The sequence below is a fragment of the Eumetopias jubatus genome, unplaced genomic scaffold (assembly GCF_037043125.1).
Source record: "Eumetopias jubatus isolate StellerSeaLion01/CBP00866 unplaced genomic scaffold, mEumJub1_p1.0 scaffold_8, whole genome shotgun sequence".
Lineage (NCBI taxonomy): Eukaryota > Metazoa > Chordata > Mammalia > Carnivora > Otariidae > Eumetopias > Eumetopias jubatus.
In genome coordinates, this window is record NW_028274814.1 from 89,496,278 (window position 1) to 89,769,546 (window position 273,269).

General features: G+C 36.3%; 1 protein-coding gene and 2 pseudogenes across 5 annotated transcripts; all 3 read left to right on the plus strand.

Moving 5' to 3' along the window:
• Positions 1-117,877: 117,877 nt before the first annotated feature.
• Positions 117,878-232,318, plus strand: USP15 (ubiquitin specific peptidase 15). 5 transcript variants are annotated; one of them, XM_028110804.2, is made up of 22 exons: positions 117,878-118,004; positions 138,172-138,299; positions 146,481-146,611; positions 156,274-156,400; positions 162,521-162,666; positions 167,478-167,539; positions 185,130-185,216; positions 191,494-191,638; positions 212,724-212,897; positions 214,614-214,772; positions 214,852-215,076; positions 217,619-217,702; positions 217,794-217,888; positions 217,982-218,173; positions 219,078-219,193; positions 219,372-219,644; positions 220,240-220,310; positions 220,652-220,767; positions 221,818-221,967; positions 223,905-224,008; positions 227,549-227,637; positions 230,692-232,318. In XM_028110804.2, the coding sequence occupies exons 1-22, from the start codon at positions 117,916-117,918 to the stop codon at positions 230,872-230,874; spliced, it is 2,946 nt and encodes a 981-aa protein (XP_027966605.1). In that variant the 5' UTR covers positions 117,878-117,915; the 3' UTR covers positions 230,875-232,318. The 5 variants fall into 5 exon arrangements, with proteins under 5 accessions (XP_027966605.1, XP_027966606.1, XP_027966608.1 ...); XM_028110805.2 differs by lacking the exon at positions 185,130-185,216; XM_028110807.2 differs by lacking the exons at positions 117,878-118,004; positions 138,172-138,299; positions 146,481-146,611; ... (3 more) ...; positions 185,130-185,216; positions 191,494-191,638 and adding an exon at positions 195,820-195,972.
• On the plus strand, positions 169,660-171,185 carry LOC114214934 (T-complex protein 1 subunit zeta-like; annotated as a pseudogene).
• Positions 232,319-248,542: 16,224 nt separating the features above from the next.
• LOC114215038 (keratin, type I cytoskeletal 18 pseudogene) lies at positions 248,543-249,866 on the plus strand (annotated as a pseudogene).
• Positions 249,867-273,269: the final 23,403 nt, after the last annotated feature.

A 273,269-nucleotide genomic window follows, 5' to 3' on the forward strand; every position in this document is an offset into this window, starting at 1 on the left:
CTTTGTTCCATATAGATTCCATGTATTTACTTTCAACTTGTTTATTATTCATATAAACCTCCTTTCATTGTTGAATTGATATCTTTTTCTACCTATGAAAACTGTTTGGGTATCTTAAGTTGAGATGGAACTTATTCTAATTTTTCTGTTTTTTTTTTTTCATTTAGCAATAGATTTTTCCAAAAATAAATTAAAAGTCATTCAGTGATAAGTGTATTTTAATTTCTTGGTAGGCTCTGAGGAGACAGCGATCATCTTATGCAGAAGACCATAGCATGGCAGTTGTAACCAATTGCCCCCATATCAGAAGACTGCTTAAAAACCTGGCTTTGCCACATACTAGATACGTCACCTGTCTCAAGTTTCTTCTTATACCTTAGTTTTATCACCTATACGATAAAGGTAGTAATAGTTCTGATATCATACTGTTGTGAAAATTGAAGGATTTACTATATACTGAATGCTTAGAAGAATACCAAGTTAGAAAGTATAATGTTAAGCAAAGTCAGTCAGAGAAAGACAAATAGTGTATGATTTCACTCATGTGCAGTTTAACAAACAAATGAGCAAAGGGGAGGGCACTGGGTGGCTCAGTCCTTAAAGTGTCTGCCTTTGGGTCAGGTCATGAGGCCAGGGTCCTGGGGTGGAGCCCCGCGTCGGGCTCCCTGCTCTGTAGGAAGCCCGCTTCTCCCTCTCCCACTCCCCCTGCTTGTGTTCCCTCTCTCGCTGTGTCTCTCTCTGTCAAATAAATAAATAAAATTTAAAAAAAAAATGAGCAAAGGGGAAAAAAAGAGAGACAAGTCAAGAAACAGACTCTTAACTATAGAGAACAAACAAACTGGTCACCAGAGGGGAGGTTGGGGGTGGGGATGAATTAAATAGATGAAGGGGATTAGGAGTAGACTTGTCATGACAAGCACCAGGTGGTTATGGAATTGTAGAATTACTATGTTGTACACCTGAAACTAACAAAACACTGTATGTTAAAAAAAAAAAAGTGGCATATATTTACAATGAAATATTACTCAGCCATAAGAAAGAATAAAATCTTGCCATTTGCCACAACATGGATGGATCTATAGAGTATAAGGCTAAGTGAAATAAGTCAGTGGGAAAAAGACAAATGCCATATGGCTTCACTCATATGTGGAATTTAAGAAACAAAATAAAGAAACAAAGAAAAAGACAAACCAAAAAACAGACTCTTCACCAGAGAGAACACACTGGTGGTCACCAGAGGGGAGGTGGGTCAGGGGGGCGGGTGAAATGTGTGAAGGGGATTGAGAATAGACCTACTGTGATGAGCACTACCGTATAGAATGTTCAATCACTATATTGTATACCTGAAACAAAGATAACACTGTGTGTTCACTAGCCTGGCATTAAAAAAATATCGTCTGCTAATATTATTCCCTTCCTATTTGTGGCAGCAATGTGGAGAACAGCTTTGAAGGTATCGAGACTGATGTGAAGGAAATCTAATGGCGCCATAACTGAGACAAAAGAAAACAAGTAGGGATTAAGAAGAAAGAATATGCTGGAAAATCATGCATTCTGTTTTGGACATGCTGAGATTAAGTTGCCTGCATCACTTCTTTTTTCTTCTCTCTCAGCAGTTTGTTCAGGTCAATTTTACCACTCTAAGACAAAACAAGAAGTATTTAAAAGTTGAATTAGGATTACATTTTGAAATAGAAACTGTGGAACCTAGAGGCCTAAGAATTTTCATTGTTTATTCAATGCTGATCTTTTCACAGATAAGGCCCCGGAAGCCCCGTCCTTGTTATGAAGTGTGATGAAATTCATGCACTGAGTTTGTGCTTAGATAATTATTCAACATAGCAGGGAGTTAGAGGTGCCTAACAGAAAGAGTTAAAAGTCATCAAACCCAGGCAAGAACACAAGAGTCAACACAAGTGTAAGTGACAGATTGTTCCTTTCATGCTTTGTTTATCCTCTCTTACTGCTTCTAACACATGCCTATTCACAGGGCTCTACCCCCTCCCTGCTCCTGTCCCACTCAACATTCTCAATACCCCACCTCTCCAACGTTCTCTTCCCTGGCCCAGCACCCCCTGCAGCTGCTCAGAAGGGCAGGGACTATTCCTGATTCAAGTTCATGTCCCTTCTTGCCACAATAGCACAGCACCTATCAGGTGTTTAATGGATGCTTAGTGAAAAAGCAGTAACTAATTGCATAAACCCACATAAGGATGCTAAGTACTTACTGACCTCGTGACTCAGAGCGGTTCTGAGGGTCACGCAATAGGCTGTTTCTATTATTTAAGCCTGGATAGCTGTGATTACAATACATTACATCCAAACTCATGTGTGCAAGAAGCTACTACCGACATTTAAAATTAATTTCGGTTTCATGCTTTAAACTTTTATTTTCCAAATAATTCAGTAAATGACATCGTAAAAAGTTCTATTTACCGCACTAGCTCCAGAATATGAATGAGACAGTCCTCAAGAAATATTTCATTGAGTGACTAATAAACAGATTCATCTGTTTTCCTACCCAGAAACTTATTTTTCTTTTCCATTTTCTTGGAGTGTGCACACAAATAAACTTTATCCTATGGTAAAAGGACAATTTGGTCCTCTTTCTTCTTTTCCCTCAGTACACTTAAAATAAAAGCATGGCGTATATCGTAACAACAGCTGTCTTGACACAAGTATCCTTCCAAGACCACGTCACCTATTATTTTTAAAGTATATTTAAAACACATTAACAAAGTTAAGTTATATTTCAGTTCTGTCCTAATGCAAAATGTAAATAATCCTATTAGGAAAAGTAGCAATTCTAACTGAAATCACTGTTATGACACAAGAATTAATTGAGCCTCTTCAGGTAATTGTGCCACAGCTAACATCTTTATCCATCTAGCAACCAGGAATCCTCATAAACCAACTCTTCTACACTTCACCAATACAGGGGGGTAATTGATGTTGGTAAAGAAATGGAAGCACTGTAAGAAGCTCAACTACCATCTAAATCACCAAAAGTACTTGCTGCCATCTTGTCGTGTAGCTTAATTTTGTTGAACTCTCTTTTGGTAAAAAGTACTAATCTGTAGGGCAGTGTTTCTCAAACTCTGAGCTATTAACATTTGAGATCAGATCATTCTTTGTTGTGAAGACTACCTTCTGCATTGTAAGATGTTTAGTAGCATCTCTGGACTTTACTCGCTAAATGCTAATTGTACTTCTTCCTCCCGCCACCCTGACAATCAAAAAGTTCTCCAGACTTTGTCAAATGTACCTTAAGGGGCAAAAGTGCCCCCAGTTGAGAACCACTGCTGTAGGAGGTATAAGATGTGTGGCAACTCTTAAAGATCCAAAATACCTAAAAGTCCATTTCCCAGCCATTCTGGATAAACGAGGAGTCTCTCTGTTATGCATTAGTAACATTCCATTAACTAGTATATTAAATTAACCATAAATCCCATTTCCTTGTCATAGCAGACAATAAACATAAATCCAAAATATTTACTCCATTATTCTCTTTTATTACTCTATGAACTTAACCTCCTTACATTTTAGAGGCTCTTTTTAGCAGTCAACTAGAAGAGGGAGTTCTGGTAAATTGCCTCCATTGTCCCAAATAAAAGTTGGGGGAAAGGGAGCCAAGGGACTTCACAACCATAGTTGTAGCCTTGTACATAATGTCTCCTTAGCTTTTTCTTTTACTCTTTGTAAACAAGAGTTTACAACTGCTATCAGGAAGCCTTCAGAGTTTCTCCTGCTGTTGCTGAAACTCACATGAAGGAAAAAAAATTATCTTAGCTCAAAATTAAAGTGGCAAAAATGAAATACACAATTTAAAAGAATAAGGAATACATGAACATATAAACTAATATTATAAATCCAGTAAGACCAGTTCATGACAATTATTGGCTAACCCATTCCCCAGAATATACCGCAGCACAAAAGTTAATTAAAATTAGAATTCCTTATCACTTAAACTTAAAAAGTTATTATTTGCATGTATTCCTCATCCTGTTTCATTTGACCTTTCCTGAGAACCGACTAAGTGGCAGGCACTGGGCTAGGGACGTTCACAGAGGTCAAGAGCATTTCTGCACATAGAGGCTCCACATAACAGCCTTCTCTAAGTGGCAACTGAAATCTATTGACCCATATTTGATACGTTTTAATTGTTCAGATTTTCAAACACGGTATTTTTTTGGAGAGGGATATGCCTGTTTTATAAGCAAGGTCCACAATGAGGAAAGAGAGGGGAGAGAAAATATGTTTGGTTACATTTTATTAAACTGTAAAACTCTTTTTCTGAACAAGAAAGTGACAGTCATGTCAGCGGTTAGCAAACTTAAAACACGACAAGTGATAAACATCAACAAATTGCTAAACAAAATGTTAGCTACTGATTACAATGTTGATGTAAAACTGAAAAAGCCAGCTGACATAAAATAACATGTTAAAACGGAAAACCACTAACGAAAAGGGACAGCGCTAGAGTGTTCACTGGCTTTTGTGGGGAAAAGTGTCACATACAAAATAATGCAAAAACATACACCACACTTCACTGGAGGAGCTAGAAATTTGAGGCACAAAAGCAAAATGTCAGAGCCGATATCTGCTAAGTAATTACAAAATAAATAGGTCACCTACCACCCCTGAAATTATAAAGACTCTGTGGGTAGCATCCACACACAGGGAGGAAGAAAATAGTAGGAACATTTGCACTCTCTCTACCCACTTAAGATTTTCCAAGAGCAAGTACTTAACTCCTACATATTTAGAGGTGGTTTGGTATATAAATAAATAATTTTATAAGAATTTAGAAAGTCCTAGAAGTGAAGAGTTTTGGAAGTATGACCTAGGAGCAATCCACAAATCCCTCTTTAAAATTCAAATGACTTGGGGCCCCTGGGTGGTTCAGTTGGTTAAGCGTCTGCCTTCAGCTCAGGTCATGATCTCGGGGTCCTGGGATCGAGCCCCACATTGGGCTCCCTGCTCATCGGGGAGTCTGCGTCTCCCTCTCCCCCTCCCTACCTCTATCTGTCTCAAATAAAATATTTTTAATAAATACATAAAAATCAAATAACTCTCAGTCGTGCTCCTGGAACACTCCACTAGCTCTCTGTGCACCCCACCAAATATGTATGACCAAGCCAACAGAAACATCTTTTTGGTTTCTAATTTCACTCAAGGCACCCGAAAAGGCCTTCACTTGGGTATGAATTTTATAGCAATAGAAAAAAATCTCCCACTATCTAAAATGACCATTTTCAATGTTCTTTTTTAGACTGTTTTAAAGGAACCAGATATGTTTGTATAACTCCTGTCTATGAGTTATCTCAACTCTTTAGTGTTCAAATAAACCAACCACTATTCATGTTTTGTACTTGCTGCCTTCCATTTCTCTCCTCCTACTGTTTCTCTGATGATTCTCTTACTGGAGATTAGTATTTCAGTCATTCATCTTCACAACATCATGGCCAGGTCAGGCTTTACATCGGAGAACCCTTGTAGATGCTGGAAGTGTACATTTAGTTCACAACACTAAGATGGCAAATGGGTTGTCAAGGCAAGGAACAAGTGAGAGGTAACTATGCAGAGCTGAATTAAGTCTGAATCTGAAATCTACATGGGTAAAATTTTCAACAAGAAATATCACATTTAATCCCAGGTGAACTTGCTTTTCAAAATAAATGATTTGGGCCCATCTTCACAACAAGAAGTCACCTTAATCTGGATTTTCCCCAAGAATGCATTTAACATGAAAAATATTAAGCTCTAATCAATTCTGTCTTGAGAAAGGCCCACATTTAACAATAAAATGAGTGTCCCATGGGCATCATGGCTATCTCCCCAAAATCCATTTCACCTTTCTCCAAGTGTATATTAACCAAGCTGTATAGATATTGACCCTACCCCCGAACTCCTGGGGTGGTCTCTGATGGGTCTCAACTAGTGACTTCAACCTGATCAAACCCAACAGCTTTACATAATATTATGTAATGCCCCCACTCTATACTAAAATGAAATCACAAAAAAATATAATTATCTCCATAATTTCAAAAATCAATATAATTCTCAAAATAAAACATAAAGCAGAATTTTTAAAGTAATTTATAAAACAAATGTATTCCAGTATGTAAATACTCAGGCATAATAATGTAGTCAAATGCTTAAACCTTCACATGGTATCAGCATGAAATGAGACACCTATAAATGCCAGTCATAAGGTATACTGAACAGGTAACTCAAATACCAAAGCAATATCCCAACTGTGATGTGATTTTTTTCAAATGGGTCAACATATGTTGGAAAAATTCTGAACAAAGTACAATATTTTCACAATACACCCAGTAGCTACACTTCTGGAAAATTCAATATATACTAAAATAGTGTCCCCAAACCACATTTCATGTTTAAATGTAAAACAGCTAAGCTCTAGGTTTGGATGATTATATATAATTTTTCCCCTACATATTGTCCAGAAGCACATCCAAAAGTTACGCACAATGGGGACAATTCTTTGTGGTGCAGGCCAATCCCATGTATTGAAGGACCTCTAGCATCCCTGGTCCTCGTCCACCAAATGTCAGTTTTGACTTCCCCTTCTTTGTGACAAGGCAACACTCATCAAAAGTCTCTATGCACACTTTTCCTTAAGTTTCTATGCACATACAACTTGGTATCACTCCCTCTTAAGAATCTCTGGGAATATCTTTACCATGACAATTTGTTCAGGAATAACTATGAAACCTGTGGCTAAGCCAGTCGGCATGAAAATTCTCCTGGTTCTATCAAGGTCAGCTCAATCAACACAAAGCTCAGGACTTCTGATGGAAATTCTGGGACCCTTTCTCCTTTTGGACAGTGTGGGATGTGGGTACGAAAACTGGAACTGGGCAAACTAAATCACAGAAGAGGAAAGAACTAAGAGAAGGGCAGGAAAAAAAAGAGAGAGATTTAATCATCCTGGAAGCCTTATTTCAATTATATAAACAAACAATTCCCCTTTAATTCATAGGCCATATCAATCTTTGTTTTTCCATTACTTACAGATGGAAGTCCCTAGGTTTTCCCTTGCCCTCCAAGAATGCAACATGAGTCAGGGAAAAGAGCAAGACATAGCCTCATGGAGGCCAGGAGCTTGTGTATCTGTTATAATACTGTGTCCCTGGAGCACAGCATGGTACCTGGCTGCCAATAAAATATTAATTAGTTGAGTGAATAAACAAGCATAGGATTGGACAAACATGTGGTATAAAGGCATGTACTATCTTCATAGCTTTACCATTTACTACCTGAGATCACCCTGGCAAATAGCCTCTCGGATTCCTTACCTGGAAAACTGAGGACAGTCACCTCTTCATCTCACAATACTTTGCTCCTAGATGAGTATGCTCTAGCCACACTAGCCTCCTTGTAAAACTTGACACACCCCACTCTCTTTCCTGATCCACGGCCTTTACAAAGATTATTTGCTCTGCTGGAATATTCTTTCTCCTCCCCTTACGCTTAGCTTTTCCTGGTCCTTCCTAATTCAATGTAAATGTCACTTCCTCCGCGGGGTCATCCCTGACAACCCTGTGGCTGTGTCCACGTTGCTATCATATACTGTTAATTTCATTCATGGCACTTATCATCATCTATGCTAATTTTGATTTTTGTTTCCTTATCTAGTCTCTTTTTCACTAGAAAGTAAAGTTGATGAAGGCGGATAGTGTATCTCATTCATCTGTCACCAACAGCTAGCACATAGTTGTCAGTACATAATTGTCAAATGAGTGGTCCCTACTTCTCCCGCTCACCTCAAACTCTATTGTCTGTACCTACCAGGACTTATTTTGATTCCCCAAATATGCTTTTGCACATGCTATTCCTCCTGCTGAAGTCGTCTTCTTCCCTCCCAGCATTCCAACACTACCTACCCTCACCCCCCAATCCCATCATCCTTCACCTAATTTCTACTGTCCTATCAGGTCTCACCTTACACCATTCTTTTCCAGAAGACTTTCTTTGATCCAAAATACTACGTCCACTGCCATAATGCCCTATCATAATACCAGTCACATGTATTATAATAATTATTTCATTATCTCTCTTCCCTGGTAAACTTTAAGCTCTATGGATGTAAGGAGTTTATCTTGGTCACAGCTACAGGTACATAGTAGGTGCTCAACAAGAACTATTCCCTTCCCTCTTCTAATACAACTGGGACTTAGATTTGAGGTTGGGAACAAGAGCCAATTGCCCAAAAATAGCCAGTTTTGGGTTTTTTGTTTTTGTTTTCCAAATGACCCAAACAAAGCCACATTCTTAGCAAAATCTGACTTCTTTAACTTGCTATCAAGCAAAATGCCAGTTCTGAAGGACTGGATAGTTCAATAACTTGCTCAGCACTCCAGTGACAGGCATCACAAGATTACCATCAGATTTATGATTTGGAAACTCAACTACTCAACAAAAGTAAAAATCTCTTCATCACCAGGTTATAGAACCAGCAGAGCGTTACTGCTACAAGGTGAGAGATTTGTAAAATTCATCACATATATAAAACAAAGCGTTCTTTGAAAATGAAAATAAACATTAGGGAAAAAAACTAATGAAAAATAGACTTTATGTATTATGGTAAAACAACCAAATTAAGTAAGAAAATAAGCTTTCCTTTTAGAATGCAAATTTAGAGGCTGATTTACCACCTCTGAATTATACCACTTACGTATATCATCAGCTCAATTAAGTTAATAACAAAGCTTGCATTATACAATAAAGTGAAAAATCAAAGTGCTATTAGAAAAGCTTATCTTTTGACTGGTCAGTAACTAGAGAATGAGGATTTACTTATTCTATGACATGAACTGATAAACAATGTACATCTCAGGAGAAGTCATATACGTAAAGAAGGAATGCATGGCTTCTTTACCCTGATTGACTTTGTTCACCATGTGTCTCAGGAGAAGAATGCTCTTTTTCATGCCAGAGGTTTCACGATGAATGCTGATGAAATAATATTTGACTCATCACCGCCTAGACACTTTGCATGCAATTTTTCAACTTTGTAAATTCACTGCCTTGCACACACAGCAGTCTTTACAGCATGATTCCTAGTTAACAAGTGGACATGTTTTTGTTTTTAATTTGTAGAGATTTTTGTTAGGAGAAAAATTATATTCCCTTTCATCAATTTAGAAGATCCAAGGATCTGAAAAGTTATTTAATACAGTGATCCACAAGTGTTATGAATCATTTAATGTGAATATGGATACAAATGGGTTAGACAGAATCAAACCCAGAATCAGACAAAATGTGGCAGGTTTCAGCTCCTTTGTGATTCCTCTGTCAAGTCTGATAACTTTCAAAGAAGGCAACTACTTTCCCCCTCTATGAAACTATATCATTCCAATATTCAACAAATATAAACAGAAGACAAATCTTTTCAGGATATGATTCCTACCCACAACAGGTTTTGGAGGAACACTACACAGAAAAAAATAAGCTATCATTGTAATTCATGACAATAAGCATGAGTTATAAAGACCTCCTAAGTTTTTTCTGTAAATAGCATATACGTACAGAAGTTTATAATTAGCAGTGGCTGGGGAGTCAAAGACAGAAGATATTGACAGACTAAGAAATATAAGAAACCAGGATAACATCTTCTAACCCCAAAGTGTTTTGTGGTTAAATATCTGTTAACAGAATTGGAGAGGGGGGTGCTAATTTAGAACACAGCCATTGGCTAAGTAAAGTTTTATAGAAGAGTGGTTGGTAATGTTTTGGGCTTCGTTAGCCTCTTTGCATATCTTATAATCTTCAATTTCTTATTCCCAGAAAAAAAAATAGGCATATGCCAAAATTTTAATAAAATTTGAGAGGATTTCCTGAGCCCCTTAAGTCTACCCATGGAAATCCTCCTACCTCCCCCAAAAGAAGACTCTGCTTTGAAGAGGACCCTCACCTTAAATATGGCACTGAAACTTAAAAAAAAAAAAAAAAAAAAACACGTTGTATTAGGAATTTGTCCTCCATACAGTTGTAGCTCTTCGGCCAGAAAATCTCCTATTTCTCACCCCTGCCACCTATAGGACAGATGCACTGGGAAATGCCCTAACCATGGCCAAATAAGCCATGACCTACTGAATTTATATTATAAGTGATCATATCTAAACTATTGAAGAACTGAAGAAAACTAATACTTTGGAAGCACTTAGGTAACCTAAACCCTCTACAAGTTGTCATCACCTCTTACCACAAGATAACTTCCTAAGAACTGCGGGAGTTAGTTATTATTCCGTCTTAGTCCATTCAAGCCACTATGATGAAATAGCAGAGACTGGGTGGTTTATAAACAACACAAATTTATTTCTCACAGTTCTAGAGGCTGGAAGGCTGAGATCAAGGTGCCAGAACTGTGAGACATTCAAATCAAGACATGTCAAGACATCAAGCATGGCTGTGTTCTGATGAGAGCTCTCTTCAGGGATCTCTCTGGAGCCTCTTTTATAAGGACACTAATCACACCCATGAGGGCTCCAAACTCAAGACCTCATCACCTCCCAAAAGCTCTACCTCCTCTTTTTTGTTAAGATTTTATTTATTTATTTGAGAAAGTGAGTGAGAAACCAGGGTGGGAGGGGGCGAGGAGGGGCATGGAGCAGAGGGAAAAGCAGACTCCCTCCCTACTGTGGGGCTCCGATCCCAGGACCCTGGGATCAAGACCTGAGCTGAAGGCAGATGCTTAACTGACTGAGCCACCCAGGGCCCTCAAAAACCTAATACCATCTCCTTAAAGGTTAAATCTCAACATATGAATTTTGGGGAAATACAAACATTCAGACCACAGCATTCACATTCAAACACAGGGGCTCCGTGAGAGAGACAAACGAAGAGACTCTTAACTATAGAGAACAAAATGACGGTTGGGGAGGGGGTGGGGGAGATGGGTGAAAGAGGTGGTGGGGATTAAAGAGTTCACTTATCATTATCATAATAAAAACAACAGTGGCCCCATGAGGTTAAGTAACCTGCCAAGGTCACACTGCTGGTAGGTGACGGAAACTGGATTCTAACTGATTAATTCCAAAGCCCACATTCTATTATATTCTATTTCCCCACACTAAGTTTATGGCATGGTCATCCACAGTGTTTGGAATACAATCATGGGCCTAGGGCCTTCTTCGTGAAGCACATACCTAATCTAGTCAAAAGAATCTCAGCCCTTTCTCACTACCTCTACCACAACCACCCTGGTGTGAGCCATCATTATCTCCATATGGATTATTCTAACAGCCTCCTCACCAGTTTCCCAGCTCCCATCCTTCCCCCATACATTCTATTCTCAACCTAGCAGCCAAAGGGATCATTTTAGAACCTAAGTTAGAACACAGCATCCCTCCTCTGCTCCAACCCTGCAGTGGCTCCCAAACATAATCAGAATAAAAACGGCAGGACTTACAAAAGCCTAAAAGGCCCAACTCTATCAGGTCCCTCTCTGCCTTCCCCTCGGATTTTGAACTCTCTCCCTCTAGATTACTCCCATCCAGCTACACTGTCCTCCTCAATGTATCTCTTGACTTTTGCAATGCTTACTCCCTATTCCCTCCCCAGACTCACCCACCACAAACTCACACACATCTTTTAAGCCATGCTTTGCTTCAAAAACCACCTCCTCTGTGAGGTCTTCTCAGACCATGCGATTTAAAATTGCATACCGGGGTGCCTGGGTGGCTCATTAAGTCAACCGTCTGACTCTTGGTTTCAGCTCAGGTGATGATCTCAGGGTGTGGGATCGAGCCGCCATCAGGCTCCAAACTCAGCACAGTCTGCTTGTCCCTCTCCCTCCCCTAGCTTGCACACATACATGTGCTCGCTCACTCTCTCAAATAAAATCTTAAAAAGCAATAAAAAATAAAATCGCATATCAACTCCTACCCCACCATCCCTTACCCCCCCACACACTCTTATTTTTCCCCATAGCACTTATTATCATTTGGCATACCATTAACATTACTTGTTCATTTATGTTCTGTTTTCTGCCCCTTATGAATATAAGTTTCATAAGAGCAGGAATTTTTGCCTCATAGTTTACTGTTGTAGCTCCAGTTCCTAGAACAAGGCCAGGCACACAGTAGGTGCACAATCAACATTTGATGAATGAGTGAGCTAATAGTGGTCACTGGCACTTCAAGTCTCAGTTGGCAGACCCACAGAAGACACTGAATTGTTATGGTTTTCCAGAGCCTATTTGGGTGATGGCCTATTTGTGACAGCAGGATTGCATTGTTACACTCCACTGCATGTCAATTAAATGCAGTCTTTGAGGGCACATGCAATGCTCAGCAAAGCTGGGCTTCCCCCGGTACAACCAAACGTCTGCTCCACGTCCTCTTTTCAGTTCAGTGCACCATTTAAGACATCTAAAACAATGGAAACAGAAACATTCATTTTAATTTAAAATAACTTTTTTTCAGAAGAGGTGTGACTTTCCATTTTAAACAGGCTTGCCAACTGAATCCTTAATTCAATAATGAGTTCCACAAGAATTAATAGATTTCATGCTACCCAAAGGCCAGCAATAGGGTAAAAAAATAATAATTTCCATCCTTGCCCATGGAGTAACCAGATATATAAAAGAAGAAATCTTATGATTTTGTGAAGTTGTTAGGTGTGGTTTAATGGTGACGGGCATGGATAGGGAGATGGTCCCAAAGCTGATTACTTTTAATACCACTGTAGGAAGAGGTCTTATCAATCACTTGTTAAAAGGTAGGCTTGGGGAAAATAAGATAAATACAAATAAGTACACCAATGTATTTTAATACACTGAAGAAATAGTCACAGCATAGTCATTATTATAATTACTTGGTGCTGTCACAACCAACGCATCCAACGCTGTAAAATGAGTACTCTTTACTGAACTACTGAGTGTTATAAAAATTCTTAAGTATTTCATAGAATTCATTTCTCCCATTTAGGGACTGCAATTTACAAACAAGTGACATAAACTGAAACATTCTACCCCAGAGTATCAGCACTATAAGTTACTGGAAAAGCAAAATACAGTAGGCCCTCTTTATCCATAGGAAATACATTTTAAGATCCCCTGTGGGTGCCTGGAAAAGAAAATAGTACCAAACCCTGTATATACTAGTTTTTTTTTCCTATACATACATAGCTATGGTCAAGTTCAATTCATAAATTAGGCACAGTAAGAGATTAACAATTTTAACAATACACCATCATAAAATGTATATGAATGTGGTCTCTCTCAAAATATCATATTGTACTGTATTCACCCTTCTTCTTGGGGTGATGTAAGATTTTAAAAATGCCTATGTGATGAGATGAAGTGACATGAATGACATAGGCACGCTGATGTAGTGTAAGGCTACTACTGATCTTCTGACGCTAGGTCAGAGGATCATCTACTTCCAGACCGTACGTAGCTGACCGTAGGTAAGTGAAACCACAGATGGGGGGGAGGGGGGCAAGTAATGTACACGGTTTTATTACAGAGTATGAAGATTATGCTTACTAATTTATAGTTTATGCATTGATTTAATATAGACTACATACAGCAATTCTAAGAAATCATTAATAGGCCCTCTCCTGGTTGGGGATAGGAGGAGGAACATATAAACCAATATCTATAGGAGAAAAACAGTGTCTCCAATTGGTAGGCTGTGTGACCATTGACATACATCTTAGTAACAAGCATTGCTTGAAACCACAGCACATCATAAAAAGACTAAGGAGGCTACAATTGGGGGAGAGGCTTTCTTATTCAAAAGTCCGTACCAAATCAGAGCTGGAAGGGATTTAGCCCAACTTCCTCATTATAACAACAGAATAATTGAGGTTTGAGTTTGAAAACTGACTTGCCCAAGATCACACAATGACTGAGCCAAGGACTAAAATAAAGTCTCCTAACCCCTAAACCAATCTTTTTTTTTTCTACTGCATTGTGGGTACTTGGTAAATAATGGTTTTCTTTTCTTTTAAGCAGTAGGGGGAAAGGCAGAGGGAGAGAGGACACTGTCATTTACTATTGTTTATTTGTATTTTTTAATATAAAGACTTTAGAAAGACAATACCAGAGCAGCAATGTGTATTTTATTTCCCCAGAGCATGATGTGCTCTTGGGTAAATGTGTTTTATGAAGAGATTTGTCCTGGGAACTTGGCACATTTTACTGTAAATATTTTAGCAGTTTCCTTTTATTTAGTTGTAGGATTAAATTTTTATCCCAGCCTCCCCAGATCAATGTCTGCAGATTATCAGTGGTTTTGTGAGGGAGTACCTGAGTAGGGATGATGGCTTTCTTCATTAAAGAATGTTATCATGGACATTCAAAGGACTTTCTCCTGCCCAACAAGAAAGAACAGCTTCAGACATTGGCTTCTTCAGCTTCCCCTCAGCTATAGAAAACTCCCTTTCTGGAGCTCAAGCCCTCTGGTACCACCCAAATCGGTGGGGGGGGGATAGTGGGGGAGTATACACCTAGACAGTCTGGCTAATGCAGGGCAAATATGAGGGGCAATATTTACTTCAGGGCTCACTGCCAAGAGGAGCAAGGCTTTGTTGGACCTCTTCTCCATCCATCCAATCCTGCTTCCTCCTCTTTCCCTTCACACGCACTTGATCCCAAATGAATATCTTGCACCCCAAGCTCTGCCCCAGTATGTGCTTCCACTCAATCCAACCTACAACAAATGTTTTACTTTCTCAAGTAGACACCGTAATCAGAAGCGTTTAGCCAACCTAGAATGATGCACACTGTTCACACTACAACCAACTTCACCAGTGCTGAATTTACTGCTGTCAGAGATAGATTATTTCCCATAGGATCAGGAAAATTTGAGACTACCTGATCAAAAACTATAGGCATGGCTCACATTAGATCAAAAAGTTAGCCCGTGAGTCTGCGTGAAAAGACCCTGGACTGTAGAGAGAACAGATGGGGTGCTGGTTGTGGAGATACCAGGGAAGAATCCTCCGTTTCCATTTCACCATGACCAGCCTCTCTGGGCCAGGCACTGTACTGCGTGCTTTATATATGCTTTCCCTGTAAGTTCTCACAACCACTCTGGGCTCTGAGGTAGGTTTGGTTATCGCTGTTTTATAGTTTTGGAACAGTCTTAGGCCAAATAAGTTGTTCAAGGTCACTAACCTGATCACAGACACCCAAAATTCCTTTGACTATGAACAACGTTCTTCATACCATACAAAGAAGATAGATTTAAAGCCCCTAAGCATCTCTGGAGATGGAAAGGTCAAAAAGAACGATGGCAGAGTTCAGGAGGTTGCGTGTTCCGTGCAGCCTGACCATACATGGAGGCTTACCTCAGCTAATGGGGATGCTTTTCTCTGACATGGTTCAAGGTTGTTGGTGTCTGCCTGGAAGGCTCCAGTTCCTGGCCCTGTTGGTTGGGCTCTTATCAGCCTCAACCTTCGGCAGCTTTACCTGAAATCTTCTCTGGCTCTGCTCCCTGCTTTGATGATACACCTCACACTTGCTTCTCACTGTGTTCAAGCAAAGAACTTTGCTTGGTCCTTTGACTGCTGTTTCAATGTTTAAATTTTAATGTATGTTGCAGTTTAATGGTTTTATCTTTTTTAGACAGTAATCTTTTGACTTGGCTTCATATTGTTATTTGCTTTTTAAAAACTTAAACTGTAAAGAGTAAGAGACAATGCAAGCAAAGCAATTACGAGGAGAATCATGCCCCCAACAGGGGAAACTGAATGCTTCTTTTCTTTTCTTTTTCTTAAGAGAGGAAGAGAGAGGTGGGGGAGGGTGGGGGGGCAGAATTTTAAGCAGACTCCACGCCCAGCGCAGAGCCTGATGGGAGGCTCAATGCCAGGACCCTGAGATCATGACCTGAGCCGAAAAAATCAAGAGTCAGGCGTATAACCAACTGAGCCACCCAGGCACCCCAGAATGCTTATTTTCTATAGTTAGCTCTGCATTGGCCTTTCCTAGATCTCTCAGTGGGACTCCTAGACAAACCTCAATAAACACTCGACTCAGTCAACTAAGACTGACAAAGTCACATTCATCACTGACCCTAGTAATTTACAAAACTCATAAACTAGATTTTCCTATGAATTGCATTGAAACTGGCCTTCATAGATGATTGCTGTTTCTGTTCTCAACTACTTACTGAGTGCCACAAACACCCAGCTTCCCGTGTTATCCACCCAACAGGGGGAGCATTTTCATCTGCATGTATACTAGCTACTGGTAGGTAATATTTCCCCTTGGTATAAAAAAAAATAAACTGGAACTCATGAAGTTAAGTAACTTGCCACTTTATGAGCTTGTGATTTTAGAGAAGCTATTTCACTTATCTGAGCCAGCTCTCATGTGTATAAAATGGGAAAAATAATTACCAGAGCCTAGTAGAGTGCCCACTCCCCTAGTGCTCTGCCTGGCACTAGGCCCTCGATTAGCATTTGTTGAATAAATGAAAGTCACAAGAGCTGGATGTGAGGAGAATTGGAAATACCATATGAAAACTGACAAGGACATTCTAGGTGGCTCCAGTGTTGATATCCAGAGTCACATGTTGGTCAATAGCAGGCCAGAAATTCCAACATTGTCTCTCATTCTCCAAATGCTTAAATTCCTTTCACTACACTTTAGCATGTTTCAGATCACAGCATCGTTATGTTCCCAGAATAACTGAGCCTAACTAAAGACATGCCACAATAGAAATTCATAGTCTCTCTCATATATAACTACCCAATATTGATCAATATTCCAGAGCATCTGAGAAGTAGGAGAGCTCTCCCCAAGTCAGACCTTTCAATAAAATTCCTCGGCTCTACCTCAGGTCAAGTTCCCTATAACACTTGCTGGAAGAAGGTACAAATCTCTAAATTATTAGAATCACCTTTAAATTTAGGTGGATTCTTAAAGAAAGCCAATTAAACAGATCCAGCCTTTTGTCCAGAGTGCCTGAATTTTTTTAAATGGTTATTATTTATTGAATTGTTAACTATCTCGCAGGCAATGTTTTAACCACTTCATGTGGATTAATGTCCTCAACCATTATGACAACCTATTATGTAAGTCCCACTAGTATCCCCATTTTCCAGTGGAGAAAAGTGAAGCACACAGAGGTCAAGGAACACACTCAAAGTTATACTGTCAATAAGGGCTTCTTAAAGACTGAAGGCATTCCAGTGCCAGAGACCATGATGCTACACAATCCCTCTGTATCTACCTTCAGATTCCTTTGCTTTGACAGAAACCTAAGAAGTGGCTAAGTTTAAAATAGTGTCTAACAAGATTTTTCAACACAGAGGTAGCTACAATGTGTGTTACTGCCCACCTTCCTCTTGCATAATCCTATTCATCTTCCAACACTCAAAGCCTTCTTTACTTCCCTGAAAATACTCAGCCCCATTCACTTAAGAATCTCCCATACATGACTAGTCATCTAAAGAAGTCTCCTAAAGGGACACCTGCACCCCAATGTTTATAGCAGCAATGTCCACAATAGCCAAACTAAGGAAAGGGCCCAGATGTCCACTGACAGATGAATGGATAAAGAAAATGTGAATATATATATATATATATATATATATAATGGAATATTACTCAGCCATCAAAATAATGAAATCTTGCCATTTACAACAACGTGGATGAAACTAGAGTATATTATGCTAAGCGAAATAAGTCAGTCAGAGAAAGATAAATACCATATAATTTCACTCATATGTGGAATTTAAGAAACAAAACAAATGAAAATAGGGGAAGAGAAGGAGAAATAAAATAAAAAAATAGAAAGAAGGGAAAACCATAAGAGACTCTTGACTATAGGGAACAAACAGAGTTGCTAGAGGGGTGGTGGGTGATGGAGTGGGGTAAGTGGGTGATGGGCATTAGGAAGGGCACTTGTTGTGATGAGCACTGGGTGTTATATGCAACTGATGAATCATTAAACTCTCCCCAGAACTTATAATACACTATATGTTAACTAACTTGAATTTAAATTAAAATAATAATATTAATAAAGTCTCCTGTGTTTGAAAAATACCAGTTATTGTTAAAGACATGCCTGACCTTCTATAAAGTCAAGTGATCGATATACAGAGTTTAGAACTGACAACTAATCAAATAAGGGGATTTTTTTCACCTGCTGAACTCAAAGGAACTGACCATCCCAAAGACTACCTGACTAGGAACCATTTTCATCTGTAAATGTTTTAATTTCTGTCCAGGGTAACATCCCTAGAGCTATCACACTACACAACTCCAGCATATGCCATTCACGTGATCTATGTGAAGGGAGCTGCCTGGATTTGTGCAGTGCACAACCTGAGCCCCTGTGAGCAGCAATGCTGACACATCTTATAGCAATCTAGTCACAATTTTTTCTGCCTCCATCCACAATCTTATTCATCAAGTCTCCTCTTGATGGTATCTGTTTCTTCAAGATCTTTAGTCAAATTATCCTTTAAAGTTCAAAAAGTCCCTTATGTTTACCCTGTAGTTGACAGTTGTTCTTCTTTCCTGTAGCAAACAAATGGAATTAGCAAACTGTTACTGTTGCCTATTGTTCTCAAATATGGGTCCTTCTCTAGAAGGTATATTTCAATATAGTGAGAAGAAGATGTTAGCCAAGTTCCTATAAGAAATATCTCTGTCAGAGATTGGGAGGCCACCGTTTTCACTCTGGTCTTCCAAAGCTGTACCGAGAGCTTGCAGGGAACAAAAGCTCCTGAGAGCAAACCCGAGCAGATTGCTTAGCCCGGACCGACAAGGGCGGGGCAATTCCGCCTCCGGCAAAGACATTTGGGAACCACGGCAACAGGCCCCTGCCCCAGAAGATCAGCAAGAACAGCCAGCAAGCCAAGACCAAGTTTACTGATCAAGGAGAACCAGAGAACTCAAGCGCAAGGGTAATACTGCACATAGAATTCATGGCTTTTTTACCATGATTCATTAGTTTTTCAAAGTTAATTTTTTTAACTGGTTTTTTTTTTTAATTTTTCTTTTTCCCTTTTTCAACCAACATCTTATCAATCCCTTTTTAAAAAAAAACTTTTATTTTTCATTTTTAGAATATTTTATCCCTCCATAGTAGTTACCCTTATTTTTGGCATATATATATATAAGCTGTTCTCTCTTTAAAATTTTGAGATACAGTTTCTTCTAACAGATCAAAATATACCCTAAATCACTGGTGTATGGCTTTGTTCTAGTCTCCTGCCTGACCACATTCTCTCCTTTTTTAAATCTTCTTTATTTTTTCAAACTTATCAATTCCTTTTATAAAATCTTTTTTAATTTTCATCTTTACAGTCATTTTCTATCCCTTAATTGTATCAACCCTTATTTTGTACATATATGTCTTCCTTTAAAATTTTAGGAGGCACTTTCTTCTAACAGACCAAAATACGCCCAAAATCTAGTGTGTGGCACTGATCTATGCACTAGCCTGATCATACTTGATCATATTCTGTTTTTTATGTTTTGTTCTGGTTTTGTTTGTTTTTATCTTTTTTTTTCTTTTTTCTCTTTCTTTTTTCTTTCTTTCCCTTTCTTTTCCCCTGGTTTCAGGTCTTTTCTGATTTGTATAGAGTATATTTGCTGGGGACATTGTTAACCTGTTAGCATTTTGTTCTCTCATTCATCTATTCTCCTCTGGACAAAATGACAAGATGAAAGAAATCACCTCAGCAAAAAGAACAAGAGATAGTACCATCTGCCAGGGACCTACTCAATACGGACATTAGTACGATGTCATACCTAGAGTTCAGAATCATGACTTTAAAGATACTAGCTGGGCTTGAAAAAAGCATGGAAGTTATTAGAGAAACCCTTTCTGGAGAAATAAAAGAACTAAAATCTAACCAAGTCAAAATCGAAAAGGCTATTAATGAAGTACAGTCAAAAATGGGAGCACTAACTGCTAGGATAAATGAGGCAGAAGGGAGAATCAGTGATATAGAAGACTAAATGATGGAAAATAAAGAGGCTGAGAAAAAGAGAGATAAACAACTACAGGATCACGAGGGCAGAATTCGAGAGATAAGCGATATGATAAGACGAAACAACATTAGAATAATTGGCATCCCAGAAGAAGAAGAGAGAGAGGGGCAGAAGGTATACTGGAGCAAATTATAGCAGAGAACTTCCCTAATGTGGGGAAGGAAAAAGGCATCAAAATCCAGGAGGCACAGAGAACCCCTCTCAAAATCAATAAAAATAGGTCAACACCCCAACATCGAATAGTAAAACTTACGACTCTCAGAGACAAAGAGAAAATCCTGAAAGCAGCTCAGGAGAAGAGATATGTAACCTACAATGGCAGAAACATTAGACTGGCAACAGACCTATCCACAGAGACCTGGCAGGCCAGAAAGGACTGGCATGATATCTTCAGAGCACTAAACGAGAAAAATATGCAGCCAAGAATACTATATCCAGCTAGGCTGTCATTGAAAATAGAAGGAGAGATAAAGAGCTTCCATGACAAACAAAAAGTAAAGGAATTTGCAAACACGAAACCAGCCCTACAAGAAATATTGAAAGGGGTCCTCTAAGCAAAGAGAGAGCCTAAAAGCAGCATAGATCAGAAAGGAACACAGACAATATACAGTAACAGTCACCTTACAGGCAATACAATGGCACTAAATTCATATCTTTCAATAGTTACCCTGAATGTAAATGGGCTAAATGCCCCAATCAAAAGACACAGGCTATCAGATTGGATTAAAAAACAAGATCCATCAATATGCTGTCTGCAAGAGACTCATTTTAGACCCAAAGTCACCCTCAGATTGAAAGTGAGGGGGTGGAAAATGATTTACCATGCTAATGGACACCGAAAGAAAGCTGGGGTGGCAATCCTTATATCAGACACATTAGATTTTAAAACAAAGACTGTATTAAAAGATGAGGAAGGACACTATATCCTACTTAAAGGGTCTACCCAACAAGAAGATCTAACAATTGTAAATATCTATGCCCCTAACATGGGAGCAGCCAATTATATAAGGCAGTTAATAACAAAAGCAAAGAAACACATTGACAACAATACAATAATAGTGGGGGACTTTAACATCCCCCTGACTGAAATGGACAGATCATCTAAGCAATAGGTCAACAAGGAAATAAAGACTTTAAATGACACACTGGACCAAATGGACTTCAGAGACATATTCAGAACATTCCATCCCAAAGCAACGGAATACACATTCTTCTCTAGTGCCCATGGAACATTCTCCAGAACTGATCACATCCTAGGTCACAAATCAGGTCTCAACTGGTACCAAAAGATTGGGATCATTCCCTGCATATTTTCAGACCACAATGCTTTGAAACTAGAACTCAATCACAAGAGGAAAGTTGGAAAGAACTCAAATACATGGAGGCTAAAGAGCATCCTACTAAAGAATGAATGGGTCAACCAGGAAATTAAAGAAGAATTAAAAAAATTCATGGAAACCAATGAAAATGAAAACACAACTGTTCAAAATCTTTGGGATACAGCAAAGGCAGTCCTGAGAGGAAAGTATATAGCAATACAAGCCTTTCTCAAGAAACAAGAAAGGTCTCAAATACACAACCTAACCCTACACCTAAAGGAGCTGGAGAAAGAACAGCAAATAAAGCCTAAACCCAGCAGGAGAAGAGAAATAATAAAGATCAGAGCAGAAATCAATGAACTAGAAACCAAAAGAACAGTAGAACAGATCAACGAAACTAGGAGCTGGTTCTTTGAAAGAATTAACAAGATTGATAAACCCCTGGCCAGACTTATCAAAAAGAAAAGAGAAATGACCCAAATCCACAAAATCATGAATGAAAGAGGAGAGATCACAACCAACACCAAAGAAATACAAACAATTATAAGAACATATTATGAGCAACTCTATGCCAGCAAATTAGATAACCTGGAAGAAATGGGTGCATTCCTAGAGATGTATCAACTACCAAAACTGAACCAGGAAGAAATAGAAAACCTGAACAGACCTATAGCCACTAAGGAAATTGAAGCAGTCATCAAAAATCTCCCAACAAACAAAAGCCCAGGGCCAGATGGCTTCCCAGGGGAATTCTATCAGACATTTAAAGAAGAATTAATACCTATTCTCCTGAAACTGTTCCAAAAAATAGAAATGGAAGGAAAACTTCCAAACTCATTTTATGAGGCCAGCATTACCTTGATCCCCAAAACAGACAAAGACCCCATCAAAAAGGAGAATTACAGACCAATATCCTTGATGAACATGGATGCAAAAATGCTCACCAAAATACTAGCCAATAGGCTCCAACAGTACATTAAAAGGATTATTCACGATAACCAAGTGGGATTTATCCCTGGGTTGCAAGGTTGATTCAACATCTGCAAATCAATCAACGTGATACAATACATTAACAAAAGAAAGAACAAGAATCATATGATCCTCTCAATAGATGCAGAGAAAGCATTTGACAACGTACAGCATCCTTTCTTGATCAAAACTCTTCAGAGTATAGGGATAGAGGGTACATACCTCAATATCATAAAAGCCATCTATGAAAAACCTACAGCGAATATCATTCTCAATGGGGAAAAGCTGAGAGCTTTCCCCCTAAGGTCAGCAATGCGGCAGGGATGTCCACTGTCACCACTGCTATTCAACATAGTACTAGAAGTCCTAGCCACAGCAATCAGACAACAAAAAGAAATCAAAGGCATCCAAGTCGGCAAAGAGGAAGTCAAACTCTCACTCTTTGCAGATGATATGATACTGTATGTGGAAAACCCAAAAGACTCCACCCCAAAACTGCTACAACTCATCCAGGAATTCAGTAAAGTGGCAGGATATAAAATCAATGCACAGAAATCAGTGGCATTCCTATACACCAACAACAAGACAGAAGAGAGACAAATCAAGGAGTCGATCCCATTTACAATTGCACCCAAAACCATAAGATACCTAGGAATAAATTTAACCAAAGAGGCAAAGGATCTGTACTCAGAAAACTATAAAATACTCATGAAAGAAATTGAGGAAGACACAAAGAAATGGAAAAATGTTCCATGCTCATGGATTGGAAGAACATTGTGAAGATGTCAATGCTCCCTAGAGCAATCTACACATTCAATGCAATCCCCATGAAAATACCATCCACTTTTTTCAAAGAAATGGAACAAATAATCCTAAAATTTGTATGGAACCAGAAGAGACCCCAAATAGCCAGCGGAATATTGAAAAAGAAAAGCAAAGCTGGCAGCATCCCAATTCTGGACTTCCAGCTCTATTACAAATCTGTCATCATCAAGACAGTATGGTACTGGCACAAAAACAGACACATCGATCAATGGAACAGAATCGAGAGCCCAGAAATGGACCCTCAACTCTATGGTCAGCTCATCTTCGACAAAGCAGGAAAGAATGTCCAATGGAAAAAAGATAGTCTCTTCAACAAATGGTGCTGGGAAAATTGGACAGCCACATGCAGAAGAATGAAACTGGACCATTTCCTTACACCACACACAAAAATAGACTCCAAGTGGTTGAAAGACCTAAACGTGAGACAGGAGTCCATCAAAATCCTAAAGGAGAACACAGGCAGCAACCTCTTCGACCTCAGCCGCAGCAACTTCTTCCTAGAAACATCGCCAAAGACAAGGGAAGCAAGGGCAAAAATGAACTATTGGGATTTCATCAAGATAAAAAGCTTTTGCACAGCAAAAGAAACAGTCCACAAAACCAAAAGACAACCGACAGAATGGGAGAAAATATTTGCAAATGACATATCAGATAAAGGGCTAGTATCCAAAATCTATAAAGAACTTTTCAAACTCAACGCCCAAAGAACAAATAATCCAATCAAGAAATGGGCAGAAGACGTGAACAGACATTTTTCCAAAGAAGACATCCAAATGGCCAACAGACACATGAAAAAGTGCTCCACATCGCTCGGCATCAGGGAAATCCAAATCAAAACCTCAATGAGATACCACCTCACACCAGTCAGAATGGCTAAAATTAACAAGTCAGGAAACGACAGATGTTGGCGGGCATGTGGAGAAAGGGGAACCCTCCTACACTGTTGGTGGGAATGCAAGCTGGTGCAACCACTCTGGAAAACAGTATGGAGGTTCCTCAAACAGTTGAAAATAGAGCTACCATACGATCCAGCAATTGCACTACTGGGTATTTACCCCAAAGATACAAATGTAGGGATCCGAAGGGGTACGTGCACCCCAAAGTTCATAGCAGCAATGTCCACAATAGCCAAACTGTGGAAAGAGCCAAGATGTCCATTGACAGATGAATGGATAAAAAAGAAGTGGTATATAGACACAATGGAATATTATGCAGCCATCAAAAGGAATGAGATCTTGCCATTTGCAACGACGTGGATGGAACTGGAGGGTGTTATGCTGAGTGAAATAAGTCAATCAGAGAAAGACATGTATCATATGACCTCACTGATATGAGGAATTCTTAATCTCAGGAAACAAACTGAGGGTTGCTGGAGTGGTGGGGGGTGGGAGGGATGGGGTGGCTGGGTGATAGACATTGGGGAGGGTATGTGCTATAGTGAGTGCTGTGAATTGTGCAAGACTGTTGAATCACAGATCTGTACTTCTGAAACAAATAATGCAATATGTTAAGAAAAAAAAGAAGAAGATAGGAGGGGAAGAAAGAAGGGGAGTAAGTCGGAAGGGGAGTAAGTCGGAGGGGGAGACAAACCATGAGAGACGATGGACTCTGAAAAACAAACTGAGGGTTCTAGAGGGGAGGGGGGTGGGGGGATGGGTTAGCCTGGTGATGGGTATTAAAGAGGGCACATTTTGCGTGGAGCACTGGGTGTTATGCACGAACAATGAATCATGGAACAATACTTCAAAAACTAATGATGTAATGTATGGTGATTAACAGAATAAAAAAATTTAAAAAAAGAAATATCTCTGTCCAAAATTATGTTCATTATGAACACACCAGCCTCATGTTTATTATAGCTACTAAAAAGCACAAAGAGGCCTGCTTCTGGAAGCACCTTGATTGAGGCAGGCAATTGTGATTGAATATTGTTCCTGCCTATCACTTCTGTTCAGGGGAACTCAACAAAGATGAAACCCTAAGAAAGAGGGGCCTTATCCCTTTCCCAACCAAAAAGAAACAAAATCAAAAACCAAAAACCAAAAAAAAAAAAAAAAAAAAACAGAACAGTCCAGATCTGGTTGAACATCTGTAGAAAAAAAAATTATATGGAGAACTTATGGTAACACATAAATATTGTGTGATACTGTTTTCAATATAGAACGAAGAAGCAAAAAAGTGACCCTTTACTGATTTACCTCTCTGGGTGTCCTGGATTTTTCTTTTTTCTTAATTTAAAATACACATTAAGTGTAGCCTGAAAGAGGCTCATTTCATTTAAAGAAACATCCCAGACCCTAAAGCAGAACCCTATCTATACCGGATACCATAGGATGCCACCTCCCCATGGGCTGGCAGGTTTTTCATTAAGCCACTACCCTCTCAGGATAGACTCGTGAAGGAGACCTATATTTTCATTTCATAAAGAAATTGGTCTGGCAGTTATGCCTCAAGTAGATGGACTTGGCCTTGATGTTCAACCTGGAACTGTTAGTCGATCATCAACTACCTGTAACCATTTATTTAAAAGCCTCTCCTCAGTAGGGTATAATAAGCATGAAGCCATTTTTTTTTCCCTCTCCAAAGCCTCCTAAGTGGCTCCCCCCTTCCCCAGTATAACAGATCCCTTAACGGTATCCTGGGGAGGCTCTGTATTTTTTTTTTGAGGCTCCGTATCTTCTTAGCCACCTTTTGGTTTTAATACTTTGTGCAGTCTGATTTCCAATTTCCTATCAGATGTGAAACTTTTCCCTCTCCCAACACTGCTCAGTCAGTGGTAGAAGGGATCTGGAGAGAGTGGAGGAAATTATTTTCTTTCATTTGTCTTCCTTCTTTACCATAGCGTGAACATCAGCGCTCTCCCTCTAGGACATCCTCCTCCCCTACTGAGTCTCTCTCCCTTTTCAGATGAAAGGTTCCAGGGTCTCTTACCCAAACGGGATCACCGGCTACACTGGTTGGGCCATGCCCAATCTGGAGGCAATGCACAACTCCTCACTCCCTCAGGAGGCCCACATGTGACTTCTTCAGCTGACTCTGCAGGTGTCCTCACTGTTCCTTGACATGAGGACATCTAGTTCCAGCCTGCCCTGCCCTCAATGCCTACCCGCAAGTGGTATGCCCCAAAGCCCTGTGCTGTGGGGTCGGGAAGACAGCTTAAGCCACCCATCTCTGACACCAATGAGAAATTTATGCTTCCTCCTTGCCATGCCAAATGGTGGGAATGCAGGCTATTACCCCTCTGGCTCCTCTCCGCCCTACCATTTCACTCCAGCTCTCCTTCCCGCCACAACCCCCCCCCCCCCCGCAGCCCCCATGAGATAAGCACAGGGTAGCCCAGGTCCTTTGCCATATCGAATGCCTAGTCTGCACTGCCAGCTTTGCCTTCTTGCAGGCACCCTCAGTGCCTAAGAAGAGTTATCTCAGAAACCCCCTCACGTCCTCTGGAGAAGCTGAAGCTCCCTCCTTCAGCTTGGCATCATTCGCCCACCCCCACCCCATCATCACTCCTCAGGCTGCCATTCTACGTGCCTGCAAGTCTCCCCCTTCTCTCACCCCATCTTCTTTTATACACTGGAATTGGGGGCTAGGGGTTAGCGTCATGATTGGAGGTAGCAAGCCTTCTGCCTCTTAGCCCGAGTGAAGTGTGTGGCTCCCAATTATGGTGGCAGCTTTCTGAAGAATGGGGGGTTTAACCTCTCAGTCCCTAGCTTTGAGATCCCATCTCCATATCCCAGGCAATAGAAAAAGTGCCACCCAACATCCTATTACATGTAGAAATATCACCCAAGGCTTTAGGAAGCAAAAGGCTGGCTTTTGGATGATCCTGAGAGTTCTCTGGAATACCTCTGATAAACACTAAAAATCTTTAGGATGTGACAAGATTTAAAAAAATCAAATGCAGACTGACCGGATAATGTCCTCTGGGAGTTTTAAAACAGTTTGTTTATACTGAGCCTGAGATCTAGAAAGTGACTCTCTTGTGCACAAGTTTGGGTCCTTAATTAAAATATGACCACTAGGCAATGTAGAGACAAGAGAGGTTTAGCTCATCAATCCTGGTTCACATTAAAAGGGACATTTTTCTTAGTTACCTGATATAACTAACTAGAAGTCATTCCTTCTAATGCCAGTATGACCCCTTCCCCAATAAAAGATCATATATGCTGTAATATATATGTTGGGCCCCCCTTTTTGAGGTGTTCTTGGATTTTTTGAGACAACCCCACCGTATGGTCTTTCAAAATTTTCTATTTCTTATGATTCCATTACCTGACATTATCTCAGGATCACTTAGAATTTTCTAGACCATGCCTCATTGGTGCACTTTACCTGGAGTCGATGCACCCTCAGCCTGACCCTGAGCTAGGACTTGGCACAGACTTACAGAATTTGTTAATGTAACATCTGCTTTTGATTCCAAGACAAAAATATTCATATGAACCCACTATGGGTTCCTGATATAAATCCCAATAATATTCCTTCAATTTCTTTACTGTGATTTGTTAAGAATCAACGTGGATAGGAAGTGGCTTTTTAGAACTAAAGTTCAGGTCCTACAAATACTGGAAAATATGGAAGAACACAAAAATGTAAATGATTTTCTGAAATTTTCAGAAAGAGGTTTTCAAACTGGGTTCTACAGAGCCCTGGGATTGCACTGAGGTATCATAAGAGCCTTCATGGCGGTGGGAAATTCCAGAGTGTGGCTCTTCCAGTGCTCTCCCCCCTCACACATTGTCAACCCAAATAGGTAAGATTTCACCTGCTTTGTATAGTAGGCTTAAGGTTTTGTATAGGGGGAAACATGGTTTTGCTATCAAAAAATAAACTTTTCCTTTATGAATTTCTTTAAAGAAACTAAATATATATCCTCTTGCATTATCAAGTAAGAATAAAATCTTCCTGAAGGAACAACTGGACTTTTTACCCATCACTACTGTAAGAAACAGAATGTTAGTAACTATGCCAAAATGCCATCATTATTTCTAAGAATCACTCTTCTGTGTTCAGCTATACAAATAGCTTCCTTCAACTTTCAGCCACAGAAACGCCTTTACTGAACTATAATTTAATATTATGCCTTGGCCTTTATTAGGGGTCGATATAAAGAAGAGCAGTATGACAAACACTTCTGCCTTGTTTGTGAAATTGTTGTTGAAGATATTGTCCGTGTCCCTTATATGAAGACACATGCAATGAACTCCCCTTAGAGCTAAGGGCTAGAAAAATCTTCTATGGTTTTTGTTTTTTTAAGATACCAAGGAACTTGTAATTTAGTTTGCCTTCAGCTGCCAGTAAACTGAAACTGAAATTTAGCATTTAAAGGCACAGTGTCAGAAAAAAAAAAAATTAAAGGCACAGGGTCAGGGGGAGGACCTATATTCAAGACGTTGTGTTTTCAGACCCAATTATCAATTATCACCTGCTTTTCCAGTAATTCAGCCAATGTTAATGGAGTACGCAGGTGCCAAGCACTGTAGTAGGTATCAACAGCACAAAAATTATTAAAACATAATGCTTTCCCTAAAATAGAGCTCAGTTAAATGGTTCCTGTTCTTTTATTTTTATGATCTTTCTGTTTATCTACCTTTATTTGTAACCAGTCCATATTTTGAAAACAGAGATGGTACTGCACGTAAGTAAATTGAATTAGCATGTTATGGAAAGAGAAGGCACAGATTTCAATTTGCCCAGAGGGGCAGATAACAGACATTATATTCTTCTCTCTTTGCTTCCGAAATCATCTTCCAGACTGAAACTCTCTTCCAACTCATCCTACGATCATCAGATTAATTCTCCTAATAGGTTTTTCTGATCATGTCACTTAGCCACTCAAAAATATTAACTGCTACCCCATACACATTTTCCTCAAAATCAACAAACAGCATCAAGTCAGAAGCAGTCTTGGCATCAAGAAAATAGAAGCTGCCTAAACCCTTCATCCTCCCTATGTGCTTACAACTGGATGGGACTGAGGAACATATTTCTAGAATGAAATAGGCACATCCAAGTGCTGAAGGCCTTATTTAAAAAAAAAAAAAAATAGTCACAACAGATACATGTGTACTTGCACCTAAAAATCAACTTATTTTTTATCTGTTTGGGATCTTATATAAGTAAGTTGTTTACTTTTTTCACAGGTTTGCTCAAATTCCTATCATCACCATACCCAAGGGAGAGGGGAGGACTGATCTGCAGTTTCAAATGTGTCCAAAATCTGGCTTCTGGAGCCAGAGGGGCCATTGACATAGACTGGTTTCCTTCTTTCAGGCAAGCAAAGGCATTCCTTTCACCATTTACAAATTCAACCACTTGAGCGAACAAAGGTCCAAGGGCACCCAGCCAATCAGCACCTATCATGCTCCTTTCAGGTTCCTCCATGGTGTCTCTATGAAGCAGAAAGGCTGCCTGCCAGTGAGCCCGTGCTGACAGAAGTCCGAGGTGACTGTCCACAGACCATCAGCACATTCTTCCTTCCAACCTCTTGCAGGTTAGTTCTTAGTTCAAAGTCTACACAGAGAAAGATAGCATTCCCAGATTTTGTTACTTGCCGAGAAGCCCAAGATGTGTTCTCTATAGAAAGGTCTTCTCTTCTTTAAATGCAGCAGATGGCCCACAATGACAATATATAGGGCCAATTTGCAATATCTGATGTTTGTATAGTCATTTAGTGTCATAGAGAAAAGACTGGATACTTTATAAGACTTTAGTAGCAATTTCATAACGCAATACTTTATAAGACTTTAGTAGCAATTTCATAACACAGTCATATACTGTCATAAAAAAGAATATCCTTTAGCCAGTTTACTCCAATTTCAACTGTAACTTTCCCACTTTCCTAGCCAGAAAATTGTTCATAAGCTAAATTCTTTCTCCTCCAGATTTATTTATCTTGTACATAGAATAGAAATCTCTATTTCTACACACCCTAGAGCCCAACAGGGCTTCTATGCCATATATTAAAATAGACTCTATTATTTAGCAAAGTATATTTATGGGGTTAGGAATACTAACAAGACTCAAGAAATAAATTCTTCAGTTAGGTTTCATTTAGTTAGCAGATACGGTTACCCAGTGAACTAGTGAAACAAAGTGATGGTAGCCTTTAGATGTTTGTGTTTCTGGAGAGCAATAGGAAACCTAATACAAGGCTGCAGTGCAAAATATTTTCAATAAAGCAGACATTTCTGATTTAGTGCATTCCTCTGGAACAGCAGGCCTCCCCAAATAATGCACAGAATGATATTGCTTTGGAAAATGTGCAAAATACCTTACACTGCAGTCAACTGAATCTAGAGGGGAAAAAAAGATGAGGTCTGGAAGATTTTTCTTGCCACACTCATTAGAGAGCATTTTTTAATTACATTCACATTCCCAGATTACTGATTTGTATGCACAGGGAACAACGTAGGAAAAAAAAAAAAAAAACTAAAGTGGATATGATTTGCTATAAACTACCAGGGAAACTATGACTTACTGTCAAGTTCCTTAACCAGATAAAGCAGAGAAGGAGTACAAAGACCCCTCCCCCCGCCAGGAAGATGAGGCACCCTGATACCCCTCAAGCTCAGGAATTCACTCTTGACCCCAATGATAGGAAATGTGACAACTCATTCAATGTTGAGAAATTTTACTTATTGATGGATTACCTGTAGCATAAAGATGTCCCAAGTTCTCTGCAAACTTAGAACCCACAATTCAGATCTAGTCCAGATCTGAAGGATAGATATAAACATTCTAACAATGTTCTCCTTTGCATGATAATTCAGCTCCTGTTTAAAGACCTGTGTTACCCTATTCTGAAATTCAGGGTCACTCTCCCATAGAAGTGAGGCATAGAGCCCTGACGGGGGCAGTGAATAATTTCAGGCTATTTGTACACAGCTGCAGCTACTTGCACGGGTAATTGCTTTTGCCCAAATCACCAGCATAATTGTGGCTCTAAAGACATAGATTTAAAAGCCACTGAAGTGTCAAATTATATTACAACAATAGAGCCAGTTCTCCAGAAAATATTCATGTTTTAATTTTAATCAAGCTCCAAGAATGTGCTGAACCCTTGCTCTAGGGCAAAAATGCCAAAGTGTTGTGATATGTTGATGTCTAGCATGACAAACAGAGAAGGTTTGTGAACTGCATATACTACAGTAAGAACCTGTCAATAATTCCGGTACCGCCATCTCTCCCCGTGCTTGGCTTTCAATAATTTTGTTTTTAATGAATGAATACAACATCTAATTTCTACAATTTAAATGGGAAATTTGGGGTTTGAAGGTACCAGTGATGGCTCTTCCGAGAGATGCCTGTGGTGACCAAGGCAGAGCAATGACTACAACAAAAATTGATTTGTCTGTTACCTCTGGCCTATGTTTAGCACGCTGGCCCCTCACCTATCACATCCCATTATTTTCTCAGGTGAAGAGGAACATCAGTCCCTGCTCTGGAAAAAATTCCAACCTAATTAGACAAGCTTTCTGAGAAAAACAACATAATCAAAATGCTAAATCGATTGTGTGCTAAAAATGTATTAATACCGTTTCAGTGATTTGGCTAAGAATATACAGCACATAAGGGGCAATCTTTGGGACTTGCATGTAAGTCTTTATACTCTCTATCCTGTATGCTTTTTCACTCTGGTACATGTGTTTATTTGTATCAGTAATGGACCACGCAGATAAACAGCTGTGGTGGTTGTTCTCCCACAAGAGAAGTCCAAGGGTATAGAGTTACTGGAGCTGCTGTGGTGATTTAAGGATGCCAGGGTCACGGCCACCACAGCACTCTTGGTCTTTCCCTCTGGTCCCAAGAAATCTGACTGCTCTAACAGTTTGATCTGTGCTTAAACAAGTATGGAGGAGAATGGAGCAGAGGCATTAACAGAAGGGATAAAGCTCTCCACATCCATGAAAGACTTCCATTGATAGTTCGTTGGTTACAATTGTGTCACGTGCCCACAAGCAGCAAGGGAGGCCAGAAAGTGTACATTTTTTAGGCTAGACACATTTCCAGTCCAGTCAAAACTGGAGTTATATTGGTAAAGAAGGGGGAGAATGGAATGAATAGGTAACTAGGACGGTCTGCCTCAAGAGTCTTTCCAGAGCTGGTGTTAAGAATTATATGAGGGAAAAAAAAAATTATATGAGAACACATTTGAAAGTGTTTTGTTAACCATAAAGCTAAACAAAGTTGATTTTTTAAGTTCAATAACTGTTATACTATTTTCATGTATATACAGTGTCATGAAAAAAATACTTTTAGATAACATATTTTAACTAAGCTATAGGCATATTACCTAATATATAGTATATTAGGTTCCACACATACACCCCTATGAAATGGAAAGGATGAATTTATTCTCCTTATATATTTGAGACATTGTAAGTTTAAAACCTATGTAAAAAACATGTGCTAAATTAGAAACATATGGCCTATGATATTAAGGCAAAGTACAAAGGGTTTTGACTATTTCTTTAAGTGTATAATTTACCTTTGATGACTCGATTTTTTTGTCAAAAATGAGGTATTGGGATGCCTGGGTGGCTCAGTCAGTTAAGCATCTGCCTTCAGCTCAGGTCATGATCTCAGGGTCCTGGGATCGAGCCTCACATTGGACTCCTTGCTCAGTGGGGAGTCTGCTTCTCCCTCTCCTTGTGCCCCTCCCTGCTCATGCTCGCTCTCGCTCGCTCTCTCGAATAAATAAATAAATAAATAAATAAATAAATAAATAAATAAATAAATAAATAAATAAAGAGGTATATATTAGAGAACAAACAGATGGTCACCAGAGGAGAGGTGGATCCAGGGATGGGTGAAATAGGTGATGGGGATCAAGAACACACTTATTATGATGAGCACTGAGTAATATATAGAATTGATGAATCACTATATTGTACACCACAAACTAAGCACACTGTATGTTAACTATACTGGAATTAAAATTAAAAATAATAAAATTAAAATTAAAATGGGGTATACATGCCATTCCCTCATCTACATGTGATAAAGTTAAACAGTAATTACTCAGTTTGTAAATTAAAATGGCTTGAAGCACTATCCTCGCCTTCAAAAAAATGAAGGACGGACAACTACCAAAAAAATATTTTAACTTAGAATTTTAAATAATTTATCTTCTCTATCCAAGAACATATAACAGACATTGAACTTTTTCATTGAAGAAGTCTATTCAGATCCTAGAAAAGGATTTGAGAAAAGGCTTTTTTTAAATAAAAAAGTCAATGCAGGGAAGAAGAAATTAGGAAAATAATCTGTCTCAGTGACAATATAATTACAGCACCCTACATAGCAGTTGGCACAGTAACGTGATTTTTATTGAATATCAGAGCATAGATAGACCTTAAAATACAATCTGAACATGCATGATGGTAAAGTCGTTAGGGATATCAAGAGCCAATTGTTTGGAAAGCCTTAGAAAACACCTTTCCTACCCCTACACTCACACCTACAGGGAACACCATGGCCAGCAGGACCTGTGCAGTCAACCCTCCCTCCCTCATTACATCTTTGCCTCCCTGAATCACACCAGTTCACCCCCAACCACCTCAGGGCTTTGGCACCTGCTGTCACTTCCTCAATTTTCCACATGACTCTCTCCCTCTCATCATTCCACTGCTGATTCGAATATTACCTCTGTAGAGTGGTCTTCTCTGAATATCCTAAGTAGCTGACTCCGCCCAGCCCTTCCCACCCTGAAAGAGTCAATCACTGACACCTTGCTCCTATTTCTTCATAGCATTTACAATTATCTGACATATTTTATTTGGTTTATTTGTTTATCCCAAGCCTCCCTGCTAGGCTAGAATAAAAGCTCCACAAAAGCCGGGGCACTGTCTATCTTGTTTATAGCTCTATCTCTAGTAGCTAGAACAGGGTTCATCACAAAATAAGTGCTCCATAAATATCTGTTGAGTGAAAAAAAAAAAATATATATATAGTGGCTCTGATGGTCTGCTAGGTTAAATCATGCTAAAACTTTTCTGAAAAAAAAAAAAATCAATACCTTTACGGTTTATCCCAAATAAGTTATTTAAACCACAAGCATCATTCTATACTTAGTATAATTTCAAAGACCGAATGTGACACAAATAATTATAGGGGCTGAATTGCATTAACTCAAATATTATTTATACTTAATCTGCAAATATGACAAAGTAACAAAAATATTTGGAAAGGACTAAGCTGCTACATATAGGTGTGCATAATAGGTAGTATCTCAGATCACAAAGATAATTCTTAATACTTCGTTAAAACATTTCTATTGGTATTAGTCTACTGAGAGACAGATTCTAATTACCTCAAGAAAACTAAATATTAAAAATAATATTTATTTAAAAATTTAAAAATTAAAATTAAAAGAAGAGTGACCCAGACATTCTCCTGGTGAGTTCCTCAGAATTAGCATATGAGAACATATTTTTCCAGATATTGTCCCACTCTCCATGGGAACAGACTAAAGTACGTCTTCTTAGATCCATAAGCTAAATTCCTTAGACTAAAGACTATTAAATTGCTATGTCCCCTTAAATCTGCATCTTGCATCTTAGACTTAGGTCTCTGGTCCCTATTTTTCAGATCCAGTTCCTTCCTACCCAGCCCAGTTTTGAAGACATAGTTGTGAAAATATAGCTGGTCTTATTTTGGATGTTTATTCCCCACCCCCAGCCCTCCAGCAAATGGCTATTCTCTCCCCTTTAGTGCCCAAGACAGGATGCTAAAGGTAAGATACCTAGTTAAAAGCAAATCAGAAGGTGAATCTCCTCTATTGCTTCCACCACTTAAACACGGTTCATGTACTTCTAATCCCACTCTAAGGACCTAGTACAAATGAAAAGGAAAGGCACTGGAAAATAAGGAGCATTAGATTCCTTCTTCAGTTCATTTAAGAAAAAGGAAGTGTTCATCTTTAATTCAAATACTCCAGTTTAGAAGTAAAAGGTAGTAACTTCACATATTATACAGATATGACAACCAATTTCTTAATTCAGTATGGAGTTCCAAGAAAATTATTAGAGTTTGGGCTGTCAAAAGACTCATTATAAAAGAAACAATTTCACCAAAAAAAAAATAATAATTTCTTCCTATCCCATGCTGTCACTTGACCTGGCACTGAAGGACTCTTCTGTTTCTGTAAATGCATCAGATGTGGCTAAACAACATTTTTTTAGGCACTTAAGTTGTTTCCTGCTCATGCAGTGATACATTCAATCACTTGCCAAAAGGTTGGTTCAGGGAAGAATAAATAACTAAACAAAGGATTTTAATAAATCTGAAGAAACAAACTTCCAATGTAATGGTCATTAATAAAAATATTCAAGCAATCATTAAAGCAGAACTGCCACCATAAACTGAATAGACTATGGTTAATTACTAAGAATCATAAAATTAAGTATTTTGTAGGATGCATTTCCTCCACTTAGGAATGAAAACTCAGAAAGAAATATTCTGAAAGGAACAGTCTGTTCCTCTGAGTGTCAGAACTCTAAGTTGTTTTAATAGAAAGCCACAATAAATATTTTTTATGGTAGAAGCTGAATAATATGCTTGCGCTTCTATCAAGTTCCAGCTTCTGAACTAAGCTCAGTGTGATCAGTCAGAGCAAGACCTTGTTTGATGTTCTTAGCTCCCCTCCCACAAATATGCCAATTCCTACACTCCTTGGAATCCCTGCCCTTGGAGCTCCGTGACTTCAAGCTTCTTCTCTCACCTCTCTACCACTACCCAAGCCATTCACTTCAAGAAATAAGTACTGAAATACTCTGTGTGCCAGGTCCCCAAGAGGTCCTGTGTTTTTAGAGCTCAGAAAGGCAAAGTGGTCGGTGTTGAGGCTACAGCTCAAGTCCTTGAAAATCTCTTGGGAAGCCAGACATGCAATGGTCTTTTCTCCCACCAAGGATGTCTCCCTTGGCCTTTCTTCTCTCCCTAAAAGTTCTATGATCCCAGAAGATGATTAGGTACAGGAAAAAGATATGTCTGAGTGTGCATGTAGGCAGCTGATAGGAGAGATTTCTACCAACGTTCATTGTCACCTCCTGTATTAGTCGGGGTTCTCTAGAGAAACAGAACCAACAGGATATGAAAAGAGATTATGAGGAATTGGCACATGTGGTTATGGAAGCTGAGAAGTGCCACAGTCTACTCTCTGTAAGCCTAACACCCAGTGATACAATTCAGGCTAAGTCCAAAGGCCTGAGAACAAGGGAGTCGGTGAGGTAAATCCCCGTCCAAGGGCAGAGAAAGAGGAGATGAGATGCTCCTGTTCAGGCAATGAGGCAGGAAAAAAGGGGTAAATTCCTCCTCCTTCTGCCTTTTTTTCTATTCAGTCCCCAAAAGTTTGGCCCATGCCCATCCACCTGAGTCACCGAATCAAATGCTCATCTCACCTGGAGCCCCTCACACACCCAGAAACAACACTGAGTCTGGGGCACCCCATAGCCCACTTACACTGACATATAAAATTAACCATCATACCTCCTAAGGGAATCTTTCCAGAATCCTCCAGAGAATTACTCCTTCCTTTGAGCTCTCAGAGCATTTTGTTCATAGTTCTTTGAAAGGCTTGGGCCAGGTGCATTGTTGTCTCCTAGTAAGCTCTGATCTCTCCCATATTTATCCCTGCACTCCTATCCTTATCACAGTACCTGTCACAGTAAATACTGAAAAAATGTCACTGGACATGAAGAAGTTAGAGAACAGTGTTTTCTGCCTGTCATCCAGGGGCTCCAAGTCATGCAAAGGAGATGAGGCATGCACAGAGAAAACTAATATATGACAGAAAGTAATGTGTCATAAGAGAAAAGTACAAACTCTTTTGCCAATTTGAGGTCTTCGGTATGATCAGCTGCAAGGAGCAGGGAGGCACATCTCTCTCGTGTGGGTGTGTCCTTGACCAATTCTATGGCCCTTACCCGTGAGAGGGTTCAGAAATTAGTCTTGTTGCTCCCAGGGTGGTACTAGAAGGGACAATATAAATTCAAAATAAGAGGCTTAATCACTATCTCAAAGAGACATCTGCACTCCCATGTTCATTGCAGCATTATTCACAAGAGTCAAGATATGGAAAAAAAAAAAAAAAACGAATAGAAAAACAGATTGGTGGTTGCCAGGGGTTGAGAAGAAGAGGTTATGGGGATTATTGTTTAATGGATGTAGTTTTAGGTTTTGCAAGATGAAAAGAATTCTGGAGATGGATGGTGGTGATGGTTAAAACAACAATATGAATGTACTTGAAAACAGTTAAGACAGTAGGTTTTATGTTATGTGAATTTTAAAACAATAAAAAATTAACATAGTGATGCGTAAACTACTGGTAAGGAAAATTATTTTAGAGTGAAGAATGTCTGAATGTGTATCTATAACAGCACAATGAATGAGAGGATCACTCTTCTATATATTAAACTTTAAAAATCTTGGAATTGTGGGGCACCTGCGTGGCTCAGTTGGTTGAGCTTTCGCCTTCGGCTCAGGTCATGATCCCAGAGTCCCAGGATCAGAGCTCCACATGGGGCTCCCTGCTCAGCAAGGAGTCTGCTTCTCCCTCTTCCTCTGCCTCTCCCCCTAGCTAGCTTGTGCTCTCTCTAATAAATAAAATCTTTTAAAAAATCTTGGAATTGTTTTTTTTTTTTTTTAAGAAGAAAATAAGGGAAGAGACATTGTCCCTCCACATTCCTTTTTTCCTTATTTACTTCAGGAAACTTGTAATTTTAAGTTCTTTCTCTTGTCTCTTTGAAATGTATGTAAATCATTTTAAAAGCCAAATAAGCCTCCTGCTGGCCTCAAGACCCAGGAAGGTATTTCTCAAGGACCTCTCTGAAATGTAAACATCAAGGAAGATAGGCTCCTATCTCCCCACAGACACTGGGAGACAGGGCCACTCACATTGGTGGGAGCCTTGCACCAAGTGGCAAAACTACCTCCTGGCATAAAGATAGGAGAAGTTTGTTTTTCCTCTGGATAAAGCCAATTAGCTACCACACAGTGTCACCCCGACTTCCCAGGCAAATATAGGAGGAGCTATGCTTGAAAAGTGGTGATAACAAGTGCTCATGAAGACTAGTCATGGTTCATCTGGAGAACAGGGATATCACAATTGGTGTATTCTTGCTATAAAGAAGAGTGCGATTTCTCTGTCTTTTCAGTCTCTTAGATGGCCTGTGATGCACTTTACAGTCTGGCTGAATCATTTTTCAATAATAAAGCTGTTTTCTTCCTCTTCTACCTTTTCTAAGATGTTTCTATCTCCACAACAGTATCCTGCATCAACTCTGGGCACGGAAATGCCCAATATATTGCAGCCTTTCTCTGGTTCCCAGCAAACTTGTCCATTTGACTGGTATTCCTCCTTGGTTTCTTTAGTCATAAAATAATGAAATCTTGGGCGCCTGGGTGGCTCAGTTGGTTAAGTGACTGCCTTCAGCTCAGGTTATGATCCTGGAGTCCCTGGACTGAGTCCCACATCGGGCTCCCTGCTCAGCAGGAAGTCTGCTTCTCCCTCTGACCCTCCCCCCTCTCATGTGCTCTCTCTCATTCTCTCTCTCTCAAATAAAATCTTTAAAAAAAAATAAAATAATGAAATCTTGTAATTTGAAAGGAATTGACTCAACTAAGAGAATTCTGTGACTACTGTATGAATGTCCCTATGTGGCATTCCACCAAAAAAGGAAAAAGGAAAAAAAAAGTCCAGCTTTTATTTAAGGTCTAGGGAAGGGAACGATTTCTCCAAAGGTAGAAATAAAGGAAGATGGCATCACAAGTAGAAGATGCAGCATGAGCAAAGGACACAGGAGGAAAAACTGAGTGTTTGGAGAACACTGAGAAGTCCAATCACATAAAAATGTCAAGGGTGTGTGGGAGCTTGGAAGACAGAACCAGAAATGGAAGTTAGGATAATAGTGCCGATATCTGAATGCCAGGAAAAAGATTTAAAATATTCAAGAAGACTATTAAAATATAACCCAGCTTGTCTCCAAAGGGAGCAATATATGACTTAGCAAGGATCTGTCATGAAAATTATGAACGAGTATGTTCAGTGCTCACTTCCTTTAGAGTTCTGTAAAAATGAGCTCCCTGATTCCAGACAAAATCTCCAGACACCAGAAGGAAAGACAACTTTTCGACGCTCCTAGGACGTGGTCTTTTATCTGTCGACAATTATCTGTTTTATCTCCATAACCGTTAACAGTAGTTTGCGATGTTGGTATTAAAATGGCATCACTATTTAAAAACATCATTTCTTTGTTCTCAACTCCTCATCTTCTGGGCTAGAAGCAACCACTATTCTCACTTTTTTTATGCTGTCTCTCAGTGGCTAAGGCTAATGGGTCTAGTTTTTCTTTGACCTTCCTTCTCATTTTCAGGGAGGTGTCCTGCCTATTTAAAGATGATTTGTTGAAACCAAATGAGCAGTCACCACCGAAATGCAAGAACCCACAGAATGTCCTCTTTCATTTGCAAAATCTGCCTTCAAAGAGAGATGCTTTCGGAAAGTGGCTCTTATTTAAGTATGGCAAATATACCTGTTTGTTTTCCAAGTAACATAAATCTCTCACTGGCCTGAGGTAATAGTGATGGATCTTCAAAAAACTGGACATAGTGAGGAATGGACAGGAAAATAACCATTTGTATTAACAAGTCCTACTTCTTTTGATTGGTATATTAAAAGCCTAAGGATTGAGAATGAGAAGTGGGGTGGGGGCTGAATTTTAACTCTTTCCTATGACTTCATTAAAAGAATTTTTATTTCAACAGATGCTTCTATAATCAGAGCTGAGATCTAATTTATTTTTAGAAAACAGAGAAAATGAAAATGTTATGAATAGTCTTATTTCAGGCAATCAAAGCGAGTGGAACAAGAAATCTAGTATTTGATTTGTTTTTCACAAGCTTGGTTCAAAGAACATCTGTGCTTATATCATGGATCCTTCTGTAGAGGGTTCTCCCTTGGAAGTTTTATTAAGAACTAAGTCCATTGATCTGCAATTTGGTAAACTTGAGGTTTTTGAAGGGCAGCCAAAGTTTCACTTAGTTTTTCAACCCCTCCCTCCCTCCCTCCTTCTCTCACCTGAGACCATCCATCTTGTTCCTAGAGAACTTAAGATATGTTTTCATATTCAAGACATCATTGTGCTAAAACTTGCAGACAAAAGCCAGCCAGCCTGAGGCACTGAGTTCCTTTTAAAGAAATATTTCATTTACTTTCTTAATGAACATGTCTGTCTTTAGTGGAAGAAATGTCTAAAAATACAAGTGCTACTTTCCATGAGAATTTACAAGTTTTAAATCTAGCTAGGGTTCAGGCTTTAGACATTAATACACACATGATTCACTCATGATTTAAGATAATTATTATTTTTAAAAATCCACCTAGCAATTAATCAATTGGAAAAATTAATCGACTGGAAGATTTTTCAGACATCATCTTGGTTAATTCAGAATCGTTTCCAAGTGTTAGTGCTTCTGAGACATTTCAGATTAGATCATGAAATTTTTCATGAAATGCACATAAATGAAAGAATAGGTATAAAGTAGTTAGCACAGGGCCTTGCACAGGGCTCAATAAACAACAGCTGGTAATTTAGTAGCACAATAGTGGCAGTAATAGTTACTAGTCACACACCCTCTCTGGCCCCAGTAGCTCATTTCACAGATGAGGTCCAGAGAAATTCAATGATCTGCCCAAGGTTACAAAGCCAGCCAGTAGCAGAGCTGAAATTGGAATGCAGGCCCCCCTGACAAGTCTAATATTGTTTCCCCAGTACTTGAGGGAAATGAATTTTTCAATTATAATGAGCTCTTTTGTCATATAAAATATCCTTAGAAAGACTAAGCTTTTATTTCTATCCTCAGGTAGCAAGTCTTCTCAGTTTCTCTCCTGTACAACTTATAATTTTAGAACGTGATAGCCTTTTTCTCAGCCCTCACCTTCCTTTGACCTCTGTTATGTTTAACACCATCACCTACACCATCCTTTGGCCTAAGGACACCACTCTAAACCAATTCCTATTTCTCTATTTATTCCTTCTGTTTACTTGCTCCCTCCTTCCTTATATACCTGATGTATGGAAATTTCCAAAGTTGAGCCCTTCAGTCTCTGTACTGTCTCCTTCAGACAGCACACATATTCCCAAGCACTCTCTCTGTGCAGATAACTCCAAAACATTTATCTTCAGCCCTTAATGTCTTTCTTGAAATCTAGCAGCAAATTTCCAGTTTCCTACTGGATATTGCCATTAGTAATTCTAATATTATGTCAAAATTACCAGGTCCAAAATCAAAATCATCTTCCCTTCCAAAGTAGTTCAAAATCTTAACTTCCAAAGTTTATTGAGGGTTCCATAATTCCCCAGTCTTGAAACCATGAAGATATCTTTGAGTTTCTTCACCCCTCATAAGTCATCTATCACATATCCTACTATAGCTTTTCTTTTCTCCTTCCTTTCCTTTCCCACCAACATCACATTAGTCTAGTTCCTCACCACCAAGACCAGAACTACTCCAAGAATCTCTTAACTATAGCCCTGCCTTTAGTCCTCACCATCTTAAAAACTCACCAAAGGAAAGTAATCTTCCTGAGTCACAGCCTATCACATTGTTCCTCAGATCAAATCTGTGCAATCACTTCACTGTGCCTACTAGATAGGATCTAAATGCTTTGATCTTGTAACCAAAACTCTCCACCACCTTGTCCAGCCCTGTTCTCCACTATGTTCATTCAATTTCTCGGCAAACTATGAACACTACATGTGAGGTTCGTATGTTTGCTTAATGTTTCTTGACTGAGGTGATGAGAAGAGGCACTTCGTGCTCAGAAATACAGTGATTGTTTTTCTCTTCTGAGAACAAAAATTAAATGTAAACAGCCTAATATTTTTTTAGAGTTGATATCACTCACTATAAACACTTCTGAAACTAAGACCTTCACTTTAAAGAAAGGTTTTACAATCACTGTCTTCCGCAGATAATTCAGGCTAAAATACATTCTCAATGACAACAGTACTGAAGAAAAGCAGGAAGTCTATTTCATCTTTCTCTAACAAAAGGTTAAGGAAGTCTGTCCAAAAATTACTGCTTAAGGACTCAGAAGTTAACATTGTGCTAGCTGGGCTGTTTTTTTGTTTTTTTGTTTTAACTGGCAGTTACTTAAGCCTACTATAGCCACTCTTTTTCTTTCTTCCATATTATTTACAAAAATTGTCTAGATTCTGACTTCTCAGAAAGTTTAGGGAGTGGTATCATGAATTCTCCCCTGGGAAGGCTATTGACTAAATCTCTCCACAAAGAAACACCTCCTCTACAATAGCAATTCTTTGATTTTTTCACATTCTATTTCTTGTTTTTATGTATCCCTTTCCTTTAAAAAAAACTTCTCTAATGTAAATTAAACACTGGTTCTCAACCTATGAGATTGGCGTAAGTCCCAAAATTTAACAACATAGTCTTTTGGCAATTTAGTAGGCTACTGTGCACTTCAAACATTGCTGGTATTAATGCAAAACGGTATAAACCCTAGGGAGGGAAATTTGGCATAATTACATGTGCTTTTAGCCTATAATCCAGCAATTTCACTTCTAGGAATACATTCCAAAGTAATACTGGCAAAAAGACAAAAGCCCATTTTTGTAGCACTATTAAATAGCAAAACAAACCCCAGTTTCTCTTGCTCAACCTTTTCTTCTTTTTCCCTCCCCCTCCCCCCGCTTTCTCCTTTTCCTCTATTTACACCCTACCCCAGATGACCCCCCCCCAACTTTAACAAACTGCAAGGGTTGCAAAAGAGATCCTTAAAGAACTGCTATAATTGCCAGGAGGGGATTATATGCATGACCCCAAACAAGAGGCCTGGAGAACCAAAGCAATCTCCAACTGTTCCAACCACAGTAAGTTCCTCCGAAGTAAGAGATGAAATCACAGGACCATAGCACAAGACATGTACTCCTCTCTTCAAGTTCTAGAAAATCCCAGTTCTGATGCAGCTCAGGGAACTACCTGATCTTCAGGTGCTTCCTCATGCACAGCAGCTGAAAGTCTTTAATATCTACTTGAATCATCTTAACTATTGTTTTTGACAAACCCAAATGTCCATTAATAGCAACTGACTATATAAACTACATTATCCCACCAAATAAAGTACTACACCAGTATAAAAAGGTCTGAGGAATGTGTACATACCACAATGGGACGATTTCCAGAAATACTAACTGAAAAAAAAAAAAAAATTCAGGGGAGAAAAAAATGTGTTGACTATGGTACCATTTATCTAAGAGATGAGGATATAAACACACATATATATTTACTTTTTTTTAAAAGAAACAAAGATTTTTCTTAAGATTTTATTTGTTTATTTGACAGAGAGGGAGACAGTGAGAGGGGGAACACAAGCAGGGGGAGTGGGAGAGGGAGAGCAGGCTTCCCACTGAGCAGGGCACCCGATGCGGGGCTTGATCCCAGGACCCTGGGACCATGACCTGAGCCGAAGGCAGACGCTTAACGACTGAGCCACCCAGGTGCCCCAAGAAACAAAGATTTTTAAACAGTTACCTATAAGGGGAGAGAGGGGAAAAGTGTGAAGGAGACAGGGAGAGAAGTTAAACTTCTCTGAATATGCCTCGTTTTTAGATATAAATACTTTACAAAATAATTAAAATTTTTAAACCAAGCTCTACAAACTAAAAGTGCTATGAAACCCCGAGTCTGTGGTAGTATAAGCACAGTGAGGAGGGCTAGTTACTAACATTACATGCTTTCAGTAATCATTTGTTGGTGGTAGTGTTGGTATTATGATCCAGACTGTTCTGTGAGCACTGTTGAATGAAACAAATGAACAATTATATTGGCATCATTAGTAGCCAGAATTTCCCCCACAGAAAAAAATACAGACAAAAATCAAAGAAATTAAGTAAAAATCCTACAGTCCTGAATTTTAATTGGATTTTCATAATTTATATGAATTTATAATAAAATTTATCTTGAAGTTCATACTTCCTAGTATTATATACTGGAAAAAACTTTGAAACAACACTCAATCCAACGGCAATGGGCACCCCTAGATCCCACATGATAGTTCAAAATGTCATTTACTACTAAAATGAACCAGGGCCTCTCAGGAAAAGAGTTTGTTCCAGGTTTGAGGCAGGCAAGTGTAAGATAACGTTGAGATACTGTGTCACACTAAAAATAGGTTGTCTAAAAATACTCAGGAGACAACTTGGAAAGGTTCTCACTGACCAAAGGTAAGGCAATTTGAGCATAAGGATAATCAAGTTCATAATTATGATTTTTTTAAAAACTCATTATTCACCTATGAAAGAGGCTAAATAGGCAACTAATATTATTTGAAAATGTGTAAATTAAAAAATAAATCACACTTTCCTGCCCTGTACCTCTATGGAAGCAAATAGTTGATGCGAAATTTATCTTAATAGAAGTAGTCTAGACAATTAAAAAAAAGGAATCATAGAATTAACATACAACTACTTTGTAACCCCTCATGAAGTAATACATCTAGGCAATGAGCATCAGTGGCAATAAGCAAATAGGTAAATAGACAACAGTACCTATTAAGTGTTGCTACCCAAAAAGTCTAAATTGAATATGACCATACTTCTAGTTTGAATTACCAATTTACAAAAAAAAAAAAAATACAGGAAACAAGTGGGTTAAAAACATAGCAAGAATTCAATCAGGAAAATCCAGACTATATAAATTCTACTGGACAAATGACCTGATTTCTTCAACTGATAAATCGCAAGGAAGAAGAAAAAAAAACGGAAGGGTGCATGTAGGTTAAAGTATTTAAGAGATATATAAACCAATAAATGTATGCACTTCTTTTGGATCCTGATTCAAACTATGTATCAATCAACCTCTCTCCCCCTTCCCCCCCTCCATATATTTATATGTGTATATTATTGCTACTATATGATATTGTGGTCAAATTTTTGGCATATAACATTGTATTAGTTCCAGCTGTACAACATAATTATTTAACATGTATATATTGTGAAATGATTAACAAAGTTAAAACCTATCATCTCACTTTACAAATTTTCTTGTGATGAGCACTTTTAAGATCTATTCTCTCACTAACTTTCAAATATACAAAATTGTTAACTGTAGCCACCACGCTGTACATTACATCCCTAGAACTTATTTATCTTATAAGTTGAAGTTTGTACCTTTTAACCACCTTCACCCATTTCTCCCCACTGTCCACCCTCCACCTCTGGCAAATACCAATCTATTTTTTCTGTGAGTTTGTTTGGTTTTCTTTTTTAGATTCCACATATAAGTGTGAGCATACAGTCTTTCTCTGAATAATTTTACTTAGTATAATGCTCTCAAATTCTATCCATGTTGTTAAGTACTGCAGGAGTTCCTTCTTTTTATGGCTGAATAATATTCCATTGTGTATCACAGTGCGTGTGTGTGTGTGTGTGTTAATTTCTTTATTAATTCATCCACTGATGAACACATACGCTGTTTCCATGTCTTAGCTATTATAAACAATGCCTCAATGAACATACGAGTGCAGTTATCTTTTCCAGGCAATGATTTCAAATTCTTCAGATATATGGAATTGCTAGATCATATGGTAGTTCTTTTCCCAATTTTTTGAGAAACCTCCATACTGTTTTCCGTGTGGCTGCACCACTTTACATTCCCACCAACAGTGCACAAGGGTTCCCTTTCCTCCACATCCTCTCCAATACTTATCTCTTTTTGATGATAGCCCTTCCAACAAATGTAAGGTGATATCTCACTGTGGTTTTGATTTGAATTTCCCCAACGATTAGTGATGTTGAGCACCTTTTCATGCTCCTGTTTGCCTTTTGTATGCCTTCCTTGGGAAAATGTCTACTCAGTTTCTCTGTCCACTTTGTAATCAGATTGTTTCTTTGCTACTGAGTTGTAGAAGTTCTTTATATATGTATTTTTGTATATATCTATATATGCTTATATATACATTTTATGTGAATATACATCTATATACATTTTTAGGTATACATCTATATGTAATATACATATATAATGTTTCATATAAGATATTGAAAAAAGATTTTCAAAATGACACAGGTAAGTGAAATATTCAACGCTGAGTTCAAAGAATATTGTTAAAATGTCCATACCACCCAAAACAATCTATAGATTCAATGCAATCTCTATCGAAATTCTAATGGTATTTGCCAAAGAAATAGAATAATCTTAAAATTTGTATAAAGCCACAAAAGACCCCACATAGCCTAATCAATCTTGAGAAAGAAGAACACAGCTAGAGGCATCAAATTTCCTGATTTCAAGCTATACTACAAAGCTGTATAATCAAAACAGCATGGTACTGGCATAAAAACAGGTACATAGGTCAATGGAACAGAACAGAGAGCCCAGAAACAAACCCATGATTTACAAGTAATGTATGACAAAGGAAAGAATAAATAATGTATGGAAAACTGGACAGCCATATGCAGAATGAAACTGGATCTCTGTCTTATACCATACCCCAAAACAACCTGCAAATGTATTAAAGACTTGAAGGTAAGACCTGAAACCATAAAACCGGAAGAAAATAGGCAGTAGGCAACTTGACATCAATTTTGGCAATCCTTTTTTTTTTTTAGATTTGACACCAAAAGCAAAAACAAACAAGTGGGATTACATCAAAATAAAAAGCTTCTGCACAGCAAAGGAGACCATCAACAAAAGGAAAAGGCAGCCTACAAAAAGAAAATATTTGCAAGTAGTATCTGGTAAGGACTTAGCACCCAAAATATATACATTTTTATAAATATTTTTGAAGCCATTATCTTTCAGAAATATGGAAATATTTTCAGAAAAAAATGATAGACATCTTGGACCTTCTAATCTGGAAGTAGAGGGGTGGGTAGAGGTATAATTGAAACAAAACAGGGTTTTGTGGAAGCTGGGTGATTTGGCCAATATCATACAGCTAGTAAGCAATAAAGCTAGAACTTTATCTTACTTGTCTGATCCCAAGCCTATGATCTGTTTGATACAGAGATACCTCCCAAGTGCACCACACAGACACCTGCACACGACCGTTTATAGAGAACTACCTATATTACCTAGGTTTGCGGGGGTTTCTGTGCCTTAAATATGCATTTAATAACAATGTATATGGATTATAATAAAGAATGAAACCAACTAAAAGTGATAAATTAGACTGAGAAAACAGCACAAGAAATAGGCATTTTTAAATAAATAATAGCTATTTTTTAAATAAAGGCTTCTGTTAATACAGTCTCTTCAGAACTGATAGCACCTGTATAATAGAAATAAGTCTGTGGTATATAGTAGAAATGAGCTTACAATATAAGCACATATCTAAAAAATAAATTAAGATTCTGAGCCCACATAATGTATGGCTTTCCAAGTTCTTTAGAAGCACCATAACTGTCCTCCTGTTTGTCATGTTGTTCTAGTGATTTATGGGAAGCCAGAAAAGAAAATTGTTGTCTCCAGGACCCTAGGGCAAGACTTAAGAGTACACTCGCAGCCTAAAATAATTGATACCTCTTTTTTAAATGCCAAAGGAAACTCTAGGCCAGAGTCCAGTGTTACCATCATCATAATTCTAAGATATTTAAGTCAGGTGAATCTGATATTAAGTGATTAGCATCACACTGGGTGAGTACTTTAGACAAGCTCTTTGAGGAAAGAAATTTCCGGATGATGCAGCAAGTGTCAAGATGCACCTTCTTCTGAAATCTTGCCAAGACATAAAAGAAATACTAGTTTTGAAACTCGTCCAATGTGTACATCAAGTCAGCCAGGTTCCTGAGATAGATCAACCTGCTTTTAGGTTCTTCCACTTCTACATTTGCTCTACTAGAGTTATGTATTTATTTATTACTTCTCTATAGGATTTACTAAATAGAGAACCCATAGAACTATAAATCCCAACTGCAGAATGGGTTTTATCAGGTAGCAGACTACCTTGGCTGTTGGCCTCTTATTACGTCTCTACCCAAGAACATTTTATACCCCCAGTTTTCAAAACTGTTTATTCTTAGTTTTACACTTTGGCTAGTATAACATTTCTTGATTGACCTGTATTTTAGAACCAGTAAGTAGTTTGCAATCAAGCAACATTGTATTATTCACTTTGCTATGACCCACCACATTTAAGGTGTTATGGAGTCTAACTATACATCATATTATTGCTATTATTACTTTAGTATTAATCAGTTATTATTTTATTATTAATCATTCCCCTTCTGCTGGCTGACTTACACAGATGGTCTATAGTATTTAAGAGAAAAAAGAATAGAGAACGTAAGTAAGCAAATCTCTTATGCATAAGTTTTTAGCTCCACTCCACTGAAGTTTCCCATTAGAGAACAATTCCAAATTCTGAAACATAGGCCCTGTACTGAAGGTATTGAAAGAAAACTACAGCTGTAACTAGGACAAAGTTGGAGAAGCAACAATAAACTTCTATTCCGTGACATTCCCTTGGTAATAAACTGTCCAGAAAAAACACCCCCCCAAAAGGTAAAAATTTCACAAGATACTTCATAGGACTCTTCTCTTTCCTTTTGATGCATTACATACTGATGATACTGAAATCCAGTAAGAATAAATATATAAATGTATTTTAATACTAAGAAATTGTCCACAGGCCCACATCTATCATTCTTTAAAAATTCATGGAGGATTAGGAAGATGATCAGAATGCAACTGTATTGTCTCTCTTATACATACACATATTTTTTAAATGTAACTGGAAACTTAGTGAAGCAAATCATCACAAGAATCTCTATCAAAAAACAACATTGATCACGCAGCAAAAGCATTCTCTTGAAAAAGAAAACACTTCAAATTTAATATTCTTACTTGACAAAATTATAGGCCCAGAAGATAGAAAACAAGGATGCTTTCCTTCCTCCCTTTCTTTCTTCCTTCATCCTCCAATAAACATACTAAGGGACAATGACATGCCAAGAAATAGGAAAAGAATAATCCCTTCCCTCAAGAATCACATGGTCTAGTGGCTAAGGCAAACAAATAATTTCATTAAAATAAGGTGCATGCATGGATAGATGTAAATCAAAACTGCATAAACGCCCAAAAAAAAAAAGAGTTTCCAAAATCAGGTAACTACAATAATCCAGCAGGAAAAAAAAGTGCTATGGGCATTAATTAATCTTGAATCCAGAGTGGTTTAAAATATTTTTTCACAACCTTCATGATGGACCAGACAGCTTGCTCAGTGACACTATAGGCAACTACATGAAAAGTTCTTTCAAGGCAAGGGCTGACTTCTGCTTCTTTGTATTTATGCTCAGTATAAACATAAAGTAGGTGCTTTAATACATAGTAGTTGCATACTCAAAGCTAGAAAAACACATGCAAATTATTTTCACCATAAAGATAGAATTAAAATGCCAGTGACCTTAGTGAGTTAAAAACAAACAGAAAATAAATGAAAACTAGAGCAAGCCTTTGCCTTTAAATTCAAATAACCTGGGTTCAAATTCAAGTACAATCACCCACTAAGCCTAGTGGCCTTCAGCAGGGTACCTAACCTCTTTGACTCTTAACTATTTAGCTATAAAATGAAAATGAGGATACTGATACTAATCCTTGGGTCATTCTGAGGCATCAATGTATATATACATACATACATACACACACACACACACACTCTTAATTCAGAGTATGGTCCATGTAGAGTACTCAGTAAACATTAGTCTCATGTCCTCACTATATACATGGGGTAAAAAAAAAAAAAAAAATCCCAACTGTAAAAGACCTTGAAGGGTCTCCTCATCATTCTCCTCTTAAGACATTCTAAGCTGAATGCATGTGGAAAAGGTTATTCCACAAGCTTTCTTATCAGAAGTTTCAATCTCTCTTGAGAGCAGTAAAATGGTGGCATCAGTATCAAATATAAACTTCATCCACTGATTTGACAACTATTGCCTATCTACCCCATGTCATGGCTTGTGTTCCAGACCAGTGTCTCGTAAACCTGGGGTCTGCGTTTCTGATCTAGATAACCTAGTGGATGATGAGAATGCACAACAATCTCCAGTAATGGAAATTCCCCACTTTCTGAAACAACTTCCAGTCTTTGGACAGAATGAAGTATTCTTCACCAACAAAGAAAAACAGAGGGAGAAGCGTTTTGAGGGAGTAGAAAATGAGTTCAATCTGCAATGCGTGGAGTTTGAGATTCCTCTGAGACATCCAGTTGGAAAGGTCGAGTATACAGTTGGACAGTCAGACCAAAGAGCTCTTGCCGGGCCCCAGATTTGGAAATCTTCCAACACAAAGGCAGTAGTTAAGTGATGAGGGTAGATGAAATCAACAAGGAAATAAGAATATGGTGATAAGAAAGACATGCCATGGACAGAATCCTCAGGAACATCAATACTTCATAGAAAGGCAAAGCAAGAAAAGCCAGCAAAAGAGGTTCTAAATAAATGGTTGTAGAAGTAGGAAGAGAACCACAAATACTGCTAACAAGCCTTTACGGAAAGAGAGTTGAGCAGAAAAAGAAGGGAGTCGTCATCTAAAGCAAATGTCAGAGCAAATAAAATGAAGCTTAAATAAAATCCACTGGATAAAGAATTTAATTTACTCATAAAAATGTTCAAAGATAAGAATAAAGGGTCCATTTAATGTTTGAATGCCTCCCAAATAATGCTTTCCAGGAACTGTCCACTTGTACTCTCAAAAACACTCCCAGTGTTAGAAATTTACCACTTTCTAAAACTCTTAATCTTTGGACAGCTCTAAATACTAACAATTTTCTCATTTTGAATCAGAATCTTTCTCCTTGTATGTCTGTCCAGTGATACAACACTTTTTTCTGAAGATTTGAAGATCATTTTTGTGATACAACACTTACCCTAATTTCCAAGTACGTGCGTATATACATAAACACATTTGTTTATTGGCTTGCTCTCCCACTAGATTATAAACTCAAAGAAGGATACACTCTGCTTTACATACTAAGTATCTGTGGCACATAGCACAGTGCCTGACACATTGTAAGTGCTCTATAAACAATGATTAAATGAATGAATACACTGACAAACAAGATTTTAAACTCTAAAATTATTGAAATTTCAGCATTCCTGTTTTTTTCTTAATTGGATTAATGTTCATATAACTTTCTAAATTGGTATGAGAAATCAAGATAGACTAGGTGCCTCTCCAACTCCCTTCCAGAATGCTGATCATATGAAAATCTTACAAAGATTCGTGTTTTAGTGAAAACAACCCACTGGGAAATCAGGAAACCAGGAAAGTCTCAGACCTGGTCGGCTACTATTTCTGCGTCCTTCAGCACATCTTGCTCCTTTTTTGGACCTTGGGGTCTCATTTATAAAGTGACATTTTGGATTACATACACTCCAAGGTTTTTTCCTGGTTCAAAACTATAAGATTACAGGGGAGGGGGGAGTAGAATCACTTATAAATATTAGAATAAAATGTGTAAAGAAAAATATTTGAAATGCCTTCTCATTCCTCCGATCATGTTATTTCTTCAAACTTCACATTTTTCTTTTCTAAAGTTATTGTGTATCTAAGTAAGCTCCTTTTATACCACATTTTCACTTTGCCATATCCCCAGTCATTTGAAATAAAACTGCCCTGTCATCTTCGACAAAGTGGCTCTTCAAGAGGAATTATACTGTTGTTTGTTATGATTTTAAATCTCATCTTTCAGAAAAGGCTTTTCGCTTAGCCCCAGCTAGAAAATTTTGTTGCTACTTATAATTTAAAGCACAATCTATAGTGATAACTACTATTCCATTCTAGAAGCAACAACTATAATTAAGACCAAAAAAGTGAATCAAAGAACATATATACATATTTTTAAAAAATACACATTTTATACCCACACACACGCACACACGCACACTGGTATTGCATAATACCTCTCATTTAAAAAGAAAGAAATATGTTCCCATTCTTTTCCTTCAAAGACAGAGTCAAAAGAAAAAAAAATAGCTGTAATACAGTATTCCTCCTTTGATGTTGTCACCATATTAAAAACACCCATAACCTTCAAGAATAGGACCCTATTATTCATATTACCATAGAATGTCTACCGCCTGCATTATCCTATCATTAGGGAAAAAAGTCCATTTACAGATATATTTTGTTTTACTCAAAATGGGATTGTCTGAATTCTTCCAATATAATGTTTTCATGAGGCTTTGTCATTAATCCGAAAATTAGAAAACTGCATTGTTCAATACTCACCAAGCATTTAGCATCTAATTAGCCTTATACTGATGTTCTACAGATACGGCTGAGTTGTGCATCCAGGGCCTCTGCATAGGCTAGTCCCACCCTACCCCCAAGTAACCTGTTTCTTACACAGCAAAGAGCCCAAGAGAGATTTTTCTAAGATAGATGAATTAGGACATTTCAGTCTGAATTTAAATTCCAGAAAAAGACACAGTTTACCTCACATTTGTTTAAAAGCTGGAGTTTTGGAGATTTTTTTTCCAATTCAAAGGAATAAATATTTGAGTATATAAGTGAATTTTTCAAATTTTCTTGAATGCTCATACTGTATCTCATTACTTCAAGTTCTTCATCAAATGAAATTAGAGAATCATAGAAAGCCACTTACTGGAAATTTGAAACCTATTCAAAGAATGTTATGGGTATTAGTGTAATTTTAATGATACAATTCTAAACTTAAAAGAATAGGATCTACTTAGAATGTCTAGATATAAATAATTGAACCAAGGCAATTCGCCAACCACACTGTATTAAGCAGAATGAGTGTCATTTTCCAACATAAGTATGACTGAGACGCGTACTGTACAGTTAAAAACTCAGCTCTGAAGGCAGGATGTGTAACTCAGGACTCGTCTCTGCTTCCTACAAGTTGTGTGGCCATGGACAAGCCACTTACTTATAAAATAGGGATAAAATTAGCTCTTGCCTCTGGAATTTGCGTGAACTAAATGAGATAATTCATGTAAAGTGTTTAGCACAGTGGCTGGCACATTGTAAATGCTCAGGTTTTAAATGTTAAAAACGTCTATAGATCTCCACAGAGTAAAGACCACAGGAGAGAAGTCTCTGCCCCCTCACAGTGTTCTTGTCCATGACAGCTGTGCAGGGACCCAGCCTTGGTACAATGATATTCGGGGGTAGCAGAGGCAAAATGTAAATAGGTAACTCTGGGCATGCTCCCCATTCTCCTCCATTGCCTTCTCTCTTCCCTAGGCATCAGGTCACTGCAGGAAAGGTGGACTTCATGGTTTATGAGGCCCCGTTGCTGCAGGCTGGGCAAAACCCAGAGAGAAAATAATAGAAAGAAAGGTGACTCTACCTGTGGACATGAAGAAGAGCTGAGATTCTTCTATACCCATACAGTTCTCTAGGGCTCTCTCCTTGGGTGATTTTTAAACACTCTTCCCGGAGATCTCATCTGGTTAGAAGGTTTCAACAGCTACACGTATGCTGGTGCCTCCCACACCTCTATCTCTAAACCATAATTCTGTCCTGAACACCAGACCCAAATCTACTCGTACTTACTGAGATTTTCTTTTGGGTATCCCAAGGATGCCTCAAACTCAAAATGCTTAAAACTAAACCAATCATCTTCATCTAGATAGACTACAGTAGGCTTTGGGATTTCACTGTATAAACAGCATCAGTCACCTAACTAGGACCTATTCTTAACTCTCTTCTCTCCCTGTCCCACATATTGTCTCTAAGACAGGATGATGCTCTCCTCCACCTCTAAATTGTACCTTCTTTTTCTCCCTTCTTCCAACTCCTTTCTTCAAACTCTTGCCAATTCTCACCATCATCACTGAACTAGCTCTGTAGTTACTTTCCCTGGCTTCCTATTCTCTACCTTCCATGGAAACTATCTTCTATACTGCCACCAAAGAATCTAAATACCAGAGGATGATGGGCCTCAAGAGGGACCCCCATGAGGAAATACTAAAATCGTGGCAGGAGAACAGGTCACTCATTTTTGGTACAGGTTTACTTAGAATAGCTATGAAAGTAGACATAAACTAGGCAAAGAAGACAATTTCTTCTGATGTGACATAAAGATATACTGTCAAGAACTGTGAAGGGGCTGAGATTTTTACCCTACTGGCAAGCTTACAAGCTAGCCCACCATATTTTATGGATGCTGGCAAAAGACCTAAAATTCCTGGGTCAGAGACAAGACAATTTCTCACTGCACAGCAAGCAGCATGGACATCACATTTAAATTGGTTTCCTTTGCCCCCAAGTTCCACAGATGGGACGCAAAGCAGCCCATGTGGCTGTTGCAAATGCATTGATTTGCGGAACCCTGAACTTAAGGAACCCAAATATTTTACAATGGACTACAAAGAGATCTGCCCTTTTTCTGGAGGGAAACATCATTTTTATTATGCTGGACAGTGAACAAATCTGCCTGGTGATTCAGAAGGAGACATTATCTTCCAAGGCTATTCACTTTCTAAACATCCTTAAAAATGTATTATGGGCAGTTAGTGTCTTGAGAGACCCATGGAAAACTGTCTCCCAACAGCTAAGCCTGGAATTCAAATCACACTCTTGGCATCCACTAGCTGTATGATTTTTACCACTATCAGTTTTCTCACCTACAATGGAGGATAGCACTCATCCCTAACTCACAGCCATTTTACAAAATCAAATGAAACCCCATGCCTGAAAGAGTTTTGTAAGCAATACAGCATTAACTATGCAAATGTAATCATTTATGTCTCTGGAATTTATTACAGAAATGAAAGATGAAAATAATTTAGAATTTTATAATAAAAAATTAAATATCAATTAATAAAACACTTATTAAATGCCTGAGTATATCCTAGGTTAGGCTTCGGTAGTACAAGGTGAAGAATAAGACACATTTCTTGACTTCAAGAATTCCAGTGTAGCGAAGCAGCAGATAGGACAGCATCCAAGATATATTCTTGTGACAGAATAGAAGCATAGAAGGATGACGACAAAAATATTCAACAATTTTTTTTTTTAGAGTTGACAACTATCTGGTGGCAGAGTTAGAACTAGACCCATCCTTTCGGACTTTTAATTTGGTAAAAAGTCTTGGCAGAAATTTCATATTCCTGATAGAGTTTTTTGCAAGACTGAAGGGAAAATCTGGCTTGGCACCATGCATTTTTCTCTACCCTATAGTCTTACTTCGGTTCATTGCCATTTTACCTCTTTGTTCCTCAAGAATTAAAATGGATTCATTCTTTGTCTAACCTCTTACCTCTCTCAAAAGTCAAGGATTTCCTTTTATTTGTATAACAAGGCTAACTAGAACAAACTTCCCTTCTGACCACTATTTTCTCCCTTTCACTCCATCTGGCACCCCTACCTAATTCCTCTTCCCCTTCATGTCTCACAAAATGCTAACCCTGCCACCTTCTAGATCTCTGACTGCCAGTTATTCAATCTGCTTCTTCCATTTCACTCCAGTCTGCCATACCATCTACCTAGGGAACTGGAAGCAGATTTTGCAATATAAAGTGAAACATTAACCATGGGCTCTTAAGTCCACCTCAAAGGTGAATGTAATCAGCTGAGGGGAAATCGGAGGGGGGAGATGAACCATGAGAGACGATGGACTCTGAAAAACAAACCGAGGGTTCTAGAGGGGAGGGGGGTGGGAGGATGGGTTAGCCTGGGGATGGGTATTAAAGAGGGCACGTTCTGCATGGAGCACTGGGTGTTATATGCAAACAATGAATCATGGAACACTACATCAAAAATTAATGATGTAATGTATGGTGATTAACATAACATAATTAAAAAAAAGGAAAAGATACAAGGAAAACCATGGCTCTCCTACTCTTCCTAGAAGTACGCCTGGCCTTGAACAACATGGGAGTTAGGGGCACCAAACCCCAGCACAGCTGAAAATCTGTGTATAACTTCTGGCTACCCCCAAAATTTAACTACTATTGACGAAAAGTCTTGCTGATAATATCAACAGTCAACTCGCACATATTTCCTATGTTATACGTATTATATACTATATTCCTACAATTAAGTAAGCTAAAGAAAAAATGTTAAGAAAATCATAAGGAAAAGCATTTACAGTACTGTATCAAAAAAAAAAAAAAAAAACCCACACATGTAAGTGGACCCACACAGTTCAAACCCTCAAGGTGCAAAGGTCAACTGTTTAACATGGACTTTGCTCCAAGGTAAAATTCACCAACAAGCTTGATTTTAATTCTACTTATTGATTTTGAAAATCTTTCAGTACTATACAGTACCTAAGTTTTTCATTAAGCTCATATTTGGGATTGAGGCAGGGATAAGGAATAGATCTCTTTTTCAGTAAGTTCCACAGGAACCCTTGCTCCATTACCTTAGAGGTTGTACATTATTACACAAGTATGAGTGTTTTGGGACAATACAGGGGAAAACCAGATCCATTCGATTTAAAGCCTGTCTTTTGACTCATTGAAGAGTTCCAAAAATACTTCAAAGAGTAAAGACATCATATTCCAGGGCTCTGAGAAACTTTTTAAGTATATAATTTATGTGTGTGTATATATATATATATATGTATATGTCAATACATACAATTTAGTGCAATCTTTTAAAATAAAGGCAATGCAAAAAATTCAAATTAAAGTTTTTAATAATCTAATGAGTTGGCTTTTTTGGTTTTATAATACACATAGGTTTCCTTAATAATTAAATATAGTGAAAGAGCTTTAATTTTGTGAAACCTTCCATGGCAGCAAGCATTTGAAAGCTTTACTTAACAGAGAAGGATTAAAATAAAAATCAATACTTGAATGTATACTATCCATACGAAATAGTATTTAAAATTAGAATACCAATAATTTTCAATATCACTGAAGCCAAGAACAATGGTATCATAGTCAGTTAGTGTTCCTGAAGGTGAAAAAAGCAAATCTGGTTCATGATAAATTATGAAAATGGTAATTATGTAGATAAGAATGGCTTTAAATTCCCTAATGACTGAAGAGTCAAGTCACTGACAAGAGCAATCAAAATATACTCCATATGTGATTAACACTTAAATTTGACATTGACAAATATTATTTAATTTATACAACAGTAGAATCACAAGCATATGTAGCTTCTAAACCTCCAGGTTACAATAAATTGTGGAAAGAATAGGAATATCTGTTGACAAGTTTTTGTCCTTTATGATTTGCCTAAAATGTATTTTTTTAGTACTAAAATACCTTTCAGGTTAGAGATAGAAAGTGTAGGTCAAAATAAATGGCCAATCTCTCTCACTCACACACTCAATTAGAATAAATGACAATTCTTCACAGAATACTTCCTCACACATTGAAGAAACATACAAAAAGACATTCTATCAATATGAACTATTAATCATCTTCCCATTGAATGTTAATTAGGTACCTACTATGCGCTAGAGATTACACCAAGCTCTGGGAATCAACAGAAACATGATACACATGGTTCTGCCTCACAGAGCTCACAGTCTAACTCAGTAAAATTCATATCATGACTCAGCTATAAGCAAAGATATTCTATATAATAGAAACTTCTAAGCACTTGAGAAATTGAGTATGAAATAATAGCATTACTACTGCAAACTATATTTATCATACAACTTGCAAGAAAACAAATTGCTTCTCTCCCTCAGACTGACATGTCTAAATCTAATCATAAGAAAACTTGAGAATCCAGCATAAGAAAACTTGAGAATTTCCAGGGCATTGCTATAACTGACAACAAAGGGGCACCTGGGTGGCTCAGTTGGTTATGTGGCCAACTTTTGATTTCCACCCAGGTCACGATCTCAGGGTCCTAGCATCAGGCTCCCTGCTCAGTGGGGAGTCAGCTTGAGGATCTCTCTTCCTCAGTCCCTCCCCCCCACTCATGTGCTCTCTAAATAAATAAATCTTGACGGGGGAAAAAAAAAAAACTGACAACCAAATATTCTGCCCAGGGAACTGAACTTGTGACATGACCAGGTCAGACCTCAGTAGAACAGAGTCACACACCGGAGCTAGGACACCTTCTGGCATTAATAATACTGGTTTAGGAAAAAAAAAATAGTATCTAAAGTCAAACTTCCTAAATAATAAGTTACTATGTCTTCAATCCTAAAGAGACCACTTTTGGAAAAGTATTTAGGATCAGCAGAGCAAAAACAAAAAAGATTCACTTAAAAGTGGTAACCCAATAAATACACAAAACCAACACTTTTAGGTCCATTCTCTTACCTATTCATAAAAACTACTCAGGTAGAACAAAAATCTAGACATTGTGGCCAAACTTTTGACATTTAAGCCCTAAAAGGAAGTCATTACTGTTGAAAGTCCAAAAATTATTTGGAGGGCTAAAATTGACCTTGTAGAGGTCAATTAGAATACCTCCATGTATAATATAATGCTATAGTTAAGAAATATATTTACTTCTTTAAACTATAGAAAGTAAGCCAAACTTAGTATGTGAAAAACAGACAACATCTGATCTATTCTTTGGGGTAAAATATTTTCTCTAAATAGAAGACTAGTAAATGAAGCAAACACTTATAAATTCCACAATCAGATTAGAAAGACTTTGAGGCAAGCGTTTTGAGTCCGTGGCCAGGTTTAGGCTGCTTACTACAGGGAGAAACCTGTCAAAGAGTAAGAGTGGGAGGCCTCCCACCTTGCTACATGCATGGAACAAAATTCAGTGGTGAAGGAGCTCTCTAAAACCTTGCAATTCAAACTGTAGCCAATGAGCCAACAGCAATAGCTTCACCTAGGAGCTTGTTAGAAAGGCAGAATCTTGGGCCCCACCCCAGGACCCGCATTTTAGCAAATTTCTCCCAGATGATTTGTGTGCAGTACAAGTTTAACAAGCACTGACCTAAAGGAATAAGGCATTACAGAACTATAGAGCCTATTCCAAATATTTGGCATCAATTTAAACTTCTGCATTCCCAGCACATCCCTTAAACCCTCCAAGACACTACCATCTTCAACGTGAGCTCAGCATCAACTGTATGCTGAGTGAATAAGAAGAAAAACTAAATGCAGAGGTGAGAATGAACCACTCATTATCATTCAGCTCCTCCAGCTGAGCACTTAACTGGGAACCACCCTGGCTCCAAATGCAAGTGAGGTTGGAGAATCATGGGTAGAAGTGACAGAAGGGCAGGCACACACTTATCTCCCTAACTAGCTGTCCTCACACATCCGTCAACAGTGACACCTTCATGCCCCTTCACCTGCATATGGCCTGCAGATATGCCTGTTAGCCCACACACTATTTCAAATTTGAATTCATTTGTAAATCTGGAACTTTCACATTTAAAAAATATCTATACATCTAATTCTTCTACAAATCAGAAAATCTGGCAACACCAGACACACATTCCAACATGACAACAAATGAAGCCAAGGCTCAGCTGTCCCACTTAGATGCTGACCAGAAACTCCACCACTCTCTACAGTCTCCCCAACACTGTAGCTGAGGCTGAGTGTCCGTTGCCATTTGTTATCTTCCATTTTGTCTGCTTCACTCATTCACATTCCCAGCCTGACCCCTCTAGGTTTTTGAATTTTGAATTTTCGACCCCTTGATCGATCTCAAGTCATTCAATCTATCTGCATTTATTATTCTTTCGTGTGTGTAATTCAGGAAAAGGAACTACGGTTTATACCATCCTCAGTTTGATCAAAGACCTTGTGAGCCAGATGGAATCAATCCATCAAATTACATAGTACCTCACCTTAAATAAATACCAGGATATTTTTCTACACAACTCATTCCGATTCTGACATTTTAGCGATTTTAACTATTTCTTTTCAGAACGGTATTTCACAGTTACAAATGAGAATTAATAGCAAGAGCAGACACAGCAAAATACATTGTTGAATCATTCCTCCAGATTCATTTCAAAACTTGAATATACTGTAATGGTAAATTCTATGAGGGCAAGTAACTTTGTTTTTGTTTACTGACATACCCCCAAGCACCTAGAGCATGCTCAATACTTATTGAATAAATGAACTTTCCCAGAATAATAAATTCTCAAAAATTCATACACAGATTTTGAAGGCATGTCTTTAATTACCAACAAGTATATGAAGATTATTCATTTGCTAGCCTAGCTTTATTTGGGTTCATTAAAAAAAAAAAAAATTTCAGTGACTATAAAACTGGCAGCAGAGAGAAGACATGAAATCCTAACAAGTCTAAGATTTGTGGCCTATCACATCTTGCTTTGCAGCAAAAGAGCATGTAAAACTAGGCAAAATGGCTATACTGAATTATGAGATTTCATCTGATTCAATTCTATGTACCCACATCCAGAGTCTTTGGTCATCACCATAATCAACATCCCAATTTTTAAGATTTTATTTATTTGAGAGAGACCAAAGCAGGGGGAGAGGGAGAAGCAGGCTCTCTGCTTACCCAACGCAGGGCTCGATCCCAGAACCCCGGGATCATGACCTGACCTGAAGGCAGACGCTTAACTGACTGAGCTACCCAAGTGCCCCATCATCCCAATCTGATAAAGCTGGACAACTCTCACAGACCACTTACTGAAGAGCATTTATGGAAAAATTCCCGGTATGCCAGGAACTAGGTGCTAGATGTCTGACTTCCTAACTAAAAGGTATGTCCTGCAGTACTATTATATCTCCCGTGCCATGATGCTTGGTAGTTCTGGACATGGGGGAAGAAAATTACATTTTTAATTGTCTTGAAAACTTGACTGAAAAAATACATTGCTGAGAAACTGAGTCATAGAGAAATGAAGTAATGTTCTTGTGGTTACAGGTTATTATTAACTGTTTTGTAGAGCTACAGAAGCATCTCCAGGGTTCTCACCACTGCCCCACACCGGTTTTGTAATAGTCATTTCCAAAATTTATCAGCTAACCAAAATGCAAGCCAATGAATTTTAACCACTCAACAAATGATATGATGAGCAAATGTATCTTCCAATAGCAAAGCCTAAATTTTGACCCAATTCCCATATATTTATAAACATACCAACAATCAATCTAAAAGGAGTTTGCAAGAAAGCTAAATACATGTACCTTAGCAGGAAACTACTGTGATAGAACGTTTCAAGAGTTAAAGCCAAAAAAAAAAAAAAAAAAGTTAGAAATTTTCCTTGAACTTAAAGCTGCCCAAAATGGAGCCCGTTTTATGGACTATGAGATTACAACGCCCTTTCACTCTCCTGTTGGCCTTTGGATTGCCTGACTGAAAGGTGGATCATCTACCTCTGTTCTCAGTATATACCATAAAAGAACTAAAGTTAGAGCTGTTTCACGCAATTCAACTCAACTTTCTGTAGAAAATACAAATAAAAGCAGGACCAGGTCACTGTTACTCATGTCTGATGGCCATTTTAAGAAGGAATTTAGTGCACTTGCCAGCACCAACACACGTCAATGTGCTATTCACCATACATCTATAACAAGGCGGAACTACCCTAAGAAAGAAATGGTCACATTAACCAGTTTCTCCCACCTGAAATACATTTGGAACTGCCAAAAAACTAATACAAATAAGAAATATAAGTGTACAAGTTGTTTTCCTCATATGGTCTGAACTGGCTGTTTCTGAATTCTTGATTCACCTGAGTAGTCACAAATTCACTCCATTGGTATATAAAGCTCCATTGTTCGCGTAGACCAAATTTTAGAGCTGCAGAAGGCCTGCCCTCTGGAAGAATATATTCTAACAAAAGTCTCCGTGTTCTATTACTAGGTTGAACTTTTGTTACTAAGTTTCCTATGACCACATAACCTTTTCTCAGTTGCCTGCTTTTGCTTACTCCGCAACGAATAAAGAATATGAAGACAGAAAAAAGACTGGGACAAATAACCCCGCCTGCTTTTCCTCACCTAGTCTTTTTCATAAGAGCATGCATATTTAGTTCCTGCAATATTTAAATACAATTCTCACTGGAATCTCAAAGAAGGATGTTAAAGAGAACAACTGATCCAAAAATCAAATACAGCCAGTTTTTTACATATGGGTAATAATTCTGAGGGATCAGTGTTTTGTACCAGAAAGAATCTGTCTGTCCCCTCATAGCCCAGGCCATCCAGACTTGAAAACTTTAACAGCAAAGCACAAATACATTTTTCCAAAAACCTTCTGTCATAGTGCCTACTACTGATACTTTCATAAATTTCCTTATAGAAGCTGCATAATCCACCACAGAAAACCAAAGTGTTATGCTGTATTATTAAACTCAGCAGAAAGCTCCATATGCCTCAACAGGAGGCCATAGGCAATTAACTCTGTAAATTGAAAGCTTTAAAATTTTTGCATGACCTTTAAAGGTCAACACAGTTGCCCATTCACATGCATGCAATTATAAGGGACTGCTTCATAGCAAAAAAAAAAAAAAGAAAAAGAAAAGAAACAAAAATATTTAATGAAACTAACCCTGCATTCATTAAAAGCTCCTGTGCACTCTCCAGGCTTTATGTAAAGAGTTAGTTTTACATAACACATAGAGATAAAAGAGCAAAGGAGACTTGTTTGTCTGCTTGTCCCCATTTTGTCAAAGTACTAAATTCAGCCCAGCACCATAATTGCTAAGAATGCAACATTATCACATTAACCAACCACTCTGAAGAATTTCAAAAATTTACTGTGTAAAGCAACATAAATATAAATTGAATTAAACAAGTATGTTTGTGCTATGGCTAAAGGAAAGGGAGACGTACCTTTGCTAACCGGTCATTCATGGAAAAATAAAACAATTACAGCTCCTATGAAATAATTTAGGAAATTGAAGTGATTAAAAGGACTTCATCTCATATAAGCATATATTCTCTGACTCCTTAGTTATATCTCATATGGATCACTGTGAACAAAATGGAATATTCTCCTTATAGCTTATATATTGTTTTCATCTGAATCAAAAAGTAACTGAGTCTTCTAATTTCCAATGGCAATATCAATCAATTGCCTAAATAGGTGAGAATTTCACTGATTCCAGTGACTAGCTTGCCTATCATCACAGCACGGGATGAAATCCAACATATACATGTGGTATACACTTTGGAAGTGGGTGGGTTTTGGAAATCTAACAAATTTGGAATATATCAAGATGTTTCTGGGAAATTTATAGATACCATTTGTAAACCGGAGTAGTATGCTCTTATGTAATGCATGGTTTGTTTTAACTGTGGAGGCGCATATTTAATAAAGATGGCATACAAATATATTCAGTGTTTTAAATGTGTTGATTCCCAGTCATAGGGTCAACACATCCCAAGCACCTCTACAAATCAAGGATAAAGTTGATTTTTTTTTTTTTGCATTTGCAACCTAACAAAAATATCTCCCAAAGAAAAACTAAAGAGAAAAATATACGACATGCAACAGTGGTTTAAACAGTAAACTCAATCATAAATGACCTTGTTAAACCATGGATACAATTGCACTGTAGGTCAAATCAAATTTAAAAAAGTGGAAAATGTAGACTTTTTTGAAAGTCGTTCTTCCCTCTTTAACACAAAACCAGTATTTTACATGGGTGCCATTAGATGCATATATACATATGCATATGGATATATAGAGAGATAAAGATTAGGTAGATAATACAGAAATTTAGATTTAAATATTACTTTTCTTCACATTCCAACAGGTCCAACCATACCTGTTGAATTTCTGTTAAAAGAATTGCTATAGTTCATTGACAAGGACACTTGAATCACTGTGCCAAATGAATAGAATCAGACTTTCTAAAAATTACCAAATAAAGCAATGGTCGATGACAACTAAAAAATAAAAACTGACTTTTAATTGTTTTTTGGGCCTACCTTTCCATCTCCCCTGTTTCAGACTATGCTCCAAATCTAAAGTAAAACTTTTTTCTAAAAGGACTTAGGGTAACTCCCTTATGAAATTATTCCTGTTCTTCCAGTGGTATAATTCAATATGCTTCAAGTAGTTTAAAATAAAGTTAACTAAAGAGTTTGGGAACAAAATGGCAAAGGCACCATATTACATAGCATTAAAGAAATCAATGGCTTGTAAGCAAGATAAATCACGTCAAAAATTGTGCAAGTATGTAGACCAGATATGAAGTTGATTTAGCCAGTTTTGCCTTCATATCTAGCAACAACCTGTATTAACACATGTCTTCTCTTTGTTTTGATGGAGTCTTATTAATGACAGGTTGATGAATTGCATTCATAAATGTCAGGTAGAGATCCAAGGGGACTAGGTTAGATGTTTATTTTACTTCATCTTAGGGTTTTTCACCAAGGAAACAAAACTGCATTACACAGTCAAGTTCTTTATTTTTAGTTGAATCTTCAAGAAAAAAAAACAGCTGTAGAATAATATGACTTAATGAGGCATCCCTAATAAAATCCCGGAGAAGTAAAAGTGGGGGCCCTGAACTGTTTGCACTCTGGTTATTTCATCTTCTCAAATCTAGTGGAAGTCGCTGATGACATTTTGAAACATTCCTACTTTGGGACATACATCAGACAGGCAAATGGTCATCAGTTTGCCACCACAGCGGAACTTCGGCAGAATCTGACAATACCTTTTACTACGGCCCATGATAATGCCTGGAAAATGCTGGAAAGACACATCTTATCCTACAGGTATAGGTTAATCCATACCGGCAATTATGATAAATCCACCCTAAAATGCACATCTAACATTTCAATTTTCAAAAACACCTTGTCAAAGGATCATCATTAAAATGCAATACTGAAGAGATTAGATCCAGGACCACCAAAACTTTTTAATAATATACAAAATAGGTGATAAAAGATTTTATGGAAATTAAGTTTCATCACTTTATAAATTTTTAAAAAGGAAAAGTGGCCATGTCTAAAAACAGACCTTTTTACAGCTGTGTCATCACATTTTATAACTTGGTGGTTAGTAAATACTATAATGCATTCTCTAAGCAGTATGTATCTTTTTTTGTCACAGATCCATGGGCATTTCAATGAATCTTCATTTTCCAATTTATCATTGTTAAAATAGCTAACATTTTTCAGATTTAAAAATCACACCTACTTAGAAACCTTAGATTCCCCCTTTGGTACAACTTGTAGCATTATAGGTGTTTGCTTTAATGTCAAGGTTTTTGATTTTTCTTCTTATATATACTATAGCACTATGTATAAATATGTAAGTTCAAGTAGCCTCAACTACACAATCTGTTAAAGGGCAAGAAAAGAATCAAGATTTTAGCCTCAAACAATGTCTGATTTAAATAAAACAACACACTAAAACTTTGTTCTTCCTCTGAAGAGTCACTGTGCCTAAGCATTCAGTTGGTAGTGACACTGCTCTCAGAGTATCATATCTCTAGATAATGTAATCCAGTGTTTTTCACCGAAAATTAAAATAAAATTAAAATAAGCTCCAGTGTGGTTACTGATGGCCTTTCAATGGCTACTGATGGCTTTTAAAATTAGGACTCTAAAAAAGGTCAACATGCAAACAACTGGCTCAGGATGAGATCCAGAAGAGATGAAGTAGGAAAAGAAAAATGCATCTGATCATTTTTAAGGATGTTAGGTAGCAAATCTGAAATTGTAAAAGATTCACCAGTCCGAGAATACATGTGCAAACATGGAAAGCCTGGAATACAAATAATCTTCATGCTCTGTTTTTTAAGGGCTTTAGAAGTGTTTCTAATCTCCTTTGCTAGTTATTGCCATTTAGCACCTTTACATACAAATCTTACTCATTTGTCTTAACTTACATTGCCTAATAGAGCAGTTTTAAAGTGTTAATTGATAACAGTCTGATTACTGATGTCTCAAACAATCTAGTTGGGAAGACAGAAACCAGATAATTATCATCCCGTCAATAGTCATTGAAATTCATCCTGTCCTGAGTGAAGGACCCTTCTATACTTAACTGCTTTGGGGGCACTTTTCAGAGTAAAGGTTGTATATAGGGTTTTTGTTTTTTCAAAAATAATTTTTGCAAAATTCAAGAAGGGATTTAACACTCACAAAACGAGGATTGTTTTTCTTTTCGGTCTTCTTGCCACAAGCCAATGTCAGCCAGCACACGGGAAAGTGAGGGTAACTAGCCACTATAGTACGTATACATTTGATTCCAAGCGCTTCAGGCAATATTTTTCAGGAAGTGGAATACTGAATAAGAAAGCGTCGCTTCTACCCCTTGCAAGGGCTCAGCAAGCTCCCACAGTTCGTCCTTTTGAAGTAGAGACTAGATAGCTCAGTCTGCAGTTCTAGGAGAAATAGGGCCACGGTTATCAAACTTTCCTTTGCAAAGGCACTTTCTGGAAATAACACGTTCCCCACTGACAAGTGCAGATCAGTAGCCTAAAGAAAACACCTCTTGGTAGGAATCTGGCCTTTTAGAATTGAAGGGGGTAAGGGAGAGCAAAGCATAGGAACAGAAAAACCGGGTACCATTAACAAGATTTGGGAGGCAACTATCAGGAAAGAAAGAGAAAAAAAAAAAAAAAAACAGCATTCGTTTCTCGAAGCTGTTCTTTTCCTGAACGTTGTTCCTAAAATGATCCCTTTCTTCAAGCTCTCCTGTAGAATCCTTTACTAAAGCTTTATTCCATTCAGTTATGAAGCGTCCGTCCCCAAATCTAAGTAAATCTTTAAATAGATGAGGCTCCGGAACTTACCAAGAGGATTCTTTATGAAAATAGTTAGAGGTGGGGAAATCAATAGCCTCACTGAAATGCCCACCCTCTGCAGACAGGCCCGAGAATTAACTAATCAGAAGTGGACAGAAAGTAGGGATTTCAGAAAGGCGACCCGACACATCCCATTGATCCTCTCTTGAACGCGACCCCCAACTCCTTATTAGGAGTTAAAATGGTTACCAAGCGGGATTGGTTCGGTTGAGAAACGGAATTAAAACCCACTGCAGTCCTCGGCCGGGTCGCTCCTTGTGTTAGAAGAAATGGGGCAGGGAGAGAGGGCACCGCTCCCGGAGCCTCCTTCGCGTGCTCCGATCCTCTCTCGGCGTCCCTCTACCACCGCCCCTACCCTGAGCGCCCGCGAGCGAGAAGCCGGGCGCCCAGCCAGCACTGCTCTCACCTGGCGCCTTCCCGGGGCGGGCCCCCTACGGCCCCCGACCCCCGGGTAGGTGAGGGCTTCCGCGCCCCGGGTCCTCCAGCTGCCGCCGGGTCCCCAGAGCCGGCGGGGGGCCGGAGACGCCGCTCGCACCTACCTGCAGCCCGGCTTCCTGGTGGCGGCAACACCTAGCGATGCTCCTGCAGCTTCCGCGGGCCCGCGCCAGCCTTATCGCTCTTGCATCGCTTCCAAGATGCCAATCCGCCGTCACCGTTCTGGGGCATAGGGAACCCAAGTCTGGTGGTGGGTGCTCGTGGAGGGCGTGTGAGTGCGCCCGTGTTTCCTCCTCCGATAGCAAAGAGGGTTCAGGAATTGCTTGACATCCAAACTGGGGTCCCCTGAAAGCGGGTGCAAGGTGGAGTGCGTGAGCCTCGTCGTTCCCCCCACCCCCCGTTCTTTATTCCACGGTGTCAAAGTAATCAAAAGATTTGTTTACTGAGGCAAAGCCGAAGTCCCGCAGCCCTTGCCAGCGCCCGCGGTCGCCCGCTGTCCTCGTCGGAGGCGTGGGGTGCGCTCCGCTCCCCCGACTGCGAGAATCGAGGCGGTCTTGCGGCAATTATCTCTCTTATTCCATCTCTGATTTGTTTGCTTTTAACGCCGAATAAAGACTTTTCCTCTCGCCTCACGTCGTCGCTCCCTCTCACATTCACACACCCTCACACATCCACCGTCCCTCTCTCCCGCCCTCCCTTTGGCTCTCTGGGGAAAGGCAATTGGACCGAACGATTCACCTTCAGGAAAGCAGTCTCTGCCACGTACGTCTCCTGTTCCCTGGCTCTCGCAGGTCCCAGGTCTCCAACGTGGAGGAGTTGTAGGGGAGGTTCGGGGCAGCAAGGAGTGGAGGCTCTGCGCTCGCCCGTCCTCCGCACTCAAGACGCCAGCTTCCTCGGATCAGGTGCCCCTTGTTCCCGCTTTTAGCAGCTAGGTCCCAGCTGGTGCCCTCTCGGAGACTTCGCGCCCAGTCCACTTAGCAGCAACTCCTGGCCAGCTGCAGCCCCTCAATCCCGCCTCGAAGTGCTGCGGGCAGAGCCCCACGCAGCCCAACCGCTGCCCCCCTAGGCATCGTGGGCTGGAAGGAAGGGAAATCCGCCGCTGTCCCCTGTCCCCAGTACGCTGCCACCGTCACCGCCGAGAAGGTGCGAGTTCCAACATCGAACACAAGCGAGCAGGTGTTACCTGTGTCACTTCGCTAAAGGCGGGAGGAAAAGAGAGAAAGGGGCAGAGGAGGGGGCCCAGGAAACAAATCCAGATGACCAGAAAGGTGGGGGGGAAGTAAGCGGTTTAGCAATCCAAACCTCCTCTCCGCCTCTCACCCCAGGCACTGTACTGTCAAAAGACACCGGTGGTGTCTTTTAGGAAGTCACCGTAAAGGGCAGACCCCCTGTGCTGCCCAGACCCCTTATTCCAAGCAGCCTGGCTGTCCGGGGAGTACGGAGTGAGGGCCTCCTTGTATAGTGCAAGGAGCATGCAGGGAGAGAATGGGTCCCGACACTCCAGGGTGAGTTAAGCAGTAAAATGGGATAGCAGAACCCGGTTACGTCGCCTCTCTCCGTCTCTCCCAACAGCCTGTTCTGTTAGCAGCCGCGGCGGCTGCTTATAGCAAACTGCGGTCCTGCAGAAAAAGAGACAGTAAAAGATGGGAGGGCGGCAATCGGCATAAAAGCTGGACTATGTCTCCCTCTAGAGGGAGAACCGGGTTAGAGAGCTTGACTGCAGGTAAGTAGGACTCTCAATTTCTCCACAAAGAAAAAGAAACGGGTATCTGGTTTCAGAGAATTTTGCATTTTTACAAATTCCAACCTCTAATGGATTTAGAGAGAGGATTTGCAGTGCCGCCCCATGTAAGCAGAGTCCTTGCTAAAGGAACCTTGTGATATTTACAGAAATGTAATAGCAAGACCCTGGAAGGTCATGTCCTTACAGGTTTGGTCAAATTGGGTGTTGGTTTAAGCAGTATGCATATGAACTCAAATGAAGGGTCTTCTTAGGCTCACTTTGACCAAGTTTGGTCATGAGCAAAACCTTAATCTAATGATTAGAACAGTATTTTAAAAAGCATAAGTAGTAATAAGAGATTTAGAAAAAGAAAAAATCTGAAGCAAAAAAATAGGATGGTGATCTACAAGATCTTGCAAGTCCCTTACAAACTAGGGGTATCTCAAAGATGTTGTTTTGGAGCCAATATTTATACCTCTTAATCAACTAACTGATAATTTCCAAGGTGACTAAATTCCTTCCGGCTCTAAAGTTTTGTGCATTTATAGCTTCAATTCACTGAAACCTTTGACAAACTAGGTATCACATGCCCCCTCCACCAGCTAGAAAATAGAAGTAACACTAGTCACTATATATACAAACAAATATGGAATATATGTTTCACTTCTTAGTGATTTTATCTTAACATGCTTTGTAATTCCAACATGTTTTAGATCTAAAAGGCATCAAGTAATGTAGGTTGGCGTGGTTGTTTTAATAAAGGTGCCCCAGATTTTATAATGTTTTGTTATGTCAGCAAAGTTCATGCAAGGCCCTATTAGTAACTTTAATATTTAGATTTTGTGAACTTACCATTTGAAAGTTTTCAAAATGTTTCTCTGTGTTTGAGTTATAAAATATATATAAACATTATGATTAAGTTCCTTCCCACTCACCATTCACTCTGAATTTTTGGAGTGATTCTATTTTAACTTGATAAATCTAGCTTAGTATAAGCTTAAGAAAGAAAAGAATTTATAAGAAAATACCTTAGACTAACAAGGAGCAGGAGCTAAATCATGTGGGGTTTATGATTTTAGCTAATTGTACTATAGTAGATTTGAATCAGCCTAGCATATGATAGTCATTTCAAGTACCCTCAAATGGTCTCTTTCAAAAGATTCATGTCCTGTATCAAAGATTTTTATTTCATTCTTCTTACCTAGCAACTTATTTCTCCAGGAAGCAAAGTTTTCATTTTAAAACAACTGACACTGTTTCATTGCAAATCTTACAGTAATTCTGTGTCTGCTATGTTAAGCAGTAGGATAGACTCCAAGCAGGAATGGCATTGGAAACTGGGGCTCTGTGCTGGGAGGAATAACCATTTACAAAATCACTTTAAAACATTGGCCTTCCTTTCCCACAAGAAATAAAAAGCATACATCATAATCCTTCTAGTTTCTAATTCATTTGTTCTGTGTGGTTGTAGGAAAATCTATAATTTTATCCTATTGTTAAAACTATTTTTATTGTTAAAATGGATGACATTGTCATCTTTGTTTTCCGAATTAAACTTGTCTTCTTATAAAAAGATGAAAAAAGCAAAAAGAACAAATGTATACATTAATTACAAAATACAATATAGAATTTCTTATCCAGAGTCCTATGATGCTGAAAGTATCCAAATAATCCTAGTATCAGTATCCAAATAATTCCTAATGATTTTTAGATCAAGGTATTCCTCTTTCTAGCACCTCCTAGACTTTAAAACCAAATCTTTGGTTTTTCTCTCCAAAACAAAATAGCAAATACCTCCGCAGTTTAATAGGGGAGGTATTTGAGACGATGCCTCTTATCTATTTGTTTAAACTGCCCCGCTTCCTCCTGTGAAAGCAGTAAACAGTAATTGCTTGGAATGCTGAACTTCACTGATCATAACTCTGCATGTGGCTCTTCATATTCTGAGGGATTACTAAAATGTCACTTGGGGGCATTTTAAGCTTTCTGTCAGGGCTTTAATATGTGATCCCAAATCTTCATCTCAAGTCCTCACAACATCCCATAAAATAGATGATATACCTTCATTATACATATTTTTTTAATTGATACTTAATGTCACTGTCACGTTCAAACTAAATCTGAAGCCAGTTTTGGGGTTTGTTTGCTTTGGGCTGGGCTTTGATTTTTCTCTACCCTCCCCAGCACCACCACTAAAACATGCTATCTCTTGTTCTAGAAATAAAAATCATTTGGACCCGGATATGGAAAAGCCTTAGCTGAGGAACCTGGGTCCATCAATAAGAATAGAAGAAGTGGTGGGAAAGAGAAGAAAAATGAGCACCAGCTCCGCTCAGTACTCTGCCAGGCTCTAGAGTATTAAAACAAATGAACACAGAGTTCTAATTCCTAGCGCACAAGTGGTCAGGTGTGTCCCATACAAGCCACTCAATCCCGCTTGTCTCTTGTTTTGTTTTTTTGGTGCTAACCACCTTATTTCTATCTTCTGCAATAATGCTCATCTTGTCAGTGTTCTCATCTAATTAGGTGAAGGAAGTTAGGAATTAGGAAGCCCAGAATCCATTCCATATAACCCAAGGTACTGTGTGTATGTTAATAACTTTGAGAATCTCCATCACCTAGCATAGTACCTAACACAATAAATAGTTTTTAAATACTTTGTGCTCAGTAATCAGGACACCAAAGATCAGATAAGCAGATGGACACCACGGAAATAAAGCAAGAGAACTACTCCCCGGAATGGCAGGAGAAAGAACTTAGGAGGGAAAACTGTCCTATATGCAGTAAGTAGGCAAATCGAATAAACCACTTCACAACGTAGTGACTTAGAGAACAAATATTTATTGGGCACCTGGGTGGCTCAGTGGCTTAAGCATCTACATTCAGCTCAGCTCATGATCCCAGGGTCCTGGATCCGAGTCCTGCATCGGGCTCCCTGCTCAGTGGGGAGCCTGCTTTTCCCTCCGCCTGCCGCTCCCCCTGCTTGTGCTCGTTCTCTCTCTCTCTCTCTCTCTGATAAATGAATGAAAATCTTAAAAAAAAAAAAAGAACAAATATTTAGTTCACAGTTCTGTGGATTCACAGTTTGTGTTGAGCTCAGCAAGACTCAGCTGGGCAGTTCCTCTGGACTCAGCTCATGTGTCTATGGTCAGCTGGCGGGATAGTGCTTCACTCACCTGACAACTGGCTGACTGTAAGCTCGAGTGCCAGGGAGTAACTAGGCCACATGTCTCCTACCATCTAGTAGGCTAGCCTGGCTGTTTCATAGGGTGGCAGTCACAAGTTTCTAAGAGTAGCGATAGGGGAAGCACCTTCCAAGTCTTAGCTTGCATCATGTTACACCCCCCTTGGCAAAGCAGTTCATGAGGCCAGCCCAGACTCAAGGCATGAAAAAAGACTCCATCTCTTGCTGGGTAGAGCTACAATAACACATTCAAGAACCTGGTACAGGGAAAGGAAGAATTTGTTTTCATTTTTACAATCGAGTACAATAGCTATCCCAGAAGGCTAGCATTTTGCATGGTAGCTTCATCCACCAGGTGTCTGGTGGACTGACCCATGGAAAGCAGAGTATTCCCAGTATGGAGTAAAGGACACCTATCTTGGGTAAGAACCAGAAGCTTGTGCAGATTATCAAGTCTCCAGACTTGCTCCCGTTATCAGATACAGTCTGTCCAACAGCTTTCACCAATACAATGGAACAAGTCTGTAATTCTTCCTCACTAGGAAGCACAAATTTTCCAAGACTTAATCTACTCTCCGGGCAACCATTGAATTAATTAATCCCAAGGCTTTAATTTACAATTCAGATTTATCAACACTATTATAAAATCTGACTTGTTCTGCTAGAAATTACTAGCAACCTTTACACAGCAGTGATGATTTCATCATTGGTGCATGGACCTCATGTCATCTATTTTGGCTACTTAGAGACATTGTTTACTTTCTGATTTCTTAACATGTTCCAAAGAGTTGAGATGAAAAACACATATCATAAATGACTTCCCAAATGGGCTTGATTGAAACCCTTGGTACCACCACATCTGTAAACAATCTCACCTAGTCAACTCCAACTCACCATTAATGCTCAGGACCAGAGTTCTCTCGTCTAGGAAATCATCTGCAATTCCCTTCTACTGTGGTAACTGTTTCTCGCCTGTGCCCCCAAACACCTGAAACTTCTCTCCATTTTTACACTCACTACATTGTATCATAATTTATTTTTTTATATTTTATAATTTATCCCACATTAGTACATTTGTGTTTCACCCCGTGAAGCTGCAGACATGGATGGCTGGGTGAGTAACCAATATATTCATTTGACAAGATTTTGGAATAACATGATCACATTTATTTTAACATCTAATAATAATGACTTAAAGCTTCCAACCTGCTGATCACATGAATGTAATTACATGATATTACATTCTCAAGTGACTTCTGGAAATCTCAAGCAATGTTGACATGGTCTGTGAAATCCTTCTTCATTGCTGCGTGTACACACACACACACACACACACACACACACACACGAAACAAGGATCTCAAATGCACTCCTTAAGGTCAATCTTGTCCTGCTGACCTCCAGAGCCCCGCCTACTTGTTTCTATTTCCAACATTCAGCTGTTTCCATGCACATTTTAACACTAAGCCTCATTTTAGAATGGTAACTGAAGTCCAGTTTGCTCCAACAGCTGAACTACAGTGGTTCCTAGGGTACATGGAAAGTTCCACTTCTCCACAATGCTACATTCAAAGATCAAAGAAAAATAGCCCTAGACTCCAGAAGCTGTAGGTTTTTATAATCAACTCATTTAAGTTACAAGCACATAAACCTTTTTCCCACATTGCCAGAGAAATTAGGTAAGGAAGAGACCCAGCATTAGCTTCACGCTGAGCCCAGGAAGAGCCCTTCCCTGTGACAACTTAGATGCTGGTGTTTTGCGCAGGGCTCTAGGATATAGGTACCCTTATCCTTTGTGAACACTGAGGTTGGCCACAGGGAGGGATGAGGTGAGGTGGGCATTCTTGGTCTCTCTGCCTGCCTGGATGCTTGCTGAGCTGCAGAGACCAGAGAGAAAAAGAGCCCTTGGGAGAATCTCACATTTGTTTCCGCAGTAGCGGGGGCAAATGTGAAATTATAGAGAAGTGTCTGCTTCTTGCCTGAAAATTTCTAAAGGCGGGAGCCTGGCTGAAGTGACCAAGAACAGCAGTCCAAAGTAGAGGGATCATCTGATAGTCAAGAGGCAAACCTATTACTTCACAGGTCAAAGACATATTAGTTTTATGGACCAAGTGGCCACCACAAAAGGCTGTAGCCAGAGACATCAAGGCATTGGGAGAAAAATAAAACAATGTCTTGATTGCACTTCACAGTTTGTACACATTTATTAATGAGCTGAACAATAGGTTATATGAATAGTGGCCTTTTGGACAGTTTACTTCTGCAGCAAAAACAACAACAACCAGCAACCCTATATTATAGACACTACTTGCTCGTAGAAAGGAGCTATTTATGGTATGCTAGTCTGAGATTTCATGATTTCTAGAACTAGGTAGGCAGCAAATAAGTAGCTACAGAGTTATTATGAACAACTCCACATGGATAGGACTGGGAAGAAATTGACAAATCCCAGATATGTGAGAAATTAATGGTCCATGTAATGAACATACCAGTCTCAGCAGCATAGATTGGAGGGCAGGATCATCAGAATTGGGAGTGTTGCCCTAATACCCGTTCTCTTCCTCCAGCAGAAATAAAAATTTCCATTGGCTTGAGGTAAGAAGTCCAGGGTCTTTAACCACTTTACCTCATTTAATTCATTGGCTATCTTCTTTCAGAAGATTCTCATAACAGTTACCCAGAGTTGGTCCTCCTCCAGTCTTCACTGAAGGAGTGACACAATCTCCTACAGCCGATACTGCCAGCTCTAGATTGTCCTTCTCTTGACTTTGTCACACTTATAGTAATCATGGGCATTTACTATTTCTTCTAGTCCTCATCCTTCCTGCATGGTTTATTGGATTCATTAGATTGCTCTTGGCTTCTCCCTCCCTTTTTACCCTCTTTCCTCTCCCTACTTACCCCATGCAAGTTTGTGGAAGCAGATAGACTCTTACTTTAGCAGGGAACCAAGATTTCATAGAGCAAGGTACATCCTAGAGGTACAGACCAAGATGAAAGTCAACTTTCAGCGCCATTAAAAGGCTGGGCCCTTCTAACCTTTAGCTCAAAGTCTCATTTCCCTCTATGATTTGCTGACTAAATAGATTTTTATAACCCACAGTTTTGTTCATTCACAAAATGTGGCTAAGAACTGGGAGAAGGGGAGTGAAATCCACTGAGCCAACTGACCACACAGTAAAGACCATTTCTAACTGAACCTAAGTAGAGAGTAATATTTACAAATTTTCCATCAAAAATGGCAAACAAAAATCAGAAAGAAAACTAACTTACCTCTTTCTTCTCATAATAGTTCCATAAGATATATATTATCTCACTTTATGATTTATAAACTAAAGCTCAGAGGTTAGATAACTTGCTCAAGTAATTCAGTTAAAAAGTGAGAGCAGCCAGAATTATAATTAGATTTTTCTTTACTCAAGCACATAAACAGGAACTCTTGTCTCCCAGTTCCCAGTCCAATGTACTTTTCACTCTACGTATTGTTCTGATTTAATTATTTACAGACAGCTCAAGCTCAAGCTCTGAAATTTCTCCATGTAAACTCTCTTCAGATTCTTGTACAAAGTTTCCTCCCATTTTTAGTATGATATAGAATGATTTCTGTCAGCCAACATGATCAAAAGGGGAAAGTTTTAGTTTCAATTCCTCCATGCCTTTTGGCCACCCAGTGTCAAAACAGTGAAACTGCAGGCAAATACTAATGTTTCTAGACAAACAGTAGTATATACTGTCAGCTTTGCAGCAACAAAAATAAATCATGACAGAGGTTCCAGAGTCTTTGAATGGTAAAGTTTATACATAAAGGAGATACTCCCACAACAGAAAGATGTGCATGAAACCGAGAAGACAAATTTCTTAAAATGAAAATTTTAAAATAGCATAAGCGAAGATGTGCCTGTTCCAAAAAATTAAGGAGTAAAAAGAAATGAGATAATAAAATTTAACTGTATATAAGGAAGCAGTCAAAAATAAGAGAAATGGTATTCAGGTTTTTTCTGCACATTTTTTAATGTAGAGGTTAATTAGACAGTGTAATGAGTCACACAAAGAATTAGTGGAATTGCCAATATTAGAGGTATTCAGCGAAATCTCTGGCTAGACAACTGATGGGAAACCTATAGAAATCAAGTTCCACTAAGTTGTAATGACAAACACAAGTGAACAACATGCAGCAAGGGATCCATTAGGACTAACATTAAAACACCATCATCTAAGTGGACTTACTATGCATTTAATTGTACATGGATAGCCCCTGCCCTCTGGAAAGCACAATCTAATAAAGCAGAAATGACATCACCATAAAATGATGCTATTGGCTCACAAATCCAGTTACATGAATGACAAAGAAGAATGAATTTTAGAGATTGGAAATAGAGCATATGTTTATTTTAGATTTAAAAAGTAGAAAAATAACCATAGAACTCTATGATAAGAAAAATATTTTTCATGATAATAGGTGTTCTTTCATAATTATTTAGGATTTGTGTTTGGGCTCTCTGGGTCAACCTCTCTTGTGAAATCCTATCTCTACCTCTTAGGGTGTTGGCCCCAACACAACGGACAAGTGTACAAGGCTATAGATCAGACCAGTGGCTCTCAACATTTTGATTAGTTTCTTTATGTGGGATAGAAAGCATTCTCATAAATGTACCAGGGTTATTCAAAATTTTTGGTTTCTTTAAGTCCTTCCTCTCCCACTGACAAAGCATAGCTAATACTAGTGAGTGAAAAAGACACTTAGAGGGATAACTTTTCCAGTTTATATTTCAAAATAAATACTTCCCAAAGTTCAGTGCTTTATTAGTAGTAACTTTATTATTAACCACTAACTTTACAACAAATCACCACATTGCATGAAGCTTGTAATCAAGTAATAAATACTGTTCAAGATCATAATATAATCCCTTTGTGGTTCAAAGGCATAGAGCAAATCAGGAAAAAGTAGGTAGAAGATTTGGTCTATACTTACCATCAACTCATAGAATTGGAAAGGAAGCTTCCAAAAGTGCTCAGTTTTTCTTTAATTCTAAAAGTTTGCCTTCAATCTATCCCGTACCCAAAATCTCTTTCTCATTTTAATAATATTCAATACTCAGCTATGGAAATAATATTTAATACTCAGCTATGGAAATTCAATACTCAGCTATGGAAATTAAGCACCTTGTAAGGAGGTGCTTCATTGAGGGCTCTATTTCACAATATGCCTATTTCTTCAGTTCTGTCTTTTGTGGTTTGGTATAAGAATCTCCATCTCTTTATGATCAGGTTTCAAATTCACCAAGGATATCCTCTAGGAAAACTCATCTCTGCCATTAGACATTTTGCAAGTTGACAAGGTATGATACCTGAGCCTACCAAAGTCCTCTGATATCTTTGGAGGAAGAGTCACTCTACTCCTCTCTGCTTAAAAACCATTGTCTAAACATCAGTTCTTTCTTTGGCAGAGCTGATTGTTTTCCTTTAAAAGCCTGTTAGGATAGTAGAGATTGTAATATGCTCTACCCCTCCAAAAAAGTACTAATACAAATGAAATATTTGAAAACACTTTCTTTTTTATTCATTTGGCATTCTAAATTACCAAAGGTGTAATCCAGTTCTTGTGAGAAAGAACATAAATTGCAACTGTGCTGATACAATAAGCTTCTTAACTATTGCATTATTTTAAGAATAAAAAATATACCTCATTTAGTCCAAGAGATGTAAATTCCAAGGTAAAGATTATTTACAGAAGATTAAAACTTAATATTAGAGTGCCAGAAGATGCCCAAAATAAACCTAAACGAATGATTACTACTTGAAATATTTGCCTTATATTCTAGGGTTTTTTTAATGCAACTATGAAATTTTATATAACAGAGGCCACAAATAATGTATTTTGTTCTCTTTGGTGGAAATAATTATTGTGAAGTTGTGAAGTAACTGTATTAGTAGAATTTATACCAGCAACCCACCAAGTTTTGAGACCACAAATTTTACCCCCTTTCTCTGAATCAGTTCATATCCAGGAGCCACTACAAATGTCTGTCTTTCTCTTCTGGATTTAGACTGGGCAGCTGTTAGTATAACACACAGCTTTCAATCCCTTCTTATTTGGGTAAGGGTGCAGTCAGAGAAGTGCTAGGATGGAGGGGTGGAATAGTTCTAAAGCCATGCTTTAGAATTTAGAGGAAAAATCCCTCTGTTTATAGACAATCTGCCTAGTTTCCAGGATGATTACTTGAAAATTTAAGCAAGTTCAATTTGTTTAATAATTATTAAAAGTATAAGTTGCTATTAAGTACCCCTGTTTGTGGTACTCTGCTTTGTAAATATATATGGTCTAGTGTTGTAGAAATTATAATCCAAGCTAAAGCATAAAAATGTTTATCAGCCACTGAAATCCTTAAGTTCTATTATTCTTTATCCTAGCTATGGGTAGCTTCAACTTACAAATGGGATGTCTTTCAAGACTTTGTTATTTGGAACGCTGATTGTCCCCATCCCATGGGAACAATGATCAAAATGGAGATTAGGCTCCCAGACCTGTGTTCCAAGATAAAAAAATTCTGAAAAAGCTGTTAAACACAAAGATGCTGAATCAAGTTCCCAATCGACACTACTACCAGCGTGCAAACACCATTTGGCCTCTTCACTTTTCAGTCATTGAGAACCTGATGAAAGCATATACTTCTCTAAAATTTCATTAACTCTTTCAAGGAGTCCAGCAATTCCTGACCCATCCTAGCACCCCAAGTTAAGAAGGGCTGACTTCGACATTTGATGAGTCGGATTACATTTAGATATTTAGACAGTGATGCCAGCAAGATGGTAGCATAGGAAGTTCCAGCCTTTGTCCCCCAACAGAGACACTGGTAAAACAACAATACTTGAGCCAAAATACCTTTATGAAGCCTCTAGAATCCAGTTAAGAATTTGCAACACCCCAGGGGATCATAAAATTAAGAATTTCGCTTTGAAGTGGCTAAGAGAAATAGTTTCACTTTATCTGTGTCAGATCTTCCCTCAAGCCATCCAGCTCAGGGCTGAGAGAGATCCACTCAGCCTGCAATTTCTCTCTCAGAGGAAAGGCATCCTCAGGCTTTCAGGGCACTGCCCCAAAGACCTACTACCTCCTCACGTCACTCGGAGTGCTGAGGTAACCAGAGTAATTAGAATACCTGGGAGCAGCTAAGAACAGAGAAAAGATGGTTTCACTAGTGAATTCTACCAAACATTAGAGAAGAATTATTACCAATCCTCTCAAACTCTTCCAAAAAACAGAAGAGGAGGGAACACTTTAAACTAATTTTACAAGGCCAGCATTACCCTAATCCTAAAGCCAGATGAGGATACTACAAGAGAAAAAAATCACAGGCCAATATCCCTGATGAATATAGATGCAAAAATCCTCAACAAAATACATGCAAAATGAATTAAACAGCTCATTAAAAGTACCATAGATCATAATCAGGATGGATTTATCCCTGGGATGCAAGGATGGTTCAACATAAGGGTATCAAAAATGTGATAGACCACATTAACAGAATGAAGGATAAAAATCATATGATCATCTTAATAGAAACAAAATGCATTGGACAAAATTCAACATCCTTTCATGATAAAAACTCTCAACAAATTAATTACAGAAGGCATGTTATCTTAACATAATAAAAGCCATATATAACAAGCTAGCATCATACTCAACAGTGAAAAGCTAAAAGTCTTTAAGATCCGAAAAAGACAAGGTTGCCCACTCATGTCCCTTCACCAGTGCTGAGACCTACTCTTCTGATTCAAGACAAAAAGGAACATGTCTAGAAAGAAAAGGATGTTGTAGAACTCTAACCTAAGAGAGATTACTAAAAAGCTAAATCATTATTTTTATATAAGATACCTTTGTATATGAACATAGGAGACTGAAACTTTCCAAAACACTCATACCTTCCAGTTCCCATACTAGGCAACAAAAGGCAGTTTCTACTTGTTCACATTTGGGGCTATTGATCATAGGTTAACAAGTGCCTTAGTCCCTCCCCAGAGGAACCTAACCTAATCCAATTACTCAGCTAAGAAAATGCTCAACATTTCAAGGGCTTTGGGACACAGGGTTTGAGTTAATACTGAAGCATCATCATGTTTCCCCTGTTAGAGTAACCAGCATATGGGGATGAAATAATAAATGGAGTCTTGGCTAAGTTCCTGTTAACAGTGGGCCCGTAGACCCATCCGCTGGTCATGTCTCCTGTCCCTAAATGCATAATTATAATGGACATACTTGGTAATTTGCTGAACCCCATATTGGTTCCTTAGACTGTGGAATAAGAGCTGCAAAATACAATATGCAAACAATGAATTATGGAACACTACATCAAAAACTAATGATGTAATGTATGGTGATTAACATAACATAATAAAATTTTAAAAAAAGATCTGCATAACACAGAAAGCCAATTAACAGCCTCTGAAACTTTCCTTCCCTCAAGATTATAAATTTTTTAAGAGGTATGTCATCCCTGGATGGAGGGCATGGGGACGAGCAGAGATCAGTGCCCCCCTTCAAGACCTAAAGGGCACATGGCTGCTGGTTCTCATCATTTAATTAGCCAGCCTGGACCCTACAAAAAACAGGCATATCCTAGAGAATTACAGTAAAATAAGGCAACCTCAATTAGAAAGTAATCCCAAATGCAACTGCTGCCCAGACATGGCCTCTGTGCTAGAACAGATGATCATGGCCTCTGGTGCTTGGTATACATACTATTATTGATCTGATGAAACATATCATTTTTCTATCCCCATTGGAAAGATCAGAAATTGTTTGGATTCACTTGAAGTAGCTATGTGTATATATTTATAGTCTTAACCAGAACTAGGTTAATACTTTTGCTCTCTGACATAATATAGTCAAAAGAGACCTGACCTGGCCATTTGCTAAGACATTGTATTGGTTGCTATATTGATAGTGCCATGCTAATCAGACTGGAAACGCAAGAAGTAGCATATAAATAACAGGCCTTGGTATAACATGCCTTACAGAGAATGGGAGTTAAACCCTATAAGAATTCAGGGAAATGCCATGTAAGCAATACGTAAGAGTTAAGTGGTCTGGGATAAGCTATGACATCCTTTCTAAACCAAGAAACAAATAATTGCATCTTGTTTCTCCCTGCACTGAGAAGGAAATATAATGCCTTGTATTCTTCTCTGGATTCTAGAAGCAGCATATTACATACTAGGAAATACTGCTCAGGCACACCTACCAGGTAGCATGAAAGTTTGAGACCCAAAGCAGGAAGGAAACTTGCAGCATGTTCAGCTTGGGCCATATGATCTCACAGACCCTTCAGTATTAAAGGTCTCAGTGATGGGAAAGGATATTATGTGGAGTTGATGCCTGGTCTCCAAAGTGAAATCACAGCATAGATCCCTAAGGTTCTGGATCAAACGATGCCATCTGTAGCAGTAAGTTATACACTGGTGAGAGAGAGAGAGAGGGAGAGAGAGCTGTCTGTAATGCTGCTGTGCCTTGGTAGAGACAGAGAGCCTGACCGTGGGAGATCAGTAATCAATGGGCCAGAACTGATCATTATGAGGTGGGTTCTGCCAGACTTCTCCTAAGTCGCCTCAAGAAGGTCATTCTACCCAAGACTTAGCCCTTTTCCTGGGGACACCCCACCTCCAGTGACTAATCTAGATGTAAGAGTATAAAGGCCTAGCACTCCCTTCAAAGTTGAACAACTCTGGAGGGGAATACAAGTTCCAGAGATCCCCCCTGGAAATGGCAAAGGCCATTGTCACAACTGCATCCCACAAAGCTTACCCCTCACTCTTGACATTCTTCCCTTCCTCTCCCATGGATAGATGTTGATTCCAAGGGCATTCTTCGATAAACTTCTTGCAAACAAATCTGTATCTGAGAATCTTCTTCCCAAAAAAACCCACCTAAAAAATACATACCAAAATTCTACTGAGTTAGATAGGTGAAAGTAAGTGAAGGGAAAGAGAAGCTTTACTTCTGGATTTTTTTATAGTAAATCTGAATTAAACTGATTGCTAATTTATAAAGAAAAAGAGTGGAAGAAAGGAAGAGAGGGAAGTAAAGGAAAGGTAGAAGAGACTCCCTTCCCCATTGTTGGATTCACACACCTCTGAAATGCTATGTAATCAGTTGGGTAAAATTCCACTTCCCAAGTTACTAAGTGGAGGATAATGTTAGTCCAAAGAAATACTACCATTTGCTATTCAGCAAAGACCTAAACGTTTTAACCCAAACCGTACTTGTTTTCACCTCCTTTGAAAAGTCTGAATTTCATTCATTCACTTAGTAAAAACTTATTTAGTATCCATAACATACCAAATATTCTGTAATATAGTGCTACTATCTATATGTACACTCTTAAATCTATGAATCAAATAGATGTTTTGAATATTCTTAGATAAAATGTTATTCCTAGCTACTTATTTTCCTTCTCTTTTATATTTTTGTTGATTCCTCATTGCAAGTCACAAAGTCAATAAAGCAATGATAACCAGAGTAGATATCAAAAGGACATTTAAATTGGAATCGTTTTCTATTTACCAAAGGTATTCTGAAGGACATTTTTTCAAGCAGTTGCACATTTACATAGGACATTCAATAATATACTTGCAAAGTAGCTAGACATTTTGGCATTTCAGATTTGAGATGATGGGGCTTAATGTGGCAATATGTGAAAGCTGTGATTTGGACTAATTGAGAAAAGATAAGGACAAAATTATATTTTAATTAATAAGAATAAATATGTCAATATGAGCATAGTAAAAGAAAAAAATTTTATTTTTTTAAGATTTTATTTATTTATTTTTATTTTTAATTTTATTTTATTTTATTATGTTATTTATTTTGACAGAGAGAGAGAGACAGCGAGAGAGGGAACACAAGCAGGGAGAATGGGAGAGGGAAAAACAGGCTCAGGGAGCCCAATGCAGGGCTCGATCCCAGGCCCCTGGGATCATGACCTGAACCGAAGGCAGACGCTTAACAACTGAGCCACCCAGGTGCCCCAAGAAAAAAATTTTAATGGGAAAACATTTCTGAAAAAAATACAATTTAGAAGTTCCTCTTATTAATATTTTATCTCCATAAATTGATGAATAAAAATATGCTCCACACCTAGCTCTGAAAATAAAAACCTAGTTCAATTTATAAGAATTCAAATGCATAACTAAAAGAAATTAATTTGGTTATCCGAAGTGTAAAAATGAAAAATTAGCTTTGGTTAAAATTATAAACGAAACCATAGGTCACAATTTTATTTGTATTTAATAGAAAACATGAAATAAAGAAATTGTTAACACAGTGTTTTTGGAAATGCAAAGCATTGGTAGATACGGAAGAAGGTTAGAGAATATTTACATACAGTAACCACAAAATAAATTAAATCTACATTTAATCTAAACCAATATAAACCTAAATTTCTATATACCAAGGACAAAAAGTTATTCTAAAATATTCACAAGTTAATTTAATAGTAAAATTCCCAAGACTGCTGACTTGAAACATTTGAGATTTGCTAATAAGAACTTTTCATTTCAAATTGTAAGCAAAATTTGTCAGAAGGGGTTGAATTTGCTCACCAAACTTAAGATAATTAAATCACTAACTATAACCTCACAGCTCACCCAGTACATAAAAACTGTGCCTCCTTCCATTAAGTCAGAACTGTATCTGTGAGTCTTCCTTTTTGAATGGGTTATTAAAATAAATAAATGATTCTAAATATTAACTTTAAACACAATGCAAAAATCTCATTTTTTTTTTTTTAATGTCATTCTTTCACAGGGATTACTCAGCAAACTAACATACAGACTTGGAATTTTTTTTTTTAGACCCACTGATGAGCAGATCAGAGAGAATGTGAGATGAAAAGTGAAAATACTTAGGGGAAGTGGAAAAATCTAGAACAAAATTATGGAGTATTTTTTAATTGTGGAGTATTTTTAAATAACTAAATTATTGAAATGTCACCAAAAAAAAAAAAAAAACTATTTCAAAATGACTTTACTGAAGTTAAAACCTAACTAGAGGCAGAAACAAACTACCTCCTACCCCCAGGACAAAAAACCGAGTAAGTTAGAACTAGAACAAAATATGAGTCATAGGAAAGTAAGAAGTAGAAATAATAATCTGGGAAGAAAAATAGATACACTAATGAAAAACACTAATAGTTATTTTGAAAAGAAATTATAAAAATAAGCCCACTTAGTGAAAACAATGCAAATTAGCAAAATAAGAAATGAAACATAAGAACAAAGATAAAAGATTTTTGAAAAATATCTGATTAAAAGAATGAGATACCACTACACACCTATTAGAATAGCCAATCCAAAACACTGACAACACCAAGATGCCGAGGATACAGCAGGAACTCTTATTTGTTGCTGGTGGGAATGCAGACTGGTACAGCCCCTTTCGAAGACAGTTTGGCAGTTTCTTACAAAATTAAATATATTCTTTTATTTTCCTTAGATTGTATTTTTATTTATTTGAGAGAGAGAGAGCATGGGTGAGTGGGGGCAGGGGAGGAGCAGAGGGAAAGGGAGAGAGAATCTTAAGCAGACCCCGTGCTCAGCATGGAGACTGAGGTGGGGTTCGATCCCACAACCACGAGATCATGAGCTGAGCAGAAACCAAGAGTTGGACGCCTAACTGAATGAGCCACCCAGGCGCCCCACAAAATTGAATATATTCTTAACATACAATCCAGCAGTTACGCTCCTTGGTACTAACCCAAATGAGCTGAAAACTTATTTCCACACAAAAACCTGCACACAGATGTTTATAACAGTTTTACTCATAATTGCCAAAACTTGGAAGCAACTAAAATGTTCTTCAGTAGGTAAATGATTAAATAATGGAATATTATTCGGCACTAAAAAGAAATGAGATATCAAGCCATGAAAAGGCCAGGAGGAAATTTAAATGGATATTACTGAGTGAAAGAGGCCAATCTAAAAAGGCCATATACTGTATGATTTCAACCATATGACATTCTGGAAAAGGCAAAACTATGGCGACAATAAAAAAAAAAAATCAGTGATTGCCAAGAGTTTGGGGAAGGGATGAATAGGCAAAGCAGAGTATTTTTGGTCCAAGGAAATTATTCTGTATGATACTGTAATAGTGGATGTATGTCATAATGCATTTGTCAAAACCCATGGCATACACAACACTAAGAGTAAACCCTGATGTGGACTAGGGACTTTGGATGATAATGATGTGTCAATGTAGGCTCATCAATTCTAACAAAGGTACCACTTTGGTGGAGGTGTTGATAGTGAAAGAGGCTCTGCATGTTTAGGGGCAGGGGATATATGGGAAATCTCTGTACCTTCAACTCAATCTTACTTAACCAAAAATTGCTACAAAAACTAATGTCTGTTAAGAAAGGAAGGAAGAGGGGCAACCCCTTCGGGTCCCCTCCCTCCTCGGGAGTTTTGTACTATTGCTTTGCTATCACTCAATAAACCTTGCTTTGCTGCCCCCCCCAAAAAAAAGAAAGGAAGAGAAAAAAATGTTTGAAAGAAAAAGTACTAAATTATTTAACAAAATAATCCTCTCTGAGTAACTGGAATATCAATAATTTTTATTTTCCTTAGTATACTTTTCTATATTTTTCAATTTTCTATGATATACTTGTAATACTATTATGTGTTATAACCAGATATTAACTATACTATTTTTAAAAGACTTGGAAATTAGTGAAAATACTTTCCAAAAGCATAACAATAAAGGTGATATCAAAGGTAAATAGATGAATAATTACAAAACACTGAAAGCATATTTTTAAAAATAGGTTTTATGAATAGACCAATATGATCAAAACAGACCAATATGATCAAAGAATTTATCTTAAAAAAGTTTCAGACCACAGAGAATTCACTGAAAAAATAACTTATTATTTTTTAAATGAGCATTGTTTAATATACGCTGTCTAAAAATATTGAATAAAATGAAATAATATCCAACTTATCTTAGTAGGCATCCAAGTTGGTAACAAATACCAAGACTCATTATTATGATGCGATAATTAAGATAGTATGTTAGTAGCACAGAGATAAATAAGTAGATGAGTGATTCAGAATAGACAGATAACCAAGAAAGATCTATTCATATACGAACAGTTGGTACATGACAGGAGTAGCATGAGGGATGGGTGGGATGGACTTTTTACTAAACGGACCTGAGACAATTGGGGAAAATGACGTTTGGCCTCAACCTCACCCCATTCATGAAAATCAATTCTCGGAGGATTAGAGAAGCAAATATAAAGACAAAATGATAAAGATTTTAGAAAATAATGTTTAAGGAATATCTTTATGACCTGAGAGAAAGAAACAGTCTTTTAAAACAAGATGCAAAAAAACTGTGACTCTGAAAGTAAAGACTGAAACTTCTAACATAAAATGAAGAATTTATGTTCATCAAATGGCAGCATAAAATGATAAAAAAGAAAGTTACAGAAAGGAGAAAATATATTTTCAATATAGTATCCAAAATAATAAAAACTCTTATAAATCAAAAAGTTGCAAGAGATTTCCAGATTAAATTTCTAAACCATGAAAGAATTTGAGTCCAATAAACAGATGCCATAGGGCTAAATAAAGATCAAAGCAAGCAAGACTTATTTTAGGAGGTAGTCTGTATCTGTGATGGAAGGGTATAGAGAGATGTTGCATTGTAAGAACCCGTATCTCATTGGGCATGGATGCCTGTCTCCACTGACCAGGGAGAAGTAAAGGTTTAAAATCACACCAAAAAATCCCGAGTCATAAGGAAATTTCAGCTAGCCTCTATATGGCCCTGGCTCCTCTCCAACATGAGGTATCCACAGGTACCTTGCCCTGGAAAAACTTCTTTCCTTCAAGATGAGTAATCAAGAAAGAACCAGCAGAAGTCTATTCAAAGATACTGCCAGAGTAAATGAATAGGAAGAGCTAATGGTAGATGAAGAACATTCTTAAGAAAATAATGCTGAAAAATAAATAAAAGTTGTGACCTACATACTTCACCATGAAATTAATATAAATATTCAAGGATGCTATTTTTCCTCCATGAACTGAAAGCAAAAAAATGTAATAAGTCTTCATATATACATGGTGTGACCAGTTAAAAGGTATAAAGAAAAGATCTCACTTATAATAACAATAGAAAACACTTGAGAACGCATTAAATTAAAAGTATGTGACATCTATATAAAGACTTTAAAATAATATTAAAGGACATAAAAGAAGACAAAACAAATGGAGAAGCATATATTCTTAGTTAGGAAGACTCAGCATTATTAAGATACAAATTCTTCTTAAGCTGATCTATAAATTTAATGTGATTCCAGTAAGAATATTAAGATTTTTTAATTAGGCAAGCCAATTCTAAACTTTACATGTTCAAAACTTAACATGTAATGTATGATCAAATGATTTTTGACAAAGGCACCAAGACCATTCAATCAGGAAAGGACAATCTTTTCAACAAATGGTATTGGGAAAACTGGATATCCACACACAAAAAATCAAGTTGGACCCTCACCTTACACCACATAGAGAAGTTAATTCAAAAAGGATTCAGGCCTAAATGTAAGAGTTAAAACTACAAGACTTTTAGAAGAAAACAGGTGAAATCTTTATGACATTGGGTTTGGCAATGATATCTTGGATATGACACCAAAAAGCACAGACAACAAAAGGAAAAAAAGACAAATTGGACTTGATCAAAATTAAAACTTATATATAAAAGAAAATTATCAACAGTGTGAAAAGGGAATATAAAAAAGTACAGCCACTGTGAAAAACAGTATACTCGTTCCTGAAAAATGGCACAAAGCTACTATAATTTCACTTCTGAATATATACCCAAAAGACATGAAAGCAGATATGTGAACAAGTATTTGTACACCCATATAAACAGCAGCATTATTCACAACAGCTAAAAGGCGAAAGCAACCCAAGTGTCCATCAACAGATGAATGGATAAACAAAATGTGATACACACACACACACACACACACAATGGGATATTATTCAGCCTTATAAAGAAAAGAAATACTAATACATGCTGCAAAGTGTTTGAATCTTGAGGACATTACACTAACTGAAATAAGTCAGTCACAAAAAGACAAATACTGTATGATTCCACTTATATGTGGTACCTAGAGTAGTCAAATTTTAGAAACAGAAAGTAGAATTGTGGTTGCTAAGAGAAGGGAGAAATGAGGAGTTATCATTTAATGGGTACAGAGTTTCAGTTTGGGAAGATGAAAAAGCTCTGGAGAGGGATGATGGTGGTGGTTGCACAACAGTGGGAATATACTTAATATCACTGAACTGTACACTTAAAAATGGTCAAAATATTAAATTTTATGTTATGTATATTTTACCCCAATTTTTAAATTAAGTTTAAAGTTTAAAAAACAAATAATATCCAATAAATTTCTGAAAAAATGTTAAAAGGGAATTAGTTCAACCAATTAATTTAAACACTGCAGTACTAGAACAATAATAGACCAATGATAGAAGAAATGGACTAGAATGTCCAGAAATAAATCAAATATAATGAGAATTAAGATGTGTCTAGTCACTAGAGAAAGATGGATTATTATTACTTTTTTACTGAAATATAGTTGGCACACAATGTTACATTAATTTCAGGTGTAAAACACAGTGATTCGACAACCCTATCTATACATTATGCTATGCTCACCACAACTGTAGCTACCAGAAAGATAGATTATTCAATAAATTGTGTTGGGACAATGAGCAGCCTTTCAGAAAATAATGAAATTGGATTCATATTTCCCACCTTATAACACAAAAAAATCCATATTGAGCAAAAACTCAAATGTAAACAAATCATAAAGGAACCAGAAGAAATAATGTGAAAAAAAATTATGATCTTGAAATGAGGAAATCACCTTTTAAGTGTGCTTCCAAACTGAAAAGCTATAAAAGACTGATTAGTTTGACTACAATTATTTTTTTTAAATACATGGAAAACCTACCGAAGTTTTTTGAAAAGAACAAAGCTGGGGAAAATTATTGCAACCTAATTATGGCAAATTATTAATTTCCCTTATGTAGTAAAACTTTCTCAAAATCAGTATTATAGAGAAAATATGGAAAATGAGGAATAATCTAAAGAGACATTTCATGGGCTCTTAGTCATATAAAAGGATGCACAGACTTTCTCACAAGAAAAGAAACCTATATATACAGATAGGCCAAAAGACCAATTTTCACCTATAAGTTTGGCAAAGACCAGAAAGTTTAACAACACACTCTCGGTAAAAGCATAGAGAAGCAGGAATTTTTATACATTACTAGTCGGCGTGTCAATGAATTTAAAATCTGTGGAGGACAACTCAGCAAAATTTATCAAAATTTCCAAGGTTCATGCATTTTGATCTAATCTCACTCCTAGGAACTTACCTTACCAATGGTCTCACACAACCAAAATGCACACCTTCCCAAACAAGTTATTTAGATTTTGCTCTGGAGGTTATGCCTAGTCCCTTTGAAAATTTTACTTTGCTGGCTCTTTCAAAGATATTCATATTGGTGTGTTCTCTCTGATTCCTCCTGCAAATACCTTTGCTTAATTTCTAAGGATCTGCTGTCATTTCCACCTATTTTCTGTGTTGGAGTTTTAGTAGTCTCCCGATTGTGTTCTTTATTTTCTCATTCTCCTAGTCATGTTTAGATGATTTTTAGGAAGAGGAAAGAAAAATGCCAACTATTTATGCCACCATCCGCAAACCAGAAATCCTGCTGATTTCTTGAATCCTCCAGTCCCTTGTCTTCTGATACTGGAATCCCTTCTGCCTCTCCTTGTCCTGTATGACCGACCCTCCTCGCTCGCCTTCATGAATTCTTCTTCCTATGTCCATCCTTTAAATGCTGTTCTGTGGGGGCCTGGGTGGCTCAATTTGTTAAGTGTCTGCTTTTGGCCCAGGTCATGATCCCAGGGTCTTGGGATCGAGTCCTGCATCGGGCTCCCTGTTCAGTGGGGAGTCTGCTTCTCCCTCTTCTTCTGCCCCTCCCCCCTGCTCACCCACACGCTCTCTGTCTCACGCTATCTCTCAAATAAATAAATAAAATCTTTAAAAATAAATAAATAAATGCTGTTGTGTTTCAGGATTCCACATCTTTCTTTCGATATACTCTTCTTTAGCAATCCCATCCACTCTCCAGACCTTAACTACCATCAGTATGTTAATGGTGCCCCAAATCTTTAGCATTGACCCTAGGTCAAGTTGTTTGAATAATAAGTACTATTGCTTTGCTATATTGCACTTTAATTTCCTGTTTCCTATGTTGTGTAATTTTTTAGTCAGCAAATTCTACTTAATTGGCCCTCTAATTATTGGGCATGGAGATCTATAATAATTAGAGGGTGGTTCTCATTTCAGGATTGTTCTGACATAGGAAATTAGAAAGTGTAGACTTGGGTAAACTCTTGAAGATTTGTCTGTTACTTACCTTTGTGTTAGGTAACATCATAGTTAGCCAGACTTCTAATATTTTAAACTGTACAAACATAGAAGAATTCATTAATCTGGCTTGCCACTGATTACGCCTTTATTATCATATCCCACAGACTTCCAATCTCGGTTTTCTCAGTTAAAAACAAGCACCTCATCAAAAGGTTTTAAATTTCAGTGTAACAAATGTTTGTTGAGTACCCACTTATACGCAAGCCCCAGTGCTAAACGCTTTGAGAGATGTAAATATGAATAGAGGCTCGATCCTTCCAGGGATTTACAGGCTAGGGATGACAAAAACAAATAGTAAATATAAGTCCTCCATGTGGAAGAATATAGTATGTGCCATAAGAAGTATGTAAATAAAGAGTTACAAAGGATCAATGGAAAAAGAAATAATACCAGGATAGGGCAGTGGACATGTGAGCAGGGGCAGTAAGAGGTTGAGGTTGCCCTTCAGATGACCAGAAACAATGGGTAGAATTGTACTGCAAAGAGGCCTGAGGGCAGATGAGAAAAGGGGTGATGAGGACATTCCAGATCCACGGTTTTAAACCCTGAGTGCACACTAGATCACTAGAAGAATATCTAATTCTCCGCACCTCCAGCCAACACATACAAGCCAAGGCTGAGAACCATTTTTCTATGAGGACAGAATAGTGTGTGTTTTTGTGTAGCAATAAGACGTGTTTTTGTGTAGCCAGAAGACCCTTCTAGGAAACTGAAGGGTCCATTATGGTTTAAACATGAAGTACATTTAAGAAAGTAATGAAAGATAGATTTGTAAAAGTTAGATTGGGGTTATATGATACAGCAAACTTGCCTCACAATGGTACTTCACTATAAGCACTTAGATGTGACCCACTTCCTTTCTGACTTCATTTACTGTGTTTTGGGGATACAAATGTCTTCTAGGTTTATCGAAGATAAAGGGTGGGTTTCCTATTTTTCTTCTTTATTGTTTTAACGTTATTTTCAAAAGGAGGACTCAGAAATGTCTTTGCCATCTTTAAAAGGGACTACTCTATGTTTTTACACTCAGTTTAATTTCCCAATAAAGTCCTTATCCTGCCTGATGCAGAAATTTTAACTAGTTTTTTTTTTCCCCAGGTGATCTCATTCCAATTTAGTGATGCGTCAGTGGACTTCCTAATTTGGTTCCAGAAACTGCTGACACAGTAGTTATTGGGAATGTGGTAGTCTAACTTCCGGGTCCCCTGAAGAAGCAATATACCATGGCAGAAGAAAGGAAGATGTTTCCCACTGCTTCCCCATTTGAAAATTACCTCCAGCAACAAGGAAAATAAGAAACAAAAAAACAAAGTACATCTTTGCCTGTACTGGGAGAAGCAGAAAGAGTCAAGCTGCCTTAGCCCTCAGAACACTACAAAGGCTTGGGAATTGGAGATGGTGATGCAGAGAAGGGACTGGTAACAAAGGGACTGTTTGTAAGATGGCAGAGTTAGTCATTAGACTCCCAAGTCCTCATCCTCAAGGAAGCCAGGCAACTGCCCTATCCCAATCCCTGTAGAGAAACAAGGGTTTGTTCTCTGGAAATACAGAGAAGTGCCAGTTTGAAAGTTATCAGGCACAGGGGAAGGTGTGAAAGAGTTCATTCTGAGCAGTGAGATCCTTTTCTCTTTTCTCTGTCCAGATCCAGAAAGAAGACAAAGGAAAGCAATGAGAATTCCAAAAATGGTGATAACAGGAAGTTCCAAAACAACAGTGAACATCAAGCAGAGAAAGTAACTTATTTGGACTGGCAGGACAACACGTATGTCCAGAGTTGATGTTTCTAAGGGGGAAAAAAGAACAAATAAATTGTCTTAAAGTTTAGACCTGATGAAGATGATATTTTAAGGAGATTTTAGAACCATGGGAAGACTTTAGCCAAACTTTCAAAGAAAACTAATGAATGAAAATGAAAAAATCAAGCAATTATCAACTTCAGAAAAAGAAAAAGAAAGTACAAGATAGTAAATAAAAGCACAGTTTGACACCTGACTCAGCAGTGATCAATATTTATCAAAAGATGCACACATAAGATGGCGATTTCATAATCAAATATTGTAATGTTAAATATATAGAAGAGTAGAAGGGAGGAAGGAGAAGCTATAAATGGGCTAAAGTCTTTATGTCCCAAAGCAGGAAGACCATAGATGTCTACAATTAGTAATCAAGCAATGCCAGTATGGGCATATTATATTTAATGGAAGTAAATACCAGAATCAACTTTTTAAAAAATTGAAAGTGGTGGCTTCCAGGGAGGAGCATAAGAGAAGGTAGAAAAAGAGACTTCAATTTTTTTTTAAAGATTTTATTTATTTATTTGAGAGAGAGAGAGAGAGCACATGAGAGGGGGGAGGGTCAGAGGGAGAAGCAGACTCCCCACTGAGCAGGGAGCCCGATGCAGGACTCGATCCTGGGACTCCAGGATCATGACCTGAGCCGAAGGCAGTCGCTTAACCAACTGAGCCACCCAGGCGCCCGAGACTTCAATTTTTGTGACATACTCTTTACAGCGCCCACTGAATTTTAAACTATTTGGGTAGAATACTTTGGCAAAAAGTAAATAGAGAACATAGATATTAACATAAACACTTTGCATATGTCAACATTTCTATTTCTAGATCCATACTCTAGAGAAACTCTCATACACACAAGGGGATGTATGTAAGGATGTTTATTTCAGACTTGTTTGTAAAAGCAAAGTATCAGCCCAAATTGAAATGTCCATTAGGAGAATAAATAAAATGTGGTATATTTAAATGACAAAATGTTATATAGCAAGTAAAAACAATGTACTTATTTTATATATGAATGTACATATATATAAATATATAAAATATATATATGCTGTTTTTAAAAAAGCAGTTGCAAAATGATTTATGCAGGATGAACTCACTGAAGTAAGGTTTAAAACATAAAACAAGACTATATATTTTTTCTGATACTATATGTATATAAAACCATAAAATCTGAATGGAAGGGCACACATTAAATTTATAGGAAAAGGGAAAGGAGTTGGACTGAATTGGGGGGACAAAGACTTCAATTTATCCTTAATATTTTAGTCACTATATTATAAAAAGATAAAGCAAATATGACAAAATCTTAACTGTTGAGGATTATGCGGTCATTTCAAAGGAAATATTTTAAAATATTCCCAATTTTAAAATTTAACTTCACACACATATAGTCTGTGACTACATCTACAAAGCAAAGTCTTCTTAATCTGAGAAAATACAGTACTTTGGAGTAAAGTTTACATAGATTGAAATTTACATGCCATATAAGAATATAATCTGTAAATACTAAGAACTAACCAACTTGTAAAACTCTCGTCAAAAACTTCCTCCCAGCTTTCTACCCAAAAGCTGGATTCTTGTAAAAGGACATTGAAATGAGTCACTGACCTGAAAAGCAGGTAAGAAATATTTGCTTGGGGCACCTGGGTCGTTCAGTCAGTCAAGCATCCAACTCTTGATTTCAGCTCAGATCATGAGCTCAGGGTTGTGGGATTGAGCCCCTTGTTGGGTTATTGCTGGCCATGGAGCCTACTTGGGATTCTCTCTCTCCTTCTCCCTCTGCCCCTCCCTGCTCTCATTCTCTCTCTCTCTGTAAAAAAGAAAGAAAGAAAGAAATATGTGTTTAACACAAAATCGAATTTTGGGTTTAACACAAAAATATGTTTAACACAAAATTGAAAACTATAGGCTAACCTAAGATTTTAAACTAAGTTATTAAGATTTTTAAATATTAAGAAAATTAAAACACCTTTAGTTAAGAAAGACTTACATGATAAGAAAGATTAACAAGATAGCAGTTTTCCATCACATATTTTCGTATGGAGACTATATTTGAATGTTGAGCTGCTCCACTTAGTAGTACTGATATAGGAAACATGGCAGGGAAAAGCTTTAGTACTTATGATGCTGGACCCACAATGTAGCATTAGCAAATTTGGCTTTAAGAACTGCCTAATTAGGTATTTATAAGTGCATATCACATACCTTTAGGCTGGCATGAAGCCCCATAGCCATTTCAGTTTATCAAGTAGAAGAAGTAATTTTTTAAAAATATTATGCAGTCGATTAAACCAAGCAACAATATATACTCATGATTATTTGTAAAGGCTACCATTTATGGACTGATTGTCTATTTTATTATGGGGTTAAATGGCAGGGACTTGAGCTAGCCAAAACAAACTACTCTGTGTAAATGCAGACAACTGAAATGATGGCTCAAGAGGCTCTCCTCTCAGTTACTCCAGATTGTATTTACCAGTCACTGTGCATTGGCAACATTCTACTCCTTTTATAAAATATCCCTGCCTTTTCAAAGCTCAGCTTTTGGCTTTTGGGGATCCTTCTTTCTGTTTCTGTTTTCTATTTTATTAATTTCTGTGGCTTATTCTGTTGTACTTTTTCCAACATCTTGAAATGAAATTTTAGCTCACTAATTTTCAGTTTTTCTGGTATATACATTAAAGACCTTAAATGTCACCCTTGGTTCTGTTTTAGCACCAAACTATTTTCATTGTCATTCCTTTATCAATCTTATACAATTTCTAATTACGATTTATTTAGCCACAGGGTATTTAGCTTTGTTTTTCAAACACAGAGTACTTTAGGACCATCTTTTTCTTAAAGATTTCTAATTTTGTTCAGAAATGGAGATCTTTACAAAATGGATTGTTTGATATTTTGGGGAAAATTTTTTATCATTTCATGCTGTGCAATTTTCATGAATGTTTTATCCTCATTTAAAAGAATCTGTATTCTCCAGTTATTGGACAGAAGAGTCTGCAAGTTTATTGATTATGTTATCCTAATCTTCTATATCTTTAGTGATTTTTACTTGATCTATCAGTTTCTCAATTTCTATTTATAATTCTTTAGTCTTTCCACTTTATATATATTTTTTAAAGATTTTATTTATTTATTTATTTGAGAGCGAGAATGAGGGAGAGAGAGAGAGAGCATGAGAGGGGGGAGGGTCAGAGGGAGAAGCAGACCCACTGCCGAGCAGGGAGCCCGATGCGGGACTCGATCCCAGGACCCCGGGATCATGACCTGAGCCGAAGGCAGTCGCTTAACCAACTGAGCCACCCAGGCGCCCTCCACTTTATATATTTTGAGGTGATACATTTAGATACAAAAAGATTCAAGATGTTACATTTTCCTTATAAACCATTTTTTTATCATTTGATTGTGACTTTTTCTAAAAAGGTTTTTTTTGCCTCAGAGTCTGCATTAATTGATATTTGATTAATAATAGATGGTAACAGATTCTGATATACCAGTAAAACCAACTTTCTTCAATATTTTTTCTGCAAATTATTTTCCATCCCTGTACATTCAACGCTTATGTTTTTGTTTTAGGTACCTCTTATAGATAGCTTAAAGCTGCTCTTTTTGTTCTTTTTTTTGTTTTTAGGTATAAGAACCTCCATTTTTTAACAAGTCAAAATAATCTACTCACCTTATTTCTACTATTGTAAATACATTAAGTTTCCCATATGCTATGTTTTCTATTGCTTCCCCCCTCTGCCACCAGGTTTGCTTTTATTGTTGTCATTGTTCTCCTTGTCTGCCTTCTATTGCATTGGCTTAACTTATTGTATTATTTTTCTCTCTTCTACTCTTTTAGAAATTGTTCTTTCTCATTTTCTCTTTTTTATTGTCACCTTTAAAGTCTTTAACATACTTGTCTTAAGAAGGTCTAAAGTTATATGGTGGCTAACTGAACATAAAAAAATTTTTTAAAAAAGGTCTAAAGTTAACTGCTGTTTCTATACTTCTGCCATTTATTGTATTTGTTAAAATTATTTCCCTTCGGGATGCCTGGGTGGCTCAGTCGGTTAAGCGTCTGCCTTCAGCTCAGGTCATGATCCCAGAGTCCTGGGATCGAGTCCCACATCGGGGTCCCTGATCCGTGGGGAGTCTGCTTCTCCCTCTACCCCTCCTCCCACTCGTTCTCTCAATCTCTCTTAAATAAATAAAATCTTTAAAATAAATAAATAAAACTATTTCCCTTCATCTTTTTAAAAAAATTTTTAATTGTGGTAAAACATATGATGAGAAGTCTTCCATCTAAAAGGCATTTCTTTTTTTTTTTTAAGATTTTATTTATTTATTTAACAGAGAGAGAGCACAAGTAGGCAGAGCAGCAGGCAGAGGGAGAGGGAGAAGCAGGCTCCCTGCGCAGCAGGACTCGATGTGGGACTCAACCCCAGGACCTTGGGATCATGACCTGAGCTGAAATCAGGAGTCACATGATTAACCGACTGAGCCACCCGCACACCCCTAAATGGCATTTCTTTAGTTGAGAATTGTTTTTCCTTTTTTGTATTGAAGATTTTCTTTGAGATTCATATTTTTATGTTCATGAAAATGGGTCTATGTATTTATAGGTATGCTGTTTGTGCATCGATTTTTATTTTTATTGTTCTTATCAAACTCATTGTAATTTCTGTACAAACAGGTGTATATGTGTATGTATAGAGTGTGTGTGCATGTGTGTATGGAGAATTGCTTTTTATTTTGTTTTCATGAAATTCACTTTAATTTCTGAATCTTGATCTGAAGATTTCTGAATCTTTTTTTTTTGGAAAAAAAGTGTAGGTATTATGTCTTTGAATATTGCTTATTTTTCATTCTGGAACTCCTATTAGGCATATGTCGGGCTTTGTCCATTATTCATGTGTCCTGTTCTTTCTTAGTTTTCATACTTTATTCTGCATTCTGGTAATACAGTAAAGGATTTTTTTAAGCAAATGATCACGCCCTTCTCTTCTCCCCATGGGAGGAAAATGCTTCTCTGCCACAGATTTTAAGTTAACTTGCATAGTTGACTTATCTCTTGATCACCTGCTTTTTGCAGGAGAACCTGACTCAAGTAGCTTCTGGCTTGAAGAGGATGAAATATGGAGCAGACTTGGGTCCAACCTGCAGGTTGCAGACCAGCTGAGTCCTGCCAAGATCCATTTAACTTCAGTCAACCCACAAATGCATGAGTAAGAAATATATGTATATTATTGTATGCCACTGGATTTAGGGTGTTTCGTAAGGAGGAAAAACTTGATAGAGAATTTGGTATTTAGAGTGGAGGGCTGCCATAACAAAAATGTAATACATGTGGCTTTGGCCATGGGAATGGAGAGTAGACAATGATGCAAAAGAGTGGGGAAAAAGTCAGCAATGTTATGTAGTGGCAAAACATTTGGGAAAATTGTTACCTGTGATAACACAGAAGGCAGAACATGTAGTTAATAAACTTGTGAAGTGGGATGAGGTGATTTCAAAGCAGAATGGTAAAAAAAAAAAAAAAAGCTAGCTACTGCTATAGCTGCATTGCATTTAAAAAGGCATAAGTTGTGATGAGCTCCAGGTGTGGCATGTAAGTGTTGAATCATTAAATTCTACACCTGAAACTAATATTACACTGTATCTTAACTAACTGGAATTTAAGTAAAAAGAGAAAAAAAAAGTCATAAGCAGTGAGCTCAAGGGGCGCCTGGGTGGCTCAGATAGGTAAACGTCTGCCTTCGGCTCAGGTCATGATTCTGGGGTCCTGGGATCGAGCCTTCCTACTCGGTGGGGAGCCTGCTTCTCCCTCTCCCACTCCCCCTGCTAGTGCCTTCTCTCTCACTCACTCTCTCTCTCAAATAAATAAATAAAATCTTTAAAAAAAAGAAAACGTGAACTCAAAAGAACTGCCTGGATTATAAACAGAGTTGAGAAGGAATATAAGAATTCAGAAATTCTGAAATCTGTAGGGTTAAAAATGAAACTATCTCAAAATCCCAAATTCAGAGAAAAAGCAAATCTAGGCTGCTGCCAGTAACACATGGCCTCTGGGTAAAGGCCAAATAAAGGGTGTAACTGCAACATCCTTTGGTAAAACCTCAGAAAAGATAAAGGTTGCATTGCAGGTCAGAGTGCCATGAAAGCAAATCTTGACGTGGAGATTAGCCTGCAAAGAAATGTTCTCAGAATCAACACCTGTGGAAGAAAAGGAAGCAAGCAAGACCAGGCAGAGAAAGAAGGTAAGCTGTAACGCATGTACAAAAAGACTTCAACCAACCCACTGAAACTAGATGGCTCCTCAGAGTTCGAAACTGATGCAAAAGTGTTGGGCCTTTATAACCCCACATCAACCAGTCATTACATACTGGCTGCCCTTTGGAAGTGAGCATGTCCTAAGTATGGTAGTCCTTCATTTCATTTATAATGAAAGAGCCTACGTCATGAGATAGAACCCGCTGTAAGTCCTCTGAGGGTGGAAATGGTTGAGGCACTGTTGGCAGGAAAGGAAAATCCATACCTGTAATGTCAATTCCAATCAAGATGAATGATTGCCTCTTCCAGAATAAGGTCCAATATACTTTACTTACCACCATTTGTTTCTCTTCTGGGGTTGATTCCATATCACAGGCTTAGTATTAGTCTCTGTTCCTGGCAGGTTAGACATCTAGCAGCAGTAACAGTTAGATCAGCCTTGGTAAAAGGGAGCCCATTCTCTGGGGCCCTTGTATAGCCACTGTCCCCACCACTGTGGCTATGCATTCATGTACTCATTGTTCTAGCATTGGGGAGAGAGGCTATTTGATGTCAACTGTTGTAATCATTCAGTCTATTTGTTCAATATCTCTAGTGGTGTATGCTTTATGATTGGTGTTCACATGTAACACTAAAATCTAGATTCATTCCCATAACTTTTCCTTAGACTTCCTAGTGCTCAACCTAACAATATTTTTCCTTTCAGGCCCCTGTTCAAACTCGTCTTTCCAAGCAAAGTGGATGACCAGGTGTACCATCCGAAGCTCTGCTCATTGGAAGAATTTCTCCCCACTACTTGCTTTCAAGTCCACCCATGAATGGATCTATAGTGCAGACACTATCATTTTTTGGTTTATACCCACATACAGAGCTGAACCATTTAGTAAACCTCAACTTGTCCCCTTTGTTATAAACTAGTCATAGGATAGCCATCATACAGCCATATGTATGAGCTTAAGTAGAGTGTTTACTACACATATTATCTACTAGATATTTTCACCTGAAAGAAAGGGAACTAAGAGAGATTAAGAATATGGTCTAACAGAATGTTGATGAAGGTATCTGTAGTTAAGGCTATAAAGTGAGATGATCTCAGAGAATTGTGGGTGCAGCTTTTGGTATGTAGCATTGACTGGAATCAAATATATAGAAAATCCATAACTAGTGCAAGCATCATAGGCTTGGACTAAAAGACACTGAGACTCTTCAGATATAAAAAGAACCTTGGGCCCCAACGTTCTACAGGTAGGGGCTAGACCATGAGTGTCTTAGCCACCGAAGAGCCCTCTTCGGAAGTGGCTAAGGAGGATGATGAAAAAGGAAATATGCTCCCTCCACCAGGAAGCAGAGCAAAGAGCCATGAAGAAGCATATATGGGAAGTGTTTTTCATGAAACAGAAGTAAAACTTCATCAAGGAACATTCCACACCCGCAAGGTGGAGGGACTTAGAAATATTTGCCTAGGGGCGCCTGGGTGGCTCTGTCAGTTAGGCATCTGCCTTGGGCTCGGGTCACGGTCTCAGGGTCCTGGGATTGAGTCCCACATTGGGCTCCCTGCTCCGTGGGGAGCCTGCTTCTTCTTCTGCCACTCCCCCTCCTTGTGTTCCTTCTCTCATGTGTCTCTGCCTAATAAATAAAATCTTTTTAAAAAAAAGAAAAAAGAAGTATTTGCCTAGCAAGATTTCAGAATTGCTGTAGACCGGTGACTCCCACATGTATCTCATTCTTCTCCTTGTCAAACAGAAGTGTTTGCTATAGTTATCCTCCCTTTGTTGCACCATCATATGTTAAATGTGCCAGAGCAGAAATCTTACCCTTTAAGTGTTTAGGGCTTTGAATCCCAAGGAGATACTCTAAACCTTATATAAATCATGTGATCCTAGACTTCAACTTTAATGTCATGCTTAAACGAGACTTTTGGGGTGTTTTGAAATGATTGAGTACATTTTACATATGGCTGATGAGTGAATATTTGTAATAAAAGGGCAGACTGTAGTCAAGTAGATTTAAAACATTGTCCAACAAATAGTCATCCCTTCCCTTCTCCAGACAGGAGTATACTTTCCCAGTATTTGCTTTAGGGCTTAGCCATATAACAATCTCTGGCCAATGGGATATTAATGGACACAACAGGACCAACGGCTTACAATGTGCTTGCATAGCTGGGCTTTCTCTCTTGCACTCCAGCTTTTTCCATCAGATCATGCCTCAGGTAGCCACTCATTCTTATGATGCCAGAAATGTAGAGCATACTTGGGCCCAACTTGCAGCTTAGAGATAAGGTCAGTTGAGTCTAAACTAGATTTGCCAAATCCTAGTGGCCATACACATGTAAGAAATAACTGACAGTATATTTGTTGTATGCCACGCAGTATATGTGTGGTTACTAAACAGAAGCCAACCAATACTCAGATGTTCTCAGATTAATAATTTAATTTATGAAAAAAAAAAGAAGGGGCTCCCGGGTGGCTCAGTTGGTTAAGCGTCTGCCTTCGGCTCAGGTCATGATCCCAGGGTCCTGGGATCGAGCCCCACATCGGGCTCCCTGCTCGCCAGGAAGCCTGCTTCTCCCTCTCCCACTCCCACAGCTTGTGTTCCCTCTCTCACTATCTCTCTCTCTGTCAAATAAATAAATAAAATCTAAAAAAATATATAATTTATGAATTGTTTCTTCATTTTTATCACATTTGTAATTCAACCTGTTGCTATATTTGTGTCCATCCTCCCCCTCACCATTCATATGGTCGAAGCCCTAATCCCCAATGCCATGGTATTTGGAGGTGAGCCTTTGGGAGGTAATTAGGATTAGATCAGATTATGAGGATAAGGCCCTCGTGATGGGATTTATGGCCTTATAAAAACAGGAAAAGGGGAAAGGAGGGAAAAATAAAATAAGATGAAATCAGAGAGGGAGACAAACCATAAGAGACTCTTAATCATAGGAAACAAACTGAGGGTTGCTGGAGGGGAGGTGGGTGGGGGGGTGGGGAAACTGGGTGATGGCCATTAAGGAGGGCACCTGATGTGACGAGTACTGAGTGTTGTATGCAACTGATGAATTACTGAACACTGCATCTGAAACTAATGATATACTATATATACAATGTATATAAGGCTTATACAATTATAGAAGCTGAGAAGTCTTATGATCTGCTCTCTGGAAGCTAGAGATCCAGGAGAGCCACAGGTATAAATTGTAGTCCAACTCTGAAAACCTGAGACCCCACAGAAGGCTCAGATGAGTAAGTCCCAGTCCAAAGACAGGTGAAGACCCATGTTTTCTGTTCAAGCAGTCAGAGAGCCATTTTATGTCTCTTCCTCTTTTTTTTATTAATTTATTTTATTTAAATTCAATTAGTTAACATATAATGTATCATTAGTTTTTAAAAGATTGCTTCAGGGGTGCCTGGGTGGCTCTGTTAGTTAAGCGGCTGCCTTCGGCTCAGGTCATGATCCCAGGGTCCTGGAATTGAGCCCCGCATCGGGCTCTCTACTCAGAAGGAAGCCTGCTTCTCCCTCTCACTCCCCCTGCTTGTGCTCCCTTTCTTGCTGTCTCTCTCTCTGTCAAATAAATAAATAAAATCTTTAAAAAATAAAATAAAATAAAAGATTGCTTCAATTCTATGTAATAATTGAATGTTTTGAAGATGGTAGAGCTGTTCTAGAATGACTAAATGAAAAAAAAGGCTGGCTTAGTTGCTTGCAAAATGATAACTGACAATCTAAGCATAAATTACAAGTATAAAGATCTATTGAAGTGGTCTAATTGATAAGTAAACACTGCAGAGATAACAAATAATAAAAACATTGCAGAATAGATCACACTGTAGATTAATATTACTTTGGGTTTTTGGGGGGGTGACTATATTTTTTCTCTTGGTTTTTTGTTTGTTTCAGGTTTTTATTTAAATTCCAGTTAGTGAACATATAGTGTAATATTTGTTTCAGGAGTAGAATTCAGAGATTCATCACTTATCATACAACGCCCAGTGCTCATCACAACAAATGCCCTCTTTATTTTTTTTTAAAGATTTTATTTATTTTTGACAGAGAGAGTGCACAAACAGGGGAAGCAGCAGGGAGAGGGAGAGGGAGAAGCAGGTCCCTGCTTAGCAGGGAGCCTGATGCGGGGCTCGATCCCAGGACCCTGGGACCATGACCCAAGCCGAAGGCAGACGCTTAACGGTCTGAGCCACCCAGGCACCCCAACAAATGCCCTCTTTAATACCCATCACCCACTTAACTCATCCCCCACCAACCTCCCCTCCAGCAATCCTCAATTTGTTCTCTATAGTTAAGAGTCTGTTTTATGGTTTGCCTCTCACTTTATTCCCCCCATGTTCATCTACTTTAATATTACTTTGGAATTCTGTATTTGAAGAATTTAATCTAAGTGTACGTATCCTATGTAGTTGAGTTGGGACTCAAAGTGAGTATTAGGTATTCAAAAATATATATTGATTGAATTAATTAATAAATAAATGTTTCTTTCTTTCTTTATATATAATATTGTTGTTATAGAAAAGCAAATCAGTATGGTGGGGTGAAAAGTACAGTGGAGTAGTAGAAAACATAGGTTCCATTTCTCTGCACTTAATAGCTCTATGATTAGAGCAGGCCACACGCCCTCTTTGAACCTCATTTTCCTTATACATAAAGTGTAAAAATATCTTTCCTTGCCACCTTACAAAGCTGAAGTCAGAATAATAAAATGAATATATGAAAGTATTTTGAAAATCATAAACCACTACACTGTTAAAAAATATCATTTGTACTGAAAAACATATACATGAAAATGAGACCCTCCAATAGCAAAGAGTTTTACTGTAGGAAATATATTAGGTAGGATAAAGGTTGGGCTACAGTAATAAAGTGACCCAAAAGTACAGTGTCTTAAGCAAGATAGAAATTTGTCTCTCACCTAGAAGTCCATACAGACAGTCCAGGACTGATATAATGGCTTAATGATGGAGTTCCAGACTCCTTGTATCTTTTTGCACTGCCTTCCTCAATAGGTGGCTTCCAATATGTGGGGAAAGGTTGTAACTCTAGCTCCCACTATAATCTCCAATTTTCAGCCAGCAGAAAGGAGGAAAAGAAAGGGGGGAGTGATAAAGAGGACCCTTTCTTTTAGGAGCATAAATAAGAAGTTTCACACATCACTTGTGCCCACATTCTATTGAACAGAACCTAGAATATAACCACAGGTATTTGCAAGGGAGATTAAAAATCATGATGTAATTCCATGTTCATAAATTGGAAGACAAATTGTTAAAATCATAATAATCCCCAGATTAATCTACAGATTCCAAGCAATATTGATCAAAATCCCAACTCACTTCTTTAGAAAAATTGAAAATTGAATGTTAATATTCACCATATGGAATTTCAAGGGACCCAGAATAGCCACAACAATGTTGAGAGAGAAGAACAAAGTTGATGAACTCACACTTCTTAATTTCACAACTTTTTACAGAGCTACATTAAGGCAATGTGTTACTGCCATAAGGATAGACAAAGAGATGAATGGAATAGAATTGAGTCTTCACAGTTAAGGTTGATTTTGAAAAAGGGTTCCAAGATAGTTAACAGGGGGAAAGAAGAGTAATTATAACAAATGATGCTAGGACAATTAGATATCCACATGTCAAAGAACTAAATTGGACCCTTTCTTCAGACCACATACAAAAATTAACTTAAAGTGGATCCAAAGACTAAATATAAGTTCCCAAGCTATAAAACTCTGAGAAGAAAACAAAGTCATAAATACTTAGGACATTGGATTAAGCAATGGTTTCTTAGAACACCAAAAGAATAAAGCAACAAAAGAAAAAAATAGATAAAACTGAACATCACAAAAATGAAAACTTTTTTGCTTCAAAGGACACCAACAAAAAGGTGAAGAGATAATTCATAGAATGGGAGAGAATCTGGGGAAATCATCTATCTGATAAGGGTCTAGTAGGCAGAATATTTAAAGAACACTTAACAACTCCATAACAAAAAGACAAATTACCTGATTAAAACATGGGCAAATCAATCTGGATAGATATTTCTCCAAAGAAGAAATACAAATGACCAATAAGCAAGTGAAAAGATCCTCAACATCATCAGCCATTAAAGGAATGGAAGTCAAAACCACAATGAGATAATACCTCATACACAGCAGGATGTCTCTAATAAAAAAGACAGATAGTAACAAGTATTGCTGAGGATGTGAAGAAATTGGATTACTAGTGGCAATGTAAAAGAGGGCAGCCCCTTTGGAAAACAGTCTGACTGTTCTTTAAACCATTAAACATAGAGTGACCATTTGACCCAGCAATCCCACTTTCAGGTACATACCTAAGAGAAATGAAAATGTACACCCACACAAATACTTATACGTGAATGTTCATAGCAGCATTATTCATGGTAATCCAAAAGGGGAAACCCAAATGTCCATCAACTATGAATGGATAAATTGTGTATATCCATACAGTGGAATGCTATTCAATAAATAATGAACTACAGATATATGCTACAACATAGATGAACCTTGAAAACATTATGCTAAATTAAAGAGGCCACTTACAAAGGACCACATATCATGTGGTTTTATTTATGTGAAGTGTCCAGAATAAGCAAATCTGTAAGTGTAGAAAACAGATTCATTGTTGCTTAGGGCTGGGGGATGAGGAGTCAGGGTGATCACTAAGGGATGTGGGGTTTTGGGGGGAGGTAATGACAATATTCTGAAATCGATAGTGGTGATAAATGTATAGCTCTGTGAATATACTAAAAGCCATTTGATTGTACACTTTAAATGGGTCAATTGTATGGCATGTGAATTATATGTCAGTGTTTTAAAGAAAGAAAAAAAATCCAAAGTTTGGTTGTGTGGCCGTGTGTTCAGCTGAAACTTCTATTGCTATGGAAGAAAAGGGGAATATATATTTGGGGACAGTAAGCAATCTCTGACATAGGGAGTACTATAACTTTTGGCATTGTTAGTAAGTTTTTTTTAAAAAGGTTTTTATTTATTTATTTGACAGACAGAGACACAGCAAGAGAGGGAACACAAGCAGGGGGGAGTCGGAGAGGGAAAAGCAGGCCTCCTGCAGAGCAGGGAGCCCCATGTGGGGCTTGATCCCAAGAACCCTGGGATCACGACCTGAGCCGAAGGCAGACACTTAAGGACTGAGCCACCCAGGCACCCCTGTTAATAAGTTTCCAGTTTAGTATCAAATCATGTTACATTAAGAATGCTTGGGCGCTGGGCGCCTGGGTGGCTCAGTTGGTTAAGCGACTGTACTTCAGCTCAGGTCATGATCCTGGAGTCCCGGGATCGAGTCCCGCGTCAGGCTCCCTGCTCAGCGGGGAGTCTGCTTCTCTCTCTGACCCTCTTCCCTCTCATGCTCTCTCTCATTCTCTCTCAAATAAATAAATATAATCTTTAAAAAAAAAAAGAAAAGAAAAGAAAAAAGAATGCTTGGGCGCCTGAGTGGCTCAGTTGGTTAAGCGACTGCCTTCGGCTCAGGTCATGATCCTGGAGTCCCGGGATCGAGTCCCGCATCGGGCTCCCTGCTCAGCAGGGAGTCTGCTTCTCCTTCTGACCCTCTTCCCTCTCGTGCTCTCTATCTCTCATTCTCTCTCTCTCAAATAAATAAATAAAATCTTTAAAAAAAAAAAAAGAATGCCCAGCATCACTCCCTGCTCAACAGGGAGCCTGCTGCTCCCTCTGCCTCTGCCCTTCCACCCCCCACTCCCCATCCCCCTGCCACATGCTCTCTCTCTCATTCAAATAAATAAATAAATAATTTTGTTAAAAGAATGCCCAGCATCAATACAGTAATTTATTGAATTAGTGTGATATTACAAGAGCAATGAAGTTAAGAGTCAGGTTATTTGAATGTTAGTCCTGGCTCTACCTTTTACTAGCTTTATAACCTTGATAAGCCACAGTCTCTCATTGAAAAGGTAAAGATTAAACCAGATGACTGCTACAGGCCCATTAGGTTCTAAGATCATTTGGTTCCAACTGTACAAATTTATCTTTTCACAGGTTGTTTCCTCCCCATTTGCTGTTTCGAGTCAAGCACTTGTTTAGTGTGTTTCCTTGAGTGTCCTTCATGTATATCACCCACTTTAAATATTGTTTAAATAATATTTACTTCTCATCCTCAAATAGTTGATCTTTAATTTTTTTGTCCTTTCCAAGTCTGTATTTTACTATTTGAGGTACTAAATGTGAATGAGAGCTTTTCTCCTCAACATTTGTTATAGATTCTTAGGGCTGAATTCAGCATCAGGGTAACAAATACAAAGTCCTGACTTTAAAGATTTTATTTATTTATTTTGACAGAGAGAGAGAAACAGAGAGAGAGGGAACATAAGCAAGGGGAGTGGAAGAGGGAGAAGCAGGCTTCCTGCTGAGCAGGGAGCCCGATGTGGGGCTCGATCCCAGGACCCTGGGATCATGACCTGAGCCCAAGGCAAATGCTTAATGACTGAGCCACCCAGGTGCCCCCAAAGTCCTGACTTTAAACAGGAAAACATTCAACTACAACTTTAAATATTGTTAATGAAGGAGATTCCCTGAATTATTTGGCAGTAATTTCCAAAGAAGAAATCTTAGTCATAGCTAACCCAAACCCTTCAAATCCATCTGTCTCCAATTAAGGGAAATTCATCTCTAAATACCATTTTTCTAGATGTTTTGCTCTTAATTATAATTACACTTAATCATTCTTAGTTATTTAAAAAGCCATGTTTATATTGCCATAGTCTCTGTGTTATCTAATAAATATTTTTCAAGTCAAGACTCCTCTGATTCCCATGTTATATTCCTTCTTACCTGTCAAAATAGGAGAATCTAAAGGACTTAGTTTCATAAATCAATAGATAGGAACCTTCAGTACTTTTTGGGAAGTCGTGTTTTCAATCCCATGGCTCTCCAAATTGCTCCTATGTATGCCATACTCACAGAAGGGAAATGGGCCCAGGAAGAAAAGACCATGTAAGCTCATTTAGGGGTGGGGTGGGGTGGGGGTAGGATAGGGGAGCAGTATCCACTGCCATAATACACAATGGGGAATGTTTAGAAATAAAAATAATAATTACTGATTTTTCATTTTTGTTGCAGTCTTTTTCTATAGAAATTAAGATTTCTCAAATGACTACTTAACTGCATAAAATCATCTGGGGGCTTTGAACACTGCAGATTCCTAGTTCTGACCTCCTAACTTTCTGATTTGGTAAGTACTGAAGAATGCACCATTTTTACATATCTCCTACATGATTCTTCTGTACACTAAAGTTTGAGGATGACAGCAGCCTACAAAAAAAGTCTTTTCCTCTTTTCAGTGCTTCCAGAATGAAATCAACTTTTAATATTAAGAGTTTCTACTATGGTGATCCTTATGCAGTAACAAAGACTATGATCCTTAAAAATATAAAACTACCAAAGTTTTGGCACAGAATCTGCAACTTATTACAATTTAAATTGTCATAGAGAAATACATGTGGTTCACTACACAGATATTTCATTCTGTCTGCTTAAAGATTATCTGTAATTATAATTATCTATATGCTATAGTATTTTTGTATTATATTTATATTTAACCATTTATGGCTTAAATCTTAAATTAGGCCTTTTTATATAGGCAGCACATCTCTTTTAGCAGAAAAATTGTTTACTTTTACACTGTTTAATAAAAATATTTATCATTTGGATACACAATTCTTAGCAGCTTAATGTGTTTTAACTGATGTATGATTTATGTACTAAAAAGGAAAGCCCAGTAAACTATAAAATGGTTAATGTACATACAGCAAATAGAAGAAATTATTGACTATGAAATCAATCCACTGATATAAGCCAACACCTTCACTGAAGAAATTATCATATTTTTTAAAAGAAAAAAATCCTATTTGAAGTGATGACAGCTACCATATGTGAGTTATAGTAGAGTTATGCATTTAATTTACTGAGATTAAATAATCCTAGAGGGGTAGGGAGAAAAATCATTCTATCAAGAATGGACATTCCATTCCTGCAGCTACAATACAATTTTACTCTTATCATAATGTCATTGCCTGAATCTGGGCAAAATTAATTGAAGAAGCCAATCTATCTCCTTAGACTAATGCTTCCCAAACTTTGGAAAGCACAGGAATCACCGGTATGCTTGTTAAAATGCAGAATTCTAAACTTTATCTCCCAGGGATTCTGATTCAGTATATCTGGAGTTGGGCCAAATAATCCACATATTAAAATGCACCTTAACTGTCTATGATATACAACTGATCTACAGACCCCACTTTTAGAAACACTACCTTAGGCTGAGATGATTTTCTTTTTTAACCCTCCAGGCATGAATCACTAAATTGTACACAAGAAACTAATATTACACTGTATGTTAACTGGAATTTAAATAAAAACTTTTTTAAAAAAGGAAAAATAAATAAATAAAAAGTTATACCAAACAAAAACAAAAACAAAAACAAAAACAGTCCATTGGATAATTAATACCTGCAGGTGGCCAAAAAGAAGAGCAAATTCCAATTGAGTTCCATCAACCTCTTCTGAAGTTCAGATGAAGAGTCGTATTCTCTTGTTAGATACCTTGCTTCCTTTTTTTTTTTTTTTTTTGAGGCGAGGAGCCCTAGAATTTAATTTGGGATGTCCAAGTCTATTCTTAATCAAGAATAAACAATACTTAAGAATAAACAATACTATTTCTATAACTTTAAAGGAAATATATAAAGAATTCTTCAGTTGATTTCATCATAAGCTTTCCTCTATATCATTTTGTTTGTTTTCTGAATTTGTGCAATATGAAAACAGAAGGCTAGAAAATTGTTAACAATAGAAGAATTTTGATTAAGCAACTGCCTTCAGCTCAGGTCATGATCCTGGAGCCCCGGGATCGAGTCCCGCGTCGGGCTCCCTGCTCCGTGGGAAGTCTGCTTCTCCCTCTGACCCTCCCCCCTCTCATGTGCGTGCGCTCTCTCTCTCTCTCTCTCAAATAAATAAATAAAATCTTTAAAAAAAAAATAGAAGAATTTTGGAAAAAATTCCTTTATTTATTTTACAAGGCTGATAGTTCTGAAGTTTTAATTTTCTAATTTCTTTTAATTCTACTTCAAGAGAAAAAAGTTTGAAATTCATTTTTTTCTGAAAGGGCTGAAAGAAACTTACAGTATAATGCCATTTACATGAGCCATTCAAAAGCAGTTACAGCATATAGAGTCTAAAGGGCATTACTTGGGGCGCCTGGGTGGCCCAGTTGCCACCCTGCCTTCAGCTCATGTCATGATTCCAGGGTCCTGGGATCAAGCCCCCCATGAAGCCCCCCATGGAGCCCGCATCAGGCTCCCTGCTCAGCGGGAAGCCTGCTTCTCCCTCTCCTGTTCCCCCTGATTGTGTTCCCTCTCTCACTGTGTCTCTCTCTGTCAAATAAATAAAGAAAATATTTTTAAAAAATAAAAATAAATAAAAATAAAGGGCATTACTTAAAAGCACTCAGCCCTTGCTCTACTAAAAGCAGGTTTTTTTTTTCTTCTTACCTTGATCTACTTCTATTTTCTATTAACCACTTTAAGTAGTCAGTAGAGTTGAGTGTTATTCTTAGTTTAACCTGCCTGCAAGACATTTCATTCAGTAAGTACTTATCAAGGAACCACTGTCCACATAAAGTTTTACTAAATGCCTGGGGAGACAGTAAGAAAGAAAGGGAGGGAGCAACTAAAGGAGGAAGAGAGGAAGGGAAGGAGGAAGGAAGGAGAGAGGGAGGGAGGGAGGGGAGACGGAGGAAACAAGGAAGAAAATTTTGGCACGTGTATTGGTTTGTAATCTATCTTGGTTAGCAGTTATATGTATTATCTAGCTCTATATGTACTTAAAGATCTATTCCTCATAAGTCACCTTGACTCAATTTCCTCTGACCATAATCATGATTGGCTAACAGCTGCTTTAGCTTCCCTGCCCTGATTCAGCGTCTGTATTAGTAAGTCTTGATAGCATTTCTTTTGCATGGCATGCCAATAATTATTCTACTAGAACATGTCTAAAAGCTGTTTGGGGATCTACTGTTATCTATCCTTGGCTTATTCCTGGCCAGTTGAAATGTAATCAGCACAATTTATAAGCTCCAGGCCCCCACGTTTGATAGATATTTATTATAATTTGATGTTAAGAATTTGGTGACATGGCCTACAAAGTTAAAATAATCTCATAATCACTTGGGGCACCTGGGTGGCTCAGTCAGTTAAGTGTCTAACTTTTGATTTCAGCTCAGGTCATGATCTCAGGGTTGTGAGATGGAGCCCTGTGTTTGGCTCTGCACTGGGTGTGGAGCCTGCTTAAGATTTTCTCTCCATCTCTGCCCATTCCCCACGCCTCTCCTCTCTCTCTCCCTCTTAAAAAAATTATCTCATAATCACTGAAGACCTTGGTATGGCTATTACTTTCTGTACTGTATTAGTTTTAGAGCTCATTGCTAAAAATATCTTCCATACTTTTGTCAACTAGTAGTTGACTCAATTTCTTATAATTGTTATCCATGACATATCTGTGTAGTGATACAGTAGATGGACATATTGGTCAATTTTAGATCTAAAAATATTTTGCTTTGTCTTAATTTCCTTAGGGTGGGCTATTCTACTGTCTGTATTAGTTTTCTATTACTACTGTAACAAATTACCATAAACTTAGCGACTTGAGACAACATAAATGTAATATCTTATATATTTCTATGGTTTAGAGGTCCAATACAGGTCTCATAGGCCTGAAATCAAGGCACGGGCAACACTGTCCCTTTCCAGAGGCTTTAGAATAGAATTCATTTCCTTGTCTTTTCCTGTTTCAGGAAGCCACTTACATTCCTCAGCTCATGGCCCCTTTATTTCATCTTCAAAGCCATACCTCCATTGTCATCTTTACCTTTGACCACAGCCAAGAAAGTTTCTCCACTTTCAAGGATTCATGTGATTAGATTGGGCCCAGTTGGATAATACAAGATAATCTTCCCATCTCAAGGTCCTTAACCTTAATCAAACCTGCAATGTCCATTTTGCCACATAAGATAATACATTCACAGGTTCTGGGATTAGGACATTGACGTCTCTGAGAAGCCACGATTCTGCCTTCTGGGCTGTCAGTCTGTAGGTAAAATGACTGTGACACATGCATTTGATCTGTTATGTATTTCTTCTTTTGTAATTAGAGAACCTTCATAAGCATGTGAATACTTTTCTGTTATATTCTACTATGGCTTCCAAGTACATTGTTTTATCCTTCAGAATACCTACACAGAAAAGACTGTGGGTAAAGATGGAATTTTAATATTATCCTTCTTAGCCCCTTTAGTGATTGGTTTTCTTTGACGTGGGATACCATTAATTTTAACACAACTGTCTATGTTATTGCATAGCAGCTTTGTGATTTTAATGAATTTGTTTAGACGTTTGTTTAGTAACTGCCCCAGTTGATGAGGGAAAAATATTTCGTAAGTAACTGATACTATATATTGAGCTCTATTAAGAGTTTCACATTCATTATTTCATTTTCTTTTTACTGAATCCTATGAAATACATCTATTATTCTCATTTTACAGATGAGGAAACTAAACTTTTCAGTGTTACAGAACTAGCAAGTAGCAGAATGGGGCATTCATATATAGGTCTTTCCAATCCCAAAATGTATAGCCTTTCCATTATGTTCTATAAACATTTCCACAAACATTATGTTAAATTACATATAGCAGTGTATTATTATTTCCTGCACATCTCATGAATCCTTCCTAATATAGAAATATGACAAATATATTACATAGTAGCCTTGGGTCACTGATTTCTAAAATTTTAGAAATCTATCACTGACATAGTTCAGAAGGATCTAAACAGTAGTTTGCTGGCTAGCAAAAGAAAGCAATGGTAAATATTTTATAAAATCATCTTCTTGAGGTCTTCTAACAGGCCCTTAATAGGGTCTGTAGTATCCTATTGCTTAGAGATACCTGGAAGACAAAATCATGAAAAATGCCTCATTTAATGTTTACATCACTCCTGGAACATACATGTATTCTTTAAGACCTACTATTATATTATTCTAAAACTCTTTGTAAGCAGTTTAAATCTTTTTGCTATTTAAGCCAAAATGAAGAGGAGGGTTGACCAAATAGAAAAACTGAATAATAATTCAGTCATCTCTTGGGAGAAAACAAGTTAATCTCTCTGGAACCTATATAGTTGCAGAATCAGTGGATCATTAGACAACTCTCTACTTCACGTTGGATGTGTAGATTTTCAAAATCCATGAGCATTAAAGAAAACATTTTTAAACTCTTGCACAAAACTGATATAAAGTAAAAATGATCAAGTATATAAAGTTAAGATCAATATTTTAAATTGTTTTTTTAATTAAAATATTAGCATATCTAAAACGATTTTGCTTTCTAAAGTTCATTAATTATTTTGAAGTTTGGGAAAGGACTCGGAGGCTGCTTAACATTTCTATTTTTTTCATTAAGTGATTATCAACCTTGAAATCTGTCGGTAAATATAAATAAGTATAAAACAGGCAGATTTTCCCTACTAGCAACCTTGATTTGATCTATATCACTTGATATATGACTATATTGCTCTAGGATAACCCAATTCTTTCTTGGAAAAGTTTCCCACCATACAAGTACATTTCATTAAAAAATATCTAGGAACCACAGGATGTACTATGTCTCTTAAGAGTTTTTGTTGTTCATGATAGAATTCTAGACCTATAAAGACTATGTTTATTGATCCAATTCAGTTTAGTTCTCTTGTCATTCAGTATCTACTATATCATTCAGTGAGTATCAGCCTATACCGTAGGCTGACATCAACCTTCAGGGTAGTGTCAGCTTTCAGAGCATTTTGTGTGCACTTCCAAAAAGAATTCGAGTAGCAACTCAGATTAATCAATTCCCAGACTTCATTCCCGTGTTAAAATGAAACTTTCCAGATCCCTTAGGGTAGGAGATATAATTTTGTTTGTTCTAATTTTTTTAATTAAATAACTTGGGGCACCTGAGTGGCGCAGTCAGTTAAGTGTCCAGATCTTGGTTTCAGCTTAGATCATGATCTCAGGGTTGTGATCTCAGGGTCCTGAGATGGCTCCCCGCATCGACCTCTGCTCAGTGCAGAGTCTGCTTAAGATTTTTTTCTCCCTCTTTCTCTGCCCCTGCCCTCCACTTGTTTTCTCTCTCTCAAATAAATAATCTTTAAAAAAAATCTTAAATAACTTTCATTGCAGCAGACAGTTCATTAGAGTCCCCAAAACTTCAACTACCTTACCACAGATTTCCTTCACCCGTTTACATTAGTTACATAGTCTAACCCTTGCAAGAATTTGAGTTTTATCCCTTGAAGAGTCTAATCACCCTATTTTATAATGAGGAAATTAATGCTCAGGGAGATTAAATGACTTGACCAGGGTTACCCAGCTAGTTAGTAGCACTGAGCCAAACTCAAAATCCAGGAATACTGGTCCTTTGTACAAGACATTGTATTCATTTCACTACCTTTTCTTTCTCTTTGTTAGAACCTAACATTTGCCTGAAATAAGGAGCCTCTGTATTTTTTTAAGTTTTAAAAACTGTATCATGTCACTTAACAATTTTTATTCATATCTCAAGTTTCAAAATATTAACAGATTAAACACTTTACTACATACTGTTTTGGTGTTTGCACTACTCCCCCACCTTTCCACTGCCTTTTGGCTATTTAGAGAGCTAGTAATGGGAGAAGGGAATTATAAAATTACAAAAGAGAAAAGAATGGTTTAGAGGGGTGAATAAAATCAGGGGGAGAAGGAGTTATCAGAGGGAATAACTGTAGAGGAATAACAAAGTAGAAAGAAAAAGTGAAATAGTGCTTACTGAAGACAAAACATAGTAAGAGTTGAAAAATAAAGACAGCAATGTATCAATCATTGTTCTTTTCAGGAATGTGTTCATTCTGGAAGATTTTTCCTTAGGCTCATGTAGCCAGCATCAAACAACATTGTGAGTTAGACAAAACTTGTCTTGGACTTCTCTGTATTTTCTTCCATTCAGCCTTTTAAAAATAAAAACACAGTGTTTTTTCTTTTTTTTCTCTGGTCCATCCTAGCCTGAAAACTGGCTCTCATTTGACACCTCAGTTTAAACCTTACTCTCTCCCAAAGTATTTATATTTGAAGTCCTTTTAATTGGTGTGTATAAGAACCTCTCTCAAAGGGATTACTTTAACAGTGAGTAGAGAGGGGAGCCCTTCCTAGAGTATCTCTAATTTCAAAACCAACTCTGCCTTTATGTAAGGTACACTTTGTTCATATCCAGCCTAATTTCTTAAGTTCTCAGCATACTCTTTTCCCCTTCTCAAGGCCCTAGGTTAAAGTTTTAGTGGACAAGAAAAGTGTGAGAGAATGTGGGAATATAATGATGATCACCAAGCAAATAGTACATTCTTGCGAAGTTAACTAAGGGAAGTATCAAGATACTGATTCCATATAAGCAATCTAAGTCCTGGCTTATATTCAATTATCTATGTGATGCAAGAGAAAGTTAATTTCTTATCAATTACCTCCAATTCAGAAGGGAAGTGGATCTCGACCAATTCAATGTTTATGAAAAATATCTCATTTCTCTTCATAATTGAAAGAAGCATGAGTAAAATAATCAGAATTTCCATAAATTAGTAAACTGAGGTCTTTAGAAAGTTGACTGCTATAATCAAGATGAATTTCACAATATATTTAAGTAAACCATTATGCTGTACTCCTTAAACTTTTTCAATTGTTTCTCAAGAAAACTGGGGTGAGGGGGAAGATCATAAAGATTGGTAGAAAAATTAAAACTTACCCATACTTCTAGATTCTGGAGCTAGACCTCCTGGTTTCAAATTTGCGTTCTGTCAATTGCCTCAATCCACCTCTGCGGAATAGGAATAATAATACCCACCTCATAGGGTTGCTGTGAGGAGCAAGTTAATATTTTAAAGTGTTTAGAACTGGTCTTGGAACTCTGTAAGTGCTTACTAAATACATACTATAACTGTTATTTCTTTTCTGTCTCTGACAGCAACTAATTAGGTCTACAAAATGGCCTCATAAATCTGATGTATAATTCAAATTAACATTGAACTTACATATTAGGTCCAGTTAACTCATTGCCTTGACTGTGGTGCAAATGAAAAGGTTACTTTACTTTGTTGCGTGGGTACAGGCTTCAACATTCCAAATGTGCATTTTCTTTGAAAGGAAACTGATAGAGGAGCGTGCATGAGGCATCATTTCTCAATTATGCTATAAAATGATAGAATGGTTTTGACTTCAAAGTCTATGACAATTTTTCACAGCTTTATTGAGATATAATTTATATACTATACAACTCATCCTGTCACCAGTAAGCAACATCAGCGTTCACTGATTGGCTCTTATATCTCAGGCAATAAACACATTGTTTCATTTAATCTTCATAAAAATCCTTTAAGGTAGGTACTAATATCCCTAATTTTATGATTAAACTAAAAGTTAAGTACTTTGCAGCTAGAGGTTGAGCTGAGGATTTAACTGTTGTTTGTATGGCTCCAATACTCTTCCCCTGTCATGCTGCCTCTCCTTGGAAAATTACTTTGTTGTCTTTCAGAGGTTGGCTGGGGAGGGGGGCAGGGAATGTGCCCTTTGATGGCACTCATGGTTAGAGAAACTAATTTTTTTAACCTGTCATAAGAAAAGCCAAATAATACAAGAAATAGCAATAACTGGAAGCTGCTTTCAGACTCTCAAATCAAGGATGACATGATGGTGCAAAATAGTTTTATTATGAAGAAAATAAGCAACTATGATGCTGATACACACATCTTAATGCCAGTATACACTACTTTAATTTGGAAGGGCTCAGTACTTCTTTCTAGCATAATTGCATCCATCTTTATTGCATTCCCACCAAATGAGTTAGAGTAGACAATAAACATGAGGAAACGAGAGATCATGCAGGAATTCTTATCCATTTTTTAGACTTTTCAAATAATTTATATTATCCTAAAGTCAAATTTCTGGACCTCCTCATGCTTGGAAATATTTAAGCAGTTTTGCCACAATTCATTTGAAACAAATATTTAGGTGGTTCTTTCTTCTTTAGGTGGTTCTTATGTTAGGTAGCATGATGCTAGCCACCAGCTGTACAGAGATTGAAAAAGAAGAAGAAGAAGAAGAAGAAGAAGAAGAAGAAGAAGAAGAAGAGGAGGAAGAAGAAACAAAGATGAATCCAGTCCAGCCCAGTTAATATTTAGGGTCAGGTTTTCAAAAGGAGAGGTAATCAGTATGCTCTAGTGGACAGATAGCACACGGGGTTTGGAACTTGGGTTATAAACTTACCTCTCCACCTACTGTGTGACCTTAGCATTTGATTTTTGAGACTCGATTTCCCCATTTGTAACATAATTGTCTACAGTAAAAGCCGGTATTACTAAGTAATTTTAGGTATACACACATGGTAAGATGTGTTTTAAGAAAATGTTACTCTATAACATCGAGGATAAAGGTTTCCTCGCACGTTTCCCTCCCTTTTAGTACCTGGCATTATTTGATACATACTTCACACCGTGTTCACGGAGGAACTGGAACGTGTTTTTCACTGCATTTTAGCGTCTGGGTGTGCCTGGGGAGGCGTCACAAAGAACCTATAAAAGGTTTCCACCTACAGCAGGAGTAGGAGGGCAGAAAGGAGCCCAAGAAGGGCACTGAGGCCAAGTGTTCGGTTTCGGATTGTTCTTTGTTTGGGCCAAAATTCACCGAGTTTAGGTTCTGCGACGAGCAACGAAAAGACTACTGTCTCAGAGCTGTTACAATTTTCTGCCATATCTTAGCCGTCCCCACGCCCCCCGCCCCACCCCACCCTCAAGCGTGAGTGAATGCGCAAATAAGGGTTTTCAGGCGCCTGTGAGAAAGAGGGAGGGGAAGGCAGAAGTCGAGGATGGACGGGGCGGTGTCACCGCTCTCGAGAGAGAGGAGCGAGGGCCCCCACACGGAAGAGTTAAAACCTGGCTGTCCCGAGCCAGAGGAGTCCAAGACGAGATGCTGGACGCGCGGGGGCCGATTGGGGGCAGCAGACCACGGCAGCGTACTAGGTCCGCCCCCGGGACCAACTCTTGTCCCGAGGCGGCCCCCCCCCCACGTCTCTTTTGGTTTCGACCTGCGGACTGGGAGGGGCCGCGGGACGCCATTCCCACAATGCTCTGGGGCGTGCCGCCGCCGTCGCTGCCGCCTCCGCTACCGCTAGTGGAAGAAGATGGCGGAAGGCGGAGCGGCGGATTTGGACATCCAGCGGTCTGACATCGCGACGCTGCTCAAAACCTCGCTTCGGAAAGGGGACACCTGGTGAGAGAAAGGGGTTGAGGTGGCCGCGGTTGCAGGAGGATGGTGGAGAACTGGGCGGGAACTGCGGGCTGGTGTCTTTCGCTAGTGACAGGTGCGGGCAGGTCCGGCGGCGGCCACACTGGGCGGCAGGATTTTGGCTGCTTGCGAAATGTTGGGGCAAAGATTGGACCCGAGATGAGGGCCAGGGTTCGTGGCTTGTCGGGGCGTGCTGAGAGACTTCAGAGGAGCGGCGACGGCGACTCACACAGTTCTTTTCGTCCTCCTTCCTTCCGTAGTGCCGCTCCCACCTCAGGCCTTCCCGAATGATAGGTTATAGTCGTTCGGCGTGAGTCTCTCAATTTTTGACAGGTCCAGGTCCCGCGGCTTATCAAGATCTTACCCTCTTTCCTTCTCTAGTCATTTCCTTTCCCGGCATTGTCGGCATTCAAGTTCCTTGTTATTCTGATTCTTGTATTCTTCCGGGAGGCAGGCTGCAGGATGTTTGCGGTTCGTACTACACAGGTGGCATGTGTCAGGGCGCCACTTAAGAGAAAGAAACCCTAGTTTCCAGTTCCTTGTCAAAAGGAGGGAGAGGAGTACGGAACCTTAGGCTAATGAGAAATACCACGTGGTCTTGTGCTTTAGCGGAGGCTTGATAGAAACCGGCAGCGTTTCTCTTAGAAGCGCAGCCCTTCCCTCCTGTTTGAGGGATAACATAGGCCTGCAAAAAGTAGATAAGTCCACTTGAGGCTTAAGTCACTTGCTAATATTCAGACTTATAAAATACCAAAGGATATACTTAAAACACTGAAGAAAGTATGTGTAGATTTTAATACTTGTCGGCCATAGAAAGTGGTATTCAGAATAACTTAAATATGTGAATATGTAACATAAAGAGCTGTTTATTAGGAAAGATAGTGTGCTTCTTTACTATAACAATTATTTTCATGTCCCATTGTCACCATAACGGTATATAATTTACAGAGTGTTTTTTCCACGTACTCCTCTGACTTAGTGGAAGGAACATAAGATTTAGACCTAGTTAGATCACCGTTTCACCACTTAACCTGCAATATGACTTTGAGGAGAGTTAATTTAAATCATTGTACCTCGATGAAATGGAAAATAATTTCATTGTAGGGGTTTTATCTTGATTCAGTGAAATATTCTGAAATATTATCTGTTTATGAGATAACATAAAATTTTAGTTACTTTATTGTCACCACCATTTACTTCTGATAAAATGCTAGTAAGCTAGTAGGTAGCAGTCTTGGGACTTGAATTTAAGTATTTTGATCTAAGTCTTGGTACTTTTTTCCTACTTTGTTAGGCTACATAGATTCTGTGTTTATATGATAAAAATCCCTAAGGGTGTAAGCATACACTTGTTGCATTACAACAGAAAATATGATCTTTAGATGATTTAATAATCATTATTGTTAATGTAAGTGTGAGATGTTTATTTCTGTGCGGGAACTGAATACTTCCTAGGACACATGTTTACCTTGGTCTGTGGATTATTAAAGATAAATTAATCCTTCTTCCTATGTTTTGTTAAAGAACACTTAAAGATTCTTAGTTCACCTAGCCTATCACCACCTCATAAAAAGATAGATGTGGTTTTCCATAAAATAGAAATCTGTAAGTTTAAATATGGCTGTTATTCAGATGGATATTCTTTTTTAATGTATGTTTTTGGTATTCTGAGTAATAATTGGTGTTGACACTATGGGATGATAGGAACAGTATGTGTATTGAGGGCATTAAACTTTGACATTTTTCAAATAAAAGTATTTTTGCTTTTTCACAAAGTTACTGTAAATCATTTTAAAGATATGTTTTAAAGAATACAGGAAGTCCATAAATTTGAGTCTTCTCAGTGCTTTCATTTTAAAGAAAAAGAAACTGAAGCCCACATATTTAGGTAACAGCAGAATGTGGAAATTTTTTTTTTTTAAGATTTATTTATTTGAGAAGTGGCGGGGAGGGGCAGTGGGGGAGAGTCCTTTTTTAAGCAGGTTCCCCATTGAGTGCGGAGCCTGACGCGGGGCTCAATCTCACAATCCTGAGAGACCCTGAGATCACGACCTGAGCTGAAACCAGGAGTCAGATGCTTAACCAACTGTGCCACCCAGGTGCCCCAGAATGTGAAAATTTTTGTCCTTGATTGATTACCCCTCTTAGTTAAAGGAAAAAATGCAGGAGCAGGATGGTACTGTGGATTTGCAAAAACTAATATGGTTTATATGTAAGCCAGTTAATTTGCCATTAGGTCAAATCCGTCAAAAAAGGAAATAGTTTAGAGCAAAAGTTTGATTCAGAGTTTTAGGGAGAATAATTTGAGAAGTACACATTTGATTATTGTTTGCATGATTACAGAACTGGTAAAGATTTAATAATTGTTACCTGGGCTCATGTTTTTGGACTCATTAAAACTTGTTTTTAACTTGTAAAAAAGTTATTTCTCTTTTTAATGTCTTCTTAAAAGATGTTTGGATTAGTCATTTATGGTTATTTGGGCAAATCCAGGCCGCTATTTTATAGCTGAAATGGGCCATATGCAGATGGGACATTATCTTGGTATGTGTGTCTAACCATCTTGAAAAAGACTGATGAGTATTGAGAAAAAAATGGAAGGTTTACTATAAGTTTATTCTTGAAAGCTTAATACTAATATTTGATGTTATGGTCAAGTGCCTTAAAATGAATAAACTAATGAAAAGGAAACTATTTTCATTAAGTAGTTTGTAAGCATTTTTTGGATAAGGATTGTTTGATAGTTCTCTGGTAGATAACTAACACTTAGGCAATATTTGATTCTGCTTGAAAACTGGTTTCTGTTTATTTGTAAATAATGAATGATTTTTATCTGCCGACTGAGTTTCTAGAGATGAAAAGTAAGTACACAAGTCTGAGATGAGGAAGAACAAATTTTATGATATGCTTAATACTAGGCTTTATAGTGACAAGTCCAAATTGATGCAGGAGAATTACACCTCTTAAAAAGGTGAGGTATGAAAGTGACACTGATCTGCATTAGAAGGAGTAAAGTAGTCTCATAATGCTGTTTCTTAAACTGTATTTTAGCTCAGGGGAGGTATTCAGAAAACTGTGAACAAGATTAAGATTGTTTGAATTTAGCAACTATAGAAATAAAGATAAAGGAACTAGAACTTGTTTAACTTTGAATGAACGATAAATTGATCTTCAGATACTTGGTGGTTTCTCTTGATGAGACAAAAGGAGAAATTATTTTAAGTACATGACATGTTAAGTATATTAGGGATAGAGGAACCTATTTAAGGGGGATGGGTAATTAAATCAATGAGTTACAAAGACAAGTTGTGGGTTAAGGAATACTCTGGAGATATAAGTAAACAGATAACTACAAATCATCAAAATCACTGCTTTATTTCTCCATTTTTATTAAATGTTACTCTTCTACCAGTCATTTTCACTAATTTTTTATGTATGATGTTTTAAATTTTTATGTATGTTCAATGGTAATGCATAGCTAACTTTACAAATTAAATTTTGTGTGTCATTATTGCATAAATCCTAGTAACTCTAGTAGATTTAAGGTACTTCAGAGAGTAACTTTAATTTGTATTTAGAGTCATTTCAAATATGTATGATATTTTTGTTTCAGCAAATAGGCAAGGAATAGTCCATCAGATCATTGAGGTTTTCAGATTAGAAGACATTGATTCAGTTTTAGGGCTTTACTTCGATTCCTACTCTTTTACTTAGAAATCTTTTGAGGCTTTATTTTATATGGTCTCTTACGTTTGTGTAACTTTTATTAACACTAACAGAAATAACCTTAAAATGACAAATCAGTTCATAATGTAAAGGGACACTATCAATGTAAACTCCAAATTGTTTAGTATATACTTGTTCAAGAGATTTTTACATTGTTATTACTATAAGTATTAATTTTAGTTGTGCCAAAGTGTTAACCACTAAATTAGGGTATATATCACATCATTTTCAGGAAATGAGACCAGAAAGCAAAACAGGTTTTTTTAGTGTTGGTAAATTGGTAAAAATAAGGACAGAAATAGTGACATTATTAAGGTGTATTTTTTACATTTTAGTTGCTTAAAATTTAGAAAGGTAATTTTTCCTAATTTAAGCCTTATTATAAGTTTTTAAATCACTTCTAAGTTGTTAGTGAATCCAAAATTAATGTACCTTATTTTCTAGGAAGAGCCAGAGCTTTTTAGTCTGTGATTTCATTTATCTCTTTCGTGACATTCAGGCTTTATTTTTTATTTTTTTCTAAATCATACCATTTTCCCATTAGCACACGTAAGGTACTAAATAAATGTTCTTTTTACAAAATAGTTTTGTGACAAACCTTGCTCACACATGCATATAATAAGAAAAACTTAGTTTGTCAGGCCATGATGTGTAGTATTATATTTGAAAACACCATGTGCTAGGTACCGTTTTAAGTACTTACATATGTTAACTTATTTACTCATCACTACGGTTCTGGGGCACTAGAATGTGAATGTGCTGTAATTCACATTTGACAGAATAGGAATCCTAGGCTCAAGTGTTCACACCGTAAAATGGGATTTGAACCCAAGTAATTGGGGCTTTAATTCAGGCCCCAAAATCACTTATTTTGAAGATGCATTTTATTTATTTTTCAAGATTTTATTTCTTTTTTTTTTTAAGATTTTATTTATTTGACAGAGAGATACAGCGAGAGAGAGAAGGAACACAAGCGGAGGGAGTGGGAGAGGGAGAAGCAGGCCCCCCGCTGAGCAGAGAGCCCCATGCGGGGCTCGGTCCCAGGACGCTGAGATCATGACCTGAGCCAAAGGTAGACGCTTAACGACTGAGCCACCCAAGCGCCCCAAGATTTTATTTCTTTATTTGACAGAGAGGGAGACACAGCGAGAGAGGGAACCCAAGCAGGGAGAGTGAGAGAGGGAGAAGCAGGCTTCCCATGGAGCAGGGAGCCTGATTCGGAGCTCGATCCCAGGACCCTGGGAACAAGGCAGACGCTTAACGACTGAGCCACCCAGGCTCCCCGGAAGATGCATTTTAAAATGTAGTTCCACTTCAAAAGGAAAAAAAATGGGCATTTTTTCTTTTTAAATGCAATCTATTTTATATTCAGTAGCAGAATTCTACCATTTTATTGCAAGCTTGTGTTTTATGACTGATCAGTTTAGATATGATAGAGTATATAGAAAATCTTAACGTCTTGCTTCTGGAAAGCTGTTCCAAATGCTTTATACTTATGCAGCTTTTAAAATAAGTGCTCTTATTTACCTCATTTTACAAATGTTTGATGAGTTTAGAGCTAGTTTAAATACCTGGTTTATAATGACTTAAAATACTAGATATTAGCAATATCTCCTTAGTAGTAGAAATGTTTTGGGGGCACCTGGGTGCCTCAATAGGTTAAGCATCCAACTTTTGATTTCAGCTCAGGGTATGATCTCAGGGTGGTGAGATGGAGCTCTGAGTCAGGGTCCGCACTCAGCGCAGAGTCTGCTTGTCCCTCTCCCTCCGCCTACTTGTTCTCTTTCTCTCTCCATCAAATACATAAACAAAATCTTTTAAAAAAATGTTTTCATGCCGTCACTACTCAAATACAATGCAAACAGTATTTCATTAAATTATTATTCCTTCTTAGTTCTTCCTATATAAAATTATTCAGCAGTTACTAAAACGGTTTTTTCTTCCTTGGCTCATTTTGGTTCGTGCCTTTTATTTTCATTTCCTCAGTTTTCACTGTAATTCATATACTCTCTGTCTTATATTTTTTCCCTTGAAGTCATTTCTCCATACTCTTTTTTCCATCTGTTCTTTAAACAAGGGAATGTAGTTCCTTTCAGTTTTATCATCCAGTTTATACAGAAGTCACTACTAAAGAAACCTAGAGGGGCGCCTGGGTGGCTCAGTGGGTTAAGCGTCTGACTTCGGCTCAGGTCACGATCTCAGGGTCCTGGAATCGGGGAGTCTGCTTTTCCCTCTGCCTCTGCCGCTCCTCCTGCTTGTGCTCTCTCTCTCTCTGTCTCAAATAAATAAAATCTTAAAAAATGAATAGATAAATTTTTTAAAAAAAGAAACCTAGAATAAGACTGTTAGTAAGTGATGTCACTTTTGGATACAGATTAAAATGACATATCTGAAGGAATAATTAAGAATTGTTCCTCAAAAAGAAGTAAAAAAGGCCAGATTGTGATATGAGGCAGAAAACCTCTGTAGAATTAACCTGTATTTGGTTATACCTACAACACTTTTACTGCTTCCATCAGTAGGATTTTACATGGTTTCCTTATAGATCTTCCCCACAAAAGGAGGGTAATGACTGCTTTTTCTTCTCCACGAGGAGGAGAGCTAGCTGTCTCTTCTCTCCTTTTAGCTTTGAGAAGACCTAGATGTTATGTGGTAATTCCTTGCTGTTAAGAAAAATCGTGTAACAGTAGTAGCCATAGAAAGGACTTCCTTTGTGAAAGAAGTCAAAGGCTCTCACAGGCAAGTCTAAGAGTGGCTTTGAGGCCAGGCTGTTCTAAGTTTTAGAGAGCCAGTTAAATCAAAACCTGGAGCACTAGAGACAAAATTAATTACTTGAGTGAAAAGATAAAGTTCCTTGAGTAAAATTTTACACAAAAAAATTAAGAATGATAAGGGTGAAATGATCTGATCGTAGTAAAAGAGACCTGATAATTTGGATTGCTTTATATTGTTTAACAATATGTTTTGACAGCTTGACAGAGTTTAACAGTTTAATCAAGGGATTTATCTTTGATATAGATAGAAGATGTATATTCACAAATTTAAATGGATTTCAAGCTGTAGAAACTTAATTCTCTGGAGAGGTATAGTTAAGTAGTTACATGTACCATATAGTTATGGTGATGGTTAAAAAATTACTACATGTTAAGAGCTTTACACATATATGAAATAAGTGATAGTATTTTCATTTTACAGATATAAAAACTGAGGTATAGAGTTATATGTACATAGTCACACACTTGGGTCAGTGATAGAGCAGAGATTCTAACCTAGACAGTCAACTTGAAAGCCTGCGTTTTAAACTATATTGCTTGCCTATGAGTGATAGAGCCATACCCATATTATGGAAGCAACTTTTTGAGAGATGAATGCTTTGAAGTTTTAAAATCAGGCAGTGATAGCTTTGGCATATTAAACCTAGCGTTTTCATCTGTTATCATTTGAGGAGCCTGTAGGATTTTCTGAGGCTTTCTCCTTGGTTTAGCATTCTAGTCTTAGCATTCTTATTTCTAATTAATCAAAGCAGAGCTTTGATACTGATGGTTGGTTCCCATTTCTTGAAAATAATTTACTCATTTCTGCCTCATAGGGCATTACACATCATTCATATTATTTCAAATACAGTTTATTAATTCCTGACCTTCACTTCAAAACATAGCTCAACACCAATCTCTGGGGGTGCCTGGATGGCTCAGTTGGTTAAGCGTCTGCCTTCGGCTCAGGTCATGATCCCAGGGTCCTGAGATCGAGCCCTACATCGGGCTCCCTGGTCAGCGGGGAGTCTGCTTCTCCCTCTCCCACTGCCCTTTTCTCTCTCTCTCTCATTCTTGTGCGTGCACACTCCCTCTAATAAATAAATAAAATCTGTAAAAAAAAAAAAAAATCTCTGTAAAATCACCCCTAATAATCTCATTCAGATATATGTCCTTCCACTCTTAAAAAAAAAATAACAGCTTTATTGTGATGTAATTCACATATTATACAATTTTCCTACTTAAAATATACAGTTTACTAGGTTTCAGTGTACTCACAGAATTGTGCAACCACTACTTCAATCAACATTGGAATATTTTTTATCACCCCCCCCAAAATCCTCCATACCTCTTAACAGTCCCCTGCTTCCCCCAGTTTCTCTTCAAATCCCCCTGCTCTAGGCAGCTAATCTACTTTTTGTTCTATAGATTTGGCAATTTTGGATATTTCATATAAATGGAATCATATGTGATTTTTGTGTCTGGCTTCTTTAATGAAGTATTAGTACTTCATTTCTTTTTATTACTGAATAATATTGCATTGTATAGATAATATACCACGTTGAATTCATCCCTTCATCAGTTGATGGACATTTGGGTTCACATTTTTGGCTCTTATGAATAATCTTGCTATGAACAATTCATGTGCAAGTTTTTGTGTAGACACAACTTTTTGTTATGTGTACATACATACTTTTGTTTGTGTAGACATAACTGATTTTGTCTTGAGTATATAACCGAGGAGTGGAATTCCTGGGTGTCTGTGTTTAATTTTTTAAGGAACTGATAGGCTTTTTTCCAAGGTGGGTGCAGCATTTTATATTGCCATCAACAGTGTATGAGGGTTTCAATTTTTCCACATCCTTGACTGTGCTTGTTAATGTCTTTTTTTGATTACAACCATCTTAGCATATGTAAAGCAGTATCTCATTGTAGTTTTGACTTGCATTTTCCTAATGGCTAATGATGTTGCACATCTTTTCATATGGGCATATTGGCCATTTGTATACCTTCTTTGGCAAAATGTTTACCTAGATCCTTTGCCCATTTTTAAATTAGATTATTTGTCTTTGTATTATTGAGTTTTAAGAGTTTATGTATTCTAGACGTAAATCCCTTTTCAGAGAGATGATTTGCAAAATTTTCTCCCTTTCTATGGGTTTTCTTTTCACTTTCACAATCTTACTTGGCCTCCTTCCTGAGTTTCTTTTTTGTTTAGTTTAGATGTAAAAAGAGGTCATAAAAATTAGTTCCTGCTAACTGATGAATTTAATGTGCAAAGTAGAAAATAGGTTGGAAATGCTTGAAATTAGAAATGAAGATATAAAGAGATTAATCAAGCCATTGTTTTATTTGAAAGAACTCAATAGCTTTCAGTTAAGTTTTACTGAAGCAATGAAATCCTGAATTATAGTTTGGTACTTTTTAAAAAAGCCTGTGGATTATCTGGCTTATAATGATTTAAAATGCTAGAAATTATCGATTTAGTATTGAAAATGGTTTTATGCTCTTGCTATGTAAGTATATCATTAAACTAGAGAATTAATCTTAGAGTGAATTAATATCGAGTTGTTTATTCTGCCAATTCTGCATAAGATAGTATACATGTTTTCCTGAAATTGTGTGCTACATTGGATTCGGCTGAAATATTTGTGTATTTTCTTAGTTGTAGAAGAATGTTTTATATCTACTTTGCAGAGAAAAAGGTAGAATTTTAAGAAATAAATGATGTTATATATATGTCATATTAGGAAATTAAGCAGGAATTGCCTATCTAAAAGTTGTAAGTATAAATGTACTAATCAAAAAAGAAAAGAAAGAACTATGCATTCATTAGCTCTATGATTTCTTAAATGCGGCTGCTGAGATATCCCCATTCTCCATAGTGCTTTTAAACCTCTTTATGTCTATGGCTGTTTCTCAATCACTTATTGGCCCGTATATATCTTTCCTTAAATTTGCTTTTGGTGTGTATGAAAATAGTATAAACTTTTAGAACTCTCCTATCTTTACCCTACCACCACCAAAAAAAGGAAAAGAAGAAAAGAAAAAAAAAGAAAATTTGGCCTTTTTATTTGTTATAGTAGCTTTTCAACATTTGAGGACTGTCTTAAAATTGACTCAGATTTGTGTGAGGTCCTAAAATTGACCTATCTTCCCTGGAGCCATTGAAAACTATTCTGTCCTGACCACAGTACAAATTGTCTTTCTTGATGCCTTCAGAATATTTAGCACCATATAATTTAGACCTTTTTTTTTTTAAGATTTTATTTATTTATTTGACAGAGAGAGAGAGAGCACAAGTAGGCAGAGAGGCAGGCAGAGGGAAAGGGAGAAGCAGGCTCCCTGCAGAGCAGGGAGCCTGATGCGCGACTCAATCCCAGGACCCTGGGGTCATGACCTGAGCCGAAGGCAGCAGCTCAACCGACTGAGCCACCCAGGCGCCCCCTAATTTAGACCTTTTTGAAGTACTCTAGCTTTATGTGAGTTTTTGATTTACTAAACATTATTTGTATTTGATCCTCCCAGTAATCCTTTGAGGTATTCCCAGTGGTCTTCATGAAATGTAAATCAAATCTTATCTCTTCCCTGCTAAAAATCTTAGAGTGGCTTTCCATTACACTTAGGATAAAATCCTTACCATTACCTTAAAGACATTGTATAGTCTCGGTCCAGTCTACCTCTTTAGCCTTATGTAGCATTTCTTATCCCTTTGTCATAAACTCCAACATCATTTAGTAAGTTCCTCCAAGATAACAAACTCCCAAAGTTCTGGTCCTAGCACATGCTGTTCCTTCAGTCTAGATAGCGTTTTTCTTCTTCCTGAAACAGCTCGTATTCATATGCTAAAATGTTAGGTTTTCAAAGAGGCTTTCCTTTATTCCTAATAGGGACCCCTTTATATGCTTTCATAATTTCCTGTTTCCCTTCACAGTTCTTACCACAATATTTTACTACATATATTAACTACTTACTATCTCTCTCCTCCACTGGATTCTGAATTCCATGAACATAGGGACCTTGGCTATTTTGCTACCCATCTATTCATATGGAATAGTATATACATAGTAGATCTTAAATATTTATTGAGTGAATGAATGAATTACCATTTCTAAGATGAACAGGCTAAAGGTTTTAGCACTAACTTCTCTAAAAACCTCACAGCAAGTAACGTTAGAAAGAGGATGTTGGAAAAAAAGAAAAGAAAGTGGATTTTGGCCTAGTACTTTTTTTTTGAGTATAGTTGACAATTCTATACATTATGCTTTGTTTACCACAAGTGTGTAGGTACTATCTGTCACCATACAACACTGTTGCAATATCATTGACCATATTCCCTATGCTGTACATTTTATTCCCATGATTTATTTATTCTATAACTGGAAGCCTGTATCTCCCACTTCCCTTCACCCATTTTGCCCACCCCACCACCACTAGATGTTTTCAATAGTATGTCATTAAATGAGAGAATTAATCTTAGTGCTTCTCTCTGGCACTGTAGTCTCTCTGTATTCTCTGAATGTATAGATTTGATTTTGCTTTTTGTTTATTCATTTGTTTTTTAGATTCCCGGTATAAGTAAAATCATACAGTATTTGTCTTTCTTAGTTTGACTTATTTCACTTAACATAATACCCTCTGTAGCCTAGTACTTTTTCTGTAGTAAATTTAGAATTCATATTTACTCCAGTCTGATTTCAGGAGGTAAGAAAATTTGTAAGCGAAATTAATCATGAAAACAAATTGAAATTAAGTGTGGAAAAAAAATTCATCCACAGTTTAGTTTACCACCATTCCAGAAAACTTCCTAAAAGAAAGATGGTGTTCACTTTTTGTGTACTCTTAATTGACGTGAAAATAAGACTCATAATAGGTGTAGTGGCAAAGATCTAACATTTACCAAAGATGCTCGTGTTCCACTTTGAAAATACTTACTTTCTTCATAAGTAAAATGGATAATAGTTACTAAAACGTGCCTTTTGAATAAGTATTTCAGTTCTTAATTATAGCTTGGTAATAACATTTTGATATTCTTCTGCTGTTTCGCTTTTTGCAGAGAATCCTTACTTTCATAAAGAGGGGGATAGTATATGATTTTAGTAAGAATCTGTTACATCTTTAAGTCTTTGTTAAGTAAATGGGATTTATAGTAAAGTTTAACAGAGTAAAAAAAAAAAAAAAGAAGCATTGAATTTAGAGTCGAAAAACCAGAGTGCTTTGAAAACGGGCCCTGCATTACTTAATAGAGTTGTGTTTCATTGATAAGTCACATATTCTCAGTTTTGGTTTCCCCAACAGCTGAATAAAAAAAGAGGTTACTGTAACTATAAACTAACATGAAGACACTTTATACAAATCTTTTTATAAAGCATTTATATTTTGTTATTAAAATTAAAATTCTGATTTAAATAGTGAGTAACATGTTCATATTCATGTCTTTAAAATGTTTGTGGCAGCAGAATGGAGGGCAAATTGGAAGCAGTAAACTTAAAGAGGAGAGGTAAGTTGGGCAGCCATTGCAATAATCTATGCCACTAAAAAATAATAGGGAAGGGAGGTACAGAACTAAAATACTTTTTTGAAGGTACTTGATTACTAGATGTTATGGGGTGAGGGAAGGAGGAATACAGGATAATATTTTGCTTTCTGGCTTGGGAAATTAAATTATTGATGATATTTATTAAAGGACCCCTAGAGAAGGAGTAAATATAAAGGTGTGAAAGTGATTAATGCCTAGAGGTTGGAATGTATGAAAAATCCAAGTTGACATGGACCAGTAGGAATTGGAAGTATTTAAAGATGTGAAGACTGGCCCTGGGATGCAGATTTTGGAATCATTGGTATGAATTAAAATATCGGGGGCGCCTGGATGGCTCATTAGATTGAGCATCTGCCTTCAGCTCAGGTCATGATCCCGGGGTCCTGGGGTTGAGCCCCGCATCTGGCTCCCTGCTCCATAGGAAGCCTGCTTCTCCCTCTCCCTCTCGCCCTGCTTGTGTTCCCTCTCTCGCTGTGTCTCTGTCAAATAAATAAATAAAATCTTAAAAACTATATATCATTGGAGAGTATGAAGAGTGAGAGAAGAAATTAGCAACTCTGTGAAGAGAAGGTTGCAAAAAAAAAAAAAAAAAGAATAAGAGTATCCCTACACTCTCTTCCCAAAAAAAGGTAGTATCACATAGTTTAAAAAGAATTGATGAGGTACATAAAATTATGAATTCTTTGGATTTGTGATAAATTTTTTGAGGGTTCTTTGGGGTAGGAAGACCTCTTGTACTAGGTTGAAGAGTAAGTGAGGGTTGAAGAGTAGAAACTTAAGCTTGGCTGTAAGAACAAGTCAGAAAAATGGGATAGAGATAGAGAAGGAAATGAGTGTGGGAGTTGGGAGGTGATATGGGGGAAAAGGGTGAAAGAATTGGCCCTGTTTACATGCTGAGTGGGGAAAAAAAAAAAGACGAGGTATCAGGAGAAACAAGAGTAAGGGCTGTTAATGTGGTAAGCCTCTAAGGAGGCAGAAGGAAATTAAATCCAAAGCATAGGAACAAAAATAATTAGCCTTGGATGTAAGGAGGGTTACATCCTTCACTAATTTATGAAGGAATCAGGTAAGATTAAGGTGGGGAGCAGGAGAGTTGGACAGAAAGTAGGGGCTTCTAACTTCCTCAGAAAGTAGGGCAGCAAGGTTGTCTATTCAGCCTGTTGGGTGAGAGATTGGCAAAAGTTTTGAAATTACTGGAAATGGAGAAGGCTATCTGGAGATAATGCTGGAGGATTGTGGGTCATCTCTGAGGGATTTGAGAGATTGAAGACCATAAACCTTTATCTCCATGAGATTTTCTTTACTAATTTTTGAACCCAGATAATATTAACATTAGGATAAAAATTTTTCATATTACTGTACTAGTGTGTGAGAATCATGGTTAATGCAAGTGTGAGGCACTCATAAAATTCCTTGTAACCCACTGAAACAGAGGGAAATTGTAGTAATTAAGCTACAGCCAGAGGCCTCGATCATAAATAAAGTAATCTTGATCATATTTTGGTGCATATACTTCATGGCTTTTCAGATGGGAACACAGTCACATGTCTCAGAATTATTCAGAAATGTTTCACCTCTGGTCTCACCTATAAGGCATAGATTCCTTTGTACAAGAAACTTAAATTGTTGCATTTGTCACAAAGCAATTAATTACTCTTCTGTACTTTGGGCTCTCTGGATATTTGTGGATTAGTATTTAGATGAATTTTAGATGGTTGCAAATCTATAATGTAATACTTCATACTAAAACTTAAATCAGCTTAAGATCAGTATATGTGTCAATTGTAAGATTTTTTGTTTTGCTTATATTATCTTCCCTGATATGAAGGGTTATAATCTGTACTTTCTGGTTTTTATGTGCTTTTTTTTTTTCTTTTGAGATGTCACACAATCATTTCTGCTTTTCTGGTTTACTTATTGGTTGCTGTAGTTACCAAAAAGAAATAATTTCTTGAGAATGAATATTATGTATCAGAAACATAATTTGATAAATTTAGAAATAATCAAATAAATCATGCTTTTTCCAAAGAAAATTCTCTAAAGCTTATGTAAATTTTTAATTAAAATTTAATGCTAATTCATGTTTGGAAGAGATAAGACAAAAAAAATAAATAGTAAGAGATAACATAAACCCACAAATTTCTTTCAAAAATACGTAGTAAGGGGTGCCTGGGTGGCTCAGTCATTAAGCGTCTGCCTTCGGCTCAGGTTATGATCCCGGAGTCCCGGGATCGAGTCCCGCATCGGGCTCCCCGCTCGGCGGGGAGCCTGCTTCTCCCTGTCACCCTCCCCCCTCTCATGTGCTCTCTCTCTCTCATTCTCACTCTCTCAAATAAATAAATCTTTAAAAATAAATAAATAAATAAATAAATCTTTAAAAAAAAATACACAGTAAAACAAACTGCATTTTGTACATTTTGCTATACATATTTTTATCCCAATTAAAAAAAAAAACCTAAGGGGGCACCTGAGTGGCTCAGTCGGTTAAGCACCGGACTTTTGGTTTCGGCTCAGGTTATGATCTCAGGGTCCTGGAATTGAGCCTCACATTGACCTTAACACTCAGTGCAGAGTCTGCTTGTCCCTCTCCTTCCCCTTCTGTGCGCCCCCCCCCGAATAAATAAAATCTTAAAAAAAAAAAAAAACCTAAGTTGTATTTATAATTACTTATTTTTATGCTTGAAATGTCTTTTCATTTGTTGACTGTCACTTAACTTTATCAGTTTTGACCTCAACATTCAATCTATACATTTGACTCCATTTTTGTCCGTGTATATGTGTATATAAAACTATTATATTAAGTAGAAGATATTAATCATATTTAATGTAATATTTCAGGAAGAGAGAAGAGTATAAAAAATATAACAAAATATTTATGCACACATCTCTTAGTTTAAAAAAAGTAAAACATTACAAAAACAGTTGAATGTCCCTGTGTATGTTTCCCTAATCCCATTACCTTCCCTCTGTTGCCAGAGGGAGTCACCATCCTGAAACCGATTTTTATTACAATTTTAAATTATTTATATATTATTTTATTTAGTTTTATAATTAAATTATTGAATTATTTTATATATTTTAATATATATGCGTGGAATGTAAATAGTATATACTATTTGTGGCATGTTTTTAAATTTCTGTAGTTAAACTGTGCATCTGTTATCTTTATATATTTATGTTATATTACATGTGTCCTTTTGCAATTTTTTTTGGTTCAACATTGTAGTTTTGAGATTTATCCTTAATACATGTAGTTGTATTTCTCATTATAATTTCTGTGTAGTATTTTTGGGTATGAATAATGGATATTAGGTTTTTTCCACCTTTTCATTGTTACAAATTATGCTGCACTATATATTCTTCTAGTTGTAATTTTGTAAATATATACAAGAGTTTCTGTAGGCTAAAAACTTAGCAATGGCAATAAATGATTGTATGGTATGTACATCTTTATTCTTAAAAGACTATGTTGCCAAACTACCATCCCAAGTGAAGGTTCTAGTTTATTCCCCCTTTGGCAGTATACAAGTTCCTATTACTATACATCTTTTCTACAACTTGATATTGTTGACACATGTGCACATGCTTATGTTCACCAGCTTCATGAGACGATATGGTATGGTGTTTGTATTTTTCCCATTGCTAATGGTTAATGATTAAGCATCTTCTCCTATGTATAGAGGCCGTTCTGATTTTTTCTTCTGTGAATTGCTTTTTTTCTATTAAAATTTTTTTTTTAATTTATTAACTTAAAGGAGTTCTTCATGTATTCTAATCCTTTGTCAGTTACCTGGAGTATATGTATTTAGTCTGTATCTTCTCTCTTGGTGATGTCTTTGTTGAATGGTAGCCTTTCGTTTTAACCTTGGCAAGTTTATCTGTCTTTATCTTTAAGGTTTTTGCTTTTTGTCTTAACTCTTATATATTCTAAGGTAATGAGGATTTTCTCATATCTTTTTTAAAAAATTGTACTTTTACTTTCACATTTACATTTTTAATCCAACTATAACTTATTTTTGTACAGTTCTGCTGTAACATAGCATGTGTTCCTAAAAACCACCATGTTATATGCAAAATCATGCAATAAAAAACACAGGGCATATGGGAAAAATGGGGTTGGGACACAGCACTCAAAAAAATTTTGTCAGAGAAACATTAAAAACATAATAAAAATGGTAGCACAGTTTTACATATGTTAAATGGTTAAGAAATACATAACTACCACAATAAATATGACATTTTATTTTGAAAAGGATAAAGTTAACTTGTAGAAAGAAGTACGATTTAAAGGGTTGCAGCTTGAATTATTGCAAAGTGGTGGAAGGAAAGTTTTCTTAAATCTGCCAAGAAGTTGTAACAGCAGATGTGGGAGTGTGGCTCATAACACGCTTGAAGATGTTTGAAGTGTCAGGGGTGCCTGAGTGGCACAAGTCAGTTAAGTTTCCGACTCTTGATTTTGGCTCCGGTCATGATCTCAGGGTCGTGAAATTGAGCCCCACATTGGGCTCTGCTGGTGTAGAGCCTGCATAAGATTCTCTCTCTCCCTTTTCCTCTGCATTCCCCCTCTTAAAAAAAAATAAAATGATGTTTGAAGTGTGTGTGTTTTGTGCATTCCTGTGTGGTTCAGTACAGCTGAGTAGTTTTCTACATTCACCTTGTGTTTGTTTCATTTAGGGCTACAGTAAAGCAAGCTAGGCACTTAGGGGGCAGAATTTAAGGAGGTGCTTCCTGTTAGGGTTCCTAGGCATCTCACTTGCCTCACCTTAGTCCTGGCCCTGCTTGTGAATTAAAGTAGTGCTTGAGCATTTACTGAAATTTGTGTTATTGTTCCCTAATATACCAATCATGTTTAATATATTCAAGTTTTCAAAACAAGCATTAGAGTAGAACTGACTGCATATGTGAGGTAAAGCTCTATTTTTTTCCCATATACTTAGCTAGATCATTTCCCACTAATTCATAATGATGCTTTTGGTGTATATCATAGTTCCCCATATACATGAATCCAATTCTTGTTTCTTTGTGCTGTTTTCATTGGTCTTTTTTGCTTCTCTCTATGCCAGTATCACATTTTTTAATTACAGGTCTCGCACTAACTTTGTAACCTTGGTCAAGTTATTCCTGTGTGCCTATGATTATAATAGTACCTATATTATTGGGTAGTTAAAGGAATAAATGAGCCAATATATTAAAGTGCTTAGAAATATGCCCCTAGCCCAAGAGTAAAGCTCACGTTAGTTATTTTGTTATTAAAAGTAATTTCTTTAACTTAATAAGCAGTCTTGATATCTTGTAGCCTGATTTTGCCATCTTATTTCTCCTTTTCCATACTGTTTGAAAGGAAGTGGGAAAGGCTTATGGGAGGATTCCCTGAGAAAGTGAAATGTAGGCTCTCTGAAAGATTATAGGAATTAAATAGATGTTGGGATTAATAGGAGTATAGTCTAGGCAGATGGAGCCATAAGGCAAAAAATGGAGTGTCTGGTAACTGAAAGAAGGTTATTGTAGTTCCATCTCAGCAAAGAAAAATGGTACCAGTTAAGACTAGATAGGCAAGAGTAGATAGATCATGCAAAACCAGGTAGGCGATGTTAAGGATTTTAGACTTCATCTTATGATCATAGTTATAACTGTATATAAAGATTGTTATTTTGTGCCTTTTATTCTTTCTTAGGTCTAAGAATAAAAGTCATGAAATATCAGTCTTTACAAATAGTTATAGCTATTTAAAAAACAAACAAACAAAAAAATCTTGAGAGCTATAAAATTGGCCCTGTCTGGATCCTAATAGCATACCAAGGATTAGGAGTGCTGTTGAGAATGTGTAAGTCGAGTCTTTGTTCACTTACTTGTAATCTTTGAGAACTATTGATTCTGTTGTAGGCTTTTACCAGTTCAAATTGAAGATTCTTACGTTTTGGCAGATTCACAGATTAGGGGTAGAGTTTTTACAACAAATCTATGTAAATGTCTTAAAATCATAATTTTTTTATTTAGTTCACTTCATTTAATATTGTTGTCTTTATTGAGTAAGAAGTCTACATATTATTTCTGTAATAGATGTTTCTGTTTTTTTCCTATATTTCCCCTCATGTTTCATTACCACAAAATTCTACAAATAAGATATATGTGGCCTCTAATAGAGATACGACGGTCTTTTCAGTTGAAAGCAGATAAATACCCATCAAGTACAAGAGTCTCCTCTCATAATAGTATCATTATACAGAAAGTAATCACTTCAAGACCTAGGAGAGTTAAACTAGAAATATAACAACAGATGAATACTACCCAGTGCAAACCTCTACCATACAGTAAAGGATTTATTAAACACTTTGGGAGATAAAACCCCATCTTTTAGAAATATATTTTAAATAAATGTAAATAGAATTTTGATAGTATTTCCAAAATAGTTTTAATGTCAGTTTTATAAATCACATTGTTATTTATAATGTTACTGTTTAATAAATTCAACAAATTCCAATCAAAATCTTAATTGTATTTTTTGTGGAACTTGATAAACTGACTCTAAAATTCACATGGAAGAACAAATGGCCAAGAACAGTTAAGGCAATTTGCAACAACACCAAGCTGGGGGAACTTGCCCTAAAAAGAAATCAAGATTAAAGTAATAAAGATAATATCAAATTGGTACCAGCTCTGAAAGCCCTGACTCCTGACAAAAATAGATGGAACAGAAGAAAGGCCACATAGTATGACATTAGGTTGCAAAGGAAATGAAATGTCTGAATATTTTGTTTAAATCGCAGGAGGGAGTCTAAAAAATTTTTAGTGGATGATAAATACTTAAGTATAATTTTCTTTAATATGTAAAGTTATTGCTGATTTAATCTCTTTATTTTAAAAATAGGGTTTTCTTAAGACTTAGTCTCTGAACTTTTTTTCTTCATAAGTCTCAAATTCTACAATTTGGGGGCTGAATTTCAGTTACATAATCCTGACAGTAGGTTTGGAGTACTAGTGTATAGATAATTCTGCAGTACCCACTTTAAGGGAATTAAACTGCTGAAGATTATTCTCTAGGAATTGTAGGATTTTGTTAGATAGGTGCCTTTGCTTCAAACAAATAACTGTATAACTGTAGGATTTCGTTCCTATACGTAGTGTTGTGTGTAGTAAGCACAGATATATTAGAATGATCTCCAAAAACACTTGATTACCTATGTTAGTACACATGTGGGCTTTAAACAGCTTGTTAACCTTTACTTTTGATTATGTTTGTGATTGAACCTGGTTAAGTACGGGAAAATGTTTCTGGAAAAGAATTTAAAATAATTATGAGTCCATGGCAAAGCAGTATTTCATAGTGGGTATAATATAGTCAGAATAAATTTGTAAAGTTTTTTAGGTTTATGAGCTTTCTTTACTAGAGCACCATTATTTTACTTTTTCTGTCGCTGGTCATCTGATGAGAAGCCAGTTTGTAGGTACTTGAAAATAAGATGAATATAGTTTCAGTAATGCTTACAGTGCTTGGTGTACCACACTTTTGAAACCAATCAAAAAAAATCTATCCTGCCTGCCCCAGCAGATTTTATGAGAAATAGATGGAGGCATATTGTTGTTACTAATTTTTGTTGGTAAAGAAGCTAACGAAAGTTTTTAAAAATTTATTATTACAATTATTATAATCAGTCTTGCAAACCTTTAATAATCCACTTTCCTTATCCCCAGAAAGATAGAGTAAAATATATAAAATAAACATACTGTCTTTGTAAGTTTTTTGCAGAAGAACCATTTTGATATTTCTTTATATTTTACCATGTTGTACTTTAAAATTTTGTTTTGATTCATTCTTATAATTCCCATTTGAATTTTTGTTCAGTTGTCAAACATTTTATGGAATAGCTATTGCATTTTCTAAGAGGTGCTGTTAAGGATTTTTTTTAAATGTGTATGTCAATACTTTTCCTCATTAGTAGGTATTTATAGAACAATAGAAATAACTGTATAAGTGAAAATTTTTTTCCAGATTATAAGTCACATTACAGTTATTCTCAATCCTTTGAAGTAGGCATGTATTTTAATATAAAATGAAATATCAAAAATAGATAGCTTCTCTGCTATTCCTATGGTTACAGGTATTTTCCTTTACTGATTTCTTTTCTTTTTTTAGGTACCTAGTTGATAGTCGCTGGTTCAAACAGTGGAAAAAATATGTTGGCTTTGACAGTTGGGACAAATACCAGATGGGAGATCAAAATGTATATCCTGGACCCATTGATAACTCTGGACTTCTCAAAGGTCATTATTTCCTTTCTTCAGTCAGGTTGTAAATGTGTTCATTTGAATATGTTATAGTCAATATACGTAATAGGGAAAATGTTAATTTAAATAAATTAGAAAAATTTCTTTGTATTATAGATTTAACCTAATGAACTCAGATTATTCTATCTTAATTAGTTATTACTCTGTATCATGACAAATTTTTTCATTTATTATGTAAGAAAGGTTTATTATTGTTTAACCCTTTAAGTGAAGAATGTAAGTTAGAAAGCACTGTCTTATTATTTGGGGGAAATGCTGTATTGTTACTGTTTTTCCTAATGGACATATGACTTTCTTTTTAAGTTGGGGAGCATTGGTATATGTTTACATTCTTGGAATTTTGCAGCCGTCTTCTATAACCCTCACTACTTACCAGTCTTCTATCCTCTCATTACACTTGAAGAGAATAAAACATAAGTACCAGAACTTCCATTTCTGGCCAGGATGGAGTAAGAGGGACTAGATTTACTCTTCCACCTGAGCAAACTAAAACCTTGACAGAATATATAAAATAACGGTTCTCAAAACATTGGATACCAGGCAACAAAGAATAGTGATCCTTGAGAGATAGGAAACAAATGAGGTAAGCTGTATGATTACCTCAGCTTACTGCATTGATAGAATGTTCAAGACAAGGCACAGAAGAGGAAACCCATGTAGAGCCTGGCAATCTCCCTCAGTGAGGAAAGAGTTTGGAATCCAGGGAGACCCATGCCACCAGAGTTTTCAGGGCAGAGTACCAGATAGGAATGACCAGCAAAAAGAGACAGAGGAGACAGAGAGACACCTAGAGATATACAGAGGGTCTCTCTCAAATCTTCAGGTGAGTGTTGATCAAGCTTATGTATGTGAGGGGGCTGCCCAAGGCTAGGGGAAGAACCACCCAAAAGAATTAGAGGGAACAGTCATTGGGGCTAATTTAGGACCAAGAATAATGTGTTCATAGCAGTTAGAGTGGAAAACCTTATAATTCATGGAGTATACTACTGAGAACAGTTCTGCCACTGTAATTGAGCAAAATTAATCCTCCTGTCCTTCTAATCTGAAAGCGTCAAACTTTAATGCAGAAATACTTAGAGGGATACAAAAATATCCAGCATCCAATCAACAAGATAAAATTTGTAATGTCTCAGATCCAACCAAATATTACTTGGCATGCAGAGAAGCAGAAAAATATGATGCATAATGAGGAGAAATGTCAGTGTTTAAAAAAAAATGTTTAGAAAAAATGAACAAATGAAACAAATACAAAAGAGCAAGATGGTAGATTTAGATTATTCTTTATGAATAATTACATTAAATGTAATACCCCCAATTAGAGATAGAGATTGGATAAAAAATAAAACATAACTATGGGGATGCCTGGGTGGCTCAGTTGGTTAAGCGTCTGCCTTCAGCTCAGGTCATGATCCCAGGGTGCTGGGATCGAGTTCTGCAGGGGGTTCCTTGCTCAGCAGGGAGCCTGCTTCTCCCTCTGCCTGCTACTCCTTCTGCTTGTGCATGCTCCCTCTCTCTCTCTTGCTGGCAAATAAATAGAATCTTAAAAAGAAAGACATAACTGTGCACTGTCTACAAGAAAGCCCCCCTTTTAGTATAAAGATACAAATGGATTAAAAGAAATTGAAAAAGTATGCCATGTTATAGTAAGCAGAATTCTAAGACTGACTCCCAGGGACTCTCTTTCTTTATAATCTTCTCCCCCTTTGAATATGGGTAGAGCCTGTGAATAGGATGAGATACCATTCCATGATTATTTATGTTGTATGGCAAAGGGAGATTATTCCAGTGGTTTTAATCTAATCACAAATGCCCTTTAAAAGCAGACTGTTTTCTAGCTGGTGGCAGAAGTCAGGGATTTAAAGCCTGAGAAGTAGTTAGTGCATCACTGCTGGTCTGAAAATGGAAGATGTCTTGTGACAAGGAAGGCAGGCATCCTTCAGGAACAGAGAGAGACATGGCCCACAGCCAGCAAGGAAACAGACCATCTCAGACCTGGCACCATGAAAAACTGAATTCTGCCAACAATCTGAATGGACTAGGAAGCAGATTCTTCCCCAGAGTCTTTAGATAGGAGATCATCCCATCTGACATCTTGATTTCTGCCTTATGAGCCCTAAGTAGAGGATCCAGTTGAGCCCACCTGAACTTGTAACCCACAAATTTGTGAGATTGTAAATAAGTATTGTTTTCAGGGTGCCTGGGTGGTGCAGTTGGTTAAGTGTTTGACTCTAGGTTTCGGCTCAGGTGGTGATCTCAGGGTTGTGAGATCAAGCCCCGTGTTGGGTTCCTGCGCTCAGCGCAGAGTCTGTTTAAGACACTCTCTCCCTCTCATCTGCCCCCCACAACTCTCTCTCTCTCAAAATAAATAAATAAATCTCTTTTTAAGGTATTGTTAGCCCCTGCATTAATTTGTTATGCAGCAAATAGAAAAGTAATACATGTGCTAATACTAATCAAAAAAAAGCTTCAGTGGCTCTATTAATATATAATTATATAATATATGAATATATAAATAAAATGAGAGTCTCAAATCAGTGCTGTTGGTTTTTAAGAAACAAAGAAAGAACAAATTAAACCTAAAGTAAACAGAAGAAAGAAGAAAAATAAGTTCAGGACAGAAATTAGAGAAGATAAAAATAGAGAAAATCAATGAACCCATGAGCTGGTTCTACTCAAAACGAATATAATATGATGTGTTAATTATAAAAAAGAAAATATAAACTGGTTCTTTGTGAAAATAATAAAATTGGTCCATGTCTAGTTTGATCACAAGAAAAAGAGGAAAGACACAATTACCAGTATCAGGAACACAAGAGACATAGTATCAGTATGGAATCCACAAATATTAAGACAGTAAAGGAATATTATGAACTTTATGCCATTAAATTCAGTAAATTAGATGAAAACTACCAAAGCTCATTCCAAAAGAATAGATTGCCTGAGTAGCCCTGTATCAAGTACAAAAATTGTTTAACATTTTTCACAAAAAAAAATCATCAGATTCAAATAGTGCCACTGGTGAATTCCACCACATATTTAAGGGAGAAATAATACCTATTTTACAAAACTCTTCCAGAAAATTGGGAGATAGTATTTCCCAACTCATGCTGTGAAACCATCATTACCTTGATACCAAAATCTTAGAGACATTTTAAGAAAACACTAGACCAATATCTTGTCTGAAAAGAAGTTTAGTAAATCAAGTCCAACAATGGAAAGGATATATATGTCGTATAGAAATATATATTTAAAAGGTAACATATCATGTAAGATAAAAGAGTAAAATAGAAGAGTCCTCATCCTCATAATGGGCATCTATGAAAAACCTTCAGGTGACATGAAAAAGGCAAGGGTGTCCACTCAGCTCTTCAGCTGGCATTACTGGAGGTGTTCTACCCAATGCAGTAAGGCAAGAAGAAGAGATAAAAACATACAGATTGTATAGGAAGAAGTAATAAATCTGCTTTATTCATAGACAGCTATGTCCATGTAGAAAATTAGATTGAATCTACAAAAAAAAAAAAAAAAAAAAAAACTTCTAGGGGCGCCTGGGTGGCTTAGTCAGTTAGGCGTCTGCCTTCGGCTCAGGTCATGATCCTAGGGTTCTGGGATCAGGCCCTGCGTCCAGCTCCCTAATGAACTGGAGGAGTCTGATTCTCCCTCTCCTTCTGCCCCTACCCCTGCTTGTGTACTCTCTTGCTCTCTCTCACACTCACTCTCTCTCAAATAAATAAATAAAATATTAAAAAAAAAAGTTTCCAAGGACTAGTAAATGAGATTGGTTTATGGGATATAAGATCATTATTTAAAAACCCAATTGTATTTTTATATGCTAACAATGAACTAGCATGAATAGAAATTTTAAAAATACATTTTATAGTAACATCAAAAAATATAAAATGTGGATAAATCTGACAAAATATGTGCAAGACCTATACACTGAAAACTGGAAGACATTGCTGATAGAAATCAAAACCTAAATAGAGAGATTCTGTTGGTGGATCTGAAGACTCAATATTGTTAAATTTCCCCCCTCAAACTATAGATTCAACACAGTTCCAAATTACATTTCTAGTAGGTGTCTAAAAAATTGACATAGGTAGGTAAATTCAATCTCAATTTTTTTCTATCATAAAATTTATCCTTTTAAATTGTACAATTCAGTGGTTTTTAGTATATTCACAAGTTGTACAGCCATCACCACAGTATTTTCATCACACCACAAAGAAACTTTGTACCATTAAGCAGTCACTCCTTATCCCCTCTTAAAACCCCCAACCCTCAGCAACCACTAATCTACCTTCTGTCTCTGGATTTACCTATTTTGGACATTTCATCTAAATGGAATCATATAGTATGTAGCCTTTAATGTTTACATTCTTTCACCTAACACAAAGTTTTTCAAGTGTCATCCATGTAGCATGAATCAGTACTTCATTCCTTTTTATGGATGAATAATTTTCCGTTGTATGGATATACTACATTTAATTTATCCATTCATCAACTGATGGACATTTGAGTTGTCTTCACTTTCTGGCTAATGATGCTGTGAACATTTTCACATACAAATTTTTGTGTAGTTATATATTTTCATTTCTCATGAGTGCACACTTAGATGTGCAATTACTAGGTTAGATAGTAACTTTATATTTAACTATTTAAGGAATTGTCAGAATGTTTTCCGAAATAGTTGTACTATTTTAAATTTTCACCAGCAATATATGAAGGTTCCAATTTCTCCATATTCTTGCCAACACGTTGTCTGTCCTTTTATTATAGCCATCCTGCTGCATATGAAATGGTACCTCATTGTTACTTTGATTTGTATCTCCCTAGTGATTAATGATGTTAAGTATCTTATCTGTGCTGCTTATATATCTTTTTTTTTTTTGAGAAATGTGTATTCTGATCCTGTTCTTTTTATTTTTATTTATTTATTTTTTAAAGATTTTATTCATTTGATAGATAGCAAGAGCAGGAACACAAGCAGGGGGAGTGGAAGAGGGAGAAGCAGGCTTCCCGCTGAGCAGGGAGCCCAATGTGGGGCTCGATCCCAGGACCCTGGGTTCATGACCTGAGCCGAAGGCAGACGCCTAACCACTGAGCAACCCAGGCACCCTGATCCTGTTCTTTTTAATTGGACTACTTGTCTTTGTATTCTTATGTTTCAAGTGTTATTTATATATTCTGGATACTAACCCCTTATCTGACATATAAGATTTCCAAAAATTATCTCCCATTCTGTAGATTGTCTTTTACTTTCTCGATGGTATCTTTGAAGCACAGAAGTTTTTAGTTCTAAGTCCACTTTATATTTTTTCTTTGGTTACTTGTGATTGTGGTGTCAGAATGTATCACCTAATCCAGGGTCATACAAGATTTATACCTATGCTTTCTTCTAAGATTTATACTTTTAGCTGTTATATTTATGACTTTGGTCAATTTTAATTTAATATTTGGATGTAGTGTGAGGTAAGGATCAATTGAACAGATTAGAGAATCCAAAAGTCGATCCACATATATGTGGTCAATTGATTTTAGACAAAGATGTAAGAGGATTTCAGTACAGAGAGGATAGTCTTTTAAACAAATGCTCATTTGTTTAATCACAGTACAGGCCTGTGATTCATCAGTATTACATCATATGCCCTCCTTAATGTCCATCACCCACTTACCCGATCCCTCCACCCACCTCCCCTCTAGCAACCCTCAGTTTGTTTCCTGAGATTAAGAGTCTCTTATGGTTTGTCTCCCTCTCTGGTTTCATCTTGTTTCATTTTTTTCTCTCTTCCCCTATAATCCTCTGTTTCTTAAGTTCCACATGTCAGTGAGATCATATGATGATTGTCTTTCTCTGATTGACTTATTTCACCTAGCATAATACCCTCTAGTTCCATCCGCATCATTGGAAATGGCAAGATTTCATTTTTTGATGGCTGCATAATATTTCAGTGTGTGTGTGTCCCATCTTCTTTATCCATTCATCCAGACATAATTTTCATATATAATTCTATAAAATTCACATTAGTCTATAGTTGCAAAATACAGATAAGTGATTTTCTGGGGATAGGACAGTAGACCTGAATGGACAGGAAGGAGAGATTACAAAGAACTGCTAGGAAACCTTTGAGGAATGGATATGTTCATCATTTTGGCTGTGGTGATGGTTTCACACTTGTATTGCTCTGTCAGAACTTAACAAATAGTTCACTTTAAATATGTGCAGTTTATTGTGTATCATTTATGTGTCAATAAATGCAGAAGTAACAAATAATCAGCTCTTCTGTGTTTAGCTTAGGGGTATTCTCTCAAAAATAAATTGATTGTTTTATTTTGTTCATTAGATATAAAATTACTATTGGATTCTGATACATAATAAAATCATTTACCCATACTCTTAAATTATTGTGGAAAACAGCATAAAAGTTTTAATTTTTAAACTCTTCTTTCTTTTCCTAAGTTTTCTTCAAGGCAGTCTGTTAATAGTAGGAAGAAAATGGATGTTAGAGTAAACCAATTTGTATTTGAATCCAGTTTCTACAGTCTTCTGTATGCGTAACCTTAGGCAAGTTAATCAATACCTGAATCTGTTTACTAATTAACTTGGAGATATCTACCTCATAATATTGTTTTAAAAAGTCACCTGAGATAACAGTGTTTTCTAGTAACACTTTGCACAGTACCTGCAATTTTCTGTATGTATGATCTTGGGCAAGTTACTTTCTCTAAAAATATTTTCCAATCTAAAATGGAGATACCTATCTTAATAGGATTGTTTTGAGAACTGACTGAGATAACATGGTTGTTTACTGTAATATATTTCATAGAATATGCATATAGGGGTTTAGAATATGTAAGTTTCTTTCACCTTCAGCAGACTCTAAAAATATGTTCCAAATTATCAGTTTCCCCATCAAGAATTTAAAATTACAACCAAGGTTTAAAAAACTGAGCTTAAAAATTAATGCTTGGTTTGTATCTGCTATTGAAGTTTGTACTATACAATTCAGAGTTTATCATTTCTGCTCTCTATGAAAGTTTTCTCAAAGTTTAGTGTAATTTGGGGCGCCTGGGTGGCTCAGATAGTTAAGCATCTGCCTTCGGCTCAGGTCATGATCTCCAGGTCCTGGGATTGAGCCCCACATTGGGCTCCCAGCTCTGCGGGGAGTCTGCTTCTCTCTCTCCCTCTACCTCTCCCCCTGCTTGTGCTTATGCTTGTGCTCTCTCTCTCTCTCTCTCTCTCAAATGAATAAATAAAATCTTTAAAAAAAAATTCTGTGACCATTGCTTGATGGTCTTCAATCTCAATCCTTTCAGAATTTTTCCTGCTTCTTGATTTATATTGTTAAGTCTAATTAAGAATAGTGTGTTCTCATTATTGAGATGCTACTGAGAACAATTTCGCTTCCCGTGTTTGTTAATTTAAGACTGGCTCAAATTGAGAAAAATCTTCTTTATGTTGTATATAACTCGATGAACTGTATCTGTTTCTGTACTTTGGAAATTCAGGTAAAAGGACCAGATAATAACAAATGATTCTCAGATTAGGACTCTCATGTAGGTATAACTCATGGTATTGCTTCTAGATGTCTGGCCTGCCCTGCACTAAATTTTTAGTTTAACTAGAATTTTGAAAATGATCATAGAATTAGAACCACATCTGAACAACTACCTCCACTTTAGATTTTGGGAGGACTCTAGATCGTGGGCCTTCTGGAATAAGACGCTCTTTTGTGATTTCCATCATGGTTCCCAGCCCCTGTGCTTTGGAGTCATTATAGAAGGTTATCGATTTGCGTCTGAATTTCCTTCATCAGCTAATACTAGAATGACCACTGTTACCTTGTGAGGGATGTCCTACTTTAAATATTTGGGAAACACACTTCTTTCAGATCCCTTGATATTTTAAGAGCTTATAAAAATTATATCTTTAAATACTGTTCTTTGACTACTGGTATACATTGAATCTTTTTAAAGCAACAGTTTATTTTGGAATATGTAGATTTATATGTGAACTTCTTCAGAGCTTTTTTCAGAACTCATTTAAATTCTTAAATTAGTCTCTATGAGTTTAACTTACGATATTTACACTAAAGTATTTAGATATATGTACTATGGTTTCTTTTTATTTATTGAGTTTACTTTTTTCTTTTGCAGATGGTGATGCCCAGTCACTTAAGGAACATCTTATTGATGAATTGGATTACATACTATTGCCAACTGAGGGCTGGAATAAACTTGTCAGCTGGTACACATTGATGGAAGGTCAGGAACCAATAGCGCGAAAGGTACATATTTAGAATAAGTGAATAAAAATATTTTGCTTGAACAGTTCACATTTTATTGTTAATTTAATGACTTATGAAGCCTCATCAGTTATCTAGGAGAAAAAGACCATCAAAATGTACTTTTACACTGTATAACAACAACAGTTAATACCTATAGAGGATTTACTATTTGCTAGTCACTGTTATAAGCAAATTATACATTATTAATAATTTAATCCTCACAGGAAACTCTATAGGGTAGGTATTATTATCTTCATTGTAGATAAGGAAATAAAGACAGAGGTAGAGAAAGTTTCAATTTAGAAACTTAGGCAACCTGTTTTCTTAATCACTGTGCTGCAAGTTTTACAATTAAAGTCTAGAAACGTTAAAAATGAGCCATTATCTTCACTTTTTGGAACTAAAAAGTTACTAAAAAAGTGAGGATCTTGTCATCATAGCAGAATACCAAATGTTTAAAGTAGATCTGTCAATCTTACATAAGTATTTGTTAGTGTATGGGCCGGTGAAGGGGAAAGAAGGAAGTGTTTGGGGACTGGAATCTCTGAGCATATAATTATTTAACTGTGTTGTTTTTTTCCACACAGAAACAATTAAAAAGCCAAATTCTGTAACACAAGGGTACAAACCTAGTAGACCAAACCATACATGGATTTATTTGGAACTGATGCTACAGAGTAGCTGTATTAACAATTTGTATGTATATATTGGTGGTTTAGGTATAGAATTAAATTCTGTTTTCTAAATAGAATGTGAATGTACCTTTGATTTAGTTCAGTTTAGTTTTTTTTTTAAGATTTATTTTTTTGAGAGAGAGTGAGAAAGAGAACATGAGCAGGGGGGAAGGGCAGAGGGAGAAGGAGAAGCAGACTCCCCGCTGAGTAGGGAGCCTAATGCTGGACTCGATCCCAGGACCCTGGGATTATGGCCTGAGCCGAAGGAGATGCTTACCCAACTGAGCCACACAGGCACCCGGGTTCATTTTAGTTTTGACCCTTAACTTCACTCAGCCTTCTCTTACAGCTATTTCAAAATTAGGATTTCTGTCTTTTAGGAATTCTAGCCTTATACACATAAAATGACCTATTGTTTTATCTATATTTGCTAGAGAATTGAGTGTTTTGATCAATTGAAGGGTAGATTGTTTAGCTCTAAAACTGTTTAGAAGAAGAAGTTATTCCTGGGTTAAAGGAAATCTGTGCCTGGAATATCTTCAAATATGCTAACCTGTATTACTTTAACTTTAATGATAAACTTTTCTTTTTCTTAATAAAGGTAGCATATTATAGAATACAAGTATTTGGTATGGTAAGCAGACCAACCAATAACTTCATTGGCATTACTTTTTGAAAGAGGCCGTTTTGGAATTTCTTAAAATCTGTGCCTGATAGCAAATTAAAATAAGTAAATAAATAAGTAAATAAATAAAAATCATGAAAATTTCATACAGGTAGAGAGAAAAAAGTTTCTCTGTTAGGAGGCCATCCATTTATTTTTAACAAGATAGTTTGAATTTATTCAACCTGTAAGATAATATTTAAGCTTTAGTGTGCATAAGATTAACCAGGGTTTTTATTAAAATGTGTCTTCCTCCAAAATTAAATTAGTAAGTCTGGGAATTTCCACCTTTACTTTGCCCCCATGTGACTCTTATGACAATGAAATTTACTTAAAGAATGACTTTTTTTTAAGGGTCTGAAGCCCAACTTTGAACTTTACTAATCTCTGATTGAATTGAGGAACCTAGGATTGGTAGATGTCATGCAGAAACAAAGTAGTTAAGCATCTCTCTGGGCCTCAAATCATCTCTAAAATATTTTGCTTATAGTATGAGGCACTCAGTTAAAACAACAATAAAACAGGCAAAAGTAAACATAAATGAACAAGAAATACAGTGGAACCAAAATCCAAGAGAAACAATAGACAATAGAAACAGACCCATAAGGAATCCAGACAGAAACTTTAAAATACTGTGCTTATTATCTTTAAAAAAATAAGACAGTCGAAGGACAAAACTGTTAAGAACCAAATATAATTCCAGAACTATTAAGATCCAAATATAATTATATAATTCTAAAATAATATGAAAAAATTAAGAAGTAAATACTCAGTGTTTGAGTTGTAGGACGCTAAATAGAACCAAAGAGAAAATTTGTAAACTAACATTAGTAGAAAATATACAGACTAAAACTTAGAGAGACTGAAGGATGGAATGCATAGAAATAAGCAAAGACACTTGGAGCACAGTGCATAATTTTAATATACATATAAGTGGGCTCTTAGAAGGAGAGGAAAGTCAGAATAGGGTAGAAATAACACGAGTTAATAGCTGAGAATTTTCTAAAACTGATGAGAGGTGACATGCTATATAGAATCAAGAAATGCTGTGAAGGGGGGCCTGGGTGGCTCAGTCGTTAAGTGTCCGCCTTCGGCTCAGGTCATGATCCCAGGGTCCTGGGATCGAGCCCCACATTGGGCTCTCTGCTCAGCGGGAAGCCTGCTTCTCCCTCTCCCCCTGCTTGTGTTCCCTCTCTCACTGTGTCTCTCTCTGTCAAATAAATAAATAAAATCTTAAAAAAAGAGAGAAATGCTGTGAAACCCATGCTAAAAAAAAAAAAAAAAATACAAAACTATACCCAATAAAATTATTCAAAGGCAAAAAGATATTCCAAATAGTAGCCCAAAAAAAGTCTATTACCTTCAAAGTAAGAATAAACAAAGAAATGATTTCTCAAGAGAAATGAAAGCTGAAAAATAACCAACCATCTTCAACATGATGAAAGAAAAATAACTGCCAACTTAGAATGCTATAAGCAAGGAAAGGATTCTTCAGAAAAGGATCCTTCAGGTGGTGAAAAAAGCTATTTTTCAGATAAACAAATTGATAGAATTTGTTACTAGCAGACCTGCTCTAAAGGAAATACAAAACAGTATTTAGAATGGAAGGAAATTATTACATATAGAAGCTTGGAGACATAGAAAATGTAGTTTGACAGCAGTAAATATTGTGAATAAATGTGTTAAGGCAGACTATTTAAAATGGTAGTAATTTCTTATTGAGATGAATATATGCGTAAATTTAAAATATGTAATATTTGCATATAAGTTAAGATAGTAGCCTCCTTGGTAACCTCCAGTGAGCTAATCCTTGGGTAGTCTCCTGTGGCCAGCAATATATAGCAGAAGTTATAGTAGGTATATCACTTTCAAGATTAGATTTTAGGGTCAAGGGAGTCAAAAGGTACAAACTTCCAGTTATAAAATAGGTAAGTCATGGGGGTGTAAATATATAGCATGGTGACTATAGTTAATAATACTGTATTGTATTTTTGAAAGTTGCTAAGGCAGTAAGAGTAGATCTTAAATGTTCTCATCATTCTCATCCCACAAGAAAAAAATTTTGTAATAGGATGATGGACGTTAACTAAACCTATTGTGATCATTTCACAACATAGACAAATATTGAATCATTATTTTACACCTGAAACTAATATGTTATATGTCAGTTGTACATCATTAAAATAGAAGAGATCAGATTATAAAAGACACCTTGGTTCACACTTGGGTGCACATGCCCTCTTGCTCTCTCTCATTTCTCTGTCTGGGGACTTCAACTGCATACTCAGGCAGCCTGTCGCGGGGCTCACATGGTAAGGAACTGATATCTCTGACCAGTAGAGAGAAATGGAGGCCTGCTAACAACCATGTGAGTGAGCTTGGAAATGAATCCTCCAGTCTCATTCAGCTTTCAGATAATTGAAGCCCCAACCCACAGCTTGACAGTTCAGGAGACCCCAAGCCAGAACAACCCAGCTAAGCTGCTCCAGATTCTTGACCCTCAGGAACTATGTAAAATAATGTTTACTCTGTAAAGTCACTCTGAGTTTGGGGGTGATTTAGTATGCAGCAACAGAAAACTGATAACTAATTTGGTACCTGAAGTAGTGTGCTGCCTTTACAAAATTTGAACTGTGGTGGTGGCTTTGGAACCAGGCAGGGAGTAAAAGCTGTAAGAACCTGCGAGAGTATTAATGAAAGCCTAAGGTGCCTTGAATAAATTGTTAGTAGAATTTTAGACTTTAAGGAGGCTGCCAGTGAGGACTTACAGGAAAGTGAAGAAAATCTTATAGGAACCCAGAAGAAAGTGATCTTTGTTATAAGGTAGCAGAAAGTTTAGCAACATGTCAACTGCAGTAAATTGAAAGGTAGAAAATATATCTCATAAGCTGAATGATCTGCCAGAACTGCCTGGTTTTTCTTGTGCCTGCATATAATCAGATGTAAGAAGGGAGAGAGAAACTAAAGAAAGGGCTGTTAAAAAGGAGCCAAGACTTACTAGTTTTGAGGATTTCTGGCCTCTCCAGATGACGTACAATGCTGAAACTATGATATGTTCCCAAGCAAAGATGAAACTCAAGGCTCTGAGGAAAGCATGACCAAAAAGAGCCACAGGTATGACGGTAAAATTCTTTAAGACCTCAGAAAAATCAAAGGTGGTGCCTCACAATACTGTTCAGACAAAAGACCCTTTAAAGAATTTCAGGGTATACTTTACACTTCCTTTCAATTTGTTGCTTCTAAGAACTCTAGGGCTTCTAAGAAGCTTAAGAGCATTGCCCTTCAATCTTCTCAGCATAAACCCAAGATAGGACATATCTAGAGGACATTTGTGGATGTGACTTTTTGTCTAATGGAATGAGACTCCAGTGAGATCCACTGGAGACCTATGATGTTTTCAAGAAGCACTACCATCTTGGACTACAGAGACAGTGTAAAATCAAAGAAGTCTCCTAGACTCCTACAGGCATTAGTCAGACTAAGTATTTACTCAACTGCAAACATGTGCTAACTTTTATGAAAATTGTATGACCCAGGACGCAGAATCAAGTGTTGTGAAGACTCATTTTCAGGTAAGGTCAGAAAAAGTCCTTATCAAGGAACTTTTAAGTATTTGCCCAGGTGGATTTCAGAATTTCTGTGGACCATTGACTCCTTTGTTCCTCTTTCCCCTGTGCTCCTTTTAACAGGAATATCTAAAAAAATTATCTTCTGCATGCCTCACCATTTTATTTTGGGTGTATGTGGGGCAGAAAACTTACCTTGAAGTTCACAGAATTATAAAGAAAAACTATACTCAAGATGATTAAGAAACTATACCTAAGGATTCTTATCTGCACCTGGATCAGATATAAATAACAAGTTTCTGACTTGGAGTTGATGTTATAATGGGATGATACTAAGGGGGCTTTGCAGGGAGTGAATGTATTTTACATGTTGTGGGGAGGGACTGTGACTTATTGGGAGCCAGAGAGTAGACTGTGGTAGCCATCCTCAAAACGTTCCCCAGTGATCACCACCTCCTGGTATTCATACTCTTGTGTAATCTCCCACATTGTACCAGAGTTAGTCTGTGTGACCAGTAAAATATGGCAGAAGTGATGTGTTACTTCGGGGATTAGTTTGTAAAAGATGTTGGTGAGGAGTGCTCTTTTGCGCACTCTCTCTCTGGTCAGTCGCTCTGAGTGAAGCCATATTGCCATATAGCCTATAGAGGCACTGACATAATGAGGAGCTAAATTATCTGTCAACAGCTGGAGAGGATCTGAGGACTGCCAACAACCACATGATTGAGCTTGGAAGCAGATTTGAACAACATGATTAAGCAGCATGACCTAATTGGCATACATTGCACTTAGTAAATGCAGAATAGAAATTCTTCTTAAGTGGAGTTTTTACCAAAATTGACCATTTGCTGGGCCATCAAGCAAATTCCACTATATTTCTAATGATAGAAATTATTCAGTATATTTTCTGTCCCCAGTGGAATTTAGAAGTCAGTAACAAAAAGGTAACAAGATTGTCTCCTAGCTACCTAGAAATGGAATAATATACTTCTAAAGTAATCCTTAGGTCAAAGAAGAAATACAAAGTAAAATCAAACATTTTAAACAATGATAACAATACAATATAAAAGTGACTAAAGCCATTCTTACAAGGAATGTGATAGCTTAAATGTATATATTACAAAAGAAGAAAGTCAAAATGTATTGTCTCAACAAGTTAAGAGAAGAAAAGGAAATTAAGCCTAATCAAGAAATAATAATAAAAAAAAGACATTAATAGAAAAAAACCTACATTAAATGAACAAAGTTGACCCAAAAAACAGTGAAGTTAGACCAGTAAAATAAAACATAGGTCCTGGCAAGACTGATCAAAATAAAATAATGCCCAGGGAGTTTGGGGGGGGGGTCTCCAAACTTTTTCTGTAAAGGGCCAGATAGTAAATATTTATGAGCCAGGGTAGTCTCTGTGGAAAGTATTCATCTCTGCTGTTTTGGGTGCGGCCATAAATGATATATAAATGAATGGACATGACTATGTTCTAGTAAAATGTTATTTACAAAAATAGATGGCGAGTCAAATGTAGCCTGTGGGTCATAATTGGCCCATCCCTGATCTTGGCCCTGGTTAATTAATGCCTACCAGCATCACAAAAAGAGGGGCAACTAGATATTATTTGCGTCTTATTTAGAATATCTCACTACGTATGAAGTAGTCTTACTAAAAATTGCGAGAATAAAAGGACAGATGGTGAACTTTTCAGTTAAATGACATTTTAGAGCTTTATCAGTCAGTTACAGTGCATGGGCTTTATTTGGATCCTGATTCAATACAAATGAGATGGGGACAATTTGAACATTGGCTGGGTATTTGCTATTAAGGGATTAGTTTTAATTTTGTTAGGTGTGGTGTGGTATTACGGTTCTTGAGTCCTTGTTTTTGAAGAAATATATCCTGAAATATTTGTGGATAGAATATTATAAGTAGAATGTTATGTATTAACACCTATAATCTCATAGTTGAGTTATACTTCTCTACTTGTCTATTTTTTACCACTAGTAAGCATAGTACTCAGTAAGTGCTACAAAAACAAATTTAGCTACCTCCTCAAAAATAGTAAATGTGTCCGATTAGCCATGTCATCAAATTGTTTTAGAGTACCAGATTTCTTTAGAAGTAACTTTGTTTCCAAAGGGGAAGAAGTAAGCGCTTGGAATTAAGTAAAGTTTCTATGAAACTTTCATATGGCAATTTAAAGAGTACATTAGGTTTATCAATATATTTCATGACTTTCTACAAAATGCTGTCTAATATTCACAGCAAAATGAACAAATTATATTTAATTCAATATAAATTTGTATTTCCCGCACTAATTTAGTAAAGAGATTTTACCTTCATTGTGGCCATCAATTAATGGAACTATTTTTATTTAGCCATAAGTTTTAAATTTTGGACAGGAAGCCAGATTTCATCTTATGCTTGCTCTTTATTATAGTTCACTTAGAAAAAATATTTTGGCGGTCACCTGTACTTCTGAAACATAACTATTATTTCTGAATATTCATGTTCCATTCTTCTTTCATTTTTTTTATGTTAGGTTAATCACCATACATTACATCATTAGTTCTTGATGTAGTGTTACATGATTCATTGTTTGCGTATAACACCCAGTGCTCCATGCAGTACATGCCCTCTTTAATACCCATCACCAGGCTAACCCATCCCCCCACCCCCCTCCCCTCTGTCCAGTCTTATTTCAAATGTGTATTTTAGTGGTCATAATAATTAGGTAAGTATAACTTTGTACCTTGTTTTTTATAAGCCTGTTTCTTCCTATTACACAGTCTTCATTATTTTAAACGGTTATTTTTAGTGCATTTTTAATAAGGTAGTAGACTTAATATAAACAAATATAGAAAAGATGTTATATAAATAATCTACATACAACCGTAATAACACTGATACATAAAAATGCTAATTACTTTTCTCTGCTATGGAGTTACTCTGTTCAAGCTTTAATTATTCATATAGTATGGTTCTTTAAAATAAAAATAGTTGGGAGGACAAACTCATATTTTCTTTAAAAAAACAGCTTTTTAATACACTGCTTTTGGAAGTAGTAAAATGTCTTATGAACATAATAGTATTTAGAGTACTGATGATGAGGGTTTCAACAATATAAGATATTGTTGGAGAGAAGAAAAAAAATGGTGAGAAAAGTCCTGAAACCCACTAAGTGGATTTTGAAATTATCTTGGTGTTTTGTTTTCATTGTTTATAATGACTTTCTAACAGTTAAATCACTAGATTTTTTTTTCCAGGAAATATCTATTAGTGTTATGAAAATTAATCCTCATTTTTTAAAACTATGCTTATTTAGAAAAATATATCTCAATATAAATAATAATGAGGGATTTTCTTTTTTGTTATTTTATCCTGTTTTGTTATGCCATTACTTGCTTTATTGTTGATCATTCCATTTTTTCCCCTAAAAATGAGGCCTGTAGGCACCTCAGTTTTAGCAACCTACCAATGGTTAGTATTAATATTATTTTAGGATTCTTACCAAGATATTAAGTCCCAGAGCAAAAATTTCGATTGATAGGAATATTTGATTTCTGGTTTTTCTACTTAAATATAGCTACACGTAATCTTGTAAAATTAAATGATATGATATCTTTTGCTACATTCTTAACCTCAAAATAAATAAGCATAAGAAATTTAAAACAAGTTTCATTAGTTAAGAGACAATTTATATATTAGTTTGTAAAATTAATTAAGAGAGAGGTGCAGGCTGTTGCCTGTTTTAGAAATGTGAATATAACAAGTATAAATAAGAGAATATAAATGACAAAGTATTATAAAAATTAGTGTTGGATTGGACATTAAATATTAGCTAAACTACATTTGAATTTTTTGAGCTAACACAATTTCCCTGCAAGTGAAAGACAAATTTTAAGGCCTTTACTGAACTGATGCTAAGCTTGTGAGTTACAGCAGTTATTTGGAGCCTCCCTGTAGCCATATTTGTCTAATGTATCACATATCAGGCTGATTACTATTTTCAGAAGCAGTATTCATGACTGAAATCCTACAGTTAACCTTTAGAAGATCAAAAGGAAATATACTTATTTAAAAGGTGACCCTAATGTATACATATTTTCTCTTTTCCTGCTTTGTTGCTTGCATGTTTAGCAGCTTTTTTTTCTTTTTTCCATTCGTTGCATAGAATTACTAAGAGTGTATTTAAAGGTCAAACAAAGTCATCTTAGGATGGAAAACTAACATATCAATTACAGGCCATAGCTGAGTATTTTGGCAGCAGTAATTTGGAGTTATTGTAAAAGATTTATTTTAACATATAGAGTGATTTAACATACAGAGTTAGCTGTTGCTAACTGAAGTTTTATAAAATTTATCATTTTTAAAGGTTTTCTGCTTGGGATCAAGTACTAAAAGCTAGCAGTAGGTCTAGATCATTAATCAGAGCTGTATTTACATTGGGGGTAAACTTTCTCATAATAAATACTGAATGGATTAATTATTTATAGTATACCAGAGTATCTTCATAGATGAGTAGAATGCCTTTCCAAACTATCTGTTAATGTTTAATATGATTATTCATAGTCTGTTAAATATTCCAAATATGTTTCTGGCTTTTTCAACTATTTAGTATCTCTTATTTCATATTAACAGTTTTTAATATTTTTTTTTTGGAGAGCTGCAGTTTTTTCCTGAAGCCTTTTTAGAGAAATATATTGCTTTTAGAGACAGTGAAATATATTGAGCTATAGCTAACACTGATTTGTTCTGGTTTTTAGGTGGTTGAACAGGGTATGTTTGTAAAGCACTGCAAAGTAGAAGTATATCTCACAGAATTGAAGCTCTGTGAAAATGGAAACATGAACAATGTTGTAACTCGAAGATTTAGCAAAGCTGACACAATAGGTAATGCAAGATCCTGTCTCTTTGTTGAACCATTGCTATTAGAAATTTAGTTGTAATTCTGTTTCTTATATGCCACTGGGATGATAGCCTTTTTAAGGGTTTATACTTAAACATTACAGATTTCCAACACTGATGCAATCAATATATCTTAGCCTAGAGTTGAATTATTTATCATGTCTAGATCTACTTTACATTGTTAGATGAGTTTATTATTTGTGCCATTTTACTTTTTTAAAAAAATCAAATAATTACTGTTTTAATTGAGCATTTGAAAAAATACATATGTTTGTAACCTGAGTATAAAGTAGAACTGTAAGTAAAAATAAAAACTTGATTAAATAAAAACTTTTCAGGTAATGTAACATAGCTATCCTCCATCATCATCATCATGATAATGTTTCCCCTTCTTAGCATGGAAAATGACAAACTTTTTATTTCCCTTTTTCCTGTTTATTCTCTGGGCTTTAAATGCAAATTACGTAGCTACTTAGATAAGACAGTAGGCTTAGCATTTTTATGACAAATTGATTTTTTTCTTCTCTAACAATGAGTAGGTTAGGAAATTATAGTCTCAAATACAAATGTACCTAACTCCCACTGTATATTTATAGATCTACATATACTTATATATTTATGTATCTACACATCTAAGTGCATATTAAAATGTGGGGTTTTTTTGTATTTAAAAGCCACATTTTAATTTAAGATCAAGAACATGTTGAATGAGGATGCCTGGGTGGCTCAGTTGGTTAAGCAGCTGCCTTAGGCTCAGGTCATGATCCCAGGGTCCTGGGATTGAGTCCCGCATCGGGCTCCCTGCTTGGTGGGGAGCCTGCTTCTCCCTCTTCCTCTCCCCCTGCCTGTACTCGCTCGCTCTCTCTCTGACAAATAAACAAATAAAATCTTTAAAAAAAAAAAATGTTGAATGAGATGTTTTTAAAATAAATGATTATGGATTTAATAACAGAATTACAGTATTTTTTGATAAATCACAGCTCAAAATAAAAATTATAAAAATTATATATTTTCAAGTAAAGTTATTGGAAAACAAGATTAGTGGTAATAACATTGATCTTGTTGGAAAATGTAAACAGTGGAGACATAGCGGTTAATGCAGAACTTCTCAGCAAGAAAAAGATTAGCAAATTTATGTATAGCTTTCTTTGTTGAAACCAATCATTAAGTATACTTTGGTTAAAAGTAAATAAAAATATTTACTTTTGACTTTCGCAGATATATTTGACATTTACCACTTACCCATTTCACAGCAGAAGATACTAACAAACATATTTTTCATGAAATAACATCATCATTCTTCAGTACCCAGTGCTTGGTTAATCCTCATGTTTTTACCAAATAGAATATTATGTATGAATTTCTGTTTTCCCCCTCTTTATTTACCTAGAACATTTATAAGTTTGCAGTGCTGTTTAGTAAACTCATTTTTCTAAAATGAGTGCTTAAAATATTAAGAATTCCATGTATAAATGTCATTTTATTATATTAATAGAATTTCTAGGTTTGTGGAACATATTCAGGAAAATAAAACGTTTCTACATTCTAAAAACTGAAAGTTTTCAATATGTATAAAACTTCACTAATCATGATATTAAAGTATGCACAATAAGAATAATCTGTCCAATAAGGGTAGTCTGTTAAATTAAATCAAAAACCAATGTCTGAAATGTTCAGCTAATTGGAATATAAATGAGAAGGTACTTCTTAAAATACTTCATAACAGATAATGTTTTCTAATTATTTTAAAAGTTAGGTATTTCCTTTTCTCCTTACCTAATTTCTGTGGGAAAACTATGTATAAATATGAGACAATCAGAAAGCTTGTTTTAGAACATTAGTCCACTGAATAATATTTTTAACTCATTATGTGAAGATCAGCTGGTTTAATTTCTGAATTCAGTACAAGCATTATGGAGTTCTATTAAGTACTATGTAAGAATCTGTCAAGGAGATAGGTAATTTATAAAGAATCTCTGTTTCCCAAAAAGTTTATAATTCGCAAAGATTTTAATCAGCATAGTTTAAATTTACTAATACTTTAAAAAGCTACATACATTGGATATATGCCTTAAAATTGTAAATGAACTGAATTTTTATATGGCCTAAAGTTTCTTACTGAATTATGTTTGTCAAGACTATGGGTGGTTATTACATATTTTGGGAGTAAAAGAATGGAATGAAAAATAGGATAGAAAATGGCAACACATATGTGTATATTGGGTCACAATTTCTTACTGTAGGTCTTAGTTTTTATTTTTATTTATTTTTTATTTATTTATCAGAGAGAGAGAGGGAGAGAACACAAGCAGGGAGAGTGGCAGGCAGAGAAAGGGAGAAGCAGGCTCCCCGCTGAGGAGGGAGCCCGATGTGGGACTCCATCCCAGGACCCTGGGATAATGACCTAAGCCGAAGGCAGACACTTAACCAACTGAGCCACCCAGGCGTCCCTGTAGGTCCTAGTTTTTAAAAGTCTGACTATATTAGTGCAAGTTTGCTTTCTAAACAAAAGTTTTTGCTAAAATTAAACTGGGAATTTTAGAGACTTCATGATTATAGTTATCATAGTAGTTAGCCATTGTGGAATACTTACTATGTTTTTGGCACTTCTTAGAAAGTTTCTTATTTAAACCTCAACAATACCGTATCCTCTTTGGTTAGAGGATGAAGTCAAGGCTTAGGAAGGTTAACTACTTAGGTTCACCCTTGTTCCAAGTGAGAGTCCTTATTTGAACACACCGTCTCATCTCTTAGTTGCCGCCTTATACAATCTGTGCAAAAGTTAATTGGGCTGATTTTGTTTTTCTAAAGGAAGGGACTGTTGAAATAATAAAATATTGGGATAATAAGAAAGGAGATATGGGATGTATATTTTTCCCTTGTGGTCTCATCTTAATTAAAAATGATCCAAATACTTACATACATAAAACATAGCTATATGTTGTATAAATAGAATTAAGAAATAGAAGGACCCGTTTTCTGTTTTTGCCAAGTTAATAAAATGTGTCATTTTCAGCTAATACTACCTACACTGACTTTATAGTTGCCATAGGCAGGATCTAAATAATTAACCTCATTCAGAGCCAAAATATCTTGCCTTTGAGTATTTCTCTCCTTAAATTGACATATTTGGGTATAGAACATCTTCCAATAAGAAATATAAAATTGGGTTTTTTATTTTTTCTTTAAGGATACACTGAAAAAATAATTTTTGTTGTAAAACTTACTGAAAAATACTTTGTTTATATAAAATTTATTAATAGAATTGCTTAACTTTATTAAATATTCCTACTAGAAATTTTGTCACAACAATTTTATTTTTATTATATGAATAATATTTTTCTAACTCTGTAAGCTTTCATTAACTGCCTAATGGAGTCAGATTCATACATGGAAAAATCTACACACACTCTCAATACTTTGAGATTCTCAACTCAAGTGATCTTAATCTGTATCCAACTTCAGGCATCAATTCCCTAGCTATACCCTAGCCTGTCATTATCTATAACTGCACGTGGCAGATCTCAATTTAAACATCCTGCTTTCTGGCTACCATTTACTCTGCTCCCATTCTCGCTTGACCCTGCTACATCAGACATCCAAACCTACCACTTCCTTGGCACTGCTTCTATGATGGTTTCTAATTACTTTCACAATGATAAATCTAATGGTAATTTCAGTCTTCCATTTTCTTAACCTGCCAGCAAAAATTAACATACTCACTTTTCCATCTAGAAATAACTTCTATTTACGTGGCTTCCATGGCACAAATTTTCACTGCCAGCATCTTCTCGGAAAATCTGAAAACATCCTCTTCATATTCCTGATCTCAAAACATCAGGGTGTTGCCATGCGTAGTCCTTTAATTTCCTCTTTGGTGATTTCCTTCGGTGCCCTAGCTTTTTGCTTTCTGCATATTGGTATCTTTTGAATTTATATCTCCTGCCCAGAATTCTCCCTTATTTCCAGTTTCAGTCATTTCATAGCTTTACTTCTGTCTGATAGGAATCTCAAGATATAACATATATGAAACTAAAGTCTGTCCTTCCCCCTCCAGAAACCTGCTGCCTGTCATTCTTCCCCATCTGAGTGATCACCACTTGTATTCTTTCAGTTGCTCAGGCTAAAAACCTTGGTATCATTCAGATTCTCTTTTGTTTCTCACCCTGCGTGTAATCTAGCAGCATATCTTCTAAGCAGTTCTTCAAAATCTCTTCTCAGTCTGACAACTTAACATTGCTTCTCCCTTAGTTTTGATCACTGCAGAAGCCTAGTCTCCTACCCTTAACATCCTGCAGTTTTCCACTAGCAGCAAAAATGTGAGTTAGATCATTCCACTTCTCTGTTCAAAACTCAATTGCTTCTCTTATTACTCAGATAAAACAGAATACTTTCATAGCTCACAAGAGTCTATATAAAGGTCTCATTTCTACCTTGTTCATTTCACTTCCTCCACATTGCTGCACCATGCTGTTCTAAAACAGGCCAGATACATTCCCACCTCAGGGCCTTTTGCACTCCTTTCTTCTGCCTCTAATATTCTTCCCCAACATGTGAGTAGTTTGCAAAACTCCATGAAGAGGAAATTCCCATATGTGTCTGTGTATATTGTATTATGTATGTAAATATCTGTGTATATTAATAGATAAGTGTCTGAAAGAAGAAATAAATGTTAACAATGGCTCTCTCTATAGACATTTTATTTATATTTTCTAAATTTTTGCAATGAGCAAGAATTATTTATACAATCAGGAAAAAAGTACTCATTTTTATTAGAAAGACTAAAATGACCTCCCTTCCTCAGCTTCTTCCTCTAGCCTCCTTCCTACATAATGTTCTGTTTCTTGATCTGTGTGCTAGTTATATGGGTGTGTCCGCTTTGGAAATTTATCATTATATACTAATGACCTGTGCATTTACACTTCAATAAAAACAACAAAAAAATCCACCAAAATAGAAAGCAGTACTTTTAGTGTATTTTATGTAATTATTTAAATATTCTGGCTAATTTGCTCTTAAGATTTCAGATCCACCTTAAGATTTCCTATTTATTTAATACCTTAATCAAAATCTCATTGACTATGACTATTAAAGAACTTCAGCTGCTAAATAGGGCATAAACAGTATTATTAGACTGAATTTAATGATGTAGGATTTAATGATGTAGGATTTCTTTAGACAACATGTATTATTAGGTTTAGTATTTTAATGTTTCTTTCCAAAACTAACCAAATATTCTAAAATGTAGAAGTATTTTATAATTCTTCGTATGTCATTAGGTGTTTTACTGTTTTCTTGAGTCTAAGATAGGCAGGCAAGTTATTAACCAGAATTCAGTAGATTTAACAATATTTTCTAATGTCTCTTTCTCATGTTTAAAAATTTTAAAGATTCATTTAACTTTGTGGCACTGAAGCTTAATTACATCTCTACTCTCCAGTATGTGGGTACTCCTGTGTCTTACTTTATAGCAAGTTAAGCTGCTCCGCTTTAAAAAAGGCTTTTTCCACTCATATAATGATTTAGAAATAAGGAAGATATATAGTTTTACTGTGAAAACAAATTTTTACCAATACAGACATCCCTTCAAAGAAGGCACTTTCCTTTGTGTCCATATATTCTATTTAATTTTAGTAAACTATTCAAACTGTAAATAATACTCAGTTTAATATAAATTATCCTGAGATTGGTTATGTTATGTTACAGTTAAAAATATTTTCTATCTACAGCATCTCTGACTCATACTATTTCTAAATCCAACATATCATCAGAAGATACATTGAATTTATAGTTTGTAAAAAGTTAAAGGTCATCCTGTATAATATAAATTATACTGTGGTGTTACGTGATTGAACTCTTCTCCCTTGCGAGATCTTAGTTTCCCCAAATAATTGTCTGTCAGAGTTATAATTACCATTTTGTTCCTAAAAAGCACACCAGGTTGTCTTTATTGTTCTTTATATATGTCCTACATATTTGTTCATCTATTCTTGCTATTATATCAGTATTTTAAATTTAGGATTTTTATGCTGGTGAGCACTTAGCTATGTGTGGTATATTTTTAAATATTTATTATATTTATATATCTTTCCTCCTTAAATCTAGATACAATTGAAAAGGAAATAAGAAAAATCTTCAATATTCCAGATGAAAAGGAGACCAGATTGTGGAACAAATACATGAGTAATACATTTGAACCACTGAATAAACCAGACAGCACCATTCAGGATGCTGGTTTATACCAAGGACAGGTATTGTTTAGCAATACTGTTTATTTTAAGTATACTATACATGAAGCTTTTTGGAGTCACGAACTTTATGAATATCTTGACAATCTATAATGGGTTCTACTGTCTCTGGCTTCGTCTTTCTAACTCATCTCTTCCCTATTCCTGCTGATCACTAGCAGTAAATTTTGCTTCCCTCCTTGAGCTTAGAATAACCTACTTTTTAAAAAAACTATTTTCCATCGATAAAACAGCTAATACAATAATATGGGTCAGCAAACTTTCTATAAGGAATCAAATAGTAAATATTTTTGGCTCTGTAGCCCGCATGGTCTCTGTTACAAGTACAACTCTTCCATTGTAATAACACAAAAGTCATGGATGATATGTAAACAACAGGCTTCATTTACAAAAGCAGTCAGTGAGCTAAGTGAACAGTAGTTTGCCAGGCCCTGGTAAGGTATCAACTTCCAATTTGGTCTTTCTTTATAATCCAAAGAAATGAATGTGTTAAGAAATGAAAACATTTAGACATAATCAGCAAGTCTTACTGATTCTACCCTCTAAATATTTCTTGAATTAATCTCTCTATTCCATTCTTAGCCCTGTCTTTCAGTAGTGTCTTAACAGGTCCCTCTGCGTCTAGTCTTTTGTATGTCCATTCTCAGTCTTCCATATTTCTGTTAGAACACTCTTTCTAAAATGTAAACCTCAATGTTTCTTTATTGTAAACCTTTCCTGATTCCCTAACAATTGTAGAATAAAGTCCAGGCACCTTAACACAACATGCAAGTCAAGGTTTGACCTTGTGGCTAGTCTTCCAGCATCTTTAGATTATTCTTGCCTCATGATTTATACAATGATTCATACAATACCAAACTGGACTGCTTAAGGTTCCCTAAGCACACTATGCTATTCCCAACTCCTGTCCTTTCATCTGTGTTATTCCATCTGCCTGTTGTACCCTTCTTCCCAATACCTGCATCCATCCAGCAAAAAAAGTCCTTTTAAAACATCAAAATATTCAAATTAACCATTCCATTCTATCATGTAGTCTAATCAGATCAGATTGTTCATTCTTCATTCTTCAGATTCCAGCTCAAATGTCACATCATCTCTTCAGCCTTTCCTGATCTGTTTTTCTCAATATGTATTTAAGGCATAATGAGTTTTCTACTTTGGAGAAAAAATTACTCCCTTAACTTCATAATGATTTATGTATATGTCTTTTGTGTCATTCATTATGTACTTTATTTATATGTTGAGCTTCTCCACTAGACTTTGAGTTCCTTGTTTTAGTTGGACTTTGTATCTATTTTTGTTTTTATTTTTAGTATCTAACACAGAGCCTGGTCCTCTGATATATGGAGATTTTTATTTTGTTCTGTTTTATTAAAAATAATTATTGACAGCAGCACCTGGGTGGCCCAGTTAGTTAAGCGTCTGACTTCAGCCCAGGTCATGATCTCAGGATCCGGTATCGAGCCCCGCATTTGGCCACCTGCTCAGTGGGGAGTCTGCTTGTCCTTCTTCCTCTGCCCCTTCTCCTGTCTCTTTCTCTCTCAGATAAATAAAATCTTCTAAAAAATTATTATTGACATCAGTATTATGATACAAGTTGTGAAAAAAATCCAGAACAACTGAGGAAATTAATTTTTAGTAAATGTCTACTATATGTCATGTATCATATTAGGCTATAAAAACAGTGATTTTCATGGGACACCTGGGTGGCTCAGTTGGTTAAGCGGCTGCCTTCAGCTCAGGTCATGATCCCAGGCTCCTGGGATCAAGTCCCGCATGGCTCCTTGCTCAGCGGGGAGCCTGCTTCTCTCTCTGCTGCTGCTCCGCCTGCTGTGCTCTCTCTCTCTCTCTGACAAATAAATAAAATCTTTTAAAAAAAAATATAAGAACAGTTATTTTCAGACTTATTTTAGCTATTATAGTCTTAAATGAAATCTTGCAAAAAGTACTATGTATTATAATCAAAATTTGAGCTAACCTGATTAAACTGGAGTAAGGAACTCGGAACTCTCACAGTTAGTTAACACCCTGCTCCTTAGCCAGCTAGTTCCCTCTTTCACTCCTTAGTTACCATCTGTAGGTCTTGAGATAGTTCCAGGAGTACAGCTTAGAATACATAGAATCATTTCTTTAAAACTTTTCAGTGATTGAACCTATGTAATGGTTTTTATTCTATCCATCACATGCATTAGAAAACTGTGGCTTAGAGAATTTAAGTAATTTGATGTTTTTAATAGGAATGCATTTATCAGATTGCAGGTGACAGTAAATTATTTTAATAAGAAGAAGGTTAAATATCCTTACTAACATTTGATCTTTCAAAATAAGAATGTTTCAAAGAACATGCTTTAAATCTTCCGGATTTTGCAAGTTATTTTCTGACATGATAAATAAACTAAACATTATCCTGAACTTTTTTTTTTTAAGATCTATTTATTTTAGAGAGAGAGCAAGAGCGAGCAGGGGGAGGGGCAGAGGGAGAGAAAGAGAATCTCCAGCAGACTCCACACTGAGTGCAAAGCCCATCTCAGGGCTCAGTCTCACAACCCTGAGATCGTGACCTGAGCCTCAGTCAAGAGTCAGACTCTTAACCAACTGAGCCACCCAGGTGCCCCTGTCCTAGACTTTTTAAATTTTTTACTGAAATTAAAATGAAACATCAGAAAATAAAACAGATACATTATTGAAGAGTTTCCCTCCCAAAATGGTGGTCTTTATCGCTTTCTCTTCCCTTAAGTGTGTGTGTGCGCGTGCACACACACACACACACACACATTTAATTTAATTTTGAAAACTTTCTAAGAAAAATTCTCATCTTGGAAGTTTTTTTTTCATCTTTAAAGTTTTAACTATGAGCAAAACTTCATTCAGAAAATAAAATATTTGAATAAAGGAGTGAATACTAACATTTCTGATGGCCTTCAACATTAATATCTGTGATTGTAAAAACATGAAATTTTAACACACATACTATTAGTAATTAAATTGTTATGGTTCAACTTTATATATTTATTTGATTCTTCAGTTTTAGGACCTTCTATTAAAAAGCAAACTACAAGTAATGATACTAAATGCATAACTTTGAAATTCTTTGTAACTAAAGTCTTTCATTTTGTAACTGATTTGTCTTCCAAATGACAAGTTTATATATATGCACATACATGTGCATAGTATGAAGTGTGTGTATATGTATATATATATATATATATACATATACACACACACAAATTTGTAATGCTTTAAATGTACTTCAAGGCATGTTTTCTCTCTGTATATATGTAGTTCATATCTAGATATCTTAATAAGTTGGGGTAATGGAAAACTCTTCAGTTAAAAATCACTAAATTCAATTTTATAAATCTATAAAAATACATAAATATATGATTATATCAGAACGCTATCAGAAAATTGAGAATGATTAATTGTATGTGATAGGTAGGGAGAGGAATATGATTAGGGAGGGATTAGAATAGTAAGTACATAGTGTTCTTTATATGCTATGTATACTTCATACATATTCTTTGAATGTAGGAAATAGTAATTTGTTTTTCCTTTTTTATTTAAATTCAATTAATTAACAAAAAATGTATTATTTGTTTCAGGGGTACAGGTCTGTGATTCATCAGTCCTGTATAATACCCAGTGCTCATTACAACACATACCCTCCCCAATGTCCATCACCCACTTGCCCCATCCCTCCACCCACCTCCCCTCCAGCAACCCTCAGTTTGTTTCCTATGATTGAGAGTCTCTTATGGTTTGTCTCCCTCTCTGATAACTTTAATATTTTAATTAGCATACTCTTTGAACAAGCTGGTTCCATGAATTTTTCTGTTGATCACTTTTATCATTCGTTGTGTGTATTCTGAAACAGGCTTATATTTTACATGGTTAGGATCCAAATGCCAACTTATAAATGGCCTGAAACATTCAGTCCACAAAAGTATTTTACAAGAGTATGTCGAATAGGTTACAAAATTGAAACTTTAAGAAAAAGAGTTGAAAGTGAATATCTAGAATATATTCAAATTTGTAATGCCTTGAATTTATTTCAAGGCATGTTTTTATGTTATAGTTCTCCCATGGAAATTTGGTTATTAACTTCTTATTGACATCACATATTTCTTTTGCTTATTCAGTTATTTTTGCTTAGTTTTTTTTCTTTGCACAGACTCACCCATAGCAAAAACTGGAAAAAAGGCTTTTTTAAACAAGAAGATAAGAGGAAGGATTCTGTGATATTTTAGAATAAAGCATAGCTCTGCCTTGCCCTGTACTTTACATTTTTTAGAGTTGCTTTCTGCCTTAACCGTGCTGTAGTAAGGAACTTGAATCTGATTCTCACAAATGTGGCTCTATCATTTGTATATTAAAAGATTTTGTAATTTACATAGTAATAATGTAAATAAAGGCAAATTTTAAAGCCCCAAATAAATTATATATAATCTGTAATTTGGAATTATCTGTGTCACTGTTTTTCAGGATTTGCGTAATAATAGCCAAGATTATACATCAGTATTTTTAACAACTGTGACCATTTATTGAGCATCTGGGTTTTTTTGCATAGTACTATGTTACAGCCTGCAAATAGAAAAGAAGTAGAAAACATATTCCCTAAACTCAAGGAATGTATATTCTATTTATATTGCCCAGCTTTGGCATCAAAATGCAAATACCTCTTCACCTAGTCTACTCTGTCCTTTAAATAATTCCAGATTTACTTTAGTTTCATAGTGTATCCAGCTAATCTTCTAAAGCTATTTTAACTTTAACTTTTTAAGGAAAAACACTCTTCTATTGTGTCATATTTACAGGTGTTAGTGATAGAACAGAAAAATGAAGATGGAACATGGCCAAGGGGTCCTTCTGCTCCTAAGTAAGTGCTCCCACTTTTTATGGCTGATTGCATGTTTTAAAGGCTTTGATTTCAGATAACAAAATCCAGAATGATAGAAGATAGCTAATTGTATGTTGCAAGTATATATACCTACTTAATATGTTAATATTTTATTCTCAGTATAGAAGTTATGTGAATTTGTACTTAATATGCTATAGTTTAAAGCCTTCCAAATCAAATCTCTTTTAGAATAAGGTACAGTGTACATATGTTGTAACTATTGTGTTGCATTATCTAATAACGTCAAATCACTATTAAGCATTTTGTTTAATATTTTTCAAGCTTTTTGTGTTTTTTTAACGTATCTGTTAAAGAATACTCTATCAAAATGAATCTGATGTGAAAGCAATATTTTTATTTATTTAAATGTTTTAGAATATAAAAGCACAAATAGAAATAGAGGAGTGTAAGAATTGCTTCTGACAGTAAATGAGGGATGAAAGAATTAGAAATCTTTTTTTTTTAAACATGGTAAGAACCCTTAACTTGAGATCTACCCTCTTAACAAATTTTTAAGTGCACCATACAGTTGTTAACTGTAAGCAAATTGTTGTATAGTAGATCTCTAGAGTCTATCCATCTTATGTAACTGAAACCTTATTCCCATTGCTCAGTAATTTCCCATTTCTCCCTTCCCCTGGTCCCTGGCAGCCATCATTGTAGTGTCTGTTTCTATGAGTATTTGACTAGTTTGGATATCTCATGTAAGTGGAATCAGGTAGAGTTTGTCTTTCTATGATTGGTTTATTTTACCTAATATAATGTCCCCCAGGTTCATCCATGTTATCACATATGGCAAGATCTCCTTCCTTAAAAAAGACTTACTTTCTTAAAAAAAAGTCCGGATAATATTTCGTTGCATGTATATACATTTTCTTTATCCGTTCATCCATCAGTGGACATTTAGGTTGTTTCCCTATCTTGGTATCGTAAATTGTACTGCAGTGAACATGGGCGTGTAGTATCTCTTTGTGATGATGCCATTTCCTTTGGATATATACCCAGAAGTGAGATTTCTGGATTGTATGGTACTTCTGTTTTTAATTTTTTGAGGAACCTTCATACTGTTTTCCATAGAAGCCACATCATTATACATTTCTACCAACAGTGTACAAATAAGTGTTCCAGTTTCTGCACATCCTTGAGAGCACTTGTTATCTTTTGTTCTTTTGATAATAGCCAGCCTAACAGGTATGAGGTGACATCTCATTGTGGATTGATTTGCATTTCCCCAATAATTACTGATGTTGAGCATCTGTACCTGTGGACCATTTGTATGCCACTTTTTAATCTGGTTATTTGAGTTTTTTGCCATTGAATTGTAGGAATTTCTTATATATTTTGGATATTAAACCTTTATCAAATACATAGCTTAAAGATTTAAAAATAAGACCTGAAACTATAAAACTCCTAGAAGACATCTTACTGAAAAAGCATCATCATGTTTATCCAGGCAATGATTTCTTGAATATGACACCAAAACCCAAGCAACGAAAGCAGTAATAATAGACAAATGGGACTACATCAAACTAAAAAGTTTATGCACAGTAAGAGAAACAATAAACAGAGTGAAAACACAACATACAGAATGGGAGAAAACCATTTTAATGGTTTTAGAATGATCAGATCTACACTCCATTATCAAAAATACTTAGTGCTAGTTGTATTTCAATTTCAAACTTCTCAAACCTTTGAAAAGTAATATGGTGCATATGCCATCTATTATTTTAATATATCTATGGGGTTCAGGGGGACTCTCTTAATCAAACACATTAATATTTAGCAAATACACTTAAGTAGTTTAAAGGACTATAAATAGTTTCATATCAGTTTAGGCTAGATTGCCCTCAAGTGAATTATAAAATAATTTTTAAATTTTCAGAGCTTTTGGAATTTGATTTTCTGATAAGGGATTGTAAACCTATATTTTGAAATCCTTAAAATAATGATTCTTGAATAAATTAAAAATAATTTTTTATTAATTGCCAACCTAGCAAATAAAAGAAAACTGATCTTTAAAACTGAAATGCATGGCCACGCTGAGCCAGCTTTGGGCACTCTGCACACCAGGTATCCTCTTCTTCCTGTTCTGGTTAGCTATGGTGGCCATGAAGACCCTGAACCTCAAGGCCAAGGTGGCCCAAGCCTAGGCGGCACTGGAGGTTAACATCAGTGCGGCCCAGGGGCTGCAGGACATGCTGAGGACCAACTTGGGGCCTAAGGGCACCATGAAGATGCTTGTTTCTGGTGCTGGAGACATCAGGCTTACTGAAGATGGCAATATGCTCCTTCATGAAATGCAAATTCAATACCCAACAGCCTCCTTAATAGCCAAAGTGGCGACAACCTAGGATGACATAACTGGTGATGGTACCACTTCTAATGTCTTAATCATTGGAGAGCTACTGAAAGTAGCTACTGTAGGTGGATCTCTACATTTCTGAAAGTCTTCATCCCAGAATAATAACAGAAGGACTTGAAACTGCAAAGGAAAAGGCACTTCAGTTTTTGGAACAAGTGAAAGTAAGCAAAGAAATGGACTGGGAGACACTTAAAAATGTGGCCAGAATATCTCTGCCTCCTAAAGTACATGCTGAACTTCCTGATACTTTAATAGACTTCATTTTGGCCATTAAACACAAGGTGAACCTATTGACCTTTTAATGTTTGAGATCATGGAAATGAAACAAATCTGAAACTGATACAAGCTTAATCAGAGGTCTTGTTTAGACATGGGGCACACATCCTGATATGAAAAAAAAAAAAGAAGATGCATACAACCTCACGTGCACTGTGTCATTAGAATATGAAAAAACAAGTGAATTCTGAGTTCAGAAGAAGAGGAACTTGCAAAAGCTGAAAAAAAACTTGAAGATAGAGTTAAAAAATAATAGAACTGAAAAAGAAAGTCTGTGTGATTCAGATAAAGGATTCATTCAAAAGGGAATTGACCCCTTTTCCTTAGATGCTCTTGCATAGAGTTAAAAGGAGAAATATGGAAAGGCTGACTCTTGCTTGTGGCAGAGTAGCTCTAAATTCTTTTGATGACCTAAATCCTCGTTGTTTTGGACATGCAGGACTTGTCTGTGAGTATACATTGCGAGAAGAGAAATTCACCTTTATTGAAAAATATAACAATCCTCACTCCATCATATTACTGGTCAAAGGGCCAAATAAGCACACACTCACTCAAATCAAAGATGCAGTAAGGGATGGTTTGAGGGCTGTTAAAAATGCTATTGATGATGGCTTTGTAGTTCTAGGTGCTGAGGCAGTGGAGGTGGCAATAACAAAAGCCATGATTAAATATAAGCCCAGTGTAAAGGGCAGGGCTCAACTTGGAGTCCAAGCATTTGCTGATGCATTGCTCATTATTCCCAAGGTTCTTGCTCAGAACTCTGGTTTTGACCTTCAGGAAACACAAGTTCAAGCAGAACATTCAGAATCAGGTCAGTTTGTGGGTGTGGACTTGAACACAGGTGAGCCAATGGTAGCAGCCGATGTAGACATATGGGATAACTATCTTGTAAAGAATAGCCTTACGCAGTCCTGCATTGTGTTTGCCACCAACATTCTCCTGGTTGATGAGATCATGAAAGCTGGAATGTCTTCTTGAAAAGGCTGAATTGAAGCTTCCCTTGTGTCATCTGAATCATGAAGACTCTACAGAGTGGTCCTAAGAAGAGCTCTGAAATTTTTGTCCAAGCTTCAAGTGATTTTCAAAAGCATCTTCTTTTCCCGTATGAAGAAAAGAGAACACTGACACTAAAATTCTGAAGTTCTGAAATTATAATTATAGTATTTGTTTAAATTGCACTCCAATGTACACAATTTAAGTAGGCCGTTTTTACCCAATGAACAGGATGTTTTGCTTTAGCTTCAGTGTTATAAAAGTACCAAGTTAGATAAGTATATGTTATCTACCTTGTTATTAAATGTTTCTTGAAAAAAACAGCCAAAAACTGAAATTCACCTTTAATGAGTGGTTCTCTATCCTTTTTATCTTAGGTGAAGTTTCTTCATTTAAATTTTTTATGAGTCTTTACTAAGTATATTAATTACATTTTATTATTACTCCACTTAGGATTTAAGGTTAGAACTTAGTTTAAGAAGATATTGAAAGCACATGGTAGAATCATGTAAATTTCTTGATTGATGAAGTTTTAGAAGTTAGAAATATTTTCTTTGTGAATATTTACTTTTAGTCTTTAGATCAGAACGACTGTTGTTTTTTTTTAGCTTATCTTTAGATTGTTAAGTACTTGTTATAGTTATATAGCACTTTGAAATTTCAAAGTTGCTTGTGCCTTGATAAGTACCTTGAGTTCTAAGGATTTAGACATCTTTTCTACCTAAGATTATTGATTTTTCACTTGAAAAATAAAACATTATTTTCTTCTGTCACCATATCACAATAAATGTTGGTGAATGAAAGCACTGCTAGAAATGTGCTGAAGTAGTTAAGAGTTCCATTCTTCACTGAATCACCCAGAGTAATAGGAAACCCATATTTCAAAGCATGAAAAGTTAAGTATCTACTTACTATAAAATGTGCCTAATACCATGATATAAAATGTCATAAATTGCCCAGTGATAGTTTATTAGAATACAAAAAAAATTTTTTTTTTCTTTTGAAATTAGTGCCAGTGTATGAAAAGACTCTCTGGAAACTAAGAATAAAAGGAAATTCTCCTAACTCAATAAAGTCCATATACCCAAAGTCTGTAGAAAACATTATATTGAGAAATTTTGAACACAAACCAAATAGAATTGGAAGTTAAAAAAAAGAAAAAAATTCACTACTTGCATATGATATAGTCATCTACATAAAACCCAAAACCCATCAGCAGACTACTAAATCTGAGAAAATTCAGCAAGATTCTCTAAGCCTAAATTTGTTAAATTAGGGGCGCCTGGATGGCTCAGTCGGTTAAGCATCTGCCTTTGGCTCAGGTCATGATCCCAGAGTCCTGGGATCAAGCCGTATGTCTAGCTCCCTGCTCAGTGGGGAGTCTCCTCCTCCCTCTGCCCCTTCCCCCACTCATGCATGCTCTCTCAAATCTTTTAAAAAATTATAAAAATTAATGTTTTTTTATCTCATTTTTTAAATTATGTTAATCACCATACATTACATCATTAGTTTTTGATGTAGTGTTCCATGATTCATCGTTTGCATATAACACCCAGTGCTCCACACAGTACGTGCCCTCTGTAATACCCATCACCAGGCTAACCCATCCCCCCACCCCCCTCCCCTCTAGAACCCTCAGTTTGTTTCTCAGAGTCCATAGTCTCTCATGGTTCATCTCCCCCTCCGATTTCCCCCCCTTCATTTTTCCCTTCCTGCTATCTTCTTTTTTTTTAACATATAATGTATTATAAAAAATTAATATGTTTTTATACCCAGAGGTCAGCAGCCTTTTTTATAAAGAACCAGATAATATTTTCAGCTTGTGGGCCATATGGTACCTGACTCAACTAAACTCTACCAATATAGCTGCTTTCATGCTATGACATTATGTCACCAAATGGGTGTTCCAGTAAAACTTTATTTACACAAAACTATGGCAAACTGGAATTAGCTTGTGACCCATAGATTTCTGACCCCTGCTGTATACCATTAGTAACCCACTTAGGAAATAGCATAACAATGGTGAGTGCTATGAATTGTGTAAGACTGTTGAATCACAGACCTGTACCTCTGAAACAAATAATACTTTATATGTTAGAATAAAAAAGAAGAAGAAGAAGAAGATAGCAGGAAGGGAAGAATGAAGGGGGGGAAATCGGAGGGGGAGATGAACCATGAGAGACTATGGACTCTGAGAAACAAATTGAGGGTTCTAGAGGGGAGGGGGTGGGGGGATGGGTTAGCCTGGTGATGGGTATTAAAGAGGGCACGTACTGAGTGGAGCACTGGGTGTTGTATGCAAACGATGAATCATGGAACACTACATCAAAAACTAATGATGTAATGTATGGTGATTAACATAACATAATAAAAAAAATAGCATAACAAAGATTAACCTGATTAGGAATGCATAAAACCTTCATGGGAAATAACTAACTTTATTAAAAGACAAAAGTTTATCACGGGCGCCTGGGTGGCTCAGTTGGTTAAGCAACTGCCTTCGGCTCAGGTCATGATCCAGGAGTCCCGGGATCGAGTCCCACATTGGGCTCCCTGCTCAGTGGGGAGTCTGCTTCTCCCTCTGACCCTCCCCCCTCTCATGCTCTCTCTCTCTCATTCTCTCTCTCAAATAAATAAATAAAATCTTTAAAAAAAAAAAGACAAAAGATTATCATGTACGATATGCCTTAACCTAGTGATGCCTGTTTCTCTAAATCTATCATGTCACTGTCTCCTGTTAAAAATTCTATCCTGACTTTTTTTGTGTGTGTGTGAGAAACTTCACAAACTCATTCTAAAATTAACATTTACCAATAAAGGTCCAAGATTAAGTCACTTTCAATAAAGAAGAGGAAAGAAGTACTGGACCTATTAGATAGTGAGGATTACTACAAAGTTATAATAATGAAAACAGTATGATGCTAGCAAAAGAAAGACCAAATACACTGGAATAAATTAATGAGTTAAAAAAAAAACAAAACACCTCATGTATATATGAGAACTTGATTAAGTGGCACCCCTAGGCAGTAAGAAACAGATTGCTTAAAGCAGATTGGTGCTTAGATTTTATTAGGAGAGCTAGCTATTTGTAGAAAAAAAACAGGATCACTACCTTACACATGATAAACTCAAAAAATGTAAAATTTGGGGACACCTGGGTGGCTCATTCTGTTGAGCATCCACGTCTAGGTTTCAGCTCAGGTCATGATCTTAGAGGATGAGCCCTGCATTGGGCTGCTTACTCCCCAGGGAGTCCGCTTGAGGATTCTCTCCCTCTGCCCCTCTCCCACTTCTGTGTGCCTGCCCATACTCTAAAATAAATAGATAAATCTTTAAAAAAAAAGAAACTTTAGATGTCAAAGTTCATAAGAAATTTCAGAGAATATCTGTATTTTAGGAACAGAGAACATAATGTGAAAATTAGTGGGTTTGATTACATCAAAATTAAGTATTTCTGTTATAGGAACCATACATTGAAGTGAAAGGTCAAATGTCAGTTTTTTAATATCTAAAACCTACATGAGAATAATACCTATAATGTAGAAAGAACTGCTATACAATAACAGAAACAAAGCAGAAATCCTCTAAAAAATAAATAAAAGAGGGGCACCTGGGTGACTCAGTCCATTAAGAGTCTGGCTCTTGGTTTTGGCTCAGGTCATGATCTCAGGGTGGTGAGATTGAGCCCAGAATGGGGCTCCATGCTGGGTTGGAGCCTGCTTAAGATTCTCACTCTCCCTCTCTCTCTGCCCCTCCCCCCCCAAAAAAGGAAAGAGAGAAAAATGAATGGTGGTATGCTGTAGAATACCAATGCAGCAGGTAAAAGTAACAATGGTGAGATCTTTAAAACTGATACGGTTAAAACATACAGTTGAGAGAAAAGAAAAAAAGTGAGATTTTAATTCAGTACTATTTATGTAAATTTAAAACAGAACACATTACATGAAAATATATTTAAGAATGTAATGAAAGCACTTAGAGTAGAGGAAAATAGTACAGATTAGAAAAATAAAAGTTTAAAGAATTATCACTTCTTTTATTTATATATCTATAAGTAAAGTAAACATGCACATTATTTTTTCTGGATGAATGCCAGCTTTAAAAAGTGGAATTCTCTGTATTTATTGAAGCCACATTATAAGCACTTGTAACTTAGACAAATTTAACTCCAGCAGAGGGCTTGTAATCTTAGGCCCTCAAGAAGGAAATTTCAAGATACTAATACATAGAACATTCTGGGGGCACCTAGGTGGCTCAGTCGTTAAGCGTCTGCCTTCGGCTCAGGTCATGATCCCAGGGTCCTGGAATCAAGCCCCACATTAGGCTCCCTGCTCAGTGGGAGCCTGCTTCTCCCTCTCCCACTCCCCCTGCTTGTGTTCCCTCTCTCGCTGTGTCTCTCTCTGTCAAATAAATAAATAAAATCTTAAACAAACAAACATACATATATATACGTGTGTGTATATATATATATATATGTATATATATACACACGTATATATATAACATTCTGTTTTATAAACTCAAAATTGCTATTTTATCTGTCAGGATATAACCCCTGGTTCTCAACATGGTGTGAAGATGCTAGTAGTTCTAATAATCATCACTAACCTGGGATTTGTCCAGTGCTCATATTGCTTACTACATAACCAGCTCCTACAGAGAGTATCAAAAGTTGAAGGAAAAATATTACAAGTTGTAATATGGTGATAGAAGAAAGAATCACTGTTGAGTTTGTTAAAAATGGTTTCCTAGACCCCATCACCAGAATTTCTGATTTGGTAGTGCTGGGTGGAGTGGAGCTCCTGAATTAACGGTTCTAGTAAGTTCACAGGTGATTCTAATGCTTTTGGTCTTAGTATCCCATTTTGAGAAATTTTGTAGGTAATGTTTCTTAATATTTACTGTGTGGACCACCATAGGATGAACAGAATATAAAGATAAATCTTTATGTTGGGCCCAGGAATCTGCATTTTTAGGTGCTGCTTATGAACAAGTAGGCATATGTTTCCTGAAACAGAGGAATGTCCTCAGCCCAGTTTTATCAGAATTGAGACCATATATCCTCAGCTAAAGCTAAATGTTTGTGCTACTAAATTGAGAAGAAATGCTAAATATTAAAAAACGTTAAGGGTAAAATATAATTTTGTTTAAAATATGTAGTCCTGTAGTTACAAAAATGCACATACCCTGAAACAACCCAAAATCTGCATTAGAAATCTAAAGCTACCAAAAAAATACTCAAGAGTTTTCTGTCTGGATTTTTCTGCTAGATACCATGTGATTTGAAATTTATGTCTTTATATTCATGTTGTATTTTTAAAATACTCAAGTGCTTAGTTTTTTTCAGAACTTGCATTTCTAATCTAGTTTTTCTGATTTCTTACAACCTCTCAAAACATAGTATTTTGCAGTAATACCTTAGAAAAGTTTTAACGCAAGGTTTTCTGTTCTGTTAAATTTGACATGTTGGCATCAGGTACATAGTGTAATTATTCAGTGGGAGATATATGCCCAGTTAAATCTTATATTTCTAAAAAAATATTTTAAAGTAGAATAATTATAAAAGCATAGTGGTTCCTAAAGAGAGGAGAAACCTAATCAATAGATTATATCCCTTACTTTCCAGAGTTTGTTGAATGTTAAAATTTATCCCTTAGCCATAGCTTCTGAGACACAACTCTATTAAATTCTAAGTTGTACAATTAATTTTTTTCTGTATGTTTTTATTTAGGTATAGTTATTTCAGAGAATGGCTTTGAGATTATTAATATTACAGAAAAAAACCTAAATTCCTCTTGTGGGAGTAGCACATTCAGACATTTTCATTAATTCAAAAATATTGACAGAAGACATGTGATTAAGTATCTTGTGAATAAAAGTTAAGGGTAATTGATTGTGAAAGGCAGTTTTCATGGGCTAGAAAACATCCAAAGGAGAATCCAAAATTAACTACATAAGGCATGAGAGGCCAAAAATAATCAAATGGAAAACTAAGCTAGTAGTTCTTACTCATACATTGTGTCTCTGCCATCTGTGTTGTTCCGATTAACAAAATTCCAAATTGGTGACCAAAACACTAAGTATAAACTTAATCTGGTGCCATATTAGTTTTTTTGTTATTTGGATATATACCTCCTTTCCTAGGTATTTGTCACCTAAAGATAGGCATCATAATAATGTTAAAAGGAAGTTCCTGTGTGCTATTTACCAAATAAACTGCTTTTTTCTGGTTATTTTAGCTATCCAAACTCCAAATCCTTTTTAGAAATGCTTGTGCCTACACATAAACACACTCCCCATGACTGTACTTTGAAGTTCTCCTTTTAATACTCATTAAGATCCTGAGTTTATATGCACACTCCTTTGAAATGCTTAAAATGCACATGGATTAAATAAATCTTTTCCTTCAGCTAAACACTGTACCAGCTTTCTCTTGTGGAAAGATAATTTCAATCTAGTTGCCCGTACCATGTCTCCAAGTTTTGCCAAACAGCATGGTCACAGTTGAGTTCAATAACTAGTGTTAGATTTGAAATTTAAAAGCTGTATCCAGATTTAATTGAAGTTAGGAAATTTAGACAGTGTATTTTATGCATAAATGAATATAATTTAAGTTTACGGTTCTTATATAGATGCTTGATATGCACAGGTACTCACAAATAATTACTGGATATTTTCTTTCTTTTTTTTCTTTTTGTTCCCTGGTTTGATCCAAAAAGGATTTGAGCAATTTGCAGTAATACACATGAGTCAAGGTTAACTATATGAATAGATACAGAAATCACTCAAATGTAAAATAAATTTAGTCACTGTAAGGTGAAACCAGAGGAGAAGTTAGCTGGCAGGAGCAAGGAAGGGCTTTTGAAGTTATCAAAATTGATCTGCAAATGTATGGAGTTGTTTTGGGTCCTGATTCAAATCAACTGACTGGGGAGAAAAGATACTTTTAAGACAATTGGTGAAAAAAGTTAACATGAACAGAGTATTCAGTTGGAACAGACAGTGGTATCAAAAAGGATCTCTTACCTGTTAGGGATATATACTGTAATTTTTTGTTTCAAGTTTTTATTTAAATTCCAATTATAAAGTGTAATATTAGTTTCGGGAGTAGAAATCAGAGATTAATCACTTACATATAACACCCAGTGCTCATCACAAGTGCCCTGTTAATACCCATCACCCATTTAGCCCATCCTGCCGCTCACCTTCCCTCCAGCAACCCTGTTTGTTCTCTGTCGTTAAGTCTGTTTTATGGTTTGCCTCTCTTCTTTTTCCCCTATGTTCATCTGTTTGGTTTCTTAAATTCCACACATGAGTAAAATCATATGGTATTTGTCTTTCCCTGACTGACTGACTTCACTTAGCATAATACCCTCTAGCTCCATCCATGTCATTGCAAATGACAAGATTTCATTCTTGTTTATAGCTGAATGATACTCCATTGTACATTGTGTGTGTGTGTGTGTGTGTGTGTGTGTGTGTGTGTATAAAAATACAGGTGAAATAAATGTCTGGGATTTGCTTTAAAATAGTCCAGCAAAAACATGGCAGGGGGGGGAGATCAAGGGGATAAAGATAAAACAAAAGTGGCAGGTTGTTAATAATTTTTGAAACCGAATGTACACTCTGGTACTGGGTACATGAGGACTTGTGTTTGTTTGGAAATCTCTATAATATGTTGAAAATAAAATGGGTTGCAGTTTTGGTACTGGGATTCATGATGGCTGAAGAAAAGTAACTAATTTTATTTTCTTAAAATGGAATGTTTTATGTTAAAAATACCATTGATAACAGTCAAAATAAGGAACAAATAAAGTTATGAGAAGCAATTTATATATAAATTCTCTTAAACTCTTTTTCATTTATCTTTAAATACCTAACATACTGCCTGGCATATGAGAGGCACACAGCAAAGGGCTTGTTGAACTGTAATCTCACCATAGTAAAAGTGTTTAATTTTTAGAGAGACTTAAATTTTTCTTTTTCTCTAAGAATTTATCCGTTAGAAATGAGAAGGTTTAAGGTTGGGCTCGTTTTTCTTAATAAGATAATTCTTGTTTTATAATGTTAGATCTTACAGCACTGGGTGGTTTTATGCCAGCTTTGAAAATACCTATACAAATCTTTAATTGTTTTGCTATGTCAGCATTCAGATTTAACATCTCTGTATTTTGGTTGCTCAATATGGTATTAGGTTTTCATGTAAGTTAATTATTAGTTAATTTATCAAGAATATTCAATTAGTTTATCAAGTTGTATTTTTCTGTTGAAGTAAAAAGTTCAACTTACAGCCTTGAATTGTGTGCTTTTAGTTGAAACATTGGATATAGGACAATTCAAATATTGCATTTGTCCGGCATGAAGTTTGATTTTCTGTCTTCATGAAATAATATCAGCCACATTGATGTTTTACTGTTTTCTGTCTTGTTTAAGAGATGGATCCCTACCTTACACCTAGCCCAAACTAGCCAAAATCGGTTTAACACCTGATAACTGGCTTAGTATCTAGTCTGTGTGTAATATCCTGAGTAATTTTTTTCTCTCCTCCCCTTAAAAAGCCACTAGAGCAGAGTTGCTGAGGAACAGTGTAATTTCCAAATTACATCAAAGAAATAGAGCTAAAGGGCTCAGATTATAATCCAGAGACTGACTAGTCAATCCCTAAATTAACTCCACAAATGTTAGCTAGATTGGGCTATGTGTAATCTAGTCAGAAGTTGGAATCAGAATAGATAACTGATCTGTGACATTCATCCGTAATGTCTGTAACAGCACTTAAAAAGTGTTGATACACTTCAGCTTCACCTGTGGACCATATCCATCCTTCTCTTTAGGATCATTATGCTATAAAGGACAATTTCTCTACCAATGTTATTTATCCCAGTGCTTCCTAGAACTTGCTTTTTCTTTCATTATCTCCTCCCTCCTACATATATATAAATGCCTACCATACTGCCACACATATAGTAGACACTCACTTTAACAGTTCATTCTTTTTCTTTTTTTTTCCAGTGTCATCTTCCCCTTAGCCTATAAATACAAATCCGTCCTGTTTAAAAAAAAAAAAAAAAAAAAAAAACACAAACTTCCTCCAAATACCGTCCTTTGGGTTTTTTTTTTTTCCTTTGACAGCCAACTTTAAAAACGCCATACTTCTTATTCCTTACCACCCATTCGGGATTTAACAAAGTCTTTTTTTGACCTTTCTTTAATACTTCTTTTTATAAATGTCTCCTGAAGAACTTCTCTTAATTTGATCCATGATGCAAGAACTGTTTACAGTTCTCTAACCAATTCTCTGGCTGGCTGCTGCTCTTCCTCTTTGGGAGTGCCATGTTTGCTTGTGCGGGTTTTGTGCTGCACAGCTCTTCGGCATCTTCCACGTTGTAATCTATGTGAAAGGCCCTCCTTGGTACTGTGCGGTGTACAGCTACACTGTCTATATGCAGCAGCTTTGCTCACAACTTAAATGCATTGGTAATTGCACAGATTTCCATCTGATGACCTCTCCTTTCATACCATAATAGGTTCTCAAAGTCAGTGGATGGACTGTATGCTAATTCTGTTCCTCAGCTCGAACTGACAGAAATAGGCCATTCTATTTTTCTAGCCCAGAACGCTCTTCTGGGTTCCAGATTTTTTCTAAATGTCATGTAGGATTTGCCATGTAAGATTCAACTAAAATCTTTTTTACCTTACCTTCTCCCGTTCCCTCAACCTAATTTTGAATCCATATCCTGTATACCCTATTTCAGGCCATCTTGAGTTCCTCCTTCAGCCTCATTCTTTTTTCATCTAATTAGTTAGCAGTCTTGCAGATGCTACCTCCTAAACCTGAAGTTTTAAAATATGTTGATCTTGGTACCCCTTTACATTCATAAAAATTATTTTTTTAAAGACTTATTTATTTGAGACATGGAGAGAGACACATTCTTAAAAATTATTAAGGACCCAAAGAACTTCTTTTCAAAAATAAATTTTTAAATATTTGTTTATAATAATACTAAAACCATTATATTTTGACATAAATAATATTTTAATGAAAAATAACCTTCAAAAACAAATTGTTTTGCATTTTTGAAATTTCTTTATTATCTGACTAAACAGAAGACAGCTAAATTCTCATATGTGTTTCTGCATTCAGTTTATTGTGATGTATTGTTTGGATTGAAGTGCTTAAAGAAAACTCAGTTTCACACAGATACACAGAACACAGAGAGATATTTTCAGGTAATTGATAGCACATCAGAACTTGACCAGTGGTGTTTTAATGATGAAAATTTAATTGCAGTGTGGAATCTGAAACCACGCCAATGATCTTTTAATACTATTAAAAGTTAAACTATTAAAAGTTAAAATCTATCATGTGTAACTTGATGCAGTTGGAAAATATTGATTTACTGAGTTATGCAGATATTCCAAATTTTGACATATTTCATCATACAATATTTTTTAATCACATTTGTTAAAACATCACCAATCTTATGAGGAAAGTCTTTAAGTAGTGGGAAGCTATCGAGCCTCACATTGGCAAAGTCAAGTTTTCCAGAATTCTGTTTTTTGTTTGATCACGTGAATGTTATCATTGGCAACAAATACTTTCAGTGTTTTTCCTTGAAGTTACAGCTCCCTTCATTGATTTCTGAGGTGATGTCTGCCAGACAGCGTTTCATGTGGAAGAGTGGTGCAGTGAGAAGAGGAGCTAGTTCTGCTTGAAATTCGAATAATTACACAAGTCTTCTTCCTCAGGACAATCATGTTACTTCAGTATAGAACGGATGTGCTTTATGCACACTTGCCAGTTCGTCACATACTGTTAAAAAGAAGTGTATTGAAGGGTCAAGATTTAATAAAATCAATGTTTTTTATCTTTTCAACATGGATACTCTTAAGTGAAACTGTTTTCCACTGCAAGGAGGCAGTGAAGAATACAGTGACTCTAGTATATAATTTGGTGCTGCTGCTTTAACTCATGCTAAGGTGTCAGCATTGTTACCCACCATTGTTTTTGCAGTATCATTGCAAATATCCACCCAGTGAAAAAGACCAAATAACACTTAAGTAACGCCTTTATATTATTATGAAAATGGTTTTGACCTCATAGATGGGCATGTTGAAAGAATCGTGGAGCCCTCTAAGGGTCCATTGACTGTTCTTTGAGAACCACTCCCTAAACATCCAAGACATGTTGCCCTTGCCTACACTTGTCTGTGATCTTTGCCCCAACCTTTATTAATTTCAGTCTCCTAAATGATCTCTCAGTCTCCTTTCTCTTTTTCAAGAATTACCTTTCTAGAACACAAATCTGATTATGTAGATACCCTTTTAAACTCTTTCAACAGGGGTGCCTGGGTAGCTCAGTCATTAAGCGTCTGCCTTCGGCTCAAGTCATGATCCCAGGGTCCTGGGGTCGGCCCACATCAGGCTCCCTGCTCAGTGGGAAGCCTGCTTCTCCCTCTCCCCCTCCCCCTGCTTGTGCTTCCTCTCTTGCTGTGTCTCTCGCTGTGTCTTTCTCTGTCAAATAAATAAATAAAATCTTTTAAAAAAATAAAAAATAAAAATAAACTCTTTCAACATGCCCAGCACAATGGAATAAGATCTAATAAATTCATTTATAGAACATAAAAGCTCCTTTATTATCATGCCTACCTTATTAACTTCTGTTCCTGTCACTACATACTTCTACTCTTTAAGCCGAACTGAATTTATTGATAATTCCCTAAACACGTCATCGATACTACAGTCCCATACATTCGCATGTGCTGTTCTTTCCACCAGGAATACTCTCACTTTTAGTTTCCACCTATCCCTCCAACTCTGCACATCGTTTTAAATCACCTCATGTGACTACCCACAAAATTTTATATTTTGTTAGAGTTTTAAAATTTCTGTATTTAATTTCTATATTTCTATATATAAAATTTCGACTGCTTTATAGTTATTTTGCTTATGTGTTATTTTCTCCTGTTAGATTGTGAGCCGTTTGATGTCAGGAACTGTGTCTGTCCTTGTATTCCTAGTACTTAACAAGGGCAAGGCATATAGTCATTTAATAAATGTTTGAGTATTCCAACGAGTTTCATAGAATCTTCTAATACTATCCTTGGATAGAGTTGCTAATGAATAGTAAAAAGGCCGCACATGGGCAGAAAAAGGAAAAATATGTATATATGTGCTTCAGCCCAATGAATCTTTATTTCTATAAATTTGACTATAATTAAAATTCAAGAGAACATTTTAGTTTGTTTCTGAAAAGTTGAAGTGAATTAAGTTGAAAAATTAACCTCCTTAATTCATTATAACTCCATCTCTAATAAATTTGGGGGGTTTTTCCTTTGATAATTGAGCATTCTTAACATGAAGGCAAAAATGCCAGGATACTTCTGTATTTCTATTAATATTTAAAAACTAGTACCTTTTAAAATATTAAGATAACCTTTTAAATGTGTCCTCTACGTTGTTTTATATTAAAACTTCGTTGATTATGTCTTATGTTTTGAACTTAGTACACTAAAATAATATGTTATAAGGTCTTCTATCAGAAAGGCATCTAAATAGAGGTCTTACTTAGTGTAATCTACCTATATACAACCTGTATCAACAAAAAGAAACTCCTTTAAAATAAAAATTTTGGGGCGCCTGGGTGGCTCAGTCAGTTGAGCGTCTGCCTTCAGCTCAGGTCATGATCCCAGGGTCCTGGGATCGAGCCCCGCAATGGGCTCCCTGCTTAGTGGAAAGCCTGCTTCTCCCTCCTCCACTCCCCCTGCTTGTGTTCCCTCTCTTGCCATGTCTCTCTCTGTCAAATAAATAAAAATTTTAAAAATCTTAAAAAAAAATTTTTACCAAGATTTTATAATGTATAAAACTTTAAAAAGTTAAGTAAAAGTTTTTATGTGTAAGAAATGTTATTGCCCACCATGTATTCTGCGTAATGTATTGCAAGTATATAGATATGGTGAAATCTAAATCACCTAAAATTTGTAGACTTCAAGCAGATTTTGTAGATTACACTTTCAATCCCATTGACCATTTATTTCACTGCTCATTAGCACCTGATTAAAGGAAATAAAATAATCTTTTAAAACCAATCACTTTGGGCCTCACTAATTTAGAATTTATGATGAATGAGATACTAGACTAACAGCTTTTTATAGCCCATGGGCTAGATATTGCCTAGTAAATTAAAATTGTTTACAAAATTAAATCTTTAAGAGAGCTGATAAGTATTTTAAACTAATCATTCCTATGTAATGAGTTTGTTAATTATAAATCATGCCCATAAAGCATATTGGTTGATTAAAAGCCATTAGTAATTGAAATTTCTCCAAAAAGATTCTGAATTAGTGAGGTGAGTAATATATGGTCAGATGTAGGTCTTTTCAGTTTTTGCATTGATAATTTGGCCAAAAATTACTTCTCGGGATTATGTTTTGAATTCTTTTATGCTATTGTATCCCTATTGCTTTACATTTTAAAGAATTGGTAAATCCTTGGATCTCTGTGTCAGTGTTGTGTATAAGTAGAATGTGATGATAGCTACTGAGATACAAATTGGATTTCCTTTACATGCTTCCTTAAAAAATTGATATTTTAATTCCACTGATACAAGGAAATTATTGTTTGTAAAACATTGAAAATGGTTACCTGAACTCAGAAATGGATGTATTGAGTCCGAAGATTTATAGGAATAATAAATACCAAGTTGTATATTTAATTTGATAAATTTCTTTTGAAAATAATTCCCTTTTGTACCATTATTCTTTATATGAAAAAATACATAGGAAATAGAAAAACAAGGATATATAGTGATTTTGCTCATGAATCTGTTTTCCAGCATTCATTTACTACATACATTGTCATCTGTTCTTTTCTTTATTTCATAATTAATTTCAAAATTCAGCATTTTTTATCTAATTTAACATTTTCATATTTTTAAAGGTCCCCAGGTGCATCCAATTTTTCAGCTTTACCAAAGATCTCTCCTTCATCTCTATCAAATAATTATAACAACATCAACAACAGAAAGTAAGCACTGAATCTTAAAAACTCTTTGTTTAATTGATCGCCCTATTGTGGTTTCAAAAATCTCTTGTATCTAAAACATAGGATAAAAGTCTTAATGCATTAAAATTGAATTTTCTTTTAAATTACTGATCAGTTCTTCTAGGAGTAACTTTACAAGAAAGAAAGCACAGTTATAAACTTCTTGATTTAATACATATACTACAATAATCCACTAAAAGAAAAATAAAGTACTTTCAGAATTTTACTTTTTAAACACTATTGAAAATATATACAGAAGTCTGTTAGAACTCAGTTTTTTAGTAAGAGTGTAAATTTCAGATGTCATTTGAGAACTAGATATATAATCACCTATAATCTGTAGTATTTTTTTTTAGAGTATATATCAGTGATTCTCACCTGGAAAGCATACACAAATTTTTATGTTTTATCAAAAAGGCAATCACTTTTTCTTTAAAAAGTTTAGAGAAACAATTTCCTTGCCCCATCATGAATCAGAATCTCAGAATTTATGAAAGTTACATGAAAGTGTATGCTATATTGCCATAAGAAAAAAGTTTAAAAATCACTTGGGCTTCACTATAATGTCTGACATGGGTATATTACCTTGAAGGTACATTACCTTGTCATGGTTTGTTGTTTTTTTTTTTATAGAAAAGGATAAAAAGAAAGCTTTTATTATTTGTGATTAGTCCAGTCAAATCAGGGGAAGAACTTTAATCTAGAGATGATTACCTTTTTATTATTTCTTGAATATATACATTACATTGTTGTTTAATTTTTAGGTTAACTCTATGTAGTTAAATATTTGCACTACTTCTCCAGTTCATAAATGGCATCTGATTTCCTAAAGAGTAAATTTGGAAAGACTAAGGCTATTTGTGAAATAATTTTTAAAATAACATCATTAATTGCATTTGTAGGTTTAATTAATTTTCCCTTAAAATTCATTTCTGGTGTGGAGAGAGGGCTTGACAAAATAATTTTTAATGTACACCTAGATTATAAATATATAAGAACAGCCGAAATAATTTTGGAAAGGAAAATGAGAAGGATTAATCCTACCAAATATCACAACCTGTTGTAAACATAGTAAGAATTCAAACAGCATAGTAGTGACCCAAGAACATCGACAGATCAGTGAAATGGAAAAGACAGTCCAGAAACAGCCCTTTATACATAAGATCAGAAAACACTGTAGACTAATGGAGAATGAGCAGATTATCCAAGAAATTTTGTTGGGAAAATTGGATTACTATTGAGAATTTCTCTTTAAAACTTTATATTAAATTGACTTTTTAATTGTTAGGCATACAAAAATGAAAAGGCAAATAAATGGAAAAAAATACTTGCTACAAATGACAAAGGATAAATATTCCTAATATATCAAAGTCATAAAGATCAGTGAGAAATTTTCTAAGACAAGTAGACAAATGGGCAAATGATACAGCAGGCAATAAAAGCAAAATAATTAAAATATATAAACATTTTAAATACTAAAAATTCACAACTAACTACAGATGTGTAAATTAAAACCATAAAAACTCCATCCACTTCTCTCCACTTCAGTCTCACTGGTAATGATACTTATTCTTGCAAGGGTTTCGTTTGAGTGGTTGGAGTATTAGTCCAACTTTTTAGAAAAGAATTTACCATGTGTGTCAAGATTTAAAACATTAATTGCCTTATTTTAATAATTTATAAACAGACGTGTATCATAGTGTAATAACATTACATTATCGTGTAATAGTGGAATATCAAAGATGTTATGAATATCCAAACTTGGAATGTAGTATGTTCCTTACTACTTAAAAATGTATGTCCACAGGCAAAAAAGTGAAAGGAAATACCCCTATAATCTGGTTTATATTTTATATGGTATCTTTTAATTAAATTCATCAAAAGTAATTTTTTCATGGGAGATAAAATACTTCTTGTGTTTCTACCAGTTGCAGATGCTCCCACATTTACTATAAAAGAATTCAGTTCCTGGTATAACACATATTTATAGTTATTCTTCGGAGAAATTTTTAACATTGTATGTAGACTGCATTGAACATAGACTGTATTGGGACCTTTTGACTGGAGTCGTCATATTAGTATATGTGGTCTGGTGTGTTTCTGTTTCTGTCTTAATTTCCTTCCCATAGTAAAAATATGATGGTATAATCGGATCTTAAAACCTCTGGCTGCAGAAGATACTGGGAAAGGAATTGAAGTATTTTCTTAAGTTTGAAATATGTTTAATGATTCTACTTCTATGGCTAGATTATATTTTTCGCTACTTATATTTATTTTAGGCACTAAAATAGTCCTTTCATAATAGGAAATTTTTATAGCCAACAGCTACTGAAGTACCACCATGCTCAAAAGTAAAGCTTACTTTATTATAAAATGCTCCTAGAAGTTTTAACTGTGTTTTTTACAAAAAAAAAAAAACAAAAACAAAGCCTGTAATGTTAGACTTGTGCGCATGGAAGTAATTAAGGTACATCATTATTGTAGTTTAAAAGTTGTACATGATAAGACATATTTTGTTTTAACTGTATGTTTTTACTGAATGATCTGTTCCCCATCCCAAGGCAAGCATGAATAAAATTAGGTTAAATGTAAATAAATAAATAAATAAATAAAAGTAAAGCTTAACTTTCTTAGTAAAGAACAAAATTTAAACATTTGTAAAATGGAAAGTTTTTTTAATTTGAATTTGAATTAACACTATTTTGAATTTGAATTAATATTTGGATTAATATTATAATAAATTATTTCACATAAAATTTATTTCTTTCCATTCAACTTGTAGAAATAAGTGGGAGTTTGAGACTTATTGTGGAAGTAGCATAGTTTCTTTAAAAGTATGTAAAATGGGTAATGACCTTTTTTAGATTAAGTGCACTTTTGAAACATCATGTAAATGGAAATATTCTACAAGTGTCAAAGTATATACTAAAATCAGTAGTTATGACTTACAAGTTATATGAAATTATCTACAAATTCAAGACTTGAATTAAACTGATACATTACTAAGATAAAAAGTTTTCACTTCCAGAAATAAGGATATTAGTCATAAAGATAATAACAAAGTATATTTGGAATTATTTCATATAAATTTAATAAAGCTTTTATTAAAGACTAATATTATGAAGAATCAGTTGTTTACTCTGATGTAGTAATTTTACCTGCTAGTCTATACAGTATTTGTTTTTGCCTCAAATTATAATTTAAATTCATTTTTAATATGCGCCAGTTTCTTTCTCCTTTTGTTCCCTGCATTTTTCTGTCTTGCTACATTTGCTTTGATATAACACTGCCTTTAAAAAATCTTTTTTAATGTATGTGTTTTCGCAACTCTTGGCATTCCACATCAGAGCACATTTCTATTTTTATGTTAATTAATTTAAAGCTCTTTTATTTGAAATGGAAATGACTCCCTGTAAGAGATTAAACTATGAAAAAGAACTTGATTTTGGAGACTGCCAGAGCTAGCCAGCCATATGGCTCTTTGCAAGTTACTTGCTGAAAGCATCATTCATTAACTGCAAAATGAGCAAAATTATAGTTATGAGGATTAAATTATAGATTTATAATACTTATAATGTCAAATATAAGTGCTAATTGAAAAGTCAATCTGAAATTTACCAAAAAATAAGTTACTTTGATTTTCAATGTATCTTCATTTAGGGTGATAGTTTATAATACAGAATTAATGTAGTATAATACTAAAATTCTCATTAAGATTACAGGCATACTTATTTATTTTTGCAAAATAGCACAGCCATAGAGGATAAGGACTAGCTTGCCATCTTCAGGAAAAAAATAGTCATAGGCCTAGGTTTCCCTGTACCTTGCTGAAGTGTTTTAAGAACGCCTGGTTTTGGTATTTTCCATTACTTACTTTAATATTTGAATTAGGAAGCACATAACGTGGGTTACAAGTGGCCAATCAATAGAGTATTAAAATATTTTAAATTTATCAGTTTTTATTATTATCATTTGAGCATCTAGATTGTCTCAGTCTTTGGGCAAGGCTTATATGTACTTTGTCACTTAAACTGAAATGTAGATATCCTCTAAGATTCAAATTTTAAAAGACAAACTGCTTTTGCAAGTAAGTTTTTGTTCATTTCTCAGTAAATAAAAATCCCTATCCCAGCAAATTCCATCCTGTTGCCACTAAGAAGAGAAGAGCTTCCAGCATCTATTTGTGTTACTAGTGGCAGAGACAGATATCTGAATATGTACTTAAGGAATAAGCATGTAAATGTGCTTTTTTAGTCTTTTCACTTTGTGTGTGTGTGTGTGTGTGTGTGTGTGTCTAGGCATGAGCATGCATTTGAACATAGTGTACTCTGTTCAAATTTTATTATAATTTTATATCTGGAATATGTGTGGGTTTGTTTTTTTTGTGTGTGGCGAATGGGTAGGAAATGCAGGCCTTCCATTTTTGTATATAGAGACCTTGATTTTTAGCACTTCTTATAGGAATAAAAGAAAAACAGGATTTAGCTTTTTGTTACATGTCCTCAAAGTTAGATTCGAAAATCCAGTCATCAATCACTGAGTGAACATATATTGAATTGCTAATAGGTGTCTTGCATTTTAGTCGTTACTGGGAATATAAAATATGAATCGTAAGGTTAATGATCTGGATCATATACTGCTTATAAGAACTATAATTATTCAGAACCTGGCAGAAACAATGAACAGTCAGGCCTCTGTGGCCTAAGTAACTTGGGAAATACGTGTTTCATGAACTCAGCTATTCAGGTAGGTCTTTCCAAAGTGAAACACATGTTTCGTGGAAATCAGCAATAAAAGAAGAGTAGAGTTTTACATATCAGAACAAAACAAAACAAAGGATGCTTGAGTCTATTTTTTGTTTTATACTTTTTTTTTTTTTTTTTTAGTATCAGGAGGTTTTGCTTCTTTGAGTCTGGGAACTGGTCTTTTTGTTTACATTTGGGGTATGTTCTTAAAAATGTAAAAATATTATTAGGTTAGCATTGTATGTGTAGTTTTGGATTATTGTAGTTCTGTTTTACCTGTGTAGTTTGTTGAGGGTGTGTGTGTGTGTGTGTGTGTGTGTGTGTGTGTTTACTAAAGGCTTTGTTATAACTGGCAGTAGTACAATTCTCTTAAACTGTTAAAATAATAAAGTGAAAGTATAGAAGCTACAATAGAAAGTATTTGAAATTATAAGTAAAAAATATTTTTAAAAAAGAATACCAGGAATAAATTGTAGCCAATTGAGATTATCAGGGTTACTAATTAATCATGTTTATTTGTAACACTGTATTCTTTTATTTGAATCATGATTTGCTTTTAGCATGACCTTGATTCTCATTCAGGTTTGTTCTCATGAATTAAAAAAATGATTGAAAATACGGTTTTGAATTATATCTGAACTGTCTATTGTAAATATTTTATTATAAGATAACCTATTAAAAATTAAGGGAGAATCCATCCTTTTCCACAAAATTATTTTTTTATTATATGTAGAAAGAAAGAGGGACAATTTAACTTATTGATTAACTAAAATTGATCTCGAAGGTTGAAAATTATATAGCTTTTTTTAAGATTAATATTTATAATGCTGATAGTCCAGATTATCCTAAGGTTATATTCATCTAGGTAAAAAACTACATTTTCTAACAAACTGGAAGAAAGAAAAGGCAAATACTGGAATGTACTTGCTTAGAATCATTTCATTTTTGCAGCCCTGATCACCCCAGACTTTTTTTTGCATTTGAATACTAGATTTTGCTGGTCTAGCATAGAAACTATAAATAGAATCTTCAATGCATCACACCAGTGATGTCACAGAGGCCTTGGAAATCTCTGCTCTCACCTGTAACTAAAGTACAACTCCTCCTGTTTCTACTGTTCTCATTCTGTTACAGTAGCAGGATGTAAAAGGGACATAAATGAGATGATTTATTGCTGCGGGTGGTGTTTAAAATCTGAGTGTTTTAAATTTGATGGAGCAGTGAAGAATGGAGCGAGCTGTGGAGCTGCTCCAGCTAATCAAGGGTAGAAAGATATAATAGTGGTTTGTATTGGTTGGTGTGGCATATGTATGCAGTGATTTTGTTGATTGGATGAGAAGTATCAAGGGGTTATTTTGATTTAGGTTCATGTCTTTAAAAGTACATGTTAATTTTTTTAATAAAAAAATTTAATGACTGACCACCTATCTCAAATCGGTTTGAAGTACTCTGCTTATATAACTATATTGTAATAATCGGCTGCATTATGAAATATATTCTTTGTTTTCTTCCAGTGTGAAAAACTCAAATTATTGTCTCCCATCATATACTGCTTATAAGAACTATGATTATTCAGAACCTGGCAGAAACAATGAACAGCCAGGCCTCTGTGGCCTAAGTAACTTGGGAAATACATGTTTCATGAACTCAGCTATTCAGGTAGGTCTTTCCACAGTGAAACTCATATGTTTCATGGAAATCAGCAATAAAAGAAGAATAGAGTTTTACATATCAGAACATGAGTATTATATATGTTTTGAGAGTTTCTGTTTTCATGGAAGATTTAAACATGCATGTTTGAGTCATTCATTCTAGTGCTAGTAGAATATCGATATTATCAAGTTCCTCAATTAGGTGGCATATGATTGATTACCACACGGTAGAAGATTACCTATCACTTTATGCAAAAAATATAATTTCAAACAGAAAACCTAGGCTCTCTGAAAAGAAAAACCGAGTGAGATCATTCCTTTATATTTTCAGTAGAACTGTCATGGTTTTTTGGACATTGGTGGGAATGTTAGAGAATAAATCTTTCATGGTCACCAGTTCTCTAACTCCAAATAAATTTATTTTTAAATCTTTTTTTTTTTACCTTAATGTGAAATTAAGATTTTTTTTTAATGAGAAAATTTTATGAACTTCCTTTTGCATACATATTTTAACAAATCTTACTTTCCCTTAAAGATCTTTTTAATTTGGGGATATAATTGATCATTGCCCCTTTTTTCCCTTTGTCTCTCCATGGAGCTTCCCTTTTCCTCCTGCTCTGTCTATACCCTCTTGAAGCTTGTTGAATATTTATGTCTTTGATCGACTTTGAAGTAATGAGATCTATATGTTTTTTTAATATCACTGTCACTAATTATAAAATTAGAGATGGTTATTTCATTTCCCTTTTACAAATAGAATTCTGCATTTCAAAAAGCCCCAAATAATGGTATGCTATTTTTGATACTTCAGTTTTAACCTTTTGGGGGGGGTTGGGTTTTTTTGCAAATTCTGAAATTTTATTTTTAAATCTGTAATTTTCTTTTCTCAATTCATATTTTAATACTGAATCTCTGATGCCTAGGAGGCATCCTCCAGAGATAATAGATTAAATACAGAGTATAGATTAATTAAGAACATTATTATAACTTTTTCACTATCTGAGAATAGTATAGGACTCTTTAACCATCCAAAATCCAAAATTCTAAATAATGCCTTTTGTACATTGGCATTAATACATTTGTCTCCTAAATTAACCATTGTCTTTACAGTATTTTTTGGAAAATTAGAATTTAATTGTCAAAATTGTCTAGACCAGGAATTGGCAATCTTTTAGAAATGCGTAGCGGATATAATTACTTAATTTCTGATTTCTTGGTTTAAAGTTGATCCACTCAGAAAATAGCCTTTCTGTTCAAGCAGATACTGTGTAGGGTTAATAAACTCTTCCTTTAAACCTTTGATGATTAATATTATTTATGCTTTAATGTGAATTACTTAATTCAAAATTATTTTTCTAGGATCCTAGTGCTAGTTAAATAAACAGTTTTTAAAATTTTTTATCTTTATTTTTCTGGGAGAGGAGAAAAGGAACTCATCTGAGAAGAGCAAGCCAAAACATACTATGATTCTGGCAGCTATTTAGATATCAGGGTAAAGTGTGTGGGTGCTGAGATTTCAGAGATAGGTACAGGCCAGACAGATTGTAATTTTATTTGGATATCTATGGGACTATTCTACCTGACCACTGAAAATCATCTGTAGTACCATCTCTGGAAAGTGTTTTATATAAATGGTGGTTACATCAGTACCAGAAAACTCTTCTTAAATCACCAAGTCATATTAATTTTTAGGTAACTCCTGTCCTGGCACTGCCAAAATTATTTTGGTTCTAGACGCTTGATAAAGCTTGAGAGGTTTTGTTTTGTTCTGTTTTGTTTTTAATCTAAAACCAACCTTGGTGTTTTCTTATAAGGATTAAGAAAATACTTTAACAGCCTAGGCATTAAAAATTTGAGCTGGTCAGAAGAGAACAAGAGTTAATGTTCATGCTAATCATTCAGAAGCAGCTCTGGCTTTCATTCAAACTGAATTCCTTCTAAGGGATTATTACGTTCTAGTTTCCTGTGCCTTTAATACAGTCTTATTTAGTGTTTTGTCTCCAGATGGTTAACTATAATTTCTTAAAAATGAGTATTAAAATTAAATCTTCTGATCACTTCTGTTGAGCTGGATTTGGCATTTGTTGAACTTTCTTGTATATGTTTAAGGTATCAGAAACTTCATTCTATTAGTTATTGCCTCACTTCAAAACAGTTTTATTACAATAAATTTGTAAATCTAATGCTGACCCTCTCTTAATATATATCGCCTTCACATGTTCCATTTCAACTGAAATTAGAGCCATAAGAGTGAGGTTTGTTAGCCAGGAGGGTGATAGTTTGTTACTTTCTGGTAATAATCATAAAGTAAGAAAAATTTTAGATGAAACTTCAGGGGTTTTTTAAGCAGTGGATATTATTTCATGTCTGTGTCTTGGCTGGAAACTGTACTTTCGCTAAAATCTCCAATCACTTTGGGCAAGAGAAAAAAACTGAGTTTTTATTTTTGCTACTTTTGACTTTTAATTCAAATCCACGATTAAAAAAGCTATTACTTCAGTTTTATTTTCTTAAAGCTTCTATGATTTTTGATTGATTTAGATGTTCACTCTGAAGCTGAAAACTCACCATTAAAGGGAATACAAAATGATTTCGGTAGCCTTTATCCCTGTTTCATGAACATGCATGTAAGTTGTTAGGTCCACAGATGAAAGAGGTTAAAGATAACTAACAGAGTAGATTTTTTCAAAATAATTTTTTTAGATAGTCTCCTCAATTATCCTTTTTTTTTAAGTTTCCTTGTAACTTCTGTGAAACTGAAGAGAATTCATGAACTTCAGAAAATATTTCTACTGACAATTTGAATTTCAGTGTGATTTCTTGTATTCAATAATCCTAAAAAAATACATAGACATTTAGTACCTCGGGCAGTATGATTATTGATATATCTAAAGAAATATGTGTGGGAAGCATACCTACTTTTTGTATGTGAGAATGGATTATGCTTATTAACCCATCAGTAGCCTTGAGGTAATGAAACCTTTTGATTGCTTATGGTTAAAAACTAAGTGGCACCAATCTGAGTGTGATTTTAATATTATTAGTTACATTAGTTTAATATTATTAGTTACATGGCACTGTCATCAAAAATGTGAATATTTGTATTCAAGGTTTTCTCTGATGTAATGGTATGAATGAATATTAAATATTTTTGATGAGAATAGGTACTGCCATATAGTTTTAATTTATTAAGCTAATATTTATTGAATATGAAACATGAGAAACTTCGGAAATAGATCCTGACCTCATGAGGATTATAGTCTAGATAATTGTGATTTTCACACTTTTTGCCTTTTAGTATGAGAATCTTTTTTTTTAAATTATTACTATGAAAAGTTTAATTTTATCCTCAATATTTAAACAGATGTAGTGAAGTCGTTTTGGTTGGGTAAAGGGTATAGAGTCCCATCAGCCTTCTCTTACTTTTCCTTAATGGCCCCAGAAGCATTCTCATGGGATCCAAGGACTCTAAGGAACAGTCTAAAAACTATGATATAGGAAGAAAAAAAAGAACACATTAAAAATTAATAGTACAGATTAGGAGCACTGGTTATGGAGTTACACTGCTTGGATTGAAAACATGTCTCTCTTATTTATTATCTGTGTTACCCTATATAAGTTATTTCCACAATTCATTTTTCTCACCAGATGAGGAAAATATTAGGACCCATATTTCATGGGGATTAAATGAGTTGAAGAATATAAAGTAAATAAAACATCATAAATGAATAGGCAGTAGTAGGTTGGTACTTTGTTTTGTTTCAATTCAACGAGCTAAGCAGAGTAACTGGAAAAAGTCTACTTTTGATAACCCCTCTATTTGTTCTCCTTTCCTACAAGTCTCATTTCACCTAGTGAATGAAGAAAGAATTAATTGTATTTTTAACTCTTTTTCACTTAGTATTATTGCAATAATGGTATTTATCATCTCCATTTTTGAACAGTGTTAGTTTCCTCTCCCTAGGCAAACCAGTAGGCAAGTGTTTGTGCATATTCAGTCTTCAGAGAATTCAAAAATCATGATTTCAGGTTACCCCTGGCCTCGGCCTCCTGAGTAGTTATGATTGCAGACACCACCATGTCCCAGTGGTACAAATAAGTTAACAAAATAGTTTTCTAATGCCCTAAATCTTTGAGAGAATGTCTAGTTTTAAAATTTCGCATTATTGGAGGTAATTTTTAATTAGCATCAGTTGAGTAGATTGAGGAGCACTCCAACCCTTGTCTTTTTCATTGTCAAGGCCTAGGAGGCTCATGATTGGCTTCCTGGAAGAAGCAACTCTGCAGATGGATTTGAAGCAGGGGAGTGATATGGTCTTTTCCACTGGAAAGCAGCATGGCGTAAGATGGTTGTTTTCAAACTCTTTATTTGGAAGTAATAGGGCTTCTTACTCTAGGAAGTCATTGAAAAAAATGATAGTAATCAAGAATCTGTTCATTATTCCTGTCATACAGTGTACAATCAGTTGGGATTCCAAGCATTTTTAAAGTCAACTTTTTTTTAATGATCTGTTGGGTTAGGAAAAAATCTATTCCGTAAATTCAAAAGGATGCTAAAGCTTAAAGCATTTTTAAAAAACTTAGAATGAGTAATACTACACAGAAAACATTTTTTTAAGAAACTAAATTCTTATTGTAAAACAGTGGAAAAGTCATTACTGAAGCTCTTATTTCTATGTTGTAGTACTTTATAGCTTTGCATATGATTAAATTTAATGCTGTTCTGCTGTCACCCTGAGACATTCTTTTTGCATTATTGGAACACCAATTCTTAGAAGTCCAGATTAACATGAAGCTTTCTAATTTTATTCAAATTAACCAAATTTATAGTTAATAAATGAAAATAGTTTTCATCAAAAAAAGAATCATTTGACCCGAGACATAAGAATTTTAAAAAATAGTTTAGGATCTTGAAGAAAATTACTTCTTCTGATAAACTGAGAATATAGCTAAAAATTCAAATACTTCTTCCTAGGGCAGACTTTTTAAAAATTATAAATGACATACAATATGATATTAGTTTCATATATGCCACATAGTGATTTGATATTTTTATATGTTACAGAATGATAACCATGATAGATGTAGTCACCATCTGTCACCATACGAAGTTATTACAAAATTATTTAACTATATTCCCTATGCTGTACTTGACACTAATCCAGGAAATTAAACTCACTTATTTGAGTTCCTATATTTGCCAAAAATTACATGGCACTGTCATCAAAAATGTGTTTAATCATCTATCAAATGACAACTCAGTTGGGTCTTCTTTCCATTTTGATAAATGAAAGCAATTTCAAAAGGTCGTTTCTTTCTTGTATTAGAACCATTCACTTTCTCAACACAGATCCCAATATTTTTACTTTTCCCTTTATTTGAACTAGGGTAAGAGAGAAGTATTCCTTCTTTTAGAAAGAGACAGGGGGCTGGGAAAGGAGAACCTGAATTCTCAGGCATATTATTTTGGGGAAGAGTATATATAGCATAGTTCTCTAAGAATATGGTTTTCATAACTGCGGGAGACGTGGTATCTCTAAAAGCATGACTTTTGCACCTATGTAACTTGGCTAATTGTGATTTCTTGTCATGAAAACATGCCTTTCTTAACATCAGATACTGAAGGGAATCTTATTTTGGCATTCTTCATATTTTCTGAATTACCATTATAAATATCTCTAGGATTAATGCCTCTATTTCTGAATTAGTATAGACTTAAATGTTTTATGTGCCCCTAATTCTGTATTAGGGAATGACATAAGTATAGATTAGAGAAAAACACAGGGATTTCAAGGAGTTGTAAATAATTACACCTGATTCTAATACAGAATTGTTTTTACAGTACTCTGGCAGATCAACACCAGTGTACATATACTCACTAGATAGGATTACTTACATATACTCACTAGATAGGATTACATCTTACGACAGCAGTTAACATAGTCAGACTGAGGTATCTTGTATTGATTTAAGATTTTTTTTTTAATTTTTAAGTAATCTCTACACCCAACATGGAGCTCGAACTCAGAGCCCTGAAATCAAGAGTCGCATGCTCTACTGACTGAGCCAGCCAGGGGCCCCTCTTGTATTGATTTTAATAACTGTTGAAAGGATATTTATTTGTAGTTAAAGGAAAATGTAAGAAATGTCAGTCTCTATAATAACTACAAATTTGCTCCCCTCCAAAAAAAAAACAAAGGGAACATGGTTCCAAATTTACTTCTTTCACCCAAAAATCAAAATAGTTTATTTTCTTGAGGTCAAAATGCTTTCTAAGATCTATTTCCTCCTTTATTAAATATACAATAATATCATTCAATACTTTATAATTAGACGATTCTAAAATGTGTCATGCTAATATTCTAAATTATACATTGCTATTACTGAATAGTGTCACTAGGAAATACAGGATATTGGACTGATAGAGCCTTAGGAAAAGGAAAGGCATGCTAAATCCCTTTGACGGGCTTGTTTTGTTGTCTGTTTGTCTATTTGTTTTAATGTATACATTTAAATTCTGGTCAACTGAGGCTGTGCTGTATTTATTACTAAAAAGTCCCTAATCTACTGGACTTTTTTTCTTTTAATATCTTAAAATCACCTTTCTATTTTAGTTTGTGAGTAGAAATAGTTTGTGATTATGCTTATTGCTCATGAACAACTTCATTAATGTTGTCACTTTGCAAATAATTGCTTAGTTCAATATTCTTTTAATACTGTATTTATGGAATCCAGTTGCTAAGTATTATCAATCAGTCCTTACAGTGATTTGTAAACTATGCTATACTGGGTAGGGAGAGGGTCAGTGAGTTGGTACTGAAAACCATTGCTTAATTAATAATAATATTTAAAATAAGTTACTGATTCTCATAAACTCATATTACAAAATTAACAACCCAGTAACGAACCTGCAGCCTCTGAGAACAACAGTACCCTTCTTTGCATAGTGCAGGTTTTTCATATCATTGTCACTTTCTTTATTTCCTCTTCACAGAGGTCTGTCATTTAAGGCATAAGGTATCCTTACTTCACTGATGAGAAAACTGAGGCAAGGAAAGTTTAAGTGACTTGTCATTCACTAGGACAAGTTAATAAATGAATTAAAATTGAGTTATTATTCAAAGCATTCTGAGGTGATGTATCTTTCAAAATGACACTAATCAACTTGTAAGAAATGCATAAAAATGTTTTATTTTATTGTGGTCAAATATACTTAACAAAATTTACTATTTCAATCATTTTTAAGTGTACAGTTCAGTGGCATTAAGTATATGCAGATTGTACAACCATTAACAGTGTTTTTATGTTTATGTCAAATATATGGCCCCCTTAATACAAGATGCTCCCATGAAGTAATCTAACTGTTGTATATATCAAAACAGTTTCCTAGGAGGTTATATACATACTTACTCATTTGATAGTAAGAGTGTTCAAAACATTTTAAGAACCGCTTTTGGAATTACTTTCCCTTTTCTTAGCTTTGATGATGAAATTGATTTTCAAAAACCTGAAGTTATTCAGAGCATCATCCTCAGAATTTTATAGGCGGTCAAGCTGGGTAATTTTTTTTAATCAAATATACTTATGAAGTCATCCGTTCATTTACTCAGCACATAGTTATTGAGGGCCTACTAAGTTCCTTTCACTCTCGTAGGCACTTATTACACCATTGTGAGCAAAACAGTTTTGTTTCCATGGAACATAGTCTAGTAGAGAAGATGAACATTAAATCATGAATTATGATAAGCATCATGAAGAGGAAAAATGGGGTGCTATGAGTAAATAACAAGAACTTGGATAGTACCTACTTTATACTGGGTGTCATACTTTCCAGAAGTAACATTTGAACTCTGACCAAAGAATGGGTATGAGTTAGGCAGGTGAGAGTTGAAGCTAGATGGAGCAGCAACATGTGCAATGCCTCTAGGACAGGCAAGTTTGAGGAACCAAAAGGTGAGGAACCTATATAATAATATTTGAAGGGGAGTGATATAAAATCAGTCAGAACCTTGCCTACTCTATATACAGTAGTAACTGCCCTCCCCACATTCCATTCATGATTCATAACCACCTCACATGCTCTCTATATATATTTAGGTTTTTGTTGTTGTTTTTGTTGTTTGGTGGGCAGCAGAGCAAAGTTTATTGAACGACAGTAAAGTAACAGTAGAAAGCCCCCGAAGAGGAGGGGGACCCAAGAGGTTGCCCTGTATTTGGGGTTTTTTGTCTGTCTGCCTTTGCCTACTCCAAACGCACACACAGATGCTTGCTCACACACACACACACACCCCCATTCCATGAGCTCAAGGCCTTTGTTTGAGTCACTCTTATAGCCCCATTTATCTGTCTGCCCCCCCACCTCTCTCACACATGATCACATTCTCACATGCTCTGTGAGCATAGGGGCTTTGTTTTAGTCACTGCTCTAGCCCTATTACCTAGAACATTGTTTGACATGTAGAAGGCACTCAAATTAATGAAAAGTGAGGGAAATCACGTTTGTCTCTAGTGTCTGGCTTGTGCATCATAGTTATAACCATTTAATGAAATTGGAGTGATGGTAGGAGGGGCACAATAGCAGGAGTAGACTTGGGGTAGGGAGAAGAATATGAGTTAATTTTAGGCATGTTCAGTTTGTGATGCCCATGAAACATCCAAGTTAGATACATCATAGGCAGTTGGATATTCTGATACAGAATACAGACCAGAGGCTTAGGTTAGTAATAGAAATATGGTTGCTTGTAGATGATACTTAAAATCAGGGATGATTGCATCTAAATGAGGGCATCTTTGAAAAATAGGTCGCAGGACTAAGCCTTACAGTACAGCATTTGAGTGGAGGAAAGACACTACTGTTGCAATGGGAGAAAAGAAGATTGTTTGCAAGTAGTTTCTAGATTTTGTAATGACTTCTATTATCCTAAAAATACAAGACCAGGTTATTTGCTAAGAATTAAAGAGTGAGATTGCTTGGCAGTACTGAGATCTCATTTGAGGCTGAAGATCGATCAATTCAGAATGGTGGAAATGTATTCACTTGAAATTTTCTCTAGCAGTGTTCAGCTACATGGTGCATAGAATAGATGACTGGGTTCATATAGTAAGTAATTGGGTTCATTTAGGGTTGGAGAGAGAAAAGGGCAAAGGAATTAAGAGCTACTAAACTAAATTTTCTTGTTTTCATTGGGCTAATTTATTTAGCTAATCCAACAAGCAACAATTGAGTCTCTACTATGTGCCAAGCATTGCTCTAGCCATTAGTAATAGAGTTGAAAAAGACAATGCCCATAGTCTAGAAGTTCACGGTGTAGTGAATGAAAAAAGACATAAATAAATATGATACACTATGTGATAGGATAGAAAGCTTCATCAGCCAAATGTTGTGGAAGCAAAGAAAAGAGAGCTCTTGGGAAATAAGTGAGGCTTCACCAAGGAGGTGACTTCTGAGTTGGGCCTTGATTTTGTTTGGTAGAGTATGTTATTCGTAATGACTTATGTTTTGTTCATTTGGTCATAAAAATAGCAATGAATTACCAGAGGTACAAAGATATCATCATAGCTCATAATTATTCCATATTTTTCCACCACAGAAATCCCTACATTAGAAATCTATTTTACCATAGCAAAAAACACATTGTTTGTACATAAACACATATTGGCACCCCTTGTATGCTAGATATTGATGCTTTTTCACATGTATGCCAGCTCTAAAGAGAAGTACCTAAAATATTTTGAGCAATGACAATATCAAGAGAATAAACATACAGCCTTCTAAAGTAATTAAATCAAAGATGATGTTCATTTGAATTTGAAGGGGTTACTAGAAAATCACAGCTTTATAACCATGTCATGTATAATTAAAAATACTCTGGTCTTCATTTAGAGAGATTTTGCTTTGAATATAAACTGAATCATTGACACATATGTTATTAATATACATACACATGTGTATATTCATTATGTATATATGAATGTATTTTTTTTTTTACAGATTTGTTATATAATTGAGGTATTAATGATTCTTCAATAATTACCCAAGGCCATTCTAAGTATTAAATACTTTGACAGAAAAAGCTTTCAGGGGGCACCTGGGTGGCTCAGTCATTAAGCGTCTGCCTTCAGCTCAGGTCATGATCCCAGGTCCTGGGATCAAGCCCCGCATCGGGCTCCCTGCTCAGCGGGGAGCCTGCTTCTCCTCTCCCACTCCCCCACTTGTGTTCCCTCTCTTGCTGTCTCTCTCTCTGTTAAATAAATAAATAAAATCTTTAAAAAAAAAAGAAAAAGCTTTCAGTAACTGTTTTTAAAAGAAATTACAAATTTTTTACCAAAATGTTACTGTTTATAAGGAATTTCTTAGTAAGATATAACGTATCTTAAGATTCCTTTTATACTCACTGAGTACCATACCTAAAGTGTCTCTGTCATCACGATTATACCACCATCTTCCTAGGGACCTCTGCTGTCTTCCCTGAGACTTGTTCCATTAATCATCATATCATTGTTACAGACTTTTAACTCTACCTCTTCACTGTGTTTCTTTAAGCATATATACATGGTCAAGTCCTTTTTTCTTTAACGGGGGGGGGGGGGATGAGGAAGGGAGTAAAGAGGACTCCACCTTGAAAACTGAAAATAATGGTCTGTGCTTTCTCCCTACTTTTTCATCTCCCATTCAGTAGTCTTCTGAGTCATAGCAATAGTAGTTACAAGTATGGATTTTGGAACCTGACTGCTTGGATTCAAATCCTAGTTCTGCTACTTAGTTGTATGATCTTGGATAAGAAACTTCTTAGTTTCTTCGTATGTTAAATGAAGATAAATTGCTTAAGAAGTGCTTGGTAACTAGAAAGCAGTATGTGAATATCAACTACTTACATCATTGCTGTGACCATCATACCACCCCATAGAAACTGCTTTTGAGAAGATCATTCTTGTTTGCAGGGTTCTTTGTAGCCTCTTTACCTTTGAGAAGGTGACACCCACTTTCATTGACAAATCCCAAACCTGTCTCAACCATAATTTTCCCTCCTGAGTTTCCCTTCAGTATGTAACTATTAGATGGACATTTCTGCCTAGATAATACTACACTTAAACTAAATGTGTCTACTAGGGCCAAACATATTCCCCCAAGAAACCTGATCCTTTTATCTCTCATACTCCCTTAGAGTTGCAACTCTCCACCCACTAACCCAAGTCAAAAACTTGAGACTTATTACCCCAAATCCTGTTCATTCCACTACCTCTTAATGTCACTTATATCCATCTTACCTTCTACTGTCAGTACACTATTTCAATACTTGAGCATCTTTTATATGAACTATTGAAATATGTCTCTAACTCGTATCTTTTTTCCTTCGTTTATCCTCTTCCAATCCAGTTAGTACACTGATTCCAGAGTCATTGTTTTAAAATGAAAATATAATTATGTTATCTCTTTGCTTAAAACTTGCTTCCTGTCACCTAGAGGATAAAACCCGAATGGGACCCTACCTACCTCTTTAGCCAAAACTAGAGGTTCTTGGAATTTGTTGTTTCAAACTTCTTTGTGTATACTGTTTTCTCTTCCCTGGTTGCTTTTCCCACACCTCCACCTCTCTCCCCTTTCCTCTGTTTCTTTCTTCTGGATAAATACCTATTACACAGTGAGGATCATGAAAGTAGAGATTGTGTTTGGTTTTCTTTCATATCCCCAATGTTTAGTATTATGCCAGATAATAATACATTAGAACAGTGTTTCTCACAGTGTGTCTGTGGATGAGATAGCATGGCCACTAATAAAATAAGCATAGAGATTAAGCATAAGTGATCTAAAACTTCTCTAGATATTTGTCAGAGTAATTTTATATATATAAAATCTCATAATAAAAAAATGGGGCTTTGTTTTTTGTATGTCATTTTTTATTTCCTTTTTCTCGTTCATTTTTATTGTATTTTATGAAAGTATCAGTCTGTGATGATTTGGAAATTAAAAAAAAATTAGTTCTTTCACACAAATGGTTAGAGAAAAACTGCATTAGAAAAGATAACAGAAATGTTTAGAACTTGACCTGTCACAGATTGGTATTTCTGAAACTGTCTAAACTCCAAAAGAGCACATTAATTTTAAAAAGAATTATAGCACATAGTATCTGTCTTTACTTCTTGCAACTGAAGAGTCAGAAACCTACCAATATATATAAAGTCCAAGAAATACTGTAGCTTTATGTTCCAGCAATGTAACCAATCTGATAGCTCTTGGATTGGGCTGCCATGTTAATCACAGCTCGGCAGAGAAACCCCTACTACCATGCAAATAGTTTCTTGAATGATTTCATGGTGAATGATAGGAAAAAAGGCCTTTTAGAACATTATTTTTGTACTTCTAGAGACTCTTGAAGTAATTACCTTCTTTTCTTAATATTTGTTGAGTGATTAGATAAATTTAAAATTCTTTTTGATTATGAAACCTTCATAGTTCATGCTGTTACATGGTATTTAAACTTCTGTTTCAACTCACCTGAAGTATTTATTGTCCGGTATGGGCCTAATGTAATGGAATGATGCAGAGAAGTATATGACATGGTGGTTTCCCCTTAAAGAATGTAAAAAACCAATTAAACTTTTTAGAAATTTTCTGCTATCCTTTCCTGTATGCCTTCACAGGAGAACTAAAAGATCAGTGAATCACACAATTAGTAATACCCATTTATTAAAAAATGTTTCTTTACTGAATATTATGTGCAAGGTACTAAACCACTCATAAAATTTTAAAGAACCACTATTTTTTCTTAAATCCTTTGTCTTGATTGACTAAAATCGTGGCATTCATTTCATTGTGAGCCAGTTTTGTATTATTAAGGGGGTAGAGCAGATACAATACTAAATATTAAAATTGAATTCGTATACTTTAGTTCTTTAAAATATATATAACTTACATTAAAGTTTATTATAATGTTACTAGAACCATTTGTTTTTAGCTTGCTTCCTATAAACTGAATATTGAACATAAAATCACTCATTAAGTAGCCTGTTACTAAAAAAAAAAATTTTAGACAATTGCTGTTATATTCTGGTAGTTTGAAAACCTCAAATACATCTGCCTGAAAGTTATAGTATTGTTGTTAGTGTAATCATTATCACAGAAGCTTTCAAATTTATTTATATTGCAAGTAGATCTTCTAATTTCTGCTTGTAACATTTAATATGAAAATTAATGGTCTCTACATAATCATAGTTTTTTTAACAATGTAAGATTTACTCACTGTCAATAACAGGGTAGTCTTTTTGAGAAACTTAGAATTCTCCTCCCTCAATCCAAAAATGAGAGAGAGAAATAAAAACATATTTCTTTGCTAGCCAACAAAATGTTTCTCATTAGTTCTCGTCCTTCCCAGAGCTTTCATAATTCTTCATTGAATTTAAGTAGTGTATGATGAAATATAAAATTTGAAGGCAAGGGTAACAGCAGGAACTTTAAATGAAATTTAATTTTATTTAGGTCTTAAGTGTAGTGCCCAGATTAATGACAAACATTAAAATGTTAGAACAATATCCTTGTCCAATTCAAAACTGCTGCCTTTGAGGGGCGCCTGGGTGGCTCAGTCGTTAAGCATCTGCCTTCAGCTTGGGTCATGATCCCAGGGTCCTGGGATCGAGCCCCGCAACGGGCTCCCTGCTCGGCGGGAAGCCTGCTTTTCCCTCTCCCACTCCCCCTGCTTGTGTTCCCTCTCTCGCTATGTCTCTGTCTTAAAAAAAAAAAAAAAAAAAAAACTGCCTTTGAAACTATTTTATGTAAAATTCCAATATTTTAAGTTGAGTGTATGCCAGTGCTCTCTTTGACTTGTTGGAAGGGGAAAAAAACAGTTAAAAGTTTTTTAAGAATAAATGAATTAAAGTTATATCCACTTATTTTTTTTATTTTTATTTTTTAAGATTTTATTTATTTATTTGATAGAGACACAGTGAGAGAGGGAATACAAGCAGGGGGAGTGGGAGAGGGAGAAGCAGGCTTCCCGCCGAACAAGGAGCCCGATGCGGATCTTGATCCCAGGACCCTGGGATCATGACCCAAGCTGAAGGCACATGCTTAACGACTGAGCCACCCAGGCGCCTCAAAGTTATTATATCCACTTATATTTTACTTACCTAAATTTATTTTTTAAAGAAAGCTTGAAAAGAGATTGGAAATGAAAAGCAAAATGGAGCAATTATATTTGCTTTCCCAGAATATGTGGAGAAGCTTTAGAATTGATCTCTCACATGTAATGAGATTTGCCTTTCCTAGGGAAGAAAGTAACAACAACAACAAAAAAAATACCAAGTGTCTTAAAAATATCTCACTTTTAAAATTTACTTGATGAAGGGGTAGGCATATATTTATACTTCATCATTGTAAAAGTCTACATCACAGTTTCCTTTCTCATCCACTGTATTTTACAGAACTAGAGCCAGTATCCCAGTATTAACAGAAATCTTCAGAATTATACAGTACCTTTTCAGAATGTTTATACTGTTGTCATGACAAACTGAAAAACAATAGCGTGGCAAATCTGAAAATTCTTATTCCATCTAATCTTAAAATCCAGGAAAAAAAATATTGGGTTATTCTAAGGTTACTTTAACCATGGATTACTTCAGGTTTTATTTTTAAATCATAAGAAAATAAAATGGTTTCCTCATTTTAGATTGGGTTTTTATTTTGACTATTGGTTAGTTTGAAGGTTTAGCTACTTTTTTTAAAGGGTTGTTATTGGCATTACATTTTGATCAGTTACAGAATGAGTTACACAACTCAAAACTTTAGGTAATCAAAAATTAAGTTTGTTTTCTTTCCTGTTCTAGTTACCGGTTTACTAAAATAGTGAGCATACATGATCACTTGAAAATTGGGCTTCTGGAGCACCTGAACAGAAAGGGAGTGGTTCATATTCAGCATTACAAAAGACAACTTTCTCTTTTTGAAGGGGATTACTTTGGCTATTTTCCAGGTACTGGGGAAATTCCAGATTCATTACAAGTTATTGGGATGGCTATTAATTATTCATTTCCTAAAATATGTTGATTACAGACTTGAGATTTGGTTATACAGTAGAACTTTATTTCACTTCATCAATTAAAAAAATGATGTAGAAATTTATAGTGAAATACAAAATTGAGACTCTTATATGAGTCACATATTTTTTTAGAGAACTCTAGAAACATCACTCTTATTGATCACAACATATTTAATGGTAGAACTTTTTGAAAATAGTGTAAGAGCAATAGGATCTGTACCGTGTGTATAAGGAAAAGTTATGTGCAGAGCATTGTAGCTTTTCCAGCTAATTAAATAATGAAAGAAAATCATAACCTCACATAATAGTACAATTTTAGATGCGTGGAAATTTACAACTAGAGAATTTTTCATAGAGAATTATTTATAAAATAGTTGAATGGTATATGCATTCTTTTTAAAAATAGTTCTTCATGGAGGCAGTGGTTAAAGTTACATATATATCAACCCATATAGCAGAATGTCCATTCAAGACATTTGATTATTTAGAATTCTCTTTGGAATTTTTATGTCTGGCTCTAGGTTGAAGATTTGGGGAAGAGTCTTTATAAAAATCTATTTCCAAGTATTTTTTCTCTACATATCTTTTACTTATAAGGATTTATCTTGATAGTTTGGGGCATTCACAATAGCTGTTTTCCTTCATTAGGAAAGCTTGCCTAGGCATTATTTGGACTTTTATTTTTGAACTTATAGAGCTTTCAGATAGGTTATAGTTCTCTAACAGGGTACAATTCAGATCTCTTTAGTGTTTTCCTACTGCTCTCAATTTCTCTAAGGACTGCTTATAGTCTTTCTGCCATATAAGTGTTCATTCATTCAACACACCTTTATGAAGGTATGTGTCAGGCATTGTGCTGTAGACCCTGAGGTACAAAAGTGAATTAGACATGGACACTGCTCTCAAGATAAGTGCAGTATAAGTGAGTTCACGCTATAGAATTAGCTCAGAGGAAGGAATATTATTCTTCATTGAGGTGCTCAGGAAGATGTAATGTGTTTGTAAGAGATGCTGAGATGAGTGTTAAAGAATGAGTAGGAATTTCTTAGAGGGGAAGAATATTCTAAGAAAGGGAGAAGGAGTACAAGCTGAGGTTCAGTCGTAATACATTAAACTAAGGGCTAAATATGTCTTAAGACTCCTAATTCAAATTCACTTTCAAGAATGTTCTTTATTATTTGGAGTTTCCATTTTAAATGCATATGTAAGCACAAGTAGAGAACCACAGAGCCACTTTCAGGAACAGATGCTTAGCAGTCATGTCTGCTTACAAAATAATTGACTCGCACATACCCAGGCATTCTCATTCCTCATGGATCAACAATTTTTCATACTTGCTTATATCCTGAACCTTCCAGTTAACCAACTGGTCATTTTATCATGAAGGCTAATAAACTAATGAATGCCAAAATTAATATATACTAAATATGAAATTTAGTATTTTAATCCTTAGATCTTCAGTTGCTCTTGTCAATTTCACACATTATTAACTTGCCTAAGAATCATAGAAATATTTAGCCTTGTTAACAAGTGCATTTTTGCTTGTTCATTATTGTAAATTTTTACTTACTCTCTTTTACATTAAGAACTGAAACTACTGGTACAGAATCCTTTTCTTCATTCTGATTATTGTTTTACTTTTAACATGGTATTTGACAAAATTCTACCCAATTTTAGGAACAACTATAGGCACCATTATGTTATAAACAAAATGTGGCTTAAGATACGTGGTTCGTGTCTTATGATCAGTCACATTACCTCATATTTGGACTTCATTTTTTTTTTTGGTGATGAGTTGTAAGAGGTAGTTCTCCTTGAAATACTGAAGTGTTGGTTTGTCAATGGCAGGGAGTTGAAATCTGAATTAAAGCTCAAAATGGCATGTGACTGGTAGAATGTCACAAAACTCATAAGTAGCCACAAAAATAACATACTAATACTATTTATGTAATCCCTTTTGTTTTTCTGATAGACTTATATCTATGTTCTCAGATTTTACTAGGAAAAACCATGTATGTTAGGATGAGTTTTGTTCTGTTTTATAGTTCAAGAATCATTGAGAGTGAGAAATACATCCACGTAGGCACACAACACATGTTGTGTGATTACAGGTCCATATTATGTCACTCCGTAGTAAAGTATCTTACAGGCTGAAAAGGAAATTCCCTATGTCTACATATGTAGGGCTTTTAATATATATATATGTCTTAAGAAAAGAATTGTTTTGGGACAGCCCCCATCAGATAGAAAAGTGATGTTTGTTATAGTAGAGGAATCTTTGAGAGAGATGTTTCAGAACTATGGTTATGGTTGTTTTTATTATTGAACCAGCCAAAATATTTATTCTTTAAAACATTGTATTTAATGGCAACCAGTCCAAGTGCCCAGTTTTCTTGTAGTTGTCAAAGATGTTCATGTTTCTAGGACAGCCTCATGTTAAAAGATAGAATAAGTTGCATAAATTATAACTCAAACTGCATTATGACCAATTTTAAGAAACGACCTTCTGCCACAGTGATGGCATTGAATACTGATAACATTTGACGCGTGGAAATATTTTGTTTGTTTGACCTGTATTCTAATTATAGCTTGAAATTTGTACTAAAAATTATAAGAGAACTTTTATTATTTTAAGTGGTCTTTATACTATTTCAAGAATATTTTCAAGGTCAGGGAGAAAAGATATTTTCAATATGAGAAAGAAAAGTCTGACATCAGTGTCAGTTTTTAAACTCTTATGATACGTGCATTAGTAGAACACTTAAGCTGTCTATTGAATTTCTGTACTTATATGTGTTGGTATAAATTTTTAAAAAATGCAGCTTGTGAGTTTCTTAAAACGTTATGTTCTGGTGTACACCTGAAACTAATGTAACATTGTGTGTCAACTATACTTATGTTTTTAAAAAATTGTGTTTAACAAATAGAATGCTTTTTTGGGCCATTTAGGACTTAATGGTTTAAATTTAAGGGTTATCTCAAAATATATTGGTTATGATACCTTGACTCGTAATATAAGCACTTATCATTAAAACTATATGTGTATTTTTGTTATTTAGTTTGTAATGTTGAATTATAGTCAACTTCAAAATCACATGTGTCACTTTGAAAATATTCACTGGTCTCTGTGTCAAGGACTTAAAAAAATCCAAGCAGAGACCCACTACAAAGCAGGTAGTGGATTGAATGAAAGTTAAACAAAACCATGGGAAGGTTGTGGGGTTTTTTTTTTAAGTTATTTATTTATTTTAAGCAAACTCTACACCCAATGTGGGGCTCAAACTCAGGACTCCCAAGACTAAGAGTTGCACAAAAGCATGGGAAAGTTTTTAATAGGTTCTGTCCTTCTTTGGCTTAGTATTCAAGTAAAAGTGCTTGAAGAAACTTTTGAGATTATTCATTACCAGCTAATATATTTTTGCCTCATTTAGTAATAGTTCATTCAAGAAAAATTTAAGTACTCTGTGCTAAACATTTGAAGGATAAGAGTAAAAAACTAAGAGGGTAAAAACATTTGTTAATATAGGCAAAAACATGTTTTATTAATCATGCGTACATGCTGAGTGCTGGAGATATATATATAATTGATATTATGGTTCCTGCTCTCATGAAAGTCTCAGTCCATTTAGCAAGACAAACTAAAAATTAAAGTTACAGTGGTATTATAAAATAAGTGCTGTAATAAAAGTGAGCATTATGCAATATGGAAACATACAGGAGGAAACACTATAAGGAAATCTAGGAATCCTGAATCTTGATGGTTTAGTAGAAGTTAGTAGGACAAAGAAGGTATATCTCACATAGATGGAGTGATACTGAAAATTTAGAGTGAGAGATTGCATGGAGGTCAAGGAACCACAAGTAATTAAATGAGGCTAGGATGGAGTCAAATAAAGGTATGAGCAAAACATAGGCTACCTAGGTAGCAAAAGACAGATTCTTTCAAAAATTTGAGATTTTAATCTGAAATTGCTATTAAAGGATTTATAGCAAGGAAGTGACATCATAATTAGATAAAAATTTTACAGAGATCACTCTGGATGCTACTGGAAAAGGATTTTCAGTTATATTTGGAAGCTCTTTGTAAGATAAGGATACATGTAAAAAATTAAGTGAAAACTTTCAAAAATTATTTGTGTTTGTCCTACTTAATTCTTAGTTTGGTAAAACCATAAATTAGGTTCTTTGTATAGTGCTGTTACAGACAGTAGTGGAATATCATATTCTTAGTATAACCCTGAACTGATCAAATACAGGGATTTGAAAAAAAAATACAAGGATTTGAAAACTAATTGTTGGAAATGCTGTCAGACTGCCTCCTCTTTGCCTCATTGACTATATAGTGTTGATCCTATTTGTACTAAATCAGATGATACTGCTAAGTAATGGCATTTAATGTAGCTATGGTGGGTTGCCTGACCCTACCTCTAGTCCTGCATTTATAACTAAAAGAACATATAATGCAGAAGGAAAAGAGAATGAATCTCAAAAGGTGTGTAAGATTATGAAAGTTGAGGTATAAAAGGAGTTCAGAAGTAGGAAAGTATCCTTTCCCAAATTGCCTCCTACACTGTAACCTCTGTCTTCTTGTTGCTCATGTAAAATTTGTTACTGCTGAAAATGGCTTGAAAATTACGCTAAGGTCTATATAGTCTACCCCAAACACTTTTAACTGTTTTTATATTGCTTTCATTGCCTAAGAATTATATAATAACAAATTCCATATTATAAATAGTTCTCCCTTTTTGCCTAATGATTGGGGCCAGATTACCAATTTGAGCTGTATTATTTTTATTCCATTGAAAATACCAAAATAGATATTATAGTTACTTGAGTAAACATAACATATTTGAAACCACAGAATAGAACTTTATAATTTATTTTGAAAAATCTAATATGCCTAATTTTGAAATTTTAGCCAAACAGTACATGGTATATAGACATAGTTTATGGTACCCAAGTTACTGGCATGAACCCACGAGGCTGAACTTTTCATACCTACCAAGACTTTAATCCCAGACTATTAATCCAAATGAGTGGTAAGCAAGCTTTGAAAAACCTTGATTTTCATTCATATAAATCCAAGCTCTCATAAGAATGATTTTTGAATCCTTTACATGCAAACAACTACCTTCACTTAAGTACTTTGCCAGTTGACTCCCAAGACAAATGTCTTCCTGCAGCAAAAGAAAGTGACCTATATGACCATATGTCTGTCAGTCAGTACATATTCTATTTGATGATTGTAGACATCTAATTGATAAAGTAATATTGGGTTTATTATTAAGTCAAATTGTATGGTATTATCAACTTAAAATTATTCATCTTGAGATAAAATATTGTGGAAAAACTATACTTCTGCCATCTATTTTATTTTAAATCCTAAATTATTTAATTCTAAATGGAAAAAGAGATGGAGAATGAACTTATTCATAGTTTTAATCTTGCCATAAAGGAAAACTGGATTGTTATGGTATTGAAAAACTTGATGATTTAAGAACACACTTACCAGAGTTCACATAACAAAAGTTGGTTTCCTCAGGCTCAGCTAAACTGTACTGTCCCTTCTAAAAATGGTTGACCAAATGGAAAACGTAAAGGCTGCCCTTTCATGATAAGGAATTGACAATGGAAGCAGTAAATACCTCTTTAAAGTTAATTTCTTGCTTGCACTCTATCTCAGTTTTTACCTACTCAGGCTAATTTGCAGGTGCCTGGGATGAGTAGACAATCCATAATTTCTACCAATCAAGTAAAAGAAGGAAAGAAAACTCTGAGCTTCTCTCCCAGTTAACAGGTAGTTTGCTGTGGTTAAAATTAATGCAGATTTTACAGCAACAAATATTAGCATTTTCATTTATTATAAGTAATTTGAAATTTGGGAAATGAATAGTTGAGTGTATCATTTGAGTGTTTATTTGACCAGTTACTTATTTACTAGTTCAAGAGGCCATCATTTAAATTTTTCTCTGTATATTATGGCAAGTCAGTTTGTTTCTCCATTTTAACATGTTTAATGTGTGGTTACTTTTACTTGAAAATGTGTTTTATTCTTTGCAGTGTTTGAGCAACACACCTCCACTTACTGAATATTTCCTCAATGATAAGTATCAAGAAGAACTGAATTTTGACAATCCCTTAGGAATGAGAGGTGAAATAGCTAAATCTTACGCTGAATTGATCAAACAAATGTGGTCTGGAAAATTTAGCTATGTCACACCAAGAGCCTTTAAGGTTAGTACAGTAAGTACATTTTCAATAAGGGCTATATCATCCCCAAGAGGACAAAAGTAGGTTCTTTGGGGAAGGAGTGAAAAAAAATCATAGCTGTTAAATTGATTTGTGGTCCTCCATAGGGACCCAACACAAATAGATACACAGTGTGTCTGTGCTGTTAAATTTCTTGGGTGGGGGATGGGACAGATAATTACTTTAAAATGTCCAAAAAGGTTCTGGGGGATGGGGAGGGAAATAATGAAATATTGGAAAACACTGTTATGGTACAAATGACAAGAGATAGCAGAGCATATGCAGGTTGCTTTAGAATACAGTACATATCTGAGAAACCTACATAAATTTTTATTACAAATGTAAAGGCTGGGGCGCCTGGGTGGCTCAGTCATTAAGCGTCTGCCTTCATCTCAGGTCGTAATCCCAGGGTCCTGGGATCGAGCCCCGCATTGGGCTCCCTGCTCAGCGGGAAGCCTGCTTCTCCCTCTCCCACTCCCCCTGCTTGTGTTCCCTCTCTCGCTGTCTCTCTGTCAAATAAATAAATAAAATCTTAAAAAAAAAAAATGTAAAGGCTAAATTTGGGCATGTCATTGAAGTCTGAGAAACTCAGTTTATTTTGAGAGTCATTGTAAGTTTGAAAAGTTATTGAAATGAAACTAGTCTGCAAAACCAGCACTACATATTAAATATTTTCAATATAATCCTTAAGCCTTTAAGTTTATTTTTATTCTTATTTATTATTGTGAATAAACTTAAGTTTATTCTTATTCTTATATGGTTACCTCTTAGAACCAATAAAACCTCAAGTAATTTAGTTTGTCATTCAAATAAGAATTGAGCTGAAATTTAGTTTTATATAGTTAAAAAAGTTTTCCTATTTTTTTAAAAGATTTTTATTTATTTGACACTGAGAGAGCAGGGGGATAAAGTTTTCCTATTTATTACAGGTGAGTTCTGTTTTAAAGAGAATAAGCAGTTTTCAGCTATTTTTTAACACAGACAACTTAAATGATACTCATATGGGACATCTAGGCAACATTTTATTAACTATATACTAGTTCTTAAAAAATAAACAAATCAAAACACTACTGCATTTATCTTCTTTAACTTTCTAAGCTTTGGACAAGCTAATTTAGACAAACTATTTCTCAACCCTTACCCATGATTCCAATTAGTTTTATTTTACTAGATACTATTTTAAAATTATATGTAAACAGGCTCTTGATATCTTTTTCTTTCACATTTCTTTTCAGTTTTATAAAAAAAAATAGTACTGCAAAGACTAGGAAGATTATATATGAACACAAACATTCTTGTTATCTCTGAGATTTATCTTCTTTTTACACACAGAAACTAAATGAGAGCTTTGTAATTTTTTCTAGTGACCCAAAAAATATAATTGAATTTTATATTTCCAAATCCTTTGTACAAAACTTTACCATATTTTCTCCTTTTTCTTTCCTCAGGTCTTTTCTATATTACAGATCAGTTATTTAAAAAATGTTTTTGGATATGTGATTATCTATTTGTATTTATGTATATGTAATTACCATATCTGCAAATGACTGCAAAAGTGCCACAAGTTGATTTGGGGGTTACAAATAAATGTTAGCAGTTGGTGAATTCACAAAATATGAAATCCGTGAATAATGAGAATCAATTTTTTTCTAAATCAGTCTTGTCCCTATAACTGATTTTATAGTTTTGCTTTTCTTACAGACACAAGTAGGACGTTTTGCACCTCAGTTCTCTGGATACCAGCAGCAGGACTGTCAAGAGCTATTAGCTTTCCTGTTAGATGGATTACATGAGGATTTGAATAGAATTAGGAAAAAACCATATATACAATTAAAAGATGCGGATGGAAGGCCAGATAAGGTAAATTTAATGATATTATTGTCACCACTGTTATAATAGTGTGATATCTCTGTGTAATATGTGTCTGTTTTTCTTACAGATAGTTGCTGAAGAAGCCTGGGAAAACCATTTAAAAAGAAATGATTCTATCATAGTAGATATATTTCACGGCCTTTTCAAATCAACTTTAGTTTGTCCTGAATGTGCTAAGATTTCTGTAACATTTGATCCTTTTTGTTACTTGACACTTCCATTGCCCATGAAAAAAGAACGCACCTTGGAAGTATATTTAGTTAGAATGGATCCACTTACCAAACCTATGCAGGTAAGTCATGATTATTTTCTTTGCATTTGTTTCTTTTATAAAAAGTTAGTATTGAGACCTTGTGTCTCAAGCACAATTCAGTAGTAAGTTTATTTGTGTAGGAGATTTTATAAGCTAAATACTTTGGAAATTAGTACAACTTTTTAGAGTCTTGAAAAGATGAGGGATGTGTAAAGTATCATTATTTGTAAAAACAAAATTCTCAAAGGCTTTTTCTTAAGAAAGAAAAATGAGAGGTTCAATTTTACAATGTTAGGATAAATATCTGCTTAACAAAGATTAATAACATTATTTTTCCTGTTTTCCAACTTGAACTTTTAATGTTATTTTTTTTCTAGTGGCTGTTGGAAGGAAAACTAATACCATACATTTTGATTCATGATTTGATAATGGTATACTTAAATACCTATAACTTTTAGGCATCTTAAGAACTTGGAAGAGAAATAGAAATTTAGTTCAGCTATAAATACTTGCTTCACTAATGTTCTAAGCAAAGCATTATATTTTCTCCCTTCATTTGTCAATTAATCCTTTCCTGACACTTGAACCACCCTAACAAAAGTAGTTCTTTCTCTTCGACCTTCAGTTCAATTCTATTATAGCACTTATTAAATTTTATTATGACCTTTGGTTTACTTACCTTCTCTCCACTAGACCATGAGTTCTTTGAGGATAGGGACTTTGTAAATCTTTGTATTTCCAACCCCCATGACTTGTACTACTACTAATGCAGAAATATTAAAAAATTATATTCATTGATATATGTGTTGGGCACCTCAGGAGAGTATAAAGCTGTTTGGCAAACAGAGCAGACATGGCTCCTGCTTTAGAGCACTGTTTACTGAAGATCTTTAGCTTAGAGTTCCAGCCAGATAGTGCAGTTTCTTAGAGCATAGTAGTTATATTAGTCTGCTCAGGCCTGGCATAACAAAATGCCATAAACTGAGTGGCTTTAAACAACAGAAATTTATTTTCTCACAGTTCTGGAGGCTGGAAGTCTAAGATCAAGAGCATCAGAATGATTGGTATCTAGTGCAGACTCCTGGCTTACAAACAACCTTGTCCTCACTGTGTTTAGAGACAGCAGAGTGAGAGAGAGCATCTGTATGCACATAAGCTCTCTGGCATCTCCTTATAAGCGGCACCTGGGTGGCTTAGTCAGTTAAGCCATTAATCATCTGCCTTCTGCTCAGGTCATGATCCCATGGTCATGGGATCGAGTCCCGCATTGGGCTCCTTGCTCAACAAGGAGCCTGCTTTTCCCTCCGTCTGCCGCTCCCCTTGCTTGTGCTCTCTCTCTCTCTGACAAATAAATAAAATCTTAAAGAAAAGGTCAAGGGTAATATTCTAAAGGAATTTGACAGTCTTGGTAACTGGTTAAATAAAGAGATGAGGACAAAAGCCAGGGGTGAATGGGAAGTGAGGAAGTTAAAATAGTGTGGACATTACTTTTAACAAGGTTATTTATAAAGCAGAGGAGAAAGGGAGATAGAGGAAAAGCAATGAAAGACTGGTTTCTTTTTTTTTTTTTTTTTGAGAGGCTTGTAAATTATTCCTTTGCTTATGTAAGAATCAGGACAAAATGGAATAAAGGATGATCGCTGGTTCCCAAGGAAATAGAACAGGATAGGATTCAGAGCAGAGATGCTAGGGTTAGCCTTAGATGGGAAGGGTGACAACTGATTCTCTTCCCATGTGTAGAAAGAGCTGGAGAAAAGGATCTTTTAGAAGTTTGTTAGAGGACACAAAGTTGGAGATTTCCTATCCAGTAGCCTCTCCCCCCCATCCCCCCACCCTTCCACCCCCCCGTGTATTTTGCGGATAGTGAAGGGAGAGGTGGTGAGATAGGAAACCTAAGGAATGGTGAAGATTTTATATAGTTATTGAGAGAGAAATGAAGGAAGAAGCAAATAAGGGATGCACAGAATTTCTGGCTAGTTTTGAACAATTGGTTAAGACTTGGGCACTGTGAATTTGTAGCAAACCAGTCTCTAAAGTTGGTCAGTTTTCTCCAGCGTATCTGAACAGCTCTAAGTATAGCAAGAATAAAATTGAATAACAAAATAGTTAAAGGTTTTGCAGTGCAGTAGTTGAAGTGATGAATCATGTGGGATCTGGAGGGAAGGGCATGAAGACGGTAGGAAGTTGGTAAACCACGAGAAAATTGAAAATTAAAAGGACTAGAGCTCTAAATGTAAGCCAAGAATGGGAAAAAATGAGATTCCAGGAAAAGTAATTAGTGGTTAGTCAGTAGCCTGATAAGAGTTTTAAGATATCAGAGGTGGAGCAAGTTTATGACAAGATGCAAGAAGTGAACTACAGTTGAATGTAAATGTAGGTCTTTGAATCAAAGAGCCAAGGAACAATTAGGCTGAGATAAATTATCCATATAGACATTGTCAGCCAGGATGATAGTAGGATTGGAGAAGGACACTGTAAACCAAATACCAAGTGAATGTGAGGAAGCAACCAAGAGTTCAGTTTCATCTACTGAGTGTTTTTTCCAAAGTAATAAATGCATTACAATTTTTTTGTTTTTTAGTACAAAGTGGTTGTTCCCAAAATTGGAAACATACTTGATCTTTGTACAGCATTGTCTGCTTTGTCAGGAGTACCTGCAGATAAGGTAAGGTGTTTCTGGGTTTGAAGTATGTAAGTTGGGAGTTTAGTTTTTCAGTGATGTAAAACCAGCTTAATAGAAATTTATTTCCTTTTAGATGATAGTTACTGACATATACAATCATAGATTTCACAGAATATTCGCTATGGATGAAAACCTTAGTAGTATTATGGAACGGGATGATATTTATGTGTAAGTATAAAATTCATTGTGCAAAATATTGGGAAAAATTTCAGAAGAAATAACAAAAGTTTTCAGAGTTTATGGTCAGTTTTGTCCTTATAGGTTTGAAATTAACATCAATAGGACAGAAGATACAGAGCATGTGATTATTCCTGTTTGCCTAAGAGAAAAATTTAGACACTCAAGTTATACCCACCATACTGGTTCTTCACTTTTTGGTCAGCCTTTTCTTATGGCTGTACCACGAAATAATACTGAAGATAAACTCTATAATCTCCTGCTTTTGAGAATGTGGTAAGTGTCAGACAATTCTACATTAACAAAAGGAATGATAGAATAGTTAATAAAAATAAATGTGCAGTATACTATCAGAATATGATAAGCGTGTACTATCTCAACTTTGTTTAAACAGATAGCAATTTACAAAATCAAATTATAGTTTGAGTTTCTTGATCATGTTAAACACATTACTGAGGTAACTGCAAACCCAGAACGTATGAATTCTTTTAGCTATTTTAAACCAGAAGTTTACAACTGGAAGAAAATAGGAATTTGTCACGTATGCACTCTGAAATTACAAGAAATTTCAGGTGCTTCATTTATTTATACACCTTGCTAGCAAGTTCAAGAACTCCTCCTATAATGGTTTTATTTAAAAGGATAAACTTTCATGGTTGATAGTATTTTAAGCCAACCCCTTTTTTGTCATCCTAAAACCTTGATTTGAATTATAATATAATCAAAACTGCCATTTGATCCCTTTTATTTTATGCTTTGTAACTGACATATTTAGTATTCTTTCTTACATACGCATTTTAATAATTATAGTCCCATAGCCTATACATAAAGATCACATTATATAGTTATAAGTGATCTTAGTAATAATACATATATCATCTAAATGAGAATATTTATATAATAACTTTAAGTCAAATTATTTGCCACTAACTTTTAACATAGAAAGATGTTAAAACCCTAGAAGTAACAAATCACCTTCTTTCTTTTTATAAAGACAACTAAAACAGAAATGATTAGTCACTTGCATTTATGGTACTATTTCGAGTTTAATTTATCCTTCAACTAAATGACCACTATTACTCCATTAAAAAGTTTTGTTTTACTGAAAGAATGGAAAACTTTTTTTTTAAGTTTTTACCTTCATAGAACTAAATTTGTTTGATTTCTGATTTCATTTAAGCCGATATGTCAAAATATCTACTGAAACTGAAGAAACTGAAGGATCCCTACACTGCTGTAAGGACCAAAATATTAATGGGAATGGCCCAAATGGCATACATGAAGAAGGCTCACCAAGTAAGACTTTCCTCTTAAATTACAAAACCTTTCACTTGGATTATTGCCTCAGAAAAAAAGAAGATGGGGATTAAGGAACTAAAAAATCTCTTCAAGCCTGGGAAAAATAATGTTAAGATTAATAACTTTTAAATGTAGCATTGGGTTTATTTAAAAGACTTCTAATATCTAAAATTAGGTGAAATGGAAACAGATGAGCCAGATGATGAATCCAGCCAGGATCAAGAACTTCCCTCTGAGAATGAAAACAGTCAGTCTGAAGATTCAGTTGGAGGAGATAATGATTCTGAAAATGGATTATGTACTGAGGAAACTTGTAAAGGTCAACTCACGGGACACAAAAAAAGATTGTTTACATTCCAGTTCAACAATTTAGGCAATACTGATATCAACTACATCAAAGATGATACCAGGCATATAAGATTTGACGAGAGGCAGCTTAGGCTAGATGGTAAGTGTGAAAACTGGCTTACACACTGAACTTGAGCAAAGCATGTTATTATTTTAGGTGAAAACTGTGAAATCAGGGGCGCCTGGGTGGCTCGGTCGTTAAGTGTCTGCCTTTGGCTCAGGTCATGGTCCCAGGGTCCTGGGATCGAGCCCCGCATCGGGCTCTCTGCTCAGCCGGGAGCCTGCTTCTCCCTCTCCTGCTACCCCCTGGTTGTGTTCCCTCTGTTGCTGTCTCTCTCTTTCAAATAAATAAATAAATCTTTAAAACAAAACAAAAAACAAATTCAGCAGTCATGAAAAATAATATTCACTTACCTATATAAAATCTATATTTATATCTTAAATGAAAAGTCTTAATTTCTAAGTATATTAAAACACATCACTGCTTATTAAATGGAGGTTAGACTTATGCTTAGGTTTTGTATCTTTTTTTTAACTCCTTAAATTTTTAATGGCTTGGAAACAGCAATTTACCCTGATTACCTAGTACAAGTGGAAAAGATTGTTTATTCTAGTATTATATCTTAACATTAAAATGTACTCATTTTAATGAAGGCATATTAAGTTTTAAGGAAAAAATATGTTTTCCATCTTAGAAAGATCTTTTCTTGCTTTGGATTGGGATCCTGATTTGAAAAAAAGATATTTTGATGAAAATGCCGCTGAGGTAAGTCATCACTCATTCCATATCTTTCCATGTTGATCACAATTTATTACACTCTTTTGCTTCTCTACCAAATATGTTTATTTTGCTAGTAGAAAAATGGTTATGTACTAGAAAAGCCTTGTTGGTTTACAAACATGCTTCCTGTTAACAGTTTTAATCATCCATGTAGGTATGTATATAGAAGTTTTTTAGAAGTGTGGTGTAAATCTCAGCTGAAATAAGCTTTATAATTCTTTTGAGAAAGTTTAGGAGTTTTTCATTACTTATTTATAGTAAGATGGTATCACTAAAATGAGTTTTGTTTCATTTGTTCTCTTAACTCAAGAAATACTTCTCTTTAGGATTTTGAAAAACATGAAAGTGTGGAATATAAACCTCCTAAAAAACCCTTTGTGAAATTAAAAGATTGCATTGAGCTTTTTACAACAAAAGAAAAGCTAGGTGCTGAAGATCCCTGGTAAGAGACAAAGTTAAAAAATTACTTCTAATTATTTTTTAAGGATTTAATACTGAGGTATGTGATACATCAAGTTTAAAAAGCAGTAACTAAATTCCTTTTGGTATTTTAAATAATAAGCATTTCTTTAAATGATAAGAGTCTGTTAAAAGTGATTCAAGGGGCGCCTGGGTGGTCAGTTGGTTAAGCATCTGCCTTTGGCCCAGCTCACAATCCCAGGGTCCTGGGATTGAGCCCTGCATCAGGCTCCCTGCTCAGCCAGGAGCCTGCTTCTTCCTCTCCTCCCTGCTTGTGCTCTCATCTCTGTTGCTATCTCTGTCTCTCTCTCTCTCTCTCAAAGAAAGAAATAAAGTCTTTAAAAAGAAAAGTGATTCAGGGCGCCTGGGTGGCTCAGTCATTGAGCGTCTGCCTTCGGCTCAGGTCATGATCCCAAGGTCCTGGGATCGGGTTGCGCATCGAGCTCCCTGCTCGGCGGGAGGCCTGCTTCTCCCTCTCCCACTCCCCCTGCTTGTGTTCCTGCTCTCACTATCTCTCTGTCAAATAAATAAATTAAAAATCTTTAAAAAAAAAAGTGATTCAAATGTTTAAAAGTATTATTATAATGTTAAGCTTTAATCTCATTACTGTATTTTCTATAGTAGCCATTTTACTATGGATAATTTTAGTTACTTTTCCCAAGAATTTTTTGCTGTGCAGCTGTTTTGATAGAAACATTTTTAGGAAAATCATGTTTTGTGGTGTTATTAATTCCATTAGAGCCCAGAAGTTTTGAGATTTTCTAATACTTATATCTCAGCGTAGTTTTGTGTTCTTTTATCTTACTAAAATGTAAATAATCTAGCCTTCATCATTTCTTTGAATACCTGTTTACATACTAATTTATAATATTCTAAATCAGTTTGATTTACTGAAGAGAGATATTTATATATATGTCTGGTATATGTTAGGCACAATTACTTGCCCACTTAATAAATGTAAAACTTCACAAGCATTTTTTTTATCTATTTTCATTACCTCTAGCAAGCTTTAAATATTTCTCTTTATTTTTAGGTATTGTCCAAATTGTAAAGAACATCAGCAAGCCACAAAGAAACTGGATTTATGGTCCCTGCCTCCAGTACTTGTGGTACATCTCAAGCGATTTTCTTACAGTCGATACATGAGAGACAAACTGGATACTTTAGTTGATTTTCCCATAAAGTAAGTTTTGATTATGCTTTATAAACATTGGGCAACTGTAGGTTCTTACAAACATCAGGTAGCATTGGATCCAGCTTCAGTTTTTGAGTGTATTTGGGAGTAGTTCTAAAAAATTGTAAGGATCAGTAAGAATTTTTATTCCTTTTTAGATATTTTTCAGAGAGCAATGAGAAAATATACCTTTTTAAATAACAGAGTAAAAGTAATTCTGTATTACATTATTATATGGGTTCATTGGCACGGTTTATAAATCTAGATATTCTGTGGGATCATAGTGATTTTATTTTTCCTAGGAATTATTTCATCATTAATCATCAGTTATTCCTGAGTATACTTTTTAAAAAAGACTGAACTTATATGAAACAGAATAATGTAATTGCTTAAAAGAATGACACAGTGATCAGTCATCCCTGTTGTGTCATACTTCAGTTTATTGCATTGTTCAGAGTACTACGTCATTTTTGTAAAAAGTCTGGAGACAGCATCTTTGTAGTCTTTTTTTTTTTTTTTTTTTTTTTTTAAAGCTTTCACTAAATTTGGGAGCCTGAGTGGCTCAGATTGTTAAGCGTCTGCCTTCAGCTCAGGTCATGATCCCGGGACCCTGGGATCGAGTCCCGCATCGGGCTCCCTGCTCCTTGGGGAGCCTGCTTCTCCCTCTGCCCCTCTCTCTCTCTTTCTCTCTGTGTCTCATGAATAAATAAATAAAATCTTTAAAAGAAACAAAAAATTTTCACTAAATTTGAGAATTCGTAAGGACAGAATTGAAATTGTGTATTCTTGTTCACATGGTCCAGGAAGGACTTCATCACACAAAATTTTGCATCACACAATAACTTGGTACTCTCCCATTTTGCTAAAAGAACACTGATAGTATTCTTTTATATTTTATATTTGTGTATGAGGTGTTTGATACATTTAATAAGTAACAGCTGCCATAGGCAGGTGTGTGATTAGAAGGAAATGGATGTAATATTGAAAATACTCTTTGGATTGCTTATTTCTGATTGGTGTTTATAAAGTTAAAATTAAAAACATTTTGCAGTTTCTTACCAGAAAAAAATGGTAATTTTCTCCTTAACAAAATTATGAGCCATCAAAGTTTTCTCAAGAATATAGCATTAAAAAAAAAAGAGGAAGAATATAACATTTTGACAGTTTAAGTACAAGAAGAACCAGAAGTGATGATAAGCTGGAATCTTTAAGAGATATATTTGAGATTTAGAATCATTTTGCTCTTTAATGATGCAAGTCCAAAAAAAACAAATAATGATAAGCTATAAAATGGTCATATTCCAGTTTCATGCATGACAGATTACAAACAGTTGATTGCATTTCAAAGAATGTTGCCCACTTGGGGTATATATATTGTCAGAACCAGGAAAATGTAGAATAAATGTTGGGGTTTAGATATATATATATTATTATAAGATTTCTGTGAAAGTTGTTTTTCACCATCATTTATTCTTCCTTAAATACGTAATTACTAAAAATGACTTCAAAAATATGAAAAATTAAAAGGGTCCCAATGGCAAATGGTGATGACTCTTTTACTATATACTGAGAGTTAAATGTATTAGCATAAAAACATTAATCTGGATAAACAGCAGTCAGTAGACAATTTTAAAATTTCCAACCCCTAAGAAAAATTTTGCCAAAATATTTAAATCTCAGAGGTATGTGTGTATGTTTGTGTGCATGTCCGCGTGTGTGCGTGTGTGTATATATATGTATCACATATACATATGTGTTTTACAGTTATTTGTATATATATGTTTTATATATATATATATGTTTTACAGTTATTTGACTCTTAGTGGTTTCTTCAGTGAGAGAGATATTTTTTATATAAATGAGAGTCAAGCAACATTGACAGAAGATAGTAGAATTCATGACATTTAGGGAAAAGGTAAAACTAACTTGATCTCTTTGTTAAACAGTGACCTGGATATGTCGGAATTCCTAATTAATCCAAATGCAGGTCCTTGTCGCTATAATTTGATTGCTGTTTCCAACCACTATGGAGGGATGGGAGGAGGACACTGTAAGTTGTCATTTACCATTTTGCTAAAATCATGATGTTTGATAACTGCAGACTTTTTCCTTAAGATAATTATTACTTAAAGGGAAAAGGTAGGGTGCTGGCTGGCTCGGTTGGTAACATGTGACTCTTGATCTTGCGGTTGTGAGTTTGAGCCCCACATTGGGTGTGGAGCCTACTAAAAAAGAAAAAGGGAAAATGTGCAATGTGTTTTACATATAGTAATTATCAATAAATGTTGATTAGTGAATGAATTAGCTTTTGAACCTTTTTTTTTTTAACATCAGGAATAGAGAATTGAGTTGATCATACTTCTCAGTTTAATGCATGGGACATCACTCATCAGGACTCCTGTCCTTTTCCGTTCTCCTTCCCCCTTTCCCTTCCTAAAGCACTTGATGTATGTGTTGTTATAAATCATGCATCATTATTAATTTTTACATGATAGGTATACTGTGTTATAGATCTTACATTTTTCTCATAATGCATAAGACTTATCCATGTTACTTTGTGTCCACTTGGTTCATTGCTTCTAACCACTCAGGACTTACATCTACCATATTTTATCTCTACTCACTTTATGGTGGACATCCAAATTGCCTTTAACTTTCTACCACCATAAGACTGATAAACATCATTGTTTATGGTCCCCTCTCTGAGAATTTCTTTTTTTTTTTTTTTTTTATTTGAGGGAGAGAATGAGAGAGAGAGAGAGAGAGAGAGAGCCCATGAGAGAGGGGAGGGTCAGAGGGAGAAGCAGACTCCCCACTGAGCAGGGAGCCCGATGTGGGACTCGATCCCGGGACTCCAGGATCATGACCTGAGCCGAAGGCAGTCGCCCAACCAACTGAGCCACCCAGGCGCCCTCTGAGAATTTCTTTGAGCAACATACCCAGAAGTGAGATTGCTGGATTATAGAGTTAAGTACTGCCAGATGGCTCTTCAGGACAGTTAACACCAGTCTACACTCTCCAACCAACCGTTTGATTTTTCTTTTGAACTGTCTTTGCATTCCTGGGATAAACCCAGCCTACCTTTTAAGGTTTTTTTTTTTAATGTATAATTTTGTATATTAAAAAAATTATTTTTTAGTTCCCAGTTAAATTTGGTTAACTCATTTTAGTTAGGGTTAAAATTTCATTCGTAAGTGAAATGATCTTCTAATTTTTTATGTTGTTCTTTCTTTGGAATCAAGATTACAGTCTACTCTAATAATAAACAGGCTGGGATACTTTATTCTTTTTCTGTATCCTAAAGCAGGTAGTATAGTATAGGGATTAACTATTCATGAAAGGCTAGTAGAATTCACTTGTAAAATTATCTGGGCTTCACACCCAATAAGTTTTTCTATTTATCTCATGCTTATTGAAATCTATTCAGTTTTCTTTTTCCCAAGATGTATGCATTATGGCATTTTCTATTTTTCTAAAAATGTATCTGTGTTTTCCACTTTAACAATAGTTACATTTAATACTGTTATGCTATATCTTTGTCTGTTTTTTGTTCTTCTGTTTTCTTTTTAGTCTTTTCCCAGAGGTCTGTCTTACTAATCTGTTCAAAGAATTAGCTTCCACTTTATTAAATTTTTCTTTTTGTTATTACATCTGTATTCTCTCTCATTGATTTCTTCTCTTCCCTTTGTTATGTTTTTCTTTTTTGTTACTTTGAGTTTGCTCTGTTGCTCTATTTAACTTTTGATTTGAATGCTTTATTAGCTTTTGCTTTACATTTTTACATTTCTTTCTGTTGAAGGCTATAATTAAAGCTATAAATTTCCCTCTAAATACTGCTTTATCTTTGTTACATAAACTTTTTAATGTAGTATTTTCATCTACTTTTAATTCTGTATGTGTTTTTAATTTCCTTTTATGATTTTCTCATTAGTCCAGGGCACTTAATCATATACTTTTCCAAACGTATGGTTTTTTTTAAAGCTCTCCTTTGGGGCACCTGGGTGGCTCAGTCATTAAGCGTCTGCCTGTGGTCAGGTCATGATCCCAGGGTCCTGGGATCAGGCCCCACATCAGGCTCCCTACTCAGCGGGAAGCCTGCTTCTCCCTCTCCCACTCACCCTGCTTGTGTTCCCTCTCTCACTGTGTCTTTCTCTGTCAAGTAAATAAATAAAATCTTTTAAAAAACTTTAAAAAATAAAGCTCTCCTTTTGTCTTAATTTTAATTTTATTACAAAACAGTTGGAGATATTGCCTATATTATATTAATCCTTAGTTTATTAAAGTGTCCATGTACAGTCAGTTTCTTAAATGTTTACGTGCTTGAAAAACAGACATATTCCCCATCCAGACATAGAATTCTATTTTTCTCTTACATTTGAAGCTTATCAGTTATATTCAGATATTTGCTATCTCTAGTTATTTTTATATTTTGTTATATTTCTGGGAATTCTGAGGATTCTTATTAAAGTATTAAATTATCTGTTTCTACTAACAGTTTTATTGGTTGTTTTGCATTATTGCATTTATGTTTAAAATGGTAGCTCTTCTTTCTCTATTATTCCTTTCACCAGTATTTGATATATTTTTTCTTTTGGTATCACTTGGTTCGCAAACTCTGGGTGCCTTTTTGTTAGATTTGTCTCTTATAAACTGTTTTATTGCTAGATCTTGTCCTTTTATTCAATGTTTAATTGTGGGTACAGTGGTCTTCAGTTCAACTGACAAACTTAAAACCCACAATAGGCTCCACCCAGAAGAGCAATAATTTTGTTTTGTGAAAGGTAGAACATTTAGAAGCTATGACAAGAGATAATTATTTTGCAGACATTTTGCAACTTCGTTTCCTCAGTTACTGGATAGTTCAGAGGAAGCATGGAATGTGTAAAGGGGGCATTTTTAACTTTTAAAGATAAAGCAAATCTTTAAAAATTGTACAGATAAATTACTTTTTATTTTTCTCTTGCTCAATACTTTTGTTAAAGACTGGAAAAAAAATTGGTGTAAAAACTACTACAAATTAATGGGATAGTATTATTGAAAAAAATATTTGTTGTACAAAATTTAAATTATTAAAATGTCAGACTCCAGAGTCAGAGACAGACCTGGATTTAAATGCTAACTCAGCCACTTAACAGCTTTACTGTTACATATTAAACTTCTCTTTATGCCTCACTTTCCCCATTTCTAAAGTTAGAGGCATAATAATACCTTGTCTATGAGATAGTACATGTAAAGTACATAGCACTATACCTGGTCCACAATAACCACTACATAAATATTAATTCCCATTTATTGTCATTAGTATTATTCTGTGAACTGAAAAATAATAAATCTGTTCTGTTTGTCCTTGGGAAGAAGAAGTCAGATTTCAACATATCTGAAAAGTATCTTAGGCATTTAGATTGTAGGAAATACATTAAAACCTTTAATCAATGGAATCAGTTGAATGTGTAATAGATAGGCCTTACGTAGATGATTGTCATGTAATTTTAATATGTATTCCTTATATAGATGATTGTAAAGTTTTACGGGTTCCCCCCAGGAAACCATAAACATTTCAGTCATAGAAGTGATTATATTTTTTCATTAGATACTGCTTTTGCAAAAAATAAAGATGATGGAAAATGGTACTACTTTGATGACAGTAGTGTCTCAACTGCATCTGAAGACCAGATTGTGGTAAGTGTGTCTTTATTTCCTGAAAATCACAGGATCCACTTTTTTAAAAGCGCCCATGGAACACTACAGTCTATATTTTAGCAATTTCTAATAGTTAAGAGAGACTTTCCCTGATTTAAAGAAATGTAAAGTTGTCCTCTAAGTGGAAATTAGTCTCCAAACTTGCCCACTAACAGAAGCATAAATTGCATCATGAAAATTTTTCTGGTAGTTTTCAACATGAAAAATGGACTTTTCTAATGAAAATAATAAAATTTTCCTTTGGAAGATAGGTTCAGACATTTTGGGACATTGACTACTTAAAATTAGAGTACTAAAATAGAAAAAAAAAAATCTTTAAGGGCCTTCCTTACCATACCTGTGATTTTTTTAAAGTAAAGTCTTATCCTTTATGACATTTGAACATTTAAACTCAAAATTACATGATTAGATTAAACAAATTAGAGGATTTTTTAAAAAAAAAATTAACCTTGAGTATCTGTTACTTTGATATTTTCTGAATAGTAAAAAAATGAGGAAGTATCTATTCATATTTGCATCAGTTTATCAGCCACAGCTGGAGCCAAAATATTGGCATTTGTTTTGCTTCCCAGCAGAGCATATTTTTATTATCAAATATTGATTGGTGAGAGGATGACAAGTTTATTCTAAGAAAAAAGCTAAGACTTGGCTTAATAAGGGTTTATTTTTCTATTAAAGTTTGCCTTTCTAAAATTTTACTGTTTGATCACAATAGTACAAAGAGTGAGAAATGTAGTATTTGCTCCTGTGGGCATGGAGCTCATATTTCCCATTTAAATTTTATATTCTTTGAGGACAGAGACTAGCTTTTTCTTTAGTTTGTAATGCCTTAAGAGTCTTCAACTTATATTGTTCAGTTTAATAAATTAATAAACTTCTGAGCCCAGTTATTGGCATTGTTTTAATCCATCATTGGGTGAACAGATATGAAATAATTTTGAGTTGTTTCTCCACAGATATTTTATATATTTATCTACAGTGTATATGTATTATGTACTGTTCCTTATCTCCCTGTAGCTATAACACAAAACAAAGAGACTTGAATGCTAATATTTTTAAATTATGTATGTGCCTAAGTTAATTACATTTCCAGTTTATAGTTAGACTTCTAATTTCAAGTCTCAACCATCACTTTTCAATTCTGTTCTTCTCTCCAAATCTCCCAACCAAAACATCCTGAAATTGCCTACAGTGATGATACTTGATTTAGTCAACAAGTATTTGAGTACCTTCTTTATATAGGACTCAATTCTAAACAAGATTAAAAGACAGCTATCTCTGACTTCAAGAGTGCTTAACGTCCAGAGATGACAGAGAAGTAAATTAACAGTTATATCATAAGTACTATTAGACATCTTGACTACATGGAAACAGGACAGCCATCTCTCCACTGATTTAGGGTTTAAGGAGATAGGACCAGTGAGGGAAGTTTGCATGAGAAAGTGGTGTTTGACCTGAGTCTGCAACTTTACAAATGGAAGTAATTAAACAAAAGAAGTAAAGGTGTTCTAAGCAGAGAAAACAGTACCTACAAAAGCAAGGAGGCATGACAGAACATGATATTTAGAAAAAGAGCAAATAATTTGGTATTACTGAAAGGACGTAATTGTTAAGAATATGGGGCAGAAATTAGGCTGAAGGTAAACTTGGCAATCAGATCAACATTCTTCACGGTTTAGAGCTTTTCTTAAAGACTATGAGAAGCATCGGTGATTATTAAGCAATAGAACATTATTAAATTTGGAAGGCACTGAGAAAAGAAGCAGAAAGAAGGTTGTCGTCATTTCTGCAATACAAGCTTCTAAATTTAAAGTTGTGGTAGTAGTGTATAGACAAGGGGGGAATGGATTTATAAGATATTTCCTGGATAGAATTAATAGAACTTGATCAAGATTGGATATAAATGAAGACGTAGAAATGCAAAGAGGGAGAAGTTGAAGATGACTTACTTCAGCATTTACCACAATAGGAAATATAGGAAGAAAATTTGCTGTTGAAATTTGAGCTACCTATATGATAGCTCTCGGGAAGTTTCCACTGGGGAGTGGGACTAACAGGAGTGAGAACTAGCTTAAGTTATAAATTTGCATTGTTATTCTTAGGTAGCAGTTGAAGCCATAGGTTTAAATGAGTCACCTAGTGAGAAAATACAGATTGAGAAAGAGTGGTGGGCAGAGGACAGAACGTGATTTTTTTTTTTTTTTTTAAGGTTAGGATTTAATGAGCCCACAGAAAAGTCAGAAGCAACCATGGAGATAGAAAATCTAAGGAAAAGTAGTGTCACAAAAGGCAAAAATTATTTGATGCAGGAAAGAGGACTAAAGCAGTAAATGCTACAGAGAGATTGACTAAAAGAACTTTAAAAAGCACCCATTTAATTTGTCTGTAGCAGGTTATTGCTCCTAGTGAAAGGCATTTCATTAGAATGATTGGAGCAACAGATCATACTGAATTGAGGAGTGTGCATGAGAGTGAAAAATGAATATTCGACAACTGCCAGCCTGGCAGCTAGAGGAAGGCGGTAGAACGAGGAGGGATTTAGGATGGGAAAAGACTTGAGTATTTATTAGGCCAAGAAGTCCAGTAGATAAGAACTTACTAAAGATACATGGTGTTGATGAATGGAGCAATATCCTTAAGACAGTAGGAAAAGCTGGACTCTAAAGCAAACTTAGAGTGAAGCGATTAGTATTAGAAACAAGCTTACCTTTTCCTTAGAGATGGGAGGGAAGAAGGCATAGAATTGTTTCATGTTAGAGTAACTAGGTTAATCTGTGATATAGTTGCATTTACTTATCTGTTCAACGTAATAGAGAATAAAAATGTTAATTCTAGTGACTATTCTTCCTTTATATATAGAAGTCATCTTATATTTAAACCAATTTTAGTAACTTCCATTTGACCGTTTGTGGTTTTTCTATTTGATTTATGCCCTATCACCAAAATCGATTGCACAGCTGAAAAGTTCATAGTATACTTAATGTGATCTTTGAGAATCATGACCATTTTAACATGCTTTGTTTATTTCAACAGTCCAAAGCGGCATATGTACTCTTCTACCAGAGACAGGACACTTTCAGTGGAACTGGCTTTTTTCCTCTTGACCGAGAAACTAAAGGTGCTTCAGCTGCCGCAGGCATCCCATTAGAAAGTGATGAAGATAGCAATGATAATGACAATGATATAGAAAATGAAAACTGTATGCACACTAACTAATGAAAGTCCTAGAAGCCATAAAAGAGAGACTTTCCTGCTGGTGGTATCTATTGAAATGATGAAGTTACCCACCACATTAAACAAAAGTCTGAGATGGGGAGTTTCAGATAACCGAATGTAAATCCTTTATCAGATTTTAACTTGTGCAGTACTTGAAGTGAAACACAATGAAAACTTTAACAGAAATTGTCTCTTAATACATTTGCAGTCTTGTAATTACAAGCTAAATATATATAGGAAATCACAAATAAACCCCTTTTAAGTTTGCTGCTGTTTTGATGAATTATGTTTTCTTTAATTTTTTGGATGTGAGTTAATTGATGACAAATGTTAAATTTGTGGATGTTGGTCATTTATTTTGCTCTAATAATACTGCAAGAAAACTATGGCTGAACTTAGTTTTTGGATTATCTAGTTCATGTGCATTAGGCTGCCACATATATTACTATGATATTTAGCTGCGGTATCAATGTGGCATAAATACTGCAGGAGTATTCTTGGAAAACCAAATTTTCAAATCTATTCCTGGTAATCAACATGGGCCTATTAAAAAACCAAATCATGATACAAGAAACAATCTTGGAAAAGTTATTTTCTTTTGTAGTATCATTAAAAGTCCAGAATATTATGTTCATCTGCTGTGGAAACAGGTTCTAGATATCACACTCCATCTAAAATCATTTTTCAGTTGAATGTAAGTATTTTTTACTGCTATTGGGATCTGTTCCTTAGATATTCAGAAAATTTTTGACTTGCTTTAAAATGCGTATCTTTAATCTGGTGTTGGTCCAAAATTAAAATTTTTGCTGTCTGTTTTTCTCTACCCCATTTTTTGGTAATTTGGCAACTTTTAGCTCTTCCAATTATTGTAATATAAGGACAGACTTAATAGTATTCTGTATCCATAGTAATAATTACATCAAGCTTAAATGAGAAATTTTTTTCATATACTGGCCTTTAAATCATTAATGGACAATTGGCTTTAAAGGTAGGTCTGTTAACTTTCTTTGTGTGTTCCTGATGGAATTCACCATAGCCTTACAGCTTTTCTCAGAAGGTAACTTGTTATAAGAAAATTGGCATTTGCATGTTCTAGAGTCAGAACCTGTATAGTATATAAAGCATACAAACCTTGAATTTGATTTTAGTTCACCACATTCAAGGATCCAGGATGCCAAAAATATGTGTGAACATTTGAAACATTTTTCATTTGCTGCTTTTTCCCTTTAATCTAGTTGAAAGAATGTATTGTCGATTGGCATACAATACTGCCTTTAATAGAAAATCTAAATGCTGGGGCACATTTCACATATCGACTACCTGAGAAATTGCTTTGTGTCCCACTGTTATTAAAGCAAAAAGTATAATGTTCTTCACTTGAACTAATCAAATACAATAGATTATAAATTGTGTATTGTAAATAAAAGTTCACTCTGTGAGTGCACATTTTGGTAAATTATTTATTTATGTTAGCATTTAAAAGTAAAAAGAAAAAAATGCATTTGACCAGGATAAATGAGGTATGTTGATCATGGCTTTGCTTTATACCTTGATATTAAAGCTGGTTTTTCATCCTGGTATTTTAAAAGCTGCTTTGGGTTTTTTTTTTTTTTTTTCCTTTCTTTTCTTTATTTTTCTTTTCTTTTCTTTCTTTTCTTCTTCTTCTTTTTTTTTTTTAATGTAAACTAACCTCCTGCATGACAGAGGTTAAAATTTTGTCTGCACTTGAGTTCACTTGAGTTTACATTTGAAATGTGCATGTTTATTTATACAGATTTCAATAAAGCTATTTAAGGCCTTATTTAGTCTTTTATTTCTTACTCTGAATCTTTTGATAAACCCCCCCTGTTTTATGGGTAGGTGACTATATGGTAGACTTTTTAGTTATTGTATAATTAAAGATGGGAAAGCATGTCAAAGTAAAGCAAATCCTCTTAAGGATGTGTTTCAAAGTTGATTTTTTAATTTAAATATTCACTAAACGTTTGTGCACCTACTAATCACTCCTCTGTAGTCTTGAGATAGAGCTGTAAACAAGCATTCTTCCACTCACAGCTTGCTTTCTGCTGTCTACCTACTAATAAACTTTCCATTTTTCTGAGGTTTAAAGAATAACCAAAATTAACTTCTTCCAGCCCTGGATTGTAGTCTCCACCGCAGTTGTCCATAGAGACCCATTTCTTTTTAATGCCTGCAATTAACTTTTATTCCCACTAAACAAAGTGTTTTAAAATAGAAAATGATGTTAATAATGCTGTCAGCTGCAAAAAAAACACCTAAAAATAGTGCAAAAGGCTAATCCATACTTAGATATTCATGTAATAAGGGTGGTAGGAATGTAGCCAGTCTAGAATTCTACTGTAATTCTACTACTAAGCTTTTCTACTTAGTAGTCATGTGACTTTGAATTTAATCTCCCCCAGTATGTTTCTTCACCCGTAAAATTAAAACAGTAATAGCACTATTGAGCACTTAAAATGGACCAGGTAGTGTATTAAACTGCTATATGTAGTATCTCATTTAATCCCATAGTAGCTATGAGGTAGAGAGACATTCATCATCACTGATTTTCATTTGGAGAAACCAAGGTACAAAGCAGTTACTGTTCCCAAGTTCACGTAATTACTATGTGGTGGAGCCAATATTCTATCCTCAGTTCTGTATACTACCTCCTACTTTGTTATAGTGTCTGCCTCACAGGATTGTTGAGATCTCAAGTGAGAAAATGTATTTTATGGAAAGGTGCTTTGTAAACTATGTGGTATGCCCATTACTGATTTTAAATTTAATACAGCATTTTTTTCCTTATTTATCTAACTCAAGTATGCCCTTCTTTACATTTCCCCAAATGCAGCCCTAATTTTCAGGACTTTTTTCTTCACCTATAATTTAGTTTTAATTAATCTCTGTGCAAAAGCTACAGCTTAATACTTTGTTTAAAGATCTTGCTTTCTCTTATAGTCTGTTCTTTCTAGCAGTCCTATATGTATCCTTGCTTTCCTGGCAACTCACTATAAAACCACACAAAGCATTGATTTGGGCATGAAGAAAATGAGTAACTATTGATTGATTCTGTGTAAGGACAGCACTTTCTCATCAACTAATCTCATTGAGGTAAGGACATTTTATAAGAAATAAGCCAAGAGACTATAAGAAAAGATGAGGTGAGTCTCTTTCATTGGCTTATCAAAGGGGCAGGGGGTGGGGCGTATGCAGGTTAGAACCTTCCACCCCAGAGGAATTGACACTATCACTGGTGCATGGTGAAAATAAAAAGCAGGTCAACTTTTAGTCAGTTTTTTGTTTATGTCCTTTTTTTTTTTAATTTATTTTAGAAAAAGTGGGGAGAAGGGCAGAGGGAGAGAGAATCCCAAAGCAGACTCCCCGCTGAGTGTGGAGCCCAAAAGGGGCTCCATCTCACAACCCTGAGATCATGACCTGAGCCAGATCAAGAGTCAGCTGCTCAACTGACTGACCCACCCAGGTGCCCCTCTGTTTATGTTCTTTATAGACAATGCATTTCATAACTACCTTCTTCCCACCCTCCCTTCTTTATGCTTCTCATCTTTGCTTGTGCAGTATAGATTAGCACATTCTCTTTAAGTTAGTTTTTAAGATACAAATGTAGAAAATTCTTGATTGGGGAAAGAACTAGAAATCCTGTAAAATCTCAGAAAATAATTTCATTTCTGGAGCCAAGAATAGTGGAAATCTTTCTTTGTATTTTTTACTCTACGATAAAATTTGTTTTTCTTTGAAATCACTTCTCTTGAAAATATGATTACATTGATAATTCCCAAATAATTCTTTTAATGGCACTTAAAAATGCCAAAAGAGAGGGGGGGAAAGGAGAATAGAATATATGGATATCCTTGCTGACTTACATACGAAGTTGCAGAGCTATACTATATTGTTTTGTTATCCGATTTTTGCAATGAGAAATATATGTAATTTTCTTATAAGCATTTTAGATTGTGGAACATTTCAGTTAGATATGTATGTTTTTCAATATGTTTAATTCATATTTACTATATATTAAGCAAAAAAATTCCAAACAGCTCAGACAACAAAACTTTCATTTAAAAAAATAAACTCAAATTTTTATAAGCTATGTAAAGTAGGTTTTTAAATATCAGCTCAGAATTACGTTCAATTTTGAGCCATGTATCTATGTATGAAGTTAAAATGTACATGGTAAAATTCATACATTGATCAAGACTTATTTGCAGTAAGATGGGGTAAAGAATTTTTCAATGGGTAACATAAAACAGGCAGTACAAAAATTATTTTTGGCAAATATATGCATTGAGAAACATACTTACCCCACATCATACCATAATATAATTATATTCCAACTGCCTTTTGAGAGCCTGGAAATTGCCAGGGGAATGAAAGGAAAAGACTCTAGGTTATTAAGGGAATCTAGAAAGTAGATAAACCATTTACGAAAATCAAGAGTTAACATAATATTTTGGATTAGAATCTCAGAGGACAGGGAGAAAATCAAATAGATTTTGATGTCATTTTTTTTTCTAGAAATGTCTGTTGAATGTGATCGTACAAAGCAGCTAAAAATATAGCTACCTCTTTGGTAATTGTTCTTTTAAGTGGAAATCCTGTAAAAAAGTATTTTCAGTATCTCCCAGTATGCACAAAATCAAATATTTTAAATGTTTAAACTTTTGGTAATTGTGTACTACTGTATAAAATCATGGTTGATGATGGTGCTCATTTTGCTCAAAATTTCCTCCTATCAGGAACTTGTAGCTTGTTCTATATAGTTTGGTGAAACAAAAAATAGTTTCATTTTCTGTGACCTTCAAGTCCATTGCTAGCTGGAGTTAAATCTACATACATAAAAGGCTCAGTTGGTTAAGCAACTGCCTTCGGCTCAGGTCATGATCCTGGAGTCCCGGGATCGAGTCCCCACATCGGGCTCCCTGCTCAGCAGGGAGTCTGCTTCTCCCTCTGACCCTACCCCCTCTCATGCTCTCTGTATCTCATTCTCTATCTTAAATAAATAAAATATTTTTTAAAAAGTAAGACAATAAATATGGAACCATCCCAACAGTCTTTTCCCATAATGTGTATTCTTACCTTTTTCTCAATAATGACAAATTCTTATAATTTCCCAAATTTGTTTAAAAGCTTAAGTATCACTTTTTTTTTAATTCTTAGTTAAAATCTCTCGGGATTCTTTTTTTTTTTTTTAAATGTTTTATTTTTATTTATTCATGAGAGTCAGAGAGAGAGAGAGAGAGAGAAGCAGAGGGAGAAGCGGGCTCACCACAGAGCAGGGAGCCCGATGCGGGACTCGATTCCAGGACCCCGGGATCATGACCTGAGCCGAAGGCAGACGTTTAACCATCTGAGCCACCCAGGCGCCCAAAATCTCTCGGGATTCTTAAACTTTGTAACATCTCAAGTCTCTCATTAAAACTTTCATTACAGTATTTGCTTTTCTTTTAAACTTTGTAAAGGAACATTGGAGGTTCATTGATTCTTAGATACGATTCAAATAATTTAGACTCACATACTAAAGTACCTCACATATGTCTGGCCTTCCATGTGTGCCTTCACTGTTTCTTCTAGCCTGCTTTTTTCTGACCTTGAATTCTCCCGATAAGCAAGTGAAAGTATTTCATTTTCTTTATAGTGATAACCATCTTCCATTATATGAAGTGGTGAATTATAAGTGTCCTGAAACAAGTAAGAATTATTTTAGAATTGCCCTCAGTTGCAAAAAACGAAAAAATAAATTGTAAATATAGAAAACCTATAGTACATTTTTTTTAATTTGAGAAAGGATTCCTGTACAACTTTTAAATATTGAGTGACTTTAATAAGATAAACTCTTCAATTTAAAAAGCTCAGAATTATGTTCAATTTTGAGCCATGTATCTATGTATGAGTTGAGGTAATACTGCAGATTGAAACAGTAAACATCAGTAGTTATAGATACTCAGGTAGTATATTTGTTGTGACACAGTGAGATATGGTAAGGAACATTCTATATTTAGAACTATTTTCCCACAGCTAGCTCTAAAGTCGTTAGCTTTTTTTTTTTTAAGATTTTATTTATTTATTTGACAGACACAGCGAGAGAGGGAACACAAGCAGGGGGAGTGGGAGAGGGAGAAGCAGGCTTCCTGCCAAGCAGGGAGCCCAATGCCCGAGCCAAAGGCAGACGCTTAATGACTGAGCCACCCAGGCACCCCAGTCATTAGCTTCTGATTTTCAGTTTTCTCAACCATAAAATGATACCAGTTTCTTGCAAGGACGTAGTGGACGTGTAGGTGTGAACTTTCAGGTTTTGCAAATTAGAACAGTATTTTTTACTGTGGACAATTAGAACGTATCATCGCTCATGAAAGACTTCTTAAATGGAAGGCTCACTTCAGCTTTTGAAATTATTGTTGAAGTATATATTTTTAGCAAAAGAATAACCAGTAGGATAGGCCAAATTAAAATTTGTGGTTTTGTTCATTTGTTTTAAATCTTTCTCCTAGCTCCTGTAAAAGACGGAGCAGAAGTATTAGTGTGATGGTAAGCTTGAAAATTAAAATTTCATCATGGATACTAGAATACATACTAACAAATATGATTTTTAAAGCTATTTGTGAATATAACTTTATAGCTTTTACATTAACTTTTTTTTTAAAAGATTGATTTATTTGAGAGAGAGCACATGAGAGGGGGAAGTGTCGGAGAAGCTCTGACACTTCTGACTCCCTGCTGAGCAGGGAGCCCAATGCGGGACTCGATCCTGGGACTCCAGGATCATGACCTGAGCCGAAGGCAGTCGCCCAACCAACTGAGCCACCCAGGCGCCCAACTTTCTATTTTTTTAGAGCGGGGAGGGGCAGAGGGAAAAAGAATCTTAAGCAGGCTCCAGGCCCAGTGCAGAGCCCAACATGGGGCTCAATCTCACAACCATGAGATCATGAGCTGAGCAGAAATCAACAGTCAAGACGCTTAACTGGCTGAGCCACCCATGCACCCCATATAGCTTATACATTTAGAACTCTTTCTCGACATGGATTATGTTGGTTTTTTCCCCCAATTCATTAATCATTGTCTATAATCGTCTGAGTCAAAGATAATAGTTCAGACTCCAGAGGTTATGGCTTTTATTATGTTTGGATATATTTAGTAACAACTATAAATATTTGAATTTAACCAGTATTAAATAACTCTGCATGTCATGGCAGACTAAAATGTAACATTCCATTTTGGAAAATATAAATGTATGTTCAGATCCACTCACCAGGATTATGTCTCTCTGCCAGAGTGATCACCCTTTAAAAAAAAAGTGAGATTCTATTCCTCTCTCCAACTCAAAAGTTCTCCTCTAGCCCCTCCATTAGGAAAAGAGTAGTTTGGAGCATAGACTCAGGAGTTAAACCACTTGAATTCTGGGCCGATCACTTTCTTACAAGTCATGTCCCCTCTGACTCTAATTTCCTTAGTTTATAAACCAGAACAGCTGTAGAATTTCCATCTAGGAGGGCTTGGGGTCTGATTAAAAGGAAGTGTGAGACTCTTAAACTGCATATTTGCTTAGCAAGCACATAATTTTTCTCAGAATGCACAGTTTACTTACGGTGGAGAGCTATTAATAATTATTTGTGAGGAAACCAAACTCCCCATCCACCTGAGCCATCCACTCCTAACAGTGTATTACCTACCTTTCAGAACTGTGAGGTTTAAACTATCTTGATCTTAAGAATGTAGCAGTATTGTTACTAATAAAGTACCCACATGTGGGAATGATTGTTCTCTATCATTCATTCTCAAGGACACTATGCTTTCTTTAGCAAGAGTAGGGTAACAATTGGTCCACCCAAAATTGATGCTTGAGGGAAAAGTTTGAGATTTGGCTCTTATTTAACTCCTCACTTTTCCTCAAATACATCGTACAGTTTGACAACTCTGGGCTTTCCCACATACTATTCTAATTTGCATTGGCTTGCCTTATCTTCTACCTGGCAAATTCCTATACACATTGTTCAGACTTACCCAGCATGTACTTGCTTGGTCTTCCTGACACATCAGTTGCCACCTTGGGCTATAATTTTCTTAACTGAATTATCTGATAGAAGAATTTTGTTCAGTGTTCCTAAATGTGGTAATTATTAAATGAAGAAATTTGCTCAATATTTCAAGCATCACTGTATTGTGATTTTGTTTTATCCCTGACATATTACTAAGTACATATTTTACAATCTTTAAAAGTAAGTGTGCCTTACAAATGTACACAAAAAATAGACAAAAAATTAAAATACAGTGACAGTCTAAATTCAGTATCATTTAAGAAATTTGGAATATTCAAAATTAAATGTAAAGAATAGCTATAGTTTATATTTTTTAAAGATGTTTTTATTAGGCACATGGGTGGCTCAGTGGGTTAAGCAGCTGACTCTTGATCTCAGCTCAGGTCTTGATATCACAGTAGTGAGTTCAAGCCCCTCATTGGGCTCAAACTGGGTGTGGAGCCTGCTTAAAATACATACATACATACGTACGTACATACGTTTTTATTGTAAAGAATTATGTCTTCCAACACAGATCTTACCTGGTTTCCATGGCAAAGTAAAATATACTGTGAGTAGGCTACTAGTCTCCTTTTGCCCAGTATCACATCTGAAATCTTTCCCTTAAGATTGTCCATTTTACTTGAAAACAGTCCAAGGTTTTCCAAGAGAATAAACAACTACCAAAAGTAAGATGTAGACACTTTTTGCCTCTTCATTGACTGAAAGTATTGTCAACAAGTCTGTCTTCCTCCACCCTCTTAGAAGGTAGAGTTCTTAAGTGCTAGTGAGAATTTCCCTAGTAATTACTTCCAGGTAACCTGAATGAGGTACTGCGTTTAAACAAACACTCCCTCAAGACCCCAACTCCATGAGAGTGCACAAATTGTATACTATGAATCAGCCTGAGTTGTTACTGCTATCACTATATATATATATATGTGATATATATATATATAGTCCCCAACCACCACCCCCACCAAAGCATACTGAAATAGTAAAAATACTGACTCTTTGGTTGGAATATACAAAAATAGGTGTGCAGATTACTAATTTGGGGACAGATAGTCCATAGTTTTCAAACTTGAATTTCCATTTTAAAAAGACCTCACTTTTTTTTTTAAAGATTTTATTAATTTATTTGACAGCGAGACAGGGAACACAAGCAGGAGGAGTGGGAGAGGGAGAAGCAGGCTTCCCGCTGAGCAGGGAGCCCAATGCGGGGCTCGATCCCAGGACCCTGGGATCAGGGCCTGAGCTGAAGGCAGACGCATAACAACTGAGCCACCCAGGCGCCCCAAAAAGAGCTCACTTTTAAGGCAAAAAGAATCATTGATGGCCATTGTCAAGGCTCAAGTTTCCCAATAGAGTAAGTTAATTTTGAAAACAAAAGGAACCAAATGTTGAGAAAGGAAAAGATAGTCAAGTTTCGTTGGAAAGGGAGATTTTACGTGATTTTTTTTATTTCATGGGTGAGAAACTATAAAAATATTTTCATGGAAAGATTCCCCCAAATTCCCTTTAAATAACTAGGTAAATTTAAAACATCTTGCATCTTCCTGTGAAAGATGAGCTGTGTAATGATACCAATTGTAGTTTGTGTAAACATAAAATAGCCCAACCAGAATTACTTGTATACATAATTAACAAGACCTTTGGGGGCGCCTGGGTGGCTTAGTTGGTTAGCGTCTGCTTTTGGCTCAGGTCAAGATCCTAGGGTCCTGAGATTGAATCCGGCATCGGTCTCCCTGCTCAGCAGGGAGCCTGCTTCTCCCTCTGCCTTTGCCTCTCCCCCCTGCTCATGCTCTCTCTCTCTTTCTCTCTTGTTCATGTTCTCTCTCAGATAAATAAATCTTAAAAAAAAAAAAAGACCTTCAAACCCTAAATAACTAGACCCAGAAGGACAATTAAATTGCTTCACCTATTCAGAATATGCTTTTTGAAGTACATGGCAAACGATCTAACTGATGTATATTCTAGAAATAATACAGAAATGTTTGTTATTTTAATATGAGGCCCACAAGAAAATGAAAGATGCTAAGACCAGTTTTCTTTAGTGCTAGTAATATTGTTGGAACTCTGGAAATTGCTTTCATACTAAAATTATTAACTAATACAAAATTTAGCTTCAGAATTTAGTATCGTCCTACCAGCCCTTTTTGCCCTCAAAGTGAGGCAGCTTAAAACCAAGGCGGAGAGAAGACAGTTCCTTGCCTTAAATGATAACCATATTCTCCCTCTCCTGTCAAGGGGCCCACTTACTCTTCACAGATTCTGAGACACTTCTATTCACTGAAAACTTTTATGCCTATTTGTCTCTACCCTTATACTTGGCTGGTATCTCTGTAAACTTAAATTTTGACCTAGTTATCCTTCTATAACCCTTGCCTGTCTACAACTACATTTGCTCTCCAAGGGCATGGTTTATCTGTCCAGACTCTGATGCTTGCTCATATTCTGCACTTTTGGCTTGGTTTGTCAAAATGTGGTGTTGGGATTTACCCCTAAAACTCTTAAGTTACTGTTTCACCTTCTGTCTTTGTAGGTCTTCTCTTCTTGGACTCCCTTGATCTGCCTTCTTCTAAAGCTGCCCATAGGGTGCCTGGGTGGCTCAGTCATTAGGCATCTGCCTTCGGCTCGGGTCGTGATCCCAGAGTCCTGGGATCGAGTCCCACATGGGGCTCCCTGCTCGGCGGGGGGCCTGCTTCTCCCTCTCCCACTCCCCTTACTTGTGTTCCCTCTCTCGCTGTGTCTCTCTCTGTCAAATAAATAAAATCTTTTAAAAATAAATAAATAAAATAAAAAATAAATAAATAAAGCTGCCCATAATGCATAAGAAAACTATATTGACTACACCACCTATAACTATACTGTTAACTTCAGGGTGTAGCAAATCATTTGTGGCTGTATTTCCATAGCTGTCACATTGTTGTTGTTAATGTAATTTCAAATACAGAAAAAACAAGTTCTTAGAAAACGTCAGGATCAAAATCACTCCATGAAAATTATCATAAAAAAATGGGGAAATACTCCAAGGATATACATGAAAATGTTCATTTCACTTGCTTTGATGAGGCATTGACAATTACTACATTGCCTCCATATGTTGTTAAATAGAAAATAACCTATCATTCACAGTAACTAGAAATATAAACAGGTAAACATAACCCATGGTCAATGAAAACAGATTCAAAGATAACCCACGTGTTAGAAGTGGCAAACAAGGACTTTATAATAAATAAATAAAAGAATCTATAGGAAAAGTTTAGAATAAATAAGAAATAAGGAATTTCAGGAACTATATGGAAAATTATAAAAAATAGCCAAATAGAAATATTAAAACTAAAGAATATAATAACCGAAGTCAAAAATATTGGATGGGATTGATGCAAAACAGAATTAAAAATAAGTCAAAAATCTATCCAAAATAAAAGGTTTTTTTTCAGGGCTTCTACGTGACTCAGTTGGTTAAGCATCTGCCTTCAGCTCAGGGCATGATCCCAGGATCCTGGAATCAGCCCCGCACAGCCTCCCTACTCAGCGGGGAGCCTGCTTCTCCTCTCTCTGCCATTACCTTGCTTGTGCTCTCTGGCTCACTCGCTCTGTCAAATAAATAAAATCTTTTAAAAAAATTTTTTTTTTCTTAACAGAGACTCAAAAACCTGTGAGACAGAACCAAACAGGAGAGAGAGAAAATGGAGCAGAAAAATGTAATTAGAGATGGCTGAAGTTTTTCCAAATTTGATTAAAAAAAAAAAATCCATCCATCCAGAAATCAAGCATACCCCAAGCAGAATAAATGAAAAGAAAATTTGGGGTGCCTGGGTGGCTCAGTCATTAAGCGTCTGCCTTCAGCTCAGGTCATGATCCTGGGGTCCTGGGATCGAGCCCCGCATCGGGCTCCCTTCTCGAAGGGAAGCCTGCTTCTCCCTCTCCCACTCCTCCTGCTTGTGTTCCCTCTCTCGCTGTCTCTCTCTCTGTCAAATAAATAAATAAAATCTTTAAAAAAAAAACCACAAGCATACCCTTAATAGTCAAACTGATAAAATTCCAAGATAAAAATAAATTCTTAAAAACAAACAGGGGAAAGTCACATTATTAGGAAATGATGTGACAGCTAACCATTTCATTAGAAACATTGAATGCCAGGAATAAATGGGATAACATCTTTAAGATGCTAATAGGTGTGGCAGGGTAAGGGGTACTGTCAAATTTAGGATTGATACACAGGAAAATATCTTTCAAAATTGAAAGCAAATTAAACATTGTCAGATAAAAACAATGTGTCCACTGGTAACCCATATTGCACACTAAGGGAAATGCTCGAGGAATTTCCAGATGGAAATTCAGATCTACGTATAGGAAGGAATGAGAGCTCTGAAAATGGAGAGTAGAGTATGTGGATAAATATAGAATAATTTTATTCTTAGAAAAACAAATAGTTCAAAGCAAAATGAATGATAATGTACTGTGAGATTTGTAAAGGGAGAATAAAATAGGTAAAAATAGACAATGGATGAGAGGAGTGTATGTGAAATTATACTGTTATAAATTTCATACATTATATGTGAATTATATTAATGCAAAAAGATCATGATATATTAATGTATATTACAAATCCTAGAATTACACGCAAAGAACAAAAGAGGCATAACTAAAAGCCAACATAAGAGATAAAATGGGAAAAATAATACTACTGTCATCCCTCCATGCCCAGAAAAAGAAAGGAACAAAGAACAGAAAGAACAAATAGAAAACAAAGGAAGATGGTAGATTTCAACCCAACCATATCTATAAAAAATATAATGGACTACACTCTCTAAGGCAGAGATTGTAAGATAGGGAAAAAAAGAAGAATCCAAGTATATGCTTTTCCCTTTAAACATAAAGACAAATTTTAAGTAAAACAATGGAAAATGATGCACCATGCAAACACCTAGCATAAGAAATTTAGTGTGGCTATATTAATATAAGATGAATGATACTTTTAGAACACTCCATACAACAAATGAATGGGGAATAGTCCCTACATAGACCAAATGCTGGCCCATAATTATGTCAGTAAATTGCAAAGGATGGAAGTCATACAAAACGCTGTTTCTGGGGTGCCTGGGTGGCTCAGTCAATTAAGCATCTGCCTTCAGCTCAGGTCATGATCCCAGGGTCCTGGGATCAAGCCCCACGTTGGGCTCCCTGCTCAGCAGAGAGCCTGCTTCGCCCTCTCCCTCTGCCTGCCACTCTGCCTATTTGTGCTCTCTCTCTCTCTGTCAAATAAATAAAATCTTAAAATATATATATGTATATATATCCATATATATACTGTCTCACCACCAGATAATTATGTTAGAAATAAATAAGATATCTAGAAAATTAACATGGGTCAAAGAAAAAAACTATATGAAAATTTGTGGGGTGAAGCTAAAACATCTTCAAAGGAGATTTATGACTAAAAATACTTATTTTAGGAAAGAAGGAGGCTTAAAATAAATTTTTTAAGCATTCTCCTTAAGCTCATAAAAGAGCAAATTTAATGCAAAGGAAATAAGGAATCAGTGAAATAGGAAATGGAGAAAATCAAAACAAAAGCTGGTTTTTGAAAAGTCTAATAAAAGTAGTAAATTACCAAGACTGTATTAGTTTGCTGGTATTCCATAACAAAATACCAACAAATACCAAACAACAGAAAATCATTTTCTCACAGTTCTGGAGACTAAAAGCACAAAGTCAACATGCTGGCAGGGCTGGTTTCCTCTGAGGTCCTCTCTCATTGGTTTGCAAATGGCCACCATCTGGCTGCTTCTCATTGCCACTCTGTGTACCTCTGGTGTCTTTCTGTGTGTTCTAATGTCCTAATAAGGACACCAGTCAGATTAAGGCCCACCCTGATGGCCTCATTTTAACTTAATCACCTCTTCAAAATTCCTTACTCCAAGTAGAGTCAATTTTGAGGTACTGGGAGTTAGGTCTTCGTTATATGAATTTTGAGGGAACACAGTTCAGCCTATAACATTGATAGAATAAATTATCATTATCAGGGATGAAAGCAAGGATATCACTGTAGATATATAGATTAAAGGGATAATATTTTGAACAACTTTGACAGTAAATTCAATAACTTAGATAAAATGGACAATTTCCTTAAAGAGTACAACCTAACAAAAATAGAATACATCACAATTGACACAGAAAAAATAGAATTCTGAAAAGCTCTATATCTTAAATAAATTGTATTTGTAACTAAAAGGAAGGTAAAAGGAAGGTTTGGTTCCATCAAGATACACTACAGAAGCCCACTACAGCTTCTCTGTTTTGTGAATTACAACTAAAATCTTGAGAATATTAATAAAGCAACTATCTGAAGGTTCTGAAAAGTACATAAAAACAAGTGGATTGTGGAAGGAAGTCAGAAGTTGGAAAAGCAATCCATAAAGGGGTGAGTTTCCTGAGTTTCTTTTGTCTCACGGCTATTCTCCTAAGGGCAGGCCCAGTTGTAGAATATAAATTATGTAGATCGCTAACCTCAAATAGAACCTTGTTTTCCTGTCTAAAGGAACCATGAAAGGGGAAACTTGCAGGCTGGAAAATGTAACTGGAATTCTGGAAAGGAGAGATTTATGGAAGGTGATTATTTAACTCAGCATGACCCTTAACACTCACCTCTTATTTGTTCATGGACGGGACAAATCTAAAACAACCTTTAATATTTAGACCATTGCTCAAGTTTCATACTAACCCCTGAGAAACACATGTGCAGGATAGACCCAAAACAACATAGCAGAACCTCTGTGGCTTGAACTAAGATTTAAACCATGGCCCAAATCTCAGACTAAACCTGAGTGTTGGAGGTGTGGGAAAGTCTGAAAGGAAAATAGAAAAGACTTTGAAAACAGAACTGAGTTTGGAAGCACTGCCTATAAGAAAGCAAGACAGAACTTTTGGTCTGAGCTTAAACTAGGTTGGTGAAGAAGAAAAAAAAATTGGGGCGCCTGGATGGCTCAGTCCATTAAGTGTCTGCCTTCAGTTTGGGTCATTTTCTCAGGGTCCTAGGATCGAGCCCCATGTCGGGCCCCCTGCTCTATGGGGAGCCTGCTTCTCCCTCTCCCTCTGCCTGCTTCTCCCTCTGTGCTCGCTCTCTCTCTCTGTCAAATAAATAAATAAAATATTTTTTAAAAAATTAACATCCTCCATAGGATTATAAGAAAACCCACAGTCTACATAGCATCACAGTCACAGTTTCCAGGGTAGAATCCAAAATTACTTGGCATACAAAGAATGAGGAAAATATGACCAATTCGCACAGGGAAAGACAACTAATGGACTTCAAGACATATAACTATAGTAATCAGACTGTAGTATCGGCAGAGAGATAAACTCGGAGATCAATGTCACAGAAGAGAGAGCTCCAAAATAGCGTCACTCAATTACAGCCAATCAATCTTTGACAAGTTGCAAAAGCAATTCAATGGAGAGAGGATAGTCTTTTCAACAATGACACTGGAGCAACTGGATATCCATAAGCCAAAGAATAAGCCTAAACTCACATCATATACAAAAATCACAGACCTGTACCTCTGAAACAAATAATACATTATATGTTAAAAAAAAAAAGAAGAAGATAGCAGGAAGGGAAGAATGAAGGGGGGGAAACAGGAGAGGGAGACAAACCATGAGAGATTATGAACTCAGAAACAAACAGGGTTCTAGAGGGGCGGGGGTTGGGGAAATGGTTTAGCTCGTGATGGGTATTAAATAGGGCACGTACTGCATGGAGCCCTGGGTGTTATATGCAAACAATCATGGAACACTACATCAAGAACTAATGATGTATGGTGATTAATATAACATAATAAAAAAACAATTCAGTGAATTTTAGATTTAAATGCAAAACATAAAGCGTGGAGCACTGGGTGTTACGCACAAACAATCATGGAACAGTACATCAAAAACTAATGATGTAATGTATGGTGATTAACATAACAATAAAAATTATTTAAAAAAATAAATGCAAAACATAAAACTATAAAACTAAAAGAAGAATCAACATAGTGAAAATTCCAAATGCTGGTAAGAAGAATACAGAAAAACTGGATCTCATTCATTGCTGATGGAAATATAGACTAATACAGCCATTCTGGCAAATAATTTGACATTGTCTTTAAAAACTAAACCTACAATCATCATACAATCCAGAATCAGTCTTGACATTTATTCTAGAGAAATGAAAACATAGGTCTTCATAAAAACCTGAACATGATTGTTCATAGCTTTATTTGTAATAACCCAAAACTGGAAACAACCAAAATGTCTCTCAGTAGGTAAATGGTTAAACAAACTGATATATCCATATTATGGAATTCTACTCATCAATAAAAGGAAAAAGTTAATATAGAACAATTTCATTGAATCTCAGGGGCATTGTGCTGAATGAAAATCAATTTCAAAAGGTCACATACTGTATGATTCCATATATATAAAATTCTCAAAATAATATTATAGAAATGGAAAGCAGATTAGTGGTTTCCAGTGGTTAGGTGGTAGAGATAAGATGTGGTATAACTATAAAAGAGTAGCAAAAGAGAGGTCTTGGTGATGATGGAATAGTTCGGTATTTTGATTGCAGTGGTCATTACACAAATCTACATATATGATTAAATGATATAAAACTATATACACACATTGTACCAATGTCACTTCTTGGTTTTTGATATAAGATATAACCATTGGGGTAAACAGGATGAAAGATACATAGTGCCTCTCTCTGTACTATCTTGGCAACTTTTCGTGATTCTCTATTACAAGATGAAGAGGTTTTAAAAGTTAAGTACCTAATTACTGGATGGTTTCAAATGCATAATGGCAATATAAGAGAAATGAGTCTTTGAACCTGACGAGAGATAAACAGAAATTATACAGTCTGAAGAACATGGTCGGGGGAAGATTTTTGAAAGAAAAAGAACAGAGCATCAAGGACCTGTGGGACAATATTTTAAAAATCTAACATATTTTCCACTGGGTTCCCAAAAGGAAAGGTTAAGATTGGAGCCAGGAAAATTATTTGAAGAAATAATGCCGCCACACATCCCAAATTTAGTAAGACATAAATTTACAGGTAAAGGAAGCTTGATGAAACCCAAACAAGATAAATTCAAGGAAAATAACATTTAGACACATTATAATAAAACCATGGAAAACTACTTAAAAATGTTTTTTTAATCTTAATAGAACTAGACAAAAATGAAACATTGCATATGGAAAAACAATGATTTAGATGAGCCTGGATTTCTTACCTGAAGCCATGAAATCCAAATGACAATGGAAGAACATCTTTAAAGTGCTAAAAGAAAAGAACTGTCAACCCAGGATTCCATGTCCAGCAAAAATAACCATCACAATAAACGTGAGATAAAGACATCACACAAGAGAATGAGCAGGCATTTCACCAAAGAAGATGGCATATATACAAATGAAAAGATGCATATGTAGATACATATATAGAAGGCATATAAAAAAATGAAAAGATGCTTAACATAAGCCATTATGATGATCTATTCAAATTAAAACCACAGTGTTATACCACTATTGATCTATTGGAATGGCTAAAATAAAAATTGCTGACAGGCTGGCCCGATCCTGAGTCCTGGCCTCTCGTCTTACTCTCCAAACAGCATGAGCTTCACCACCCACTCCACTTTCTCTTCCAACTATCGGTCCCTGGGCTCCGCGCAGTCGCCCAGCCACCGGGTCCGGCCGGTCAGCAGCGCGGCTAGCGTCTATGCAGGCGCGGGGGGCTCAGGCTCCCGGATCTCCGTATCCCGCTCCACCAGCTTCCGGGGCGGCTGGGGGTCCGGGGGCCTGGCCGCGGGGATGGCCGGGGGTCTGGCCAGCATAGGGGGCATCCAGGGCGAGAAGGAGACCATGCAAGACCTGAATGACCGCCTGGCCTCCTACCTGGAGAGGGTGAGGAGCCTGGAGGCTGATAATCAGAAACTGGAGATGAGAATCCGGGAACACCTGGAGAAGAAGGGACCCCAGGTCAGAGACTGGGGGCATTACTTCAAGACCATCGAGGAGCTGAAGGCTCAGATCTTTGCAAGTTCTGTGGACAATGCCCGCATCGTCCTGCAGATTGACAATGCCCGTCTTGCTGCTGATGACTTCAGCGTCAAGTATGAAACGGAGCTGGCCATGCGCCAGTCTGTGGAGAGTGACATCCATGGGCTCCGCAAGGTCATTGATGACACCAATGTCACTCGGCTGCAGCTGGAGACAGAGATTGAGGCTCTCAAGGAGGAGCTGCTCTTCATGAAGAAGAACCATGAGGAGGAAGTAAAGGGTCTACAAAACCAAATTGCCAACTCTGGGTTGACCGTGGAGTTGGATGCCCCCAAATCTCAGGACCTCAGCAAGATCATGGCAGACATCCGGGCCCAGTATGACGAGCTGGCTCAGAAGAACCGAGAGGAGCTGGACAAGTACTGGTCCCAGCAGATTGAGGAGAGCACCACAGTGGTCACCACACAGACCGCAGAGATAGGAGAGGCTGAGATGACCCTCACGGAGCTGAGACGTACGGCCCAGTCCTTAGAGATCAACCTGGACTCGATGAGAAACCTGAAGGCCAGCTTGGAGAACAGCCTGAGGGAGGTCGAGACCCGCTACGCAATGCAGATGGAGCAGCTCAACGGGGTCCTGCTGCACCTGGAGTCAGAGCTGTCCCAGACCCGGGCCGAGGGGCAGCGCCAGGCCCAGGAGTACGAGGCCCTGCTCAATGTCAAGGTCAAGCTGGAGGCTGAGATCGCCACCTACCGTCGCCTGCTGGAAGACGGGGAGGACTTCAGTCTCAGTGAAGCCCTGGACAGCAGCAGCGCCATGCAGACCATCCAGAAGACCATCACCCGCAGGACTGTGGACGGCAAGGTGGTGTCTGAGACCAACGACACCAAAGTTCTGAGGCGTTGAGGCAGCAGAAGCAGGGTACCCTTTGGGGGGCAGGAGGTCAATAAAAAGTTCAGAGGTCAAAAAAAAAAATTACTGACAGTTTTAGTAAGGATGTACAGCAACTAGAACTCTCATCCATTACTAGTGGGAATGCTAAATAATATAGCCACTCTGGATAACAGTCTGGCAGTTTTTTATAGTTAAATATACACTAACTATATAACCCAGCAATCCCACTTCTAGGTATTTACCTGGGAGAGATGAAAATTTATTTTATTCATAAATGATAGATCTCATAGTACAGTACACCAAAAAATGTTAATTTTACCCCTAAAAAATGTTAATTTTACTCTAAATTAAAAAAAAAAATCTCTGACCAAAAAAAAAAAAGCTTTGAAGTTTCACTACTGATTTCTGCCTATGTATCATACACTTAAGGAAGAAATAATACTAATCTTACACAAACTCTTCCAGAAAATAAAGAAGGGAATACTCCTCAATTCATTTCATGAGGCCAACATAAACTTGATACTAAAACCTATCAGATTCAATAAACAGATGCAGGGGCACCTGGGTGGCTCAGTCGTTAAGCATCTGCCTTTGGCTCAGGTCATGGTCCCAGGACCATGACCCAGCCCCACATCAGGCTCCCTGCTCCTCGGGGATCCTGCTTCTCCCTCTCCCACTCCCCCTGCTTGTGCTCTCTCTCTGTCAAATAAAAAAAGAAAATCTTTTAAAAATAAAAATAAACATAGATGCAGAAACCCTCACAGACACATATAAAAGTTAGTATAAGAATCCAGCAATTTAGGGCGCCTGGGTGGCTCAGTTGGTTAAGCGAGTGCCTTCGGCTCAGGTCATGATCCTGGAGTCCCGGGATCGAGTCCCGCATCGGGCTCCCTGCTCAGCAGGGAGTCTGTTTCTCCCTCTGACCCTCTTCCCTCTCGTGCTCTCTGTCTCTTATTCTCTCTCTCTCAAATAAATAAATAAAATCTTAAAAAAAAAGAATCCAGCAATTTATAAAAGCATAGTACATCCATGACCAAGTGGAGTTTATCCCAGAAATTCAAGGTTAGTTCAAAAATCAATGAGTCATTGCTCATTGGATATAGAGTTTCTGTTTTGCAAAATGAAAAAGTTCTGGAAATCTGTTACAGAACAATATGCTTCGTATATTTTTATGGTCTGTCATTAAACATGTAAATATTAATAATCGTTATATCTTCTTGCTGTATTGAACCTTTATTAATATATAATGCCCTCCTTTGTCTCTTGTAGGCTTCTTAAAAATTTAAGTCTGATCTTAGTGTAGCCAACCCTGTTCTCTTTTGGTTACTGTTTGCATCAAATACCTTTTTTCAGTCTTTCACATTCAACCTGTTTGTGTTTTTGGATTTCCAGTGAATCTTTCTTGCAGACAGCATGTAGTTGGATCATGTGTTTTACCCATCCTGCCAATCTCTGTCCTTTTGATTGAAGGGTTTAATCCATTTAAATGTAAAATTAGTACTGATAAGAAAGGACTTAACTTCTGTCATTCTGATATATACTAATTCAATATACTTACTAGTAATTGATCTGTTTAGATTTTCTATATCTTCATAATTTAGCCTCGGTTGTATGTGTCCAGTAATTTATTCATTTTTTTGTAATATGTTGGCATATAATTGTTCGTAGTAACGTCTTAGGATTTTTAGTATTTCTGTGGTATTAGCTGTAGTGTCTCTTCTCTCATTTCTGATATTTTTGAGTTCTCTTTTTTCTTGGTCAGTCTAGCCAAAGGTTTGTCAATTTTATTTTTCAAAGAACCAGCTTTTAGTTTCATTGATCTTTTCTATTGTCGTTTTAGTCCCTGTTTTATGTATTACCACTCTGTTCTTTACTTTGTTTCTTCTATTAATCTTGGGCTTAGTTTTTTGTTTTTTTTTTTTAGTTCTTGGAGGTGTAAAGTTAGGTTGTTTATTTGAGATCTTTCTTTTTTCATAATGAAAGTATTTATTACTATCAATTTCCCTCTTAGAACTGCTTTTGTGGGCACCTGGGTGGCTCCGTTGGTTAAGCGAATGCCTTTGGCTCAGGTCATGATCCCGGAGTCCCAGGAAAGAGTCCCGCATCGGGCTCTCTGCTTCGCGGGGAGTCTGCTTCTCCCTCTGACCCTACCCCCTCTTGTGCTCTCTCTCTCTCAAATAAACAAATAAAATCTTTTAAAAAAAAGTTTTTTTTAAAAAAAGAACTGCTTTTGCAGCATCACATAAATTTTAATATGACTTTTTTTAAAGATTTTTTATTTATTTATTTGATACAGAGAGAACAAGAACGAGAGAGAGAGACAAAGAGTAAGCACAAGCAGGGGGAATGGCAGGCAGGGAAGAAGAAGGCTCCCTGCTGAGCAAGGAGCCCAATGTGGGGCTCTATCCCAGGGGTCTGGGATCATGACCTGAGCCAAAGGCAGCCGCTCAACCGACTGAGCCACCCAGGTGCCCCAATATGCTGTGTTTCTATTTTCGTTTGTCTCAAGATATTTTTTGATTTCCTTTTTGATGTCTTCTTTGTCCCATTGGTTGTTCAGGTGCATGTTATTTAATCTCCACATATTTGTACATTTTCCAGTTTTCCACTTACAATTAATTTTTAGTTCTACACCATGATGGTCAGAAAAGATATTTGATAGGATTTCAATCTTCTTAAATCTATTAAGACTCATTTTGTGGCCTAATAGATGATATATCCTGGAAAATATTTCATGTGTGTTTGAGAAGAATGTGTATTCTGCTACTGTTTGACAGAAAGTGCTGTAAATGACTTTTAGGTCCGTCTGATCTAACATGTAGTTTCTTTTTGTTTTTTTCTAATGTGTAGTTTTAAGTCCAATTTTTCCTTATTGATTTTCTGGCTGGATGATCTATCTACCTACTGTTGAAAGTGGAAAGATTTAATTAATTTTTAAGTTATAATAGAAAACTACTAAGAAATTTCTCCCCTGAGTCTGTCTCAGGTCCTCTAAACCACTCCATTTATAATTCACCCACCTCTGCTATTTTCCCCGTTAAGTGACCAAGTGGGAGAAGCACTGCGTTGATGAAGTTGGTTCTCTGCTAGAGTGATGTCATCTCTAATATAATTACATTCCAGCAGGCAGATGACTTACATGAAAAGTTTGGTACAGTACTCCTGAAGCTACTTTTCTCCTCTGCTTCTGCTCTCCCCTCTTCACATCCTTTGGAGAGGCACCATTCTGCTAGTTAAAAGTGTGAACTGTGGGGCCGAGCTTCCTCTATTCCCAGCCCCACCATTTAGTAGCTATTTAACCTTGGGAAATTTAACTTAACCTCTTCCTGCTTGAGTCTCCTCATCTGTAAAATGGATATAATAGCATTTATTTGATAGGATTATTATAAGAAATATGTAATAATATTTGTAAAATGCTTAGGTCAATGCCTTTGGGTGCCAACTTAATTGGGTTCCTATTTCCTATGCCTGGAACATACAAAGTGTGATATTAGTATTCCTGAAATAAATCTCTCTCAGAGCTGTGAGGAATCCTTGAAAGAATAGGTCTTGTCTCTCTACCTCTTCTCTCTCAATCCCTCTCCTATTTTCTCTTTGGCTGCCTCTCATTCACTCAACAAATATTTACTGAGTACCCTCTGTGTGCCAGGTGCTTTTTAGGCCGATGATTATATTTTGAATTAAAAAAGCATTGTTCTTGTCTTCTTACAATATAATGAACCACATCAGTGCTAGAGCAGGTTATTACAATGCCATGACGTGGAGAGAGGTGGGGAGAAACGCAGAATGCAAGTTATTCTGTGTTCATCTATACCGTTTCTAAGTTTCTCTTTCTGTCTCCCTCTGTCTCTGTCCATCTCTTTCTCTCTCTGTGTGTATTCCTCCTGAAGAAAATAAACTAAGAAATTTCCTGCTTAAAGTACAGGAAGAACAGGCTATCTTCTGCTAGAAAAGTAGACAGGTTTCAGTTATTATTGTTCTTTAAACTAAGATGGTCGGTTGTAGACAATTCTAGCCAGCAGGGGGCAGGAGTGTCCAGCTGTATGTGTCTGCCATTTTTCTGCTCTTTTTGAAACCTATATTAAATAAGAAGTGCTTCTAATTTGATGTGTCAGATCTTTTCATTTTCAGGCTATACAATTGGCACATAGCAAAAATGGCTTTTGGTATTGTCATGTTAAAACTGGTAAATTGGAAGAAGTTTCTATTGATTATGACTCTCAATTTTTGATTTCCCACAAAGATTTGTCCTCTCCTTAGACCTCCAAGGAACAAAGTCTTCTACCTTCATATTCAGCAGATAATCTCAACTGGAGACAGGAATGGAGGGAAATACATATACTCTCGAGATATCAGGCCTCACCCACTGGGCAACCTCGGGCTTATTTAATTTGTCTGCTTCAGACATTTGCAAAGGCTAGAGTGAAAGTTATCTTAGACTGACCAGACTTATGCATCACACCCTTCAGGGACTGTGGACATTAAGAGAATACATCCAGCTGACACTGAGGGGCTAAGCCAAGGATATCCCCTTTGTTCTCTGAACTCTCGGCTTTCTGCACTCACAACAGTTATAATAGAGGGCCATGCATTCCCAGAAGTCAGATCCAGCTCAACTATGCTAAAAAGTTGGGTTTCTTGTATATTTCCAGGGACCTTACTTTTTATCCTTTTGTTTAATATTAAGATGTTTTGAGTTCCTACACAACATAAAAATTATTCTCTATCACTTGTTGCAGGCTTTCTATAGGCTTCATGTGTGCTTTTTAAATATTCCTTAAAACAAACAGATCTGGTATAGAGAAGAATACCGCTCAATTTCCTTGTTTCTGTTATTTAATTTCTTCTTAATCATGAGTATTTTATTTTAAATGTTTAAAAATAATGCAGGCTGAAGGTGGCAGAACAATAACATTGAAGGATTACCTTGGAATGGCTGTCCCAGCTGAACTTTTATGTTTACATGAAGGCAAAATAAGCTTCAGCTTTATTAAAGCCATTGTGTTTTGCATTTCTGTAACTCAGAGCCACACTTAATTCATACTGACAGACTAGGTAAGATCTATATCTAGTACAGTTACATTCAAAAGTCCAGTGTCTTTTCCTTATGTGTATGTAATACAAAAAGTGTCAAAGACCACATATCTTTATCACTTAGCATTGTAAGGTGAGCAATGCCCACATAAATATCTTTGAAACATGGTTTTTTTAACAGCCATATAATATTCTACTGTGTCTCAGTTTAACCATTTCTCTATTTTTCGTGTATTACCATTCTACTGAAGAGGAATGAATCTCCTTGTATATCAATTTTTGTGCACATTGCTAATTATTTTAGGAAAAAGTACTACATTGGATTAGCTTTTATAGTTTTACTCTCATCTACTATTGGGATTTTATTGTTCTTTTTAGAAAAAAACATAGTATTTTATATTTGTAGAAGAATATTTATGTAATGAATGTGTAAGTCTGAAGAAGAATAAAATAAACACCACGGCGCCCTTCATCCAATCTCAAAACTTGACTATCAATATTTGAAGCTACCTGTGGGTTCCTCTCTAATCTCAACCCCTGCCAACTCCCAGAGAAGAATACTGTACTGAAGTTTGTGGTTTTCATCCCTCCCTTGTTGTCATTTGTCTTAGCACATATATATCTCAATTACTGAAACCAAAAGTCTTGGAGTCATCTTTGATTTCTTACTATTCCCACCCCCCATATCCAATCTGTTAACAAATCCTGTTGGCTCTGCCCTAAAAGAAGTATATCCAGAATTCACCACCACAGCAACATTCTTCTCCAAGGCACCACTGCTCACCTGAATCCTCAAGTAGCCTCCTAACTTGATTCTCTGTTTCGCTCCCATTTCATTACAGTGACCCCAGTAATTCTGTTTAAACCTAAGTCAGAGCATGGCAGACCTTTGCACAAAACCACCTGTCAGTGGCTCTCAGAGTAAAACCCTGAAGTATCCTAGACGGTCAGTCCCACTCTGCCTTGCTTTTCTGAACCTGCGTCCTACTATGTTTCTCACTCCTAGTACTCCAGTCAAACGAGTGCATTTGCTGTTCCTGGAACCCACCCAAACCACTCAGACCTTGGGGCTTTTGTACTCGCGGTTTCTCCTGTCTGGAATGCTCTCTCCCCAGATATCTGCATGGCTCACATCCTCCCTCCCATATCCCTTCTCAGAGAGCCTTCCCTGGTCACCCTGCTACTCTCCCTACCACTTTCTAGCCACTTCCCTTCACGTGTCTCTTTAACACTTCCCACTCACATATATTTAACTTACTTATCTTGTTTGTTGTCTGTTCCATCACCAGAAATTAAGCACAACGAGGTTAGGCATTTTTGCCTTTTGTGTTTAGTGCTGCCTGTATCTTTGGTGTCTAGGACATTGCCTGGCACATAGTAGGTACTCAAAAAATATTTGTTGAATTGAAATTGAATTGGGTGTATATATATGTATTTTTATATATTGTTTAGCTTTGTGGTTTTATGAAAATTATATCATCCTCTATGCATACATCCATGACTTGCTTTGTCTCCTCAACATTCTATGTCTGATTTATCCACCTTAGTCTGTATGGTTATAATTAACTCATTTTCACCAGTGTGACATTTCAGTGAGTGTCTGTTTCATTTAATGAACCATTCTTCTCTTGATGGACATTTGGGTTGTTCCCTTGTTTACTTATATATCATTATGCACACATGTGTATGTAAGCATTTATATATTTATAGACGTGTACACACATATGCTTTTGGGTTCTTAACATGTCTGTAGGATGAAGTGCTATTAATGGAATTGTTGGAATAGAGGGTATTCCCCTTTTTAAATTTAAAAACATATTTTTAACTTTGGTTAAAAAAAACACATGAGATAAAATGTACCATCCTAACCATTTTTAAGTTTACATTACAGTTAACTACTTACAGTTCAGTTGTGTTAAGTATATTCACATTGTTGTGCAACAGATCCTCCAGAACTTTTCATCTTGCAAAACTGAAACTCCATATCAATTAAATAACAACTCTACATTTCCCCTCCCTCTATCCCCTGGAAACCACTGTTTGACCTCCTGTTTCAATAAATTTGACTACTTTAGATATGTCATGTACGTGCAATCACACAGTATTGGTCTTTCTGTGGCTGGCTTGTTTCACTTAGCATAATGTCCTCAAGTTTCATCTGTATTATAATATGTATATTTTTTGAAGTACGTTGTCTTTTTTGTTCTACTTTCTGGAAGGTTTCTCACTTTTATCTTGTGCTTTTCTCATACATTATTTTTTACTACCCAGTTTCTTTTTAATTAATGAGGTGAGCATAAAAATCAAATAATACCATAATTTTAAAAACAATACACATATAAGGAATTAAATAAATGCAAACATAAAATCTTGTACTTTTTTAACCACTTTTTATTTTTAAATCGATTTTATTGAAGTATAATTTGTATATAAAAATTAACCAATCTTAAATGTTCATTTCAATTACTTTTGACAAATGTGTACAGTTCTCTAGCCATCACTACAATCATATAACATTTCACCCCCAAACTACCCACATGCCCTGTTTTAGACAATCCCGTCTTCCCACCCCCTCACCCCTGGCACCACTGCAAGGGAACAGGGTGGGTATACTGAAATTCTCTGTACTATCTTTACAATTTTTCTGCAAATCTACAATTATTCCAAATAAAAAGTTTAGTTAAAAGAGAGGATGAGAGGGGCACCTGGGTGGCTCAGACAGTGAAGCACCCGACTCTTGATTTTGGCTGGGTCATGATCTCAGGGTCGTGAGATGGAGCCCCAAGGCCAGGCTCCGTGCTGGGTGTGGAGCCTGCTTAAGATTCTCTCTCGATCTCCCTCTGCCCCTCTGCCCTGTCTCCAGAAAAAGAGAGAGAGAGAAAGAGAGAGAGAGAGAATGAGAGACCACCAGACCGGTACTCACCTATTATTCATTCTGTTGTCCTTGGAACTGCTGTCATTCCATCACTCATCACCCAGAGATAAGGTGGCACCAGTATTCATTTCCTACTGCTGATGTAACACAATTACTACGAATTCAGTGACTTAAAACAAGATAAATTTATTATCTTAAAGTTCTAGAGATACAAAGTCAAAGATGGGTCTTATGAACTAAAGTCAAGGTTTTAGCAGAGCTATGTTCCTGCTCTAGGCTCTATGGAACAATCCGTTTCCTTGTCTTTTCCAGCCTCTAAAGGCCATCCACATTCCTTGGCTCATGGTCACTTCTGTCTTTAAAGTTAGCAGGAAAACATCTTCTCATTTTCCTCTCTCCTTTTCTCTTGCATACCCATGCTTCTGTTGTGACATCTCCATTCGTGATTCTAACCCTCCTGGATCTATCTTACAAGAACCCCTGTGATTACATTGGGCCCATCTGGATAATACAGGATAATTTTTCCATCTGAAGATCCTTAATCATATGCAGAGTCCCATTTGCTATGTATGGTAATATATTCACAGGTTCTAGGATTTAGGATATGGACTTTTGGGGGTCCCTTAGGGGGAACAGTTTTTGGTCTACCACACATACCTATGAAATTCTAGGAAAGCTGGTTATGCGTGGTCATGCAGTTGGAAGGTACCAAGATACCAATATGGTCATACGTACTATGGAAGATTTGTGAACCAAGTTTCTATCATACTTTGATTTGAGGGCAACGACCACAAGAGATAGAGATGTAAAGTAGGGAGAGGGGCGTATTTTAATCTGATACCTTGGCAGGGCAGGGGTTTGAATTTGTGATCTGAGCAAAGGGACTGTATTTTTTTTAAGATTTCATTTATTTATTTGAGAGAGAGAGAGAGAGAGAGAGCACAAGCAAGTGGAGGGGCAGAGGGAGAGGGAGAAGCAGGCTCTCTGCTGAGCAGGGAGCCTGACGTAGGGCTCGATCCCAGGAGCCTGGGATCATGACCTGAGTCGAAGGCAGACGCTCAACCAACTGAGCCACCCGGGTGCCCCAGGACTGTATTTTAATGATCCAGGGCACAGTGAGCTACTTGATGTGGATATTCCTAGTTTGTGACCATAAACCTAAACACCTAAGATGGCAAGATCACCCTAAGTAGCAGTTGGAACCATCTGAAATAATGACAACCTGCAGGAGCAGGTGGGTGAGGGCAAAACATTGATTACTTAATCTGGGGGAATACCTAACTTCTATAAAATTCCCCAACTATACAATAGCAATCTAGTTCAACATTAAAAGATGATGCTTTGACGTATTGGACGGAGCACTGGGTGTTATACGCAAACAATGAATTATGGAACACTACATCAAAAACTAATGATGTAATGTATGGTGATTAACATAACATAATAAAATAAAATAAAAAAGAAATAGAAAAGACAAATCCAAAAGACAGTAAGGAGATTAGTGGTTGTCTGGGGTTGGGGATGGGAATGGGGAATGACTGCTAATGGGTTAGAGCTTCCTTTGGGGGAATATCGAAAATATTCTAAAATTAAATCGTGGTGATGGTTATGCAACTCTAAGGTTAGCAAAAATAAATTGTATACTGAAAAAAAAAGATGATGCTTTGGTTCCATTAGAAAAAGATTTTAGAGAGCTTCACCAAGCTAAGAAAAGAATAAAGAATATTATTAACTCTGCAATTGGCCATCATCATCTGCTGATGTAGGAGTGAAGGGAAAAAGTACATTAAGTACCCATGTACTCAGTGAATGGATGGACTGTGGTCAAAATATGTTCTTAATCAAAAGGGGCATGTTACCTGCAGTTACTGTTGAGAACGGGTGGATCCCATAGATTGTAGTTGGAGGTACTGAATGTGCTAAAGTGTAGGAGATCCAGATAGACATGCTAATGGATGGTAGATAACACCAATGAAAATAATCAGGGTCACACACCGTTGGCCCCCTGGAATCTATTTGGGGCTTGAGCAATGGCAGGAAAGAGTTTTATAGAAAGAAAAGCTACCGACTGCACAATTGACTGGTGTATCATTACCACTTGTGTTAAATCCTTTCTCCACTACTTTCCTTCCTTCTCTGTACTCTAGGATATTAAAATTGACCATCAATAAGTTTCCATATCCTTGAGGTTCCTCTTGGGTTTGGCCAATGGGAGGCACTGGCAGGAGGGCATAAGGAAGGAAGAGAGTGAAGGCAAGGCATTATTCTTCAAGCTCCCTTCCTGCAGGCGCACTGTGGGACATCTGCTACAGTTACAACTACTGTCCCTAGGTGCCAGTAACTGGCCTTCTCCTTGTCTCTTCAGTGCAGGGAGGAATAATGGCTCCTCACAGTTTGTAGCCCAGGGTGCGTATTTCACCTTCCCTTAAGGATTCTTTTCAACCTGTCCATACTTTTGTAAATAGCCTCTTTATTAAGCAATCCTCAAATACCCCTTCTAGGAGTGCCTTCCATTTCTTGCTTGTCTCCTGATTGTTACGTCACTCAAAACTAAGGAATGCATCCACCACCAAGGGAATTCCTTATGAGCCTTGAGGAGTTCAGGGGCAGGTTAGGGCATTGGGAGGTGCTTCTGAATAATATAATTTAATTTTTGATTTAAAGGAATGCAGCAACCCTTATAACACCTTGGAATTCATAAATTATTATAAATTATCATAAATTGAATAAATTATTATTGAGCATATGTTATGTGCCAGGTACTGGAAATACAGCAGTGAAGAAAACAGACAAGCACCCCTGTACTAGTGGACCTTTATGCAGGTGGAGGAGATAGATGATGAACAGAGTAAATAAAATATATACTGTATGTTAAATGCTATGAAGGAAGAATAAAGCAGGGAAAAGAGATGGGGGAGATGGAAAGTGTGAAGTTTTATTTTATTTATTTTTTTAAGATTTTATTTATTTATTAGAGGGAGAGGGAGAAGCAGGCTCCCTGGGCTCCCCGCTGAGCAGGGAGCCTGATGCAGGACTCAATCCCAGGACCCATGAGATCATGACCTGAGCCAAAGGCAGATGCTTAACTGAGCCACCCAGGCGCCCCAGAAAATTGTGTGATTTTAAATTGGATACTCAGGGAAAGTTTCAGTGAGAAAGTAACATTTGAGTAATGACCTCAAAGAGAGTTGGCAAAATAGTTGACAGGATATAAAAATAGGAAATAGAATATGAAGCAGGTGCCTGAAACTACCTACCAGATATCCGCAGGCTGAGAGATTTTGCTGTCTCTGTGACATTACATGAAACAAACTATTTTCCAAGGATGCTCCAGCCAAATGTTCAATATGGCTGCTGCCAGCAATAGTACTGATGGTGCTGAGAATGAGCTAAGGGAATGTGGCCATGCCTGGCATCTTTTACAACATTAGGCTGCAAACTCATCCTCTCCCTTTCTAATCCTCAGAACTAGGGTTTTACAATGTAAGGAAGTCATCTTCTTCCTGCGCTGTTGCTTTTAAAGACGCCAAAGAGTCTCTGAAGAGTTGTGTGAAGAACTGGCAGAAAAAGGGAGTGGTCACCAGCCAGGGACCTTCTGCCCTGGGGTCTTATCCCCATTTCCTCCCTTCCCTACAACTCAGCTTAAACTCACCAGGAAGAATACAAACTAGGGCAGGGCTTTGGCCTTTCCTTCAATATATAAGGTCAGACCAGGTAACTGATACCTCAGGGGAATATGAGCTCACAGGCCTGTATAACAAGATATCTGGGTCAGGTAAGTAGTTGCTGCTAGTAACAAGAAACACATCTGTAGTGATACATAAGGGCAAATTTTCCCACATAAGGGAAGTCCAGGGAAATGGGCAATCAAGGGCTAATAAACCAGCTGCATGAAGCTATAAAGGAGGCAGGCTTTCTTCTCCACCATTCTTAGCATGAAGTTTCCACCCTCAACATCACAAAGTGGCTGCATGAAAGCTCAGCCATCATACCTGCTTTCCAGGTTAGAAACACAAGGAAAGACAGAGGGCCAAGACTGAACCTCAGCTGAGCTTTTTCAAAGTCCTACCTATCAACCTCCATTTAACTTAGGTTATCAGGAAGTGATGTTTGAAGCATTTTATATTTTTACAGTACTGTTTGCTACTTACAGGCTTTTTGATGAGGTGTCCTGTGTTTTGGGAAATTTATTTGGAGTTTTGGATTGATCTGAAGAACATTGTAATTTTTATTTTTTTATTATTTTTTTTAAAGATTTATTTATTTATTTGAGAGAGTGAGAATGAGAGAGAGAGTACATGAGAGGGGGGAGGGTTAGAGGGAGAAGCAGGCTCCTCGCTGAGCCGGGAGCCCGATGCGGAACTCGATCCCAGGACTCCAGGATCATGACCTGAGCCGAAGGCAGTCGCTTAACCAACTGAGCCACCCAGGCGCCCAAACACTGTAATTTTTAATTTAATGACTTACAACATCTCATTTTCAAAAAGTGGTAATGACATTAAGCAGGAAGCACCTATATTAGGGAACTAAGTCCAATAGTGCAGTAAAAAAATTAATTATAATCAAGTTTATCCTAAGAAGTGAGCATAATCCATATCAGAAAAGTCTAGCAATAGCATTCCTTCCTAACATTCTAGAGAACATGATATGATAAACTCATAAGACTTTTATAATGATTACCATTTATGCAAAGATTTTTAATTTTTAATTTTTATTTATTTATTTTTATTTTTTAAGATTTTATTTATTTGAAACAGAGAGAGAGAAGCACAAGTGGGTGGGGGAGGGGTAGAGGGAGAGGGAGAAGCAGAATCCCCACTGAGCAGGGAGCCAGACTTGGGGCTCAATGTGGGGCTCGATCCCAGGACCCTAGGATCATGACCTGAGCCAAAGGAAGATACCCAACTGCCCCTATTTAATTATTTTAAAAGTAGGCTCCTCACCCAGCGCTTGAATTCACAACCCTGAGATCCAGACCTGAGCCAAGACCAAGAGTCAGAGGCCCAACTGACTAAGCCACCCAGGTGCCTCTATGCAAAGATTTTTTAAAAACCTTTAACAAACAAAAAATAAAAGGAAACTCCCTTATCTTGACAAAGGTTAATGCCTAAAACTTAGAACAAACTTTTTAATCAATGGAAAAAAAATTAGATGTATTCACTTTAAGATCAGGAAAACACAAGGTTGTTCACATTCATTGGTAGTATTTTACATGGTTCTGCAGGACCATATAAGCTGTAGAAGAAAAGAAAAAGAAATAAGAGATGTTAGAATTTGGAGGAAAAAAGATAAAGCTGTCACTATTTCCAGACGATATGATCATCAATATAGAAAACTTGGAATCAACAACCCAACTATTAGCATGAATGAGAGTATTCAGAAAGAGCACCAGATATAAGATGAGTTTATACAAATCAATAACATTTCTCTTATGAGTAACAATCAACCAGAAAATATAATTTAAACAACAAATATAAGTATCTAAGAATTTAACTTACCAAATAATAGAGAAATTTTCTATGAAATATATTTTTAAACTCTATTAAAAGCCATAGGGAAATATTTTAATAAATGGAAAGACATTTTGTTATGTTGAATGAGAGAACATTACTATAAAGACATCTATTCTCCCCAAATTATCCATAAATTCCATGCAATCTCAACCCAAATTGCAGCTGTGTTTTTTTGTTCTGTTTGGTTTTCTTTGGTTTGGAAATTCAACAGTCCAAAGTTATCTGAAAGAACAAAAGTCCGTGGTTATCTAACTTTTTCAGTTGTAAAGGAAGAGCCAAATGGGGAGGAAGAGGCATTAAGATACACCACAAAGCCATGGAGTAGAGAACAAGAACAGAGACAAATAGACACAGGGACAGAGTATAGAGTTCAGAAAGACCCATATATATTTGAGACTTATTACCTCCTGGAAACAGGAAAAAGACAAACTTTTTCACGGACAGTTTTGGGAAAACTGGATCACCAAATGGGGAAAAGTAAAACTGCATTCCTTCCTAACATGATCATTGAAGGTGGACCACAAATATATTAAAGACTAAATGTGAAAAGTAAATTCCTAAAGATAATAGAAATTGATGTAGGAGAATATCTTTGTGACCCAAGGCCTCAGGGACATCCTTGACCATCTTTAATAATCATGGCTGCAGGTACTGCAAAGAAAAGGGACACTGGATTAAAATTAGCCCCAATTTAAAGACAAACAATAAACTACAATTATCATAGTTTCAATAAATACTCTTTCCCTGGAATCTGCTCCTAGTTATGCCCAAATACCCTTGAATATGCTGGGTGAAAAAATAATCCCAGCCAGTTGGTACCCCATTACCTTTTCAGTAGACACCAGAGTTATCTAGTCTACCCCCAACACCTCACAATTCCCCATCAGAATCCCTCGAGTACGTAAGTCGTCTCTGTGTAGGGTTAGATAATATATCACATGATTTGCCCCTTCCTAAACCTCTTGGACCCCATGTTGTCTGATATAACTTTTTGTTAAACGGCACAATAATCCATTAGGCAAGATTTACTTTCTACCTGGAATATTAACATTTTATGTTGGCCTGAAGGACTGACCCTTGAAGTCGTAGGCTCCTCCCCCAATCATCTTTGCCCTTTGACAGTTCTGATCACCCCAATTCTATTGTTTTTCCACTATTAAAGCTTCTGAATGTTCTATTGATATTTTTTCATATTCTTAAAATAAGTGTATTATGAAAACAAGAGGAGAAATACTTGAGTAATGGGACCTTTGAGTAGGTGTAATTAAGAAACTTAGGGGTGCCTGGGTGGCTCAGTTGGTTAAGTATCTGCCTTTATCTCAGGTAATGATCTCAGAGTCCTGGGATAGAGTCCCACGTTGGGCTCCCTGCTCAGTGGGGAATCTGCTTCTCCCTCTCCCTCTGCAGCCGCCTCTCCCCACCCTGCTTGTGAGCTCTCTCTCTCTCAAATAAATAAATTAATTAAATATTTTTAAAAAGAAAGAAAGAAACTTAGAATGGAGTGGGTGTGGAATGCTACTATCAGCCTCCTTCTCTGCCCCTGGTCACCTCTGAGAATCCAAAGCAGGCCTCCAGTAAGAATTAAAGTTGACCCCTTCCATTTCCTAAACCCAAAGTCCTGGGATATCCTGACATATTCCCCCACAGAACATTGACAACAAAATATTGCTATTAAGAAGAAACGATTAGGGAAGAGTAAAAATCCTTGCTCATGATAAACAGAGACCATCCTCTTCAGAGGGCTGCTAGCATCAGGGCTATTAGATCTTTGTCTCAATAAGTATACAGACATTGCTTCCAGAGACTTTCCTCCCCAGAAAGAACAGAGGATGAATTTGACTTGCTTGATGAAAAACGTCCCCCCGAATAAAGCCAGTCTTAGTTGGGAAAGTGACCTTGGTCCACGCTTGAGTATCCCAGTTTGAGGTGGAGTCTCCCCGGGGTGAGGACGGAGGCTGGGGTGGGTGTGGAAGGGGGATTAACCAGACAAAATGCCTGATGGCTGGAATCTGACAGTTCTGTAAGGATGACTCTCAGGGTTTTCATCATCCCGTCCCTGCTAGGACTACTCTCATCCTTACAGTCTGCTTGATGGTAGTATAATATGGCATTTGTCCCTTTCCTTTGATCTGGGTAGGAGTGGGCCTTGTAGACACAGTATTTCTCATCTAAAAACTGTGCCTGGAACTGGAGTTCCTCCTTGTTCTGACTTTCCTCGAATACTGGAAATTTCTGCCTAAGAACACCCTGTTTCTTTCCAAGGATCAGCCTTAGGACTTGCATATGCTCCTAGAACTTCAAGATCCTGAAAACCCATACCATCAGCTCTAGTTTCATCTGAACTTGGGCTTCACACAGAATCTGGTACTGATTTGGGTTTTTGCCATCTTCTTTTCTGCCCCTTGGCTTTTTTTCTAGAGTTGAAAATAGCTCATTCTGTTTTTTTCCCCCATTTTCATTTTGGAAGAACCTTCTCTGTTTTGTGGCAGGACCGGGAGAGTCTTGCTCATAAAGATCTCAGGCAATTCACTGTCTTGAGCAGGTCGGCTCTTTCCTCTGACTTGGAGATCCTCCAATCCTTTCTGTACCCTCAACATTCTCTCCTGCTTTGGGGCACCTAGTGTTCTCTCAGTCATAGCAATTGCATTCTTTTTCTAGTTCTTTCTTGAAGCCTGAAGTTTCGCATGCTCCTTTTGGCACAGGCCACACTCTCTGGCCTTCCTATTAAAGACAAGGCCTCCCTATTAAAGGAAGCTCTTTGGGTCTCCACTGGCGCCACTCTGGCATAATACTCAGAGACCCAGAAGTCAAGCTGCCTGAGACTAGGCACAATGCAATCAAAACAGGACTGGGCTGGTTCACGGGTTCTGCGTCCAATGTTACAGAAGCTGCTCTTTAAAGCATAGCTATCCTGTGTCTGGATCTTGTGCAATCAACATGCTCAGTGATGTGGGGCATTCCTTGCTTACTGAAGCCCCTAGATGGCATAGATGCCCATTACCGTATTATAATTTTCCAGAACACTAGTTCTTACAAAGTCTCCTGATAGTTGTTGAAAAGCAAGGGGCTATTTGGACTTGACTATTTCCCTGGTCTCTTTGACCCCTGACACTAATTTTAAAAATGTAAAGTCACTAATCTTGTAATGCAAGAAAGATTTATCAAATGTCAGGCATATCACCACGATAGTCGTGAAAGTCATCCATTACTGCATGCAAATTAACCAAGTCTTGGTCAAGAATCTACACTGTTTTCATTGATCTGAATAATTCTTGGTTGTTACTCAAGTTTTATTTCAAAGATCTGAGAGATTGACTTCTGGCACATACCATGGTGTGCTACAAACAGTTGCCTTCCCAGTGGCCAGGTATAGTTAGAGTGGAGGTCTTAAAATCGGGAGGAAGAGATCTCATTCCACTGGCAGCATTCATTTACTCACTCAATCACTTATTCACTAACTCAATAAACCTTTGTTGAGGGAGGGAAGCAGCTATTCAGAAAAAGATATACGGGAAAAGGTGCATGGTAGCTCTTACTTCCACAGGATTTATCCCACTCCTCTCTGTGGGAGCTGGTTGCCCAGTTAAGGTACCTTAGTACCTTATTTTGTTTTCCTTTGCTTGAATTCTTGTTTTTCAGTACCTTTGTTCCTCTATGATTGCGGACAGGGATCCATAGAACTAAACAAATGTTTGTTGAAGAAGCCCAGTATATATATATATGCCTGTTGTCAGGAATATGGCTATGAATAATACAAAGGCCTTTCCACTGAAGAATCTGTAGTACAGTCAGGAGACAGAAAGGTAACCCTACAATTACATGGGATATATGTTATTCCCCACAGGGAAATATATCGAGTGTTAAGACAAACCTAAGTTCTTTTTTCCTAAGCAAATAACCAATCTGAAAGAAAGGTTCCAATCAATAACATGTTTAGGAAGCAAATTAAGGGAGGACACAGGCCTCAAGTTTTAACAGATTTTTCAAGGGACAACATATCACTTCTGAAATATAGATGAAGTAGGACCACACATTTTACAGTCAAAAAACGTGGTTTGGAATCCTGACTCACTACTTACTAGCTAGAGGAACTTTAGTGAGTGAATTAATCTCTTTGAGTCTGAGTTTCCTCATCCATGAAACAGAAACAACAATTCTTAATTCACAGGATTTCTTGCAAAGGTTAAATTAAATGGGATAGTAAATGAATTTTGTAGAGAGCTTCCCACACAGTTGCTCCATAAATGATAACTATTATCTCTCTTCAGACTTAGAAGAAGTCTTATAAGTCTTATAAGAGAAACCTAGTCTGGATGCTGCTCTGCGTGGACCTTCTCTCTCTTGACTTTTCCAGTTAGGAAATATTGAGCTAATCCAACATGATTTCCTACCTCTATAATTGGCTTTATGAGACATATTAAAACTCTAAAGCACATTTTGAGCTATCTAGTCAAGCAGCTGGACGTAGACGTGTTAACTGAAATGAGGTAGGGTTATTTAGGAAGAATAGGACTATGAAACTATGTGTGCCCATTTGATGAAAGAGCAGTAGGTTGGGAAGTGGGAAGAACCAGCTAGAGAATAGACTAAATTGAGTCCTTGGGAAGAAGTCTAGACAAGAAGGTGGTATTTGAAATCCAAAAACAGATTAACAAGTAACCCATGACATTAATATTCAGGGTGGATAATTGACTTCAGGAAGATGCAGCCAGAGGAACTGAATGTTCAGCCATGTATGCAGACATAGCTCTTGGATACAGACACCTAAGGGCAGGCAATATTCTGAGATCCAGGCAGGTGGGGATGACATGCAGCTGGAGCTCAGGAGCTAAGTTTCAGTTTGAGGAGGAATCTGGGGATTTATAAAAAAAAAAATCTTAGAGAATTGGGGTACCAGATAGCTTACAAGCCAGGGTTTCAAACCTAGGAGAACAAAGCATTGATCTAATTACTGGAACTGATTCTAGCAACCTTGGCACTACCGACATTTTGGATAATTCTTTGCTGGGGTCGGGGGTGGCGGCCACATGCATTGTAAAACGTTTAGCATTGGCCCTGACTTCTATCTACCAGATGCCATTAGTATCCCTTCTCCAAGTTGTGACAATCTAAAATGTCTCCAGTCATTGCCAGGTGTCCCAGTGCAGGGAGGGTGAGAAGATAGGAGGGGGAACATTGTCCTCAGTTGGGAACCACTGGGGTAGATCATGCCTGCTGAGAGAGCACTGCTCCAACTGCTACAGTCTGGGGTGAGAGGGACTCAGGGATAAGTTGATCCAGAAGAAGTAATGACTGACCGTGGCCCACTAAGACAGTGTAGTGAGCAGTCTGCCCAGATCCCTGTCCCTTCTATCATTTCTGTGTAGCCTGTCCAGCCTTCTCCGTTCCTTTTCTTTTGTCAGAGTAGGCAGTTAGTTGGGTTCTAACAGGATGCCTGGAGGCCAGCAACAAGGAAGTCATGGCCAGCTATCAGGAAAGTCAGAGGCCTGTGCAGGAAGGGCTCTGCAAGAATCTGGATCAAACTGGACAGGCCCAAGATGGCGGATGCCATGACAGGAAACCCCTGACCGGATTAGGGAGAAAAAACACAAAATCCTGCTTCCAAGAAATCTTCATCTCAAGTAATGAATATTCCATCCCCTAGTTAAGAACTGTCAATAAAAGATAGAAACCCAAATCCCAGGGTATGTGACACCTTTGGGGAGGGGCTGGGCCAAGGGCCCAGGGTCTCCCAGGTTCACTCAGCAACACTTGCAGCATGATTTTGCCTCCAAAATACTGCCCGTGGGCTTCTGGAGTTTCTTTGCTCCACATACTTGGAAAGCCAAAGTATCTGAGACAGCCCACTCCCCGCCCTCAGTGTGGTTTCCAGTGCGAGACCCAGCAGGGAGAGAGGTGATTTAAGGAGCCGGAGACAACCAGACTGTGTGGTCTTGGTCTCAGGAACGAAGTTGAGAGCAACAATAGAAAACAAGGCCTCGAGGCAATATAAAAGTAACGGAACTATTAGAGGAAATATCTCTAAAATGATTTGTTGTTAATATTACATATCTCTAGAGCATCTTCACCACAGAATGAAGGAGTCTGTAATCCTCCGGCCTCTGAAATGTTGAAAGGGAGTATTTCAACCTCTACTTCTGTAACATAGAAAGAACCTGACAAATCCGTACATGACCCCCTGCTCCCTTTGCTGCTTAAAACATTCTGTGAGCTAGTAGGAGTGGAGGACATCTTTCAGGTGTGACTGTTCCTTCTGCTTTTGCATAGCAAAACTTTGTGCTCTATGTGCTCTGATAGGTGACTGATACAAAGACTTAGGGAAGGTCTAGCTGAGAACGTTCCTAGTAAAGAAGGCTGTTCCTTCACTGGTACTACATTGTTGCTGCCCTTCCACACAACAAGGAACAAACTGATGTACCAAGTATAAAATATGTTCTTAAAGCAGTTACAACAAAGACAAAAAAGAAAATGTTTAAAAAATAATTTTGCAGGGGCACCTGGCTGGCTCAGTTGGTGGGGCATGTGACTCTTAATCTCTGGGTTAGTTGTTGTTATTTTTTTTAAAGATCTTATTTATTTATTTACAGAGAGAGAGAGAGAGCACAAGCAGGGGGAGTGGCAGGCAGAGGGAGAGGAAGAAGCAGGCCCCCCCCGAGGAGTGTGGAGCCCAACGTGGGGCTTGATCCCAGGACCCTGGGGTCATGATCTGAGCCGAAGGCAGGTGCTTAATTGACTGAGCCACCCAGGGGCCCTGATCTCAGGGTTGCTAAGTTTGCATCCCACACTGGATGTAGAGATTGCTTAAAAATAAAAATAAATTAAAAAATAAAAATAAAAAAACTCATCTTTAAAAAAATTTGGAGAGTAACCATAAGAAGCATAATAACAACTTATTCTTACATCTAGGAGGAACACAGTGTTTAAAATAGTAAATTATAGGTTCTCCACTCATAATTTGTCTTTTGTAATCATTTCTTTATTCTGTAAAGAAAGCATGTGTTCTTTAGTCAGTATTTAAGTTAGACCAGCTAGCAAGTTATAATTTTTAATTCTGAAAATTAAGGTTTAAGGGATTCTTTGAGAATACGTTTTAAGAAATACAAAGACAGTATGTACCAAGAGGCATTAAAGACAAATCATTTCTGGACTTAGTAAAATTCTTAGAAAAAGAAGATTGTAAAACTGAATTCATTTCAGGAAAAGTAATTCAGAGAGAGAATTAATGATGACAAAGGAAAAGACAATAGAGTGAGACTAAGATAAATCTAAAATTTAATTCATAATCACTATTAGTTAAGAGTTTAACACAGTTTTAATCTCTAAACGTCAAGTTTAGATTATAAATAATACTTAGAATATAAGTACTGATAAAAAGTAGGTAAGAAAGCACTTATAAACGCATTTGCAATAAAATTTCATATTAACAGATCTCTGATATAATTTCTTCAACGTATTTGCCCATGTTCTGCACCATGTGAACCCCTTACCTTGACCACATAAACCGAAGCTAAGAATAAAGGGTTATTTCATGTCTGAATATTCTTTGTAGTGCACCTTAGCTATGATGTTGTATATTACATAACTCTTGAGGTTGATGAGCTACCTTGAGATTGATGAACCTTGGACCATAGCTGTTGGAATCAGGGGTGTCTCTTGCTCCAAGGGCAGTCGATCTGTATTCTTTCTCAGTCACCTAGGAGGTGGTCTGGCAGAAGGCATAGCAAAATTGGAATACAGCATTTATACTCGATTTGCCAAACTTAGATTCTTTCTCTTTAGAAATTTGAATGTAACACATAAAGAGAAAGTATGTAGTTGGTAGGGTAGATAGACAGATGTTAAATAGACACAGAGAAAGAAGAAAAGCAGTGGATGCCATGAGGAAGCTGAAGCTATGAGAGAGCAGGATGCTGGTGATGTATGGAACCCGGAATGAGGCAACTGGGACACCTGGGTGGCTCAGTCCATTAGGCGTCTGCCTTCTTCGGCTCAGGTTCTGATCCCAGGGTCCTAAGATTGAGCCCCGAGTTGGGCTCCTCGCTCCATGAGGAGCCTGCTTCTCCTCTTCCCCTCCTGCTCCCCCTGCTTGTACTTTCTCTCGCTCTGTCAAATAAATAAAATCTTCAAAAAAAAAAAAAAAAAAAGGAGTGAGGCAACTGGTTGGTAGAAGCAGAAGAAATCTTAGCAGAGACATGGAGTAGATGTGTCTCAGTAGTACTTCAGCATCAGATGAGGGGGAAGGAAGCAACACACATCTGCTGCTGAGATTAATCAAGCGGCTTTCTAGTTTCCAAACTGCATTCTAGGCTCTGTGAAGCCAAGCTTTTCCTGTATTCCCACAGTGCTCGGCCTTCTGGCTGAAATTCCTCAGTCTCTTATTTTCACAAAGCCCTACTGCTTGAGGTAGCTACAAGAATCTAACTAGTACACCATGTAAAGGAGTTTGGAATTTAATCTGGAAACATTAGAAAATCATAAAAGGGCTTCATATTTCCATTTTAGAAAGAGGACTCTGGGACTAGAGTGGAAATAAGTTAAAAATGGACTGGAGGTAGGGATTGTACATTGGAAACCAGTGAGGGGCGCCCAGGTGGCTCAGTCAATTAAGCGTCCCACTCTTGGTTTTGACTCAGGTTATGATCTTAGGGTTGTGAGACTGAGCCCTGATTTGGGCTTTGCACCCAGGTGAGATTCTACTTGAGATTCTTTCCCCCTTCCTCTCCTTCCCCACTCTGCCCCTCCCCCCACTCGCATGCGTGCTCTTTCCCTCTCTAAAAAAATAAATAAAATATTTAAACCGGTGAGAGATGATGATTGCCTGAGAATGGAGAAAATGGATAAATTGAAAGTTACAAAGGGGGATGAACGAACAGAATTTGATTCAGCTTAGATGCAAGAGATGAGGGAGCAGAAAGAGTCAAGTTTGATTCTTAGTTTCCTGATCTGGGAAACCAGATGGGAACTCGATGGATAGTGGCAACCAATTTCTTTCACTGAGAAAGATATGTATGAAGAGGACCAACTCCTTTCTGGGGAGGAATGTAGGTGCCAATGAGACTTCCAGGCAAGAATGTCTAATAAGCAGTGGGATATTCATGTCTGGATCTCACACTCTGGAGTTACAGGTTTGTGTATAAGGGCTTGATATCATGATTTTCAGAGATATTCCAGTAACTTTCTTGTTTTATTCCCATAGCACTACATTCAGGAATGTACTTGGGCATAAGACTAGAGAAGCTAAGAATAAAGGGTTATTTCATGTCTGAATATTCTTTGTAGTGTACCTTAGCTATGATGTTGTATATTACATAACTCTTGAGGTTGATGAGCTACCTTGAGATTGATGAATTACCTTGCCCAAGTGAGACGGTCTCTAGAGAACACTGTGTATGGGAACAGTCTAGCTTTACATGTATAAGGGTAGGACCAGAAGGGGAAGTGAAGTTTCTAGAAGGTCTGATGTTATGTATTCCAGAAAGTCTGAATATTCGGAAGGTTTAGAAGCTTGCATTTTAATCTCTTAGCTGATATTGCAACCACATTCCTGTTGTAGTATTCCTGTTAATCTGGACATTCTATTGCTATTTGTCAATATGCAAGTTATACAGGGTATTATCAATAGGTTGGTAGTAATTGAAACCAACAGTGTGCATACTAAGATCACTCCATGAGAATAAATTAAGAAGAAAAGAGAACAAAAAATACAATTTGGGGAAATACTAATCTCTAAGGAGTAGGTAGAAGAGAGAGAAGTCCAAGAGGAGAGTAAGTGACTGATGGTGAAATCTGAGGGATTGAACAATTAGAAAGACAAATTGAGTCATATTTGGATTTCACCATTAACTGAGACAGATATTTCAGAATGACATTAGACAAGTTTTCTTGTTACACATGAATACATGCTTATTATTTATTTAAAATACATTTTCTAAAAGATTTACAACAAAGGCTCAGAAAAAGACCCGGGTTTCCTAGTTTTCACTAGAATGTTAA

What these genes read in the sequence shown, in the direction of transcription:
- USP15 (XM_028110804.2), top strand. Translation starts at nt 117,916, where the DNA reads ATGGCGGAAGGCGGAGCGGCGGATTTGGACATCCAGCGGTCTGACATC. An exon ending in TAGCAAAGCTGACACAATAG is followed by an intron (nt 156,401 to 162,520) that starts GTAATGCAAGAT and finishes CCTTAAATCTAG; the next exon opens with ATACAATTGAAAAGGAAATA. An exon ending in CACTTACCAAACCTATGCAG is followed by an intron (nt 215,077 to 217,618) that starts GTAAGTCATGAT and finishes TTTGTTTTTTAG; the next exon opens with TACAAAGTGGTTGTTCCCAA.